General features: G+C 39.0%; 2 protein-coding genes and 1 pseudogene across 16 annotated transcripts in view; 2 read left to right on the forward strand and 1 right to left on the reverse strand.

The window, feature by feature from the left end:
• The first annotated feature begins 25,855 nt into the window (after positions 1 to 25,855).
• On the forward strand, positions 25,856 to 26,715 carry LOC127434527 (protein arginine N-methyltransferase 6-like; annotated as a pseudogene).
• Positions 26,716 to 33,840: 7,125 nt separating this feature from the next.
• Positions 33,841 to 182,046, forward strand: LOC127434465 (netrin-G1-like). Of its 14 annotated transcripts, none has more exons than XR_007896050.1 (9): positions 35,970 to 36,681; positions 43,742 to 44,496; positions 98,471 to 99,114; positions 150,991 to 151,163; positions 162,442 to 162,468; positions 168,838 to 169,005; positions 171,933 to 172,067; positions 181,150 to 181,251; positions 181,357 to 182,046. XR_007896050.1 is itself a non-coding variant. In XM_051687253.1 (8 exons), the coding sequence occupies exons 2-8, from the start codon at positions 44,251 to 44,253 to the stop codon at positions 176,874 to 176,876; spliced, it is 1,647 nt and encodes a 548-aa protein (XP_051543213.1). In that variant the 5' UTR covers positions 33,841 to 33,983; positions 43,742 to 44,250; the 3' UTR covers positions 176,877 to 179,947. The 14 variants fall into 14 exon arrangements, 12 of the variants coding, with proteins under 12 accessions (XP_051543213.1, XP_051543221.1, XP_051543224.1 ...); XR_007896049.1 differs by having other exon boundaries at positions 181,361 to 182,046; XM_051687253.1 differs by lacking the exons at positions 35,970 to 36,681; positions 181,150 to 181,251; positions 181,357 to 182,046 and adding exons at positions 33,841 to 33,983; positions 176,623 to 179,947.
• Positions 182,047 to 195,375: 13,329 nt separating this feature from the next.
• LOC127434459 (guanine nucleotide exchange factor VAV3-like) overlaps positions 195,376 to 288,358 on the reverse strand; it is a 103,016-nt gene continuing 10,033 nt past the window's right edge. Inside the window, exons 2-27 of one of the 2 annotated variants that reach the window (XM_051687239.1) lie at positions 277,549 to 277,665; positions 244,283 to 244,341; positions 244,045 to 244,110; positions 241,415 to 241,523; positions 241,178 to 241,270; positions 240,774 to 240,842; positions 240,593 to 240,696; positions 240,385 to 240,484; positions 239,971 to 240,066; positions 233,867 to 233,935; positions 232,191 to 232,277; positions 230,906 to 230,991; positions 230,635 to 230,767; positions 229,934 to 230,043; positions 227,383 to 227,484; positions 226,791 to 226,885; positions 225,759 to 225,781; positions 224,615 to 224,648; positions 220,456 to 220,586; positions 217,899 to 217,979; positions 217,322 to 217,356; positions 216,452 to 216,568; positions 215,817 to 215,904; positions 209,796 to 209,898; positions 202,645 to 202,796; positions 195,376 to 200,688 (exon numbers count right to left, since the gene is read on the reverse strand). In XM_051687239.1, coding sequence (XP_051543199.1) covers positions 200,644 to 200,688; positions 202,645 to 202,796; positions 209,796 to 209,898; positions 215,817 to 215,904; positions 216,452 to 216,568; positions 217,322 to 217,356; positions 217,899 to 217,979; positions 220,456 to 220,586; positions 224,615 to 224,648; positions 225,759 to 225,781; positions 226,791 to 226,885; positions 227,383 to 227,484; positions 229,934 to 230,043; positions 230,635 to 230,767; positions 230,906 to 230,991; positions 232,191 to 232,277; positions 233,867 to 233,935; positions 239,971 to 240,066; positions 240,385 to 240,484; positions 240,593 to 240,696; positions 240,774 to 240,842; positions 241,178 to 241,270; positions 241,415 to 241,523; positions 244,045 to 244,110; positions 244,283 to 244,341; positions 277,549 to 277,665 — 2,304 coding nt within the window. In that variant the 3' untranslated portion in view covers positions 195,376 to 200,643. Of the gene's footprint in view, positions 200,689 to 202,644; positions 202,797 to 209,795; positions 209,899 to 215,816; positions 215,905 to 216,451; positions 216,569 to 217,321; positions 217,357 to 217,898; positions 217,980 to 220,455; positions 220,587 to 224,614; positions 224,649 to 225,758; positions 225,842 to 226,790; positions 226,886 to 227,382; positions 227,485 to 229,933; positions 230,044 to 230,634; positions 230,768 to 230,905; positions 230,992 to 232,190; positions 232,278 to 233,866; positions 233,936 to 239,970; positions 240,067 to 240,384; positions 240,485 to 240,592; positions 240,697 to 240,773; positions 240,843 to 241,177; positions 241,271 to 241,414; positions 241,524 to 244,044; positions 244,111 to 244,282; positions 244,342 to 277,548; positions 277,666 to 288,358 lie in introns of both variants that reach the window. The other variant, XM_051687238.1, reaches the window with a different exon arrangement.

The following is a 288,358-nucleotide window of genomic DNA, read 5'->3' on the forward strand; positions in this document are numbered from 1 at the left end:
TGTTTTATTCTTTTTTTTTTTTTTTTTAAAGAAAAAACATATATATATATATATATATTTTTTTATTCTTAACGACTCATCCAAGCAACTCGAACTTGCTAATAGAGCGAGAATTATATTAGCAGACAGCTCATATATTCTTTCCAAAATGCAGCTTTAAGATCGGAAGACAGTACCGTGGGAAGGTACAAAAAGCAGCAGAGCTTTATGGTCCAGTCTCTCACTCTAGCCTCCAGGGCTATTGAGTCAGCAACTTGTCCTAAAGGGGTTCGCCTGAACTAAGTGTATGTGTCTGCTCAAAGTGGTATTTAAACTCCATAAGTTCATCTTCCAAACGAATAATCTTTAAAGCAGTTTAAATTACATTTCCAGCCATTTGGTTGTTACAGTTTTTCTCAATCGGTTTGGCTCATTTTTTGAAACAGTCTTAACATTCTCTAAACTGTAAGTGCAATTGTCACAACTGTTTTATGGGACATCACAACTCTATTGCATGTCTGCAAAATGTAGTAACTCACCAAAAACATTTCATTCATGCTTCAGAACCTAGTTTTTGTGTCACTAAATTGGCCAATGCCACCAAAATTAAAAGTTTTTTTTTTGTCATCGATAGAGCCGTACTGGTCAAAATGTTTAGATGTTTTTTCACCATGGCCGTCAACCCTAGAAATGTTTGTTATATACAAATTACATTTTTGTTCTACATTTTTGTTGACACTGACTGCTTACTGAATGCTTGAACTTTTTAGATACCGATTTCAACAGTAGGTAAATGTTTATTGGGAAAAGTCAATACTGTACATTACTGTAGTACACAGAAAAAGGATATGCACATTTGTATGTATACAGTAAATTTATTTTTGTAGCAATGTGTTACATGTAAACAGAAAATTCACATTTGCATGCCCATTTTTACACATTTCTTACATGTAAAGTCATATATAGTGAACCGAAAATTGCCACAAATTGACATCCATGAAAAAAAAAAAAAAAAAAAAAAACTGCGGTAGTTCTGTAAAAAACAATAAATTGATCTCCTCACAGTACGTAACACTACAAGTCCCCATCTTTTTGGTGGACATCCTGTCGCTCTTGTTAGTCTGGCAAGAGATTTAGCAGATATTACAAGCATTTCATGTCATATATATTTATGAAATATACATGTATGTCTGACAGATTTTGATAATTTAATGGATCATTTTGCATGTGATGGCTCACACGATGAAAGAAAGTTTAGAAGTTGTGAAGAGTATGACAATTTCACTGAGAATCAGCTCAGTTTTGATCAGTAAGCCATGTGCATTTAGTTATTATGCAAATTGTAGACAATTGTACATACTCTTTTGCAATTGGCTTAAATGAATAAGAAATTAAAATCTGGTGTGAACAAGAAACATAATTCTCATTCGAGAATTGAGCCAAAGCGATTAAGAATAACTGTAAAAAGTTTAAAGGATTAATTTTTTTTTGGAGTTTAAGGAATGGTTCACCTAAAAAAATAAAAAAAAAATAAAAACAATTCTGTCATGATTTACTCAACCTCATGTTGTTCCAAACATGTATAACTTTCTTCTCTGGAACACTTAAGGAGGTGTTAAAGGAATATTCCTGGTTCAAAACAAGTTAAGCTCAATTAAAATAATTTGTAGTATAATATTGCTCACCACAAAAAACAAAAGAAAAAAAAATCTGGGTTTTAAGTGAGGAGCATACAATGGAAGGGAATAGGGCCAATCGTAAATGTTTAAACACTCACTGTACTGCCACAAACAGTAAAAAGTAAATGTGTTATCATGGTTTCAGTGTGATAAAAGTACTTACTAACCTTTCCTGTGTAAAGTTATATCCAATTTTACTACTCCGTTGACATTACGATGTAACAACGTAAAGACTGAAACCTTAAAACGACTAAAAATTACGATTTAAATAACTTTACAGCTCAAATAATACAAAAGATTTAAAGAGGCCCTATTATGCTTTTTGGGATTTTACCTTTCCTTTAGTGTGTAATATAGCTGTCTGTGCATGTAAAAGGTCTGCAAAGTTACAAAGCACAAAGTCCATGCAAAAGGGAGTTATTCTCTCCCACAGACAACACTGCTCAAGAACTACAAGAAACGGCTGGTTTGTAGTCCAGCCATTTCTTCCGTAAAGTGTCTAAGTCACTATGTAACACATTTGCATAATGCCAGCCTAAGGGCTACTGCCCTCAAACAAAGGTAGTTATAGCAGAGGCCAGGATGAATTGGGTTAGTGGTGTCGCCATGTTGAGAAGACACTGTTTTCTTCATTGCGAAAGCAAAACCTCTTTGTTTGGACTTCCAAAGGCAGACGAATTGAAGTATCAGTGGTTAAAAATTTATTTTTACCAATATTCCTCAGCAGTACAACCACAACCAATGCCGGATTTTCAAGTTGGTTACTCCTGAAAGATGGTGCAGTTCCCACATTGTTGGGACAATCTAGCACTTCAGGGTCACATCTTGTAAGTATGCTTAATTATTTGTGGATTTATCTGCTACCGAGTGTTCAAATGCAGAGTTTTGTGTTGTAGCTACGGTGTACACCCAGTGCACAGCAGCAGGCCTCTGCAAAACTGCTAGCTAATGTTATTGAGTTGAAATAGTTTTGCTAATCAGCTGCTAATCACTTTTACTTACAATTGTGTAGAATTATGCAGATTGTTTGTCGTTCTTACTATCATGAATAATGATTAAGTGTGGAGATGGATTTATTTTTACAAATGGTCATTTTACGTCTGCAGTCCACGGTAGTGCTCGGCTAACTTGCTATATAACGTTATTGTTTTGGTAAGGGTTTACTATTCAGCTATGGGCCGGCTTTTACCTAAAACTGTGTATCAAAATGGTTGATCTCAAGAGTCTTATATAATTATATATTTATATAATTACAATCTGTAATGTTACGGCCGCTATCCACGTTAGTCCACGGCTAACTTGCTCATTAACTCTCTAATACACCCGGTAATGTCCAACCGGGAGTAAGCCTCTGTTCTCCATTCATATCTCTGGCGAAAAAAGTTTGGTTACACCCATTCCATCAAAAGATGACTAACTTAGATGCACTACGTGTCTTTTACTTGAAGCTTTGTTAGGTTCACAATAATCAACAATGTACTTATAAGAAAGCTACTAAAATAAAATGTACCACTGTGAAACATCCTTCTCAAGTCGTGCTTGCGAAGGTGGTTTGGGTCGATCAACTTGTTCTTCCAAACTTTCATTATTTAATCTATTATCGGACTCTGGCTCGAGCTGGTACGGCAAAAACCGATGCCACTTTTACCATAGTTACAGTAGTATTTAAAGCTGCTCAGGAAGACTCGGGATCTGAAACGCAGTTATGGTAAGGGGTGTTAAATTTCTGACATGCGCTCTACATGGTTAACCAACAGGGTTGGGAGGGTTACATTTGAAATGTATTCCACTAAGATTACAGAATACATGCTGTAAAATGTCATTTGTAATGTATTTCGTTAGATTACTCAAGGTCAGTAAAGTATTCTAAATACTTTGGATTACTTCTTCAGCACTGGTAGATTTTTTTCACTTGTTTTAACTATAAAAACTCTGCCGGTGCAGTAAGATAAAATACACATGTTAAAAATACATTCTATGAAAAACCTAAATATCTAATGCAGTGTTGTTTCCAAAACAAGAGAAATCAAACTGATCTTGTTTTGAGGATTTTTAGATATTTTTTACAGAAAATCAAGAATATGATTTTTGCCCTAATATCAAAGGTCTTACGAGAAAAATAGAAATCATGATCCAATGTGAATTTTCTTGATAAAAAAATACGATCGTGCCTGGTAACGTGCAAGTAAAATGGCTACAAATAGCATTTTAGCTTAGTGTAAAGCTGACAATTTACACAAGGTTTATTTCTATTTCTTCTGCTCCAAACTTACTTCAAACTTAGTTCTCTGTCTGCTCGTATGAATGTAACACATCATAAGAAAGTGTTTTACCACTACTCAAAGGCTCTTTGGATCGCTATCCCTTTCATAGATTTTTTTTTATTTTTTTATTTTTTTTTTTTTCACTGTAGCCTATTAAAACAAAACAGTACTGTGGCTTTTCTTTCCAGGTTAAAAAAAAAAAAAAAGAAAAAAAAAAAAGAAGTGTGACTTTGTTTTTTAATTCAGCTCCACACTCATTGAGCCGCCACTGGATATGAAACACATTTGAAATGTTGAGATGAGCTCTTTGGTTGCTGGGCGCCTGTCTAAGACAACCTCTTTGTTAAAGATGATATTCCCAGGGCTTCAGGCTGCTCACTGCCTCCGGATCCCCCTCCCCTTGCCCGAGAGTGGAACAAAGCACTTAAAGAGTGCATTTTCATACTTTAAACAGCCACTCATTCCCGGGGTCATGCTTCCAAGATGGCATGAGGCAGCATGGAGAACTCAATGTTAACCATATTAAAATGTGTGTTCATATTTCACACTGCCTGATTTAATACAGAGGTAAAGAGCCCCGCCAATCTGACATCAAATATTTCTCTCCTCTCAGGAGAGCAATGCCCCTAGAGAGCTTGGCCAACCCATTTGTCTATCAGGCACTGCAAAATGCTCATTTCGCATTGACGCGCTCATGTGTTATGAGAAGAGACTGGTTACAGGGGACAACATTGCAGTATACTTTAATGTTCAATAATGTCAAAAAAAAAAATATCAAAAGTCTCGTACAGAGTCATTTCGACAAGAATGAAAATTATGTGTGCTACTGGAGTGTGGAATATGAATACATTTTCATATGACTCAATTTATACATCCTTTCTGTCTTTTCTTCATACACACATTTTAAACCATGTTTTACCTACTTTCTCATGTTTAACTGTCTCATGAAATTGCTGGAAAGTTCTGTGGCCTACGGCTGTTTGCAAAGTTGACCCAATCATATCCCCAATGTTCTTCCTGTAAATGAATACAAGCTTTAACTGGCTGATAGTCTCTGCCTTAGATGACACACCCATGGACCTGATAAACAGACTGTTACTGTTTTCAGTACAACCATTTGCAAAGAGTGCTGTGCCAATTTATTTATTTATTTATTTGCAGCCAATTTATTATTGTTTTACAATCTATTTCAAATAATCCTGGTTCTAAATGGTATGTAAAAACAAAATGGACTGTGGCTGGTCGTCAAGTTAAGTTATATTAAGTTAAGTTTCTTGACCAGAATAAGCAGCAATCTGGACCAGACTTTAATCTCAAATGCTTCTGTTTCTTCATGTAATCCCAGACTGAGTCAATGATGTTGAGATCTGAGCTCTATTGGGGCAATACCATCTGTTGTAGGGCTCCTTGTTCTTTTTCTGTTCAATTCTATTTGCAAGGGGAATGTTGAAATCTAAAATTGATATTTCCTACTGATACTATATTACATCTTAAATACATTTTTTTTTTTTTTTTTTTTTTTTTTTTTATGATGCACCTAAGACTTTTGCACATTTCTGTTTCTGTCCTGTTTAGATCTAGTTTGCTTTCTTTTTTCAAACCAGTAGTGCATGGAATAGCCTTCATCTATCCTTGAAAAATAATAATAATCATTATATGAATTTTAATCACTGATGAATTTCGACAGAAATGTTTGTTTTTTTTTTAAACCAAAATTTAAATGCAAGTGTAAAGTGACTTGTAAGAAATGCAGTGTACTTAAAACTACTTCTAATTATGTAGCACAACTGTTTTTAACTGTTCTAATAATAAGAAAAGTTTCTCTGGGAAGTTTCTTGAGATCAGCACTTTAGAAGAATTTCTTAAGAATGACGTGTGTGTGTGTGGTATAGTATAGTATGGAAAAGGGTAAGTTGGACATTAAAAAAAAAAAAAAAAAAACTGTGGGTAGGTGGTTAGATGATGACAGAATTTTCAATTTAGAGCAAATTGACTGTGGAAGGTGCAAATTGATTGGACTGACAAATGCAGACGTTTCCACAATTTATGCCACAGCATTTTAGACAGGCATTTTTTCCCTACAATAATCGTATAAATGTGCTATTTTCAAAGAGAAAATATATATTTTGAAAATGTACAATCAAAATCCACATGGCTGAAAAATCTGAGGGGCCACGTTTGAATTGGAATGATGCTTCTTGTCAATGCATTTAGTCACAGTAACTAACAGTATTATAGTAAAACAACAACAACAAAAAACGTTCTATTTGCTGTGGCATTCAAATGTAAATTGAGATTGATGGGGTGATTGGTGGTTGGGACTGTAGCGTGAAGTGACAAAGTCAGCAGTCACTGCCTCGGTCATATGAACAAACATCTCTGCACAACTCATTGCACATTTTATATGAGACATAAAGCAAAAGTCCTGTCCACTCAAAACGCTCTGCTGGATGAGAGGAAGGGACAGGAAATCTTTACAGTCAAAACATCTCTGCCAAAGGTCACTTAAATCAGGGAAATGAAATTAGTCACCTTCAAGTGTAGTGGGACCCTGTACAACCAAGGGAAGCCAGGTTTAGATGCTCTGGTGGCCTTTTTCCAAACCCTGTCTGTTTGTAACTGGATTCTGCACCCTTTTTGTGTGACTGAAGTGCGATGTCTTATTTGCAGCCCTGCTGCCAATTGTACGATACAGATAAAGACACCTGGCACAATGCATGGATGGTCGGGAATCTAACACTTTCTTTCTTCCTTTCTTTATTCCTTCCTTCCTTCTTTCTTTCCTCCCTTCCTTCCTTATTTTCTTTCTTTCATTTATTTCTTTCCCTTCCCTTCTTCCTTCCTTTTATTCTTCCTTCCTTTTCCTTCCTTATCTCTTTCTTACTTTTTCTTTCTTTTTCTTTCTTTCTTTTTCTTTCTTTCTTTCTAATCCAGTTTTGCTTCCCTTCTTCCTTCCTTTTTCTTCCTTATGTCTCTTTCTTTCTGTCGCTTCCCTTCTTCCTTCCTTCCTTCCTTCCTTTTTATTCGTCCTCCCTTTTCCTCCCTTATCTCTTTCTTTCTTTCTTACTAATCCAGTTTTGCTTCCTTCCTTCCTTCCTTCCTTCCTTCCTTCCTTCCTTCCTTTTATCTTCCTTCCTTTTATCTTCCTTCCTTTTCCTTCCTTATCTCTTTCTTTCTTTCTTTCTTTCTTTCTAATCCAGTTTTGCTTCCCTTCTTCCTTCCTTCATTTTCCTTCCTTCCTTCCTTCCTTCCTTTTTTATTCCTTTTCCTTCCTTATCTCTCTCTTTCTTTCTTTTGCTTCCTTTCATCCTTCCTTCCTTTCTTTTCCTTCCTTCCTTCATTGCTTCCTTCCTTTTTATCATGTTAAGGCTTTTTGTTCATCACCTTATTTTGTGATCAGAAAGATGGAGGTGGTTTCCATCGTCTAATGCTAGTTCAGCCATTTTCATTTGGTCATTAGTGTGATCAGGTATGTCAGAGTTACTGTAGCTTTCCACTGTATTACAGACACCAAGAGAGGATATTCTGAATGGTTATATATAGATAATCATGTGGTTTAAATTATGCAAAGAATGGTGACCGATGTGTATTACATTATTCACGGTTTTCATGAAATCTATGGGTAAGTGTTATGCAAGTTTCCTCTTCTTCCTTCCTCTATTTCATAATACAAATCTTGGTCCCTTTTTGGTTTAAAACATGTATTCAATTACAGTTTTTCTCAGTCGATTTTATACATTTCTCCAAACTATAATCAGTGCTCTCAAAACAATTCACACAGCCATAGAAACAGACACTCAAATTTCACTGCATAATGAAGCAATGTATTCTTTTCTGATAATACGTTTATTAAAATTAAATACTAATATCAAAGCAATAGATGTGTTCTCTATTAAATTCATAACATGTTCAGCTATAGACACACAACTCTACTATTGAATTAACACATTTATCATAAAAATCCACAGTAAAGACCTTTTTCCATGTGTTCTCATAAAATTTCTCTAAATTTCTAGTTGTCCCTGCTCTTCCTCTTCCAATGCCATTCCTCCCTCTTCTTCTTTTTTGTTGAGATTGAAGTTTTGTAGGTCTGCTCACATTAGGCCGAACACTCTGTGTGTCTTAGAGAGACCATAATTCATAACATGATCAATTAGAGGGACTCGCAGATAATTTGAGCCTTCTTTACTCTAATCTTCCACCCTGATGTCCTCTTTCTGTTCACCATCATTACACCATCTCCATTTGGTCTTTCCTGAAGTCTTTCCATGCACACACCTGAAAGAGTTGAGAAAACTTTTCCCTTTTCTCATCACTTTTTCCTCAGATTTTCTCTTTCTTTACACACTCTACCTCTTCTTCTTCTTCCTCATTGTTTGTTTGCTCTGAATTTTCATATTTTACCCCTTTTATAGATAGTAGAGTCATGATAGTTGTGTGAAAAGTTTAGTAAATTGCATTTTCTTTGCTGTGTTCATTACTAACACAGCCGAAATATATGAAGGGATTTGGCAACCTCACATGTGCATTTGAGAATATGACTTTAATATAGTTGTCTGTGTTAACTGTTTTGAAAGCATGAGTTTTGGATCAGAGAAATTTGCATGTAGTGTGTCGAGAAAATGAGGAAAATCAAGAAACATGCACAATCTGTTTAGGACAATTACAAAGTTTTCAGATGGCTGCGTTAATTGTTTTGAGAGCAGTGACCTGAGTTTGGAGATATGCGTAAAATCGATCAAGAAAAACTGTAAGACATTCTTGCTTAATCTGTAAGTGCATAGTCATCTAAAATAAAACAAGAAAAATTGTATGAAGAATGTGGCAAGTTTTAGGTTTAGAGTAACTACATGTCTACGTCTTTTATCATATTCACTCTGAAAATTCTCAGTTATTCGTAAATCTGCTAACCCGAGATTTTCAACCAGCAGCACACTTAGTCAAAATGAATGAGCATCAAGTAAAATTAATGAACATTGAAGCAAAATGAATGGTCCCAATGTCTAAATAAATGGTTAACTTTTTGTGAACAGTAGAACAACAGAAAATATTTAATCAGGAAGGAATGTGCACATTCACTCTATAAATTGGAATTTGGCTTGACATAACATCAAGGGAATAAGACGTTTTATCAATAAATTTCACTTGCACATTGTGTATTCCCTTACAATGGCAATGCTGCACATTAATTGGGGAATACATTTTGAAAACAGGAAAAAGGAACCATTTGCATTAATTTGAGAGTGGCTGTATGATGTCAGTGGAAGTGCTTATATGTGCATAATTCCCCATGGTTTATGAGCAGAGAGCTAACAACCGGCCAAGTCCATTGTGTCCAGAGACTCATTGTGTGTGCACTGCTAAGGCAGTTTAAAATGGTTGATCCAGCTTAATTTGACTTTATTACACAGTGCAAATCCCTGTGATAAAGAGCCAAGCTGGTCACAGCCTGTTATTTAGGGCTTATTAGCCAAATGCAGCAGGGTGTTACTGAACTGCATGCTGCGCTTTCGGCCAACCAACCCGTGTCCCAATACTTCACTGCATAATTCTATCAACACAAATGCTTTCCAGCACTGTGTTTGCAATTTTCTCAAGAAAAAAAAAAAAAAAAAATGGACAAATTGTAGCCATGTCATAAAAACGGAGGGAGAACAAATATGTTTTCAGATTTCAGTGTGTGACACAAGGCACCAATTAGGGCCAAAATGATTTCAAAGTTCTTAGAGCTATACAGCAGTAACTGTGTGATTATTTGATTTAATGAAATAATATGGTAAATGAAAGAGTATACTTTGTCAGCAGATGATAAAACTGTTAATGATTAATTATACATTAATGGATTAGTGTTTAAAAGGACAGTAATCATGGATTTTCATTTTTTTTTTTTTTTTTTTTTTTGCAGACACAGAGGTACACCTTTAATTTAACTGAGATGAGTTGTCCATAAAAACTGGTTGACTTGCATATTGTATTTACTTTTGATTTATATGTGATCAAAAGTTATATTTTTTAAGTGGATGAGATTTTTTACTCTGTAATTAGTTCATCCATTACCACCAGTTTGATTAATGGTGAAAACACCTTCGAAAGTGTAGTTTTCAGTCAGATCTCAGCCTTTCTCTCACAGAACAAGCTGCTAGAAAACAATCAGTCAGGGTTCAAAAGTGGACATTCCACTGAGACTACCCTACTGTCTGTCACCGAATCGCTGAGACAGCCGAGAACTGGATCCACATCATTTGTCCTTATTCTGCTGGACCTGTCTGCAGCCTTCGACACAGTCAACCACCAGATTCTCCTGCAACTCAACCTAGCGAAAACTGAGCTCCTCGTCTTTCTAGCCAACCCTGCTGTTGAGCACAACATCACCATTCATCTACAATAACACCTTCCAAAACGGTCAGAAATCTAGGGGTAACCATCAACAACGCAACAACCAACTCAGTTTCACCGACCACATCTCAAAAACAGCCCAATCATTTAGATGTGCATTCTTCACCATCAGGAAAATAAGACCCTTCCTCCCTGAACATGCCACACAACTCCTTGTTCAGTCGCTTGTCATATCTAGACTGGACTTCTGTAATGCTTTATTTGCTGGCCTTCCTGCATGCATAATTAGGCCTCTGCAAATGATCCAGAATGCAGCAGCACGTCTGGTCTTCAACGGACCCAAGAGAACGCATGTTACACCCCTCCTTGTCTCTCTACACTGGCTGCCGGTTGCAGCACGTATTAAGTTCAAGGCTCTGATGCTGGCATACAAAACAGTCATTGGATCTGCTCCAGCTTACCTACAATCATTCCTGTAGAGCTACATTCCCACCAGAAGCCTGCATTATGCATGTATGTATTATTTTTGTTGCACTATAATCTCTGTCTTGGATAGTATTTGTCTCATGCAATTAAAACTTTGTAATGCAACAATTTTCGTACTACTGTCTCCTAAAATGAATGTCTTATGTTGTATTTTTCCTCTTTTTGTAAGTCGCTTTGCAAAAAAGCGTCTGCCAAATTAATAAATGTAAATTTAAATGTAAGTTAATTCACGCCAATTTGCAGTACTGTCACAAATATCTAATCATAATCAGCCAATAATAGTGTTATAAAAGCACTGTATATGTGAGTTTTTGTCTGTATTTCACTGTTACCCCACTCACATTCACATTACGCTTTAGAACATTAATGAGAATGCAATGAGTTCAATGGAGGCAAAAGAGATGCTGCCTCACTCTTAAACTTTATCCAGTGGTGTCACTGCTGGACAGTCTTACTTTAGAAAAATGTTCCTACTATTTGTTCTGTATTTGATTTATAGTGTCAATTATTTTGTCATAGAAAATTTCCCTCCTCAGAGAAAATGTCTGTGGTATGCATTCAAATTTGTATTAGTTATAAAATAAATATATAAATAGAAAAACTGCCCCTCTGTGCTCTAGACAGAAGGCCAGAGTATGTGTTAGCTCCTGTGGCTTTATTCGTCCTTACGGCGGCCATACACTCCAGTTGCCTGAGGACACATGCCCACAGCCACCAGTTCAGGGTTGTGTAGGGCCAGCATTCTCTCCCCCAGGCTAGATTTCACCAACAGTGGCATACGCCGCAGCAAAACATTACCAGCCAGCAACTTTGCTGCCAAGTCAAATATGCCTCTTTTTCATCACCAATGGAGTGCTTGAGGTTAAGAATTCCTGACCAGAGTGCCAACAGTATAGGAGAAGTTCTTAACTGAAAATTCATGCCCTTTGGTAGCTGTTTTTGCACTGTGAAATTTTTGCAATAATATGTCATATCCTGCAATACTAATATTTTTGACAAAACAAGATATTATTTAGTGTTTCTACTTCTTCTCCTCTCCTTCTCTTTCACTTTCTCGCTGATAGTTTTTGTTATCAGTGCTGGGAAGTAACTAACTATTACTAAGTAGCGGTGCTGCTAATGTAACCATTATCAGTAGCATGACAGTAGATCAGCTGTTTTCAAAAATGTTTGCTTTTATAATAACAAGCTACATTTGCCAATAAGTAACGGTATAGCATAAACAAAATGCTAAAATTATGTTTTTATGTCGTATTGCAGCATTACAGCCAAAGAAATTAATCAATAATCAAATTATCCTTAACTGTCCCTTCTCTCTCTCTCTCTCTTTCTCTCTCTCTCTCTCTCTCTCTCTCTCTCTCATACAGCATTGGTAAGTCTATTCAGTTCAAAAAGGTGATCTGAGTCCCTGAACTCTGTGTCAATATAATCAATATATATTACGATCCATACTTTAGATTCATGCGTAGATATTTATATTAAACTATTTGTGCTTTCATAACATGTCCAGCATTTCAATAAAAAGAAGCAGGACGTTTAAATACTGTAAGTGGAAACGCAGAGTAGCATTTCTCAGTGCAGTCAGATACTGAGTCTGAGCCTGCTGGATTCACTGTTTCTCTCGCGTACACACTGTTTCTCACTTACGCGTTTGGCACTAGGGCCAGGCAAAAAATAATGATTTTCCTATGAATCGCAATCTTCATTCAAATGATGTAAAAAAAACAAAATAATGGCTTGCTGCCGTCCGCCAGGAGGTGGAGGAGCTGCTGACGTCTGCCGGGAGGTGGAGGAGCCTGCTGTGCCATCACCCGGCGTCGCGGAGGATCGCTACCCAGCTGGCCGAGGACCAGGCGACAGCGTGGCCGGGGACCAGCAAGCCACTTTTTCTCTCTTTCTCTCCTCTCTCTCTTGTTCTGTCTCTCCCGCTTGCTCTTTCTTTCTTCCATCTCCTTCCCCTCATCTCTCTCAGTTTCTCAGGAGGTGGAGAAGGTCGGCCGGAGGTAGGATTGTGCTATTTTTAATTGTCAATCTTTTGTAAACATGCACTAGATGGACGTCTTTGAACATTTTGATGTAGGGGCTGCACGATGTTAGCCAAGCATAAGAGTGGGTGTTTACATTGAAGTCTTAAAGGGCCAGAGAGCTTAAGAGGTGGACATGATTATATATTACTAAATTATGACTGTTTTGGTGAAAAAAAAATAAAAAATAAAAAAAAAACTTTACTAACATTATAAGTGGACCTCAGGGATGATAATAATAATAATAATAATAATAATAATAATAATAATAATAATAATATATTTTTTGTTTTATTATTATTATTATTATTTTAATGGTGCGTTTATTGTTTTTATTATTATTATTATTATTATTATTATTATTTATTGAATTACTGGTCAAATTACCTATTCAGATTTGATTCTGTCCCCTTAAAACAAATTCCCACAGTTTCTGTGCCACATAAATACTGCTCTGATTGTGAAAATAAATTACATAAATGATACCATCAAATAGATATACATAGAGATGTTTCATATATTTCATTACGAATTTCCATCTAAATGAATTGAGTAATCCTTAAATATTCTATTCAATGAATTAAGAATGTTAAATTAATAAAGAACTACAGGCTGTTAAGATGATTCAAATGAATCCTGATAACTAAAAATGGACCCTTTCAGTTTATGTGATTTTTATTCATAAATAATTTAAAAAATGTGTATACTTTAACAAAATACCCCTATAAGTAGGTTCAATGTTGTTATCTACTTTTTGTTTGTAATTTGTTGTGTAGCTGTGGTTTAAATTACTGTCAGTTGTGAGAAGTTTGTAGCTTGGGAAGCTAGAGTTTTAAAGTAGCTTAGCCAAAACTGTTTTACAAAAAAGAAAAAACTGTTGTGTTTGATATCTATAAATATGATATTGGAAGAACAAATGAAATGTTCATGTATAAGCTGAAAATATAAATCTTTATAAATTAAAGATGCATTAATAAAACTGAGGCTATGCTTGATAAATGACAGCAGAAAACAGAAATAGTTAGCACTGGGTGCTGGGAGAGCTGACAGATGTAAGTTAGCTTGTAGAGTGAACGGCTTGAAGTTTGCGACCATCTTGTATTATTCACAGCGAGGATAAAAAGTGCAGGTGGGCAGTATTAATATTTCAGTGGTATGTAGGGACCTTGAACATGCCTTGCATACCTGAGGAAAATAGTAATTTCTGTCAGGAACAGACCTGTCGAACGTCCACTATGTCCAGTGCCCAATCACTCAAACTTGTGACTTATTTAAGAGCCTGTGGTATTGGGGAGATTAAACGCCTTGGGAGTCCTCCACAGTGCCTCACAAAGACACTGCTTATACAAACAACTCAACGGCCAAGAACAGAGATACCCAAGAGTGTTTGCTGATATCCCAACACCTGGAGCAGAATCTCTGAGTCAGAGATGCATGTGGGAAAAGTCCATAGACCACAGAGAATAAGAAAGCAAACGTGTTCTGTCTAGATTTGCAACAGAGATCGGGAGAGTGTAAATAAACCAAGTTCCGAGAGATATACTAACTGCAATATGCCAGCTTAGATATAGCCTGTAGGTAAAATGTACAATGATAAAAATAGCCTTTTTGAGTTTCGCAAACGTCAGTCTTACAACACTGAATGACAGTAAAAACAATGTTATGCCCACGCTGGATGATCTCATCAAAAAGATCACATTGAAACTCGACATGAATCAAGAATGTTCATGTACCCTGAAATCGAACCAATTACTGACAAGCGCCACCCCATCAGACATTTTTGTATCAGTTCAAATATGTGCACCATTTTATGTAGGTCTACTGACAGCATGATGTGTAAGCAGCCTCAGAGACTTGGGATCTGATCATCTGGTCACCAGGAAGTAATCATGTTCACACAAAAAAAAATCGTAATTGTGATTCAGAGATTGCATTTCCGCTCTGTATTTACATTTTTACTGCCCTGATGGTTTGGTTTAGGCTTGGGGTTTGGGTTAAAGGTAGAGTTAATAAAATATGCATTCCTGTTTACTATGTTATATCACACAACTAAATATACAACTTGCTTTTTGCGCCACTCTGTGGATATTCCACCCGGAATCTGGAGCACACGTTCAACAGCACTTCTAGCTTCAGCCACTAATGACAGTGGTTCAAATTTCAGTAAGAACTGTACAATTTACTGTAAGCATAAGAACATTTGACCTTTGACATTTGATCTGTCTGATCTCATTCATATTTGTATATATTTGTATGTACTGTAATTGTACATAGATTTTTTTTTCTTACGTTTGGATATACACTGACACTTACAATATTAATGTATTGACAGCATATAAAGCATATACCTTTTAATATACAAAACTGGGACTGATCTGAAATTCTGGAATTTACATTGCCAGAACCTTTGGGAGGGTATGACCGCAGGTTAACGAGTTCAGTATTCAGACACAATCTAATAGCATGACTCTCATTAATAATTAAATGGTTGAGAAATGTTCTCTTATTATTATTGGAAAATTTGTTTATAAATGAAATTCAGATGGGACTAACTAAAGTCATTTTTGTATGGCTGAATGCTATTATCATCAAAGCTAGACAATATGTTTAGGGTATTTTACATTATAGTATCTTTTCAAAAGTTTAAAAATTGTATGTGTATTACAGTAAAACTACATTTTACATTTGAATACCTCCAAATACTAATGGGATCCTAAATGTCCAGAAAGTCCATCCATCCATCTGTCCACCCATCTGTCCGTCCATCCATCCATCCATCCATCCATCCATCCATCACACTGCACTGGAATTTGGGTTTTAAAAGCCACATTTCATCAATTCTTTAATTTAATTTTACTTTAACTTCGAGCATCAATACCAAAATCAATATGTGCAATTACATAGAGAGAGCTTACCAATTACACCTCCTGTTAACGCACCAAGATGGATGTATTTCTTGGCGTTTCACTCAAAGGCTGAAGCTGGCTGCTTATGAAAGACAGCATTCTCTGTTTAGAGAGTGGGCCCAGTCCTGCATTCAGACTGCTATAAGGGGCAGCCTCATAAGAGCCCTCTCATCTTCGATCCACACAAGAGAGACGTGTTCTTTGCTGAGCGATCTGAGGGTCACCAATTTTATTTATCAGTCCTTCAAGGTCGAGTTTGAGGAGGCAACTTCAAGGAGTTCAATTTCAGTCTCCTCCGGAGAGCAGTTTGGCGTTCACTAGTCTGGTATACTGTATTAGTAGTGTATGATGCCAGACATAGCTAGAGAGACATGCAAGTCTTTTACTTTGTGTTTTCCCCAAAGTATTGTGTTGAATTCAGCTATTGCATCATATAATGCATTCATTGCCTATTTTATTATTTTTATTAAAAAAAAAAAAAAAGCTATAATAAAATTTGCTCCTCAGGCATGTTTTCCAGTGTTATACTTTGGTTCACAAATGTTAATGCATTTAGTACTTGAAACCTTGTAAACATAAGCCTAATCATGCCTTATGACAGCTATCCCTAATTAATTGTTTCCCCTTGAATGCCTTGATGTTTGCCCAAGGTATGTGAGGGGAATATGAATAGACCATATCCTAATAAAGAAATCTAAATTCCTCTCAATAGGAGATTCAATGTCAGATGTGTCTTGTAAAGCCCCTTCTGGTTACATTCAAATGTCAATTTAAAAGTAGATTTTGATTTCTGATCATGAAAAGAGCCAGCAACAAATCATATTTTCATGGTCTCATGTCTTTTTTTTTCTCTCAGCTCCATCTGGCTTTTGTCTACATATTAGCAACTGCCTGTTAATTGGTGATGTTCCGATAGTGTCCAGTATGAAAACAGTGGGATACAAGCCTTTGGAGTTAAAAATAGATGCCCAGATTTCACCTCATGCTGGCAAATCGTAGAAATTATCTGATGCTAATTGGCATCTCACAATGTTTCTCTTCTGGGTTTTTACTTTTTTCTTCACATCTGGGTATCTGGTTTTACACCTTTTTTTTTTTTTTTTCTTGTAGTAGAATAGAATAGAATAGAATAGAATAGAATAGAATCATGCCCTTTAAAACATGATTTTCAGTAGCTTCTGACTTATTTAGAATTTTGAACTTTAATGTGGAACTCTTGTGGTGTTTGAATGCAAAACGTATAGCTTTGATCCGGCACCTGTTTTGAGATGTGAATAGAACAGAATAGAATAGAATAGAATATTTTTTAAAACATTCTTTATAGGAAATGATTAGCTTTGTACCAATATTTAAGTACAGTATTTTTTGCCAGCTTGACTGTGTAAGGGTGTATTCGGATGTAAAACTTATTGGATGAAAAAAAAAAAAACTTTTAATCATAACTTCTAATTTATGAGGTGTGTGTGGGCAGGTTTGGGTGGTTTACGAGGAAAAACATTTAGGTTACAAACTGGTAATTACAAGGGTATTATGCTATAAATGTGGTTTATGAGGTTTAGGGGTATGGTTAGGGGATAGACTCTATATATAGTACAGTATAAAAATCATTATGTCTATGGAGAGTCCTCAGAAGGATAGACGCACCAAAATGTGTGTGTGTGTGTGTGTGTGTGTGTGTAAGTGGTAAACTTCTGTTGTTACCTTAAAGGGATAGTTCACCCAAAAATGAAAATTCTCTCATCATTTACTCACCCTCAGGCCATCCCAGATGTATGACTTTCTTTCTTCTGCAAAACACAAACAAAGATAAAAGAATATTTTAAAAGAATAGTTCAGCTCTGTTGGTCCTCACAATGCAAGTGAATGGTGACCAGATCTTTGAAGCTCCAAAATGTAGTATAAAAGTAATCCATAAGAATACAGTGGTTAAATCCATATACTCTGAAGCGATATGATAGGTGTGAGTGAGAAACAGATCAATATTTAAGTCATTTTTTACTGTAAATCTACACTTCCACTTTTACTTCCACATTCTGGTGTTGAAGTGACATTCACATTCAGCCATCTACTGATTGTGGTTGGGCAAAGGTGTAAATTGATAATAAATAAGGATCTTTTCTCACCCACACCTCATACCGCTTCTGAAGATATGGATTTAACCACTGGAGTCTTATGGATTACTTTTATAGCTCCTTTTATGTCATTTTTGGACCTTCTGCATTCTGATAACCATTTACTTTCATTGTATGGATGAACAGAGCTAAAATATGCTTCTAAAAATCTGTGTTTGTGTTCTGCTTAAGAAAGAAAGACATACGCTTCTGGGACGGAATGTGGGTGAGTAAATGATGAATTATAATTTTTGTGTGAACTATCCCTTTAAGGACCTATTTCTACCTGATCAAACCCTTAAAAATATATTTGGTGTAGCCTTGTGTTCAGGTTGTGTTCAGGTTGATTCAGTCATGTTAAATAATAGTTTTATTTGTCTTGATTTGACTTCTTTTATTTGAATAATTTTGTAAGACTTGAATAAAACCAGATAATGTAGATATTACCACATGAAGCAGTTTTTAGTTTTTTTTTCAGTGTAGAAAAGAATAGAATATCAAACTCATAGTAATTAGATCAATTCTGCTTAAAAACACAGAATACAAATAATTTATCCTGACAATCATGTACGATGCTGTGAAACTGACTTTTTGGCAGTGTCAGTGTGGCATCCTTCCATGCTGATTAGAGCCCAGTGGGTTAGATCTCTTCTGTTGATACCTTCTAACCATGATGCACCACAGCAAAACCGAGAAAAGTGGTTTCTTGAATTGGTCTCACAGCTAATAATGTCTGGTCCTTTGTCTCTGTTGAGTGTTGTTTTATTTAGGACTGAGGATGTATGTATCAGCTATATGACAGCAACAATTATTACCAGTTAATAATTTGCTGTTTAAATCACAAGGAGCTTCTTATTGTGTAATATATAGATGAGTATTGGCAGTCATAGAAAAGGGCATTCTATCTTATAGAATTATCTTATAGAAACTTGCATTTACCAAGTTTAGACAAGCCCATGGAGAGATTATAAGTTAATTATCCAATGATTACGTGAAACTATTCCAGGCATTTCAGAACTGCATTGACAACGTGTGAAACACTATGGTTTAGATGTCATCATTTCTCTTCATGTGGGTCTAATTCTGTATGTGCACTTTTAAACAGAAAAAAATGAATAGTATATTTGAAAAATATGTTGTTGATGCACACTCACATGAGATGAAGAAAAAGCTGTTTTATAGTACATGTGGTGCTGGGCACACATTCATGAGCACTGCCATTGAGATCAGATGACCTGCTGCATCATACACCCTTTATTTGAATAACCCCCTGTAATCGGAAACTTTCACTCTTGGAATAAGTTTATAATGACTGACTATGAAAAGCGCATGATGGTGCAAGTAAAATATTGTTGATATTGTTGGTTGTTGCATTTTATTAGTCTAGAATGCAGCGGTAAATATGAGCATGATTCCTTGTTTAGCGTCTAAAGCCAAATAATCTATTTTCACCGTCTTATTAATCAGTTCATCTGTCAGTTTGAAACAGATTGTGGCTGCAATCAATGTTCAGTAAAACACAGATTTGGACAAACTGCTGTTGTCTAATTTGCACCTCTCTTCGAGAGTAAAATATCAAGGCACTTCCACATTGATCTTACAGGAATCGATCCTCAACCAGAGCATCACATATTAATTTCTCAGAAGGGTTTATTTTTGAATGGGCCAGCGTGACAGTGGCCAGATTGGCAGGCGAAGCTGCCCGCGGGCCTGACGCTGATGGAAAGCCGCAGACGATGGTCAGGCAGGTGACAGGTTTAGTCCTGCTGTCAGCATTTAAGATTTCCCTTAGGCACACACACTCCGACAGCAGCTGCCAAGAAAAGAGAAACATACAAAAACACACACACATTTTGAAAAACTCTTGTATGAGTGTGATAGGAGATTTCACGAAACTTTAACACTTCTTTCATTTTAACACAATTCTAGGTTCACCTCTGGAGGCAACTTACTGTAATGTGTTGCATTGCTCAGTTTCAGCTGTTTATTAAGGTATTACCTCATGCATGTTTAATAATATTCTGCAACTCTCGTAAATTTCCATTAATAATACATTTAGTCTGAGCCATGGCTGAGAAGTTAGTTCATGTGTTCCAAGCTGGAGACACGGGTTCTAATCGGACCGGCATTGTGTCCCGATCCAATTGGCCCTCTCTCTCTCGTCATAATTCTCCATATCCTTCCCTACTGTCTATATTAAAGTCAACAAAAAATTAAAATGTATCCTACTGTTTTTAAACTGCATTCCTGGTCTTATTGTGAATGATTCTTCTGTCCATGGTATTCCAAATAAAACCAGTCTTTGTAATTGTGTTGAGGAGGAGGGAGTGGCTGGGCCACAAGGATGTACACCTGGCACTGAGTTGCCTAATCAGCGGGAGGGAGATAAGGGAAGAGCTGGGGACACCAGAGAGAGAGAGAGAGAGAGAGAGAGAGAGAAAGAAAGAGAGAGAGAGAGAGAGAGAGAGAGAGAAAGAAAGAGAGAGAGAGAGACATGTGGCCGCTCTGTATGTGTTTCTTTCTCTCTCTTTCTCTGGTGTCCCTGGCTCTTCCCTTATCTCCCTCCCGCTGATTAGGCAACTCAGCACTGGGAGTGCATCCTCACGGCCTGGCCACGCCCTCCTCCTCATCACAGTAATCTTTCATAAAATGTAAAAACTTGCTCCACCTCTGAAACGACTTTCCTTTCAGCTGATGTCATCAAGCCCTCTTATTTTCAACCCCTTTCCTCCAACCACCTGTCATATAAAGACCACTTTTCACAATCCATTCAATAATAATGTCCTGAATAATAAAATTAAGCCCTTGCCTAATTTTTTTTTTTTTTTTTTTCTCATTAATATCCTGTTTCACTCTGAGATATGTCACAGTATTGAAGTAAAATAAGTTTTGAACACTGTTTCATGAAAGCCAAAAAATCTACAATATATATTTTAATTTCAATGAATTGGCGAAGAGCAAAAATGTATGGAAAGGACAAAATAGACAGACTGAGGTTAAAGTAGTTGAACGAAACATTTTGACTGACTACTAGACAGGCTGCTACCTCAGATGTTAACATGTTCGCTGTTTGAGATAAAAATCGGATTCGCACCGCCAGGATGCCACTGCTACTGAATCAAACCACCAATATGCTGCAGTGATTGCAACTTCCCCGTCTAGTTTCATCCTTTCAGCAGACTTATGTCCTCACCCTTAACTGATCCAACCAAACAAGATTCAGCAGCCGGATTGGAAACAGCACGAGCCACCCTGGAAAAATCAGCTTGAGCTGTGTTATCAAATGTTTTCAGGACATCCTTCATTGTCCAAAGTGATTTGGTTTCCCGCTGTTGCACTCATGCTTGAACAACCAGTGTCTTCCCTTTGCAAGCCCACCATCTCTCTGCTCTGAAATTATCTCAGTCTTGCCAGACATGTTTCAGGACCACTGAGCAAAGTATCTGCCTTCTTTGCCAGTCCATCCCCTTCCAATCAGCTCAGAGTCTGTGCTTTAGATGGGCAAACAGTGATGTGCAATTTTAATTAAAACGAGATCAGGTGCCGATGTCTGTGTAAACACATGCTTTTTTATTTTCCAATTATTTCAAAATGTGATAAAACATTCAGAGGATGTGGATTGTGTATGTGTTATCGTAGCGAAGGCTCAGAACTACCCAAAGGAGATATGAGGAGAGGAACACACAGAGAGACGGGGGAACAAGACAGAAAGAATTTTGCAGAACAGGGAATTTTAGGGAATATTATGAAACAATGTATTTCAGACGATGTACAGGTACCGTATGTAATGCCGTATACAGTAAGAGTGCTGGGCACATCACAAGCCATACATATTTTGCCCTCAGCTTTGGAGGTGTAAATGCACTTCCACTTCATTTTACATTTGACACTAAAGTAAATCAAAAGTGTATAAAGCAAAGCATAAAAGTACCCTGCAGGTAGCCTTGTCTGATACTTTGTAAAAGCCTTTTCATATTTGAAACTACCTTCAAAGCATTTTACTGCATACAAAGCATGCCACATTTAATTTTATTCTTATTCTCATATGAATAGTCCCTTATTAGTCATCATAAAACCTGGTTCATGACCCATTTTACTTCCATAATGTGATATTCAATGAGAAAAAAGAAAGTAAGCAAGGACTTTTTTTTTTTTTTTTGGTCATGAAAAGGAACTACGCTTCACTTGAAAGTCAGTTGTGTCCATGATTGCATGTTTACTTTAAAAATAAGTTATGTTCTGTAACAGTAATTTACACAAACAGTTTATGTATAGGCCTACTCAGGATCACTGTCTGATTTTTAATTTCCTGTCGAAGGAAATGTTTATAACTCCCATTTAAAAGATAAACAATGTGCATCAATTTAATTGGATTATTTTTATCCCAGGAGTTCAACTTGGATGAAAAAAGGCCAGAATATCTATCTCCATAGATAAAGCAGAAGAAATCATAAAACACACTGGATTAAAGAGGAATAGCCTGTTGTCAGTGAGTAGCCTTTAGTGGGCAGGGAGAGTGACGGCCGAGGGTGAGGCAGTGCTATTTTATTAAGGTTAAAAGCAGATCATGCTATCCGTCATGGTGGAAAATGCGGTTTGGCTCAGACGGAGCCCTGGTGTTGTGTCAGTATGACTACAGCTGGGCACAGTCAGTCTAAACAGCTGTCCAGGAACAACTGCCAAACGGCAGACATCTGAAACTCGACTGTTAATTAAATGAGAATTCATGAAGCTTAATTCACTTATTTGTGTGGGCCAGCATGAAGCATTTAGCTTAAATACTGTATTGTGACAAACAAGTGGTGCTGGTACATTTTGTCTTAGTTACATATAGATCTAGATCAGGACCTTGTGATATATTACAGGCATTATTTGATCTATCATTTTAAGCAATAAACAGATACACTTTGCCCCTCTTTGCTCTTTGCTTTGCATTTCCAGTTACATACATAATCTTAAAAGCACTGACCAGCAGTCTTGCAGTTCTTCCACAATCTTTTCATACTGTCATTAAAATTAAATCCTCCTTTCCCAGCTAGCACATGATGGACCACAGTTGTGTAATTTATTCATAAATGTTGGTAATTTCATGGTTTGCTAATTTGCAACGTGACTCATAGGCCCGTTTAATTACTATTAAATTACCAATTCACAATATACTGTAGTTTTTATTTTCTTCTAATGTGTTCTGATGCTATTTAAAATGTTTAAAGGAATGTTTTTGGGTTCAACAGTTAAGTTAACAGTTAAAGGGATAGTTCACCCATAAATGAAAATTCCCTCATTATTTACTCACCCACATTATATCCCAGGTGTGTATGACTTTCTTCACCAGAACACATTTGAAGAAAAACTGAAAAATATTTTTAGCTCAGTAGGTCCTTAAAATGTAAGTTAATGGCGATTTCTCACAGACAGTCAGGATAAACTTCAACAATACGACACCAGCTGTTAAATTAATGTCTTCTTATGTGACACGATCACTTTTGGTGTGAAAAAAGATACATATTTAAGTACTTTATTAACTCTAAATCAGTGTTGTTATGCTACCAAAATTTCAGCAGTCGGTACTGACACCAGTGAAATTTCACAGTTCTTGATACCAATTTTGATACCACAGAAAAAAATATGCTAATATAATAATGTGCTATTTAACACACTAGTTTAGTTATTTTTAATTATTTTTATAATTATAGTTTAATAATAATTATTATTTTCCAGAACTTTCCAGAACATTTTTTAAAGTTTAATTTCATCATCAAAATGGTCTAATCAATAAATTCGTAAAACTTCTAGCAAGTGAAAATATAACTTTTTAATTTGTCATTGCATTTTTTTTTTTATTTTATTTTTTTTTTTTTTTGCCAAACTTTTATTCAACAATAAAATGTGCTTGTGATATTTGGATTAATTATTATTATTACAGTGAATATTACATTTTTACTATACATTTTTATTCAATTTCTTCATTTTCAGGCATCTAGATTCGTGCTTTTATTATGACATGTGTTTTTCGCCAGAAGCTTCACCTTTTCAGATAAACAGTTCACAGGCACAGTGTGATCATTGAAGACTTTTAAGTCACGTCTGAAATCTCATCACTTTACACTGGCCTTTGAGTCTGACAAATAAAATGTAGGACACAGTTTTGAAGTGTTTGTATTTTGTGTTTTAGATTACTGGTGTTTGTGTATGTGGTAATTTTGAAATGTTATGTTTTACATTTTATTACTGTGAAGCAGTTTGGTCAACTCTGTTGTTTTAAATGCAATATAAATAAAGCTGAGCTGAGATTAAAGGGCAGATGCTGTGATTTTAATTATAACTATATAGTCTACATGTAATACGCACTTTACAGTGGATTGGTGCTCTGCTCTGTCATCTCATACAACGTGAATGATTCTCAATGTCTGGAGTTTCTAGTGGATGAGAGGTCAGATTTATTTAATGTACACAGCTCATCCACAGTAAGATTGCAGCCTTCAGCGGTTTAATAAATCACAATAGGACATGTTACGATTTTAATTTGATTAATTGTCCATTTCAGTGTACAAGGAGTAACAGAGCACGTGTTCAAAATAAGCATGTGAGCATTTTAAAGCTGTCGTGTGTCAGTCATACTGGGCACTGGCACCGGATTGAGTCGGTGCTCGGTACTACCGGTATTGCAGAAATACTGGTATCGTTACATCTTTTTTATTTTAGTATCGACTTGGTACCGAAGTACCAGTACTTTTGACAACACTACTCTAAATCATGCTTCCGGTCAGCAGCAGTGCATGCGTGTGACGTAATCGCATTGGCATTTGAAACACGCGAGAACTGAGGCACATGAGTCACAGCCGGAAGAGCATTGCTGTTTACAAGTGAGGAGGAACGTTGTACAGTAGCTTGGTTGATTTTGGTTTAGATCTGTTATTATCTGTTTCTTTACTCGCAATAGTGCATTTGTGTGCTTATCCTGAATGTCTCAACTGATTGGAGAATCTGAGATTACGTTGGTAGCATGGCAATGTGAATACATCACACAAGAGACCGTTTGGATTCCAGCCTCTCCTGAAGCTTACCGGAAGCGATGATTAAAGGCGGTTTTACATGGGACGCGGTGGGCGGCAGACTTTGCTTGCGATCTTGCCACTTCTCGATTGTACAGGCATTTTCCATTCACATGAGAAGTGGTGCGAAATGCACCAGTAGAAATGCAATAATGCTCCCTAATGCTTCAGCTCAGATACTGCGTCTATGATGAGATTACTGTAAATATTGTATTCGTGTTCATGTACGTGATTGCACTTAAAATGTAACTTATTTTTTTCATAAAATGCTTTATAACTATAAATATCGTAATATAATATTTTTTATATTCATGTAAAATTATAATATCATAGCTAAACAATGTAATTGTAAATATTGGTGCCATCTTGCCACCTGTCTCCACATTTGATGAGTTCCGCATTTTCTTTAATGGCTAAAGAAAGAGACTGCATGTTCCTTCATATTTTTATTGGCAAATTGGTATAGTATAAATAACATCACATTAAATTAAAATGGGAGGGCTACAAATGAACATTCAAAATCCACGAAACACTCTGCCAGTAACCCACCTGGGAAATGGTATTTTCTGTTTATCTAAAATTGATGTTTCAGATACCTGTTGCAGAAGATAAAATTAAAGTAGACAGTCCAAACAAAAGCTTTACATGTTTCCGTATTATCTATTTTCACCTGGTACACTGACTCATCCACTCACAGCTTTCCATGAGGCCATTTTTTCTATTTATGTCTCTATAAACACTCAAAGAAATGTTATATAGCTCAAGAAATTCATAGGGGGAACAGACTTCGACAAAGGGGAAACATAGGAGGAACAGACTTCGACACAGCCCCCTATGTTTCCCTGGTTAGTGTTCCCCATAACAGACTTCGACAAAGGGGAAACATAGGGGGTAACAGACTTCGATTTCACCGTTATAAATTAAACACAGCAGGAACAGACTGTTTCCCCTAAGTTTAATGGTTAAGAGCACTAAGGGGAACACTAACCAGGGAAACAGGGGGAACAGACTTTGACACACCGGTACCGGCGTCCTCAGCCTATTCTGTGCCCAAGCTGGTGCCAGGAAGGTTTTCGCCGTAGAGGAGAGCTCGATCACCAATTAGGCTGTGTGAATCGTCAAACTGAATCAGATGGAGGACCGTATCAAAGTCATTAAAGGCACACTAGAGGCGATCGAACTGCCCGAGCAGGTGGACGTGATTGTCAGCAAGGGGATGGGCTATGTGCTGCACCATGAATCAATGCTGAATTCTGTGATCTTCACCTGGGATAAGTGGCTCAAAACCGGTGGCCTTGTATTTCCATGCAAAGTGGATCTCTACATCGCTCCCATAAACGACCTGGTAGTAGAGGGCAGATTACATTTTTGGAGCATTGTTAAAGGACAATACGCCGTGGACATATCCTGCATGACCAGCTTTGCCAGAAAGTGCATCATGAACAAAGACATCACAGTGAATCTGGTCATGCTGAAGGACGTGCTCTCCCATCCGTGCAAGTTTACGGAGCTGGATTTGCACACGGTCACACTCGAGCAGCTCAAAGATGTGCGGGGTGTGTTCAGCTGCAAGTGTTTCGGGTCGTCTTCCATCCACGTGTTGTGCCTGTGGTTTACAGTCATTTTCCTGACAGAGGAGAAGGCCCTTGTGCTCTCCACATTTCACTTTAAACTGGAGATGCACTGGAAACAAGCGGTACTGTATCTAGATGATGCTGTGGATGTGATTCAGGACATTAAAGTTAAAGGGGAGATCAGTTTGTACCCCTCTGAAGAGAACTCAAGACACATCTGTATCTGGTTGGACTATGTGATAGGGTACAGAAAAAGCACTCTAAATCCTTTTCTATTCCAGATCAGTATTTATTAGTTTAACAGACATTTGGCCATTATTTATTTTCAGTTATTTTCCCCCCACTCGATTTTTGCACAAAACGACACTTTTCACCATGAATGGTACTGTGGAACTGTAAATGTTTAGTGTCTGAAAAAAGTTCAGGTTTTAACTTTGGACAACACGTATACAAAGTTTAAAAAAAAATAAACTGTGCTTACCAAGATCTGTACCTTTGCCATTCTCGACTGCAGGTTCATTTTCAACAGTTTACATCCTTTGTTGGCGCTATGAAATCCATTTAGCATCTCTGTTGCTTAGAGCCCAAACCACAGTTGCCTACAAATACACCCTGCTTGGGAAGAACCAAAAGTCAATGTGGAAACCATTGCTCCATTCCATGGTTGTCCTGGTTAGTTTAAGATGTTAGGAACAAACATGGTGATCATCTACTCATTCATATTGTTACTTTAAGATATAAGACTTACAGTAAATATAGAAGATATGCAGTTGGAAGCATGTAAGATTGAAATCAAATCAGTTATTTCTTCTTTATGTGAGAGGAATAGAGTGAGTGGGCCACCTGCCTATCGTCCATCAGGGTGTGAATCTATATAAGAACATTGTTGGAAGGCCACTTGCAGGTGAGCAGCAGGCTGACAGCTCACAGTTCATCAGTGAAGTTTAGACCCAAGGTCTGTTCTGATTGTTCTAGTCATGTTAAAGGAATATACTGGGTTCAATACAAGTTGGGCTCAATCAGCAGAATTTGTGACACTACTTGTTACTCCTTTTCATAAAAAGGGTAACTCCGTCCCTCTTACTAGCCACTTTGGCATGTGGCCACATCCAAAGAACATTCGATTGTATTCATCTCGTGTTCAGCACTTTATAAGCAGTAAATATACTTCTCATATAAGACACGCACATCTGTGCAGGGCAAACAAAGCTTGCTTTCACATGAACCGCAGAAGCGCACATCACCGTGCACCAGAGAGAAGATCTTCAGAGCTCTGGAACAGCGCAAAGTGAAACTTTCATGATTCAGTCAGGCTTCACGCAATATTAAAGTGACCACAAAACTTATATGACCCATTTGAATTCTACAGAGAACGTTGAACCTCTCAAACTGCTAGACAGCCCTGACATTAAACAGGTAAATAGACAAAAGTGTGCCATGCATCAACATCGATTACAAGGTTTCTGTCTCTTCAACTGAGATTCGTCCTTGGTTCAGCTTTACTTGTATTTAATACAGAATATGACTTCTAATTTTTTTAAGTGATAAAAGCAGTTTTTTACGCAATAAATTTTTTTGACAGCAGGATCTGAAAGGGTAACAAAATATTACATGATGTATACATATTTATGTTTACTGTTGCTGTAGTACAAAGAAAACAAACACCTTAACGTAGAAGCAAGATATTTACTGTAATGTCTCTATGCAAAATGATGGCTGATTGTTGTGGACCTTTGAGGTTTCCGTCCATTCTGTTAGGCTGATACTATTGATATGTTTGGTGGTGACTAATGAATGGTTTGATGAGCCTCCTTTTACATCTCAAGATCTCTGAAATATAGCTGTTCTGAGCTAATTCCTCATGATGTTTTTATTATCTTAAGATCGGTTGCCTATTGACCATTCATCATTATTCTGTTTTATTAGTGATGATTTGGATTACCATTCCATGCAGTTGGGATGCAAGAAGGTACTCATCCTAAAAATCACTGTTGCAAAACAGTTGTTTTTTTTTTTTTTTACTTATTTATGCAACCTCATGTTGTTGTCATGATTAACTGGAACGATTTGTCATTAGCATGCTTTCAGATCAACAATTATTTGAATGTATTCCATTCATACCAATATATCAAACTATCTCACCAATATTTAAGAATTAGATGCACTACAACCCCTGGCAAATATTATAGTATCACCACACTTAGAGGGTGTTCACCCAGCTTTTTTAATTCGTAGCAAATAAACAAATCACAGATTTGACACAAAACACTTTTTGTTTAATAGCTGAATATTCTGGCTTCGTGAAACATCCCTCAAACAAATGTAATTACATTATTTTAATTAATGGTATATATGTTTTTTCCAGATCAAGTAGAGGAAAAAAATATGGAATCACTCAATGTTGAGGAAAAAATTATGGAATGACCTTGTAATTTGCATTTCTAAAACAAATACCGACACAAGTCTAAAAATGCAAATTAGTCTGCCATTAAAAGAGAGTGCTTACAGACCTTAACGAGCTGTTGGACTTGGCTAATTGAAAGGAAACATGGCCCCAACAAGAGAGATGTCAATTGAAACAATGGAAATTATTATAAAACACCTTCAAGAAGGAAATCCAACATGGAGTTTGGCAAAAGAAGTTGGTTGTTCCCAGTCAGCTGTGTCTAAAATGTGGTGCAAGTATAAACAAAATAGCAAGGTTATAAAAAGGAAAACATACAGGTAGACCAAGGAAGATGTCAAAACGTTAGGATAGAAAACTCAAAGCAATATGCATTGAAAATAGAAAATGCACAACAAAACAAATGAAAAACTAATGGGCGGAAACAGAAGTCAATGTTTGTGACAGAACTGTAAGAAATCGGCTGAATGAAATGGGATTTACATATAGAAAATACAAACGAAAACCAGCAATAACAGCTAAACAAAAGAAAACAAGGCTACAGTGGGCCAAAGAGAAACAATCGTGGAGTGTGGATGATTGGATGAAAGTGATATTCAGTGATGAATCACGAATCTGCGTTGGCCAAGGCGATGATGCTGGAACTTTTGTCTGGTGCCGTTCTAATGAAATGCATAAAGATGACTGCCTGAAGAAAACAATCACATTTCCCCAGTCATATATGATATGGGGTTGCATGTCAGGTGAAGGACCAAGGGAGATGGCAGTCATTACCTCAACAGTCAATGCACAGGTGTACATTAAAATTTTGGACACTTTTCTCATTCCATCGATAGAAAATAGGTTTGGTGAAGATTAAGTCATTTTTCAGGATGAGAATGCATCTTGCTACAGAGCAAAGAGTGTTAAAGCTTTTCTTCAGGAAAGGCATATCAACTCATTAACATTGCCAGCAAACAGTCCGGATCTCAATCCAATTGAAAATTTATGGTGGAAATTGAAAAAAATTGGTCCATGACAAGGCTCCATCCTGCAAAGCTGATCTGTCAACCGCTCTTCGAGAAAGTTGGAACCAGCTTGATGGAAAATAATGTTTTTCATTAGTGAAGTCCATGCCTCAAAGAATTCAGGCTGTCATAAAAGCCAGAGGAGGAGCAACAAACTACTAATTGTGATTTTAAAAAGAAATTGAGTGATTCCATAAATTTTTCCTCTACTTGATCTGAAAAAAATAAATAAATAAATAAAATATATGACATTAATTAAAATAAGGTAATTTAATTTGTTTGAGGAATGTTTCACGAAGCCAGAATGTTCAGCTATTATACAAAAATTGTTTTGTGTCATATCTGTGATTTGTTTATTTTCTACAAAGTAAAACATCCTCTAAGTGTTGTGATTCCATAATTTTTGCCAGAGGTTGTAATTGAATCTGCTATTAATAGCTGTGTAGACAGTAAGGAGCAAATTAAATCAAAGCTGTGTCTCTGTCTCCTAGACAGCCTCAATAAATTTTATACACAATGGCGTATCATTTTATCCAGGACATCCTACGGTATGCTAATGATGTTACTGTAAATAAACTGATAAATCATTTGCTGCCTTCCAGTTACAGTAACCAATATTTGTTGACATCTCCTGAGAAGACAAATTGGAAGCATGTTATTGACAAATCCTAATTTAGACCAGATCCCAAGGCACTGGGTGGATCTTCATGGCCAAGTGACAATTTGTCATTATTATCATTAGCAGGCCAGTTTGCTTTCATTAACAGTAAAATAAGCCACATCCACATGGGCAGTGAATGCATAAGAAGGTCTCTGTTGAAATTATATGTCCACTTATGGAATTTAAAAGGCAGTACAGATATTAATGAACAGCATCTAAAAAAATAAAAAATATAATACAAAAAATAATACAAAATAAAAAAAATGGTTTTAAAATTAGTTTTAATTTTATCATATTTACTGTGGGTTTGGAGGTTTTGTGGTGTGTGATGAGATCAGAGTTTGAGGAACATCATCTGCTGTGTGAATATTACCTTCCAGTACAGTACACCTGAGTAAAGCCTAGAGCTGGAAAATAATGATTCATGAATATAGAGCTCAATAGTAAACATGTTGAACATGCCAGGCGTTAGGCTTTGTCACAAAATTGTACTATTTCAGTAATTCAAATTCACTGTAATGTGACAATTTTTTACAGCGCTCATCAAATGTCATATGTTTTGCACAAAAGTTTAAGACATTGAGAGTTTATTAAATTAAAGAGTTAGTTCACCCAAACATGAAGCATTTTATCATATTCTCATTCTTATGTTTTAAACTGGTATGATTGTCTTTCTCCCATAAAACACAAACTGAGATGTTAGACAGAATGTCAGTAACATTTACTTTAATTGTATGAAAAAAAAGGCAGTGTTAACATTCTTCAAAATGTATCCTTGTGTGTTCCACAGAAGAAAGAAAGTCATACAGGTTTGGAATGACACAAGGGTGAGTAAATTACTATTTAATTTGTTTTAATATATATATATATTTTTCAAAATGTTCATTTTTGGGTGATTCCCTTTAAATCATGAGGGAAAGCAGCATGGAAATGTTTAATACGTGTATTTGTAAGAATGGAGGATATAACCCCAAATTCTGATATGATGGTAATATATATGACTATATCTACATAGAAGCCAAAGAGCACCAAATTAGTCCTTATTCTTGTTGGGAGAATATCTGCCTGTTCAAGAACAAATCTTTTTTTTTTTTAATCCTGCAAACATTGGGGATTATGGGCCCATGTTTTTAGTCTAGTGAGATTTAATTTTTGCTTTATATGTTTTTTCAATTTTGGGAAGGTCTACTTAAAGATGAAAAAAATCACACAGGATCAAAAAAACTTTTAATGCAAATCAGATCACCAGCATGCTGGGAATCTGTTTCTAACTTTTGATGTTTTTTTATGTGTGCAATAAAACCTCCGCAGTAAAATCTTTTAAAGATCACAATCAACTAAAGCATTAATTAGACCAAATACTGGATCTTGTTGTCTATATAAGGGTTAAACCATGTGTGGAAGCACCTCTCTTCACAGTGATCTCTCTTCATATTCCTAAACCCTGCGACAGATATGCGCTGGATGGAACTGATGAAATTCAATACTCACTTCAATTCTGAAAGACAGTGATGAGCCGCATGAGAGTTGGTCATCAATCCTCGGATAACTGATAGGTATGACAGGACAGAAGGAAACTCGGGCTGCATCTCCGACTGGCCAATAGAGTCACGTGATTGCCTGTCTATGTCAGTTGCAGCGCCAGCAAGCTATTGAAGTTTCTGATAGATTTTAAGATGCATGGCTGTGTAGGATACAAAATAGTAAACACAGATACAGCGGATGTAATCTATAAAAGAAGTAAATCAATGGATTTTTTTTTTTTTTTTTTAAGTGTGTACGTTTATGATACATACAACAGCTTGGGATGTGCAATACAACATGTATTTGCATGTATATTTGGTCTTATTTAGTCAAAGTGTTAATAGAATTATTTTTGCTCACAAAGGTCCAGTATTTGTTGTATTGTACAGCTGAATGAGATGTGTCAGTTGTTGACTTGCAGAGTGATGGTAAGCTGAACTGATTTTTTCGTTCCACCCCAGAGGCTGTTTATTCCATACCTTGAATTACACCATTCAGAAATGAAAGCAGTTGCCTTTAAAGGAATATTCAGTGTTCAGTACAAGTTAAGCTCAGTCTTGAGCATTTGTGGCATAAGGTGGATTACCATAAAAAATATTTTTTCTTAAAAAAATAAAATAATTATGTTACAGTGAGGCACTTGCAAATGAAAGTGAATGGGGCCAATTTTTTGAGGGTTTAAAGACAGAAGAAGGTTATCAACATTATGCCACAAATGCTGTCAATTGAGCTTAACTTGTATTGAACACAACATATTTATTTAATTTACCCTTATAGTTAAAGGTTTTAACGTATATGAATTCCTTTATAAAACCAGCACTTTTCTGTCTGAACTGATGACGGGACACATGTGGGTTAAATGGTCCATGACAGAAATGCTTCTTCATCCTCTATCACTAACTTAGTTCATGGTGTGTATCAGATCCAGAGAATAATGCTCATGTGCAGAAATTTCACTCATGCAGGGAAACACTGCTGTTTTGAGTCACCATCCACTTATTCTTTTTTAGTCTGCAATGTTGTAGGCTACTCTGTTTTTTGAGATTTCATTGAGGACAGTTACTTTAAAGCACAGAGAACAGAGAGGGACAGAGAGTTCTTGCATGTCTAAAAGTAGAGTTAGATACTGTATAAAATTATCCAATGTCTGAAGTAGGCTATTTGAGTAGAAAGTCTCCGAAGAGCAATGGCCTACCATCCACAAGTCACGATGTCTTTGAGTCTCGATGCACTCAAATGAATTCTGGTGTCCACTGTCTTTTGGATTCTTCTGAGTGATCATGCAGCTAATAATATAAGCATATCTGTGTTACACAGGTCATCACACCTGCACTTAATATTAAAGGCTTGTGTTTTACATAGCTTAAACTGTTAACTACAGAGAAAGAAGCATATTAGCGTAGATCATTAGTGAGTTGCAAAATGATCTTATGCTAAGGATATCATTAACAAAATGTAATTACTGTAAATACATATAAATGTACAGTAAATATGCTACTAACCAAAAACCAATAAACATAGGTATTTTTATTTTGTGTAGCAAGTTGTACATTTTATAAAGTTTTGATATCTATGGATCTATCGATTTTTATATCACTATAATCAGTACCATTTGCATAGAATATGTTATCCAACTTTTTAAGCCAATTCGCACCTACAACCATTCGCCACATGTTGAGTATAATCCCACCTTTCAAAGTTTATCACCTGTCACATTCACCCCAAAGTAATAAGGCTTCAACAAACCCTATCACAAAGCCGGAAAAGTGTTTGACACGCCGAAGTGCCATTTGTGCATTCGATTAGACCACCATTCTCCCGGAGCCGAGGACAGGAGTGGTCGCCTCTGAGTTCAGCTCCGCACCTGCGCGTCTCCAAGATGTCCCGATTCAAACCTATCAGATATCGGCGTGCAACATGAGATCGCATCGCGCCTTTGGGATTGAAGCTTTGGAGTGTGCTTTTAAGTGAAGGTGAGATCAAAGAGGACTTTTTATCTTAAAGCATGCACGTGTAATGGGTGCGTCTTGCCTAAACTTTTGATGCGCGTTTGGTGTTTTATGGTGATATCAGCGCAATTTGAATTAAGTATGACTTGTCGGCTTTCTTTAGTCGTCATTTGCATATAATTTACTTAATACGTTAATATAATTCGAGTCCTGGTCTACCGATCTGCTATTTTTCTTAGTGGATGGTTATATTCTCCGTTGCCTGCAGTGCGTAAAATCTTTAATGGGCTTTTTGCGCACTTGTGACTCTTTTATTGCTTATGGACCTTTACAGAAACCTGGCTGTTGTGAAACTCTTTTTGTTGGATGTCAAATTATTATTATTATGATTTATTTATTTATTTCTCTTTAGATATTACCCATAGATTGATAGAGAAAATACAATCACTTTGTGCATAAGATGTCACTGCTTTGGCAATAGTCTAGTTTATTGGTTGTTCCATAAAAGGCAATCTGACAGAAACTACATAAATGAGCAGAGCTTGAAATCTTTCTCTCTTTGTGAGATGAAGGATTATCACTAGCTGTTATTCCATAATGTAGCCCTCACTGCTCAGTAACGTAGCCTACTTATTGAGTTGCAACATTTATGGAATTTCTTCACAATTAATAAGACAACAATTTTATATAGCGGCTTACATTGTTAGTTTTGAAATGCAGTTAGCTAATTACATGCTTATAGGGTGCTATGAACTTGTATTGGCAGAAATTAAGCTGTTGCTTGCAAAACTACACCAGTCCATAGACTGGAACATCAACCTGAACAGGTTTAACAATGCATCAGTGTGACTTCATATATATATATATATATATATAATAAAAAATTAAATACTTTTTCAAATAATTTAGTCATTCTTTTTTAACCTTTATTTTTACTTGCCCTACTGTGTATATATTTATTAACACTATATCAGCCTCATTCATAAAAATAAATAAATAAATAAAATAAAAAAATCACATCCTTTTAAAGGCTATACCATCCCCTCACTTTTTAGTGCCATATGTCATGTTTGAGCAGATTTTTTTTTTTTTTTTTTTCTCCTAATCAGTGTGAGTTAAGGCAAATCATTGAATTTGATCCTTGGCAAGTTGTTTTTGATTTTTATTCCTAGGATTCTATTCAATAAGATTTAATGATCAAACGTATTACTCTTTACTCACTATTCCTGCTGACTCTTAAATTAGGTTAAATTTAGGTTACAAACTGGTAATTACTAGGGTATTATGCTATAAATGTGGTTTATGAGGACATACTAAATGATGTTTTATTGAAAATGTAAAAATGCAGAAAGTTTTTTTTTTTTGTGAGGGTTAGGTTTAGGGGTAGGGTTAGGGTTAGGGGATAGAATCTATAGTTTGTACAGTATAAAAATCATTATGTCTATGGAGAGTCCTCATAATGATAGCTGTACCAACATGTGTGTGTGTGTGTGTGTGTGTGTGTGTGTGTAAGGTCAACATCATTCATAAGTAAATTAAATTCACATTGTTGTTAAAACCAACCAACTATCTGATGTGAAATGTTACAACAGGAAAAGCAGTTACAAAGCAGTTACAAAGTAGCTCCTATAGACACCAATGAAAATAAATCTAGGCTATATTTGACGTAATCTCTGTGTATTAAAAACATTAAGTGCTACCTTTAGGACCCAGCGGATGGCACAGCCTATTTAGTATTTTAGAAATCCTTATCAAAACAAAAATATGTAACCCAGCTCCCTGACCCTCACCCCATTGTTAAACTAGAAGAAAAGGTGGACCGCATTTTTGTCCCGTTTGTGTCTTTGCTAAAGTCACATCTGAGTTTTAAACTGGTGTAAGAAAGAAAGAGGGGGAAAGGATGAGCAGAAAACATCGAAGGTTGAGTGGATGTGTAAAAGCACAGTGTGTGTGTGGAGTGTCCAAGCACGTAATCTTTCCCAGCCATCATTTCCCGCCGAACACTCGCGTTATAAGCGCGTGAGGGTACGCGCGTGAGTAATGATCGCGTGAGGATATTCTCGGCGCGCGAGGGGTAACTGGTGTGATTCGTGTCCCGCACGACTGACTGACTAAACGTCGTGGAAATAGTGAAAATATCGCAAAATAACTCTTTTCTTTATTCCCTTTTCAAGAAGGGAGTCTATTGTTTTTTGGATATAGGGCGTTTGAAAAGAAGCCGACAGGAGGAACACTTGACTAATTAAAGTTTTGTGAGGACGGTTTTTGGTTCTGAGGTGATTGTCATGTCACTCGCAAAAGAAAAGACGATGAAAAATGAGAAATTGTGGGATTTATGAATTTATAGGCTACAGTTTGGGACACATACAGAGGTTGAAGTAATGTTCTTTTTGTTGATGCTGAAAACGCTCTTTGGATAACAATCAGTTATTATTCCTTTGAGATTTACCTCAGAAATCCCTGCTTCGGCAACGTCTCGCGCTTGAGAGATGTGGCACGCGACTTAAGAAAAGATTGACGTGCCGCGAGACACCTTTTCAGTCGCTGTGTTTAGTCAGCCCGTTTAGATCGGGTGGAGGTGGGGGATTCTGTTTTTCCCCGAACTCATCACATTTAGATTAACACGGCCGTCTTTAAGAGGATCTCTCTTTGGTCATTCATGAACTTGTTGAACACCCAGCTCTTTGCGGGACCCCTCACATCGAGAGTGAATCTAAATAACGTGAGTATTCTGCTTCTTTTCTAAGTTTCGGTGGGTTTATGTGAATACTTAAGCTGCTCGACGACCACATATTAGTTAATTATTTACTTAGGGGGTCAAACTGTGTGGTTTCGGTACAGCGTTTGTTACTTTCCTCGGGAATTATACTAATGTATTCACAATAGTTTGTGGTCTATTAGCTTTACTGGTCCTTTTATTTAAAACAATTATTTACAGGCTCCTCTTACAGTTATGCATAACTAGAAAATGTCAGTGAACCGAAATAAGATTTCAGCACCTTGGACAGTGGGAAGCAGTGAAGCGGTGTAGCGTTATTCCAATGAGAGAATGCAAATGGCCGCGCCCCCTTGTGGCTGCAGTGCGTTTTATTGTCTTGTTATGTGCTGCTTCCATGCACCGTTAACTATTACCTTTTATGCCCTTATTTGTTTTAATCTGTCAAAGTAGGCCACTTTATGGAATAGGAACAACTCAGAATGGTTGAATACACTATCTATAAGCGAATCAACCCATTGATGTTTCAGCAGTGGTAAGCAAATGTTGCTGGAAACCAATGTCTATTTTGTTTTAATTTCATCTGTTAGTTTACTGTCGACACAACTGAATTAATAGGTGATTAATAATTGATTAATTAATAAGTATACTCTGTGTGCGCAGTTTAGATTATTTATTACGTTTTTATTCAGGTTTAATCTGAACACAGATAGATAGATAGATAGATAGATAGATAGATAGATAGATAGGTAGATAGATAGATAGATAGATAGATAGATAGATGCAATAATGAAATAGATTCTGTCATGAAACATAATTGTTTGGTAGAAACATCTGTGCAAGCTGTACAAGCTAATTTTGTTTTATTTACAGAATAGTATAATACATTGATTTAAATTTTTAATGAACAAATAAAGGCATTTGGGTCATGTTATGTCTCGAAATGTTATTGTGGACCGCGGGGAACTCTTCAACTGTTCATATGGTCAGCAGGGAATTTGTGAGGTATCGATCATAATCAGGATTTTATCATAGGCATTATGTCTCCAATATAGCAGTAGCAATTATTTCAATCAATTAAAAAACAAAATAAAAAATAACATGCACTTCAGCCGTGGGCTGTAGTTCAGTGGAAAATTATTCTCAAGATCCCAAGATAATGATTTCGAGCTTTGCTCTCCATTGGGATATTTTGAGCAGTCTGGCATATCACAACAAATACTGAATGCCACGGCAGCCTTTTAGGAAAGTATATTTAATAATGCATAACATATTCCGATGTCGCAGCAAAGTGTGTGCTTGGCAGTGAAGGGTGATGTCATGAGTGGAAGGGGATTAAAGAGGGAGAAGGTCTGTGACAACACTGTTTTTATTTGGGCTTTTGTGTGTGGATATTGAGAAACGAACCCCTGAAGCTAAGCTGCACGTCACAAATGGGATTGCTCGAGTCGAGGGTCACCCTGTCAAGCCGCCTGTGCCTTCACACATGAACAGAAAGTGACAGAACATGCCGAGGAGAGAGAAAGGAAGTGAAAGAGAAAAAGTGGAAGAGAGAGCATAAAAATCAAGGGATGGAGAAGTCAAGTTTGGCTTAGCAGCTGCGATCAGGGAGATTCTTTTCTTCTGAGGCCAGGGACCTGTCTGCCGACAACAATCAGATTGCATTATGGGATATGGGGTCTGCCAGGTTGAGTAGCACTCATGGAGTGTAGACAAACCTGTGCTTTGATTTCGCCGTCTGCTGACAGGCTGGATCATATTCAGGCATTATGATGCTTCCCGCCAGCAATTGCCACACATTACGACGAAAGAAAGATCTCACACCTGAACATTAGAAGAGGTGACGTACTGAAGTGGGTGGTTCTGCCGTAGATAAGTCTGGATTAGAGCAGAGATCATCAGACTCTGTGGGTGTATGTGTTGGGCTGTCATGTTTAGCGAAAACATGCTATCTCCCTGCTGCACTGAATGTTTATTTATGAGACCTGTCATATTGGCAGGCTGTTTATGTTAGAATCACTGATCCCGTGCAGGCAGACGGAGAAATTCTGAGATGCTGTGAGATCACAGATCTCTCATCAAGCACTGCACCTCCCTCTCTATCACAGGCTGAGACATGAACGACAGAGAGAAATTGTGGCAATGGAGACAAGGAATAGAGAGGATGGAGACACAACTTATAAAGAGAAGCAATGTGGTATGTTCCAAAAAGAAAAAGAAAAAGTAGACATATTCAGTATCTGGTCTGGCAAGTTTATTTGAGAAGGCTGGGCTTTAGATATGCAGGCATGCTTAAGTAGCCCAGGGGATGAGTTCGGAGTGGACACTAAGTAACTGATGGGTGTGCTTAACAGCATACGAGGGACAAGGAAATCCTAACCCTCCCTGGTTCCCTCAAGGTCATGTGAAACCTGTTAATGATTTATCGGTTTTTATATAAAATTATCATGTGCCTCATTGGTAAAATTGGAGTCCAAAAATGCATAGACACCTGCATGTGTGAATAAGGATGTGTGTTTGTGTGTGTGTGATAGGGATGCATATTTGCCATGTGGCTTTTGGTTTGCTGTTACATCAACAATTGCCCTGTAACAGTAGGAATAAACATCTGATTGCTTGTCCACAGCGTTTTTGGCATAATATTGATTACTAAAAAACTAAAAAACTAAAAAAAAAAAATAAGTCGTCCTGCCTTTTCTTTAAAAAAAGCAAAAATCGAGGTCACTGGTACTTACAGTGGAAGTGAATGGTGCCAATTTTTGGAGGGCACTTACATTAAGTCTTCTGTTAAAACTCATGTACATATTATTTGAGCTGTAAAGTTGCTTAAAACATTCTTTACCAGAATTACAGGATTTACAGTGTTATGTCATCATGGCATATAACTTTACACAGAAAAGGTTAGTAAGCAATTTTATTATACTAATAACATGTTTACACGCATATTGTTTATTTCTTGTGGTTATAGTTTTGAAACAGTGAGCATTGTAACATTTATGGATTGGCCCCATTCACTTCCATTGTAAGTGCCTCACTGTAATCAAGATTTTTGGTTTTTTAATGAAAAGGAGAGACAAGTTTAAATATATACACTGGCGGCCAAAAGTTTGGAATAATGTACAGATTTTGCTCTTATGGAAAGAAATTGGTACTTTTATTCACCAAAGTGGCATTCAACTGATCACAATGTATAGTAAGGACATTACTAATGTGAAAAATTACTATTACAATAATAAAAAAAAAAAAAAAACTTCTTAAACTACTTCAAAGAGTTCTCATCAAAGAATCCTCCACATGCAGCAATGACAGCTTTGCAGATCCTTGGCATTCTAGCTGTCAGTTTATTCAGATACTCAGGTGACATTTCACCCCACGCTTCCTGTAGCACTTGCCATAGATGTGGCTGTCATGTTGGGCACTTCTCACACACCTTACAGTCTAGCTGATCCCACAAAATTTCAGTGGGGTTATGATCCATAACACTCTTTTCCAATTATTTGTTGTCCAATGTCTGTTTATTTGCCCACTCTAACCTTTTCTTTTTGTTTTTCTGTTTCAAAAATGTCTTTTTCTTTGCAATTCTTCCCATAAGTCCTGCACCCCTGAGTCTTCTCTTTACTGTTGTACATGAAACTGGTGTTGAGCGGGTAGAATTCAATGAAGCTGTCAGCTGAGGACATGTGAGGTGTCTATTTCTCAAACTAGAGACTCTGATGTACTTATCCTCTTGTTTAGTTGTACATCTGGCCTTCCACATCTCTTTCTGTCCTTGTTAGAGCCAGTTGTTCTTTGTCTTTGAAGACTGTAGTGTACACCTTTGTATGAAATCTTCATTTTTTTGGCAATTTCAAGCATTGTATAGCCTTCATTCCTCAAAACAATGATTGACTGATGAGTTTCTAGAGAAAGCTGTTTCTTTTTTGACATTTTTACCTAATATTGACCTTAAGACATGCCAGTCTGTGGCAACTCAAAAACAAATACAAAGACAATGTTAAGCTTCATTTAATGAACCAAATAGCTTTCAACTGTGTTTGATATAATGGCAAGTGATTTTCTAGTACCAAATTAGCAATTTAGCATGATTACTCAAGGATAAGGTGTTGGAGTGATGGCTGCTGGAAATGGGGCCTGTCTAGATTTTATCAAAAATTACTTTTTTCAAATAGTGATGGTGCTGTGTTTTTACATCAGTAATGTCCTGACTATACTTTGTGATCAGTTGAATGCCACTTTGGTGAATTCAAGTACCAATTTCCTTCAGAAACAGCAAAATCTGTACATTATTCCAAACTTTTGGCAACCAGTGTATATTTTTTATTTACATTATGCCACAAATACTGTCATTTAACTTGTATTGAACCCAGAATATTCCTTTAAATATAATAGATTCTAGATTAAGTGACCTGGCTCAGTTTGCCCAGCTCTATTATAATGCATCCTGCACGCTGCGCTAGCAACCCCTGACTCACCAAAGGCAGCAGAATAATTAAGAGGACACGTACATGGATCATGGAAAGTGATAACAAGCAGGAATGTGTGATCTTTAATGTGCCCTAGACACTTATACTCCCTGTATCTCTAATGGCCCATTCCCCCGTCTATTTCCTATTCACTCTCCAGTTTTCATGCCATCCTCTGATGCTCTTTTACTGGATCTGCCTGGTGAAGTCCTGTAATTTACTATGTGCCCAGCAGGAGCTGAAGTCTGCATGCCAAAAGTTACCCAATTTGTTTCAAGTCTGATATCTCCCTTGACATAACAGCCATTAAGAAGTCTGCCCCACCCAACACAACCAACACCCCCCATCCTGTCTGATTCTGTCTCTCTCTTTCTCCCTCGCTGTCTCCTCACTCTGTCCTTATTAAATCTGGAGGATATAATCAGGCCCTCCATCCATAGCCCTGGATAATGGTCATAGTGATGGATGTGATGAGTTTTAATAGGACATGGCCATACTTTAAGATTAATAAAAAAAAATGACCTTTTCCAATTCTGCCTGTATTCGTTTTGGTTAATACATAGGTTAAATGTGTAAGCCAAGCAGTGGAGAAACAATAGGCTAAATAATAAATTAGGCTATGTTTTTCAGTTGGGTGTTTTCTGTTTTGTTTTTTGCCTTTCCCTAATGCTTTTTTTAAAGGCAGTGCGAGTCAAACTCAACACTGATTTCCTACTCCTTGTTTTTTTTTTATTTTAATTTTTATAAAATTATGTTCAATTACACGCAACCTCACTCAATTCCTCACTCAGTTTAGATTGTGATTGAGTTCTGTTCTGGTGAGAATAAAACTCCCGTCTGAGGCCGGTCCCCTGCGAGACTGATCTGACTCACTGTCCCACCTCTTTTGGGCCACACAAGGTTAATTGATCACTGTGGGGCTGTTGATGGGATGAGTGTGGGGTCAGCAGTTGTATTGACTGGACAGACTGATTAACAAGCACTAAAATGCTCCTCACCCCCGCTTTTACAACGTTTGGTAAGTCGTCGTCAATTACCCCCCTGCCAGCCTCCATCAGGGAGAACTGGCAACCTTTGCTCTCTTCATTTTGTCGCTTTGTAGTGCAGAAAACGTGATTTTGCCACATGCACATAGACAACTCTAACTGCTCCGTATTGATTGCTCTTAGTGGACAGTCAAAAGGTTATGAAGCGAGTGAATAGAACAAATATTTAATATTGAAGAAATGATCACACATTGTGTGAGAGGTATATTTATTGTCTGGAAAGCTAAATCATCTGATGACATGACAGTTAGTACATTTACATGTACAGCCAAAACACTGAAAAAAATCGGCTCATTCAAAAAACTAAACATACAAGCTCACACTGAATAAGCTGATAAAATGCCAATAAAATAGTTTACATGCAAAGTGAAATGGAGTAACAGGCAGAAATCTAGGTCTGCCGATCGGGATTGGCTTAAACCTTCATGACATTTAAATTACACATTGTCGACTTATTAAGCATAATCATTTTATGTATATAAACAGTCAATATACTGTAGAATTGGTCTCAGATGCAATAAAGTGGTGGGTACACTAGACTTTGAGCATACAAATTTATTTTCTGACAGTGCAACGGATCAGGATAGGACGTCACGTATGAGGGCACAAAATGTTAAAATATACCGTCTACTCACTTTCCTGCAACAATAAAAATGCACAGCTTTGAAATATGTGCTATGTTGTATATTGAGCCAAGAGGTCAGTGTGTGATTCTTTGATCATGTTTCAATTGGTCACACGTCTTCTCGTCATCCAGATTCCAGATTACTCTAGATACAGTTTTGCAAACTGATTTTTACGTGCCTCTTTCTATGTTTCGCTGCAGTTTCCTGGTGAATTGAACACTAGAGGCACTACGACAACTGTGAAAAATTCAGACAAGAATTTATGAATTTATGAGGTGTTTTTGGTTTCTCTGCACACTGCATGCTGTGAAATATTTAGATGGTGAGCCTTTTTTCATAATAACAGGGGAAAAGCATAATATTGTGCAATTGAGGTGTTTCACATTATGTTAAATCTCCCTACACAAGCAGTTTACTGGCCTCTTTTAGGGGCTCCAAAGTGACTTTAGCTTGCTGCTTGCAGCAGATAACATGTGTTTCTATAGTAACTTGTGAGAGTAACCTCGTGATTTTCCCTCCTGTTCGCAATTTCATCTATTCCGTTCAAAGGCATGCAAGCAATCATCTGCTTTGCACACATGCTCTGAATTCTAACCTGAACTCTATACATCCTGTAATTTCATTTAGTGGTATATATCAGTATATTCAGGACCAAAAGAGTTTTTTTTTTAGTGGAAGGTGTGGTGGAAGAGAATGGAGCCACAGGGGATTATGGGTAATGCCAGGAGATGAATGCATGAAAGCTCTTAAGATCACATTTTATTTTATGTCCTTTTAGTTGTCTGATATTTCTCTGTGATGCACACCAGGCACCTGACTGGCACCAACACAGAGGACTCAGACTTATCACATAGCATCTGCTTATTTCCCTGCGCTGTCAAAATCTGTCCCCCTAGATATTCACCATCACCTCTCTCATTTTTCTTTGCAGAGTGCAGATGCCAAGCTGCAACAGAGGATGACTGACAGAAGGCAAAGCTGAGACGGCTGTCAGTAAACATCCAGCCAGAGAGGCGATTTGTCAGTGTGTTAGAAGCCTTGCTCTCTTTCTCCAGCCTGACCCTTCACTTCGTCTTCTCTGCCTCTGCTTTTCTTATCTCTGCCGGCACCATCGACCCTGCCTGCTGCCCTGCCCCTTCCTAACGGAGACAATAAAGACCAGAGGGCTGAGACAGAAGCATCAAGCCTCACTGTCAGCCCTGCCACCCTTACAGTCACCAACAGGAAGCTGGCTTGCTGCTGCACCTCTTCTGGCCCACGCTCCATAAAAGTTGGATTATTTTGTAAAATAGGCACAGATCTTCCTCTCCTTCTCCCTCTTTCTCTATCTCTCCCTCTTTCGTGCTATCTCCAGCATCTTTGAGAGAAGAGGAGCAGACGGATCCTTCACATCACAGTGAATAGTCTATTAAAGGGGCGGCCCGCATAAAGGAGGCAGCCATGCATTTCCCGTTGCTGTTAACACTGCAGGCATCATGGCTGACTATGTGTCAGGCCAGTCAACACTATCCCACAACTTGGGGACACTACGACTTGTGCAAATCACATGGATACACGGATGAGGGCCCGACCTGGTATTACATGGCCTGTCAGCCTGAAGCCGCGGACATGACCAAGTACCTAAAAGTGACCCTTGACCCACCTAACATCACCTGTGGAGACCCACCAGAGACCTACTGCACCCTGGTGAGTGAATTAATAAGAACAATAATTTCATTTACACTGCCCTGTAAAAAGCAATTCAGTTGTCTTATACTGTGACCTGTCTTGTGACAGACGGATTTGGCTCAACTATACTCAGAAAAAACAGTGTGAGACTGCATATTGGCTTTGTAGGGCATCATATTAAGTAGTTGTTGTGGCCTCATCACATTTAATTTCTCCAGCTTCCTACTATGCAGTAGTATCACCTCCTTTTATACAGTACGTCATACACTTCTTTCATGTGTAACCGGTCCTGCTCGACCCGCTCTGAATGGGATTCGAACTGGTGTCTCCGGCATTGGAGGTGGGTGCACTAACGAGGAGGCTAAATGCTACAGCACCTAGCGTCAGTCGCTAGTGCGCCTCTTGAGGCCAGGGGAGTGAGGTTTACACATACCGCACAGCTATCACATACCAGCTGGCTCCCATTACACATGCACAAATACTAACTCAGAGTGGCTTTACATTTGATGTGCAAATACATAATCTCACATGCACACGGTTACTGATATTTAATATCTTTGAGTTTATTTAATGGACCTGTGTTTAATTTATATACAGCTAAGAGGGACAGAAATGCTCACAGGCACCTGTCAAAGACAATTTAATTCATTTAAATTTCAACACATAACATCTGACTTGTCTTCAACATGTATGCCTTTAGAATTATTAATAAGGAATATAAAATTTGAAATCTCAGTTAATGTCAAATTTGCATCAATGTTTAAATGGTGCATGCTTCCTGTGCTGGGTCTTCCTATGGTTATTAATGAACTCATTTAAGCTTTGGTGGAAGCCTTCATTAGGTCTTTGTGAACAATATTCTGTATGTCATTAGCATTGAAAATAGGAGTGAATAAAGTGTAAGAGTTAGAGGGAAAAGGGGAGATAGGAAAAGCCATAGAAAAAGCTATTGATAAAAGAGGCACTTAAAAATTAGGCTTTTTTTTTTTTTTTTTTTTTTTTTTGGAGGAGGAGGAGGAGAGATGTGCATCTTTTATGAGCAAGTCTAAGTGTTTAATTAGAAAAAAAAAAATAGAATAAATTAGTGCATTATGCACTGTTCCTTTGAAACTCACAGCTTTGTTTATGGTTATCCATTTCACTTGATTTAGAGACTTGTGTGATTAAAGACTCCATCCATTCATGTTTCCTCTTATACTACAGGTTCAGAGAGAGAGGGAGCAGGCCTGCTTACAGTATTTAAGGGGTAAAAATAACAAGTGGAGGGAGACAGGCCAATAAGAGTCTGCTGAGTGACAGAGGACCTAATATCTGGTGTGCGGGGAGTGAAAAGTGAATTATTCAGTATGTTTTGTCGCTAATGTGTTTTATTCATAGGATACATTATTCAGAGCCATATCTGGGAGGCACTTTTGAAAATGCTGACTCCCTCTGATAGATTTCCAAGGTTAGAGCAAGGGCTGTTATCAATTTTGGAGGGTCACTGTCACAATACAGCTCTGCGTTCTGGTTTCCCAAGGGCTTCGAGAAAAAAACTTCCACACATAATTTCACCCCAGCCCACCAGTCCCATTATTACTGCAGTAACTGCAGACTGACCAACAGCATTAGTCTTCACCGTATTCTTGCCTGCCTTCATTCCAGGCTTCGCAATCAGCCTGTGGTTGAAAAATCTGTTTGCGGTGGTTACGATAGAAATACAGTTTGCAGTCGCGAGAGACCCAATTAAACTCATAGGCATGTTTACATCAAATATTTATTGTAAAACACTTCTCTTATCATTATGTTATCTGCCTCACTTATCTTCTAGCAACATAAATTGCCTTTGTCCAGCCTTGAAACTGGCTCGGTTTTCTTCCAGTGCATCGAGGCCGATCAATTGAGCTGTTAGCCATGAATTGGCAGCAGACATTACAGAGTTATACTGATTATGCCAATAACAGTTTTTATTATGTCTGTAATCATTATTTTATTTCCGGCTATTGCCATTAGTCTGCTTTATGCAAAAGCTCAATCCTCTGTAATTGATTTCTACTCAGGCTGGCCATGGGCTTCTCTCTCTCCTTTTCTCCTTCTCTCCCTCTGTGAGACTGCTGGGCTGTTTCCTCTGATTAGACCTGTAACAGAGGCAGACAGAGAACCCGCTCCAGGCTGGAGAGAGCCAAGCACCGGAGAGACTGATCCCACACGAAATGCTTTACCCTGCATTCTGAAGTGCAGGGAGCTGGACAGATCCATTTGTGAAAAGCTTTTATTCTGCCATGGGTGATGACCTTCTCTATGGTGAAAACTTGACCCTCAATGGCCTACAACACATAATAACACCCTCACGGCCTTTCTGACTGAAGCTTTTGCTGCAGACAATGCTCCTTGTCTATGATTGTTTTGTGCCTTTGGTGTCAGTATTGATGTTGGTCAATAAATGTCACTGAACGTTCCAAATTACCCACCCATCATGTCCTTAGCACACCGTATCTGCAAGACCAACATGGCCACAGTAAAAGTAGTATGCTCTTGGGGAAACTTTCAGTCTTAGTATAAGGACCATCCACAGCTGTGTGCACAGCTATTAAAGAAAAATTGATGCGGTGTAATATCAGGGTTTACATATGATACATTCCTGATATTCAATAGGCTATTTTGAACAATAATCTAATCTAAAGCATTGCCATCACAACTGCATTATGTCCTGCATATTTGTCTAGCAACTTTCAACGACCAACTGAACTTGATTGTCATCTAAAATAAATGTTAGTGTCATAATGCAATTCACATTTTCTGAAGAAGCTCTGCAAATGTGATCCGAGGTCAAGAGGGTTAGATTTAAAATATTTTAAAGTTTTAAAATGTTCAAAAGCTAGTTTTCTGAAAGTGAACTCAGCATTGGACAAATAGTTCTGATAGTTTATAGTCTTGAAAAAGTTTAGAACATTCTGAGAATGTCATTCAGCAGACTTTTTTAATCTACAGAACAGGGTAACGCAAATTTAATTTTGTGTGAAGAAAAGGCACATATACTGTAGGTCTAAAAAAATAAAATATTTGTTCGTTTGGTAATTATTTTATTTAATGTTTTATTCATTTGGTAGGCTAAATTATTTCATTTAATACAGGGAATTTTGCCAGAATTTTTTAAAATAAGCTAAAAAAATTAATTGTATAGAATTGGGCTATGCTAGTGTTCCAAAAAAGCACATTGAAGCTTTTCTCCTAGTATTGTGTATCTATTTTTAATTTAAAACATCTTTGTGCACAGAAATGATGTTTTGTTTTGTTTTTTTTGTTTTGTTTTTTGTATTGTGGGCTAATTCCATGACTGCCGTCTATTATTTTGAATGGTGTGGAAAAGCAACATTAATAAATAAACGGATTAAAATTAAATTAATCACAAACAGTGGCTATTAATTTGTTCTCCATGATACGAGATATTTGTGTTGGCACTCCTGGAAGTGTCCTGTTTGCAGCTTCAGATCTGTGCAATGCTGTTAAGATCAATCCATAATCACGTGCAATAAATTGGCTTTCGATGATGTCGTCATGATTAACACAGGCTAACGATTGGGGTAAATTCTGTCATGTGACACTACATTTTTGTGTTAATGCCAGTTTTCTCGACAAAAAGTGTTTCCAAACCAGTTTTTCGCAACATTTGAAGTATCGACATAGAGTTTATGCGCTAGAGTTAAACGGAAAAATATTATGTCGACACTTGTGAAATTTTAGCGATAATTTGCATTTCTATCAGCTTTATTTTAATGCGCTAAAACTGTTTTCGCAAAAAATCCTTGGGTGGAAACGTAGTTTATGAGATGAAAAACCAAATTGCTGAAGCAACAAATAATGTTTTGGTGCTTATCTGGAACTTTTGCCCCATGTGTTTACTTGCATGCTCTTCCGGACTCTTCCGGTCCTTCGCGTAGCAAGTGCAACATCCTATCAGTTGAGTTACCTCACAACTTGATCACACTGAAATAAGCTTGTAAATATAGTTGTGCAATGTTAAATTGTTTTGATGTCATAAGGTAGCATTGTGTGAGGAACAACGCAAAAAGGAACTGTTTAGGAACTCATCATCTGCCGTTTTACTCGTGATTTGTGTGAAAGTAAATAAAATGTATTTTTGTTGTCACACCTCTAGTGTTTATTTCATCATGAAACTGTTGTGATGTGTACAACGAGCCATTTAAAAAATATTTTGCAAAAATGTAAGTATAGTAACATGATTCTATAATATCAGGATGTATAATTGACACTGTCAACCAAAAACTGTTGATCTCAGATCTGGAAAAGATGCACATTTCTGATTTATGTCAGATTTAACATGTCATGCGTTTGTCAACTGCAAAGGTCCCCTCTTTACTCCCTGCAAACTCAAGTCTTGGAGTCCCACAGGGATCAGAATTTGGCCCCTTATGTGTCTTCATCAATGCCGAATCATCCGGAGCGGTCATCCAATCAGATGGATTCTCTTTATCGTTAGCAATTCATCTGTACACCTAATTCTACCTTTCTGTATCCAAATCTGCAATTTCACAGAAAATCATCTCTGACAATTTGGCATGTTTCTGGAACATTTATAATAAATGACTTCTCAAACTCTAAGTCATCCCACCTGCATCTGCCATCCCCTTAAGCATGTCCAAAAAGTTGCCCTTGTGGTCTGGGCCACTACTACCTTCAGTCTTTCATCAATTTGTACATCCCATCCTGACCAATGCTATCAGCCATTTCTGTCACCTTTCTACCCCATCTCTCCATGTAGGTTCACACTCATCAAAGTCTGGAAATCTTTCAACACTTGTTCCTCGGTGGCGGAATGAACTCTTAATAGCCACTAGAACAGCCAGTTTTGGTAAAAATAATAATAATAATAATAATATATATATATATATATATATATATATATATATATATATATATATATATATATATATATATATATATATATTTTAAACTCAACAAAAGCAGAAATGGTTTGAATAGTTAATTCAATCTAAAATTAGAAATGAAATACTGTAATTGAAATGGGATATTGGCACATTCGTCAGTCATGTGGCCTCACAGACATGCCAGAGCGAAGGTCTTCACTAATATAACAGCCATTCAAGACCTCTCCTTGCACTATGTAATGCAATTTGGCCAGGAATAAAAGAAGAGAATGAGAGACCAGTTCTTCTGCTTAGAGCAAAAACAAGAGAGTTGTTCTAATAAGGAGAATTAAGTTGATAAAAACTAGACTGTGTTTTAAACATGATAATGGCTTTAAGCTAAAGATTGTCTTGCTGCAGCATTACTCAAGCTTTAATTATTCTATAAAGGGACACAGCTTTATTTGTGTTTTGATACATAATTATGACCTTTTCCTGCATATTTCTGCATGATATTGCAGAGCTCAGGGAGTGATGGAAGACATTTTGGTTCATCAGCCTTCTCTCAGAGCTGTGCCATTCCTCAAGTGGCTTAGCATTGACATTTCAGTGAGATTTGAGTCTGCTGTCAGCTACAATATGCCTCCTCTCATATTTAAATGTGTGTCTCGATGAAAGCCGAGGGGAAAAGGCTCCTGCCAATATAGTGTAGTTTCAGACAAATGGTGACATTCGACTTTAATCAAATAGTTTATTTGTGCCGAATTCATGCTGAGCGAGTGCACAAAACCAGCAACAAAGCAGCTTTTCAATAGTGCTGACTTTCATGAATGGACAGAGGCAAATATTTGCATTTTAACACTATTGAAAATCTAATAAATTTTTCAATGGAGCTGTTAAACATCTGAGGCGTTCTGGTGCATGATTGATCTATTTATTTGTTTTCATTTTAGTCAAGCTGCAAAGCTGATAGAAACCAAAGGATTTTGTAGCGACTAACTGATGTTGTTGCTCCATATCAGAGCCCAACACTTAAATCACATGGAATTATAAATATGTGCCCAGCACTAGTACCAGCGCCTTTGTTCAGTCACTTAGAATAAAAATGTTAAACTTTAGAGCATAACTGTTTGGCATTCAAGGTCTCCATGAGAATGCTTTGGCAGTTGAAAATCTTATAAAATAGCAGAAATGTATTTGATGTTAGAGCAAAATGTAGCATGGTCTTGATGTTAGGCTTTTGTTTAAGGGTTCATTTTAGATTTATTGGCATTTGCACAATCACAGCAACCTGTCTATGTCTGTACACTTCATATATCTGCTTTTTGGTGGTTTTGTGGGGACACATCTTTACATCATGAATGGAAACAGCTGGGTTCAAAGGGTCCTGAAGTGTTTTCCTTACCACAAGCAGGGTTGGGAGGGTTACCTTTGAAATGTATTCCACTACAGATGACAGAATACATGCTGTAAAATGTAACTTGTAACGTATTCTATTAGATTACTCAAGGTCAGTAACGTATTCTAAATACTTTGGATTACTTCTTCAGCACTGGTAGATTTTTTCACTTGTTTTGACTATAAAAACTCTGCCAGTACAGTAAGACAAAATACACATGTTAAAAATACATTCTCTGAAAAACCTAAATATCTTATGCAGTGCTGTTTCTAAAACAATATAAATCAAATGTATCTTGTTTTAAGGATTTTTACAGGAAACATATGTCTAAAGAAAGCTTAAAATGTCTACTTTTAAATTAAACAATACAAATTTAAAACAAATATTCTCCTGCAATGTAATCTATATGAAACAAAGCGATGTACAGTTTCTCCTGGCTCAGCTAATTATCGCAAATGTGATCACACCCACCAGCAGAGCGCGCTATTCATACGGTAATGTGCTGAGACGATCAATGCAAATGGTAAACGCCCCCAACAATGCCTTAAAAAACATCAAGTTCATCGTCACATTTTGAAGAGCGACTTGATCCAGCCGAGGATACCATTTCGGATGAGTAAGTCTTTACTTACATAAGCTGACATGCTATTTTATATAAACATGTACAAATTTTACTAGTTGGACTATTTCCAGCCAGAGTATTCAGAGTATTGAAATTTGAAATATGTCCTAATAGGCAAGTTTTAGTTACATTTAAATGTTGTTTCAGCTAAAGTAGGTATTTAAATTGTATGCTGTATGATATAAATATGATATGTAATATGATATAAAAATAATATGAATGTTTAGATTATATTTTAACTAGTGTTTATGCTGCCTCATTATCATCAATGAAACTTGTGCTTGCAAATATTTGTTCGGGTGTAAATGTGTAAAATGTGCTGTAAATATGCCCATATTAGAAAATCAGCATATTAGAATGATTTCTGAAGGATCATGTGACACTGAAGACTGCAGTAATGATGCTGAAAATTCAGCTTTGATCACAGGAATAAATTGCCTTTTACAATATATTCAAATAGAAAAAGTTATTTTAAATTGTAAAAATATTTCACAATATCACCGTTTTTGCTGTATTTTGGATCTAATAAATGCAGCCTTGGTGAGCAGAAGAGACTTCTTGTAAAAACATTAAAAAATCTTACCGACCTAAAACTTTTAAACAGTAGTGTAGGTCTAAATTTTTTAAGTAAAGTCTTTATGTAAAGAAAATGTATAGTCAGATTAATTATTTTAATTTAAACTTGATTTTGTGAATAAGCTACAAACAATACATTCAATCATTAAGTCTCCTCACATTCATTCTCTCATAGGGGAGGGGTCTTTGTCTCCTCATGTGTGAATCACATCAATATTCATGATCATCCATGCCTCCTCGCATATCTATCTATCTATCTATCTATCTATCTATCTATCTATTGTCATGTCATATCGCATTCTGTTTAATATGTGGGTTTGCATGCACATTGGCCATCTTATTAATATTTATTATGTAAAAGAATATGTCAGTGTAAAGTCTTTCATGTGGTAATGCCCAGGCAGGATGGGCAACTGTTATTGTAACAGACCACACTCAATCTGTCACCTGTTTACCCATGATTTTAAAATATGGTGAGTTTTTTTTTCTTCCCTTACCTTCAACAGTCATTTGGTGATACTGTATCAGTCCAGGTCTGCATCTGCTGTTACAGGAAGTAGTATTTCCTGCAGCAGATGCTTCCTGTTCTATCTAAACTTCATCAGGACATGGATTAAGTTTCCACAGGCTGCTACAACATGATAAGAAAGTATTTTCCCAATGTTGCCATCCCATAATGCAGGCCGACAAATTTTCATCATTTTTTTTTTTTTTTTTTGTACCTACCAAAAATGAGTAGAATGAAGAGTAAAACAGAACCAGCCAGTGGAAATTTTCCATTATATTATACAATAAAGAACCTTCAGTATATGGCACACACACAAATTATATTGTATTGGACCATTCTATCGTACTCCTGTAAAGGTTGGAGAAAGTTTAGGCTGTGTATGCTGCCACCTCAAATGATTATAACATAAACATTTATCCTGACGTTTACCATCACAGAACGGCACAGAGCAAAGATGACTAGCAAACGGCAAAGTCTGCATTAGAATACTGGAAAATCATATTGTCTGGTCTGTAATTTGCTCTGTGAATACGTCCCGCTGGAGCTCTTGGCTTGCAGATAATGAGAGCACTGTCATTTGGCTTCCAGTTTTTATTTCTGTGACACAGGGAATTTTCTTTAATGTATTCCATTTGACTAAGGGCTTCCTTTCTCTCTTCCTCTCTAATGCAAGACGAGCCTAAATCCCTCTCCTGGTAATGGGGCTTTTGTTGGTTTCCACAGTTCATCACGCATGGAAAATTCTCAGCTCAAACATTCTCTGAGGACGGTACTAAGAATAGGCAGAATTCTGTAGTAGCCTATCTGAAACAGGGCCCTGGGTTCCATTTACTTTTAATTGCTGCCTGTGCCTTTAGGCTACAGATCCTTCCCCCTCTCTCTCTTTATTCCTCCCTCTTTCACACTCTTTCTATCTTTCTGTATTCTTTGTCTGTCTCACTATCTGTGTTACTAGCACCATTATGCTCTCATTGGCTGTACAGACATGGTGACTTTCACAATCTGTTTAGCATCAGAAAACAGATAAACTGCAAAATGGAAATTATTCAGTAACAGCCAGCAGATTAACTACCATCTACTGACCTTAAATACAGACACATGGATCAAACAGACACAAATACACACATACACACTGCAGCAAAGACACTAATAATGATTTACCAGTAGTGTAAATCATCCTGTGTAGAGTGCGATGGCACTGATTGCTAATGGGATTGAACAATTAGATCCACGAAGGCCGGTATCATTTGAGATGTTGCAATGGAACACTAGGGTTTACGGAACATGATCCGCTACTCCACCTCTCTAGAGCATGGGCCACCAATTACAGCCACATTAACTGCCCTTTGTTTGTTTATGATGGGATGTAGCGATTAACAAGTATGCAGTTTCTAGATGTCAGGACCAAGCCATTTACTAAATGGAGACAGACAGAAAAAGCTGAGTAAAATATGGATCTTATCAATAAAAAAATAAATGCTGATTGCCTTAAATGGCAATGGACTACAAACAGTTACGTTTTCTGACCAAGGCAAAAAGGATTAATTAAAAAAGAAAAAAAGAAACACATTTTTCAAGCCTTCTCTCTCGGTTTTGCTTTTTTTCAGAAGGGTCGATAGAGGATGGATTAATAGGGCTATTCATTTTCAAGAAGAGAAAAAAACTGTCTTTTCAAGGGACAGCGGGCAATGAGAAAAGGGCTGAGGAGGCTTTTTGCAGGCCTCGAGGGCTGGATCTCTCTTCCTGAGAGCTGTGTTAAGCCAGAAAGAAAGAGAGAGGCTCTGACCCTCATATAGGCCTCCTCATTTCGTGTGACTGACAGTTAAAAAATGCAATGATCTGTTACGTCTGTCCCAGGCAGTGCTGAGAAAATTTGAAATCAATAACAACGCAATTAGAACTGGGAATCAAATGCTAAATATTTCCCTGGACATTCCGTGCAGAATGATATTTGCTTTTTTTGATGAATTACTAAAGTGCTTCTGAACTTATTGCTAGTAGCCCTCGGTCTACAGTCAGGTGTGACTCTACCACTGTGGAAGTGCACAATATCGCATATTGTGTCCTTTGCACTTTATTTTAATCACATTGGATATGTTCTGGCAGTTAAATACTAATCGTAAAACTGATAGTTAAGACTCTAAATTCTATCCGTTGTACATTAGCTGATATATACACACCTGTGATCGCATACTATTTGAATACAATATCAATGCAGCAAGTTGCTATGTTGCTTGGAAACCATAAATAGCTTACAGTTCTGCCAGTGATCTGTATTACATGGCAAAAGAACAGTTTGTTGTGACTATTATTTGTAGTCAATTGAAATCTTTTTTGAACATCAGTGTCTTTTATTACATTGCCAGTAAAAGCTACAAGCACTTAAAGGGATACAATTCTTTCATCATTTACTCACCTTCATGCCATCCCAGATGTGTATGGCTTTCTTTCTTCTGTAGAACACAAGAAGATTTTTTAGAAGAATATCTCAGCTCTGTAGGTCCATACAGTGCAAGGGAATGGGTGCCAAAATGTTGATGCTCTAAAAAGCACATAATGGCATCATAAAAGTAATCCATAGGACTCCAGAGTTTTTATCTATATCTTCAGAAGTGATATGATAGGTGTGGGTGAGAAACAGATCAATATTTAAGTACTTTTTTGCTAGAAATTCTTCTCTCTGCCCAGTAGGGAGCTATATGCATGAAGAATGTGATTCACCAATACACAAGAAGATGAACGTGAAAGAGAAAGTTAAAATAGAGATTGACTGAACAGGGATGAGAATTTATAGTAAAAAAAAGTACTTAAACAATTATCTGTTTCTCACCCACACCTATCATATCGCTTCTGAAAATATGGATTTAACCACTGGAGTCTTATGGATTACTTTTATGCTTACTTATGTGATTTTTGGAGCTCAAAAATTTTGGCACCCATTCACTTGCATTGTAGACCAAAATAGTGAAATATAAAATAAATAAAAATCTTCATTTGAGTTCAACAGATGAAAGAAAGTCATACACATTTGGGATGGCATAAGGGTGAGTAAATGATGAGGGAACTTTCATTTTTGGGTGAACTATTCCTTTAAGGCTGGGCATTGCAGGGCTTTGACATGGTTAAAGGGTGTAATTGTGGCTTATTGTTTCATTATATGTTACACCATCTGATATTTTTAACACTCTTTGACATCGTATAAGCTAAGAATTTAACCCAAACATGAAGAACAATCCATGTTAGACATCAGCATGTGATGTGTTTCTTTAATTAAAGAGGCAAAACATTCAACTCATACACACTAATTTTTATATGAATCAGTATTTACTTCACAATGAGACTGTCCCAGGTCCAAATTTGGAGCTTTCACTTAAAGCCAAGAGCTTTCACTTAATTAGTGAGACCCTGATTAAAAAAAAAGAAGAAGGAAAAAAAAAAAACCTAAACAGGGCAAATTTCAGTTTTATGGAAGGGAGAATAGAGGAAGAGAAATGGACATGCCAGTAGCAGTTACAGAAGTGCTGTCTGGGTAGCTGGATTGTTAGCTCTTTATTGCTGCTCTCCAATCTGTATTGAGTCTGTTGGTGGATGGACTGCAGTGTCTGCAAGTCTATTTCCTGCAGGCAGCCAGCACAGGTCTGGCATTTAAACCTCTCCCTCTCCACACTTTTTTATTTTTTTAATTTTTTAAATTTTTTTCAGATTGACATCTCTTCTTACCTAAACCCCTCCCCTCTGTCCACTCTTCCCTTTTTCTTAAAAGGGTGATATTCTAGTCATTTGATGAATGGTCCTAACCCAGACCCCCCGTTGAATACCCTTGCCTTAGAGTTAAACAGTCTTTTCCTGCCACTGTATCTTGAAGACTCCTGTATGTAATTGACCTCTGTTAAGGTTGACTGATCTCAGCACAGTTTACACTGACATTTACGAGGGTGGGCCAGTGTGCTGAGTACTGAACAGGCGTTGATATGTAAATGCACATCATAACCACAGTAGTATCTGAACAAGCTGTTTTTGCAGCTTAATTCTCATTAAAACTCTGGGTGGATTGGGAAGGGAGCTGATTATAACCCCTTCCTTCTTCTCCTCTTTCTCACCTCTGTCTGTCCTAACTTGTCTTAACCTCAAACCATACAGCTTTCCCAATGCGGCATCTCCTTCTATTATATGCTTTTCTTTCTTGTTAATTATTTTACAGAGGAAACTGAGGGGATTATTTAGCATTTTTAGTTGCTATTCACATATATTCTACAGGGAGATGTGTCTTTGTCTATAGTGAGAGAAGACAACATAAGGTGTGACTCTCATAACTTCTGGGGGTTGTTGTTTCAAAAGCCTTGGCTTAAAATGTTTTACGTATCCTCTCACTGCACATTAGAGAATAGAAATGAAGTGATTTAGTGACACCCATTGAGCTTCAGACATTGTTCTGGGAGTAACGGCTCATCAAGGGGCATGTTAAGGGGCTCTTTAATTGTGTTTAATGTGTTTGTTCTCTCCCTCCCCACCAAACTTCATAGCTCAAAATGACAGCCAGCATACTACTGGGCTATTTTCTCTGATGTATGCCGGAATTTGGTGAAATCTTATTAGGGCCTGTTCTCATAGCTCCTATTGTTTCAAACTGCAGTTTCATGATGTAAGCAGTCTTAAGGCCCCAGCATACTTCCTACGAAATCGGAGAACGAACAGCTGTGACATCACTTAGAACAAATTCTGTCCAAAAATAATGTGTTTTTGAGTTTGTTTTGGTAGTTTGTAACAGCTCGCCAGGGCAAAAAACTTCTTACTGGCTGCTAAACTCATAACTGCCATTGGTTCACATCATCGCTAAGTGTGACCTGCAGCCAGGGGCGGACTGGGAAGAGAAATCGGCCTGGGATTTTACATAGAAACTGGCCCAAAAAGTTGTGTGTGTGTGGGTGGGGGGGTGGGGGGGTGGGGGTGGGGTTGTCGCTGTCCTTTTCTGCATATCACTGTCCCCTTCGGCATATCGCGGCGCCGTTTTGTGGCCCGTTGTGCATAACGCGGCGGCCCATTTCAGCTTATCGCGGCCCATTCGGCCCCGTTTCGTGGCCAGCCCATTGGGAAAAGTTACGGTTCTCCCGATGGCCAGTCCGCCCCTGCCTGCAGCTAGGTTACCAATGTCCCATATAATACAGAATCATCCCGTATTTAAGTGAATAAAATTGCATTCCATATTAAATCCATGCGTGATGCCATGTGTCCCATATTATGGCGTCTCACACCCAAACCGGTGGGAACATTTCACACATAGAGAGAAATAGATCTGCAACACAGACATCTTTTCCATGAGTTGTGTGAGAGATCTGCTGTTGCTTTACAACATCCTACACTTGACAGAAGTGGCTGGGGGAAAGATCAAGTAAGATCAATGACAGTCAGAGCTTGTCTTCTGTTGTTTTTTCCATTAAAAGCAGGAGAATTTGGTTAAAAAAAAATATAGCATTCGAGTGCATGATAATTGTTTCCCACCATTGTGATTCCAAAATTCCACGCACCTATTCAGAACATGACATTACATTGCATTGCATGTGTCAGTGCTCGTTCTGGAAGAGAAAGAGAGAGAGACTCTGCAGCACTTTTAATAAATTCTTTTGTCTGTATTCTGCCCATTAATAACACTCTTTTATAAACCCATTTTTGCAGTAGTATCAGTGTCATCATAAATTACAATAACAAAGTGTACTCAGCACATATTATGGCCATGGGTAACATGTTAGTGAATTAGCGCTATTAATTCAGAATGTAAATAAGACAAATTACACATTATCCACTGCATACATTGCTTTGGTAACACTTTACGATAAGGTTCCATTCTTTAACATTAGTTAGTGTATCATAAACAAACAATAAACAATATATATATATATATATATATATATATATATATATATATATATATATATATATATATATATATATATATATTATATTTAGTAATCTTTATTAATGTTAGTTAATTAAAATAAAATTGTTTATTGTTAGTTCATGTTAGTTCATAGTAGTTCATAACTACTGTTAACAAATACAATGTTTGATTTTGAAAATGTATTACTATATGGTTAAATTAACATTAACAAAGATTAATAAATACTGTAATAGTATTGTTCATTGTTAGCGCATGTTAACTAATGTTGTTAACTAATGTTAACAAATGGAACCTTATTGTAAAGTGTTACCATTACTTTGAATCATAATTGAGTGGTTATAAAAAACTAAAATTACCTATTGTTTATCCTGGTTCTCTTTCACAAACTGAGTCCTCAAAGTTGTGTGCCTATCTCTTGTTTTTCTGCCCTAGTTTTGACATTTTAAATCAGATCTCCATGCAAGTGATGATTATGGCTATTTTATTTTTATTTGATAATTCATGTGGGGTCAAGTAAAACTCACAGGTCAGCATTTGCAGTGTATGAAACAAAAAGTCTGGATTCTGTGGTGTTCTACACTCATTAAGAGGTTTGGTGGTGACACAAGTCAACAGTTATAAAATCTCTCGATTCATCATGCCATTAATTTTGTATTCATTTTCAGTTTAGCTCATATACGCCTAAGCAATTTGTTTTATTCCCTCTTGAGCAAATTACACCCTGCTAATAATACTAATTAGTCCTCCAAATGTATTTTCCCTCAAACATTTCCTCTCAAGTGAGTTTTGAGATCAGGAACCATTATGGTTGCCTAAATCTGTCAGTGTAGTTTACACTTAACTATGTTCAGCTCGATTATAACTTTACGCTTCGGATTCTTGCAGTAGGCAATCATGGTTATTCATATGGTTCACTGTGAATTTTTAGCCTAGACACTTTATAAGACACTTTTACCAATTAATAGCACCAAATCTTTTGTATAAATATTATCAAAGCACCTTTTTCTTTGCTGTTGACAGCAAATCTATTTAGAATGCCATAGTATGTGAGCACTAAACATCTCTAGGGGTGCTTGATACTGGCAGTGAATTCCGCTTATGCTTTTGAACTCTGTTCTGCTTTCAGAGAATGGATGAAAGCAAAGGTGTGTGCCAGTATGCCATGTGTCACAGGGTTTATTCTGCTCATAGATAAGAACACAGCATAAGCCGCTCTTTTCCCCAGTCAACAGGCCTTTCCACGGATTTATCTCTGTCCAAATTTGTTTCTGCTGTCTATTTTTAAACTGGCAATTTGGAAATCTGGGCATGTTTTCTGCCATAATTGTTTAGTGTAAACTCTTTTCAATACAGAAATAACTCATAGATGTTGTAGCATAGGCATTTGGCACAGGCAATTGTTTTTCTACATTAATGAAACCTTAATTTCACAATTTAGGTTCATTTTAACCTACTTTTAGAATTTTTAGAATTGATAGTGCATATACATTTGCATATATTGAATGCTTTTTTTGTTTGCAATTAACCAGATCTGTTGCTGTTATAGTTTTAGTGTTTGTTTTTGGGATCAGGGTTTAGTAGGACTGAAATTGAGATTTTTTTTTTCTTTGTTCATGTTGGTTTAGATTAGGGTGACCAGATTCCTGCTTGTAGAAAACGGGACAGCCCTCTCCCAGCAAAAATAAAATTTACGTATCTTTACCTAGGCACAGATCAATGCGAAGCAGAGAGTGCATCTGCATCTGTAACTGTTGTCACCTTGTACGTTTTGCTGGCAGCAATTTTTCTCAGTGTGCGCTTGTCTTTCAGGAGTTTATCGTAAAATGCAGAGCAGTCCAGTCCAGTACAAAAAGCATTGCCTTCATGACTGTTACACTGAATCGAGATTTATCCGATGTCCATGCTGTGTTCATTAATGAGAACACACACTCTACAGATGCAGATGTCCCAGGCAGGCATAAAACAAACTCCACGACCTTGGCTAAGACTCCGAAGTTGATGATCCAGCTCACGAAAAATGTCTGTCCATCTCTCAGACATGGCCATCTTGTTCATGTTCAACTCAGTGATGCGACGATTGACAATGTTTTTAGCGCAAGCCCACTCATCAAAGAGCATGGTTTCGTCAATCAAACTGAGAGTGGGGATTCTGGAGTAGAAGTGTTCGTGCTCTGAATGTCTTTCCACTCTGGGATGTCTTTCAGTAGGGCCCACTCAAGTTTTTCTGTGTTCTCAATGAGCGGCTCTAATAAAAGTTTCTTTCTGCACAAAAGAAATCATCTGCTCACATGTCACCAGCTTCAACTAGGGCATCCAACTGCTTTTTTTTTATTTTTATCCCCTTTTCTCCCAATTTGGAATGCCCAATTCCCACTACTTAGTAGGTCCTCTTGGTGGCACAGTTACTCACCTCAATTCAGGTGGCAGAGGACAAGTCTCAGTTGCCTCCACTTCTGAGACTGTCAATCCGTGCATTGGACAGTCGAATATCACGTGGCTCGCTGTGCATGACACCGCGGAGACTCCGCATGTGGAGGCTCATGCTACTCTCTGTGATCCATGCACAACTTACTACGTGCCCCATTGAGAGCGAGAACCATTAATCGTGACCACAAGGAGGTTACCCCATGTGACTCTACCCTCCCTAGCAACTGGGCCAATTTGGTTGCTTAGGAGACCTGGCTGGAGTCACTCAGCACACCCTGGATTCGAACTCGCGACTCCAGGGGTGGTAGTCAGCGTCAATACTCGCTGAACTACCCAGGCCACCCAACTGCTTTTTAATGTCAGAAGGTATGAATGATTGCTCCAGCCTGGCCTGCAAGACTTTTCTCAGGTCATGAATGTGCAAAGCCACTTCTGTGGTCTTGCTCTACTATCTCCAGCGCATGGTTAAAAGTGGCTGTTTGCTTGAGTGCGAAGCCAATCCAATGAAATGTCTCTTAGAAACTTTGGGCATTTTTCTTGAGAAATAAAATATGCACGCAGACCATTGAAAATGTGTCTTATTCTTTCAAGAGCTGGACCAAGAGAGAGGAAACGTGTGTTGCCATGCTGCAAGATTTCTGATAGTCAGATAGATATGACAGCTTCAGATTTGGTGCGGGCAGAAGAAAATTTCGGATCATACAATTTCTTTATCAATTTCACAGTGCAGTCAGCCGACCGAAAAATATGTCCGTGCAGAATAGAATGATAAACAAAAAGTCCTTCACTTGCGTGCGCCTTCTCAGATTCTGAACTTTGCTTCACAAAAAAAAAAAATCGCTAACACTTGGTGTAGCACACTTACTTTTAGCAGCATCCACATGCTTTTTTGTATGAACATGCTGCGTGATGTCTTGAGGCCTCCATGGGCGATGGAAAAGCGAGCTCCACAAATCTCACACCTCACTTTACTAGGCTCTGTCTATGACTCCTTTTTTAGATATTTCAACTCTTTTTGAAGATCCTTATTAAATGTACATTAACACTTCCTTGACATTTTTCCAGCCACAGTTTCATCTGTGTGCTCTTTCAAACTAACTCTTCAATGAGTTCACTAACTGGACGTCTATTGATAGGGGATTGTGATTGGATAGTTTAATCCAATCATGTACTTCAAATAACATGATTCAATAATGTGATTTTATTGGTTTTACAAGCTGTATCCTTGGCTACCTTTGATTAGAATACTCATGTGATTGAGAAAGCCTTATATAATTTTAGGAGAGGGGAAATATGGGACAAAACATGATTTTTTCAGAATAAGTCGGGACACTACAAAAAGTGCTTAAATACGGGACTGTCCCGGGAAAAATGGGACATCTGGCCACCCTAGTTTAGATGCAAAGACAGCACAAACAAAGCCTTTCTGTCTCCACAAACTCATTGCAGTCTACTTTTGAACACTGCTCTCGCTTGTAATTTGCATGGTGGATATTACTAGTGTTCTTCCACCTCCATTCAGCCTGTGTTTCAGAGAAGAAGGTCCTTGTAAAAAAAGAAAAGTGGATAAATCCTTGTAATATGTTTTGTGCAATCATTTTGTATCATGAACACTAAACCATTATTTTTTGTACAAGTATGCATTCAATACAGGAAGAAACAATATTTTAATATAAATATAATCCTCAGAGTACATGATGTAACACAACACTTGTGTTGTAATACCTGTAATTTGTTCAGTTTACATCACTCAGCAGCAACAGTTACAGTTATTATATTTTCTCTTTTTTTCAAGTATTTTTTTTAGTTATTAGTCATTCAAATCTTCTTTCAGAATATCATTTTACATCTGAAGCTTGTTTTAATAATAATAATAATAATAAAACATAGTTAAGGTGATAGTTCACCCAAAAATTATAATTCTCATATCATTTAGTCACCCTCATGCCATCTCAAATTAAAATGTAGAAACAAAAATTAATCCATACGACTTGACTGGTTTAATCCATGTCTTTTGAAGTAATATGATTGCTTTGGGTGAGAAACACACCAACATTTAAGTTCTTATTTACTATAAAACTTGACAACTGTAGCTGTAAATGTGCTCTGCACATGCGTCAAGCACGAAGAAGTGCAAACAAGCTTCTTTCATGAACGCGCCAATGAGATTGTGACTGTCAAAATTCATGTTGAATAAGGGCTTAAATTTTGGTATATGTCTCACCCAAAGGGAGCATATCACTTCAGAAGACATTAATTAAACCACTCAAGATGGATGGATTACTTTTATGCTGCATTTATTTCCTTTTTGGGGGTTGAAAGTTTTGGTCCTCATTGATTTACATTGCTTGGACAAAAGCATATCAAAATATTCCTTCAAAATGAATAAATATATTTTTTCAAAATATTTTTGTGTTCCACAGAAGAAGGAAAGCTGGAGAAAAGTTTACAGCTTGTATATGCACAGCCATCACATCTAAACGTGATCATCCAATGCACACATCCCATGCACAAACAGCAACTCAAACAGTCTTTTCAGGCATAGGTTTTCTGAAAGACATTTGTTTTTTGAAAGAGACAGCCAAACTAACACAAAAGCACCACGATAACAGTTAAAAACTCATATACTCACAGATGCTGATTGAGCGCGATTATCCATGCACGCAGCCAAGTCTGTTTACATTAGCGCTTGTCACACACACACACACAATGTCTGAAATGTCAAACAGTGCATAGGCAAACCGGACTACTGATATTATTTTTCATTTGTTTTTTACAGCTATAATAACCAAATAAATAAAACAAAAACTACAGCAGACATAACCAATTTGTTCACATTTACTATATTATATACAGTTTTTTTTTTAATGACAATTAAAAATTAAAATAAAATAATAAAAAATGACTCGTCTACACTCTGCCCCCTCTACCGGCTGTGCAGTAACACATGCAAAAATAACTCACTCCAGAGGGAACTGCAGAGGAATTTAGATGCTACTCATGAAAAGGTTAAAACTTTTAAAGTTTATTACATGTGTTCTCCTACTGAATTCCAATCATTTCTGTGATAGTGCAGAACATCAGAGTTTGTCAGTGTCATTATGCATAATTTAGAAAGCCTTCTGTATCTCTCCTGTTACATGACATTCAAATAACTGAGCTCTAATGAAAATGCATAGACATGCTTCCACAATCAAAGGAGGAGAGAATAGAACAGCAATGCTCATTAACGTACACACAGCTAATGTTTCTGCAGCTTTTATTATGAACAAACCCTAGGCAGACTTTTGTTTCCTGTGAGTTAAAGCTAATGAATATTCAGTGGATCATTTTGGAAGGCAGATTTGTCTCTGACTGGCAGTGCCAAAACATCTTCAATCGCTCCCTTTCGGCCTTTAACTGCCCGCTGCATGACAATTACAAACTCACTCAATAACACCGCTGACAGCTGTCACAAACTCAGACACCTTAAATTTATTTATTTTGCATTTTCTTTTTTTTAATTAGTGCATCTGAATTTTATTTTATTAGTTTCTTTTTCTCAGTGTGTCCTTTGGGGATTGCGAGAATCATCAAAATATCTTGTTTACAGTTTCATGAGCAGATTGTTTTGAGTCCACTGGATTCAAAACTACCCGTATCTGCCATCACTATGAAAATACTTTGCCCATTACCAATAATTGGTTGACAGTAATCATTATTTAGTGCATCTACAAATTGACATTGCACATGGTTTATTGGCTAATGTGTTTCATGTCCACGTAGTTGACATCAATATGCCCTAATCTGACGTAATCTGAAAAATTAGTCTTAATATCCTCAGCCAGGCCAGTGGATCCCACGAGGTGTGCAGGGGCAGACAGGAGGCTGACTCATGGTGTCAACACGTGCCGTCCCGGGGTGGGCGAAAAGTTAAGCATGGACACAACCTCAGAACATTGGTCTCTCAGAGCTGGCAGAGAGCTGAGAGAAGTCTGGCCCATACCAGACAGCTAAGGGGATAAATGACATCCAAGCTGGGAAGTAATCAGCCCAGGAGACAAGAGAGAAATGGAGAAGGCAGAGGTGTGGGGGTTAATTAAGATCTGATAGTGGTGGTAACAGGAAGTTAAGATGTGTCTAAATAGAATCCAGTCCAAATAATGAGATTAAGTTTTTAAGAAATTTGAGGGCATCAGGTACTCTCTCTCTCTCTCTCTCTCTCTCTCTCTCTCTCTCTCTCTCTCTCTCTCTCTCTCTCTATATATATATATATATGTATACATACACTACCAGTCAAAAGTTTTGAAACACTTACTCATTCTTTATTATATTTTTATTTTTATTTTTATTTTTTTTTCACAAATTAGAATAATAGTAAAGTCATTAAAACTATGGAATAACATAAATGGAACTATGGGAATTATGTTGTGACTAAAAAAATAAAAAAAATAAATCAAAACTGTGTTATATTTTAGCATCTTCAAAGTGGCCACAATTTGTCTAGAATTTGCAGACATGTACTCTTGACATTTTCTCAACCAACTTCTTGAGGTATCACCCTGGGATGCTTTTTAAACAGTATTGAAGGAGTTCCCATCTATGTTGGGCACTTATTGGCTGCTTTTCTTTATTATTTGGTCCAAGTCATTTATTTATTTATTTATTTTTTATAAAATTTTAGTTTTATAATGAAATAAATTTATATGGTGGCACAATTATATTTTTGTCTACAAAACTAATTTCAAACATTTAAGCAAACGCCTTCAGATCAAAAGATTTTTAAAATCATGAGAAACATTTCAGTCAAGTGTTTCAAAACTTTTGACCGGTAGTGTGTGTGTGTGTGTGTGTGTGTGTGTGTGTGTGTGTGTGTGTGTGTATATATATATATATATATATATATATATATATAAAACTCTGCCCTTTATCTGTCTCTCTTCATCTCTATCTCTCTCACATATGCAGTGTGAAGTCTTCTGGATGATTAGCATTACTTTAAAAGGATAGTTCACCCAAAAATTAAAGATCTGTCAACATTTACCTCATGTTGTTCCAAACCCTTTCTTTCTTTTTCTTTCTTTCTTTCTTTCTTTCTTTCTTTCTTTCTTTCTTTTCCATGAAACACAAATAGAGATGTTAGGCAAAATTTTATTCATAGTCACCATTCACTTTTATTGAATTTTTTACCATACTAATGTGAAAATGAACAGTGACTGAGGCTGTCATTCTGCTTAAAGCAATAGTTTACCCAAAAATGAAAATTCTCTCATCATTAACTCACCGTTATGCAATCCCAGAAGAATTTATCAGCTCTGTAGGTCCATGCAATGCAAGTGAATGGGTGCCAAAATTTTGAAACTCCAAAAATCCCATAGGTCAGCATTAAAGTAATCCATAAGACTTCAGTGGTTAAATCAATATAATCAGAAGTGATATGATAGGTGTGTGTGAGAAACAGATCACTTTCACATTCTTCTTCTTATGTTTTTCACACCTCACAAATCACTTCTGAAAATATGGATTAAAACACTGGATTCAAATGGATTGCTATTATTTTTGGTGCATCAAAATTTTGGCATTCATTCAATTGCATAGTATGGACATAAAGAGCAGCAATATTCTTCTAAAAATCATAATTTGTGTTTGCAGAAGAAAGAACAGGATACACATCTGGGATGGCATGAGGGCCTGGAAATGATGAGAGAATTTTATTTTATTTTTTTAACTATCCCTTTAACATCTCCTTTTGTCTTTCACGAAAGAAAGACATACAGGTTTGGAACAACATAAGGGTGAGAGCATGATGACAGAATTTTCATTTCTGATGGAACTTTCACTTTAAGGCAATGAGACTGCTGTTACTGATCAGAATGTAGGCACTCCCTTCCTTGTCCTCCCCTCCCCTCTTGTGTCTGTCTTTCTATCTCTTTTCTCCAAGCTTTATATGTAAAATGGATTTAAAAAGCAGCAAAAACAGTGAGCTCTGATTCACATCATCTCATTCTATTCTGTTTGATGTTCTTCACATTTGCACATTAGGACTATTGATTTCTGTAGATAAATTTAGATGATCGCAAAGCCACAGCAAGCGCATTGTGCCATAGATTTGCAGAATAGTTTTGTGTGCTCAGTCACTCGGGAGTCCCCACAGAGCCGTTACGAAACACAGTAAAACAAGCAGTAACATGGAAACCAATAAATGACACAGTTTGAGCTCTTCTTCTCTGTCTATGAGCATAGTTTTATTATTGATTTTTGTTTATCACTTAAAATCTTGTGTTTACTGAAGCATGTACAATCAACATTCACAGAATAACCTTTTCCACAAAGTGAAGAAAGATTTTGCCTTACAGATAGTAAAACACCCAGAGAGCAAATTTTTTTGGAATGATTTATCTTACTAGCAGACACTCTGGAGACGAATTAAACATAGTACAGTTCTGCATTATCTTGTGAAATCATTCAGCTCAGCACAAGAATAAAAAAAAAAAAAAAAAGAAAAGCAAACAAACGTCCTTTCATTTGCCTATCGCAGTGGCCATATTGCCATTTAATTTAGTGTGTTGTTGTTTGTTAGCTTGATAAAAGGCTGTAGAGCCTTTTAACTTTCCCAAGGGGAAGTTTCATTTATGTAGTATTATTTAGGCTAGTTCAGTATACTACATTTTCTTGCTGTCATTATAGAGACTCAACAGTGGAAAGTGTACTTGGTGAGATTATATTTTTTCACTGTTGATTTAATGCATTAATTTTGTGTGATTAATTATATAAAAAATAAAGCGTTAACAAATTATTATTGCAATTAATTTTGCCCACTGATGCGTATGTAAATTCCATAATAAAACTTCAGATTTTCCTTCCAAAAGAGCAATTCAAGCTTGAAATAAATCTGTTTTTACAAGCTGCATCAATAGGTGGCAGAATGCCTCAACAAACCTCAAAAGCAGTGCAGCCACAGAATGAGAACTGCTCACCTTGAAGGAAGCACTATCAGAATCTTTCCACTACCCTTTAACTTGACACAGCATCCTAAAAATGCTGTGTTTATGATGATGAATACCAGTAAGACACTAAAAACACGTCCGTCTGAGGCTTGCACATGTAGATAGAGTGACAATTAAAAATAGCGGAACGTAAGAAGTCCTTACGTGTACTGTGGGAACTGGACATGCTGGGTCTGTTCCAAAACTTAGTGAGCTGCCTTTTACATAGGCAGCTGTCTTTTATGTCAGCATCCCTACTGAAATGATGCCTCATAAGAGTGTGATTTGGAACACTTTACATAAGCGGAAACTCCACGTGTCATTCAAATAGCGCTCCTCACACACAGCGCACGAGAGACCTGGCTCGCAAAGGATTTTTACACAGGTGACGCGAGAGGAAAGATTCAATACTCTAATGAGCATAGATACGCATAGCACACACACACACATTTTGGGTACGATTTTCTATGATATTAAAAATTTTTTAATTGATACTTTTCCATATTGAATGGATTATGCAATCGAAATTTCTCTTGCTTTGTCCGCCATTTTGGATTTATTTTTCCTCCAAGCTCATCACGGTGCATTCTGGAATCGCCTACCCGGAGGATGCATACGATGCTACCTTAGAATTCGGCCAAAACGAGATAACTTATGAGGCAGCAAATTAAGATGCCTAGCTTTAGCCTTCCCGTCGGGAGCGTGCCAGTGATCCCTAAAAATTCTGCCTCCGAAGAAAGCTCACTAGGTTTTGGAAAAGACACATTGACTAACTCAATGCAAAACAGATTGCTGTAATCTGTAGGTTTGTTCAGTAATATGAGTATAAAACAAACAAGTGACTGAAGGCCATAATGTAGGTTACATCCATTGAAAATAATTCCATCTAAAGAAAACAAAGTAAATATTGAAAAACATAAAAAAATTAATAAATATGCAGTATTATGAAAATGTTTTAGTATTGAAAATTTTAACCCAGAGTAAAATTATAATAGGGGGGGTTATAATCAAATTGATTGCAGAGGTATATTATTAGTCTTAATTTAAAAAATATACAACAGAAAAGAAATCCTTTTTCTCTCCCAACAAGTAACGTCTTTACTTGGACAAGTAAACAACCAATTTATGACAATTATGTTGTAATACCAGTTGTAATTGGCAGGCATTAGGAACCCCAGAGTAGCGGCCCAACTTCCCTTCAGCCACTCAGTAGCATGTTAACATTCGCTCCATGAGGATTGCCTCAGGATCTACATTGGAGCTTGTTTTAATCGGGAGTATTTGCTTTAAGTCAGTTTCGGCATCATTCGCATCTCAAGTCAGTGGAAACGTGGACCGGTTCAGAAAAAGGACTGGAGGTCTCGGCTCCGGCGGAGCTTTGACTTTTGCACCAGCACTAGCAACAGCAACATTTTGCTTGAAAAGGGCTGTGTGTGTGTGCTGTCTGCATCCATTCTTTCCCTGGACCTGTTTTTGCTTCTAGATAAATGTGTTCTGTGGTGTTGTCTGACAGGGGACAATTAAAACCACCTTCCAGTCTACATTCACCCCAAGTGTTCTCACTTCCTCTCTCTGTCTGCCAGCATTTAATGAAGGATTGCTTTCACTATGTGTCTCAGCTAAACAGAGTTTGAGTAAAGAGAATCCAGAAATGCATGATAAGGCCAGTGGTTTCATGAGCCCTAAACGGTCCATCAGATCTCTTATGTGTAATTTTGCAATTTTTTAAGCATAATTTGTCTGTCGTTTTACGGTACCAGACATCTTTAAATAATATTTAGTGTTGCAGAATTAATGATTATACTATAGATAATGCCTGAAGATTTTTACTGCAAAAACGTCAGTAGTACTTTACGTAGACGCCAAATTAAATCCAAACCAATTACAGATACTCAATTTGGTTCTTTTTATGTTGCCTTTTCACTTGTCATTCTTGTAATTTAGGCAGTTATGCAGCTGAATGCCATCTGATTTAATAACTTGTAGTGAGCTCCATATTCCCATGGAGGGAGAGAAGTGGATTGGCAAGAACATCACACCTCTCTGCCAACAGCCAACCTCCCTCTGCCCACCACACGCTCTGCTGGAGAGAAGTAAAGAAGTCTTGATTGATTTCTTCTTACATACATTTGATATGATCTTATAAAGCTATATAAATTACACACAAACACGCATATACAATAGTATATATGTATGTATGAATGAATGTATGTATGTATGTATGTATGTATGTCTATCTCACTGAATTTATTGTATTATTTTACTTTTTTTATTATTATTATTTCAAGCGCATGGTCTTTATAGAAAATCAATGGATTGTTTTCAGGATTTTTTAAATATTTTTTGTACATATACCAGTCTTAATCTGTCATTTCAGAATGAGCTGTTGTTTTGAAAACCCCTAAAAAAATAGCTGATGACGTTTCCACTCAAAGGTTGTTGCATGGGGTGTAAAAACCCATTTGGATCTCACCTTGAGTCATGCAAGATGCTGCTGAGTCTAACCTTTTACCTCAGAGAGATGTAATGTCAAGGCTTACTGGGAGCAATTTTCTAGATTCTTCTATTCCTTGACTTGTTTACTGACAGCACAGATATCGAGTTTCCTGATGGAAATGCTATGCATTTTTGATCTTTAGATGATACATTTTCAAGTGATTGCGATTGTGATTGTAATGTGATTACCATAGAGAACAGCAGACATATGTGTCATGTCTCAGGGTACGTTTACACAACAACGATGTACTAAAAACGGAAACATTTTTCCTTTGCGTTTTTGAAAAGTTTACAGATGACAACATTGTCAAAACGATCCCTGTTCACACGGATCCGCGAAAACAACTACAAATGCTGTATTATGCATGCCAGGTCAGTAGTTGGCGATGTCACTTTGTAAAGAAACACTAAACACCTGCGCACATAAGCATTAATCCACAGAGCGGTGAATACAAACAATGAAGATGGCGATCGCTGGTCATAGTACTGATGCAGTAAATCTACACTTTGCTGGAGAAGCGTCAATAAACTCAAAATCTTGAGCAGCACAAACACAGTCCTGTAGTCCACCATTGTAGTTTTGAATGTCTCGCGCGTTGTTTTGAAGTACTCGCGTGCATGCCTATAGACTGAACTCTCAAGATTATTCAATAAACTCTGCTCATTTTTACCATCACTTCGTCTGCTGCCTTCTTCTGTATTCCCCCTGCTGAGTCTTGGGCTGGTAGGAGAGTAAGTTAACATAACAAGCTGTTGATGTTGACTGGTTTTGGATATCAGTCAGAACTCTGATATATGGATATCTTCTGACGGAGAGAGAGAGATGTACACTGAATCTAACATGCATTTTCACTTCCTCATGTTTTCATATTCTAAGCATATCACTGAATACTGTACATGGCATCACATCTCTGTCTATAGGCTATATACATAAGCGGTGGGTGAATGAATTGCAGGGTAAAGGTACATCAAATAAAATTAAGTAAATAAATAAATGACATTTAAAATATAAATAAATTTTTCTCATCTGAATCCATACATTAATTTCAAGATTTTCAAATTGCAGGTTCCGCCTACTGTAGAATGTTCACACTCCATACAAAACACTCCAAATGAATAAATTGTTGATTATTGTTATTTGCACAGACACCAGTATTCATACTGATAATTATACATCTCAAATTGATGCCTATCAATATAATGCGTAATATGCGTGCGCATGATGTCATCGTTTTCACAAATTCACGTTTTTGTATGTTTACACGGAGACGATAATGGCATCGTTTTCAAAAACTTGCACTTTGAAACCCGTTTTCAAAAGTTTGCGTTTTCAGGCCCCAAAATGCCATTGTCGTGTAAACGAACAGCCAAAACGCATGAAAAGTTTTCCATTTTTATTTGAAAACGTTGTCGTGTAAACAGCCCCTCAATCTAGTTAATTTACTTCAGTTTAAAATCTGGATGGTCACTGATAAGAATTTTTAACACCACCTACAGTACAGTAAATTTCAATGTTAAAAAGAGCAGCTTAGACCAGCATGAAGGATTTCCATGTTATTCTAACTGATTGACCAGTACAGACATGCTTCACAAGCAAAACCTTGCTGGTGTTACTGGTTGACCAAGGGAACCTTGTTGGTTAAGCTAGTTAAAAAGCATGGTGGAGACACCAACAAACTAGCATCCCATGCTTGCTGGTGCATCCAAAATGCAACATATGGTGGAGATCAGCAATGCAGGACTTCTTTAGCATGGTGGATATCCATATGCATTCCAAATATTGTTGCAAAAAAAAAAAAGAAAAAAGAAAAAAAAGAAAAAAAGATTGATGTTTATTTTATTTCTCCGAGTTTGTTTTGGTTTTCAGTTGTATGGACCAAAAGTCTGCTGTAGAATCTAGGGCAGAGACATGAAATATACAGTGGCTGATAGCACAGACAGGTGCTACTGTGGTGTGCTGAGTGAGAAAGGAAAGATCACTCTGCTGTGTGTCTGCATGTCTCTGCTGTGTGCATGTTTTTGAATAGATGCATAAGAAGCTGGTCTAGCTCACTTTTTGCCAGGCTAGCATAATTCAAGACATATGTGCATCTGTTCCATCTTTGACCTTTAGCTCTTAGTCATATCTAATAAAATAATTCACATACAAACCAAAGTAAACATCCTGGTTACTTTCGTAACCTCCGTTCCCTGATGGAGGGAACGAGACATTGTGTCGATGTAGTGACACTAGGGGTCACTCTTGGGAGCCCCAAACACCTCTGATTTTGAAAAAAGGCCAATGGGAATTGGCGAGTGGAATTTGCATGCCACTCCCCCGGACATACGGGTATAAAAGGAGCTGGCTTGCAACCACTCATTCAGGTTTTGTGCTGAGGAGCTGAGACAAGGTCCCGGCCATTTCAGCGGGTAGTTCAGTATTGTGGCAAGAGGGACACAACATCTTGTTCCCTTCATCAGGGAATGGAGGTTACGAAAGTAACCAGGACGTTCCCCATCTGTCACTCACTCGATCCCTATACGAAACGCCACAATAAGCTGAACTGTGTTAAGTGGACTGGCGGTGAGAGAAGGGCAGACCTCTGTGTGCTTCGTAGCCAGCACACCAGGCTGTCATGTAACCTCCCCCAACGCTCTTATGAGCGTCAAACGGTCCTTTGGGAACATGTGGACTTGCCCAACAAATAGGAACAGACTAGCCAAGCCGTGGCCTCTTTTCCTCTTTTTTCTCCCCAAAAAGAGTGGAATTTTGTTTACTGGCTGGGGGCCATAAGTGTCTACTCCCAAGGGGAAGACACCGTGGAGACCACACCCTGCCCGGGGGGGGGGGGGTATTTTGAGTGGAAATACGTCACGTGGTCTTACCGAGTTTTGTCGGAAGTATGTCATGTGAAGTCCCATGGTAGGTCCTACCCAATGGGGGAGGAGTTCTAAAAACACGATGACCGGGGCAGAGGAACCTCTGCCCAAGGAAGATGCAGTTTGCAACAGGGATCACATGAGAGTAGCCCGGACCAAACTCTCCGAGCATGTTTCGCTGACAGAGAAGGCCTGCAGATCCCCTACCCTCTTGATGGAAGTGAGCGCAGTCAGGAGGGCAGTCTTCAAAGAGAGTGCCTTAAGCTCAACTGACTCTAGGGGCTCGAAGGGAGCTCCCTGAGGTTCCACGAAGGGATGAGGCGCGAGCTGGAGGGATTCAACCTCCTTGCGCCTCTCAGAAACCTGATGATCAAGTCGTGCTTCCCCAAATACTTACCATCTACTGCATCATGATGTGCCGAAATGGCGGCTACATACACCTTCAAGGTTTAGGGGGACAGCCGCCCCTCCAGCCTCTCCTGCAGGAAGGAAAGCACCGATCCGACTGTGCTCTGGGGGTTTTCACGTCGGGAAGAACACCACTTAGCGAACAGACACCACTTCAAGGTATACAGGCACCTCGTAGAGGGAGCCCTAGCCTGAGTGATCATGTCTACCACCGCACGTTGAGATAGTTGAGGATGCGGACACCCACTTCCCTTAACAGGGCGAGGGCTGCCTCTGTGACCTTTGTGAAGACATGAGGGGACAAGGACAGGCCGAAGGAGAGGACCTTGTACTAGTACGCTTGGCCCTCGAAAGCAAACCGCAGGAAGGGTCTGTGTCGAGGTAAAACCGAGACGTAGAAGTATGCGTCCTTCAGAAAGACCACTGCGATCCAATCTTGATGCCGGATGCTCACTAGAATGTGTTTTTGCATCAGCATCTTGAACGGGAGTCTGTGCAAAGCCCGGTTCAGTACTCGCAGGTCCAAGATTTGCCGCAGCCATGCTGCTGGGGTGGTCTTTCCCTCTAACAAAGGAAAAACTGCGACCGCAACGTTGCCATGGTCATGCTCTCGCAGTGAGAACATGACCCATCCACAAATGCTGTCTCCGCGTGGGCAGCGCCCAAGCACGTAAGACTGTGATCGTGGCTATCGGAAGTGCAGAGGTAACGACCGCAACTAGGAAATACACACAAATGGAGAGGCATCTTTAAAAAGACACTCTCCATTAATGCCACTCATTTAGAAGGGAAAATATACTCTTTCAGTAGGAAGAATATACTCTTTTTGCTGCTGAAGTGCCCAGGGGCGTTCTCTGCACTTCACCAGTGCAAGAGGGGGAGAAGCCTCTGTAATGTGCCGTAAATCCAACAGCTTTTCGAGGTGAATGAATCGGCAGATTAAGAGAAAATCTGAATGAGTGGTTGCAAGCCAGCTCCTTTTATACCCGTATGTCTGGGGGAGTGGCATGCAAATTCCACTCGCCAATTCCCATTGGCCTTTTTTCAAAATCAGAGGTGTTTGGGGCTCCCAAGAGTGACCCCTAGTGTCACTACATCAACACAACGTCGAGTGAGTGACGAATGGGGAACACAATATTTTATGTATTTTACTCCCTCTTTCTTAGAAAAAGTCAAATAAAAGGAGAGTGAGAGGTAAAGAAATAAGAGAGAGATCTTTTAGTGGAGGATAGGGAAGGTTTTTTGTGCCGTTTCAGATCTAAAAATCACAAACCCCCACGTAGAACTTCAGTAGGTGCTGTCAGCTGCATCGATCTCAGGGAGAGATGTGTCAGACAGAGCTGAGAGAAGTGGCTCAGAGTCGAAGCTAAGGGGCCTGCTGCAGAAACAGATGGAATAGCAGAAAAGCAGATAGGACTAGTTTGACAATAAACATCAATAATGAAAAAAGTTTGACAATAAACATCAGAGAAAGAGAGAAGGGCTTAGATACATGGAGGAGGATAAGGTGGAATTTTCAGTCTGTAACAGAGATTTAAAAAGTGAAAGAAAAATACATGTTTGCTGGAAAGGCGTAAAGAGTTTATCACGGGTTTATACAGTTTTATTTTCCAAATTTTTTTCACAGATAACAATACTTAAATTATGGGTCCAATTTTATTTTTTTAATTTATTTTTTTTTTTTTTATTGAAGTTTGTCTAGGATGCTTTCTATGTAGAGATGCCTATGTAGGCAATAGACAGCAATAATCAAGTTTTCAGAAAGTATGACAAATATGTTTGTTTTAAATCACTGTTCCAGAGGAGAGAAGAATTTGTTTAGCTTTTTGCTGTAAAAAAAAGGAAATGTTTTTTTTTTTTTTTTTTTTTTTTTAGATTGAGGAATTCAAGACGTTTTGTCCCCTTTCCAGAAGGTAACTTTGACGCTGGGTCAGAAGCTGATGCTATGGGAGCACCCTTTGGTGGATGTGACTTTGAAACCTTATACCATCACATCAGTTTGTTTCGCTGCTGAAGCTTGGTGCTCTGCTTATGCTGATGTCATTGTGAGCATATAAGCCAAAGCCCAGCATCACATCATCAAAATATTCCTTTTTCAGGGCAGCTTAAACATCTCTTGTGCTTGTGGAACCCTAAAAACAATGCTTTGCTGAGCATTTTGGAACTGTCAGCAGGAATATCCCTTTGTGCGCCTGCAAAGAAGCACCTCTTCAAAAACTCTCCCAGGTTTGTAGTGTGATTACATTGCATTCCTAAAAGAATATATCGAAGAAAACGAAAAAAGTAATTTGCTTAAGTCTTTTTAAGATGAAAATATTTCACAAATATTTTCCACCTGCAAGTATTACATTCCTCTGGCTGATGGGCATGGGTGCTGTTCTCTAAAAGTGCTTACTGAGACTGATTGCATTCAGTGTGATCACATGAAACTCATGATGTTTGGCCCTAGAAGCTGCTTCTCTCCCCTTTCATATGTTTCTCTTTATATATAGTTACAACAACTCCCAGTGGCGCAGCACTGCTGTGACTCGGGCACAAGAGACACGCGTTTGTTTGTTTGCTGTAAAGTTTTGTTATATGTTAAAGTTTGTTTGTTAAGTTTGTTAAGTGCGCTGAAGTCAAAAGTAACAAAATAACATGATGGGAAAGAAAACTGTCGGAGTGTTGTTGTTGTTGGTACTGACTGCATCCAGTGTTTGCACGAAATACAACGCTGCCACCGTGTTTACCAGAGGAAGCGACCAGTTGCTATGGGGTTGTGGGAGAGAATGTCTGTTGTCCTTACGGAAAAGAGTAGTACCAGATCCGGGCCTGTTAGACAATGTTCCAGAGGAGTTGTTGCAACGGCGTGGAGACAGTCGGCCGCGGAAATGAGGGAGGAGGGGCAGCATTCAACATCGACTCTGCCGAAGATGCAACAAGCCACTGCTGCCATCAGTAATCTTCAGTAATGCTTTCAAGAACAAGATGGAGGAGTTGCGCCTGAACACAAGAGTCTGCAATGAATACCGTGAGTTATGCCTCATTATCTATGTCAGAGACCTGGCTTCAAGGTGATTTCCCGGACTCATTGATTCAGGTACAAGGCTTCACAAATGTTCATATGGACAGAAATAATAACTCAGGGAAAACAAAGGGATTTGGCATTTGTGTTTTTATTAAGGATTCTTGGTGCAGGAATTACTCAATAAAAGACACGGTATGTACTCCTGACCTTGAACTCATATGTTTAAATCTAAGACTTTTTACCTACCCAGAGACTATGGGAATATTTTCATTTTCACTGTATACATCCCGCTTTGTGGGAATGCATACAAAGCTGCTTCACGGATAGCCGACTGTGTCCATCAGCAATTACAAAATAAGCCTGATGCACCGATATTTGTATTGGGGGACTTCAGTCACTTTAAAATGGACTACGCTCTTCCAGGGTTCCAGCAATATGTTAATAAAAGCACTCGAAAAAATAAGATACTGGACAAATATTGTGGCAATATTAAAGATGCATATGCTGCTAAAATTAGACCCCCCCCCCCCCCCTTCAAATGTGGCCTGAGATTAAACATTGAATTAAACGGAAAAAAAAAACAAGCCTTCAGGAACAACAATACAATGGAACTGGGAGCAGTTCAAAGAGAACTAAGGGGGTAATTAAAGGAAGCACAGGAACAACATAGTCTACATGTCAGAGAAGCTGTTTCAACTAAGAACTCGGAATAACTGTGGGATGCATTGAGAGAAATGACCAACATGAACTCTGACAAGAGGGGAATTTATTTACTGAATGAATTGGAAAAAGCAAATGAACTTAACAACTTTTACAAACGTTTTGATTCTGATGAATATAGAAACCTGTCTATTTCAGTGACATGTGATCCAACACAGGATAGAATAGTAATTGGTCCAAGTGCTGTGGCCAAGGTTTTTAAAAAGTTGTACATTAATAAGGCCAGTGGGCCGGATGGTATTTCAGCTTTTCTTCTTAAAACATTTGCTGATGAGTTGACCCCAGCCTGGAGCCCTTTATTCCAGCTCTTGGTTGATACATGTACCATTCCTATAATATGGAAAAAAACTGTCATAATTCCTGTTCCAAAAAAACATTGCCCACAGGAAAATAATGATTTTAGACCAGTAGCACTAACATCAATAGTGATGAAATCACTTGAACGCATTATGGTTGGGAACCTACAAGGTGAAGTACAACATCTCTTAGATCCCTATCAGTTTACTTATAAAGATGGTAGAGGCACTGCTGATGCTTTAAACACTACAACACATTTAATTTAAAGCACCTTCAGCTTATGCTAGAATAATGTTTGTGGACTTTAGCTCAGCATGTAATACCATTCTCCCGCAGATCTTACTAAACAAGCTGAAACAGTTGGAGGTGAATCCCTATATAATCAAATGGTACCATGCATTTCTCATAGGAAGACAACAGCAGGTGAAAGTCAATTCAATCCTTTCTAACATACAGGTTATAAGTATTGGAGTTCCACAAGGCTGTGTAAGCTCACCCCTTCTTTTTACACTATACACAAATGACTTTAGAAACCAGTACATACAGTTGTGCTCAAAAGTTTGCATACCTTTGGAGAACTGGAAATATATGTACCATTTTTAAAGAAAACATGAGTAAGCAGGCACATTTCTTTTATTTATTATGGGATTCATATTCAACTGTAGGTTATAACAGAATGACACAATCATAAAACAAAACATGGCAACAAAGAAAAAAATTGAAATGACCCCTGTTCAAAAGTCTGCATACCCTTAGTTCTTAATACTGTGTATTGCCCCCTTTAGCATCAATGACAGTGTGCAGTCTTTTGTAATAGTTGTCTATGAGGCCCCAAATTCTTGCAGGTGGCATAGCTGCCCATTCATCTTGGCAAAATGCCTCCAGGTCATGCAAAGTCTTTGGTCATCTTGCATGAACCGCACGTTTGAGATCTCCCCAGAGTGCTCGATGATAGTAAGGTCAGGAGACTGTGATGGCCACTCCAGAACCTTCACCTTTTTCTGCTCTAACCACAAGAGGGTCAACTTGGCCTTGTGCTTAGTGTCATTGTCTTGCTGGAAAGTCCAAGAGCATCCCATGCGCAGCTTTCATGCAGAGGAATGTTAATTGTCTGCCAGTATTTTCTGATAACATGCTGCATTCATCTTGCCATCAATTTTCACAAGATTCCCCATGCCTTTAGAGCTCACACACCCCCAAAACATCAGTGAGCCACCACCATACTTCACAGTGTGGATGGTATTCTTTTCTCTATAGGCCTTGTTGACCCCTCTCCAAACATAGCGCTTATGTTTGGGACCATAAAGCTCTATTTTGGTCTCATCACTCCAAATTACAGTGTGCCAGAAGCTGTGAGGTGTGTCAAGGTGTTGTAGGGCATATTGTAACTGGGCTTTTTTTCTGGCAACTCAACAATGCAGCTCATTTTTGTTCAAGTATCGTCATATTGTGCTCCTTGAAACAACCACACCGTCTTTTTTCAGAGCAGCCTGTATTTCTCCTGATGTTACCTGTGGGTTTTTCTTTGTATCCTGAACAATTCTTCTGGCAGTTGTGGCTGAAATCTTTCTTGGTCTACCTGACCTTAGCTTCACGAGATCCCCGAATTTTCCACTTCTTAATAAGTGATTGAACAGTACTGACTGGCATTTTCAAGGCTTTGGATATATTTTTATATCCCTTTTCCATCTTTATAAAGTTCCATTACCTTGTTACGCAGGTCTTTTGACAGTTCTTTTCTGCTCACCATGGCTCAGTATCTAGCCTGCTCAGTGCATCCACGTGAGAGCTAACAAACTCATTGACTATTTATACACAGACACTAATTGCAATTTTAAAAGCCATAGGTGTGGGAAATTAACCTTTAATTGCCATTTAAACCTGTGTGTGTCACCTTGTGTGTCTGTAACAAGGCCAAACATTCAAGGGTATGTAAACTTTTTATCAGGGCCATTTGGGTAATTTCTGTTGTCATTATGATTTAAAAAGGAGCCAAACAACTATGTGATAATAAATGGCTTCATATGATCACTATCCTTAAATAAAATAAAATACATTTCACAATTTTTGCCAGGGTATGCAAACTTTTGAGCACAACTGTACATATACATTATAAAATTCTTGGATGATACAGCCATACTTAGTTTATTGACAACAGACTCAGACATTGCTATGTATAAGTCAGAGATAGAAGAGGTTGTGCAGTGGTTTGAGGGGCATAACCTGATGTTAAACATAAAAAAATAAAACTAAAGAAATGGTCTTCGATCCCAGGTCTGTTGGTGACCACAGCCCAGTTTTAATTAATGGGGAGAGTATTGAGCAGGTAACAACATACAAGTACTCTGGTATTCATTTTTATTCTCAGTTAAAATGGGCCCATCAAGTAGAGTTTGTTTGTTCACGAGTTAGTCAGCAGTTATGTCTCTTATGGGGGGGGGGGCCTAATCTAATCAAATATAATCTATAAGTAAGACACTAGAGGACGGGATATGGGGCGTGGAAATTTTAGGAGGGTTTGTTGCAGGCTCAAGTCTTGCGTGCCTCCTTTTTTCTGTATATTAAGCAGTTTACCTGTTCAGTACGAGCGCTGTATATAGCTGGGGCTGAGCCCTTGCTGACACAACACTCGCTGAGATTGATTGTGTTCATGGCGAACATATAAAACTCATTTCGCTCTCGGCTAAACCCTTTCATTCTGAGAGACCGTTTGAGTAAGATGCGAGAGGATGAAATACAGAGCGTTTTTTTTTTTACCGGCTCAAGCCTTGCGTGGCTCCATTTTCTCCATATCAAGCAGCTTTTCCTGATCGTGATGATCTGAGCCCCACAATAGGTGCATGATACGATCATGTTCGGCGAAGATGAAGAGGATGCTATATCTCTTGGTGAAACATGTCTGCACTCAGATGAGGCGTTTGAAATTTTTTCCTCGAGGATGGGAAATGGGACAAAGCGGCTTCTGAGACTGAGTTGCTTGAGGTTTTCACTTGAGCCTTAAAAACAGGGTCAACTGGACATAAAAGCATGTTGGTGCCTAGTCAGTAAGTTTCATTCTTAGGAATGGAACTCAACTCTGTTGCCACATGGGCACGCATGACTGAGCGTTCAGTCCACTTTCCTATGCTTGACAATGTTCAAGCTGGAGAGAACCCTGCTATTGAAAAAAGGCTAAATGTGTTCACCATGTTGACGCACCTTCAAGCGTCGCTGGCTGTGCTGCCTTTTTGCATGTTGAACGTTTTGACTTGACATTTTCCCTATTCAGTGAGAGTTCTCAAGTGCAGCTGCCTTTGCGTTGCTTGTTAAAAGCACCGTGCCATGAATTGACACTCCGGTCACCAAGATTTATGTCCAGGAAATTAGCAGGTCTATGGGCAGCCTGGTGTCAGTGGAACGACACCCCTGGCTAAAATTGTCCGGAATTTACTTTTAGCTTTCCCCAGGAACGAGACTGTGGCATCTTCACAGTAAAACAGGACATTCAGCCCTGTTTTTACTGTTGTTGATGGGATGGCAGAAGACTGCCATGTCACAACACAGACATTTTAGGTGTTGCCTAAACACCCCTCTCGATTTCCCTGCTGTTGCGAGCCAGGAATGAGTTTGGTGCATGACAGATCTTTTTGATGCCTGTTTTTACTGTGTTGCCGCCATGCTAGAGAACTGCCTTGTCACAACACAAACTTAAATCCTCAGTGTGAGGCATGTAAGTACCCACCTTTTTGGTGTGTGGCATTCAGCCACAGCCAGCCACACACTGAGCACAGTCGAACATGGCTGTGTGCTTCAGTTTGTCTTCGGGATGTCCTTCGGGATTCACATTCGCTCCGATAAGGCTGAGTGGAGTCGGTGTTACCTCAGCGATTGGTTGCTGATAGCTCAATCAAAGGTACAAGCGTGCAAGTACAGAGACCTGTTGGTAGTGCATTGGGGCCTCAAGGGCAACTGTGCAAAGAGCGTGTGAGTGCCAGTCAGCAAGTTTCCTTCCTAGAAGACTTATTCCTGGCTGCAGGTTGGGCTTCACATAATACCTTCACCAGGTTTTACAACCTGCTTGTATTATCCCTCTCCTCCCACGTATTACAGAGGAAGAGGGTTGATCAAGACTAACCAATTGGTTAATATAGATGTTAAATAAAAAACTTGGTCTCTCTATTCCCACTAGTTTGAATGAGAACATGTGTGTAATGTTTCACTACCCTGTTGGCTAGTGTCATTTTGCCAAAGTTTTGGCCAGGCGATCGCTATGCTCCCCTCCTTCCCGCTAACCGGGAATATGTGTTGAGACATTGCTCCATTACCCTGCATGTCTAGGGTCTCTGTCTTGGCATCGAGCCGTTGGTTTATTGTTCCCATTTCTCAATACGAAGGGGTGGCTACAGCAATGCTTTTGACAACCCTTTAATGGCAAATAGGCATTGCACATCAGTGCTAGGGTGTTATGGTATACGGCTCCCATAGTGTCAGCTTCTGACGCAGCATCAAAGTTACCTTCTTGAAAAGGAAAGTTTCGGTTACTCACATAATCTTGGTTCCCTTAAACGAGGTAATGAGACTATACATAGCAGTGCCATAGCTACTGATTTTTTGCTGTTTTGGGATGAGAGATATGCTCTCCTTCCCTTCAGTTGGAAAATCCTTAAGATGTGACGCTGGGCTTTGGCTTATATGCACTTCGGCTTAGGTGGAGCATAAGCTTCACCAGCCAATCAAATTCCTGTGATCATGTAGGGTTTCAAAGTAACACCCCCTAAAGAAGCATCAGCTTCTGACGCAGCATCTCGTTCCATTCTTTCAGAGAAACAAGGTTACGTGAATAACCGAGATGTTTTCCACAAATAACTTTCAGAGAAACTCTAAAAGACTTTTTTTTCCTTTTTTTTTACCATCACAAAACCACTTCATGTAGAGAAAATCAACAGGCTTAAGAAGTATTTAGCTCCATCCTTTAGAAGAAAAGAACTATGAACTATGAACTATGAACTATGAAAAGAACTACTTATTACATAGCTCTACATAAAGAACTGTGGAAGAAAAAAAAACTCAAAAATGAATATGTTTGAAATACACATGTGTTTCTTAGTGGTCTGAATTGTATGCCGTCATCTCTGTGAAATGTCTGTCCTGTCTGTCTGACACTTTGAACCCTCCACGTACTTGATTTTACCCCTACATTTTCCATGCTGAGCCCTGACTAGTGTGGAATGAGTTTTAGGGCATTTCATGCTATTTTCTGGATTGTCTCATTAGATTAGGCTCAAGTCTTAATTAGTCACTTTAAGAGAGCTTAATTCATCTTTTATTTTTGTGAAATGGAGTTAATTAGCCAGAGCATTCCTTTTAAAGTTTTTAATAGCAGTTTGTCAGGAGGCAACGGAATCAGTCTGGACTGAATGACCTGCTGGTCTAATTACACAGGGTGGGGGAGTCAGTCACCTAATGTGGAATGCATATTAGCCTATAAACATTTTCTCAGCACTTGCAATTTTAACACAGTAACAAGACTGTGCTCTTTCTCAGTTTCTCTCTACTCTCCCTTTCTCATCTTCTGTCTTCCTCTCTCTGTAAACACAATCGATGCTTGTGTGTGTGTGCACACATGAATAAGTTTCACGAAGTACAGAGGATTGTGATCTGATCCCTAGCATCATCTGTCAATCACATTTCACACTCAGCAATAAAAAGAGTGAAAGAATTCCCAGCGGATGGGCCAAAGAGGCTTCAGTGATATGCAGGGGTGGTAGGAGCAGAATTTAAAGACCACTGAAGCAGGCAGCCTCAAACAGAAGACATTCACAGCCATATTGAGTTGAATCAGTTCAATCTACAGTGAAATTACAGCAAAATACAGGCACAAAAACAAAGATAGGGAGTGTGCCAAATAGGGACATTAGACTGAATTCTTTTGACACCTTCAACAGTCAAACCTCTATTGCATTCCTGAGATTGTCAGACTTGCTAAATGTAATGCAAATTGAACACAAAGGGAGAACTCACACAGCCAACAGTAATTATTATATGATTCCCTGTCAGCACAGTGAATCCTAATTAAATGGAATGGATATGACACAAAACATTTAAACTAGGCTACATCATGCAGCCTAGTTGGATGGTTGTTCAAGTGGCTTGAGATTTTACAGGAAGTTTTCTCGTACCAGGGGACAACTTCCCTGTCAAATAGATACAAATCTTATGCCAGTAAGAGAGAGTTGTTATGAAATTATTCCGAATTTAACCCTCAGGCTGCTATTTACAGATATTGCTATTAATGCTATTTTCAAAGCAATTTCAAAAGTTATAGGTGGCAGGGACAAGATGGGACCACATCTCAGGACTTTACAAGGCATTATGAATTGCTAAATCTTGTCTTTTCTTTGCAACACTACTATTATCATACAAAGATTATTATTTTTTTTATTATTATTTATTTTATTTATTTTTTTATTATTTTTTTATTTATTTTTTTTAAATGCAGCGAAATTGACAACTGGCTTGGGGAAATGGGCTTTCTGAGGAAGATTTACCAGAGGGTGCGGTCAGCACTGAGATGCTTGTTCATTCAGCTGTACAGCTATAGCTGTAAAGCATTCGCACAGAATACTTCTGACTGAAGGTGGAAGACAAAGAGGGAAAAAGACATGGGAAAGAAATAGTATATATAATCTGTCAATCAGATTGAGACTGAAGCTGGATTATCAGTGCTAAAACACTGTGGACAGCCTCTATTACTTCTGCTGCCATAGTAACCAGCACAGTGGCCCTGGTCATAGATTATGTAAATGATGCTTTGTTAAGAGCCAAGATACTCATGATGTGGATGATCCCAGTGGGTGTTTAGATGAGAACATGTGTAAATAATTCTATAAATGCCAGTGAATTCACTTTATTCAGCTTCTCAACTGTTCCAGTCATGTTTACTATTTTATTAAATTGTATTAAAATATTATATATTTGTAACATTGATTTTTTCTCATGTAATACACTAATAATGTTAGTCAAATTTTTAGACTATTTACTTGGATTAATTTATTACATTTCACGCAACAATATTTTACATTTTTTAACCTTTGCTACTGTATCTGTTCTATTTGTACTGTAAACAATGCTTTGCTATCCTCTTTGTGGTACAAACAAGGTCAACAAGTGTGTTAAGTTGAAGACACAGGCTAAAGTTTGTTTATTTTCAAACAACACATCGAGAACATTTACAATAACTTCAACTGAACTCGGGAATATACGTTCATCTGGCTTGCGGTATAACTCTCACTCTAAACTTCATAACTTCTCTCAAGCTTCAGCATAAATATACCACAGGGTCCAAAAGTCTGAGACTACTAGTGACAATATATGTTACATTATGTATTTATTTTATTTTATTATTTTCAAATTATATTATTAGCATAGCAAGTTGAGTAAAAGTTTAATTGAAAATTTTTAATGAATTGCATTTTATATATATATATATATATATATATATATATATATATATATATATATATATATATATATATATACACTATATTGCCAAAAGTATTCGCTCATCTGCCTTTAGACGCATATGAACTTAAGTGACATCCCATTCTTAATCCATAGGGTTTAATATGACGTCGGCCCACCCTTTGCAGCTATTAGAGCTTCAACTCTTCTGGGAAGGCTTTCCACAAGGTTTAGGAGTGTGTTTATGGGAATTTTTGACATCCTTCCAGAAGCGCATTTGTGAGGTCAGACACTGATGTTGGACGAGAAGGCCTGGCTCGCAGTCTTCGCTCTAATTCATACCAAAGGTGCTCTGTCGGGTTGAGGTCAGGACTCTGTGCAGGCCAGTCAAGTTCTTCCACACCAAACTCGCTCATCCATGTCTTTATGGACCTTGCTTTGTGCACTGGTGCGCAGTCATGTTGGAACAGGAAGGGGCCATCCCCAAACTGTTGCCACAAAGTTGGGAGCATGGAATTGTCCAAAATCTCTTGGTATGCTGAAGCATTCAGAGTTCCTTTCACTGGAACTAAGGGGCCAAGCCCAGCTCCTGAAAAACAACCCCACACCATAATCCACCCTCCACCAAACTTCACAGTTGGCACAATGCAGTCAGATAAGTACCGTTCTCCTGGCAACCGCCAAACCCAGACTCATCCATCAGACTGCCAGATGGAGAAGCGTGATTCCTCACTCCAGGGAACGCGTCTCCACTGCTCTAGAGTCCAGTGGTGGCGTGCTTTACACCACTGCATCCGACGCTTTGCATTGCACTTGGAGATGTATGGCTTGGATGCAGCTGCTCGGCCATGGAAACCCATTCCATGAAGCTCTCTACGCACTGTTCTTGAGCTAATCTGAAGGCCACATGAACTTTGGAGGTCTGTAGCGATTGACTCTGCAGAAAGTTGGCGACCTCTGCGCACTATGCACCTCAGCATCCGCTGACCCCGCTCTGTCATTTTACGTGGCCTTCCCCTTCGTGGCTGAGTTGCTGTCATTCCCAATCGCTTCCACTTTGTTATAATACCACTGACAGTTGACTGTGGAATATTTAGTAGTGAGGAAATTTCACGACTGGACTTGTTGCACAGGTGGCATCCTATCACAGTACCACGCTGGAATTCACTGAGCTCCTGAGAGCGGCCCATTCTTTCACAAATGTTTGTAGAAGCAGTCTGCATGACTAGGTGCTTCATTTTATACACCTGGGGCCATGGAAGTGATTGGAACACCTGAATTCAATTATTTGGATGGGTGAGCGAATACTTTTGGCAATATAGTGTATATATATATATATATATACTATTTGGTATGTGCCCCATTTTAATGACAGATTGCTTTGAAGCTGGCATAAACCAGCTGATAACTTGATGATCCATGTTTTTCCAGTTGTGATTTGAGAATATTCCAAGTAGCATCTTGTGTGCTTCAATTGAAGGAAAAAATATGACCATTTGTACAAAGACACAGTCATGAACATGGACGATGTCACAAATTTGCTTATTTGATTTGTGACAGATTGTGCAGATAAATTTTACGTTATAACAAAGTGGATGGTCAAATGTTAATGTGATCATGATTGTGATGTCAATACCGTGATGTTTTCTAAACAAACCGTTTTTTTGCAGCTTAGTTACATAAATGGTCTTGGAGGACTAAGGGAGAGTGCTTTGCATTGTGACCATTAGAGAATGTTTAAAAAAAAAATAAAAAATAAAAAATCCATGATATGTCCCATTTGAAAAGGTTTTTGTTTGCCAAATTTTGTTTAGTGTTTGGTGTTTTTCATTTTTTTTTTTTTTATAAGTGTGCATGTGTGGTGAGTCTCTGTGTTCTGTGGTAATATCGCTGATTAGTTCAGGCAGATCAAGAAAAGCAATAATTGTGCGAGGCAGGTCATCATACAACTTTGTGTTGTTATTTTTTGATCTTTTATTATTTCTAATGAGATCTGCTAAGAGTGCTTCCCTGAATGTAATAGCTGCTTCATTTATGAAGACAAGAAAGGGACACTCTCTATGTCATTGAAAAAGGAAATAATTACTACCACTTGAAGTTTTCTGTATTGCTACTCAGAAAATCAGGGGCGGAGTGTCTAACTAACATCCAAACTTCATTTCTATTCTAATTTTCAAGCCATCAAATTGGGTCTGAACCTGTGGTCCTGACTATGCTGACCCGGCACAACAAACAGAAACATCTTCAGACTGGAGAGAGTTCTCTTGCCACAACTTACTAGCTTTAGATCCTATATGTAATATCTCTATATGCCAAATGGCAGCAGAAATCTATCAATAGGCCTAATTACAGCAGTGTTGAGCCTTTGATAAAAACATGATTCATCTTCAAAGCTCCACTCTCATTATTGTTTTTCAAGTTGCTTTTCAAGTCTGTAAAGATACATGCAGATCATTCACTTTTCATTCCTTAAGGAATCACCTTGACACATTGGAAGTCACTGGGTGTGATCAGCATCAGCAGTAAACAGCTTCTAAAGTGGTGTCTTTGAATTGTGAGCTTTTTTTCCCCTTCTCACTGTATGTCAGTTGGGAAGTTGTCCAGGGCACCTAAAATGATGTGATGTTGTTGTGGATTTTTTTTAAAAATCTACAAAAAATATTTTAGTCTCATGATGAAACTCTTCTAGATCTCATTTACCTCTTGAGTTAGAGCTATAATCACTATTGTACATACTGTTTGGCATACAGTTACTACGGTAACTTACAAAGTAACACATCTGTTCTTAAGCCCGACTGTATGGCAGTATGTGTGCTGTGTATGTGCATAAGTGTGTTAATAGTGACTATGGAATCCAGTGCATTTGGCAGGTGGGGATCAGGCTGGTTCCCCTTTTTTGTCTGCTATCTCATCCCATTGACCTCTAGTTGGAAAATGCGACTGTAATTCTTGGTGGGATTTATTCCTGGGTTTATTACACAAAGTAATCTGCTCTTCCTGTATTCAAGTGGTGTGTAGGTAAAGCCCAAATACGTTTGTGGGTGTTCAGCAGGCAAGCTCAAAGGTGCTTGCGAGAGCATAGAGGCAGATTGAAAAAAAGTCGGAGCTTCAATCAAGCCAAGGGCCTTGGAAAAATCTATCCTTCCACCAAGGTCTCATTTATGCACAAGTGATGGATTTAACCGCAGCCCGGAGAAAGAAGGAGAGAGAGACAGAAAGAGAATGAGAGAGATGGAAATTACATGCTTAAACCCTCATGTTTGTTTGTAACACCTACAAGCTTTGCTTGCAAAATCAAATTTGCTCCTTTGTAATTTAGTGGCTAATGTCGTGACATACATGTTTGATGCAAATAATTTCATGTTCGCACCAGGAAAAGATAATAGCTTGACCTGCAGTTGCATGCGATCTGGCAAAATGGCCTCTGACAGATTAGACATTAACATTTGAAACGAGAAAGGAGAAATCGCTCTTCACACTGCTCTCCTTTAGCTGAGATAATTACACAGTGGATTTCACAACATGAGCACTGATCTCAGTGTGGCCTCTGCATAGTAATTGATTTTCCAATGGATAGATATTTATCTATTTGTCATTTCTAAAGTTCTCAAAACAGCTACAATAAAATACGTGAAGCGCATTGCAAGAGAGTGATGGAACAGACAATAAGCTAGCTGAGTTGGGATGTATGTGTCGGAATGAGTGAGATTGTGAGTGTGCTGGTGTGTGTGCATATGTGCGCATATGTGTTTATTGAAGCATTCGCCAAGGACCAAAGGGTGGGAAAAGAAAAAGAGAGAGAGAGAGAGCAATCTGTGATCTGGGTTACATGTCACAGACATCTGTCACACAAAAGGATTTGTTTGATTTGTTGGTCCTATTTATCTCAGTCTACTGTCAGCAGATAGTAAATTTATACTCGGTCACGTTGGCGATCTGGTAATCTGAAGCCTCGCCTGCCAGTGGGACAGTCGTATCTCATTGACGTCTGCCCTCGATCAGAAATTCCCACCTGAGTAATAATTTTTAATGCAGCTTGGTCAGGATTGGCGTCTTATATATTTATCTTTAGAGTGAACACATTCTGCTTTTAAGGCCCTTTCACATGTGCAAGGGCTTCAGCGCACCTCTTTACCCAATCATCATGCAAGCTTTGACTTTCACAGGAAAAGTATTTCAGATTCACAGAGTCACGGAAGAGAAATCTATGCTAGATTTCTTGCTAGGTAGCAAGAAAGTGGGAAGTGCAAGGCTCTACAGTGTGATAATTTAATTCGCATTTGCAAGTTAATATTGCTGTGTGCAAATGTGGATAATTATTTGGGCGAGTGAAATCTGATAACCGAACATGTATTTTAGCCTACCATCACAATAAAAAACTCCCTAAACTTACAACACATGCAAAGTAATTTTTTTTAAAAGAGGCGTGTTAGTTATTTTTGCATTAAAAGCGCCATTTTCTCACTCTCACACACTGCGAGCGCTCTCTCTCTTTCTCATGCACACGTAGAGACCGATAGAGTAAAGCTGCATAAGCAGATATACCACATAAAGATGGTTGAAGGGGAGTTCCCTATCTGTCACTCACTCGACGTTGTGTCGATGTAGTGACATTAGGGGTCACTCTTGGGAGCCCGAGACACCTCTGGTCTTTGATAAAAGGCCAATGAAAATTGGCGAGTGGTATTTGCATGCCACTCCCCCGGACATACGGGTATAAAAGGAGCTGGTATGCAACCACTCATTCAGATTTTCTCTTCGGAGCCGAACGGTCATGCTCATTGAGCTGAATTCCCACGACTGTTCATTCACCTCTGCTGGATCTGACGGCGCATTTCAGCGGCTTCTCCCCCCTCTGCACTGGTGCACTGCAGAGAATGCCCCTGGGCGCTTCGGCAGAAATTAAAGAGTATATTTCTCTAAAAGAGTATATGTCTCTAAAAGAGTATATTTCTCTAAAAGAGCGGCACACACGGAACGTCTTTTTAAAGACGCGTCTTTTTAAAGATGCCTTTCCGATTGTGTGTTATTCCTGGTTGCGCTCGTTATCTCTCGCCTTCTGATGGTCATGGTCACTGTCTTTTGTGTCTGGGCACTGCTCACACGGAGACAGTGTTCGTGGATGGTCATTTTCTCATTGCGAGGACATGTCCATGGCAACGATGCGGTCGCGGCTCGCCTTTGTAAGAAAGCAAGCCACCCCAGAGGCTCCCCGCCTCGGTCCTTCTACCGACGGGTATGGGGCCAGCGCGGCTAGCACTGGGGGCGATTTGGGGACCCCAATGGGACCACCTCTGCCGGTATCCCCCGCGGACCTCCCATTCCCCAGCATGCTCGTCTGCCCTGATCTGGCTTCCGGATGAGTCCGCCGGCTCGTCTCAAAGTGAGTTCAACCTCTTATTCGGAGCCCGCGAAAGTGATGAGCTCTCAAGCGCAGCATCGGAGAGCAGGCTCATCCAGTCGGACGTGGAAGCCTCAGCTGGGCTCCTCCCTTCGGGGACGATTGCCAAGTCACAGGCTGACGTGGAGATGACGACATACTTTCCCGGGCAGCCGCAAGTGTCAGCTAGAGTGGAACCCTCCGCTCTTCCCTGAACACTCGTGGCTCGATGATTGGTTCCTGGGCTCGCGGTGCCTCTCAAAGCCATGCCTGCCCCCATTCCTTTCTTCCCGGAAATGCATGAAGAGCTGACAAGGTCGTGGGAGGCACTTCTTTACTGCCCGGTCCCGGTCTTTTCAGCTTCCCCGCCCTCTCTACCCTCGATGGTGGGGCGGCCAAGGGCTATTTGGCAATCCCCCGGTGGATAAAGGCGCTCGCAGTGCACCTATGCCCGCAGAGTGCCGCCACCTGGCGCGGGTAACCAAAGCACCCATCCAAGGCCTGTAGGTTTACGTCGTCTCTGACGGCCAAGGCCTACGGTGCCGCTGGACAAGCCACCTCCACCCTGCATGCCATGGCTCTCCTGCAAGTCCGCCAAGGTGCTAAAGTAACTGCACGAGGGTGGTTCTGCCCCAGGATTGATGCAGGAGCTGCGCTCGGCGACCGACCTCGCTCTCCGAGCAACGGAGGTCACGGCGCGGTCTCTCGGGCGGACGATGTCCACATTAGTGGTCCAGGAGCGCCACCTTTGGCTCAACCTGGTCAAGATGGGTGAGGCCGACAGGACACGATTTCTTGCTGCCCCCATCTCCTAGGCTGGCCTATTCGGCGACACCGTCTAGGACTTTGCCCAGCAGTTCTCGACGGTGGAACAGTAGACGGAGGCTTTCTGGCATATCCTGCCCCGGCACGGCTCATAATCCCACACCCCGTCTGCTCGTTGCCAAGGGCGTCCCCCTGCGGTGACTGCACCGGTTCCGCCCCTTCGGTCCGGCCCCGGCGTGGAGCCCACCACAGGAAGCAGACGCCACCGCTCTCGCGGCCGCCCAGAACCCATGAAAGGCTTCAAAGCGCCCTTGAGACGGGCAACCCAGGGACGATGAAACCCATTGCTCTGGAGCTGGCAAGCAGACCTCTCCATCTTTTTGTTACCTTTGCATTTAATTGCGCTACATGCCCAAGTGGCTGCAGTACTCAAGAGTTCAGCAAGAGTGGTTTCCTTGTTCCCTGGGTCACGTATCCGGTGTGCATGGCCGTCATCACGACCACCGTCCACCACTCTATTTGGCAGGTTTGGCGCTCCAGCGGCGGTCTCCCGCCCCTGAGTGCCCAGTTGTGGCACAAATCCGCCCCCGATGTGACAGTCTCCATGGGTCACAAGGACAAGCCTCTTCCTCCCCTCCCCGTCCCAGGCTGTTCTGGGGATGGTCACAAGGAGCCAGGTAAGTGCTTCGATGTCCCTAGACTCAGCACGGCCACGACATGGTGTGCCTTGGCGTTCAAACAGAAAACAGCAGTTCCACTGAAATTTTTCAGAGGCTCCTGGGGCATATGGCATCCTCAGCGGTGGCCACCCCGCTCGGGTTGATGCATATGAGACCGCTTCAGCACTGGCTTCAAACTCAAGTCCCGAGATGGGCATGGCGCCACGGGACACATCGCGTGGTCATCACGCCGGTCTGTCACCGTCTTTTCAGCCCTTGGACCGACCTCTCATTTCTACGGGCAGCTGTTCCCCTAGAACTGGTCTCCAGGCGCGTCGTGGTCACGACAGACGCCTCCAAAATGGGCTGGGGCACTGTTTGCAACGGGCACGCAGCCGCCTGCTTGTGGACGGGCCTGCGACTGTATTGGCACATCAACTGCCTCGAGTTGTTGATAATTCTGCTCGCCCTGCGGAGGTTCTAGCCGTTGATCCAGGGCAAGCACGTGTTAGTTCAGACAGACAACATGGCAACGGTAGCATATGTCAACCGCCAAGGCAGTCTGCGCTCTCATTGTATGTCACAACTCACCCGCCGTCTCCTCCTCTGGAGTCAGCAGCACTTCAAGTCGTTGTGAGCCACTCACATCCCGGGCAACCTCAACACTACAGCGGACACGCTGTCATGACAGGTTACCCTCAGGGGAGAGTGGAGACTCCACCCTCAGGTGATCCAGCTGATTTGGAGTCGATTCAGACAGGCACAGGTGCTCCTGTTTGCCTCCCAAGAATCCTCCCCACTGCATGCTCTGGTACGCCCTGACCAAGACCCCCCTCGGCATAAATGCGCTGGCACACAGCTGGCCCCCTGGCATGCGCAAATGTGCATTTCCCCCAGTGAGCCTACTTGCACAGACCCTGTGCAAGGTCAGGGAGGACGAGGAGCAGGTCGTCCTGGTAGCACCCTACTGGCCCACCCAGACGTGGTTCTCAGACCTCACACTCCTTGCGACAGCCCCCCCCCCCCCCCGGCCAATTCCCCTGAGGAAGGACCTTCTTTCTCAGGGACGGGGCACCATCTGGCACCCGTGACCAGACCTCTGGAATCTCCATGTCTGGCCCCTGGACGGTTCCTGCGGTTTGCTTTCGAGGGCCGAGCGTACCAGTAAAAGGTCCTCCCCTTCGGCCTGTCCTTGTCCCCTCGTGTCTTCACGAAGGTCACAGAGGCAGCCCTTGCCCTATTAAGGGAAGTGGGTGTCCACATCCTCAACTATCTCAACCTGCGGTAGTAGACACGATCACTCAGGCTAGGGCCCCCTCTACGAGGCGCCTCTATGCCTTTAAGTGGCGTCTGTTCGCTAAGTGGTGTTCTTCCCGATGTGAAGACCCCCAGAGATGCGCAGTCGGATCAGTGCTTTCCTTCCTGCAGGAGAGGTTGGAAGGGAGGCTGTCCCCTTCCACCTTGAACGTGTACGTTGCTGCCATAGCAGCACACCACGACGTAATCGACGGTAAGTCCTAGGGAAGCATGACCTGATCATCAGGTTCCTAAGAGGCACCAAGAGGCTGAATCCCTCCAGACTGCGCCTCGTTCCCTCATGAGACCTCTCTGTAGTTCTTCAGGGTCTACAGAGAGCCCCCTTTGAGCCTTTGCAGTCAGCCGAGCTTAAGGCACTCTCCTTGAAGACTGCCCTCCTGACTACGCTAACTTCCATCAAGAGGGTAGGTGACCTGCAAGCGTTCTCTGTCAGAAAAATATGCCTGGAGTTCGGTCCGGGCTACTCTCACGTGATCCTGAGACCCCGACTGGGCTATGTGCCCAAGGTTCCCACGACCCCTTTTAGGGACCAGGTGGTGAACCTGCAAGCGCTGCCCCAGGAGGAGGCAGACCCAGCCCTGTCGTTGCTGTGTCCAGTGCACGCTTTATGCATCTATTGGGATCGCACGCAGAGCTTTAGGATCTCTGAGCAGCTCTTTGTCTGCTCTGGTGCACAGCGGAAAAGAAGCACTGTCTCCAAGCAGAGGATCACCCACTGGCTCACTGACGCCATAACTATGGCATATCACGCCCAGGACATGCCGCCCCCGGTAGGGCTATGAGCCCATTCTACCAGGGGTGTAGCGGCCTCCTGGGCCCTGACCAGGGGTGCCTCTCCAACAGACATTTGCAGAGCAGCAGGCTGGGCAACACCCAACACCTTTGCAAGGTTCTAAAACCTCCGGGTGGAACCGGTTTCATCCCAGGTAGTGGCACGCAATACAAGCGGATAAGCCCGGGATAGCCGACTGGGTGTATCACTTGCACATAGTGTCATCCACCTCCTTTTGAGCTGAAGACGTGCGCCATTAATTCCCAGTAGTGTTCACAAACTTTGTTCCCTGGTTGACTTCCTCAGAGCCCTGTGGCAGTTGAGTTTTTGGAGAGACTTGCTGCCGGCCCAGTACACGTGCTAACTAAGAGTCCTGTTCTGGGGTAGGTGCTCCGCATGTGGCGGTTCCTTGTAAGGCTAACCCCATGCGATATATATCTTCCGCTAGTTCGTTTCCTTGTTGGCAAACTGCGTCTTCCTTGGGCAGAGCCCCTCTGCCCTAGTCTCCATGTTTGTAGTAACTCCTCCCCCGTTGGGTAGGATCTACCTTGAAGACTCTCCACATGGTTGGAAAGACCATGTGACGTATTTTTCCACTTAAATAGCCCCCCCCCCCCCCTCTTTGGGTGAGTTGTGGTCTCTGCGGTGTCTTCCCCTTGGGAGGGACACCCCCCGACTAGACCTGGTGGCCCAGTCGGATAATCCCCCTTCTTTTTTTAGGGAGTGGAAAAAAAGAAGGGGAAAAGAGGCCACGACTGGGTTAGCCTCTTTCTATCTTTTGGGTAGTCGACTTGTCCCCAAAGGGCCGTTCGACACTCATAACTATGTTGGGGGAGGTTACGTGTCGACCTGGTGTGCTGGCTATGAGGCACACAGTAGTCTGCCCACCACACACCGCCAGTTCACGTAACACAGTTCAGCCAATTGTGCCGTTTCGTATAGGGACCCCTAGTGTCACTACATCGACACAACGTTGAGTGAGTGACAGATGGTTACTTGTGTAACCTCCGTTACCTGATGGAGGGAATGAGACGTTGTGTCCCTCCTGCCACATCGCTGAACTACCCGCTGAAATGGCTGGACCTTATATCGGCTCCTCAGCATAAAACCTGAATGAGTGGTTGCATACCAGCTCCTTTTATACCAGTATGTCCAGGGGAGTGGCATGCAAATACCACTCGCCAATTTTCATTGGCCTTTTATCAAAGACCAGAGGTGTCTCGGACTCCCAAGAGTGACCCCTAGTGTCACTACATCGACACATCGTCTCGTTCCCTCCATCAGGGAATGGAGGTTACACAAGTAACCATGACGTTTCTTGCTTGAATTTATCTGTCAAAATGATGGACAGCGTTTTCAATAATGGCTGATTGAAATTTACGTGAACGTGACAAAATTTCTGCAATTCAAAATTTACGTGCTGTATATCAAGTTTGGATGCAGGTTTTCAGTGAAATGTCCAGCTGGGGGCGCCAAAAGCAAGTCAAATGGTGTCGTATTCAGACGCAGTTTTAAGGTGAATTTTATATATATATATATATATATATATATATATATATATATATATATTTTTTTTTTTTTTTTTAAAACATACCCCCCTAACATAAAACTTTTGCCTGAACCTAATCAATAGTATTTTAAAATATATATAAGAAGTTAAAAAATACATCCTTACCATATCAATGCCTAAAACTAACCATTAGTGTTTTAAAATGCAGAAGTGAAATGAAAAAGCACATTTTCTAAAGCAACCACCTCAATTCATGATGCTTCTGTAATGTCACATGTCAGCTTGAGTTGAACCACGGCCCTCCAATTCTAAGTCGGACATCCTATCAGGTGAACTACAACACAAGCTATCCATGTCAGAATAAGTGTATGTAGTTGAGTCTGTAATATTAAAATGTATTGTTTTTCAAAAGATGTGTTAGAGTAAAAGTGTGTCAATATCATAAAACGGCAGGTTCTGAGTAATAGAGAGAAAAATACGTATTTATAAAGTCATAATCAGCCATTAAAGTCATGATTTGAGTGAAAGTGAATAAAACACACAGTTGTTGTTGCGCCTTTAGTGTACATTTCTCATGGAAACTGCAGGGAATTGTACCTGGAGACACATATAACATGTTTTGCAAAAATGTATATAGAGTCAATATTTTAACTACGAGACCAGGTTGGCAGATCTCTGTCCCATACACGTACGAATAATAAAAAAATAAAAAAATAACATGGTCTTGTGAAGAAGACTCTGCTGGGCTGTGTGACCCTTATTAAATATGCATGTAATATATATATATATATATATATATATATATATATATGTAGAGATTCTGTAATGCTTTTTGTTAGAAATCTAAGGCAAATTTCTTCAAATTACAGTATAATGAAATCTGTCCCTGTCTGACTCTCTCTTAGTAATTATTTTTTTCTTGGAGCAGTCGTTGAACTGACAATGCAACAATCACATCTCTTCCATGTTAATTTTAGTTTTGGCCTAACAAGCCTTGACATCTTATTGTCATTTTATAGGACATTATATTGGCCTCTTTGGATCTATTTTCATCATGTTGTGCTGGGTAGCCCCACCCACAGTAAAATCTAATTTCCACAGAATCCTGCTTCACATAGCTGTATATACATTTTTTTTTTCTTTTTTTTTTTTTTTTTTTTTAATTCTGATTAACTGTGATTTTGTCACTAGTTCATGCAGCATTTCGTTTTCAGTGGGGATAGAAAAATTACATTCGAAATTGACGCCTCGTTCCCACTCAATAATCGTTTGAAGTCGAAATGGATTCTCAAAACAATCTAACTTCAAAACGAAATTAACAATTTTATGTTTATGGTTTATGCTTTAAACAAGACAAAACTAATTATTAATGGGGTAAGAAAAATAAACTCAATTCATAGAGATTTCAAGGTTTTAAGTATGTTTAGATACTGTATGTTTGCTGGAAACAGGCCCGGCTCCACAGGGCCGGGCCCACCCAATCATGAACTTGGCCCACCTTGAGAACTACACCTACACCCACCCCTCCAACTCTTCGGCCCACCCAGCAGGTCCTATGGCCCACTTTACATCTTAGAACTGGAGCCAGGCCTGGCTGGAAAACAAGTTTGCAGTGTTCTTAGTGTTAGCGGTTTATTTGAATCCCTAACCATAAATATGAATAACAGTTTTAGTGATGCTTGCTTTAGCAAACACCACTAAATATAGAGTGTTGTAGACACCAATCAATTCTTCTTTTCATAAGGGGTGCTATTGTAAGCACACACTCTCTTGTCATGCTGAGATAGAACAGCAAGAATGAACAGAACTGGGTGGTCCAGGCGTTTGAACTCCTCTACTGGCAGGCCTGATCATTTTCCAGGCTTACTTGCACGGCTGAGGAGGACTGGCTAGAGAGCATATTAATATCACTTTGTCAGAATTAAGAGGTTAAATGGCTGTCAGGGCTTTGTTGTCACATCACCTAGGAGTACAAGGAAAGAGGAAAAGCCTATTAGCAGAAACACTCCTTTTTTTTCACCCTGTATTCATCTCTGCCACTGTCGTTCATTTTCTCATCTGCAGTCCTGTATTCTAAACATCCTTTATCACTGCACACTTTCCCAGCGTCCAAGCCTGCGGATTCCCGCAGAGAGACAGACATCTCCCACTTAATCAGCTGCTGTGTTTCTTGTTCAGATAAATTGGAGCTTGTTCCTCCTGAGAGGTCTTTCCTGGAGCACACCACTGTCACCCGACAGTATCGCATCCTCACGAGCCCCTGCTCAGCCCTCACCTCTGTGTGGCACAGCAGAACATACTGATGCACTGATCAGTGTGAATTTTTGAGGGAATGCTATGGGGTATGGTAGGGCACTTGACATTAGGTGACACGAGGGTCTTCGTGTACAGCCAACGGAGGAAGACTTTGGCACTTTCATTTCAGTGCTTGTTTTTGTGCAGATTTCTTTGACTTTGAATTGCAGATCCACGGTACATTTTTCACCTGCCAGCGATGGCTGTGACAAAAGTGCACCTCTGGGTGTCCTTGCCTCAAGGTGTGTATCAAGGTAGCCTTTTTTTTTTTAAAGAATGACTGAGAAAGTGTATTATTCAGAAATTGTCAGTCTGACCTTTATATCTTTATTTATTTTTTTATTAAGCATTTTAACATGTATCTCTGTCCATTCTTAGCTCTTCAGAGACTACATTCTCTTGTTTTTTAATATCATGGAGTAGTGGAATTTAAAAGGGGGAATGATCTTCTTGTAAATTATGCGCTGAATAAGTCTTGTATTACTGGTCGTCTGTGTGTGGGAACTTGAGTTAAATGGCTCTGTAAAAGATATATGAGTCTTTGGGCGTTTAATGGCCAGTCCTTATCGGGATTCACCGAACAGCTGGAGAAAAGATACAGCCACTGTTACAATTATATCCATAATAACACTGATGTATCCAGAAAAAGTGCTGCTTGTCCATTTGAATACTCTTCATGACATTAACTTACATCACACTTACCCCATAACTGCACACATATTATAACACTTACAGTATACAAGATTAAATGCCACATTTGTTGTTCTAATTTAACTATTGCTTTTTTGCTTTACCTCTCTGTTTAGGAAAATCCCTACATGTGCAACAACGAGTGTGACTCAGCCACAGAAGAGCTGGCTCACCCCCCTGAGCTCATGTTTGACTTTGAGGGTCGCAACCCAACCACCTTTTGGCAGTCCAGCTCCTGGAAGAAATACCCCAAACCTCTGGCAGTTAACTTAACCCTATCTTGGAACAAGACCATTGAGCTTACCGATGACATCGTCATCACTTTTGAGTCGGGTCGGCCGGAGCAGATGGTTTTGGAGAAGTCTCTGGACTATGGACGTACCTGGCAACCCTACCAGTTCTACGCTACTGACTGCCTTGATGCTTTCACTATGGAGCCCAAGACAATGAAGGACATTTCCCAGCACACACTGTTGGACATTATCTGCACAGAGGAATATTCTAGAGGTTATGTGTGGAAGAACGACAAGACTGTACGCTTTGAAATCAAAGACCGTTTCGCACTGTTTGCTGGGCCCAAGCTGCACAATATGGCCTCGCTCTATGGACAATTGGACACCACCAAGAACCTGAGAGACTTTTTCACCATTACCGACCTGCGCATACGTCTTCTCAGACCTGCCACTGGTGCCACCATGGTAGATGAGAACAACCTTTCTAGATACTTCTACGCCATCTCTGACATTAAAGTACATGGCAGGTAAGACATTTGGCTCCTTCCTGTGTCTTAGTTACTGCTGTAATCTCATTCTGGCTGGGGACTGTTGCCCTTGGCTCTTTTGTTTTCCCTTTCCCTAACAAACCATATCTCATTCTGTAGTTCTGCATTTTGGCAGGCAGGTAGACATACTTTTTTCTTTTATATTTTTAGAGGTGTATTTTATGCATAGGCTTGGTTTATTTAAACCACTTGCCAGAACTGCTGTGGATCACACATTTCTGTCATACAATTACTTTTTAACACTAAATAATAAAAAGAATATGACACATCTGGGAGAAAACAGTTAGTGTAAGTGCAAATGTGTAGCCAGAGCTCTTGAACTTGCAAACTCAACATTGTGAAATACCATCTTCATTATCTTATCACAATGTGTGTTTTTATGTCAGACTGAGAACCTTATTGAACACAAAATGTTCATGAAATGGAATTTTCTACATTGCTAATTTGACACCCTGTGATCAATCTCAAGACTGTGAAATTTACTGTTCTGACACCCGGTCTATAAGCAGGAGTTCATTCTCTAATTATACAAATCGGAAACATCTCACCCCTTACCTTTACATGCTCATCTGTTTCATTTTCAGCAGAGATATGAGATGAAGTTCAGCATCTGTCCATCTCTGTGCCCGAGGTAAAAAATAAAAATGCTAATTCATTCAAAGAAAGTATAAGTTATAAATATTAAAGGCATCTAATCAAGGTGAAAATATTGTTAAAAGTGCAGGTTTTTTCGACAAGCAAGCACAATGCTATGTGATTTTATAGAGTAACTATTGGTGTAGACCTGAGTCTGCTTGAAGTGTCAGTCTGGGATGTGCTCATGTGGACAATACACAATTGGTATGAACATAATCTAGGATTCTGTACATTGCGAAAGTGAACTGTATAATTTGTTTAATTTGTCCATTATATAATACTTCTAATGCATTTCTTCTCCCTGCTTTATAAATAGAAATTGCTTTTAACTGCTCACATTCTTTGCATTTCATGCAATACATCCATGGCAGATGGACAAAAGTGTTGTTTTGTGTGTGTTAAGGTTTGATAGTAAAACAAAAGGCAAAAGACAAAATCATGAATAAAACAAAGAGCAACTGTCAAAAAAATAAATAAATAACTCTAAAAGTGAAATTAGAATGCAATTACAAGAAATAGTTAGAGACTATTCATGTGTGGGTGTGTGTGTGTGTTTGTATGTTTGTGTTGCTACACCAGTTACTAGGTGTTGCTTTTGAGTTGAGAGACTGACATATCTGATGAAGACGGCTTATCAGAGTAGGCTGTAAATTTTAAAACTCCCTCAAGGCTGTGTTCTTATTAATACGACACAGCGATGATCGGTGAGTGTCATCTCTGGTGGATATTTATGAGAGCAGTGACTTGCTTCTGAAAAGGTAATCCAGAGTTCAGCGGGAGTGGCGTGCTCATTGTTTTGAGTTTTCTCCGAGCCTCACTGTCATGAAGAATTGCGATTCATCTTCCTTCACATGCTCAAAGGAAGCGTACGCTTCTTCACCCTCTGATATGCGTTTCTGCCTGATGGTACATGACTCTGACAGGAGGCAGACGACCCAAAGCACTGGACTTTCTGATCTCAGAAGAGATTTGCTCTATATCGTTTCGAAACATAGGAGCCGAGATGCAGTGCTAGAGCTAAGCAGGTCATCGAAATGAAAGAAAAGAGTGGAAAACATACACTTCGACCTGTGATGCACACTTAATGTTTGTTGTGTGGAGATGCCATAGACTATTACAGTTTTTCCCAATTGTTTACACTTGTTTGCTGAATCTGTGGCCCATTGTCCCAAAACTCTAAATACAAAACCACAAACACAAAATGCAAAACTCTACAAATGTCTAGCAAAAGCAAACACTGTATTCAAAATTGTTTTATCTCTTTCCAAATATATATATATATATATATATATATATATATATATATATATATATTTTTTTTTTTTTTTTTTTTTTGCATCAAAATGACACACACACACACACACACACACACACACACACCATATGAATAGGTCTGTCTACCACCCAACAACACACTGATGTGCTCAACACAAAACACTATTATGAATATCCCATCTGTAGGTTTATGCCTTTTGTATCCTCAGTGTTACACTGTAGCCAGTTGTAAAAGATTATTACAGTAATGTATACCTACTCAAACATACATAAACACACACACACACACACACACACACACACACAAATGCAATACAGTAACAAAAACATTGTCATTTATTTCCAAAATGCAGTATTTTTGAACGCTTGTTTTTTTTTTTTATGTAACACTTTCCATACCCAACAGGAGAAAACCGGCAAAAACATTCATTTTTTTTTTATTTTTGTACAGAAAACCCTTTATCTTACTGAAAGTGGCTCATTCTTTCAAAACTCTAAACACAAAAAGACAAAAATGCATGCAAAATGTAAGAAAAAAGAAATTAGGCTGCATCCTGCCTCCTGTTTTGGTTTGGCCACAGCACCTCATCTACATCACAAGCAATGTTCTCCCTGGCTAAACAGCAGAGAAAGAATCTTCTGGAGTGACAGATCCAGAGTCCGAAAGCCCCCACATCAACTTCACCACATGCAACTCCATTGCCTGGAGAAGAGGCATGCGTGCGAGGGGATGGCGGTCATCCACCATCCATCGCCATGCCGAAAAAAACTCTTCAACTGGCTTTAGTAATGGAGAATATGGTGGGAGGTATAGAACAATAAATTGTGGGTGGTTGATGAACCAGTTGCAGACCAGAGCAGCCCGGTGGAAACTCACGTTGTCCCAGATGACAACATACCTTGGCTGCTCTGGCCCACCCCTCTGCTCGGCTGGAATGAGAATGCCATGTAGTGTGTCCAGGAATGTGATGAGATGGGCGGTGTTGTAGGGACCAAGTTTGGCTTGGTGATGGAGGACGCCTTGCTGGCTAACGGCTGTGCACATGGTAATATTCCCTCCATGCTGTCCAGGGACATTCACAATGGCACAGTGGACAATAATGTTCCGTTCCCGTCCCCTTCTTTTGGCTAGGTTGAAGCCAGCCTCATCAAAGTAAATATAAACATGCTGAATTGCAGCGTCATCCAGCTCCAAGACTCTCTGAAACAGATAATAAGACAATATGTGAAATAGACCTAGAGCAGTCAATATGGTGAGGCACAATACACTGGATTACAGTGCTGTAATGTGTCTATACAGTGCTGAGATGATAGTAAATTCACAGTATAGTACTTACTTGCACATATTCATAGCGCTGTTCTTTAACCCTCTCTGAGTTTTGCTCAAATGGCACCCTGTAGACCTGTTTCATCTGGATTCAGTTGTGCTGTAATATATGATCCAATGTAGTCAAGCCCATCTGGTAAATGTTATTGAATATTGTGTTGTCTGCAATTACGTGGTTCTGGATTTCTCATAGTCTAATGGTATTGTTTGCCACCACCATGTTCACAATAGCAGTCTCCAGTTCTGGTGTGAACAGCCGCTGTCTTCCACCATGGCCTGGCCGTCTCTCAGTTCTGCAGAAGATCCACTAATATGATATGATTGGTTACAGTAAGCTAAAATAATCTATTTTCTTTCAATATGAAATTACATTACTGTAACATTGGCCAACAATCACTGAGTAACATAGGCCTACTGATATGTCGGACTGCAGTATACTACAGTATACATACATAAAGAGCATATTGTAGATGGTAGGTAACTTACTGGTTCTCATTTCTGAATGTACGGATGATAGATGCAACTGTGTAGCGGCTCAGGTTGAGCTGAACTCTCTGCCCAGCCTCCCTCATACTCAGTCCATGGTTGAGCACATGTTCAACCAATGTGTCCCTGATCTCATCTGAGACAACTGTCCTTCCTAATCCTCCTCTTCCTCCTCTTACTCTCACTCCTTCACCTCTAGCTCTTGCTTCACCATTGACTTCCATTTTCCTCCAAAACAGGAGAGCTCATCTGTGGCCTTTTATAGTGCTAAAGCCCTGATTTCTAAGTGAACAATTCAGCAACTAGTGTTTACATCCGTGAGGAGTGGGTGTTGCCAATAGGTGTATAGAGCATGGCATTATGATTGGGGTTGCTTTCCAAAGGGACTAAAGAGATTTAAATTTTGAATGTTGTGCCTAATGTAGAGAACTGTGTGTAGTATTTTGCAAAAAGTGTGATATAGAATTTAAAACTGAGTGTAAAGCAGGAATTGTGCTTGCAATTCCTGCAAGCACAATTCAATGTCTTATAGACAATCTTAATTAATGAATCATATCTGTCATGCTATCTTTTTAGATGATTGATGGTTCTTTGTATACTAAATAAACAATTTAGTGCAGAAACTGAATTAGCAAATCTTCCAGATCAGCATTAACTTTTTTTAAATTAATTATAAAATGTGGCACAGATAGGGGTCAAAGCTGTGAGTGTTTGGAGTGTTTTTTTTTTTGTTTTTTTTTTGTTTGTTTGTTTGTTTTTTTGGTCTTTCGCTTACTAAGGTCATTGACCAGGCATTCATTGAAGGGAGGATGCTATGAATTCCTTAAACTGTGCCATTGTGTCTGAGTCTTATTTTCAAGATCCACAACCAACTTTCCCAGCACACCTCAGGGACCAGGAATGGGCTTATAAACTGGCTCAATGCTACTATTATCCCCAAATAGGCCTGTTTAGTCTTTCCTTTTAGTGACTGCAGATAGACCAATCACAATTGATAACCCATTTATTAGTTATGTTAGGGTGTGTTCACTCTTGGCAGGTTTGGGTAGATTAAAATTAACTCTGGTGCGATTGCTCTGTTAGTGCGGTTCATTTGAACAAGTGTGAACGCTGCCATCCGAACCTTGGTGCGCACCAAACAAGCAGACTGAGACCCCCTGAACAGTGGGTCTCGGTCCGCCTCCAAACGAACTCCGGTTGCGGTTCGATTGATATATGAACGCAACATGGACCAAAGACGTCTAAACAGACCAATAACAGGAAGTAATCTGCCTTTATACTGACCTCAAGCATACCTGGTTCTTCTCATCATAGGAGCTATGTTGTCCATTACAGTTTGGTACAGGTGTCGGAACCGCCGTCAGCCGTCCTTGCAGCATACCTTCGATTGTGTGTGCAACTGAGGAATTCCTGGTGCTGTTTTGACTCCTTTAAACATTTTAATAGCTCTTTGTTTGTTCTCAGCTGGTAAAAATACCATCATATATATATTCACATAAATCTAATGAGCGCATTTAGCCCAGAAGCCAGCATTGTTTTGTATGTTCGGCAAGCTCTGTCGCAAAATATACGTAATATAAGCTGTCCAATCAGGTTGTGACCTTATCATTATGCCTTTTGTTTTGTATCTTTAGGTTCGGTGTTAAAAATGCCAGTGCGAATGCTAAGCGAACCAGGACTAAATGTATCATTTTCTTTTTTGGTCCGGACCAAGAGAACCGAACTACAAGTGTGAACACTTGAATATATTGGCCTATGCCATTTTTTTGATAGTGAAAGTGGAGATATGGCAGATAATTATGGGGGGAAAGGTTTAGGTCACTAGCATGAGTACCACGACTCGTGTTTGGAGCACATGTGCTAATTGCTAGGCCACTGCTACAACTAGACAATTATTATTTGTTTATAATGAATTAACTGAAAAATTAATTTGAATGTGATCTTTGAATAAAAGTTGTACCGCATTTCCATCATCATTTCCTTCCAATATCTTCAGAAAATGCATGATCATCTTAATAAAACAGACCAGATTTTAAAAGATGAATGCAGTAGTCATATTAAAACACATTTAACTCTATATCAAATGCTTTTCTTTTATCAGTGCAGCACTGTTGCATTTTTAGTTAGGCCCGGATACAGTTGTCTCCCTTCAGAATCGATGATATGGTGATTGATCATTTAACTGCGGTCCTCCTTGGCTGCTTGAACAAGCAGTCTTTCGCAGAGAAGTCAATGTGTTTTTTCTTTTTCTTTTTTTTTTTTTTTCCCCGGCCTGCTTGGCCTGTGCAGAGGCCAGAAACCAAAGGACAGATAATCTATTTGTGCTAATTTCAAGTTTCACCCCACAGCCCTCCCTCCACTTCCTGAAAAAGTAATTCCACTCTGCATCTTCATCTTGCCATCTCATGCACTGCGCTCGGCACATCAGCTCTTCCCCATCAGCACATTTCATTGGTCTGGTCATCTGGTGTTTCAGCAGTCCTCTGTTCCACATACTCTTTCACCACAAAACTTAATCTAATTGTGTTCTAACACCCTGACCTCAGATGATTGCAATCCGATTTGCATTTCTGTGATTTGATTTCAAGACTTTGAGTTTATGGTATTGTAACAAAGAAGGAATCATTCCAGTGCAAGTTTTCAGGAGTTGATATGCTCACTGATTTCGATGCATTTCGTTTGACCTCTTCATACCATTGACAATCTGCAGTAAGCTGCCGCCCAGGCAATTAATCTGAGATGGTCTGTGTGAGCGCATGTGGGCGGGTTTGGGTGGTTTATGAGGACATTTTTGTAGGTTACAAACTGGTAATTACAAGGGTATTATAATATAAATTTGGTTTATGAGGACATTTCTAGTGTCACCATAATTCAAATTGCTTAAAAACATGCTAAATATTTTTTTTTTTGAAAAAATAAAAATGCAGAACGTTTTTTGTGAGGGTTAGATTTAGGGGTAGGGCTAGGGTGTGTGTGTGTGTGTGTTTCTACTGTGAAAAATAAAATCGGAGCACAGAGATCCAAATGATTAAGTGTAATTACACACCCAGTTGATTCTGGCACCTCATTCATCACCCAGTCATCATGTTAGTAACAAATGCCATTTCCAGGCATCAGCTCAGCTAAGAAAACAATTTAACGTGTGAAAATACACACTTGACCCAACAGATACATAGCTGTTATCACTGCACAATGTCTTAAGCCATATCAATAGAATTTCTTAGCATCCCAGAATCCACCACCGAAATTGGAATTGTCTCTCTCTTTTTGCCCCAATAACATTCTTGCTTCACATTAGCTGTCTTGCCTCCCAAAAGATTTGTGTATTAATCCGAATGCAGGTGAAGTGTTCATTCCTGCAATTCCTTTGAGGAACTGCTAGTTGTTATGTTCTCTGGGCCTGCTAATCTGTGTCCACATCTGCTCAAATGCTGACCTTGATTCTAGTCTGTGTTCTGCAAGACCACTGCCCCTCATCAGCACTTTTCACACATATTTTCTCGACTAAGGGTTTTCTTTTAAGTGTTAAAGCTTGTAGTTGTTAAGAATAGTTTTCTGAATATAAGCTTTTAGATTTCTTTTATGTTAAGATAAATATAATAATATTTACTTAAGTTGAATTTTAGGTTAATTTTCAGTTAAAATTGTTTTATTAGAATAATTAAAATGTTTTCTTTTTTCTCTTAAGCATTACATTTTTTATTTATTTTTATTTATTTATTTATTTATTTTTTTTGATCGTTAGGGAGATTTTAAGACAAGATGACAGATAAAATATTTGGCTGTTATTGTTTTATTTGTTTAGACCTTTTCATTCATGAAATGTACTGTAATGTGCTGCACAGTGCTATACAGGTCTGAATATAAAATCATTTAGATATATGTAATAATATAATAATAATAATAATAAGAAATAATAATAAAAACAAAATAAAACAAGAAAGACAGAAAAGTGTACAAATAAATGTAAAACTATTCTTAAAAAAAAAAAAAAAAGGAATAAGGTAAAAGAAACTAAAAATCTTAAGACATCTCTTCTTGTAATGGATTCTGTGGTCTTATGTATTTGTATATAATGTGATTTTTGGCTTTGCGGTTTCCATGCTTTTATTTTGTTTATGTCTTGTATGTTAGTACTTGTAAGTCACTGTAAATCGAATATATAGTAGATATGAGTATGAGCCATGAATTAACATGCAATACTCATCAAAAGGGTTGAGAAGGAACATAGATCACATTCAGTATATGACAAGGAACAGGGCAAACATGAGGACTTCAAATATGCAGGAAATAATGACTGAAAACGTCCTGGTTACTTTCGTAACCTCCGTTCCCTGATGGAAGGAACGAGACGTTGTGTCGATGTAGTGACACTAGGGGTCACTCTTGGGAGCCCCAAACACCTCTGCTTTTTTGAAAAAAGGCCAATGAGAATTGGCGAGTGGAATTTGCATGCCACTCCCCCAGACTTACGGGTATAAAAGGAGCTGGTATGCAACCACTCATTCAGGTTTTGTGCTGAGGAGCCGAGACCAGGTCCTGGCCATTTCAGCGGGTAGTTCAGTGTTGTGGCAAGAGGGACACAATGTCTCGTTCCCTCCATCAGGGAACGGAGGTTACGAAAGTAACCTGGACGTTCCCTATCTGTCACTCACTTGACGTTGTGTCAATGTAGTGACACTAGGGGTCCCTATACAAAATGCCACAACTATCTGAACTGTGTTACGTGAACTGGTGGTGTGTGACGGGCAGACTGCTGTGTGCCTCATAGCCAGCACACCAGGCCATCACATAACCTCCCCCAATGCTCTTATGAGCGTCGAACGGTCCATCAGGAACAAGTTGACTGCCGAACTATAGGGACAGGCTAGCCCAGCCGAGGCCTCTTTCCCACTCTTTTCTCCCCAAAAAGAGTGGAATTTGTTAACTGACTGGGAGCCATAAGTGTCTGCGTCGGGGGGTGTCCCTCCCAAGGGGAAGACTCCGGAGACCACACCCCGCCCAAAAAGGGGGGGGGGGTATTTTGAGTGGAATGTCACATGGTCTTACCGAGTCTTGTCGGAAGTATGTCATGTGGAGAGGTCCCATGGTAGGTCCTACCCAAAGAGGGAGGAGTTTCTACAGAGCATGGCGACCGGGGGCAGAGGGGCCTCTGCCTAAGGAAGACACAGTTTGCTGACATGGAAATGATTTTGCGGAAGATATCACAAGGAGCACCTACCTCAGTACAGGGGCTCATTAGCGCACATACTGGGCCGGTCAGCAAGTTTCTCCGTAAACTCAACTGCCAGAGGGCTAAGGAGGAAAGTCATCCAGGGATCACAGTCTGTGAACACGATTGGGAGTCAAGAGCGCACGTCTTCACCTCAAGGGAGGGGAAAGGCACAATGCGCAAGCGGTACATCTGGCCAGCTGTCCCGGAACTTACCTGCTCGTGCCTGCCAATACACGGGACGAGACCGGCTCAACCCGGAGATTGTAGAACCTCGCAAAAGTGTTGGGGGTTGCCCAGCCCGCTGCTCTGCAGATGTCTGCCAAAGAGGCACCACTGGCCAGGGCCCAGGAGGCCGCCACACTCCTGGTAGAGTGGGCTCGTAACCCCGCAGGGGGTGGCACGTCCTGAGCCTGATATGCCATCGCGACGTGGCCTCAACACGGAAGACAGCGATCGTGGCCATCAGAAGCAGAGAGATAACAAATGCAACCAAGAATAACACACAAACGGAAAGGCATCTTTAAAAAGACTCTTTTTGTGAATGAAAATATACTCTTTTGGAATATACTCTTATTTTCACTCTGCCGAAGTGCCCAGGGGCATTCTCTGCACTCCACAGGTGCAGAGGGGCAGAAGCCGCTGAAATGCACTGTATATCCAGCAGTTTTGAGGAGCGTCTTTGGAGGGAATTGAATTCAGTGCACTGAATACAACCGCTCGGCTCCGAAGAGAAAATCTGAATGAGTGGTTGCATACCAGCTCCTTTTATACCCGTATGTCCGGGGGAGTGGCATGCAAATTCCACTCGCCAATACTCATTGGCCCTTTTTCTAAAAAGCAGAGGTGTTTGGGGCTCCCAAGAGTGACCCCTAGTGTCACTACATCGACACAACGTCGAGTGAGTGACAGCTAGGGAGCTAACAAGACAAGGCACACAAGGGATAACCAAATACAGACAAGACAAGGACATCAATATGACCAATATAAAGTCAAAATAAAAACAAAAATAAAATGCAAGCACACCTTTACACATTTGTAAATACCTAGACTAGGATTTGACCACCATTATGTAATTTATTTCAAAACTATACAGTACATTTTATATATATATATATATATATATATATATATATATATATATATATATATATATATATATATATATTTATTACACACACACAGACACACACACACACACACACACACAGGTGGCCAAAAGTTTGGAATAATGTTCAGATTTTGCGGTTTCGTAAGGAAATTGGTACTTTTATTCACCAAAGTGGCATTCAACTGATCACAAAGTATATTCAGGACATTACTGATACTGTAAAAAACAGCAAATTTTTAAAAAAAAAAGTATTTTTTGATCAAATCTATACCGGCCCCATTTCCAGCAGCCATCACTCCAACACTTTATCCTTGAGTAATCATGCTAAGTTGCTAATTTGGTACAATAAAGTCCCTTACCATTATATCAAACACAGCTGAAAGCTATTTGATTCGTTAAATGAAGCTTAACACTGTCTTTGTGTTTGTTTTTGAGAGTATGCAATAGACTGTCATGTCAAGGACAATATTAGGTCAAAAATGTCAAAAAAGAAACAGCTTTCTCTAGAAACTCGTCAGTCAGTCATTGTTTTGAGGAATGAAGGCTATATAGTGCTTGAAATTGCCAAAAAACTAAAGATTTCATACAAAAGTATACACTACAGTCATCAAAAACAAAGGACAGCTGGCTCTAACAAGGACAGAAAGAGATGTGGAAGGCCAGATGTACAACTAAACAAGAGGATAAGTACATCAGAGTCTCTAGTTTGAGAAATAGACACCTCACATGTCCTCAGCTGACATTCTACCCACTCAACACCAGTTTCATGTACAACAGTAAAGAGAAGACTCAGGGGTGTAGGCCTTATGGGAAGAACTGCAAAGAAAAAGCCACTTTTGAAACAGAAAAACAAAAAGTAAAGGTAAAGGATCTTTACCCCATTGAGCTTTTGTAGGATCAGCTAGACTGTAAAGAGTGTGAGAAGTGCCTGACAAGACAGCCACATCTATGGCAAATGCTATAGGATGCGTGGGGTGAAATGTCACCTGAGTATCTGGACAAACTGACAGCTAGAATGCCAAGGATCTGCAAAGCTGTCATTGCTGCACGTGGAGGATTTTTTGATGAGAACTCTTTGAAGTAGTTGAAGAAGTTCTAAACATTTCTTTCAAATTGTAATAGTAATTTTTCATGTTATTAATGTCCTGACTATACATTGAGATCAGTTGAATGCCACTTTGGTGAATAAAAGTACCAATTTCTTTCCATAAGAGCAAAATCTGTACATTATTCCAAACATTTGGCCGCCAGTGTACACACACACATACACACACACACACACACACGATAAAGGGTGGCTGATATTAACTTTTTGGCCACCAGCCACTGTGGTATTCCAAAGTCACTGGCCACTCAGCATTTTCACTGACCAAAACCACCCATTCCACAAAACTGATAAAAGTAACTGGAGACTGTAACTGCATGCATTTGTTTGGACATTTTATTTGAACAAGATTTATGAACAAGCAGGACACAGGCCTAATGATTTAAGTAATCTCTTAGAATATCTGAAGGCAAACATGACCAGTTACAACAGGAGTAGGATAGAACATGAGAAAAACTTTGTCAATAATTGTCCATTTGACCATGGAAGTCCAGATTATAAACTTTTTAAACCTCTTTAACCATTCCAAATTGTACTTGCCTTCATGAAAGATTACCATTGTTCTTCCATTTTTTAACAGTGGCATTTGTAATAAAAAGGCCATAACCACAGGTCAGACTATGGATGGCTCCACATTACTGTGGTTAGGCTAATGTAGATAGTTATTCTAAAAAAATAAACTATAGTAATTGTCAGGGCCGTTTCTACCTATAAGCAGCATAAGAGGCCGTTTAGAGGCCCCGGGCCACCAGGGGGCCCTGTAAAGAAAGGCTGTTTTTTTTTTTTTGGTTTTTTTTTTTTAATATACTAAAGGCTGTAAGTAAGTCTCAGGCAGCTGTTATAGCTCAATTAGACAGTTATATGGATGGGTTGGGGGCCACCAAGTAGGACTTCACTTTGGGCCCCCATATGCTCAGAAACGGCCCTGGTATTTGTATTAAAACACTAATAGCCTTTAACTATAACTTTCATAGTTAATAATTCCATGGAGTACAAAAGGAGATTTTAGCTAGATTAAACTCATTCGCCATTCACTTTCATTGCACCTTTCCCATAAACATTAATCTTTTTTTCATTTGTGGAAGAAAAAAAAAGGTTTAGATCAGGATAAACGTGAGTGAATGATGACAGAATAATTATTAATACTAAAAATTGGGTCTTATAGATTTGCCTTATAGATTCTAATTGATTTAATATGCATCTATACATGTTACCAGTTAGTGTTACTGCAGCAAAAACATTTTGGTTTGGATGATGATGTGTATTTTTGTAATCGATATTGATTCATGGCACACTGTTGTCATCTACGTCACACGAGAGGCAGAGTGAACTGGGTCCACTCATGAACGGGCTTTGGAGAGTGAGCAGAAGTAAACAATTATAGTGAAAAGGACTTTAATATTGATTTGTTTCTCACCCAATGTGATCGTATCGCTTTAGAAGACATTCATTTAACCACTGGAGTGGTATGGATTACTTTTACTACTACTGTCTGTGCTTCTTGGAGCTTTAAAGTGCTGTATGGACCTACAGAGCAGAGATATTCTTCTAAAATCTTCGTTTGTGTTCTGCTGAAGAAAGAAAGTCATAAACATCTGGGAAGGCATGAGGGTGAGTACATGATGAGAGAATTTCCATTTTTGGGTGAACTATTCCTTTAATGAGGTTTCTTACCAGATGCAGTTTTTTTTTTTTGGCATTTCTCCCAAAGACAAACTCTGCTGAGATCGGCGCCATGGTGTTTTGTCACAGGACTCGGTGTGTCAAAAGTTTAACCCTTTACAGACAGCCCAGAGTGTCCTGAACTGAGATCAGTTGGCTTAAATGAAATGAAATTAAACATAGCTTATAGCATAGACAAATCACAATGTCCGTGCTGGAGGACACGGGGGTCGCACAAGGATATATGTAAAGTTAATTCATTCTTTCACATTTATATAGTGCTTTTCTAACACTACACTCAAAGCGCTTTACATAGTGAACAGGTAGTTCTTGTCAACAACCTACTGTGTGCAGCATAAACCTGGATGATGCGACAGCAGCCATAGTGTGCCATAACGCTTACTACACATAACCTATAATAAAATTGCAACTTACAGAGTTTTAGAAAAAAACAAGTCCCATCTGGGCTTGTTTTATATATATATATATATATATATATATATATATACACACAGATTTAAAGAGTATCTTCAACTGACTCATCTACTTTGTTGTTGTTGAGTATGTAGTAGTTCTCAAATAGCATCACTCAAAGAAATGGAAGGTGACACCTGCCTTGTCAGCCTTGTTGCCATTAGACCTGCAGAAGTTCATTTAAAGCATCTTAAGTCACCAACAGAATCACTGACACTCCCACAGTCCAGAAAACCTCTCGATTTATCTATGTGTCTTTCTTTGTTATCTCTTTTTTCCCTCTCTCTCTCTCTGCCTGACCTGTGCAATCTCTTTAATTTATGTTCAGATAACAGATTTGCTTGTTAATGTTTCACTGCCTATAGTATTCACCGACTTTAATACAGAAAGCCTCTGTATTACATATTGCTTAATTTCTGTCTCTCTCTACCATCAGCTCTCCATAATATGATACACACTGCTTTAAGAGTTCCTCATGCAGTGCACCTGCAAGACTGTGGAGGTATAAAAAAATAAGGAGAGAGAGAAATAGAGAGTAGAAAGGTTGTCCTGCAAAACAGAGGCAGAATGCACTCTATCTGGGTAGCCCAGCTGTCAGGTCCCAGATGTGTGTGTGTGAGCATGTGTGTATATCATGCTGCGCTGATGCGTGACTGCCATGCTTGGTCAGGATTGAAAGAGAGAGGGCTAATCTTTCTCTGTTCCATGTGAATCATTCTGCAGTTCATGTTTAATTAGCTCTCATTAGACAAAAATAGCTGGTGTGCAGTTTGTTTGTCAGGGCAATTGATTTTATAAATTATAAAGCAGCAATTTATGATGGCAATCTAAAGGCAGACTCCATCCTTGAGGAAAAGTCCATCAAATACATCACACTAAATAGTGGCAAAATTTGAGGTCTTTGAAAAAGAGCAGTCATCTGTAATCTGGAAGTTTTACATAAATGTATTTAGTTAATTTGTGCCAGTGTTGGAAGATGAAACCTAAAACATCTAAGTCCACATCCACACTTATCTGTCTTCGCTTGAAAACTTTTCACTTTCCTAATGTCATTGTTTTCCAAAGTATGCAGTAATAGAGAGTGCTTTCGAAATGCTTCATATTCAGCAGAGGAAAACGACATTCTAGTGTGGATGAGAGGCATAAACATTGTGAAATTAATGTGTTTTCAAACGAAAACGTATTAGTGTGGATGTAGGCTAAGTTCTGTTCCAAACCCATAGTAAGCTTACTCTCTATCTACTGCCAAACATAATTATTCATGTATTATCTAATTTTGAATGGATTTGAAACACTCTACAGACAAATTCATGTGCCACAAAACATTCATGAGAGACTCACAATTGATTCCAACAGAGTTTGACATTAGCATGTTAAGCCCTGTACACACATGCAGCATCTTTCAGTGACAAAGCGACTAGTTCTCATTCATTTTCAGTGAGAGCAGGCGACCTCTGGCAACTAGATGTGGGCGTGGCGAGCAACAAGACAAAGTTGAGAAAAGTTTAACTTTATGCAAATGAAGAGTGACTTTTGGGAGCAACAACCAATAAGAGTGTCAGTGGTGCTCACGTCACCTGTCTCCATTAAGATAATGGATTCGAGTGCAGATTAGATAAAAAGCTAGATAATTTTTGACTGATGTGTCGTATAGCTAATGAAAAGATGAAAACAACGATATGAGAGTTGTATATATCCCTGATACCAATTCGAAAAGATTCAGAGTGGAAAACCGTGGACTGTGTTTGTTTGTGTTTGCGCTTTTATGCACGTTGTGCAGTTATAGCATGTTACTGCCGTACTGTCGACAAAGACTTCGGCTTTTGGACCCGCGATCTGATCCACCCTCCTCAGCTTCAGTCAACATCACTGAGGGCATGGAGAACACACGCTCCCGACTGCATTTTTTCATCAAACCCCCTGTTCAACTGCACATCCAGGGGGCTCGGACATGTCATTCAAGCCAAGATGAGCCACCCTCCCCGGCTTCGCTCACTGCGAGTTAGACCCTGGAGCACATGCACTCCCAATGCATTGACAGTCATTTTTTCCACTGATTTTTCTTTGCCATTCACCCAGGGCCTTTAGCCTCTGCCTGAAGCTGAGAGGCACCACCCTCCTCGGCTTCAGTCACCATCACCGAGGGCCTGGAGGATCCACTCCTTCCGACTGCATTTTTTCATCAAACCTCCTGTTCAACTGCACATCCAGGGGGCTCGGACATGTCATTCAAGCTGAGAGGCGCCACCCTCCTCGGCTTCAGTCCTCATCACCGAGGGCGTGGAGGAACCACTCCTCACGACTGCATTTTTTCATCAAATCCCCTGTTCAACTGCACATCCAGGGGGCTCAGACATGTCATTCAAGCTGAGAGGCGCCACCCTCCTCGGCTTCAGTCACCATCACTGAGGGCCTGGAGGAACCACTCCTCCCGACTGCATTTTTTCATCAAACCTCCCGTTCAACTGCACATCCAGGGGGCTCAGACATGTCATTCAAGCAGAGATGAGCCACCCTCCCCGGCTTCGCTCACTGTGAGTTAGACCCCAGAGCACACGCACTCCCAATGCATTGACTGCTTTTCATTCAATTTGCATTGAGAGCAGGTGTGCTCAAGGCTTCACTGACAGTGATCGAGGCAGTGGCTAAAGATCATGGGTGAACGGCAGAGCAAAAGCTCTGAAAAGTCAATTTACATCTGTATGGCGAAAAATTAACAGAAGCATCTTTATTGTAAGTAAAAGTTTATTTTCATTGCAACATTTAAAAATGTAATGTTCTTTTCACATTGTTTATAAAATGCATAAATATATGGAATGCATTATTATATATTCCCAAATAATAAAAAAAAAAAATCTTCATGTATGTTTTGGTTTGTGTGGTATTTTTTACATTGGAATATAAACAAATTGTGTGTTTTGAACCACTTTCATCATTTGGTTTACGTAGTTACTACAAGTGGTCTATTGACGCCTCCAAGTGGCATTTTGTTTTGGATGTACACTTACATAAATCATTATGGAACAGAGTTTTGGTCATATCGACTTCAAAATTGTGTCAGACCTTCATCAGACATGTGGCTTTGCAGCCTGCGCATAGTCTTGCATATAAAAAAGAAAAAAAAAGAAAAAATAGTATTTTATAAATAATATTTGCGGTCACTATTCAAAATATTTGAATAGCTCAAATTTTTTTATACTACAATTATACATTTTTACTCTTGAATAACAAATGTCTAAGTGTCTACTTTCAAACGAGCCCAAGTGTGTGTTTGTAGACTAAAGGGTTCAAGAACTGGAGGAGTTTTACTTTGGGTATGTTGTTTTCAAGCTCATGCACAAAAAGACGCCGGATGTTTAAGCTAATGGTGCAATACAAAAAATAAAAAAATACAAAATAATAATTAAAATATAAATAATTACCCACTATTTTATAAAATATAATAGTGGGTAAAATAGTGAATTACTGTAGATCATGTAGATTTGAAGAATTTGTATTAATACTTGTCGGTATTGAATGAAACATAGAATTTAACCAAAAAGTAGTATTTAAGTAGGCAGTGTAAAGTTTCTGCCTGGCTTGGGGAACATACTTCTTGTCGGGAGTGTGCCTGTAAAGCCATAAAATGCTATTTTGGTAAGCAGTTCATTAGGTTTTGGAGCAGAGCTGTAATCTAATTAATAATCTAAAAATTTTAAAATCTTCAAGCTGATAGAGTATTTGTGTTGTGTACTTTAAGTGTGTGTGTGTTATGTCCTTCAGTGTTCTGGTTTCTCCATCACTTGTTTAAAGATGCTGTAAGCGATGTTAGCGTTCTGAAGCTTTCACGTGACTGAGCCGTTGAATTAACCACGCCCCTCATTCCAAAACCCCGCCCTCCAAAGAATTTTGAGACCAAAACCAAGCAAAAGAGCAGCATTGTTTTTTCCTGTGGCTGTCAAATTCAACAGTGGCACAATAGCACCCTCAACTGACAAACATGAATCACAGCCTCAATGACCCGCTTCAAATACAACACTATGAGAACGAGCAAAATGACTGACAGGTGAAAAGCGTCAATGTCAGTGGTCCATGGACACATTTTTGTTTGCTATTTACAAAGTCTACAGCTGTAACAGAGACTGGTGAGATATGTCAGGACACATTCATTAATATCTTCAAGGTAATAGAAACATTTTTTGCATACTTTTCCATGAAAAAAAATAGCTTACAGCACCTTTAACAGGAGGTGAAGTTGATGGGGAGTAAATACACCACTGCTTTTAAATATTTATTTTTAAGCCCGCCAAACAGAAACCAAGCTCATGAGACTAAACGTTCTCCTCACTAAAACGTGAAAATGCTATTTTTTTTCCACTTGCTATGAACAATGAGACTCACGGTATACTAAAACAGGTAAATAATTATATTCCACCAGCCTACCTATCATTGTTTTTAGGAGTCCATACACTACCACTAGTCCCATTTGTAAATAAGTGTGTGCGTTTAATGTGGTTGTCAGTATATTCTTCTTTGTGTGTGTGTGACACTGAGGGACAGTGAGCTAACCTCGCTCCGGGACACCTGGTCAGCTCTGTCTTGTAGTAGTCGGCCAAGTATTCCTCGAGGCACCGGGCCAGCTCAGTCTCTCGTGGGGATTGTTCAGAAATGTGGTGTTAAAAAGTGCACACAGTCCAGAAAAACAAAGAGTTGGTGCACAGTTATACACTCCCTTATCATGTTCCACTGCCAAACATGTCTGAACTTTCCCTCGTCACTTTCGAAGGCTGTCTTCCTTCCACACTGGCACGATCGCTCCACACGCACACGCTCTTCCACCAGCACACTCTCTTGGTCGGGCCATGGTTTATGGGGAGAGCGTCTCTTCGATGCTGAGAGCAAATTGCCTCTGACACCACCCCTTTTACCTGTATCTGACTGGTAAGCTCCAGCCTGCCCCCAGTGTATGGGATATGTAAAAATGGAAGTGTGGTTTCTAAACCAAAGTGTACCCTAACTTAATGCCACTCAACATCTCATGGTTGTATTCCTGGTAGCTTGCCAGGTAAATTTTAGTTTACAGTAGTTTTTGTCAACCCTGGGCTTTAGACACCATGAAAGTGGGTCTGCCTTTACCAGTGTTCTTTGCCCTAGTAATTTACATTACACAGCTAACCTGCTCCGTCTGGGTAACCGATCACTAACAGATACTAAACCAATCAGCAGTGAGTAAAGTGACATCTCCGATGCAATGAAGCCACTCCCCCTTGTTTCTTAAAGTGCACTTTTCAGAAAAAAATCTTAGAAATCCACAAAAACAAATCTTCACAATAAATTATTTATTTGAGAGTCTAAATATAAATTTTCGGCAGATGGAGTCTTGTGTTTTGTTTAAACACACTGTAATTGTTTTTCATTTTATAATTGTTTTTCATTTATCTACTCTAGCCATAAAACAAAATATCAATGAAAATATAAACAGATTAATATTATAATATATCTATTTATAAAACAGCTAGTAAGATGGACTATTATATACCTGCCAATAATGATCGATTTTAAAATATTAAAGGGATCACCTTCATGCCATGCCATATGTGTATGACTTTCTTCAGCAAAACACAAAAAGATTATAAAGTCGTTCCTGCTGCAAAGCCAACAACTTGTTTTAATGAGCGTTTCTTGTTCACTATCTTTCAGTGTGGTCTTATCGTCTATAAAACCACAATGCCACATCAGTTATTTACCTAGTTCCAATTTTTGAAAATTGGGTGGCAAGTTAACTTCATAAAAGACAGCAAACTCTGAGTAACAGTGAGTTGAACAAAATCAGCACAGACAAAAATCTTTTCTGAAAAATGTTCTAGGATCAAATCTCTCCATTCTGAATGCCAGACAATTCACTCAAACAAAAAAGAAAGCCTCCTCTCAAACCTCCCTACTACTCCAACCGGTATTAGAAAACAAACATACGCAATATTTATGCGACACACGCTAAACACACTCAATGCTACCAAATTAAGTTCAAAGTTAGTAAACACACTTACACACGTTCCTAACCTGCAACAAGCTGCTAGCTATCCCCAAACAATGTTTGCAAGCCATCACATCCAAGAAACCGGCCAAACTCAACCAGCAATAGCTAATATAGCTAACGCGAACACCACTGCTTGTTTTACTACAGGAACGTGACTATTTCATCACACACCCTCACTCTACTAATGCACAAATGGCAATATGAAACATAACACACGCTACACTCCAACATTAAACACAACACATACAAATCCCGGATGAGGCTCACGCTAGACTAAAACAGGTAGACAATTGTATTCCACCTACCTGCTTATCGTTTGTCTAGGGGTCCATACCCTACCACTACACTTCCAAGAACACACAGCCTCCCGCATGACGGAGCATGGACCTACAGAACTGAGATATTCTTCAAAACATCTTTGTGTTTGCTGAAGAAAGAAAGTCATACACTGGGATGGCATGTGGGTGAGTAAATGATGAGAGAATTTTCATTTTTGGGTGAACTATTGTTTTAAAAGCTTAATCATACAATTTAAAACCTTAATCACGTGATTTGTTTCACCCGATTGTGTGTTCGCTGTAGACGCCACTCATTTATGTGCTTACACTTTTGAACTAATCTTAAACTCTGGCTCAAAGCCTGAGTTCACAGAAAAAGTTGATGAGCAGCCTCATGGTAGCTATTAAGCCTGATTAGATTGGTTTGGTTTTGTCAACTCGAAACCAATCCTGTAACCCTAAGTTTGTTCAGTGAGTTTAATATAGCCTACAGGAGTGTCTGATCTGAGCAATCAGCAAGCCAAGTAAACTTTGCTGATAAGTATTTTACCTGTTTGGGATTAAGTAATGAGAAAGGGTGAACCACTCAGATTAACAATAATGTAGCAGTCAACCAGAGACTGAGAAGTTCAGCGCTTCTCTGTGAACAGAATGTGCTATCTTTTGGGACTTTGCTGACTGAGTGAGCACTGTGTTAATGATAACATGCTGAACATGTGGATGCCTCTAGACACCCTTACTGATTACCAGCAGACTGCCTCATCCAACACATTCAGTCAGAGGAGACAGACCGTAGTCTAAAGTGTGTGAGCAAACCAGTCTGCCTGTATTGCTATAAACTCTTTGAACATTCTGATACAATACACCCTGAAGAGTGAAGACAACAAATTATTTTAAAGAGGCCATATCATGGAATTTGTGTTGCTATTTAGAAATAAAATAGCACTATCTAGACATAATGTTCAATGCTAAGCTCCCTCCCCAGTCAACCCAGACCCTTTATGGAATGTAGCAAAAATTCATTCAAAAGTCATTAATTAATCTACACAATATTGACAGCTATGAGCATATTATAAACATGACTGCCAAGTTTTACATATCAAAGCCTATTCAGTATTAAGCAACTTGGCCCAATCTGATGAATGACAATGTGAACTACTCTGTTAAATCTTACTATCTGCACTATGTAAGATTTATTGGTTAAAAATGAACAAATTGCCATTATTGATTAAGTACATAAACAATCAGTGTTCAAAACAATGTCCTTATTCATTTTGGTAAGCCTATAAAAATAATTTGTATTTTGCGCTGTTGGGTGGGATTTGGTGCAAAATTGCTGGCTTGTGTCGTTCCTCTTTACGTCATGACGTCATGTCTGTAAACACTGGAAAGAAGTGCCGGCTGTCACGTGTTCCGGCTGAGGACGCTGTTCAGTTCAGTCAGTCACAATCACACAGTTCAGGATGGCATTGCTGCAGTCTAAATTTATGTTTATCTGTTATCCGTTTGGCGAAGTTGTTTACCTGCTATAATGCTTTGAATTGGATACAGTATGTTGTCTGGTAGGGGTAATGCTTTTTATGAATCGAACATTACTCGTGTGTTTACCGATCGTGATCCGTTGTCAGGAGAAGTTACTGTGCATGTTTACTAATACGTATGACTTCTGAAATTGACTTCTTGTACATATTATTTTCATGTTTAATAAAGTATATTTTATCTCCATTATTGCTCGTTTTATGTTTTTAGTTTACAGTGTTATTAGGCCTACAGTTTCACTTGCTTTATTAAGTGTTAATTTTTTCAGTTTTTCGTTTTAGTCACAGTTTTAGTCTTTTGACAAAAATTTCCTTTAAAAATAGTATTTCGTCATGTTACATTAATTCATTTTAGTCAATTTTACAAAAATGTTAGTCAATGAAAAGAATATCTTTTACTTGATGATGACGTGCAAAATGGACAAAAAATTATGTATCAAACTTACAGTAAAATTGTACATATGCCTACTGTCCTTGTTGTGAAAAACCTGAGCTCCTGAAATAATAATGAATACACTGAAGTTTTAGCTACTTTTTAGAAGTTCGCCTACTGTACTCTGAATTCTTCATGCTTTAGAGACTTATTAATTTTCCGTGAAAGGATATTGCATTGCGTGTAGCGTGTTTTTTTATGGAAACAGTGTGTTCACATGTTCATTTGTTTCGTTGTGCATATGTAATTTCCATAAATGTTGTGGATATATTGATGAATCTCATGTATAAATAGGATGCGTTTGAATGAGGTATTTACCCCGTTTTAAAACGGTTTAAGCGGTGTTAGCAAGATTAACTCATGCAGATCAAGTGGAGAAATGCCTAACACACTGGATTAATGGATTAAATAAATCCATATCTAATATCTTCTTCTGTTTACAGATTATCAAGATGTGTCTTCTGTTTATATCTTGCACTGTCAATATTGCAGTATAATTTTTATTGCCATATTTTCATAAACAGTATGCTTTAATAAAATAATTTAATAATCTTCATGATGCACCTTTTTCGTCTTCATTATCGTTGACGAAATCAAAAAAAAACTTTCGTCAACAAACGTTTTCATCATTGATTTCATTGACAAGATTAATAATGTAAAAATAATGAAGTCTTACATTGAATTCGAATCAGCAGTATCATGAGTTTCACCTCTTAAATTGATAATACAATACAATGCAAACATTAATAGTCGATAAAACACTTGAATAATCATATTAAAATATACTTGTTACAGGTGGTGGTTCAGGAGAGTCCCCTGTTCTCTATGTAAAAGTGCTAGTTGAGTGTAGTGTCAGAAAAGTGTACAATTCATTCTTTCAAAATATGTCAATAAGAGTGTTGTTTTTCTTCATCAAAACAAGTAATATTTCATTTTTAAATGTTTAATTGTATAACATAATTATATCAATATGAAAATAGCATGTTATCACTCCGGCTCTGAATATCTTCCAGTCATGATCACACAGGCAATGTCCATGTAACCTCAAATCATGAGATTCATCTGCCAGAGCAGTAGTGTCGAAACACAACGGACGTATTATATTCTACCGCAAATTGCTTGCAATTTAAAATGTCAACCACAGATGTTGCTAGAGAGCACAAAGTTACCTAGTGCAGCTTTAATAGAGGCTGTTTTCCAAACAATTCCACACATTTCATGGTGAGGACATTGCTATTCATTTCACAGTTTCACAAAGAGGTTAGCTAATCATAACAGGCCATTCTGTACAAAAGTAACAAAAGCATGTTTAAGGTCAAAGAGAGGATGAAAAAATTCCATTATATCTGTCTTGGTGCAAGAAACCTTGACTAACATTATAAGTGGACTTAAGAGGAAAAAAAAATGTGACAAATGTAGAGTATGTCTCCTTTTAAATAAAGAGGGTTATCATTTTAGCAGTTTTTCAATAATAAAAACGTGCAAATGTATGATTAAAAAAGGAGAAGTGTTAAAAACATACAATTTTAATTCAATCAGGACCACTTCCATCAAATAAATACTTCACTTGAATTCTTGAATGAACACTTTATTACTTATAGACAATTAAGCAGTCTGTTGGTGGTATGGTTCTGTTCTGGGCAAGCTTTCCGCCCATCCATGCAGCCATGCATGGACAGAGCAGGAAGTGCAGCAAATATAAATGTGCTGTATGTTTCAACATTTACCAACAATTTCCAAATTTTGCAGATTAGAGGGTATTTACAAGCAAAAGCATATTTCAACTTTGAAATCAGTAATTTCATATAAACATTAAATGCAGCCAATGTGACCAGTGATTCAAGCATATTTTGTGGTATGGTGCATTGGGAATTATGTGCAGAATTCATGTCTGGATCTCTGTTTAGAGGCACATTTCTCTCACACTGTCATGAAGCCTCATTCCTCCTGCGTTTAGTTGATTTGCATTCCACTCACTCAAACCATTTCTGTCTCTGTCTCTCTCTTTATCTCTCTCTGATCTGATCACTCACAAAAGGCACAGCCCTTTTTCTGTTACTCCTCTTTTACAGGATGCTCTGCAAAGGAACATGCTGCAATCATAGCACAAATTGATTAATCATGAGTTTAAGGGAAGAGAACAGATATTGTTGATTTGTCATTGAATTATGAATTTCAGTCATGTCATATTGATGGATATTGGTCTTGGCGGACTAGATCTGCTAATGCTGATGCTGCTGCAGAGCAAGTACGGAGACTTGCTACTAGTGATGGGAAGTCAGATTTATTTCCATTAACCGGTTCTTTCAGATGATAAACTGGTTAAAAAAAAAAGATTCAGCAGTCATTTTATGTCATCATGTAATGACGTAACTAGTATGTAACATCCCGGTGTCATGGTATTCTCGCTAAACATTCAAATAAAGCTATATGTGAACGCATATATCTGATTATTACCTTTTATTCAGTTAGGTTATAATATTAATGGTGTTTATTTTCATCAGTGTTTCATTCTGTGATCCTGCATGTCGAATAGCCTACAACTGACAAATATTGATTACATCCTGGATCAGTTTCCTACATTAAAGTTTTGCACCTAAAGCACCAAATAGACACACTGATGCACAAACATGGATACTAGTCTTTTGCATTTCACATCATTTTAGTATGTTTTTGCTGATACATAAGTTAATGAAATTCAGATTTCTTGGAAATGTCCATCACAGTAAGCTACACAATTAATTTAGTCCAATTAAAAAATACAAACACAACTAGAAAAGTAACATATTATTGATAATTTGTATTAGAAACATCATCATCATGATTGGCTACCCGATTACATGTCAAAGGACCAATCAACATACACCATGCAAGCCGATTGGCTTAACATGTCACATGTGAGTGAGTCAATTTACTTATAGATAACAAGCTCAAGAACATATCAGCTTGTGCCACATAAAGTTTCACGGCTGAACTTGGGTCGTATATGCAACTTCAGTGTGAAAAAACAACACATTCAGATGCTGTTATTTAGTTTTGATTCTTAGGGTGAAGAATCTGTGTGCCCTGAATGAAGATGTCCCCTGCCACAGATATGGACAAGCAAATACCTATGCACGAATAACAGCACGTGCATGTGTACACAGCTTAGTACTATAAGCTGCACTGAACTGAGGTGATGGAGGGATTTCTACAGCATAAAGCCACACTGTTACCCCAGAAAAAGGCTGATCCCATTCAGAGTTTCCAACAAAATCCCCATCTCATTCAAAGCCATTGACTGGAATAAAGCTATTAGCTCCCTCCAGATTAGCACTGTAACGCAAGAATTATTATGTAAATGTGTCACAAGCAGAGCTAACTTTAAGTCATTTCTAGCTGAAGAGGAACATTTGGGATGTCATTAGCTAGCTTGCTCTGTGCAAGGTCCTCCATTTTAAATATTAAGGCTTTTGACTGCATCTATTGTGTTCATTGGGACTTCAAGAGAGGGACGAGCTGTGTTTTGAAATTATTTTCACCTATTCACCAATCTTTAATTTTAGTCAGTGGCAAATATTCTGCATTCATGGGAATGACCCATTTAATTAGTAAGAGGGGGAGGGTTGACTGGTCTCTCATAATATGCCTGTTGACAGATATCTATGAGTAATCCCCTCATTGACCTCACCTTCACTCACTGCCTCTGATAACCCCAGTCCTTTTTGCCACCCCAAACCATCTGATGTCAGAGCCGCTCCTGAGTCCTGACGTGTATATTAGACGTCACCCAGCTTTATAATCACAAATACATTTCTTTCAATCAGCTATGTGTAGGAAGCTTTTCCATAAGATATGAATGTATATTGTGCATTCTGTCAATTCAAGACAAGAAAAATGTATGAGGTGCATAGATCCAGTTTTTCTCTCCTCACTCTGAGCTGATGCCTGTCATACTGGACGGATGAAGGCACAAAGCGCTCTAGGATTCTGATCGCGGACTGACCTCTGACCTGGGGCACATCTGTGCATTTCAGGCTGCCTCTGATGATGGATTAAGAGTCTTTAATCAGAGCGTCTGGGGAGAACTTGGCAATCTGAGCCAGGCCAATTCGCCAGCCCCATGCAGCCTTGCATCATTACAACACAGATATCCCCTGACCTCCCCTCCCCGAGTCTCCCACAGACCCAACACATTAAGATTTAAATACATCCCTCATCTGCCACACTACACATTCAGCAATCGAAGAAGGTCACGAACCCTTGTTTTGCCGGAATGATAATACTGAAACACAAGCTGTTCACTGCAGTGGTAAGAAAGGGCTGGAAAACAAGACTACAGATTGATGTGTAAAAGCCAGATTCGTGAGTTTTGTTAAAGATGTATTCCCACAGAGATTCTCCATCAGAGGGAGAGCTGTGTTTTTTTGTATGGTCATGGCAGGCATGTGGTGAGCTCAGCTGTCAGGCTTATAGTGGCTTTTCTGGTGCTTGCTCTGTGAGATGCTTTGTAAACCAGAGTGGAGCTTTGCAGATGAACTGAATTTCAAAATCATCTTCTTTGAGTTGTGTAACAGTTGCAATGTGAATGTCTTTTTTTTTTTTTTTTTTTTTTTAGAAAGGGTAAAGTTGTCAAATTGTGTAAATATTTGAAGAGCACCCATTTCTGTCAGACTAATAGAGTAATTTTACCTTTCATTGGTATGCTATATGATGCAATGCATGCATCATCATCATTAAGTTAAATTGGAAGTATTTTTGCAAGTGCATATACTGTACAGATAATGCATTTTGTTTGTTTAAGCTTCTGTGCTTTTCAGTCTGATTTATGTCTGATATTGTTTATCTCTATATGCAAAAAAAAAAAAAAAAAAAGAAGAAATAAAAACATTATGGTGTTGGTAAATATACAGCCTACACAAACAGAAATCCCCACAATGAAAATGGAATATTCTTCATTTTAGCAGAATCTCTTTGACGTTTATCTCACAGCCTTCTCCCGGCTGCGCCTTTATTATTCCCAATACAATACACAAGTAAATCAGATTTATACAGTAAATACTGATTTATCAATTTACTGAATCTCTACCTGTAAATCTAAATGTTATGACCTCCAAATAAAGAAATACATCTGGAAATAAATTGATAGCTATAGCATTAGTTTTGAAGGTGTTGATCAGTCACCATGTTTTACACTCCTGTCTCTACAAATGTTTGCTAAACAGGAGTGTGTTTCCACAAAAACAATGTTATTCAATGCTTAACTACCATAGTATGATGCATGGTTGAAGAAATGAACTAGCCAGTAATGACTGTTTCCTGAAACTGTAGTAACTTTGTCGCACATCCGCCATTCGAACCATGTTGGTTCAACAATATAGAGCTGTGATTACTATCGTTAAGCAGATGGTAGAGTAATAATTTCTGTGGAGATTGAATGGATGTCAAATTACAGCACTTTACATAGACATCAGAAAGCCATTTATTCCAAGAAAGCTACTTAAGACATGAAAGCGGCATCCGGGTTTGTTCTGTTTAATCTGCATTCTCTTTACACACATGCACTTGTGGCTTGGTAAGTTTCCCCTCTTACCTCATACTTCGAGGTTCCCCTGGCACATTTGAGCACATAGGAACATACACACTCTTCAAAAACCTATAAGAATGCCACTTACACATTTACATGGGCGCATAATTTGCATTCCCTTAAAGAAACCTAGGTGTTCCCTTTCTCTTAATCCCATATGGATACCGGCCTCGCTAGCATGACGTTTCAGAATGCTTTTTTCAAAACCCTCGGAATAAGCAGTTTTCTTAAGTGCTTGTAAATGGGGTCTTAAGTCTTACAGAATGAAACATAAATATGGAATGAAAGATATAAAAGCCTCAGCAAAGTCAAATGACAGCGACACGATTATGCGATGATGTTTGCGAATGTTCGTTGGAACTACGTTTTCAGGAAACTCCAAATCGTTGAACTATGTTGGTAAGGATGGATCTTGCAACAGTAGTTGGCTAACAATGCTTTTGGAAAACGCACCCAAGATTGTTTTTTTATGTTGGAACATTGACTTATTGTTGCATTTATTTTATTTTATTTATTTTTTTGATTAAAACTTGATAGTTCGTTATTATATTCATTATTATATAAATTATATACACAAAATCTGAGTTATATATTTCCAAGGCAGTCTGACAAGTGGCATTTTATTGCACTTTTTTAAGTAGGAAGATGGAAATTGCAACTTTTAAGTTAAATGAAAAGTTCTTAGCCACACCAGTTTTTCAGTATCTTGTGATTAACTCCTTGACCCTTGAATAATATGAATGTCTTGTGGCTTAAATTCACAATCAGGACTCTTTAGTTAAAGCTCTTTAGATTGTTAAATGAATAGTTTATTTGTTGTAATTTCAATGACAATGTTTGGCTTCAGGTTCATTCAGATTTATTCTTATTTATTCTTATTTATCTCCTGACTGCATCCAGCTAACATTCTTATTTAGCAAGCTTGAAGCCGTCTGGTAATTGTGGGCTTACAGTCCTAGTCATCGTCCACAGTCTTCTGTTTAGAGTACAGAATGTCCATTAAATATCCACATGAATTGTCATGTTTGTTGCTCGTTGGCAGTTGAGTAAGAGGGTTAACCTGGTGCAGATTGTTATCAGCAGTTTTCTGTGAGTATTGTGACTCTAGTTGCAGTGTCGTAGTCAAGACCACCTAAACCGACACAAAGTCAAGACCATGACAAGAGTGTATCGAGACTGAGACAAGACCAAGACTTTGAAGGGTTGAGACCAAGTCGAGACCAAGACCAAGACAGGGCGAGACCGAGTCAAGACCAAGACCAGGCCAGTGCGAGTTCCACACTGCATGACACACTTACGATAAAATGTGGAACATGCTAACCATAGACACTCCTCAGATTGATCTGAAAGATCCACATTCCCATAAAAACACCCACAGAAAACAATTCACCTCTTTTATTGCCATATATATGTGTGTGTGTGTGTGTGTGTGTGTGTATGTATCAGTGTACCATGAGAAATGTCTTGATAAAATAATCAAAAGGCATTTCAGAGGTGAATTGTATGTGTGTGAATTTTCCTTTGTTTTCTATGAGCAAACAAATACAAACAAACACTAAGGAGCTGAAATCAACTTAACCATCTTTATTCAACACTCCTTCCCTATCTGTCACTCACTCGACATTGTGTCGATGTAGTGACACTAGGGGTCACACTTGGGAGCTCGAGACACCTCTGGTCTTTGATAAAAGGCCAATGAAAATTGGCGAGTGGTATTTGCATGCCACTCCCCCAGACATATGGGTATAAAACGAGCTGGTATACAACGAACGGTCATGCTCACTGAGCTGAATTCCCACGACTGTTCATTCACCTCTGCTGGATCTGACGGTGCATTTCAGCGGCTTCTTCCTCCTCTGCACTGGTGCACTGCACAGAGAATGCCCCTGGGCGCTTCGGCAGAAATAAGAGTATATTTCTCTAAAAGAGTATATTTCTCTAAAAGAGCAGCACACACGGAATGTCTTTTTATAGACGCGTTTTTTTTAAGGATGCCTTTCCTTTGTATGTTATTCCTGGTTGCGCTCGTTATCTCTCGCCTTCTGACGGTCACAATCACTGCCTTTCGTGTCTGGGCACTGCTCACGCGGAGACAGCATTCGTGGATGGTTCATGTACTCATTGCGAGAACATGTCCATGGCAACGATGCGGTTGCAGCTTACCTTCGTAAGAAAGCAAGCCACCCCAGATGCTCCCCGCCTTGGTCCTTCTACCCACGGGTATGAGGCCAGCGCGGCTAGCACTGGGGCGATTTGGGGACCCCAATGGGACCACTTCCGCCAGGTATCCACCCGCGGACCTCCCATTACCCAGCACGCTCGTCTGCCCCGATCGGGCTTCCGGATGAGTCCGCCGGCTCGTCTCACGGCGAGTTCGCGAAAGTGTTGAGCTCTCGAGCGTAGCATTGGAGAGGGAGCTCGTCAAGTCGGATGCGGAAGCTTCAGCTGGGCTCCTCCATTCGGGTGCAGTTGCCCGGCCACAGGCTGACGCGGAGATGACGACATGCTTTCCCAGGCAGCCGCAAGCGTCAGGCTAGAGTGGAACTCCCCTGAACCTTCGCGGCTCAATGATTGGTTCCTGGGCTCGCGGCGCCGCTCAAAGCCACACCCCGCCCCCGTTCCTTTCTTCCCGGAAGTGCATGAAGAGCTGACAAGGTTGTGGGAGGCACTTTTTACTGCCCGGTCCCGGTCTTTCAGCTTCCCCGCCCTCATTACCCTCGATGGTGGGGCGGCCAAGGGCTATTCGGCAATCCCCCCGGTGGATAAAGGCGCTCGCGGTGCACCTATGCCTGCAGAGTGCCGCCACCTGGCGTGGGTGCTCAAAGCTCCCATCCAAGGCCTGTAGGTTTACGTCGTCTCTGACGGCCAAGGCCTATGGTGCTGCTGGACAAGCTGCCTCCGCCCTGCATGCCATGGCTCTCCTGCAAGTCCGCCAAGGCGCTAAAGGAACTGCACGGGGGTAGTTCCGCCCCGGGATTGATGCAGGAACTGCGCTCGGCGACCGACCTCGCTCTCCGAGCGACGAAGGTCACAGCACGGTCTCTCAGGCAGACGATGTCCACATTAGTGGTCCAGGAGCGCCCCTTTTGGCTCAACCTGGTCGAGATGGGTGAGGCCGACTTGACACAGTTCCTTGCTGCCCACATCTCCCAGGCTGGCCTATTCGGCGACACTGTCGAGGACTTTGCCCAGCAGTTCTCGACAGTGAAGCAGCAGACAGAGGCTATCCGGCATGTCCTGCACCCTGTCTGCTTGTCGCCAAGGGCGCCCCCCTGTGGTGACTGCACCGGCTCTGCCGCAGCCCACCCCTTCGGTCCGGCCCCAGCATGGAGCCCACCGCAGGAAGCAGACTCCACCCGTCTCGCGGCCGCCAAGAACCCATGAAAGGCTTCAAACGCCCCTGAGACGGGCGACCCAGGGATGACGAAACCCGCTGCTCTGGAGCTGGTAAGCAGACCACTCCATCCCCTGATCGAGGGCCGGGAGGAGAATCTTTTTGTTTCCTTTACATTTAATTGTGCTGCATGCCCAAGTGGCTGCAGTACTCAAGAGTTCAGCAAGAGCAGTTTCCTTGTTCCCTGGGTCACGTATCCGGTGTGCACAGCCGTCATCACGACCACCGTCCACCACTCTATTTGGCAGGTTTGGCGCTACAGCGGTGGTCTTCCCACCCCTGAGCACCTAGCTGTGGCACAAATCCACCCCCGATGTGACAGTCTCCATGGGTCATGAGGTCACAAGCAGCCAGGTAAGTACTTCAATGTCCCTGAACTCAGCACGGCAATGACATCGTGTGGCACCTCGAGCTCTGCCCCGCCGCGAGGCCCCATCTGCCGGTACGTCCAACGAGATTGTCCCTTTGGTCCCCCTCGCGCGGAGCTTGGATGCATGGCTTGCGCTTTCCAATCCGTCGCGATGGATGGTCCAGACCGTCTGACTCGGCTACGCGATTCAGTTCGCAAGGTGTCCGCCCAGGTTCAACGGTATCCACTTGGTGAAGGACGAAAATGCTGCTACCTTGCATGCGGAGATCGTCACCCTCCTACGGAAGGGTGCGATAGAACCTGTCCCTCCGGCCGAGATGAAGATGGGGTTTTACAGCCCCTACTTCATCGTACCAAAAAAAGGCGGTGGGTTGCGGCCAATCTTGGACCTGTGAGTACTGAACCGGGCTTTACACAGATTCCCATTCAAGATGCAGACGTAAAAACACATTCTGGCGAGTGTCCGGCATCAAGATTGGTTTGCGGCAGTAGACCTGAAGGACGCGTACTTCCACGTCTCGATTCTACCTCGACACAGACCCTTCCTGCGGTTTGCATTCGAGGGTCAGGCGTATCAGTACAAGGTCCTCCCTTTCGGCCTGACCTTGTCCCCTCGCATCTTCATGAAGGTCACAGAGGCAGCTCTTGCCCCATTAAGGGAAGTGGGCATTCGCATTCTCAACTATCTCGATGATTGGCTAATCCAATCTCACTCTCAGGACATGTTGTGTGCATACAGGGACTTGGTGCTCTCACACCTCAGACGATTAGGGCTTCAGGTCAACTGGGAAAAGAGCAAGCTCCTCCCAGTTCAGAGCATCTCTTTCCTCGGTTTGGAGTTGGACTCAGTCTCTTTGACAGTACGCCTCATGAACGAGCACGCACAGTCGGTGCTGGTCTGTTTGAAGGCATTCAAACAGAAGACAGCGGTTCCACTGAAACTCTTTCAGAGGCTCCTGGGGCATATGGCATCCTCAGCGGTGGCCACCCCACTCGGGTTGATGCATATGAGACCACTTCAGCACTGGCTTCAGTCTCGAGTCCCGAGATGGGCATGGTGCTGCGGGACACATCGCGTGGTCTTCACCATCTTTTCAGCCCTTGGACCAACCTCTCGTTTCTATGGGCAGGTGTTCCCCTAGAGCAGGTCTCCAGGCGTGTCATGGTCATGACAGACGCCTCCAAAATGGGCTGGGGCGCTGTTTGCAATGGGCACGCAGCCGCCGGCTTATGGACGGGCCCGTGACTGCATTGGCACATCAACTGCCTCAAGTCAGAGGTTCCGGCCGTTGATCCAGGGCAAAAACGTGTTAGTTCAGACAGACAACACGGCAACAGTAGCATATGTCAACCGCCAAGGTGGTCTGTGCTCTCGTTGTATGTCACAACTCGCCCGCCATCTCCTCCTCTGGAGTCAGCAGCACTTCAAGTCGCTGCGAGACACTCACATCCGGGGCGACCTCAACATTACAGCGGACGTCCTGTCATGGCAGGTTACCCTCAGGGTAGAGTGGAGACTCCACCCTCAGGTGGTCCAGCTGATCTGGAGTCGATTCGGACAGGCACAGGTAGATCTGTACACCTCCCAAGAATCCTCCCACTGCCCGCTCTGGTATGCCCTGACCGAGGCACCCCTCTGCATAGACATGCTGGCACACAGCTGGCCTCCTGGCCTACGCAAATATGCGTTTCCCCCAGTGAGCCTATTTGCACAGACTCTGTGCAAGGTCAGGGAGAACAAGGAGCAGGTCATCCTGGTAGCACCCCACTGGCCCACCCAGACACCTGTGGTGGTAGACACGATCACTCAGGCTAGGGCCCCCTCTACGAGGCGCCTATATGCCTTTAAGTGGTGTCTGTTCGCTAAGTGGTGTTCTTCCCAACAGGAAGACCCCCAGAGATGCGCAGTCAGATCAGTGCTTTCCTTCCTGCAGGGGAGGTTGGAAGGGAGGCTGTCCCCTTCCACTTTGAAGGTGTACGTTGCTGCTATAGCAGCACACCACAACACAGTGGACGGTAAGTTCTTAGGGAAGCATGACCTGATCATCAGATTCCTGAGAGGTGCCAGGAGGCTGAATCCATCCAGACCGTGCCTCTTTCCCTCATGGGACCTCTCTGTAGTTCTTCAGGGTCTACAGAGAGCCCCTTTGAGCCTTTGCAGTCAGCTGAGCTTAAGGCACTCTCTTTGAAGACTGCCCTCCTGACTGCGCTCACTTCCATCAAGAGGGTAGGAGACCTGCAAGCGTTCTCTTTCAGCAAAACGTGCCTGGAGTTCGGTCCGGGCTACTCTCACGTGATCCTGAAACCCCGACCGGCTATGTGCCCAAGGTTCCCATGAACCCTTTTAGGGACCAGGTAGTGAACCTGCGAGCGCTGCCCCAGGAGGAGGCAAACCCAGCTCTGTCGTTGCTGTGTCCGGTGCGTGCTTTACGCATCTATTTGGATCACCTGCAGAGCTTAGGATCTCTGAGCAGCTCTTTGTCTGTTTTGGTGCACAGCAGAAAGGAAGCGCTGTCTCCAAGCACCCAGGATGTGCTGCCCCCGGTAGGGCTACGAGCCCATTCTACCAGGGGTATAGCGGCCTCCTGGGCCCTGGCCAGGGGTGCCTCTCTAACAGACATCTGCAGAGCAGCAGGCTGGGCAACACCCAACACCTTTGCAAGGTTCTACAACCTCCAAGTGGAACCGGTTTCATCCCAGGTAGTGGCACGCAATACAAGCCGATAAGCCCGGGATAGCTGGCCAGGTGTATCGACTGCACATGGTGCCTTTCACCTCCTCTGAGCTGAAGACGTGCGCCATTAATTCCCAGTAGTGTTCACAAACTATGTTCCCTGGTTGACTTCCTCCGAGCCCTGTGGCAGTCGAGTTTTCAGAGAGACTCGCTGCAGGCCCAGTACACGTGCTAACTAAGAGCCTTGTTCTGGGGTAGGTGCTCCGCATGTGGCGGTTCCCTGTAAGGTAACCCCATGCGATGTCTATCTTCCGCTAATTCGTTTCCCTGTTGGCAAACTGCGTCTTCCTTGGGCAAAGCCCCCTCTGCCACAGTCTCCATGTTTGTAGCAACTCCTCCCCCGTTGGGTAGGATCTACCATGAGACTCTCCACATGGTCAGCAAGACAGTCAGATAATCCCCCTTCTTTTTTAGGGAGTGGAAAAAAAGAAGGGGAAAAGAGGCCACGACTGGGTTAGCCTGTCTTTATCTTTTGGGTAGTCGACTTGTCCCCAAAGGGCCGTTTGACACTCATAACTATGTTGGGGGAGGTTACGTGTCGGCCTGGTGCGCTGGCTATGAGGCACACAGTGGTCTGCCCGTCACACACTGCCAGTTCTTGTAACACAGTTCAGCCAGTTGCAGCGTTTTGTATAGGGACCCCTAGTGTCACTACATCGACACAACATCGAGTGAGTGACAGATAGGGAACGTCCTGGTTACTTGCGTAACCTCCGTTCCCTGATGGAGGGAACGAGATGTTGTGTCCCTCCTGCCACAATGCTGAACTACCCACTGAAATGGCCGGACCTTGTCTCGGCTCCTCAGCATAAAACTTGAATGAGTGGTTGCATACCAGCTCCTTTTATACCCGTATGTCCGGCGGAGTGTCATGCAAATACCACTCGCCAATTTTCACTGGCCTTTCATCAAAGACCAGAGGTGTCTCGGGCTCCCAAGTGTGACCCCTAGTGTCACTACATTGACACAACGTCTCGCTCCCTCCATCAGGGAACGGAGGTTACGCAAGTAACCAGGACGTTTTCCAAGTTTTACCATCCACCTAAAACAATAACATTTTTGTGCAAGCATCGCATCAGGTTTTCTGGATGACTCTTCCTCTAGAAACCACCAAGTACAGAATATATCAAACAATTATTCAGTACTTAAGTCTTCACTTTTCTCTGTCTCTTCTTAAACAATACAGTAACTTTCCGAGTTGAATGGAATGCAACAAGAGGCAGATTCCTAACGTTAGCTATCTAGCTTTGCTAGCATTTCTTACACTTAGCTTATCTTTCTTTATGCTTCCTTTCTAAGTGCTGATAAAAGTTTGACGTGGTCCCAGCCGTCCGGTAAGCATTGCATTGCAGGATTTACATGCTGCTGTGTGTTTTCTTTTGGATGCTTTTTTGCAGATGAACTCTTTGTGGTTTAGGTCAGTGTTTTCCAACCTTTTTTCAGCCATGGCACACTTTTTACGATTAAGTTTTCCTTTTCAAGAACTTGTCCATGTTTTCTGTCTGTCTTAGTAGCGTAAACTCATAATGTTTGAAATTTGGCTATGCAAAAAATGCAAGTAAAATAGGTACGCTGTATAATGAGGTCACAGATGCCAAGAGCGCTAATTGGATAATGAAAAACCAACAAATTTGTGTCTTTTCCAATTTGTGGATTTGTTCTTGCAAATTAATTCTTGCAATGGCACAGCAAATACATTTTTATTTTGTATTTATTTATTTATTGACTGTATTTTCTGGAAATAAAGTCACACCTGACTATAAGTCACACCGGGTCAAAATCGTATTGTTGATAGAGAGAAAAAAAACACATAAGTCACACTGACAGAGGTAGGATCCGGCAGGCACTAGGACCCGGGAGCAGCTGCCCGGACTCCATTTACTGGTTCAAACGTGCTCTGTGAAGATTACAGTACCTCAGAATCTACACATCGAATCACAGTGTTTTTGGACTTGTTTAAAACAGGAGAATTTGCTTTTAGTAATCGTATGTAACAGTTTCTCATATTCTTGTTATGTTTCATGAGATAAACGCGACAAGTAAGCCACATCTGTTCATAACATATGCACAAATAAACAGCTTTTAGTCTTTGAGTAAAATAATACACCTGTTAGGGTTAGGGTATTCTATTCAGGCATTCAGTTCACTGACTGAATGTTTTTGCTACAAGTGTGATGATGAAGCATCATTTTGTGGGTATGTGAGGAGTTGCATTTGACAGCAGACTAGAGTTTTTTAGAACAATAATGTTATGATGGATAAAATATTTAAACTGGTTGCATAAAATACTTTGTAATGGAAAATATACTGAATTGGCAACTTTAAAACTCTTCTACCATCTCTATGCCTTCACTAAAATACTGGGGGAAAAAAACAGTTTTTAATTATTTTGAGGAATTTGATAATTTTCCATGGCACACCTGACAATATTTCACAGCACACTAGTGGGCACAGTGGTTGGGAAACACTGGTTTAGGTAGCCAAATGTATTACAGATGATTTAGCTGACATCTCTCAGACAGCCACAGTTCCCCTTCTGTCACTCTCTCGACGTTGTGTCGATGTAGTGACACTAGGGGTCGCTCTTGGGAGCCCCAAACACCTCTGCTTTTTTTTAAAAAACGGCAATGAGAATTGCTGAGTGGAATTTGCATGTCACTCCCCCGGACATACGGGTATAAAAGGAGCTGGCTCGCAATCACTCATTCAGATTTTTTCTTCAGAGCCGAGCGGTTGTGTGTCAGAGATGCTGTTGGATATACGCGCATTTCAGCGGCTTTCTCTCCATGTGCACGCTTAGTGCAGACTACTCCCCTGGGCACTTCGACAGCACTACTGAGAGAGTATATATTTCTGCAAAGAGTATATTTTGGTCTATCAGAGCAACACATTGACATGAACGTCTTTTTAAAGATGCATCTTTTTAAAGATGCCTTTCCATCTTTGTGTGATTCCTGGATGCAGTCCTTATCTCTCCGCCTCCAACGGCCATGGGTGCTGCCTCACATTTCTGGGCCACACTCACACTGAGGCAGCATTCGTGGATGGCAATGTTGCGGTCGCAGCTTTCCTTCCTCCGAGGGAAAGCCAATCCAGCCGCCCCCCGTGCTGCGCCTTCTACCTGCGGGTACAAGCTGGAGCTGGAGGCGATTTGGGGGGCGCGGCCTCATCGGGTATTTCCCCGCAGACCTCCCGTTCCCAGCACGCTTGTCTGCCCCCGTCGAGTAGCTCGCCTCATAGCCAGCCTAACATCTCTTTCAGGGCTTGCGAGCAGGATGAGCTCTCGATCGCTGCGTCGGAGAGCGCACTGGCAATGTCGTTGCCAAGGACTTGACTGGGCTGCCACCTTCGGGTCTGCCCGCCCAGTCTGAGGCCAATGCAGAGCTCAGGTTGGACTGGAACCCTCCACCCTCTACTGAGCCCTCGTGGCTAGATGGCTGGTTTCTGGGCTCGGGGCACCGCTCACAGCCGTGCCACCCCCCCCCCCACCCCCCCACCACCACCCTTGGTGGTCCAGGAGCACCACCTGTGGCTGAATCTGGTCGAGATGAGGGATTCCGACAAGGCTCGCTTTCTCAACACTCCCATCTCCCAGATCAGCCTTTTCTATAGGGACCCCTAGTGTCACTACATCGACACAACGTCAAGTGAGTGACAGAAGGGGAATGTCTCGGTTACTGTTGTAACCTCCGTTCCCTGATGGAGGGAACGAGACGTTGTGTCCCTCTTGCCACAGCACTATACTATCTGCTGAAATGGCCGGGACCTTGTCTCGGCTCCTCAGCACAAAACCTGAATGAGTGGTTGCGTGCCAGCTCCTTTTATACCCGTATGTCTGGAGGAGTGGCATGCAATTTCCACTCGCCACTTCTCATTGGCCTTTTCTCAAAGATTAGAGGTGTTTGGGGCTACCAAGAGCGACCCCTAGTGTCACTACATTGACACAATGTCTCGAGAGTGACAGAAGGGAATAGAGGATACAACAGTAACCGAGACGTTTCTTCTCCTGTCTCCCGCATTCACTTTCTTGGAGTGCGTGTGAAGGGGGGTGGGGAGGGGTGACAGCCGTTAATAGTAACAAAAATTTCAAATTAGAAATGAGTCAAGTTATTGCTTGCATTTGAAGTAGGAAGTTTTACACCCAATCACAGTAATTATGTTAACAAATAAATGTACACATCAGACAATGCACAGGCAATTTAGTGATATCCCTGCAGTTGTGGTCTTGACCGGTCTTGAAATAAAATCCTGAGTCGTCTTTGTCTGAGACCGAGACAAGACAGAGTAAAAATGCGGTTGATTCCGAGACGAGACCGAGACTTTCAAAAAGTGACTGATCTCGAGTACTACAACACTGTCTAGTTGGCCCCAGAGGAGTCTGTTGATACGAAAACTTGTTGGTTTCACAGATGACTCTCTTGCTGCTCATCTTTACTTCCCTAAGGCATTAAGCTGTCCCTGAATGTAACTTCTCTGCCTGTTAGGTTCATGCAGTTAAGGAAAAGGCAATAGTTGCAGAGATCTGTCTTGGAGAGATTGCACCCACTTCTCACTTTCCTTGCTGCACTGCGGAGCAGTTGTCTGTGTTTGTCAGGAGGCAATTAGAGTCAGCACACAAGATGCCCTGTTTCATTTATCTCAGATTCGGACTGAGGTATGGAACTGAGGCCTCGCCTTGTCAGTCTATGACAAGCTGTTGCTTCCAGGCAATCATAAAGACTAAGAACTGACTAGTAATCACTACTAGCCAGTTTGTGAGAGAGAGAGACAGATGCAGTGGGATTTGTGATACTGTAGATGCCTTTGATAGTTTTTTATTTGTATTATTATTATTTATTATAATTGAATTAAGAATATTAAAATGAGACAATAATGCAAAATGGGCAGATGTGTTTTTGTTTTACAAGGATAATGAAAGTAGGGCTGCATAGGAAAGGCTGGTCTACAGACGTGGTGGCTGCATATTTTGCCACGCCAAACCTGGAAGAAAGTACATTGTACATTCACAACAGATCAACAACAGAACGCAAAGAGGATATGTGGATAGAATATTTGGAAAAATAATGTTGGGCAACTGTGAATCTACGAAAGCTACAAAAAAGGAAACATGCCAACCTGGAAACCCTTTACCCAAAACCATGTACAACCCCCATCAACCAGCCCCATCAGTCAAAATTAAATTATCTTCAACAGATGAAAAAAAAAGTCCTTAATAAATGCTCCCGAATAAAATGACTAACTGTCAGGCTCACCTCAGGAGAAGTTTTTACTAAAGTGCAGGATGTTTAAAGATAAAGCACAAAAATGTCTGAAAATTTGAAAAAGCACATAAATATACCTGTTCAAGACTTCAGTGTTTCTGATAAAAGTAATTTTCATGCTTAATATAACAGGTAGAAACAGTGAGCTGATTTTCTTCTGCACTTTCTTTTTCTTTTAATTTTTTGCACTTTATTGTCATGCAGTTATCACACTGACATAGTGATTGATGAATGTCGTCATGAAAACAGACACCCTCCCCTCAAAATCTGAAGACAAGTGGTCAAAAGAGATGCATATTTCGACCAGTTGTAAATATTGATGTATCTTGCCTGTCAACGTACAAGGTGTAAACATAACTTTAATTTTAAAATGCTGAAAAAGGAAACTTCAGACACTGATTACTGGAGCATCCTTACTCCACCACTTCCTTTACACAAATGACTGCATTTCCAAGGACCTCTGTAACACCCCTCATATTTGCAGATGACACAGTGCTTATAGGATTCATAAGAAATGGATCCACCAACAGATAGAAGCCAGCATCCCCTGTCTGACGCAAGTCAATTCCCCATCCTCATTAACGCATGCCACCTTATCTCTTTTGTTGATTTGCACAATGGTTTTTATATGTGACATGAGCAAACAGTTATTTCAATAAGAGTTTTGACCTTGTTCTCTGTATTACAAAAACACCTGCACATTTAATTAACTATAATTACTTCACTTACTTAGTTCACTCACAGGCCATGCTGTCTTCACTCAGCCTGTTTTGGTTGAATCAGCATGCTTAGCTGTGCATGTGTAAGCTTCATTTGGAGATAATTGATAATAATTATCCACTGATAAGTCGGTACAGCACTAGGCAGCTCAAGAACTGAGGCTGTTTTTCTGTCAGTTTCCAAAACTGGCATTAGTGCAGATAAAATATAAAATGATGAAGATGGGCTCTTTTTTTATTTATTTATTTTTTTTTCATGAGATCAGTTGAAAGGTGGATCATTTAAGTAGGAAGACTACAGTTTTGTCTCTACTTTCATTGTCAGTAAGACTTCCATTATTTTTGGAGGTCACAGACTAAATGCCTGAGGCTAGTATTTCGATAAAAGATAAATAAATCACTTTTAACAGTATGTCTCCTGCCTTTCAAGGAGTGCATTCAGCCTTTAAACTTTTTTGTTAGACACAAAGCCAACTGAGCAAACATCTTCGCTATTAAGAAGTGTAGGATTTTTTCTCCCTAACACACAACACATCTGTGGTCTTTTCTATTCAACCACTGAACCTCAATAGAATTATATATTTATATCTTCACCATGGCGCTAATATTATTTTAAAACAATAGTTTGCAAAAAAATAAATTATAAAATTATTTAATTTACTGACCATGTTTTTGAAATAATTTTCTTTCTGGCACACTGTGATCAGTCACAAGAGACGTAGGAGAACCAGTGGCATTTTGCATCACTGATTTCAAACTTGGCTTGACGTGTGTGCCATATTTGATTGAGCTGTGGTGGTGGGCATGGGCGGCACTAAGGCTGGGCTACTGGGACTTAAGCCAATAATGTTTTCAGTAAAGCCCCGAATGTTCTTATCATTATGTTGTTACGATGTCAAAATTACCAGTGTGTCATAACAAGCTGAAGTATGTAACTTCTTCTGTGTTAAAATACTTTCTCCAATCCAAACTTAATATGCAAAGACAACTATAAGTAAGCCATTAGGTCATTAGGTCATTAAGTCTCAAAAACTGTAAGCACTTTGTCTCTGTGGGGCTATGAAAATCCTCTGTTTGTTTTGAGTGACCCATCTATACAAACACAATGACATTTACTCTACCAATATTGTGAGTTGGGGGCGGGACTATCTCTTTGGCAGATGGGGGGTGTATTCGGAAAGCTGTTTTGAAAACAAAGTTATCTTTTGCAATTCACTTTGGTGGCATTAGTGGCGGAGAAATTTCATACTTCATCTTTAAGTAATATATGTACAGGATAACATAATGAGCAGGGCTGATGAAAAGGGGGGACAACTGGACCTTTTGTCCCAGGCCCGGGCTTGAGGGAGGACCTGGCCGGACTGGGGGGCCCACAGAAAGGCTGTTCCATATTGTAGAGTGCATCCAAACGCGGTCAGCTGGAGACGTGGTTATAAACATGGATACAGTGCACAACAGCGAAAGCTGCAGGGGTAGCGCCCGTTGCTGGAACACTGTAACTGTCTACAAAGAGAGCCAATGCACAGATCAGAAAGATAAAGTGGGCTCAATGTAAACAATGTTGGAGCATTTCTCTATAAATGAACATTAATCTTTTCCGCACACAACATGAAAACAAGCACTGTTGATCTCTTTGTTTCATCCCAACCTACAATTACGTCAGCGGTCACCGGAAAAGCAGAAAGGTACATTCAGCCGACATCACACTATCACTAGAGAAGTGGTAGCCTCTCTTACTACACCTCTTCCGGTTGATAGGGAACGCTGGCATTTGGCTGCCGCTCCTCTCACTGTTTAAATGTTTATTTATTTATTTATTTTACTGGTAGCGCGGATTTTCGGAGCCTCAAAGTTTTAAGTCTTTATATCTGAGCACTCTTTTATTTATTCTTCGTTGCGATGTGGGATTACCTTTTAAACTTTGGACTGCTGTTATTATCTGTGAGCTTCCCATGGTGGAGTCAACCCTGCTGTCGCCTTGCCCAGGATTTACATCACTTTGAGGCTACTGTGGATGTGGGTCCCTTCATGGCTTTAAGGTACACTGCACGGCAGCTACTGAATTTAAAATGGAACTATTATTTGCTGAAAGTCACTCATGAACTTTGTCAAAATAATGGAATATTGCATCCAAAACGCTACATGCATCTCAGTTCAAGACTCTTGAAGTCTTCGACTGCTATCTCTATTCCACTGTTTCGGCGGAAAGCCAAAAGACTGATTTATACTGGCGTTGATTTGAACAATTTGTCATCGCTTCCATGTCTGGAGGTTTCCCCGTCTTCATCTCTGTCTCCGAGTATGGTTAAAACAGCGTTATTTAATGCACGGTCTGTGAATAACAAGGCTCTGCTGTTATCGGACATTATAACAGAAAAAAAAAATATGCTTTTTATGCTTAACAGAAACATGGCATAAACACAGTGATGGTTTCCTCTTTAATCAAATTACCCCCACGGGCTATGGGCTGTTTGATCTCCTGCGACTCTCTGGCAGAGGTGGGAGTATTATGGTGCTTCACAACCTAAAGTACAACATAAGTCCTGTGTCTGTACCACAGTTCACTTCATTTGAGTGCCTCGTTCTGAGTGTCTCTGCCCCTCACACTACCATCATCGCTACAGTCTACAGACCTCCAAAGACTAATAAGAGTTTGCTGATTTGTTGTCTCTGCTGTGCCTCAAGTTCAAGAGAATTCTTATTTTGGGGGACTTTAACATTCACATTGACTCAAAAGACTCAGTATTGACAAAGGATTTCCGTCTTTATTTGGAGTGGTTTGATTTGATCCAGTTTGTTGACTGTTCTACACATAACAAAGGTCACATCTTAGACCTTGTTATTGCAAATGGTTCTTTTGCGTCTGAGTTTTCTTCTGTCGATTTAGGTCTTTCTGACCATTTAGCCATCATTTTTAATATGGAATTACCAAACGTTAATTCTTCTTCTCACACTGTACAGTATCGTAAATGGAAATCTATTGATTTGTCAACTTTTACAAACTCTATTGTTTCTTCTTTAAGTTGTTTTTCTTCTTCTGATCTTCTTGAAGACAAGATTTCTCTGTGAAACACTGTTCTCACATCTGGCTTAGATGAATTTGCTCCACTGAAATCTGAATCTTTCTTTGCGTTCTGCTCCCTGGTATAATGACAATCTGCTCTCAATGAAGGCTGCTTGTCGTAAAATGGAGCGAAAGTGGCGTCTTTCTGGCCTGAATGTATATTACCAGGCTTGGAAAGACAACTTACATGATTATAAAGAAGAAATCAGATCAGCCAGAACCTGTTATTTTTCTGAAACAATTTTAAATAATCAAAATAATCCGAGACATCTATTCAATACTATTAATAGATTGTTCAAATGTAATTGTTCTACCACCATGCCTGCATCACTAACACTGTGTAACATGTTTTTAGACTTTTTTAGCACTAAGATAGACACAGTTCAGAAAATTATTCTTGCTACCACATCTGTTTTTTCGGTTTCATTTCTCAGCCTGTCCAGTTTCTCTGGCACACCTCTCTCAAATTTCTCTCAACTCGACCATGTTACTCTTAGTAATAAGGTATCACGTATGAAAGCTACCACTAGCATAGTTGATCCTCTACCGACTAGTATATTCAAATCTTGTTTTGCCTCTCTGTGTCCCATTGTCTTGGACATAATAAATGACTCCTTGCATACTGGTGTTGTGCCTGCAGCATTTAAAATTGCTGCTGTAACTATTGCTGCCTAATATGGATTTGGACAATTTGAGCAACTTCCGTCCCATTTCAAATCTTCCCTTCATTGCAAAAATCTTAGAGCGAGCTGTTGCCTTTCAATTACACAATCACCTCATTGTCAATGATCTCTTTGAGCCATTTCACTCTGGTTTTCGGAAATGTCATAGTACAGAAACGGCTCTAGTCAAGGTCACTAATGACTTGTTAATGGCTTCAGACTCAGGCTCTTTTTCTTTTCTCATCCTTCTTGATCTCAGTGCTGCTTACGACACTGTTGATCACACTGTTTTACTCACCCACCTTGAATCTGTCTTTGGTGTCTCCGGTACTGCATTAAACTGGTTCAGGTCCTATCTCTCTGATCGTATGCAGTTTATCTCTCTAGGTGGTTACAGGTCTGAGATTGGTTCAGTCCACTCTGGTGTCCCACAGGGTTCAATTTTGAGCCCTTTACTTTTTAGTATCTATATTTTTCCTCTTGGTCAGCTTTTCAGATCACTGGGTCTTAATTATCATTTCTACGCAGATGACACACAGATATATATTCATTCTAAACCTGGTGAAAATCTGGCAGATGCCTTTTTTTCAAACTGCATTTCTGAGATAAAAATTTGGATGGCTCAACATTTTATTTGTCTTAACAGTAATAATACAGAGGTTATGTTTATTGGATCTCCTCACCAGCTTCGGAAGGCTGGCTCCTTTGCTCTGTCCATTGAGGGCTCCGTTTTGGAGCTTCAAACAAAAATGAAAAATCTGGGTGTTATATTTGATGCAAATTTGTCATTTGATCCACATGTAAAAAATACTGTTAAAACATCATCTCAGAAACAGTGCAAGGCTGCGCCTTATATTATCATTCTCTGTGGCTGAAAAGCTGAACAATACTTTCGTTTTCTCTCGCATTGATTATTGCAATGCTCTCCTTGCTGGAGTCTCAAAATCTACATTAAATAAATTGCAATATGTGCAAAACTCGGCTGCCAGAATCCTGACTAGGTCCAGGGCAAGTGATCACATCACTCCTATCTTGGAATCCCTGCACTTGCTCCCTGTCAGGTTTCGTGTTGTTTTTAAAATTCTTATTCTTACCTACAAGGCTTTGCATGGTTTGGTTCCCCAATATTTGTCTGAGCTTTTAACCACGTACACACCAAAGCGTGATCTCCGCTCCTCTAAATCTGTCTTTTTAACTGTTCCTCAGACTCATTTACGCTCTATGTGACAGGGCATTCTCTTCTTATGCTCCGAAGCTATGGAACTCTCTACCCTCAGAACTTAGAGAAGTTCAGTCTTTTAGTGAGTTTAAATCATGTCTTAAAACGTATTTTTTTCTGGGAGGCTTTTAATTGATTCTATTGTATTCAATTAATTTAATACTATCATTTTATTTACTGTTTTATCATTAGTTGTTTTGAGATGCATGTTTTATCCATTTGTATTAAGCTCTGTATTTTTATATTTAATTTAATTTTTTCCTTTTTATGTAAAGTGCTTTGAGATGTTTCATTAAAGGCGTTATATAAAATACTGTTTATTATTATTATTATTATTATTATTATGTTATGTAATTGTTTTACTAAATACTAAATGTATTTAAATACACCGAACTACGAATATTTTAAAATGAAAATACTTGCATTTCTTAAGTGTATTAATTTAAATTATATTTAAACAAAAGGCTGCATGCACATATTATTTGAGGTCCTCCACGTGCGTTTTGTGATATTAATGTTAACGATTAATCGATTAAATGATCATTCATTTCCACGACAATCGATTATGAAAATGTCTGAAAACTGACATCCCTACATGCAAGAATAGCGCACGTCTCACGATTGAAGCTGTGTGTGTGAATGGTCAAAATTCCTTGCCTTGTTGAGATACAGTACAGGAAACTGTGTTGATTAAGATATCGAGGTTTCTTTATTAAGACATGATACCATGAACCTAGCAAACTTTGGCAAAACAAGCAAATATTTGTTTTCCCTCATAAGCACCTATTTCAGTCTATTTACTGCCTGCTATCTTCAAAACTAGCACCTGACGAATCAACAAGGCTACAAAACTGTCAAATGCACACAATGTGTGTTGAACTATGAAAAGGCGAAAGGGACAAAATAGTGTTTTTTTTATTGCGTTTTAAATTACATAATGTTAAAAGCACACAATTTCTGGTCTTGAGCATATATGGATCCTTGAGACAAAGGTTAGTAGGACTTTTTCGTTTTAGTTTCAGTAATATTTAAATATTTACTATATAAATGACACCTCACAGATGTGACATTTGAAATGTTATTATATAGTATTACATTCTGATATTTCATCAAAAGATGGCCCCATGCATATCGACAAAGATCTGGGCTAAGCTGTGAATATTCACTGACCCTAGAACCGCCCTTGGGTGTAATGACATGAGGATGATTACATGATGGCAGAATTTTAGTTTTTGAGTGAACAACACCTTTAAGAGCATGTTAGACTGTTAACGTCTTAGAAACACACACAGACAAAATGTGCATTTATTACAGAGTCCCCTACCTTAATCCTCTATCAGAACAAGTCAGTGCTTGTGAATATGGCATAGTCTGCTTTAAATTAAGACAGACAGTTTCTATGGTGGACCCCAGAAGAGCAGCTTTGGCATTAAAGTCTAATTAAATATATTTATTAATGCGCTTCTCCTTGAGGCAGCTATTGTGCCCCGTCTCCCCCGGTGACCAGATTGGAATGAGAATGTTTAGTTTCTGTTAGCGAAGCTGCCATGCCGACGGCAAAGAGACCCGACGGGCTCTCGCTGTGTCCCCTTCATTCCATCAGCAGCACTGCGTTGCCTCTTATCAACACCATAATTAAAATGTTACTAGTAATAAGAAGATATGAAGGTCAAGCTACAGAAAGTGCGGTGTGGAATCTGAGTCCTCCAGCTGAACTGAACAGGCACAAACACAGAGGCCTCATCGGGATGCCATACATTCTGATAACGTTTTGCAGGTTGATGGCTTTGTTTTGTTTGGTTGCTGTGCTTGGCCTGTTAGTTAGGGCTAGCAAGCTACTTTTTCCAGCTAATATAATGACATTGTCCACTGGAAATGTAGCGTGTCACTATAAAACAACCCATTTTTATGGACCTTACACCTGTGTAGTTTTAATACTGTATGTCCCAGAAGTTTATTACTTAATGTTTATGTGCAGTTTAATGACCTAGCATAATATCAGTGACTAATTTGCATCATATGTCATTATTTTGCAGGAGATTTTATGTGCAAACTTGCTGTCATTTCACAGAAGCAACAGATTCATGCTTGGCTGACAGGTGCCAGTTTTAAAGAGGATGTTCTAGGTGTTGAATAGGATCTTGAGATTTGACATGCCCTTCTGCTAAATTATATACATATATATATATATATATATATATATATATATATATATATATATATATATATATATATACGCATATACAACAGTTAGTTCCAGTCCTCGAATCTGATTGGACTAGAGATGTTCCATGAGCAGTGATGGTCTGACACCATCAGCACTCGGACGCTTCACTGTGTGTGTTTCACTCCGCTTGTGTTCATGCCATTCTAAACTAAAGTGTAAGAGCATTGCATATGTGTTAAGAGCTACTGTAGGCTATGTGTCTCTTTTTACATCTAGTTTTTTACATTACATATGTTAGCCAGCAGGTGGTTGCAAAAGATAAATTTGTGTGTAATATGAGCCAGTTGGTGATGTGAAGTGAATCCGCGTGAAGCCACTGTTTACATACAACAACACCGTGATCGCTGCTACACTACTAAAGCTAGGAAATAACTTTAAACGGCTTCAGCATTACGGCTCATCACAGCTGAGAGATACAACAGACCGATTGATTACAGAACTCAAGGCACTTACCTCTTACTGAAGTTTCCACATTGGAGAGAAAATCCTGTTCAAAATGGCGGAGGACATTGCGGTTTCTATAGTGAATGACTCTTGCGCACTGGCTATGCGAAACAGAGAGGAATACCCCACTTGAACAGCTATTTTACCACTGAGAAAACTGATCTTCAGAAAGCTGACAGCATCTCTGCTTGGGTATGGCATCAGATGATCGCACACGCTCTGTCTCTCTCTCTCTCTCTCTCTCTCTCTCTCTCTCTCTCTCACATCACACACACACACACACACACACACACACACATCCATCCTTGTTTATCCAATAACTTGTTAGAAACAGCATAAGCCCTGATACTATTTCTGAAGTGACATTTTTGAATTACTAAGGAAGGCTTGGATGCATCATTTGGTTTGAACCAGCAACAGCAGATTCTGATCCGCCGCATAAGAAAGTAGTTCCACGCACAAATGCGTTTTTATGACCGTACTCAGTTTTTCCAAATTTTGTAAAATTTACTTGTTCATTGAACTGTTGTATATTAGCAATATCACACTCGCAACTGTGCTATATGACCCTAAATCAGCACTGCTGTGATTACCTATGGTACTCGGCCTGCGGCCTCGTGCCTGCAGCCGAATCACAGCAGTGCTGATGTAGGGACATATCGCACTCTTGCTCATGTGATATTGCTTAAATATATATATATATATATATACTGTATATATAAACGTATAGATAATGTGATGCAAATCAGGGTGTCTGGAGAATAATGCCCTCTCATTTATTCTGCCCATGTATACCTCCAGGGTCCGAGCAGTCATTTGTCTCTTTGAAATATGATTTGGTGCATCACATTTATCAGCCCCTGCACACACATCTCTTTGGACACAACACTTTAATGGTTTTAATAATGCTCCTCCATACACACGCAGGGCAGACCATGCACATGCATGAGAAAGAGAGATGGCAGAAATCAAGAGCCTGGTAACGGCTGTCATCTACGAGGAGACTCGTGGAAAGTGTTAGATCAAAGAAGAGCAACTGATTTACAACTCTTGATTTCCTACGATCACTTATCTTGTAGGATGATGCAAAGCATCTTTAAGCTGAATGAGCGCCATAAGTCAATGAACAGTACCAATTACTAATGAATTTTCCTCATCTTCATGGGATCTTCTCTTAAAGGAACATTTCAGGCTATTACCAACTTTAAGGAATATCCCCAGGTTCAATAGCTCAATCAGCAGCATTTGTGGCATAATGTTGATTATCACAAAATTAACTTTAACTTTGACTTGTGGCAAACATCATGGTTACAGTAAGGCACTTACAATAGAAGTCAATGGTAACAGTCTGTAAACGTTACAATGCTCAATGTTTCAAAAGTATAGCCACAAGACGTAAACACAATTTTAGTGTGATGAAATTGCTTATAACCTTTTCTGTGTAAAATTATATCCAATTTTACAATTTTGTTGCCATGACAACATAACAGTGTAAACCCTGTAATCCCGCTAATTTAGTAGTCTCCTGCAAATTTGACAATTTAAACAACTTTACAGCTCAAAAAATACACAATTTGTAACAGAAGAATTAAATGAATGTGCTTTTATAAGATTATAAGCATCACATTTCTGCCTTTAAATCCTCCAAAAATTGGCCCCATGCACTCCATTGGAAGTGCCTTAATGTAACTTCAATTTTTTGCTTTTTTAAAAGGAGGAACGAGTCAAATTTATTTCCTGTGTTCATCAACATTTTGCCACACATGTTGTTGATGGAGCTTAACTTCTAATGAACACGAGCATCTGTGGCATGCAGTAAGTTACCACAGACAACAATTTTGTTTCATTCCTCATTTTGTTAAAAATGTATGGGGAACATGTTTTCAGTACTTTGAAGATATATATATATATATATATATATATATATATATATATATATATATATATATATATATATATATATATTGCATTACTGGCATAACCTCTGTGCGGAGTTGCTCCATGTTTATTTATTTATTTATTTATTTTATTTGGTATGCCCAATTCCCAATGCGCTCTAAGTCCTCATGGTGGCGTAGTGACCCGCCTCAATCCGGGTGGAGGAGGACGAATCTCAGTTGCCTTCGCGTCTGACACGGTCAACCCGCACATCTTATCATGTGGCTTGTTGAGCGCATTACCCCAACTCACCACGCGCCCCACCGAGAGTGAACCACATTATAGTGACCACGAGGAGGTTATGTGACTCTACCCTCCCTAGCAACCGGGCCAATTTGGTTGCTTAGGAGACCTGGCTGGAGTCACTCAGCAGGGGTTGCTCCTTGTAAACAATGCTTCATGTGTAGTTACATTACATCCAAGAAAATGTTCTCACTTCTTCACGGCAGCTTTTCCTTTACTATTTCTGCACTTTATATCAACATGATTCTCATATGGTCTTATTCCACAAAGAATGTATTTCTGTTACCACACACACTCACACACACACATACACACACACAATTGTGAAACTAGAAACAATGTTTGATGGTTGTAATTGCATAAAACTTGCAACCTGATTTAAAATTTAGAATGTGAGCAAGTTCTGATAATTTTAATGTACTTTCTAAATTAAAGCTCAAGAATTGCAGCTGCACAAAAACAAACATCCATAAATACAAGTGTAACTTAAGCTACTCTGTTCTAGCCGAGCAGAGTTGTTTCACATAATATCATCACAATTTCTTTATGTCAGAACTGCATCTGTGCTACAGAAATATCTATCTTTTGCCTTTCTGCATACAAAATAAATTAGCGTGTTTAGAATGTGAGCTGGGAAAAGAAAATCTCCCTGTCTAGTGTGGATGTGCTTGCATGGTGTTTCATGTCCTCAGGGCCTTAGGCAATGTGTAAACCAAATTAAGTGCAAAGAACATTTAAACATAGCCTTCCCTTAGGGATAAATGCATAAAGGCAAGTGCTTTGGCATTTATTGGTGTTCTATAGACTGAGTTTGTTGTATTTAGTAGCAAAACTTCACAATATTTAACTCTTTCATAATTGGGCCCCACAGAGAAGTGTCACACACATGTGTTTCTGCAACAGCCAGTTACATTACAAACTGCCAGATTCAAATCGGCTTTTGCGCCGACACAGGCTGTGCTGGTCAAGTGTCTGTTATTTATATTCGCTCAAACAGTTACTCATACAGTCTTTTAAACCACATAATACGTTTATTTTATATACATACATCCAACTCGTCACCAAAGTACCACGATAAAAAGTTTACAGCTCTTAAACACACAGTCAATACATCAAACGCGATCTCCCTCCTATGCATGCTGCCATTTGTTTACATTAGTAGTGGTTGTCATTCATCAAACAAACAACTACTCATGCACATAACATGTTTATTTTATGTAACAAACAGCCAAATTGTCACCAAAGTACCATGATCACAGTTCACAGCTTGTATATGCAGAGCCATCATATCTAAACTCGATCTTCCCATGCACGCAGCCACGTCTACTGCTTAGGTGCATATGCGGTTCATTCACAAAAACAGCAACTCAAACAGTCTTTTCAGGCATATAATACGTTTGTTTTATGAAAGAGACAGCCAAACTATCACAAAAGCACCACGATAACAGTTTAAAACTCGTATACTCACAGATGCTGAACGAGCACGATTATCCATGCACACAGCCAAGTCTGTTTACATTAGCGCTTGTCACACACACACAATGTCTGAGATGTCAAACAGTGCATAGGCAAACCTAAAAAAATAAAAAAAAAAATTTGTTTTTTACAGCTATAAACTAAATAAAACAAAAACAGTACAGCAGACATAATCCATTTGTTCACATGTTTACTATATTATATACAGTATTTTTTATGACAAGAAATCAAAAATGTAAATAAAATAATAAAATAAATACTCCTCTATACTCTGCCCCCCTAAAATAACTCACTCCAGGGGGCACTGAAGAGGAATTTAGACCCTTCTCATGAAAAGGTTAAGAAAAGTCCTTAGCTTGTGTTGGCATGGTAAGTATTACAATAAATAAATGTGTAGCAGCGTCAATAATTTTGCATAATTCATATTTTCATGTATTTAATATTCAATCTTCTGCTGTACCCATATGGCTTACAGTACATATATCCAAAGTTAGAGTTGTCTTAGAGTTGTTATGTGTCTTTAAATTACTGAAGACACCACTTACAACACACTTCATGTTCATTGTCCCTTCGCCTTTTTTTTTTTTTTTTATTTTTTTCTCCCATTGAAAGTGTGACCTGTATTTAATTATTTGTTCTCCAGTGGGACAATTATAAATAACATATCTTTCGAGAGAGAGAGAGAGAGAAAAAATAAAAAGGCAGGGAAAAATAATGATGTGGATTTTTCTGAATCCTTGACACCGTGTGCAAGGTTTTGAAGTCACTCTCAGGCTTTTACCAAGCTTTTAGAATACCTCCACATGCAGATGCACATTTACTTGAAATGTAAATGATTTACAAGGTCACTCTGGTCTCTAAGTACTAGTTCCAATTTCTTTCCCTTCTTGGGTGTAATTGAACTCTGTGAATGAAAATCCACAAGGGCAGATGTTTTATTTCCTTTCTACCCCCCCACCCCCCTTTTTTTTTTTTACCATGACAGGTGCAAGTGCAACCTTCACGCCAACAGCTGCATCTTTGACAAAGAGAAACTAGCTTGCGAGTGTGAGCACAACACCACGGGGCCCGACTGCGGACGCTGTAAGAGGAATTATCAGGCTAGAGCTTGGAGTGCTGGATCCTATCTCCCTATCCCCAAGGGCACAGCAAATATCTGTGAGTATACACAAACACACACACAAACTCCCATTCCACATACTGGAAAGAACAATATGGGCTCCATGTGTTCAGATAACAAAGCACACATGTCATTTAATTCTGACCACAAAACATCTCTCTTGCTGCTGTCCTACCTTTTACAATGCGCTCAAATGTGTCCCCCAGAAGCCATTACCCTACTTACCCTTTAAAACCAGGTTCTCACTGGGACATTTTAACTTTAACAATGGTCATCCAACATTCTCAGTTATTTACTGTATTTTAATTAGAAACTAAATAGTTCTCACTGCACGAGTGTGGTGGTACAGTGATGTTCTCAGAAGTTAATATCGTGTTGCTTTGACATATACAGTGGTATTGTGTTATTACCATATTAATTCACAATAGTATTTACATTGTACTGCAAGGAACCTTGAAGAATACCATCATGACAGTGTCCAAATAACATGGTAATTCCATGAGTATTTGTACTCTGTTTTACCCTTCAGAACGATGCAGAAAATATATAGAACTGTTTTTACAGAAAGCAGTGGTCACATATGTCACATGTTAAAACTAGAACAGAAGGACAGTTAGCCTTTAGAAAGCCAGTGCTGTCTGTAATTCCAGCCTGGGGACTACACCACCACTGCGATTTAATTCAAATGGCAGGAGACAGACCTTTCAATCCAACACACAAAATGTTTGCCCAGAAGTAACACTATTAAACATTCACCTTGTTTCCAGCACATAAAGGTTGGATGTTAGCCTACATAACACATGACATGTTTGCATGCCAAAACTAGAAACTGTTTGCATGCCAAAATTAGGTATGTGTAACCTTATTTTTTCAGTCTTGAGCAGGTTAGAATGTTTAAGTGTGTGGGTGTGTGTGTGTGTGTGCACATAAGTGAAGCGACATTTCCCTCCTGGCAGCTGTTGTACCTCATGACTCTCTAGGAGCTGGTGGAATGTTTTGAAGGACTGAGATTGACAGGGAATTATTAAAAAAAAAAAAAAAGCACATACACAGACTCTGAGCCCACTATAAAACTCAACCTCACTTTAAAGCCCATTACTATAGTCCCGTGTGACGAGAGTGAGAAATCCATAATGTAATAATGCTGCAAAATACAGGATCTTAGTTTGTTCCCTTTGGATTAAAAATAATTGGATTAAAAATAATAATATTTCTGGCAGAAGAAAGGCAGTTTGTCACTTTAAAACCAATTGGAGATGATTTTCACAACAGTCCACGCTTTTGCTTGACATAGCCACCATGTGGTAGGGAAATGGAGGCAAGTTAGACCATGTTGAGGTGGAACTACGTAGCGAAATCTGGCAATGTTACTAACTACAAACTCAGTTAAAATAGTTTATGTAAATTAATTTGTTCAAAACAATGACTGATGAAAATGAGTCCTTGTTCAGGATTTTATGTCTTGTTTGTATTGAAATATTTAGTTAAAGAAATAGTTCACCCAAAAATGGAAATTCTCTCATCATTTGCTCACCCTTATGCCATTTTAGATGTGTATTACTTTTTCTCTTCTGCAGAACACAAATGAAGATTTTTAGAAGAATATTTCAGCTCTGTTGGTCCATACAATGCAAGTGAATGGTGGCCAGAACTCTGAAGATCCAAATATCACATAAAGGCATCATAAACATAATCCATATGACTCCAGTGGTTTAATCAATGTCTTCTGAAGCGATCAAACCGGTTTTGGGTGAGAAGCCCGAGTGGGCAAGAAAAAAAATGGGAGAAAGTGCTTGAGATTGAGGAAAGGGAAGTGAATATCATTCTTCGTCACAGCGTACACAGCCTGCTGGGAAGTGGCGGGGTTCTCGCTTCACATCGGAACGGCGAGTCAGAGAGTGATCAGTTCGTGAATTAGCCATAACAGACAATTTCTGCTACCCAGGAGAGGGGAAGTGATGAGGGTGCCCCCACTTTCTCCCTCCTGGAAAAGGTGACAACAGAACTCAGATACAAAGTTCTGGCCCATGTTGATCTGAATCTAAAATGCCTTCTTAAACTTGACTAATGCTTCTGTGCTTGATGGGTTGTCAGAATGATGTAGGGTTTCTTAACACTAATTCAAAACTCTACATATTGCTGCTGTTTTCCAAAGGCAGCAACTGTAGGATATTTGATTTGAATGAGTTTGTTTAAAACTCTGACAGAAGGATTAGCAAGCAATGCTAATTGTTTTCTAACCACTCTCTCGGCTGAACACACTGGTTAATGCTTTGTGGTTTAAGACAACATTTCTTTACAGATAACTGACTAATTCCTCTTGTCCTAGCAGGATTAAACTCTGCAAATGAAACTTCAAATCAAACTGGTCTGCCCTTGTAAATGACTTGCGATCAAAGCACTTAAAGAGAGACGTGTCCCGACACAGTTTCAGTAAAGTTTTTTATTGCTCATCATTGACCTCGGATTCAATCCACTAGGATAAAAACTGAACATGATATAGGCTTTTATGCGACTTATTGATTTTACAGCTTTTTAACATTTAATTATTCGGATACAAAATTCCACTCTGCAAACAACACAGGAGCCATGAAAATCACGCTCGAGTGAGATCCACTGAGGGGGGATTCACAATACATAATTTACTTCCGTTCAGCCTAGATGGCTAAGACAGCCCAACACATCTGGAGATGACAGTCGCAATGAGAGTAAATTATTATCAGTGGTGCTATAGTGTACGACTGATGGCTGGTTTTGTTTTTTAATTAGAGTACATAAGTATAGGGCTGCCAGATGCCAATGTGTTTCCCTGGCATTGTTCGGCGTCCTTGAATCAAACGGCTCATTCCTGAACTGCAACTATAACAGCTGTACCCTTTCCAACCCCACCCTCCCTCCACCTGCTTTTCTCACAAAGGCAAACTTCCCCACACCTTTTATATAAAGAATATTCATAATGCCAGTCTCTGAAACTGCTCCGCCCTTAACTTGTAGATGATGTTTACATTTCTGAATTGATCTTGAAGTGTAATTAAGCGTGCCCTCAATCCCTGTTTCAGAGTGGTATGGATGCTCTAATTAGTGCTATCTGAAGGGCCCGGTGGCCATCTTGTCTTCTCCCTGAAGAGGAGAGTTATTTGTACCATTTGTGTGACCTAATTATTCATTGTAACATTTCCAGCCTGACTGCATATCTTCCACAACCTCCACCTTTTCCATTTTCATCTTGACTCTCATAGTGTCAGTTCTGAAAATGATATCCTCTCTCTTTCTCTCTTTCTTTGTTTTGTGTTATGTTCTACTTATTCCCCCAAGAGACCTGGTTTGTTTACTCTACCTTTTCCACATCTCCACTGTCGCTGCTGCAACCGTAATCTCTCTTTCAAATATTTGTTTCTTCCATTGCAGGATTTTCCACCGTGCATTGCATTCCCAGAATCTTAACTGTGAACTGTGACTCACCACAGACACTTTTCATACTTGCCATCTTCCATACAAATCTATTCACTCGTCTCTGTGAGACATTCAAGCACCATTACTAGAGATTGGGCGAGAAGTTCTTCAAAATCACTTTGGCTTGGTCTGTGGTGTGGATGTTCACATTTCCTTCCATTTTGAGCCACACACGTTTGCCTGTGCTTGTCACGGCTCACTTCTGGGTAGAAAACGGATGATGGATGGCCAGGAGATGTAAGTGGCCAGGGAAAGTAATTACCAACTTTTGCCTAGGGTAGAAATTTTGTAGATAAGCTTTCATAGAATGTCCAGGTGGATGGAAAAAGCAAACAGATTAGACTCGGTGAAGGTCAGGATGTTGTTTTACCAGAACAACAATAATGAGGCCACCGACAATTCAACTAGCTCATTTTCCAAAGACAGTTGCACAACAATGTGAATTAAAGCATCACAGAGTTTTTCGGCAAAGGTGTCTTTTCATTTGCTACAGAAATGGGTGGTTTAGGAACAGAACAGCTTTCATATGGGAAAAAGGGAAGCCGTCACAATTTTTATGATGTCCAGTGGGAATCCCTCAAGCTGGATGACTTGGCAGGGGAGTAAGTGTGTTATGTAGGGCAGGACAGATCTGGTATCTTGCCCAGGTTGGGTTAATTACGTCCTGTCAACCTCTGGGAGAAAGCCTGAAAAATTAACTGTCAGTATAGCATGTATTTAGGTGTGTGGGGGTGGATTTTTCCCCAGGAGACTTTCTATTCTTTACCAATGTGTGCAGGTTCATACAAAATTGTAGGTGAATTTTGACAACATAATTGCTTGATTGTGAGAAAGGAGTATTATTCATTTATGGAAAGGTGTTTTTACACAATGTCAAGGGAAATATTTTTTTAGAATATGAATAGAGAAAGTAGAATAAGTCCTGCATACTGCTGTAACTTAAATATTTATTCTAACAGCAACGTTTCAGTCTAATTACCTTATTTAGGCATTTTTAGGGTTAGTCCATTAAAAAATATAATTCTGACATCATACACACCCTCATGTTATTCCAAACACATTTGACTTTACTTTTTGCATGAAATACTAAAGAAGAATTTCGTTTTTACTGTTCTTTTCTACATATTGAAAGCTTAGTTAACAGGTACTATCAAACTCCAAAAAGTACAAAAGTAAAATGTAGTATTATCAACCAGAACAGTATGACCAATTAGATAATATTTCAAGTGTTTTATACAGAAATGGTCAATAGCATAGAAGGTGACAACCACACATGTAAAACTAGATGTGAAATACAGGTATGAGTGTAAAACACCTCTAGAATATAGTTAGATGGACAGACGGATGAATGGAAGGATGCGTGTGACTGTGTGTGTTTGTTTGCATGCACACCCCTGCCCATCATCAGTTGATCTCGGAGACTCAAGTGACCCCAGAGTGCAGAAGTTCAGATGGTAAAAATCAACGGAGTGTGCAATAAACAAAAGCAGTCTAATGCGTTTCTGCATCAGGCTTCACAATTCGATTCCTGCTCTCCGACGTAATGGAGAGTTTCAACATGGGAAGAGGGCTGGAAACTGCTGTGATTGAAAGTTAATCTAATGACATGACACATGATATTTTGCATCCGTCTCAAGGTGGATGAATGTCCAGCTAGTAGAAAGGAGAGATGAATAAATAAATAAATAAAAAATGAGGTTGTGCTGTACTTGCATGAATTGTGAGAATGAATACAAACACAGACTAAAAGACTGCCTGTATTTAAAGCAAAGAGAATGGAGAGTGTGTTACGTAGAACAATGCTGTATTATACTCTAGATGTAACATATACATATACTGTATACTATACTGTAACAATAGAAGAACATCAGATTTTCCCATTTCACCAGGCTTTACGGTTATGACCAGAGAAGTCAGAATGCTTTTAAATGTTGGATATTTCTTTAGTGCTCTTGCTAAAATAAACCTTAATTTTAATGTTGCTTATACCTCTAACCCTGTCAAATGAATTGTTTTAATCTAATTTAGAACTGTTGCTTTTGATATAGTTTGGCATAAGTTTTTACATACTCTGAAGTGTTCTTAAGGCAGCTATGAACATTTTGGCTTAATAGAGATAATGTATTCCAGTCTGCCCAAATAATGCTTTAAAGAAAGTCTCACGTGCTATAATTTCCATGTGTGTATCCAGGGGAGTTAAGCTTGCACACAGTCTTCAGTGCTTTCTGAAAGATTTCAAATGTTTTGGAACTTTAGGAACTTGTTTTCTTCCATGAAGGACACTCTTTGGTATTGGCACAATAGGTCATGAATACCAGGCCATGGTGGTAGAGTTTATACTTCCTTATGCAGTTTGTCTGCTCTGCACTCTTCTCTCTTCCTCTGTCAGTGTTCATTGGAGGTGCCTTCAGCCTTTTTTCCCCAGCTATTTCTCAGCCCTCCTTCCAAAAGGTCATAAATTTGGCTCTTAGCTGTCCCTGAGAAACAGAGATTGGGGGGAGAGATTAGATGGCACACACTGGATCGATGGCACATGGCAGGGGCGTGAGTTCAGCTCCCTTCCCACCACCAGAGCATCATCTGCAAGAGCTCCCCAGCGTTCAGAAGAAATCCTGCATTCAAGCACATCATCTGACTGGTCTGTTTAATGTAGAAACATGGCACAGATCCTCAATATGCAATGTATACAGTACTTGAAAAATAACGTAAAAAGGCTAATGTTAAATAATAAAAATGAAGTTTTACATAAAGGAAAAATAAAATATTACTAAAAAACTACAGACTCGTGTCAGTTCACTCACTCTCTCATTCTGTGACAGACACATACTGTGCTGCTATCACACAGCAGTCCTTGTGTTCACCTAATAAGAAAGGCTGTTTTTCAGTGTTTGTTAAACGGTCAAATGTGCTGTGAATATGTTTAATTTTGTGGTAAAAATGTTCCCGGATGTCTGTGTATTTTGCACATTCCGTTGGAAAATGCAGCTATGTCTCGATTTTGTTTTGATCACAGTGTGGACACAACCTTTCTTCCTGTGGCAGCCATGTTTTCCTGTGTCTGCCTGTTCCTATACTGAGGTGTGTCCACTGAGTCTGAGGTGTGTCCACCTTGTCAAGGTGAACAGATAGTCTGCCATGGTGTATTCTCTTTTAAGGGCCAGATAGCATTGCATTTTACTTTGTTGTTGTGTTTGAGTTGCCCATTAAGTTTTATAATTATGTTTTATTTGTGCTGTAATTTGGCTCCATCTAATTATTTTAGCTTTTTGTTCTGGTTCAGGTCTTTTGTGTGTTGAGGGTTAGTGTTGATGTTGGTGAAGCATCTGGACTAAAGCTCTGGACCAGCTGAGAGAGGGGATTTGTTTCTTTGCTCAACTCTTAGTATTGCAGGGCTTTATAATTGTATGAGTTGGGGTTACTGAGTTTTAGATGTTTCCAGAAATTATTTCTATCAGAAAGACTCAAGATTATTGGAATTATACAAATGAAAAGATAGTTATATCATTTGGTGCTAACCCCATCCTACGTTTCATTGATCTGATGCTGCTTGAACCATCAGATTCTGCTGGAGGTGATGATGGCAGGGGAGCAGAGCTTGCCCCCACCCAGGACGGGTCCTAAACTGGTGCAGATGGGGCGGGATGGGGGGAAAACACGGAAGTATGCGAACAATGAGAGGGAGCTGGCAGGCTTATGAAGCGGAGGCTGTGTTGTGATTGGATGTGATGCCTGATGAATGAATTCTGAGATCTTCCTGCTAGAACTATGCTTACGCTTACATTGCCCATATTTGTATTTTTATAATTAGTGGATATTTGCCTAATTCTCTCTCTGTGTGTGTTTTATTTGTGTTCCCTTTCGGAGAACTCGAGCTGTGTATGATCGCTATGGGGCACCGTCCGAGTGTCACGTGGTCTGAAGCCTTTTAAAATCATGCCAATTTATTGGCTGATGGCGCTTAAGTGACCCCCCATGGAGCTACGTCACAGGCTCCATAAAGGAGGATTATTTTTCTCCCTTTTGAGTGTCAAACATGGAACGACGTTGTTGACACAGCAATTTCAATGTTTTTTTCCCAAAATTACAAGGGACCAATGAGGACAATGGCGCTTCGTCAAGGATCGCAGTTTCTCACCACGAGCCGTTATCCCCACTTGTTCCAGTTCTACAGCCTTCAGATATGGAGATCCGTGTGCTGGAGCCATTTGGGATTTCGGCTTTGTGTCTAAGAAGATATGAGTGCGAACGGACACTGGAATCCTCTGCGTGTTTGTCGCCATCCCCTTGAGCAAAAGCGTGAGTCTCAGCGGCCATTTTCTGATTAATTTTATGATTCCGATTCCTCTTAACGATTCCGGTTCCAGTAACAATTGCAGTAATTCTTTTAGTACTTTTTTTTTTTTTTTTTTATAATTATTTAGAAATGAGAAATGCAATTCTTATTGCATTTACTACCCTCTACTGTCTGTTACCAAATAATGAGATCATTTCAGATTTTTACAGAGCAGATATAACAAATCAGAAATAAATGTAATACAGTTCTTGTAAAAAGTGTGTTTGCAGACTTTTTAGAGACATAAATACAATCCAATAATAGATCCTTACTCTATTTTAAATAAAGAAATCTAAACCAACACAAAATGTGATGGCATATTTCATTAATTCATTTATTATTTTATAAAATTCCACTTATTACAACAAAACTTGTGTCTTTAATCATACATTGTCATATGAACAACCAGTCAGTAACTGCACTGCTTGATTTAATAGAGACACAGGTCATCATTAAATAAACACTAACCATTCCAGAGACAGTTTAGACTGTGTTTTGCAGCTTAATGTTGTACTTCAGGCTTGTGAGACTTCAACAGTTCTTATTTAATTTCATCAGTATAAGATTACTTGTATACTGGAAGGCTGTATGTTTTGCGCTGTAGATTCAAAAGAACCAGCTCATTAGAATGGTTCTTTCGGGATCGGACTATACCGGAAGCACCATATGTTTTGCATTGTTGATTCAAAAGAACCGGCTCCTTTGAATAATTATTTTGGGAATCTTACTGTACCGGAAGTGCATATTTTTCGCGCTTTAAAAAGAGCCGGCTCAAAACTCATTTGATTGGGAGTTAAAAGCACTGGTAAAACTGTGTGTTTTTTACGCTGTAGAGTCAGTAGAGGGCAGCGCTGCTGCAGAGATGCGCTGCTACAAACACTGTCAGAGTATTGTTCCAGCCACATCGGCAGAAAACTGCATGCTGGAGAACCGTTAATGGAACCAAAAGTCATGAAGATCATATGATTCTGGTATTTTTTAAAGAATGGAACCAGTTCTGAACAAGAACCGGTTCTCGGTTCCCAACCCTACACGTAATTTAACTCAATGTACAATAAAAATAGGTCTACACACAAGCCTGATGGGCTTCCTGTGTAATGAAGGGTGAGTCCCCATTCAGTGAATGAAATTGGACAATATAAATGTGTCCGTTTCTCCCCTGTTTGCCCTTTGCTCAGTATAGGGATGAGTGCACACCTTGAACGCCCGACAACCAGAATATGGTGTTGTTTTCCCCCGCAACTTACTCTGGGGAGTGAACATTAAAAACACACTTCCCGAATTCAGCCCCTGTCTCCATCACCAAGGGTCTCAAGACATTCATAACATAATTCAATGTTCATCAAGAACAAGTGTACACAAAACACACAGTGAACGTAATCATCACACGTTGTCCCCCCATGAAGAATACTGGGGCCGTTGTGACGAACCAGTTTTCTCAAATAAACATTCCCACAACTGTTCACACACTCTTCCCCATTCAAAATACCAGGGAAAAGGTTTATTCTGTCAGCGTCCCTGCTGTAAATGAATTTCAGGGCACCTGAATATGCCTGAATACAATAAAGGCAGAAACATTATTAAATCCCATTCAACCAGCCACAATAGTAGAGGCAATAAGGCACACCTCTGCTGTGCCGCTGGTTGTGGGGCAGTCGTCAAAAGTAAGCCAAGCATGCCATTGAGTGGTTACATGTCATGCTACAGGCGAGAGCCATTCATTAATTCCTCTGTCTGCCCGTCTACTCTCTTGGCAGCAGTTGCAGGGTGTTTCGAACTGGGTACTTCGAACAATAGAGCATGGATATATCATTCAGTTCAGGCGGGCACCGCCAGTATTCAATGGGGTTGTTCCGATAGACGTCTCTGTTCGGGAAGCCCCATTTTATTCGAGAAATTCACATTCTCTTAGAAAAAGGGGCAATAGAGGAGATTCCCACTTCTTATTTTCTGGTCCCAAAAACACTGCAGCTTGCGTCCCATTCTGGATTTGAGACGTTTGAATTTCATTCTAATGAAATGTCAATTCAGAATGCTGATGCAGAAACAAATAATGTCACAAGTGCAGCCGTGGGACTGGTTTGTGACAATAGATTTGAAGGACACTTATTTCCATATTCAGATAAAAAAAATAACAGCCGTTCACGGCATCCGCTGTCATTCCCCTGGGCATGTTGCATGCGAGACCTTTTCAGTGCTGGATAAACTCCACAAAGGGACTTCAACCACTGAAGCATGCGCTTCGCCCCTTCAGAGTGACACATGGGTGCTACCAAACTCTGCTGCCATGGAAACGGACCTGGCTTCTGATGTCGGGCATTCCGTTGGGACAGGTGTGTCGCCACAAGGTGATAATGACAGACGCCTCCTCCACAGGTTGGGGCGCTGTACACAAAGGTCGTCCAGCCTATGGAGTCTGGACGGGCCAGCGACAATATTGGATTTTGCGCCAGTTTATTCAAAAGTTGTGTTAAGCCTCGTTTGGGCTATTTGCCCAAAGTTATTTTTACGTTGTTTTGCTAGCACACCATTAATTTTCGGGCTTTCCCTCCTCCCCCATTCGGAGGAGCATGAAAGGTTACATATGCTTTGCCCAGTTCGGACGCTGCAAGTTTATGTTGACCGTACTAGCCAATGGCTAGTCAGAACAGTTGTTTGTGTGCTTTGGTGGCTGCAACAGAGGTGTTTCAGTGTCCAAGAAAAGATTGTCTCATTGGCTTATTGATGCAATTTCGAGTGCTTACGAAGCACGCAATTTACCTGAACTATCTTCAGGTATTTGAGCCCATTCTATGAGGAGCATGGCATCCTCATAGGCTTTGGTTAGAGGTGAGTCCTTGGAGGACATTTTTATGGCAGCAGGGTGGTACTCTCCACATACATTTGTAAGATTTTATAATCTGGACGAGGGATTGACTCCTGTTCCCAGGTTCTCTCTGTTGTAACAGGAGTAAATTCATAATTCCTTTTTTATTTAGGCGCTTTAGCTCATTTGTGCGCCGCTATGCTGGATGCTTGCCACACGGGCTTAGACAGTTGATTACAGCTGCCTATATGGAGCCCGTGATGTAGCTCCCTAGGGGACGTCCCTTAAGCGTCATCAGCCAATAAATTGGCATGATTGTATAAGGGCTTCAGACCATGTAACACTCGGATGGTGTCCCATAGTGATCATACGCAGTGTCTTTTTTTCCCCTCATGGAACCAAGGTTTCATATGTAACCAAGACGTTCTATGCTGGCATCAAATGTCTGAAATGATTTATTTCTATACTTTGTTTATCAAGCATTCCACAGCATGAACCCGCCTGGACCAGCATGGATATTCCTACTGGTCTAAGTTGTTTTTTTGTTTTTGTTTTTGTTTGTTTGTTTGTTTTTTAAGCAGGGATGTGCACTGTTTTTAATTGCTTAATGACTTTTTTATTTAAGAAGACATTATTCTAATTGTAAAACATACTGTACAAAACATTTTTTTTTTTTAAATATCTGATTGTTTTTGATAAAATCTGTTTTCTTTCTCTCTTCCAGGTCTGCCAAATAGTGTTGGTCCAGTTAGTAAGTAAACAAATTCATAGCTCTAAATCAACAGGAAGTGTGTGGTGCACAGTTTTGCTTCTCACTTCCCCACAAGTCTACTTCTGGTTTAACTTCCATTTCTGATTTTGTATCAACACCAACTGATATAAACTATGTGACAACACATGACTGGTTTTTAAGTAAATTATAACACGGTCAGTTAAGCTATTTCCGGAAAATGACAATATTGCTTTGGGCCGTACTGAGGGTGGTGGGCAGACTAATTCAAATGCTGAACCAGGCTTGAAAGGCTGATGCTTCACATGCATAAAGAATACTACTGTTTTGTTTTGTTTTTTTGTTTTTCATAATATGTATTTTATATAAATGACTTTTCAGCTTTTTAAGTTCAGTACCTCTCTAGAAGCAGAAAGAGGAAAATATCATTTTTATATCAGAAATGCAGGTCTGTTATTATCTGGTCCTGCCAGAGGCCTTGTGAGCCATTAGACAGATAGAGTTACAGGAGCTGGGAGGGAGAATAGGAAAACTGGAGCCACAGAGACATTGAACAACCCAGAATGCATGTAGAACCCTGAATGTTTTTCCACATGCATCACTTTTCCTGGGTCCAGGACAAATATACACCTTTACTGTTTGGATAAATTGTATGCACTTTGTAACATATCATAGATTAATGCAATAATACAGCACAAATCAAATGTTCAATAATTAAATTTAAATTATTAGCAAGTAAAGTCTAATTTACAACTGTTAATTTCTATTGAAAATAAATCAGTTGGGTCACAAAAGGTATTAAATTATAGTACTAAAAGTAATGCATTTAATCAGAAATGAATGTCAGACCAAGTGGACACCCCCCACCCCTTTCCTGAAGTGTGTTTTTTGTTTGGCTGTATAGCATGGCCTGTGCTGCATCATCTCTGCATGTGCTTGCTCCATTGTTTCTTATTCAGATGTCAAACCACCCTCCAACATGCTGTACCATGAACATACATTCACTATCCCTCATGGTGAATTTATTACTCCTCCAGCCAGAACGACACAAAGAGGAGACATTCACAATGCCGCCAGGGTCCCGAACAGCTTTTCTGAGATGTTTCTTTAACATCAAAACAGAAATGAATCCATAAAAACTGTCCTCTGACCATGACTATAGCAATTACTAATATTGTGCTCTCCCCTTTTACAAAAACTACAGAGAGATAGAGCGAGAGCGAGAGAGAGCTTGTAAAAAGTGACCTTGAGGTTGGAGATGTCATACCCGAGCCTGAAAAAGAAAACACAAAAGTTTTCTCAGAGTTGCTTGAGGGTAATTGAATTCTTTATTGACTTTTCGCAAATCTATTCCAAGTTTATTAAGCCTGCCAGAATTGCCCTAATGCAGGCATTAGAGCAAAATTTATATTTTAAGATGAGAGTTTAGCTGTACAGGTTTCCATTTCATTACTGGGATGGCACTGATTAAAGACTGTCACTTCTCATTTATCTCACCTTTATCCAAATTTTCACTAACAAACACATTAATGAAGAGCAGATGCGATGAGCATCAGACCTGATCACTTGTTAATACTGAACACATTTTATATCACTAATAAAGCTCTCATTGTGGTCCTGTGGGTAGCATGATGCTGGCTCTTGATTGTGTCAGTGTCATGTAATATAACAAGAGAGGACAGCTGAATTTGTCCATAATTTTAAAGGCAGATCTCTTCCAAGCCAATAATGGCTCCACTGGTTGCCTATTGTTGAATGCCCATTCTCTGTGTCTCACTGGAAAAAAAAAATATATATATATATATAATAATAAAAAATTGACAAAACTTCCATAAAAAGGGCTGTGAAAAAGAAACAGTGCTTCTCTGATTATTAGATTAGTTTGATGAACAGATGGGTCCAGATTGTGCACTTAATGCTTTGGCACTTTTACAATATTTGTGTTTGTTTTGAAGGATTTATTAGTTTACAAACTAAATCTAAAGTCTCATCACTTCTGGAAATAATTGTAAAAAAATATATGTTTGGGGGGGCTTTTAACAAGATTTATTGACAAAACAACAACAACAACAACATATTCTTCAATTGATGAGGTAATAGGCAGTAACTAATCTAAAGAAAGAGAAACACTTCACCCTTAATAATGTTGACACATCCTCAACTCACATTATATTATTAATCTTACAAGAATAATTATTTTAAAAATGTATTTGTCATCTTTAATTTCTATCATAAAATATTATCGGAGCTTGAACTGAAAACTCATAGTAATGTGAATGGAATTCCGGAAATCACATGGAAAAAAATAGTTATTTCTCTCAATGTGATTGGATAAAGAGGCCATTTCATAATAGGTCTATAAGATGGGTATCCCTCTGTCAGTATCTTGCGTGTGCATGCATTCTGAGTCCCCAACCACCTGGTGAAAAAAAAAAAAAAAACCTATGGTGTTATCAAATTCATGGACGTGTCCTCACTGGAATTCCTGCACCCTGTTCTTGTTTCACATTCCCACACACTTGAGGTCAACCACGAAGCAGCACATAAGGGACACAACCATATATGTGTTGGACAGAAGGAGCATTTGGTTTGGTCTTCTCGCTTTAGTGCTGCCTCTGAGATTGACAAGAGACTGCTCCATTCCCAGCCGTAATATTTCCGCCTCCTAGGAAATAATGAATTGTATGTAATTATGAGGATATTCCCATCAATTTATCACTTTGATTCTCAGTTTCAGACATGCATTTATGCTATTCTCACATCCAGAAACATACTTTAATTAATCACTGACTTAAAAATCAATATTGTAAAGATTACACGTGTGTGCACGTGTAACTGCACTGCACATCCTGCACTGCACAGTCCAGTGTCACTTTACTTCCAATAGACTGACATGTTTTCCTTTTATTTCTGTCAGCCTTCATTCCCATGTAATATAGAGTAAGCCACAAAACAGCTCAATTACATACAATCTCTGGACTATTGGTTGCTTGTTCTCATCGAGCATATCAGCTCAACTTTTTTATGACCTGATCTGGAGATGTGTGTAGCTGTTTATGTGTCCATGAGCCCATCCTGGACCTGTCTTAGTGCATCTGACATCCGACAGCCAGTGCATTCAATTAACTCCTGATTTCTCCTGCTTGCATGCAGTTCGGCAGAACATTTCATCTCTAGGTGTCGCTAACCGAAATCAAGGTAGGGTAAATTTTCAACTTGGATACAATTTCCTTTAAAATGACTCACAAATACTATTTTTAGGCTGCTATGAGTGAAGCAGATCCAACATAATGTAAGCTGGATGGCATCTACCTTATAGTCTTTTTTAAACGTTTGCTGTGTTATCCGAGTCTGACACATTCCAGATAGACAGTCTTTTTTTCTCCTTTTTTTCTCATTAACTTACAAGGTTCTGTCTGAAAGCAGCGAGATCCTTGAGTAATCTGCATTTCTAAAAAACAATGCTGAAGAAACAATCCTCCTTGCAAGCTGAACAGCTATAAAGATACACACATACAAATGACTTAAAGAATTATACCCTACATTTTTATTAGGCTTGGTGCTCATTTGGGCCCACTCAATCTTATACCATCCCGGCTGGGGTGAACTGAAGTTTTCATGGCTGATCAAGTTAACCCACTGCATAGATGAGAAAAGGCCTGAATAAACAGGGCTGCAGTTATACGGAATTGGTTGACAGAGGTCTTGGGTGTTAAGGTGGGCATTGGGGGTTGGAGGTTGATGAAGGACATGGTGCACATTGCACTATGAATTGATTTGTGACTGCATGATGAGCTGAAAACTGATTGTTCTGAGCCCTGTCATTCTGCTGTTGTGTGTGACTGGCAGTGGGAAGTAAGGATGTAAGCTTTATGAGCTCTCACGCAAGTAGCCTGGGAAGCTCAACAACTCTAATGCCAGCTGTGTATAGGGTGACCAGATGACCATGACAAAAAATCTAAACTTTTTTGGCAAAAACAGTATGCAATGTTCATACTGTCATTAAGAATTTCTGTTTGATTAAATAGTCATGTTTTTATTTAATTTATTTTGTTTGTTGTTTTTTGTCTTTTATTTTGTCCAGTAGCTCCTCAAGTTTCTTTGTCAACTGTTCCTTCTGTACAAGTTTCAAACAGTAAGAGAGGTAGGAGGACAATAATTCATATACTCTCACTACTGTGTTAGTGTATGCCATCCAAATTACAACCCCTCACCGCCACTCTTCCCTGAATGTATCCAGACTGAGCCCTGTATTAGAGGTCTGCATTCCCACGGAAATCCCACAGGACCTGTGGGACCGATTTGATTTCTTGCCACGCAGGATTAAATTTCTGAGTTGAAGGCAGTGGCGGGCAGTACGTCCATGAGTTGCGGGCGGGAGCGGGTGGCTAGAAAATAGCCTGAAAAATCAGATGTGGACATCTTTTTTTATTATTATTATTAATTAATGAATGCAAAAAGCAATAATTATTATTTTATTTTACAGCTAATTTAATTTCATAACAATAAGCAGAAAATGCAATGCAAAAATATGCACAGCACGTGCATCAAATTATCGAATATTTAAAACAATCTATGCAGATACTGTAGTCAACGGGGCTTTAGAAGAATGGCAGAGCAAAGCGAGGACACACTGTGTCATCAAAGGATGTGACATTCGGACTAGAAAATGGTCAGTTTAGTGTTAAGAAATCAACCTCATGCAAGTCAGGTCATCAAGTCAGGCATCACGTCACCATAGCAATAACAGAAAAAATTAAGTTTTGAGTTTTGTGTAAACTTGTCTATTTGTATGGCTTTTGCCCAATGTGGAAAACTAATCCGGGGTTGCAGTATCGAGAGCGGTCTGGAAGAAAATCACTGGGGCAGAGAGCGGGTGAACATGGAGAAAAATTCAGCTGGAGCGTTTGGGTGCATGATAGAAACTTGCGCTAATGGGCGGGTACGGGATGGAAAAAACAGTCCCTTGCAGACCTCTACCTTGTATTTCCAGTACTTGCATTGACCCGTCCCCTTCCTAGAGGCTGATTTTCCCTCTCCATTTGCATTGTGTCTTTTCCTCTTCATTGTTTTTATGATTACCTCGTTCCTGAATTGATATGTAAACTCTGTCCCATTCACTGACATGCCGAATGCTTTGGGGACACACTTCTTTAAAATTGTGAAGACAAAGATTCAACTTGATGACTCAGAGGGGAAGCATCAAATTCACTCTGTTGGGTTAAAGCATTGTATACAGTCAATCTTTTTGATCCAGGTTTGGATGAGAATATTGAATCTGATATAATTCCAAAGTGGCTGACATGCGAGAAGCCCTGTCTCTTTTATTGTTGGAGCAAGCCCTCTAAAACATTTTCCAGACAGAATGATTGACATATCCAGGCAGCTTTTGAGATCACTTTACAGGAGATATGTCTGTCTCACTCCTAAACTTGGGGGACAGGGGAAAAGGCTGCTGAGAAAGCCTGACCTCAATCCAGATCTTGATAATGAGAATCCCTCCATTTCTCCCAAAAGCCCAAGCATCCACTCTGGAGGGAATGGTGTGGAGGCATTATGAGCACTGCTGCCTGTCCATGACATGTGCAGGGCATGGATGAAGAAGATTTCCCAGACCTGTTGGGTTGGGGGCACTGGGCAGTTAGTTGACCAAGTCTCTGTGAGTTAGGGTGAACGCATCAGTTTGTTATGCAAAGAGCAGTGTCCAAACATTGAGATTCAGCTTCATGTCCTGGATAAACGTTGTTTGTTTCTTTGAAGACTTTTGGGATTTTTGGGGACTTTGTGCTATTTTTCATTTTGGAGCTGACAGAATCAATACTGAAAAAAATCTTTGTCTTTCATTTTATGGCAGTAGTTCTGTGGAGAGGATGCAGTTTGTGTACCCATTTTAGACATAAGAGGTTGTTATTTTGGGGGGAATAGAAAATTTAAGCCATTGTTTTATTCTCATGTTTCAAAGTTCCAGCTCCTTCAGTGCACCTTTCCATAATTTATTTCAGACAACTCCCCATGAGCAATAGATCAAAATACACGTGGATGTAAATTTCAAACTGCATGTGCACTCGCATTCTGCCAAGGTTGAAAATTACATCTGCTCGTGTTTTATTTGTACCCCGTCGTATCCATGTAACATTCCTGTTCTTATTTCCTCTCTATCACTGTGGTGTGCTCGAGGCAAACTCTCTAATAACAACACCGCTTCTCCATTCATCTTATGGTGATCTTACATCTAACACTGCTGGCTGCATCCATGACAGTGCCTGCCACCTTTCTGCTGTTTCAGACCATCCAAACCTCGCATGCCATGGTGCCCCTCTTCTGCAGCACTGCCGCAACTCGAACACACTTACCCTAAACACAGCCCCATCTCTCTCCCCTTTATGCAAGACTGTGAATGCTTCAGTCACTCCAATCGCTGCAGTTACATCGAGGTGCTAAACACCGTCATTTGCGTGAGCTGTAAGCACAACACTAGAGGGCAGCACTGCCAGCTGTGCAAGCTTGGATACTACCGCAATGCCTCAGCAGAGCTGGACGATGAGAATGTTTGCATAGGTCAGTCCTCCAGCACTCCCATCCACAAACATGGCTTATCACATATCGCACACTCCCCAAATCTGCCATCTGGCCTTCCCTTCTATTGCTCTATCATACTCCAACCCTTCCCTCCCTTCTGTGTGTTTGTCCATCCCTCTGTTGTCACCCGAGTCTCATCATGCATGCTTTTGTGCGTCAGCAAAATCACATCAATCCACATCTCTCCAGTTTTGACTGTGGGCAGACAAACAACCAACAAACTGGCACGTCAGGAATGTGACATGATGATCCATGGAAAATTATGACAGAACACATTGTAGAAAAAAAATTGTCCCCATCTTAATTAGTGTTATTTTTAATGTTTGATTGTACAAAGCCACAGCTTTACACTTCCATCTAAAGAGAGCAAAGAAATTGAGCGAGAGCAAAGATAGAGAGTGAGAGCAAAGATAGAATAAAGAAAATTACTAACTAAAAGACGGAAAAAAAGGAAAGAAAGAAAGAGAGAGAAAAATTCAGACAAGAAAGTCAGACAGGTGTCACAGTGAGGTAAAGGTGATGTCTGCCATCACACTTCTATAGTGAGATGTCTAGGAGGACTATCACCCACAATAAAAGGTGCCGCATGCTGCATATGTCACTCTAGAAAAGAGAAAGCGAGAGAGAAGGAACAGAGTGAGAGAGGCGTCTAGAGGCAGATCACGGCTTTGTGACTTACACATACATCTTTAGGTGTTACAGGTCACAGACTCTGACCTTCACCTCAACCTAGCAATATCTGTAGTCACAGGAGGGCCACAGAACTGTCAAAATATGTGAAAAGTGCATTGTGGGAGAGGTTTATGTTAGTGGTTTAGCAAAGCATTAATAATTGATAAGCATAAACGTATTTTGCTTTTAAATGAAATGTTTTTAAAAGCACCAGCTATAAAGCAAAGCCTAAAGGTTATATTCACATGTATAAAGAGTTCTTCTCAGCAGCTGTGGGTGTCTGAAAATAGTCCTTGCATTTATTTTGAATAGCTGAAGGAGCATTCCAAAGGAATGATTAGTGTTTCTCATCATAACAGTTTGGTATAAGAATCATACATGCCATTCCACAAGAGTTTAATGCTATGCAACCAAGTTCTTAAGAGAAACCACAAGTGAATTTATGAGATTCTTTTTTTTAATTTATTTTTTTATTGTAAGTTAATATTTAAAATGTTGCAATACATTATACCTCTCAGTAGCTCAAAATCTGCAGAAGTTATTCGTCTTTTCTCTGTAGACATCCCGGAGATCCAGTTTTTGAATGGCTCTTGGTAGCACCATGAGAGGAACCAGACCCTGGTTAAGGATTTGGGTTTGTTGCCCAAATGTCATTAGGTCTAATGCTCTCCATGACCTGGAGAGAATCTGACGTCATAACAATTAAAGTCAACATGAAATTAGAATGAACCTCATTTATTTTCATAATAAACATTGTGCAGGATTCATTAGTGCATGTTATTCCAAAGGAAAAACATTTTTTTTCCCTAACTGTTCATTAAAGGTGCACTCAGTTTCTGTTCATGTCATCTTGGACTTACACTGACACCTAGGGGCATGGATGTAGCATTATTCAAACCCAATAGTTTTCAGTCAAAATGCCATTGGAGAAAGTCACTATTCACTGTCAGCTATAATTAATGTAATCCACAAGTGAAAGTGTCTGATAACAGGGCGGTTACTGAGATTGAGTGCTAGTCATGTGAGCTAGTCAGCTGGTCATGTGATCCTAACATGGCAGCCACCATGAGGGGACCCTCTCCACGTAGATTTAAACAGCTTTTTTTAGGTTACTCATATAACTGGAGTCTTTGTCTCATGTGAGTCTTTGATTTTGTATTCGTACATGTATATTTCAAAATTCATTTTTTTTTTTTTTAGGAGTAAAACTTTTTTTTTAATGAGAAAAAAAAAATACTGAGTGCACCTTTAAAATTGAATAATTGCTCTTACTCTGAAACCATTTTTTATTTGGCTGATATCACCTACAGAAGGCCAGTTAATGTTAACCAATAGCCAAATTGCTAAATTGCCTTAACCTTTAATATATTGAAATAATATATTGAACAAATAATGCTAGATTTGAAAAAGAAGCGTTATCATTGGGATACGTCACAATGCTCTTGATGGTGAACTAGACCTTCAGTCTCCACATCCTGGATTAAAAAGCCTTTTAAAAAGTGAATGGCGGTTGTGTTTCAGGATCCAATCAATTCAAGATGGATAAAATCTTCTGTCCTGTGTTATATCTTGTTGAAAATACTGTTTAATTTGGAAATATGTCACATTATGATACATAAATTATATGTTACATTATGATACGTAAATTATAAGTATTCAATTTTAATGCACTTGTGGATTGCAAATGGACTGGATAATCAGGACCCCTCCACCATGTTTCTGTCTTTTTGCTGTTTTGTATGTTTCTTCATGCCACAAATTTTGCAGTATATAAAAAGTTGTATTTTGTATTTTTATTTTTTTATTATTTTTTTTTTTTACAAGAAAATGATTATTCCGTACAATCATTCAGTAAAGGCAGTAAAGGTTTGCATCGCCCTGCATTTCTTGCATTATGGGACTTCCAAGAAGTTAAACATTCACAAGCTTACGTTTCCCATGCTAAAGTAAGTGCCATTGTCTCCATTTCCACTCTCCCTCACCTTTCCCAGCTAATGCTTCCCATTTTGTTACTTTGAAATGGTAGACGTGAGGTAAATATTCAGTTAAACTGCGGTTATAAATATGTCCTTTGTAGACTAGGAATGTGCATGGAGGCAGCAGAGGCCCATTTTGAGCCGAAAATGCTGTTTGTGTAGAAAACAGAGGGATATTATTCATGAGCTGATCTAAGAGGCTAAAGACCGCAGACCCCGTCTCTCCACTGTGTGTATGTGTGTGTCTTGTTTCTACAGACTGTAATTGTAATCCCTTTGGCTCAGACTCTGATCGCTGTAATGGCACAGGATATTGTAAATGTAAGGAGGGAGCGACAGGGGCTAAGTGCCACGAATGTCTGCCAGGATATTTGTGGGACAATGGCTGCAAATGTAAGTAGAACATCCACCCAATCTGCAGCTTCGGTCCCTTGCTATCTTTCTTTCACTCTCTCCCCATTCTCCCTCTCTTCCTCCTCTCTCTGTTTGAATGCAGCTTGGTTTGCCAAATCACTTGGAAAAGAACTTGGGACTGAGATGCATCAGAGGCTTAGTCACACCTGTTATACTTCCTTGTTAGTGGTTTAGCAGCAGATCAAATTTTTGAGGGTATTACCATCATTATTATTTTTTTATTATCATTGCTATAAGTTATATAATTATTATATAATTATTGTAGAATTTTCCTGAAGCACAGTGCTACGCAGTGTAAACAAATCTCGGTGGGATTTTATGCATGTGTATTTGCATTGATTCTAACCCAAGACCTGCGAGAATGTGCGCAGATGAAAGCAGACAGCTGAGCTAATATTTGGAGTTAGCAGAATGTTTGACAGCTATGCTAATACTGCGCTTTGTTTTCTGGCTGTTTGCTGTTATGGCCACACTGTAATGGCTGGTGCTTCTTTCTTGGCTTCAAGCATTGCAGTTAAAATAATCTGCAGGTCAAGCATTGATTTGTATTCTCTGGTATGTGCTTCGATGTGCTTCCAGCATCAAAGGTCAACATTTACCGAAGCCTCAGATAACACAAAGGGACGTTGAGTCAGAATGAACAGGAAGCTGTGTGTAATAATGTGAGATTCTGTAAATATGTGTATTTGAGTCCAGAGCTGCTTTGAATACAACAGCATGAGGCTGATTTATGCCACCTACGATAGTGTGAGAAGCAGAAATTCACACCCTCACCTAAGTCTAGATAAAAGTAAACCACAATGTTTGGTGCAACTGGTGACAAGTGTCAAATACTCCCTTTACAGTCTGTTCTGGGAGATGCACTAAAAAAAAGATAAAGAAACAAGATGTTAATGACTCACACCAGTAGTTTATACAGTATACATATCCATCTCCCACCAGCATGCAGAGGGTGCAAGCATTACCATGTAACTGTGGCCAATGGTATGCAAGATGATAAAGCACAATAACCATTTTAATTTGATGTTGTTATCAACTCAACAGCATTTTGTTGGATGTTCTAGACAAGGAATTTAAGCTAACATTCCTCTCATGATTGCAGAAAGTCCCAAAGGCCAAGACATCTGTGCAAAAGCATGAAATCTTAGGCTCTTTTCCCAGAATTCGTCCATCATACAGATTTTAGTGTGCAATTAAAGCTTAAATCTTTCTTCAAATAAGCATTTTCTTCCCAACTCACCATGCAATCACCGCTGTCCTCGATAAATATTATCCCTCTTATCAAAAGCAAACCCAATAAATTGCTCAATTTATTCTCTTATTAGGCTTTATTTAAATGCCAGCAAATTGTAAACATGCAGGATTGAAAGTGATCTATGCATGTTTTTCTTGCTCATGACACAAAACGAGAGCATCAACCTCCAAGAGCTATGAAAGGATCTTCTATTGCTCTCTTAAAATAGGTGCTCATATTTATTAGCTCAAAATGCCTTCCCAAGTATAGACTCTAGAGAGTGTGGTGTAGGCTATAGAGGTTAAACTGTTTGTAGGAATTGAGCGATGTGTTCTCATCCAACAGCAGAGTAAGGAGAGTAAATAGTTTCCATGCCCCCCCATCCCACCCCAGCATTGGAAGGTAAAGGTGTTTGTTAGCAGCCATAAAAGTCATAAATCAGTGATGGGGCTTTTCTTGCCTCAGCACATTTTCCTGGTCATCAGGGGGACATCAAACTGAGGAGACAGAAAGAGTTGAATACACAGGGTGAACCAAAAAGACCCAAACTCTTGAGAGATGCATTACCTCCAAAAACTGTGCCACTTTATAGTCTTTCTTCAGATGAGGCACAATAACACTCTTGCCAAAGCACACAGCTGTGGAAAAGGTAATCAATTCATTCGCTCTCTTTCCCTCAAAAGAGGAGTTAAAAACTCTTTCCAGAAACACAGTCCAATCAGTCGATATGTCCTACACTCGAGTTTAAAAAGAATTACATCTAGCCTATAAAGTAACATCTGGGCAACAGGCAGATTTAAGAGCACAAAAACTTAGATCCAGAAGCATTTAATCCGTGAAGCCCTTTTCTAAACAATATGCTTATTTTTATCTTATGATTCATTAATTATTTATTATTTCTAAAAGGGCAAGCTAGATAGGGTAAAAATGAGCTCATAGAAAGACATTTGATGGTATTATTATTAACGTCTTCTATGTTATGATTACATCTGAGGCCCAGGAGTAAAACATGCCAGTCTAATTTAATTTTTTATTACTTTAACCAGCTCACCACCAGATAACATGTAAAAGATTTTTAATATGGGAAGAGAGAGCATTAGAAAAAAGTAAATCACATTATTCCCCTACACTTACCAAACCGTGTTTGATAGGTAATTGTTCCAGGACCTGGACATTTCTTTACATTTGGATACTGATACTTACAAAGACCCTCATTCATAAACATGAGCGGAACTTATTTCTGTATGTCAAGCGTAAAACCATTATTAATTAAATTATTACTTGCGACAACTTATTTAAGAATTATGTTATGAACGATTTATACTCTAATGTGGTTTGCTTGTGTTTCATGAATGTGTTTATGAATTTTTATATCATAATGTACATCAGCCTTCTTGTGTCCCACTGGTACACCAGGAAAAGTCCTGACTCTCCTAATGGACAATCTGATCCTGGCAGTGTCTATCCAAGTGTAAAGAAATGTATGGGTTCTGAAACTACAGTCTAGGTGTTATTACCAACAAATATTATCATGTTCTATCTTCATGCCTGTTATTCAATGATAATCCAAATAGCTTGTTCGTCTTGAACGTACAATGTCTGAATGTTGTTTTGTGGTAGAGTGTGGGTTTTCACCATGCAGGGAACGATTGATCTGCACTGTAAAAAGACTCGGCAGTGATGAACATGGGGAATTATGGACACAAACAGGGGCTCATTTTTCCCTGACTCAACCATAAAGCCCGTATCCACACAGGAGATGGAGAGAGAGGCTGGTAACCATGTAGTTCGGCCAGCTCCCCAATCAGCCTGTTATGACTGCGAGAGTAACACCACCTCTCTCTATCATCCAGCTCTTCCTGTCAGCTCAGTCCATCCAAAAATAGCTCTGCGACAGTCATTAATATTGCCTTGTTGAACCGTTACACAGCAGTTGATCAGAGTGGTCAGAGTTTGTTACTTAAATAATTATTTTCTAATGAGCAGGTTTACAGTGTTTTTCCAGCTTTCACAAAAATGGGCATGGCGTGTTCATCAGTTTTTAATTTGTCTCTCTTGGTTTGTTAGTTTGCACTGGAATTTGTTTGCCTGCAGCTTGCTCAACAGCTTGCGTCCAAAGGGAGCACGTCTGGCCTTGGTGTCCCTCTTGTTAAATGTACCAATGCCTGAAACGCTGATCCACCTGAGCGGGCAGTAGCACCATCACAGGAGGCAAAACTCACGTCATTGTCAGGGATTTGTAGAAAATCACGTGAATGAGTGTTAAGGAGTTCAGGTTAATGGCAGTGCTGAGGTCCCTTGAGACAGACATATTCTTGATTTTTTTAAAAACCCAACAAAACAAAACATATTCTTATGACAACAGGTGAAATCGTAAAATGTCGTGCGACTTGGCTCATATTAATAGGTATAAATTTATGTCCATAGAAACCAACAAAATTAATTTCAAATTTATTAAAAACAAGTTTATTTTAAGAAAGGAAATGTCTCTTAACAAGTTTGATTACTCATTCCATATTTATTTATGCAATGCAAATGACTGATGTATGTCATTAACCTGTTATATGCTTCCTTTGTTGCATTTCAAACCTTGATGTTTTCCGCCGTCCGTGGTACACAAATGTTTATTTTCCAATAAAAATCATCGTTAAATAATAGTTAGGTTTAGGCTTTGGCTAAGAGTTTAGACCTTATGCTTAGATTTAGGTTTGGGCTAGGGGTTAAACATTGTTTGTTGGTTCTTTTATTTTTCCCTATGTGATTAATAGTCATACAGTTTTGTATGAGTCAACTTTTGATTTGGCCTTCTCATACAATTGTTAAGACTTGTCAAGAGACTGGGTTGAAAGAAACACTTTAAAGCCCAGAGATATTTATTATTATTATTATTATTACATTATATGCAAACATTTTGTATGATTATACAGTTATATATAAAGGGCACTTTATTAATGGAAATGGAAGAGAAAATTGATGACCAAGGAGCAAGGATGCCAAGTAAATATTTTAAATGTGTGTATTCAAAGCTTTCAAAGCAAAGAGTTCAATTATCTATGCAACTAATTTTCAATCAATATTTTTCACTTATGACTTTCTATTAATAATGATATTAAGTTTACTACTTGTGCTGCATTTCAATCAATACTTTGCCTGAACTTTGTATTGACTATTTATGTCTATTTTCAGCATTATATGAATATATGATATCTCATCCTAGAGCGCTATGTAATCATAGAAGTGTTCATACTTGTTTGGCTGTGTGTGTGTCTTCTACTTACCCTCTTCCTCTCATTGCCACAGCCCGGGTGTGTGACAACGAGCTTCTGCGTTGCCAAAATGGTGGCGTATGCGTGAACAACGTCCGTTGTCAGTGTCCTCTAGCATACACCGGCCTGCTGTGTGAGAAACCCCGGTGTGAGAACGAGCCAGGGGGTTGTGGCGACTCAGACTCGGGCCAGGCCTCTCACCGCCCCCCTGCGCTGATTCTGCTTTTGCTGCTGTCCGCCCTGGGTCCCGTACTGCTCGTAGAGATCTGCTGGATGACAGTCCTTTGAGAGGCAGATCTCCAAATATCCAGCTTTTTCTGTATGAGCAGCGCACCAGACCCACCGACACTCGGCTGGCCATGTGGAATGTGCCCAAATATCAAAGTGAAATTTGAGAGGATTACAGACGAAATACAATAAATAAATATGTCAATAAAAATAGTATTTATACAAATTGATTACATATAAAAGTCTAAAAGTAAAAAAAAAAAAAAAAAAAATTGTTTATAGAATTTACCTGAGCATATGCTTCATGAAGCAAATAAGAGGAAGTAGAGACATGAACTAAGCCATAGATACTCACTCCCCTACCAGAAAGAGCGTGAAAGGGAGCGGAGCGGACAGACTCATCCCTTTCCTCCCTTTATCACCACGGCACCAGGAGCTGTGTTCTGCCAGCGGCATGTACAAGTAAAGCAGGCTGCCGCCCTCACCTGAGCCATTTTGGGTATCATGTTGGCTAGACTGCTTTCAGCTATTTTGAAACTGAGCAATGGGGAAACTGTCTGGATTATGTGAACTAAAAAATAAAAACAACATAAAAATAAAGATAGCAGTATTAATGAAGAGAGAGACTCATGGAAAGAAACAAAAGCATTCTTTGCTGTCAGTGCATTGTGGATGTAAGGGAATCTATTCATACTGTCACATCTGATCTGCTTTCGAAATTGAGCTTGTCCCACCAACACCACCACCACACCCAAACCCAACTCCACCTTGACCCAATCCCCCCCCAAAAAACAAAAAACTTTAGAGTGTCCTTTGTGTCAAGAGCCCGTCCCTCTTCAACCCTGTGCTTTTGGGAATGTTATTCTGTAACCCTTGCTGGTTGAATTATATAATTTTTTTAACTTTTTTTTCTTTTTGTTCTGCGTGATGTTAGTCACACTCATGTGGTACACCCCCCCCCCCATTCCCACACCCCAAGAAATATTATTAAAAAAACCCATAACATTTCAAATGTGACAGACTGCTGAGGCCACAGTGAAATATGTATGTTTTCACCCAAACAGATGAAGTGCTTAGACAGTCATCAGTGTATTTAATTTTTGTATTAATACAGAAGTTATTTTCTTGACAGAGTAAAAATAATGTAGAACATATACTTTTTTGTATTATTGCTGAAATGTGTTTAAGGGCAACATTTTAGTGCATTCAATCAAGGTGCAAAACATCTGAGGTTTCATTTTTTTTTTTTTTTTTAGTTGGATTGTATGTTTTCCTAAAGTATATTGACAACGTGCTGGCATCAAAGAATATCAGTTTACATACAGTATATATACTGAAGTGTAAAAAAAGAAAATCACACCAAAGGACATTCTAAATGTTTTCTTGTTGCTTTAACACTAAAATTTAAGTGAATAAAACTTTAAAAAATACTTTATGTTGCTGTGTTATACTGTTTTGTATCTCTTTTTATTTCAAAATTGTGGTGAATATAAATGAGAAGTTTGTTTCTGCATTGAAAACACAAAATGTCTAACATGCATATAAATTGCATACTTTGCAGAACAGTGGAAAATGCTTTAAGCCTCAGAATTTTTTGCACACCATTTATCTTGAATTCAATACAGTAATGATTTGTTTCAGGGAAACGCATTATCGGAAGGGCAAAATTAAATATTAACAGCCATTGATTTCTCTTTGAGAGCCTGTTTTATGGAGTTGGTCTTGCATGTGAGTAAACTGCCCATCTATCGCTCAGTCTTGTTTTAAACAGAAACTTTAACAGCCGTTTTCACGATTATAGACTGTAGTGACAACACAGGCCTGCTAAATGATTCATTTTCTAAGGAGAAGCCTCTCCTCTGCTACAGTTCATTAGTAACTGGATACTGATTTATGAATCCATGTATTTCGTTTCTGTGTGTTTGCTTAGGAAAAAGGAAATGTTGTTTTAGATATGTTTTTATGTTATGTTTATAAACCACAATTCTATTTAATATTTCATCTTGAAATGGTGACCAAATAACCAGTAACCAGGCTGTTTTCAATTATGTTGGGATGCCACTTTAGGAAACTGATAGCACAATATATATTTTTAGAGATCTTTTACTTATTAACAATGATCTGCAATTGGTTATAGAAAACTAAATTTGTCATCTTTAGTCTGACTCTTGGTAAAGAATAACCAATGTTGAGCTCTGTGTCTCCCCTGACTGTTGTTCAGTCTGTTCTTAGCCAGAGGAGATCAGCAGCTCCCTTATTAGTGCTTGATGTCAGCCTGGGACATGAGGTGCTGTGATGAGGAGGTGCCAACAGGGCATATGGATCAGGGCCTGTGGCATAGGAGAAAATAACTCAGTATGGCTAGAGTAAAGTTCTGATGAGCAGTCTGCAGACCAAATACAGTAACTTGCATCTTTATAACAGAGGAATAGTTGGCCCCAGTACGATTTTTTATCCAGCCTCCGCCCACCTCATTCATGCAGCTGAGAAGAGGAGCCCTCTGGTTTTATACAGTTTTAGGCTAATAATCTCTTTGGATGTGCTATAGAGTGCAACAGTACCTGCCCACTTTTTTAGCCGCCTTGGTTCCGGTAGTATTTTTCCCATTTATTTATTTTTTTTACATTTTCAGTAGGGATTTCTGTAAGATTTCTAAGCCATGAACCAAGCCAACCAGCTCCAAAGTGAATCACATTACAAACATTGATTTGAAGTGAAAAAGTATTTGAAAATCGGACAAAACAATTACGGTAAATGACTGTGACTTTCCTCAAGGAATGAATTACAATACCATGAAGCATTGTGAATTAAATCATTGAATTAAAAACAATAACCAAAATGAAACCTATTATTTAGTTTTATTAAGTTGTTGATAATAAGAATAGGAACAATATACTTTAATTGTATTGGAAAATGTTAAGTTATACAACTATAAACAGTATAAGTTGTTTGAGAATATTACTGTAGCTGACCGACTCGTTTGCGTCATTCACCGTGCATCATTGGAGTGGGGGAGGTTTGTTTGCTGCTATTTTCTGATTGGTGGATCTTTTCTCTTGAGCAGCAAGGCAGCTCTTAACCAGAAATTGCACTGTTAAACATTGCAAACATTTATTTTATTTTTTTTAATAAAATGACTGATGTTTCAACAGGGGCATATACCATCGATTGACAACCTCAGACCTTACCAGAGGTCTGCATTTAAATGTTTATAAGTTATCATTCAAAATGTATTAATTTATGGAGAAAATGAATGGAATTTTTACTTCTAGACCTAGAATGTTGTGCTTTATTAAGTATATGGCCCTACAGTCACACTAACAAAAATTGAATGACTGTGCCCAATTTCAGATGCAATAAAGTAAGCTGAATAATAGTTTTAGAAAGGCTGTTGTTTGTGTTTGGTTTCATATTTGCAATTAATTTGAAATTGTTTGAAATTTCTTTAAAAGAATACATGGGTAGCTGACACGAATATTCACGCAATGACAGCAGTGCCCTGTGGTGTGACATCCTATACCCTATATAAAACTGTTTTAAAAAGACATTTGTTTGTAATCCTTGTATAATTATCATAAAAGTGTGTTGTTGTTGTTTTTGTTTTTTTTACCTCATACTAATTAAATGACTATATGGCATTTTTATACTTTTAACAAATAATTTCTCACACTGCAGGTCTATTAAATTAAAGTACCCAAAATATATGCTTTAAGCAAATATATACATTTTAACCTAAAGTCCTGATGATGTAAAATACATTTTAAGGACACGATATTGGTGAACTACACAAACAGAATAACTTGACAAGAGAGTGTCCAGAGACCCAAATGCATGCTTTTGTTTTCATCTTATATTTGTTCCCTGGCCAATTAACTAAGTGGTAGAGAGTGTGTACATGTGTGCTGTATTGGTTCAGAGCTTCAACCTTGTCTTTATCAAGGCAGACATATGCTACACTGACAAAGAGAATAAACAATCCAGTGTATGTACTCGGCAAATCCACTGTGTATTCAACAAAATTTGTGAACCAGTCCAACAGCAGTCTCAGCCAAAATCAGCAGCATCATTTCCATCATGCACTCCTGTTTATTGGAGGAAAGGATATTCCTTATTGTTTTCTATAGAGATCTTTGCCAGTAAGTGTTTTTCATTCTGCATTTCTCCCTGCTTTTCTTTTTTCTTCTACTTCTTAAAACAATGTGTCAAAATATACTTTGCATCTGGAGTTAATACTGCCCTTGAAAAAGGCAGTCTATTTATTTTTAAATCAGCTTTTCCATTTGTTAGGTAGTTCAGCTTCAGTAAACGTGGATGTTTTGTTTTTTTACTACAGGCACATCAGCTTTTCTATTGATAATGTGAATGAAAAACGGAGTTGACTGATCTCAGCAGCTTACTGTTTGATTACTGGATGTGACTTTTAAACATTTTGCAGGTAATTTTTCACTTTTTCAGGTAATATCACAATGGTACTAGAAATGTATCTATTATTATTTGTACTGATGTCATACATACTTTATAATAACTGTATTGCACCAAGAAAGAATTCAGAAGGACACAACAATCCTGTTGCTAACCACTGAAGACTATACGATTCTGGAACGACCCCTTTGATGTGATAATGTCACGAAACAGCAACACAGAGGAAAAGTGAACCAAGGTTACCTACAGTAGATTTAAGAACTGCCTGAACACAGACAACGGATGGGCTTCGGTAAGATCATTATCCACCATTCAGAGTCTCTCTTTTCTTCCCACAACAAAAGCTCGAATTTGGCTGTGCATCTGAGCCCTTCTCCTGAAGGAGTAATGGTGATATAGTTCCCTGTGCCATTAATGGGAAAACCTCTGCAAAAAACATTGGCAACCATGTACTATTAAATGGGAGAAAACACTGCGTTTTGGTATTTGGCTGCATGAGGACATTCATTAGTCAGATTCAATAGAATGGAGAGTCTCCATTGTGCAAAGAGCTTCTGTAGCACAAAGCAATACGTGACTTCATGTTAGCACGCTAAAGGTAAAATATTTCAATGTAGTATAGCACAGTGAACGTATGGCACATGCGTCAATGGAACAGCATCGGAGAATCCTGAAGGTCACACCATTGTGGAAATGTAAATCAGTTTTTGAGATTGTATGGCATGAAATTCACAAGTGTTATGAATAATATCTGAGTTGTAGCATCATGAAGAATATTATTAAAATAAAGAAAAAATTTAATAAAACAATGGGGAAGATCACAAATGTTTTGAATGTTGAGTCACTTTTCACCAGAAACATATTTTCAGTTTTATGCACTTGGGAAAAAAGGAAAGCATTGAAATCTGGGTCATCAAACTCATTTAAGGTTGTGAACTGAACTGGACTGGATTAAGCGCCATCATAAGCGGACTGAAATTTTAGAAAAACAAAACACGATTTTTATTTTTATAATTTTTTTAATATCATGCACTGCAATCAAAATAATGTATTTACAAAAAACCTGTGTTGCAAATGTGTTTCTTTAACTTTGCCTTCACTTTATCATATAACAAAACAAATAAAATGTTGTTTAACAAAACTTAATTTTGTGTCATGACAGACATGACCAAAAGTAAAGATTTGCAGTTGCAGTCAGATGTTTATTCAGTAACCACTTTCTGATTCAGTGAGTTTATTCAGTGAAGAATTCATCAGACTTGTACACACATGCAGCGACTTCCAGCGACAAAGCGACTAGTTCTCATTTATTTTCAAGTAGATCTGGCAACACGAGCGACGGTGACCACAGGCGACTAGATGTGGGCGTGGCAAGCGACACACAAAGTTGAGAAAAGTTTAACTTTATAGCTTTAAAACTTTTCAAATGAGGAGTGACTTTCAAGAGAAGGGTATAGCTGCAGGCATTTCTCCAAAAAGGGGTGGTCGCTCCAAATTGCCATTGAAGATATAGGGAGCCCCTTACCTAACCCTTTCCCTAACCTTAACCGTGAGTGGATGTGACGCTCCCTTTTAGAGATGGTGCAACCCCCTTTTGGAGTAACCCCATCCTCTTTTGGAGATTCTGCCCCCATTTGGAGGCCTCTGGCCTGCAGCTATACCTACTTGACTTTCAGGAGCGACAACCAATAGGAGTGAAGAGGGTATCAGTGGCGCCCACGTCACCAGTCTCCTTTGAGATAATGGAGTTGAGTGCAGGCAAGACAGAGGAGAAGTTTCTGTGAGCGATTCCACTGTTTGATTTGTCTGTAACCACATACATGAATATATATATATATATACACATTTTGTATTTATTTTTGTATTTATTTTAATAACTGTGGAAAAGAAATTGTCGGCAGTCTGAGTGACTTTGATTCGTACATTTGATAGATCGTTCATCTCATTAATGAAATTATGCATTGAGCACTGCTGCTGTTCAAATTAAAACACCATCCCCTGTAGAATGTTCCTTTTTAGGAACAAATGTTTTTTTATAATTTTCCTTGTCAATTTAGAATGGTATCTTAGTTTTACTGGCAAAATGCCTCAATTGTGTTCAGATTTTCAAAAGATATATCCAGACGTGCAGTCCACCAATAATGTTAGAGTGACAGCAGTAGGAACGCCCACTAGCAACTTCACAGTACAGAGAATAGCGACACAAAGCGATAAAGACGCTGCATGTGTGTATGTGGCGTAACTCGTAAATTAATGGGTCATTTGGAGCGATTCATGAAAAGAACATGCTCGTAAGATTCAGTTGTTTGTGAATATGATTACACACTGTTTTTGAGCAAACACAACACAACAGAAAGACATGTTTTTGGTGTTATTTCACAGTACATGCTTTTTATGTCATCACATTTAATTCAGACTATATATTTTTTTTCTGCCATGACATCATTACATGATAGGCGTAAAACTTTAAGTGGGGAAAATCACTTAGTACACCCTTAAAGAGTATTTAAATGGTAATCTAGCATGATTTTTATTAAAATCTAGTTCAATTATCTATAGTGCTATCATTACTGATGATTTTTTGGTGAAACAGCCTGGAATGCTGCACATGTTCTACCCTTAATGGTTTACATTAATTATAGCCTAGATTATTCACCACAAATTCATTAAGCCACTGACCTCCATGTGGCAAATGCATACAAATAAAAATATTCCCTGGCACGGACCTATCCCTGGGGCAGAGGCAGGTGTATTACTGAAGATTATTCTTGCCATTTTCCAAGTTTTTCACACCTCTCCAGAATACAAAACTCAGTCAGAGATCCAAATATACAATAAAATATATTGCTGTGTATCATTCTCTCTCTGTCTCAGAGGCATACAAACAAACACACACACACACACACACACACACACACACACACACACACACACACACACACACACACACTGACACCATCAGCAGCATTGCTGAAGCATATTTTCTCTGGCAGTGGGGAAATAGACTTCTTTTGCAGCATGGCCAAGATAAACTAAAGATGTAATGCATTATTTAGACCTACGGCATGCCCTTTCCAGCAGTAGATAAGCAAGAAGTGTAAACACCAGACACTGTGGATGTAATTTCAATGGATGGACACGCACATACAGACACACACACTCATAATTTTTAATAACAATGCAGTTTCCTCACATTTGGATCAGGGATAGGACTGTACAATTGAATACTCTTCTTACGCATAAACTACACATCTCAGCAGAGTAACTACTTTAATACTCAATCTGGTGGCCATATTTAAAGAACAAGGCATACCATTTCTCCCACTTAAACATACTGCCCCAATGCCAGACAACAAAACATGCTTGGCAAGCTGACATAGCCTACTGACGTGGCTCAGCTGATGATGGTAATTAAAGACATTTATATTTGCAATCTGCTTTCTATCAATGCCTTTATGCCTTTCACCTTTGCTGCAACACATGATATAGAAACATCATTGTAAACATCTTTAAAAAAGTGCAATATTCTAGTTGCTCCTCTTTATTTCAGTGCTTTTATCAGCTGTGCAATTAGTCAGACAGATTACTACGCTCATGGCTAAAGTGAACCAACAGAACTAAAGAAAGTGCTGCAACATGACTTCGATTGATTGTTCCAAGCTGCATGAAAAGAAAAAAAACAAAACAATGTGGGTTAATTTACATTATAAAAATTATTTGTGGACAAGCTACTCAACTAAGAAAAGCATTTGAACAAACTCCTAGCCCTAAACTAACCCTGACTGGAGATTTGCACAGGCCTTGAAATAAAGCCCAAACCTGACCGAAGTTGCTCACTCTTATTTATTCCAATTTAAATTGAGCAATAGGTTGTTTTTAAAGGTGCACTTAGTAATTTGTTCCCCATTAAAAAAAAGTTTTACTCCTAAATAAATGAATTGTAATTTTGAAACATATGTATAAAATCATGACTACTCACATGAGATGAGGACTCACATGAGATCAGTAACCTTACAAAAGCTGTTTTAATCTACATGGGGCATTTTAGAATCACATGATCAGCTGAATAATACGCCTCGGTCTTTCTACCTACGGGTATGAGGCCAGCGCGGCTAGCACTGGGGGCGATTTGGGGACCCCAATGGGATTGTCTCCGCCTGGTATCCCCCCGCGGACCTCCCATTCCCCAGCACGCTCGTCTGCTCGTCTGTCCAATCGGGCTTCCGAATGCATTCACCGGATCGTCTCATGGTGAGTCTATGTGCACCTATGCCCGCAAAGCGCTGCCACCTGGCGCGGACGCCCTAAGCTCCCGTCCAAGCCCTGTAGGCTCACGTCGCCCCTGACGGAAAATCTGTTGTTGCCTTTTTGTTTGATTGCGCCGCATGCCCAAGTGGCTGCGGTACCCAACAGTTCAGCAAAAGAGCGGCTTCCTTCCTCCCTGGGTCACATACCCGGTGTGCACGGTCGTCACCACGACTACCGTCCACGGGTTTTTTTCATGCAGGATTGGCGCTCCAATGGTGGCCTTTCCGCTCCTGAGTGCCCGGCTGTGGCACACAGCTTCCCCCGATGTGGCAGTCTCCACGGGTTACGGGACAGGCCTCTTCCTCCCCCGTCCCAAGCTGTTCTGGGGGTGGTCACAAGGAGCCAGGTAAGTGCTTCGATGTCCCTAGACTCAGCACGGCCATGACGTGGTGTGGCACCTCGAGCTCCGCCCCGCCACGAGGCCCCACTAGCCGGTACGTCCAACGACATTGTCCCCTTGGTCCCCTTTGCAGAACTTGGACGCATGGCTCAAGCTTTCCAATCTGTCGCGATGGCTGATCCGGACCTTCCGACTCGGCTACGCAATTCAGTTCGCCAGGCACCCGCCCAGGTTCAGCGGTATTCACTTCACCTCGGTCAAGAGCGAAAACGCTGCTACCTTGCACGCGGAGATCGTTACCCTCCTATGGAAGGGCGCGATAGAACCTGTCCCTCCAGCCGAGATGAAGTAGGGGTTTTACAGCCCCTACTTCATCGTACCAAAAAAAGGCGGTGGGTTGCGGCCAATCTTGGACCTGTGAGTACTGAACTGGGCCTTACACAGACTCCCATTCAAGATGCTGACACAAAAACGCATTCTGGCGAGCGTCCGGCATCAAGATTGGTTCATGGCAGTAGACCTGAAGGATGCGTACTTCCACGTCTCGATCCTTCCTCGACACAGACCCTTCCTGCGGTTTGCATTCAAGGGTCAGGCATATCAGTACAAAGTCCTCCCTTTCAGCCTGTCCCTGTCTCCTCGCGTCTTCACGAAGGTCGCAGAGGCTGCCCTTGCCCCATTAAGGGAGGTGGGCATTCGTATTCTCAGCTATCTCGACGACTGGCTAATCCTAGCTCACTCTCAAGACATGTTGTGCGCACACAGGGACCTGGTGCTCTCACACATGGCGTTCAAACAGAAAACAGCGGTTCCACTGAAACTTTTTCAGAGGCTCCTGGGGCATATGGCATCCTCGGCGGTGGCCACCCCGCTCGGGTTGATGCATATGAGGCCGCTTCAGCACTGCTCCAGACTCAAGTCCCGAGATGGGCATGGCACCACGGGACACATCGCGTGGTCATCACGCCGGTCTGTCACCGTCTTTTCAGCCCTTGGACCGACCTCTCGTTTCTATGGGCAGGTGTTCCTCTAGAACTGGTCTCCAGGCGCGTCGTTGCCATGACAGACGCCTCCAAAATGGGCTGGGGCGCTTCTGGCCGTTGATCCAGGGCAAGCACGTGTTAGTTCAGACAGACAAAACGGCAACGGTAGCATATGTCAACCACCAAGGCGGTCTGCGCTCTCATTGTATGTGACAACTCTCCCGCCGTCTCCTCCTCTGGAGTCAGCAGCACTTCAAGTCGCTGCGAGCCACTCACATCCTTGGCAACCTCAACACTACAGCAGATGCACTGTCATGGCAGGTTACCCTCAGGGGAGAGTGGAGACTCCACCCTCAGGTGGTCCAGCTGATTTGGAGTCAATTCGGACAGGCACGGCTGGACCTGTTCACCTCCCAAGAATCCTCCCACTGCCCACTCTGGTACGCCCTCACCAAAGCTCCCCTCGGCATAGACGCGCTGGCACACAGCTGGCCCCCTGGCCTACGCAAATATGCATTTCCCCCAGTGATCCTACTTGCACAGACCCTGTGCAAGGTCAGGGATGACAAGGAGCAGATCGTCCTGGTAGCACCCTACTGGCCCACCCAGACATGGTTCTCGGACCTCACGTTCCTCGCGACAGCTCCCCCCTGGCGAATTCCCCTGAGGAAGGACCTTCTTTCTCGCCATAGCAGCACACCACGACGCAGTTGATGGTAAGTCCTTAGGGAAGCACGACCTGCTCATCAGGTACCTAAGAGGCGCCAGGAGGCTGAATCCCTCCAGACCGCACCTCGTTCCCTCATGGGACCTCTCTGTAGTTCTTCAGGGTCTACAGAGAGCCCCCTTTGAGCCTTTGAAGTCAGCCGAGCTTAAGGCACTCTCCTTGAAGACTGCCCTCCTGACTGCGCTCACTTCCATCAAGAGGGTAGGAGACCTGCAAGCGTTCTCTGTCAGCGAAACATGCCTGGAGTTTGGTCCGGGTTACTCTCACGTGATCCTGAGACCCCGACCAGGCTATGTGCCCAAGCGCTGCCCCAGGAGGAAGCAGACTCAGCCCTGTCGTTGCTGTGTCTGGTGCACGCTTTACGCATCTATTTGGATTGCATGCAGAGCTTTAGAATCTCTGAGCAGCTCTTTGTCTGCTTTGGTGCACAGCAGAAAGGAAGCACTGTCTCCAAGCAGAGGATCGCCCACTGGCTCATTGACACCATAACTATAGCATATCTTGCCCAGGACATGCTGCCCCCGGTAGGGCTACGAGCCCATTCTACCAGGGGTATAGTGGCTTCCTAGGACCTGGCCAGAGGTGCCTCTCTAACAGACATTTGCAGAGCAGCGGGCTGGGCAACACTCAACACCTTTGCAAGGTTCTACAACCTCCGGGTGGAACCGGTTTCATCCCAGGTAGTGGCATGCAACACAAGCGAATAAGCCCGGGAGAGCCGGCCGGGTGTATCGCTTGCACGTAGCGCCTTTGAGCTGAAGACGTGCGCCATTAATTCCCAGTAGTGTTCACAAGTTTGTTCCCTGGTTGACTTCCTCTGAGCCCTGTGGCAGTCGAGTTTTCGGAGAGGTTCGCTGCCAGCCCAGTACACGTGCTAACTAAGAGTCCTGTTCTGGGGTAGGTGCTCCGCATGTGGCAGTTCCCTGTAAGGCTAACCCCATGCGATATATCTTCCGCTAATTCGTTTCCCTGTTGGCAAACTGCGTCTTCCTTGGGCAGAGCCCCTCTGCCCCAGTCTCCATGTTTGTAGTAACTCCTCCCGCATTGGGCAGGATCTACCTACGTATCCTTCCACTTAAATATCCCTCCCTCTCTTTGGGCGAGGTGTGGTCTCCGCTGTGTCTTCCCCTTGGGAGGGACACCCCCCAACTAGACCTGGTGGCCCAGTCGGATAATCCCCCTTCTTTTTTAGAGAGTGGAAAAAAGAGAAGGGGAAAAGAGGCCACGACTGGGTTAAGCCTGTCTCTATCTCTTGGGTAGTCGACTTGTCCCCATAAAGGGCCGTTCGACACTCATAAATATGTTGGGGGAGGTTACGTGTCGACCTGGTGTGCTGGCTTTGAGGCACACAGTTGTCTGCCCACCACACACCGCCAGTTCACGTAACACAGTTCAGCCAATTGTGGCGTTTCGTATAGGAACCCCTAGTGTCACTACATCGACACAACGTCAAGTGAGTGACAGATAGGGAACGTCATGGTTACTTGTTTAACCTCCGTTCCCTGATGGAGGGAACGAGACGTTGTGTCCCTCCTGCCACAACACTGAACTACCCGCTGAAATGGCCGGACCTTATATCTGCTCCTCAGCATAAAACCTTAATGAGTGGTTGCATACCAGCTCCTTTTATACCCGTATGTCCGGGGGAGTGGCATGCAAATACCACTTGCCAATTTTCATTGGCCTTTTATCAAAGACCAGAGGTGTCTCGGGCTCCCAAGAGTGACCCCTAGTGTCAATACATCGACACAACGTCTCGTTCCCTCCATCAGGGAATGGAGGTTACACAAGTAACCATGACATTTTCTTTCTAGTAGATTCTTTAAATCAGGCTGAAATTCTGTAGTGAGATGCATTTGTGATAAGAACAGTAACTCAAAATGTAAACATCCTATGTTTTGCACAAGTAAACAAATCCCTTTTTTTAAATCAGAGGTCACCTGAGATCAGCATCCTCTCTGCCTTCTATCAATCCTTCCCTCTGATCATCAGTTCTAAGACGTCCCACTACGAGTATTCAATCAGCTAATGAATGTCTTACCGCTGTCCCTAAAGCTCTCCTCTGCTTTATCTTGTTAATTTGACCAAAGTTGGATGTCTACAAAGTGAAAAATGACATTCCGGGTCAAGGACTTCAAGGATGGTCAAGTTAATGAATGGCCACCAGATGTCCATTATTAGGCTAATGTAGTCCTCCTTGCCTCTCCGGAGTCTCTCAGGGGGCATGGCAGTCCTCACTAGTGGAGCACTGTCAAAGATAAGACTAAAACTATTCGAGCAGCACAAAGCTTCAAAAACCTCTTTCCCAAATGTATTCTTACTAACCTATACCGCACTACAGTGCACACCACAACTTTCCCACTGTTTTTGAAATAACCGATCTTAATTGTGTACCCTACACATTGAGGTCTGAAATCTCACCTCCATTAGAATGACAGTAAGTGGCATAAACAGAGGTTCCAAGCTTATTCAGTTAGGAGAGTCACTTTTTGCTGCACTGTTATCAAATGCATCAGTTTGTGCAGGATTCAACTTTCTTTTAATTAATATTAAGTAATGAGCCATTATTAGAACAGTTCATGCACTTTATGAATCTTTACAAGCACCAAGGTTAGAGTTGCTAGAGAAACTCAAAACGTGACATTACAAAAAAATAAAAATAAAATAATAATAATAATAATAAATAAACTGGAAAAAGTAGAAAAGATACAGATCTTACCTATCTTCAGTCACTTCTGGCAATGTGGGTTTGTTGGCTAATAAAATAGCTCTTTGCATTGTGCATGAGCCAACGGGAATACAAATACTGCACTCTTTCATGTGTTTTACACACAGAAATAATACTCTGTCTCAGTGGATTTTGCATTGTGCAAAGATGATCAAAAGTGGCATGTTTTTGTAAACAACATATGGGTCAATCTGGGAAAGATGAAATGCGGTATTTTTTACTGTATCAAACGTATTGATATAATACGTATTTTTGTACACATTGTTTAGTACACTAGGTCAAGGTTGGAGACAATAAGCTGGTTTTAATCTTAACCCCATAAAGGGAAACTGTGTTTGCATGACCTTACACATTGCCGGCTTATTAAGCATAACTGGTGTAAGATTGTGCATGTAAACTGATTAAACATACACATATATAAATACAGAAAAGTTTGAGAGATGTAACAAATTGCTCAGTGTGGCAAGAATAAGAGGAACCCAAGTGCAGTTTATACAAAAATGGCAAAAGGGACAATGGGGAAAACAGGAAGAAGAGAAACAGGAAACTAAAGAAAAAGAACTTCAAAATAAAAGCCATGGAAGACACACAATTAAAGACAACACAATGAAAGACAAACAAATCGATTACATGAGAAAATTAAATTAGTGTTTTGAAATCTAAATAGGGGTTATATATCTTTGTTCATTTCTGCCACTATGCTTAAAAACTACTAATCAATTTAGATGAAAAATGTGAGAATTCAGACACAATGCAGCCCAAATGATTCTGTTTCCAGAGGAGCTTTACTGAGAGTAAAATCAAGTGCTTCTTTTCAATTCAAATCCTTCATACGCAAAAGGCAAGGAAACAATATTGTGGTTTAAACCCATTAAAAATGATATTTTTCAGGGACTAAAAATGGTTCAAGGAACGAAATCCAAAAATGAACAAAATTGTTTGCAGAACATAACTGAAAATGGGAACAAAGTTATTTTCAATTGTTCCGCAGTGAAAACTTTATTTTTAAATGATGGTAACTGTTAAAACCGGTTAATTTCACTTTAATAGTTGTTTCATGAAGCCGAAGGCCAAAGGGTTTATCACAGTACATTTTTGGAACTTCACCACTTCATGTTGCCTGAAAAAAAATGAAACATGTGCTTTGATCCTGAGGGAAACTGCTCCATCCAGATACAAGGAAAACATTATTAGAGGTAAAAAGTATATTTCTCTTTTTTTTCTTCAAGTCTTCACTGAATTATTGTTAGATATGATGCACTAATACAGATTTGATGCTGCCAGGTTTTGACTGAGAAGCAGATCTGTAATTAAAATTATACTTAACTGTTAATTAACTGCTTGTTATGATTTTTATGCCGATAAATCCACCACACAGGAAAAAAAAAAAAAATGTATGCTTATTTTCGTTTTTCTTTTTTTTTTTTTTTTTTTTTTTGGTGAGGCAAATGGCTTATTTTGGGCTTGTTTTTCCAGACCAGGTTGCTTGTTTCTCTTGTGAGATCTGGCAGCACTGTAACTGGTATTTCACCCACACCTAAGCACAGAGTACTGTTAACGTTATTAATCGTTATTTTTATTTTGTTCTATACGGTTACCATTTGGAAAGGAGGCAGCAGAACTTCTGAACCAGAACATAAAAATACGTTTTTGCTCAGAACCAACCGAAATGAAAAACATTTCGTCTTTAGACCCTGATATTTTTAATATAGTATTGTGTTAATAAAAATGCCTACCCAGATCATAATGAGTTTACCCTTGTCCATATGTGATTGGTGGAATTTTGTATTGTCTTGAAGCAGTGTTATGAAAACCTCCCTCTGTGGAGAGGGAGAGAATAGCTGATGCCATCATATTTCTGGATGACAAATTAAAGTGGAATATACCTGGAGGCATTACGGAAGAATGCAAGGGATTCGGCACAGCTAGTTTGGTCGGTTTCAAGGAACACTCATTCTCTAGGAACCAAAAAGAAACAAGCATCTCTCCCATCCCCAGTGTAATTCACCTGCTATGCATAGAACAACCTGCTTGGTAGGGATGCCTCAGAGATGGGGCCACAGCCTCAGGGTTGAGATCATTTATAGCACTGGAGTTATACTGTAGTTCTAAAATGTTTAAAGGCCAATGAATAGAGATGTGAGATCTATATGGAACAATTTAGTGCATGTATGTCAATGTCTTCACACTCCTGTGTTTGGAGTGCATTTGTAACCCATTTGTTTTCCATAATATGACATATTTCTGAATGACCTAAAATATTTAGCAAGTATATGAAGAAGGTAAATGGGGTCATTTTTTTTTATTTCATGTTGACTATATGCCTGTAAAGACTATCAAAGACAAGCCCAAATATCTAGTGCTTGGACAGAATGGTATTTTGAATCAGATTCTGTGGACTCTGTGATCAAGCAAAGGGCCAAGATCCAGCTGCAGAAGGGAGTGAAAGAATCTATTTTCTTGCTTGTATATATGTGAACATTAGACAAGCTAAAAAGAAGAGTGAAAGATGGCACTCCCCTCCTGAGAGCTTCTGTAGATCAGTGGCAAGATTCTGCTATCTGCAGACAGCAGTTTCCTTAAAAAAAAAAAAAATGGTCTTATCTTATCAAGTGTCAGATAGATGCGAGACTCTGTCGATGTGCGAAACACTCCAAGTGATGGTAAAGATCTGCTGTTGATGGATTCTATCGGATGCTGCTTGTGACTCCATGTGTCTGTGTGCCTCAGCTAAGATGATGTGTTGTTTAAATGCTTCCTGGCGACTTCTGGATTTATTACAGGCACATTGACATTTTAAACCATGAAACCAGGCTGTGAAGTATTAAGGGTGACTACACACTACAGAAAGTTCTGATGGAGTGTTTGAAGGATAGGAAAGAGAAAGATGCATTTTGAAGGTGTGGAAACACAACATGATCACACTGGGAATCAACATGTTGCTTCAGAAAGTTCACGTACCCTGAAATCGACCCCATTTTGCCGGATTACTGACAAGTGGCAGACCACATTGATTACACAAAACTACAGCCGTGGATGGACCATTCTGACCATAATTTTGATTGGATTGAGCAACAGCGTATTTATGTCTCTGAATTTCTGAAATAATTCAGAGAACAGCATAAAATGAAATATCAGTGACATAGCTATAAATGGCTCAAGGGAATTTATGTGGCCATGTTGATGTTGGGCACAAGACTTGATATTTACACATCGGCTACTGCCTTTTCCAATAATGGCACCCTGATTGCAATGGGACAGCAATGAACACAGGGCCTTATGGAGATGTCTACCAGCCACTGCGGACAAAAAGCAAATACTTTCAGCTTTCCGTTGCCTCACAAAACCTGTTTACCATAGTGCTCCATTGTTGAAAACAATCTCCTCGGCAGATCATAGCATAATATTAAAAATACCAAGGAGAGCAAAGGTACAAACTGAATCTACATGAGACAAACACAAAATCTGGTGCATTTCATTAAATGTCAAAGATGGTTTAGTCTTGAAGGAGGCTGGTAACAGCAGCTTCTTTTACATATGCATGTCACCTTTGATGTGGTTAAATCCATCTTGCTTTAGTTCCCACTGTTCCCTCTATCAGAGAAGAGTTCTCGTGTCTTATTTCTCTGAATTTGTATCTGCAGATGAGTGTTTACCTCAAGTCAAGGGCCGTGAATGGGGACAAGGGGCTCCAGTCTACTGCCGCATTCACGTCTTTGCTGTACATCAATCCTCATCCGCACAAGTTTTCTTCTGGTGGAGGAACAGGCAGGCATTGCTTTTAGGCAATAGATTTAGTCTCGGCAGACACTTCCAGCACCTCATCACCAACAGAATGAACCCATTGCCTTATTCAGAATGCATTAAGCTCCAAAAGATGGAGATTGGCAACAGTTCATTCTTACACACACATATACACTCTTGCAAATAACTACATAAGTTGATAGTTCTCTCTCCAAAGGCATGCATGAATGCACAAGTTTGCCAACCATAAAGACTGAAGCATTTTTTTTATTTATTTATTTGGAGCGAACTGAAGTACAAAGGTCACAAAGAAACTGAACTTTTGCATTGTGCTTAAAGTATTATTCACTGCAATTCTACCATTGCACTACTTAAAAAAAATGTGAAACTCCTGTATGGTGGTTAATATAAGAATAAAGGTGAAAAGTACAAATAAGTTCAAAAGTCTTGAGTCCATAGTAAAAAGCTGTACATTTTAAACCTGGAAGTGAAAAGTTTTAAAAGTGAAAGTTTTAGGATTTTGAAAAAAATTAAAGCAAAGAAATTTTATGACGTAAAATTAATAAGAAAAATGTACAATTCTGCACTATTTCTAGATCACTTATCAAATACACAAATTTGCATAAATTATAAACATTAAAAATATAAATTCATTTGTGCAAAAAGTTTAAGATTCCTTGCTTCCATTGAAGCAAACAAGATGATCTTTGGAACATTCTCAAATCATGCTGGATAACATTTATCATCAGGTTTTGCACTAATTTGTGGAGTCCATGCAAGCTGAGTGTATGCTGTTATTAAAACAAAAGGGAGACTAATATAATTCCAAGAAATAGTGAGAAATTCTCAAATTGGATGCTCATTTTCAATTCAAATTATCACTCAAATTATGCCTACAGTATAATTTGTAATGGAAATCATATGTATGCAGAAAAATGAAGCATTTTAACAGGTGGAAGTAATCTATTGGAATATCTTTTTGTGCTTTGGAAGCAAAATATAGGGTGATTTTAATATAACCCCTTGATATCTGGACACTTTTGATTATATGATTAAAGCATACCCCGTCTTCATTATTCTTCTGATTCCTGCTGTTTTTGAGTTACTAGGCATATTAATTGAACTGCCATCATCTAATTAGTCCGATTAATCAGCCCTGAAAGCATCTATTTAAGTTGACATTTTACTCCACAACCATTTTAACACAAAAACAGAGGCTATCCTATAAGCTGACACACACACACACACACACACACACTCACACACATACACACACACAATGCAATTTGAAAAAAGAAGCAATATAAATTTTTATGGTAACTTTATTTACATATGTACAGTACAGGTGTGATACAGCAGCTATATGGCACTGTAGGACACTTGGATTGCACAGCTACAGGTTAGGCCACTGTGGCGTTTCCATGGCAGCCAGGCTCGGTGTCAAGCATGCTAAGTCTTTGGCTTCAATTGATGACAGAATTTTAGCAAAGAGTCACTTAGAGTACCGTTAGTTTACAGCCATTTAGTTACTCAAGGTTACTTACATATAGTATGGCTTTTCCACTAGTTTAATAGCCCAAAGTAATTGTAACAAAATGTCACAATCTGTGCATTACAACCAAACAATAAAAAAGACAGTACGGTTTAGCATGATGCATTCAAGCGACAGTTCACCCAAAAATGAAAATGTCATCATCAATAACTCACCCATATGTTGTTCTGAATGTTAGCCTCACTTTCTTTGCATCTTTTTTTCCATTCAATGAAAGTGAATGGTGACTGTGGCTTACATTCTGCCTAGCATCTCTATTTGTGTTCCACAGCAAAAAAATAAATAAAAAAATAAAATAAAGTCAAACATTAGGGTGAGTAAATGATGACAGAATTGTCATTTTTGAGTGAACTATCCCTTAAAGTGACTTACAGCAAATAAGCCTGTTCTTTATTTCATATTATTTGTATATTTATTTATTTTGTGCCAATAGGCAGGATGGATAGTGCATGAAAAGTGAAAGACATCTAGAGAAGGAGAATCAGATTATGAAGGTGTGAGAAGGAGAAAAGTCTGGGAGATACTATGAAAAAGGAAACAAAAAGAGGCAGAAATCTCCTTCCTTCGAGGTTAGAAATCGCTAGGTGATCAGTGGCCCACAACTCTGTGTAGAAACAGACTCTGTCATATCTAAATATATAATGATGTGTAGAAGCCTGTTAAATCTGTCCTGTCAGAGTTCATCTCTGGGGAAACGGCAGTGGGAACAGATTACCAGCGAGAAGATTTTGAAAACCAATTGCAGTTAGAGTGTAGGGAACAGTGCACCCAGGAGAAGACTATAATCTGCCTCGGGCACGGATTTCGCCACAGATTTTGGTGCCAGACCAAAAATCCTCTTTCAGTCGTTGCCCAATTGAAAAAACACCAATATAAACACTGACCTTTCGCCTTTAAAAATAAGGGTGGGAGAGGCTGCAGTGATTTTGGACAGTGTCGTAAATCGTTGGTGGATGTGATTTCTCTAATGAGAATTTAATCTACTTGAATCCTCTGATATAACGGCACTTCCGTTTAGACAGGAGAAAACTGATACTGCAAAAACAGGAAAACACCGGAATCATCCAATATTATTGGCCCGTATGCTGCCTTCAAGTCAAGTCGGTAATGATCATATTTACAAAATAAGTGCAAATAAACACCACAATGTCTGAATTATTAGTGGGAAACTTCACTTTACGAGTTGGCAACGTGTCAATTAAAAAATCATGGCGGAAGCTAACTGATCAATCTATTGATCATTAAACATTGACAGTATAATTTTGTTTGAATGCATTTTTAGTACTGTTGATGAAGAACAGTGATAAAACCTGCCAGAAAAGACAACATTTCTGATCAAATACACAGATTAAGCATCTATTAAATACACGTCCTTTGCTCTTCATTTTGTTGTACTAGCAATAAAAGTTTTAAAGTTTAAAACCTGTCTTTGCCAAGAAGTTTTTTGGAATTTTGGAATTGAATGGACATCATTATACTTTAATTGCAACTTCTGAAACTGTAAGTCAGAACTTCCTACAAAGACTTGAGGCCAGCATTAAAGCGACTAGGAAAATGAAAGAGAAAGTGGAATTAAAGGCTTGAAGGGTAAAGAATGATGAGGAAATAAAAGCTGCTGGTGGTGGTGCTACATTGTGAAGGGAGGCGCAACAGGGAACAACTGATCAATACCATATTCACATTATAAATTGAAGACAATATCTTTAACATATACTGTATGACTTATAACACATATGTCTATAAATCAATAAATATTCACCCATTTTTACACTACATGTCTTCTCAATTTACAGGAATAAAAAAATACATAACTCGTGCCCAATAACAGGCAACAAATTCTGACAATTTTATAATACATTTTGTAACACTTGGAAAGAAAAAACAAAGGTAAAAGAAAAGATAAAATGACAAGTATTAATAAAATGTCTATCCTTGTGTTAAATCAAACCACTGAATAACGTGATGTTAGAAAAGCCATTTATAAATGAAGATACATTACATTGGACTGGTTTATAGTCTGTTTTTGTTTTTAGTTTTATACATTTGTCTGTATTCCTCGGTAAAGGATGCTGAAACTGTGAATGTCTTTTCCTGTCAGAGTCTCTTTTTAGATCACAAATAATATATACACATATTTTTTTTTTTTTTTTTAAAGAGATCACTTTTATCTAACCATCTGAGGCAAACAAGCAGTTGGAGTGTTTCATGATATGACCTTCTTTCCTGTTAAAGTGTCTGTCACCTCAACACAGTCTAAACACACTGAAAACTATAACTTTGTCACATTTTATCAGTTTAGAGGCCATTCAGATTTCACACACATCTATGTTTAGCTGCAGGCAGGTAAAGCATCCACCTAGTTCATCATAGCTCTGGAAAATCTAAAGAGAGTCCCACAGCTATGTTTGAGAACAAGGTGATTCCAGTAATGCAGGAAGTGAAAAAATAATCTCAATCCATCTCATGTCTCTTATTTACCAGTGCCATCTTTAGATGTACCGCATGACTTACTGACCCTCGGACAAGAGGGTTCTTCTCTGGTGATGTCAGTTTACACTACTGATAGACTGATATATGGGCCAGGCCAATTTTTTTCAACACATTTTGGATAAATGTTGTGTAAAATATGCGTTTTCTGTCATTCAACTGCATTACATATTAAGTGGCCCCAAAAAGTATTTACACTTAAGTCACACTTCAAAATGCACGAATGTATTGGAATTTTATAACAAAATATCAACCAAGTAGCATTTACTTTGCTTGAACACTTTTCAAGCAAAACATTCTACACAAAGATGCTTGTTAGGTTTAAAAAAAATAAAAATAAATGAAGACTAAAGTATTTGGACACTTTTTGGTTGTCGCCAGTTGCTTAACAGTCATTGCAAAAATCACTCAGAAAAGTTGTTGTTTTTTTTTTGCAAATAATAAGTGCAAAAATTTGTACAAAAATTGCCAAATGAAGAGTCACGATGGAGTGAGTAGATGACTTGAAGCTATAGCCCGAGGTTATATGTTGTTATTGATATTACATTGATATTAACTGCTTCAAGTTATTACAACTGAACTCACTTTTACTCCAGCTAACACTAAAAGGAATATTCCGGGTTCAATACAAGTTAAGCTCAATCAACAGCATTTGTGGCATAATATTGATTAAAAGAAAATTTATTTTGACTTGCCCCTTCTTTTCTTAATAAAAAGCCAAAATCTGGGCAACAGTGAGGCATTTACAATGGAAGTGAAAAGGGCCAATTTTTGAACGTTAAAATACTTTTTTAAAAGTATAGCCACAAGACATTATGCTTGTAAACAAGATTTTAGTGTGATAAAATCACTTTTACTAAGTTTTTCTGTGTAAAGTTATTGCCAATTTTACATCTTTGTTGCCATGGCAATGTAATGTCAACAAACCCTAAAATTACTGTAGATTTACACAACTTTACAGCTCAAATAATACATGAGTTTTAACAGAAGAAATAATGTGTGCTTTTATAAAATAATAAGCCTTCTGCCTTTAAACTCTCCAAAAATTGGATCTGTTCACAACCATTGTAAGTGCCTCACTGTAACCTCGATTTTGGCTTTTTTTAAAGAAAAGGAGGGGCGAGTCGAAATAAATGTTTGTGGTAATCAGCATTATGACACACATGGTGTCAACTGAGCTTAACTTGTGTTGAACCCGGAATATTCCTTGAAAATAGTTGTGGATCACATGTTTCTGTAGTTGTTACATTGCATTTTATGGAGACTGGAACCAAAAAACAGTCCAGCGGCAATCTAAATCAACATGGCGCCGCCCAGTGGTTGATCAGAAAAACTGTGAATATCAGCATTATATTGGCCACCTTGCTCTCTAGATATTGGTATCAGCATCTTTCATTGAAAAACCCATATCGGTCAACCACTAGTTTGTACATCACATGAGATTTACAAGTCCTCTGATCCACTGGGTGTGTGCAAAACAGAATTATGTGGTTAATTGTTTTTCAAAGCGTACATTTTTCCCGTAAATGTGTATAATCCCCCCCCAATTAGTTGAACATTGTCTGCACTATCTAATAGGATCACTTCTGCAAGGAGGGACGCAATGCTTGCCTGCTGAAAAAGCTGTTTACTGGCCTGTCACTGCAATCCCTTTTGTTTCCTGTCATCCACCTGGCTAGTGCCAACATCTTGTCACATCTCATCTCCCCAACAATGCGGAAATGCACAAATCAGATAAACAGGGTGTGACAACCCCACAATACATCTCCCTAGATAAGCACACTCAAAAACACAACCAGGCCTTATTTTAAGCAGAAATCTGAAAATAAGAGATTTTGTAGGAAGGAAACAGGGAAAAGACAGCAATCAATTACCACAGTGCTTGTGCACCTACATGGCACTTCCTGTCAGGAGGCTATGATTTTAATCTGAGATGAATAGCTGGGTGGTAGGGCGAGATCTGTGTGGGAACACCTCGAGGGGCAGCGTAGAGACGAGGAGGGGAGGGGGTGTCATCAATAATAGTTCAGGTAAGGAGGATTCGGGCAAGGTCAGGACAAACATGTTTCTCTGTGAGCAGACACCCTCCACAAACAGTCACACACAAACACACACATACAGAAATAGCTCAGAGTGCAATCTCAGTCCGATTCTGTGTGCTCCAGCTCACCGGAGCAGGATCCTCTGCGTGCAAAGGTTCGAATTCACCCGTGGCGCTCTGTCCAGGGTCGCCCGGAAGGAAGTTGTAAGATACAGTCTGTTCGAAGAGACGGGTCCTGGGTTGTGTTTGATAATCTGCTCCCTAAGAGACAGTCCTTCATCTATCAAGCCCCATGTGCACTCTCCGCCTTCCAGTTTAGCTCCAGGATAGAGAAACAAGACAGAGAGAGAGCAAGCAAGTGAGAGCACCAGCCAATCGGTTGCCCTTTTTGACTCTGTGGCTTGGCTCAAGCTCTGTCCAGTCAAACACAGTCCTTTTCCACCCTCACTGCTATTCGTTCTATTTCCTTTCTCTTGTACGCAATCGTTCGGCCATTCACTCCTCGCTCTCCTCTACATAGGTGGAGGGAAACCAGCCCACCTGTGGATTAGACAGAACAGAGGGAATGAGTGATTAGAGGAGAAGGTTGCAGGGGGTATTACAGAGGATTTGCGTCACTCCATTGCCTGGATAACCTTGAGGATGCGGCAGCAGCGAGAGGAAGGGAGGGGAATCAGTTTTGGGTTGGTTAAGCAATTCCAAAAGCTGCACAGGGGCTCCCGCAATAATTTCCAACAGGACAGAATGGCAGGGATTTTTTTCTCTTATCTTCCAAACCATTGAGAGGGAAAAATAGATAGAGATGGAGACAGAGGAATGGCGTCACCACTTCAGTCAACAACAGCCAAGTGCTTAATTCATGACACGACTAAGCAGAGAATATGCATCGACAAACGTCTGCTGTGACATCTAACCCTAGTTTCAAGTGTAATGTAAGTTTAATATGCAGTTACTGTACGTAGAACCATATTTTGGACGACTGAGATTACGCTGTGAGTAGGACTTTAGGCGTAACACAACAATAAATGTCGTGCAACGCTATTGATGTTTTGGGCTAGTATGCAACAATTTTTGAATTTTTAGTAATTTTCCTGATTTCATTTAAAGCTAAATGAGCAAAGTAATAACATCACTGACAATAAGTACATACTTCCTATTCAAAAAGCAGGATTTTGGTCCATTGAGGTTTTACTGTGGGTGGGGCTACCCAGCGCAATGACATAAAAATCAAACATTGAACAAAATGTTTTTTCGCACTCCGCTGTTCACGATCACGGCTGGTTAGGACAAAATTCTAATTAACATGGAAGAAATGTGATTTATCGCTCGACATTTCATCATGTCACACCTGGCTTGGACACGGTGTGACATACACACATAAATATAATACATGAAGAAAGGGTAGAAAAGTAGATCTGTATTTCAGACAGAGGCAGGGGCAACTGTTCAAAACCCCAAATCTATTACTGGCATCCATAAAACAGCCCTGAACATTTTATTCACTAAATTACAGCTACAGCTTCCGTGGTGAACTCATTATAAGACAGCTCAAGTGGCTCAAAAAACATTTGACAGTTCGATGGGCTTAAAGTACAAATAAGCTTTTGGGAGTGAAAGAATGCACCTTAATTCAATGGTGATGCCATGTTTTCTATATGGTTTAAGCCCTCTGATGTTCTTTTACACAATTTTCACTGTTACAAATTAAGGTGCTCTTTGAATATATAAACATATAAAATACATTATCCATCAAATATTTCAAATAGCTATCTTTGCATTGACTTTTATTGTTCTTGAAGCTAATTATGAATGTATTAACTTTATATATAACAAGTATAACTAATTCCAGATTACTTTTATTAATTTTACAAAATAATTTAACTAGTTAAAATGTATAACTACAGTATGTAGGTGCATGCTACTATGTAAGAATAAAATACATTTAAAATACATTAAATATTTCACTAAGCTATATAAATGTAATCTTCCTATTGACTTAAATTTCACTATTTATAAAATATATAAAGAATAATATATTAATTATACAGTAATATATTAATTTTATGAATCTTATTTTAAGAAATGTATTATTTTTAATAATTATTATTAATACTATTTAGTTGCAGTAACTGTACACTTTTTTTGCATTTTTTATTTTATTTACTAATATAAATGAAAAAAAATGAACAACTTTCCTTGTGAAAGTCCTCGATAGAAGGTTTTGTCAAATGTCCCCAACTTCTTTTCTTTTTGTATCCTTTTGTAATTTGTAAAATTATGTTCTATGTAATTTTGTGATTAATTTTAAATGTGATGCCATATAGTAGACCTGTTGTAAGGTCTTTGATCCTGTTTTCTTTATTGTTTTTATAAAAGCGCTTTGAAAATAAAAATTTTAACAAATAAAAAAATATTACTTAGCTTCTGGCAATATTTTTCAGCTAATTTCTCCTCCAAGTATGCCTATGCTATAAACACCCTCAAACACACACTCACCCGGCCATTGACTTCACCCCTCCACCACCCATTGGCTCCAGTTTTACTGTAGATCTTCACCACGTCCCCCTCCTGCAAGGACAGTTCCCGTGTGTCTCTGGAGCTGAAGTCGTAGCGGGCGATCGCCATGCCCATCACCTTAGGAGTGAACACTTTGGAGACAAGAAGAAAGGGCATTTAGCACCAAAACATCTAAGGACAATAAGGAAGATGATAACCAGAAAAAAAGTAAACATGGGCAGACAAACAAAGAGAGAGGATGGATGTAGCGTATCCTCTAAGTCAGGCTGTAGAGTCTCCCTGAGGACTCTTGTAATCATTGCGCCTTTGTGCATCCACTTTAAATAAATTATTTTAGCGAATCTGGGACAGGTCCAATCACAGCTCAAGTGGCTGTTTTGATTATGTTTTGAGATGTGTCAACAGCGTAATCTGCTGGGTTAATTACATTTCGGAAGATTTTTCCTAAAAAAACTGAAAATATACTTCTACTTGTTCACTGACTTATTGGAGTGCTTGGGACACTTGGTTGCACTAATTCTTGCAGTTTCCTCAAAGGAAGAATTCATTAACAATGAATTGTGACCACTAATAACATTGTTCATTTGCATGCGCAGTCTGCAGGCTTTTAGTGCCTGGTTCACTTAAGGAATTAGATGAATCAGGTAATGGCTCAAACACACCCAGAAAATTAATGATGAATGAAATTTGCATGTACTGTACAGTTCCTGGTCTTACAGGTATGTACTGAGTGCTAGGTAGTGGAGGATACAACAGACCACTGGGATTTTGCAAATTTTACAGCATCGCATCACCAGTCAGTTCCAGACACCTTAACCGACTCTTTAAAATGTTGAAAGTGCAGTCAGAAACACTGTGTCTGAATATATGTCTGGATATCTATTGATCATCAATTGATCAATTATTGCTGCTATGATCAACAAGAAAATGTACAAAACATCTATTTTTAATACAATTCCATTTCCTGCCTCATTTCCATGGGCAGTAATGGCCAGTGTTGGGTGTGTGAGTTATTTAAAAAAGTAATCCACTACAATTAATCCATCACCATCTATTACTAATTACTTCTCTAAAATTGTAATCAGATTACTTTACTGATTACATCATCAAAAATGTTATTATACTGCTAATTACTTCACTTTTCACAAATGTCTTTTTTTCCCACTCAACAAATTCAAAATGTCTATATTTCCAGGCATACAGACATACATATGAACATATGAATTTATGTTCTAAATGTATTATAGATTAATAATATTTTGAATTATGTGTTACCCAAGTAATGTACTTAAAATTAATTACCTAAATTGGAAGTCAGTAACTGTATTTAGAATACAGAAATGTAAAATATGCACAACTTTTTTAACTTTTAAAAGTATTTAGATTGCAGTAAATAATTTCTTTAAAAACAGATTACACCCAAGACTGGTAATAACATGACGTTAATTGCACCAGGCAATTATTGATGAGTTTTGTTTATGAAAAGTAATCTATAATAAGCCTAATGTGACTTAAATGATTTAGTTTAAATATGGTGCAGTGCTATTTTAGAGCATTTAGCACCTTGTTAAACTGGATTGCAGGTAGTTAGTGAAAAAGATGCAGGTTTTTTGTTGAAATACCAAACGCAAACGTAGCACAACTGTTTAGTGAATACGTCCCTAAATGTTGTGGGTCGGGGGAAATAGATGGTGGCGGAATCAAATGAGCCTTTGTTTAATCAGACTATATAGGCTCTGCGGAGTGTGAAAGCTGGCCAGAGAAGCTCAGCCATTCGCCAGACGTGTGCTGATGAGATCCACCATGGTGCTATGATGCTTTCTCTTACGCTGTTTAACAGTGAGCAGACTTGTACAGACAGAGAACAGGCTGCAAGTTAGCTGTCATCATGCTCAAAGTGAAAAGTTAGTACAGGAAGGAGAGAAATGTCAAAAAGTTAGATCGATTCCTTCCTTTTCATCACAGCTCCCTTGACAAAAACAGCCCTTAATAACAGATCTAATAAGCTAACTGCCTGAAATTAGATATGATGAGTCATAGTGCCTGTCAGTCAGTGTTGTGCGGATGACAAGGACATATGGTGCATGCAGCTATACAGTGTGCAACACACATAAAAAAAAATAAAAAAAAACTGTAGCTATGAAATGATCTATAAACAGAAACACAATGAAATGGGAAGTTGGGTAAAATGAAGAGGGTGGCATGAAAGCATGGCAGCCTCTGATCTCCCTGTTACGACTTTCACATAATTGGATGGAGTGAGAAAGGTGTATCTGTACCTGACCAGAATGGGGCAGTAGAGGGAGGGACAAAGCTGTAGCCGGCGGGAGTTAGAAAAGACAGCCCGCAGAGCAATGGGGCTGAGGTAGGCAGAGCATGGGCGTGGCGGGGCGACGCAGGGTGAAGTGGAGCGAGGCAGGGATAGGGTAGAGGTAGAGAGAAAAGAAGCAAAGAATAGCATGTATAATTGAAATGTAACATTTGCAGGCCAAGCAAGCAAACAACAGCCTGATTGTAAATGAACCGTGCATTTCCCCGCTATCCAGTTCCCTCCAATCAGCATGCATCAACGCCTTATTTTAAGGGCCTCCCACCAGTTTTATGCTGTAGGACAGGAATACCAGTGGCCGGTTGCCAGTTCTGGAATATTTCTATTCATGGCAAGTTCCAATGAGAACAATCAGTGTGGTTTGTGTTTACTAGTATAACTCTAGGAGCCTCAGTGCTCAGCTGCAACAGTGAAGTGAGTTCCCCCACCATCTGATGCTCCATCTGACTGGCTCGGCCCATAGCGTCACAGACCCACAGCGTGTCAGTAACACAATATGTTTTCTCACCCACTCTTCTGTGGAAGCAGTACAGCATTCAGTGTCTAACAACAAACAACGCCTCAATGAACACTGAACAACATGCCGATTAGATATGTGATTGAGCATGTTTCTCACAACACTTTTTAAAATATAATTTAATTTAAAATTTATTGTGCAGTATTACATTACTGCGTGAACTGTTTTCAATATTTTAGAGAGGCTGCATTACCTTTAACAGTAACAGAGACTATTTAGCATTCTATTAAAATTAATGGGAGAAATTGGAATGCACAACCAAGAAGCTCTAGTGCCCAATGGTCAACGGATGTAGAAAGGGAGTCACACCTTACAGGTAAAAGAGCCAATCACCTTTTAGATAGAGACATCACATGTCAATCATCTCGAGAACGTGCATGCGCTTTAGCCATACAAGCCAGGGACATTGCATTTTTAGCGTAATCTGTGGTAATTAAGCACAATTTATTAAACCAGCATTGTCTGATTTTACTGGTGACTCGAAATATGTTCTTTGATTGTAATCTTGACCAACCATTTTTTAGATTTCGGTGTTCCCCCATTCAAGTAAATAGGTGCTGCACTGTCTTGACTGGAAATAGCCTACTGGGAGCATTACAAAGATGGACGCCAGTGGACTAACTTGCTAGAAAAACTTTGGCAGTAGCTACTGTAAAATGTCTTAATTTAATATTAAGTCTGCACTTTCTGGGTAACCACCCAAAAAGTAACGTTGTTTCAAAGGTGGAGCAAGTTGGAGACAAAAGACACATTTTTTCTTTAAAATTACATGCACTGATGAACTGCGTACAATACTACCAGCAATGTGTATTAAGAAAATAAAATAAGGTCAATTTTGACTTAAAAAATAAAAATAAAAATAAAGGTGCTTTTTCACCATCTGCCCAAACAGTTCTAGTTGTGGAACCTTGCGATTCCGTGCCAATCCAGGTTTGTTGGCATGGTTATGCTTTTTTTATTTTTTTATTTTTTTATTTTGGTGCTGCCAAATCAAGAATAGAATGGACTTTCTGAGCAAGTGACCAACTGTGAGTCATCACGTCATTAAAGCCATTCCACCACGTCTATCCCGAGTATGGTGAGCTACTCTTGGTGAGAAATTCGGCCATAAATTGTTTGAAATAGTACCGTACCAAACCATACCCAAGTGGAAATGCTACTGGAACCATAACTTACCATGCTCAGAACCCTTTGGCCCCGTTCAAACACCACAGTGTTAAATGGGAACTGATTTACCTGACATAGCTCTCAAACCCTTCTTGTTTTAATTTCTCTCTCTCCTTCTTACTCATCCATTCGCAATCTCTGACAAGCAGTTATACTCTGACTAGGTTCAGAAGCATCTCAGCCTCTCTCAGGGTGTCTTTCTTAAACAGCTGTTCAAAGTTTTAAAGGGACAGCCCAAACTGAGACTAGACGAGCCCATGAATTTATTCATGAGCACATGCTGTGTCTCCAAAAGGCCTTGTCTCTGACCACTAGCCCAACCTGTGATGTCCAAGCTGCTGATGGGCAACAGGCAGAAACTTTAGATTCCACCCACGTCATTCCAGAATTGCTCAAGAAAGTCAAACACTCATCCACCCACTATTCTGCAAACTCTTAGACAGCCTCCATCCCCCTATCTTCATTTTATCTATAATGCAAATATTCAGGGATATTCGATGGAGGTAGGAATGTTAAAAGTACTGGTAGTTTGGTACTAAGTCCACACTAAGAATAAAAGATTTAAAAAACACAGTCAGCTATGTCTTCTCTTGGTTAGGTCAATGTTAAAAGCAGGGGAAAATCAGATATGTGTTATATTGGACATATACAGTTCATTGGATATTGAAAATTTTGAAAACCTAATAGACCAGCCGCTGCCTGTTATTGCTTCAATAATGTGTTAAGGTATATATCTAATAATCATACATTGCTTTTTTCTGTTTATAAATGTGTACTTAAATACTCTGAACTGTTGTTAGGCCAAGATAAATGTGAACACAAACAAGTTCTGGCTCCCAATTCAAACTAATGGAGGTCAACCACAGGAGGTACCAAGGGAGAACTGAAGGCATTTTCAGAAAATTTCACTTCTGCAATGCAGATTTTTCTGTTGAAACTCCCTAGCTATATGGTGCCTACGCAGGGTCATGTTACTACTTAGAGTAGACGTCCTTGCTGCATAACCCCAACATCGCCCCAGCGCTCTGTATGAGGTATTTCCTGACCGCTTGCGTGGTTTAAAGGTCTTGTGCAGAGGTTTACATGAAAGACTTCTGTGCCACTAACGGCCAAAACAATTGCATATGATTTGCATTTATTGGCACACAAGCAGATAGAAAGACAAAAAAACAATTCAAATAGAGGGAAGCTGTGCTGCATGGGAATGGACCTTGGAGACAAGGGAAGAGAAGAGAAGAGAAAAATAGCAGTGATGCATGCTGGGAAATCCATTCTTTGGAGCTGTTGAATCACTTTCGTCCCCTTTGTTTGTTTAGTGAAATATTTGAGTGACGTCTCCCCAAGAGGAAAAGACAGCTTTGCAATCTGTCAGCATTTCCCAATTGCAACGAGACCCTCGCAGAGCGTTAGACCGCCCTCTTTCTCGGATCCCTTTCAGTGACATATGGAGCTACAATAAAATCTCATCTAAGCGCTGATTGCAATGAGCCATAAACTCTCAGATCACACTCTAAGCGCAGCTTCAGGGTTTACTAACAGCCCCTGCTCAATATTTTCAACTCCTTACTGTATTGCAGCTGGTAAACAATACTCCTGGAAACTTTCAGATATCCAAGGAGCTTCACAAGTATATTTATGAACCACCAAACTATGAATAGATATCCGAGCTTCCTTCAGTAGTCCAGTAGGCCATGCTCTATGCAAGTACACAAATGCATGAATGTAGAATGTCAGTGCTAACACACTGCAAGCATGCTGTCCTTTTCTTTATAGTTAACGTGTATATGCATGTCACTGTAGTGGTAACAAACCTCAGTACTCAAGAGGATGATAGAGTTACCTTCAAATGTCTGTGCCAAACTGGATGTAATATACTTTGGCTTTAACTGAATAATACTTTGGGTATTATCGGGGCTTGTGGTCAAACTAGTAATCTCTGAATGGCTGAGTGTTTGACCATGCGAGAGACGAAGAGGCACACCCTAACCTTTAGCAGTCTAGCTCTTATAAAAATCAAGAGTTCTGGCAAACTTGCCACTCGTTATTTTCACATGCAAATGAGCTTTGCAGCAAACTTGCCAAGGGTTTGTTGCAGGTTCACCACCACCAGTGAAGCGCTGCAAACTTCTGAGTGTCAAATTAGCGGCACATTTACAAAAAATTTGCGGCAATTTAGCCAGAACTCTACATTTTCTTAAAGTGATGTCAACGGTTTAGCTAACTTAAACTTGCACAGCAAGATTCTCCACCATTGTTACTATGAAATGTTGCTCTGCCATGACCGTAGTAGAATTGAAGCTGAAAAAAGAACATCTCTTGAGCATTCTTGCGTTGAGTTATCAATTATGTGGATTTCAAACACAATTTAGAATTGCGGGAAATTGCTTGGCCAGAATTTTTTGCATTATGTAGACAGAAGTGCATTCACATACTTAAATAGAGTATGTTTTTGGGCCTTATATTCAGTGAGAAAAAGTTTATCTTTTTTTTTTTTTTTTTTTGACTTAGTCTCAAAGAAAGTGAAACACTTTGAGCTCCCAGATGATGCATGTGAAATTAAAATAATGTAATAAACATTAACTAAACTACATCAAATATAACACAGAACACCCCAAAGTACATAACTGATATTAAAAATAAGAAGAAACATAACTATTCCCATAAAATATAATTAAATGTAATGGGTCACGCAGTTTTTTACCGTAAAACGTACATGCACTCTCTTGTTAAACATAATTCAAATTTTAACCATTAATTATATGGGGAAAAACATCATTTTTGCATCTAAAAACTTTTTACCATAAAACGACATGTATTGTCTTATTAAACATATCAAAAAATGTTAACGCATATTTTACGGTAACCACACGTTAACCAATTTAATTTTTTTTACTGTACCATTTTTACAGTCTTTTACCGTTAAAATTACAGAAAGTTTTTAGTGTATGTAAGACATTTTGGGAGAAACATCAAGTTGCTACTTAAATGCAACTTGACATGAAAGTTTGTTATTTGTCAGTCGCATTTGTAAACCTTAATATACCTGAAATGTGCAATATGATTTCTGTTCTGTTTAGAATTTTGGTTAGGGGGGAGGTGTCTGTGCGCAGTACATACTGTTGGCTCCATTCTCCGGCTCTCTGTAGGCAAACTGTAGTGTGGTATCAAGTGTCCTGAATCCTTCCCGCAGAGAGTGATGTTTGTAATACTCAATCAGCTCCTGTATTAAACACACACGAGTTACACACATAGAGTATATGTACACAAAGAATGATGTCATTTCATAAAAGGGTAAATATCTACATCCATTAAAAGAGAAAGTAAAAAATAAGTATGTGAACAGATTCAATACGACTCCACCTTCAAAATCCAATAATATTATTTAACTGGCATTTGTGAAATCGAATCTAAAAGACATTTGATTTTTCTAGAGAATAGAGACATTAAGCAGGGTAATTCAGGGTGATTTTACAATGCCATTTAGGCGGTAAACACATGACAAAACTAAAGAAATCTTACAAATGATGAAAAAATAAAATAAAAATAAAATAATAATAATAATAATTATTTTATATATATATGTATTTTTTACACGTAATATGCAGGAGTAATGCAGACATTTATGTTTATTGCACCAATGCAGCCAGTCTTAACACACACACATGTTGGTGCGGCTATCCTTATGAGGATTCTCCATAGACAATGAATTTTATACTGTATGAACTATAGATTCTATCCCCTAACCCTACCCCTAAACCTAACCCTCACAAAAAACTTTCTGTGTTTTTACATTTACAAAAAAACATAATTTAGTATGTTTTTTAAGCGATTTGAATTATGGGGACACTAGAAATGTCCTCATAAACCACATTTATAGCATAATACCCTTGTAATTACCAGTTTGTAACCTAAACAAATTTCCTCGTGAACCACTCAAACACACACACACACACACACACACACACACACACAAATACATACTAATTGATGCTTTTTTGAAGATGTAAAAAAATGCAGAAAGTTTTTTTGTGCCAGTAAAGGCAGCTGGTGGAGTTTCTGGTGCCCCACCAAGGGAGCTGGTGCCCTACACAGACTACGTAATATGCGTATAGGGAGCAGCGGTACAGATTACGGAAACCCTGCTGCTGTCTCCAAGGTTCTGTCACAGTGTCTCTGTTTGATAGTGCACTAGCCAATGCAGAAGTTGGAGACATTGCTGGAACCCTGCAGATAATCTACACTGTTACATATAATCCCACCGGTTACAATTGTGACCAGGGTTTAAAAGGTGTTTTTGATGTATTTTGCACAGTGTGTCAATTGTAAATGACAGTGCAGTATTTTTTGCATGAGTGGTGCAAATAGTCACATGACCAGAGCTATTTAATTCCACTGTGCTCCTGGAAAGATTATGTCTGTCAAAACTCCATAAAAAGAAGCGAATAAATCCTGTCATAATACACTTACAACTACCATATTTTGTACATACTTTGAATTGAGTTGTGTTCATTTTCTGTTGTTCAACTCTGTTGGTGGGGTAGGTTTTGTGTGGATGACCATCTCGGTTAACGATACACGGCCAGCTGTCTGTATTCCTGAACTTACCTGTTCGTACCTGACAGAACACAGGACGAAACTGGCTCAACCCAGAGATTGTAAAATCTCACAAAGGTATTGGGTGTTGCCCAGCCCGCTGCCCTGCAGATGTCTGCTAGAGAGGTGCCATGGGCCAGTGCCCACGAGGATGCCAGACTCCTTGTGGAGTGTGCTCGTATTCCTGAAGGGGCGGGCACGGCCTGGGTCTGGTATGCCATAGCGATGGCATCCACGATCCAGTGGGCAAGCCTCTGTTTGGAGAAAGCGTTCCCTTTCCGCTGTCCGCCAAAGCATACAAAGAGCTGCTCAGAGTGTCTAAAGATCTGCGTGCGATCCAAGTAGATGCACAAAGTACGCACCAGACACAACAACGACAGGGCTGGGTCAGCCTCCTCCAGGGGCAGTGCTTGCAGGTTCACCACCTGATCCCTGAAGGGGGTTGTGGGAACCTTGGGCACATAGCCTGGCCGGGGTCTCAGGATTACGTGAGAGTCACTCCAGGCAGGTATCGCTGACAGAGAACGCTTGCAGGTCCCCGACCCTCTTGATTGAGGTGAGCGCAATCAGGAGGGCCACCTTCAAGGAGAGGGCTTTCAACTCGACTGACTCTAGCGGCTCAAAGGGGGCTCCGCGAAGGCCCAGGAGGACCACGGAGAGATCCCATGAGGGGAACAGGGGTGGCCTAGGAGGATTCAGTCTCCAGGCGCCTCTCAGGAACCTGATGATCAGGTTGTGCTTCCCTAAGGACTTACCGTCCACTGTATTGTGGTGTGCCGCTATGGCGGCCACATACACCTTCAAGGTGGAGGGGGACAGCCATTCCTCCAGCCTCTCCTGCAGAAAGGAAAACACTGACCTGACTGTGCATCTCTGAGGGTCTTCAGCTCGGGAAGAACACCAACCGACGCCACTTCAGGGTATAAAGCTGCCTCGTGGAGGGAGCTCTGGCCTGAGTGATCATGTCTACCACTGCTAGTGGTAGGCCACTTAGGTCTACCGCGTCCCATCCAAGGGCCAGATGTGGAGGTTCCAGAGGTCTGGGCGCGGGTGCCAGATGGTGCCCCGTCCCTGAGAAAGAAGGACCTTCCTCAGGGGAATTCGCCAGGGAGGGGCTGTCGCGAGGAGCGTGAAGTCTGAGAACCAAGTCTGGGTGGGCCAATACAGGGCCACGAGGGTGACCTGCTCCTCGTCCTCCCTGACCTTGCACAGGGTCTGTGCAAGTAGGTTCACTGAGGGAACGCATACTTGCGTAGCCCCCGGGGCCAGCTGTGTGCCAGCGCGTCTGGTCCAAGGGGGACCCCCGTCGGAAAATACCAGAGTGGGCAGTGGGAGGTTTCTCGGGAGGCAAATAGGTCTACTTGTGCTTTGCTGAACCGACTCCAAATCAGCTGGACCATCTGGGGGTGGAGTCTACCACTCTCCCCTGAGCATCACCTGCCGCGACAGCGCGTCCACTGTGGCGTTGAGGTTGCCCGGGATGTGAGTGGCCCACAGCGACCTCAGTCACCGCATACTCCATAGGAGAAGACGGCGGGCGAGTTGTGACATGCGACGTGAGCGTAAGCTGCCTTGGCGATTTATATACGCTACTGTCGCTGTGTTGTCCATCCAGACCGACAAATGCTTGCCCCGGATCAACGGCAAAAGCCTCCGCAGGGCAAGCAATACTGCCAGCAACTCGAGGCATTTTATGTGCCAACACAGTCACGGTCCTCTCCAGGAGCCAGTGGTGTGACCGGCGGCGAGGATGCCATATGCCCCAGGAGCCTCTGAAAGTTTTTCAATGGAACCACTGTTCTCTGCTTGAACGACTTCAGGCAGTTCAGCACCAACCGTGCGCGCTCGCTCGTGAGGCGCACTATCAGAGACTGAGTCTAACTCCATGCCGAGAAAAGAGATGCTCTGAACCGGGGAGAGCTTGCTCTTTTCCCAATTGACCCGAAGCCCTAGCCGGCTGAGGTGCCTGAGCACAAGGTCCCTGTGTGCACATAGCAACTCTTGAGGGTGAGCTAGAATCAGCCAGTCGTCGAAGTAGTTGAGTATGCGGACACCCACTTCCCTTAACGGGGCAAGAGCTGCCTCTGCAACTTTCGTGAAGACACGAGGGGACAGGGACAGGCCGAAGGGGAGGACCTTGTACTGATATGCCCGGCTGTCGAAAGCAACCGTAGGAAGAGTCTGTGTTGAGGTAGAACCGAGATGTGAATGTACGCATCCTTCAGGTCTACCACCATGAACCAATCTTGATGCCAAAAATTGATACACACCAAAATATGCTTTGGCGTCAGCATCTTAAACGGGAGTCTGTGCAAGGCCCGGTTCAGAACTCGCAGGTCCAAGATTGGCCGCAACCCACCTCCCTTCTTCGATACGATAAAATAAGGGCTGTAAAACCCTTTCTTCATCTCGGCTGGAGGGACAGGCTCTATCGCGCCCTTACCAAAGTGAAGCGGACGCCGGACAAACTGAATCGCGTAGCCGAGTCGGATGGTCCTGGTCAACCACTGCGACAGGTTGGAAAGCGCTAGCCACGCGTCCAAGCTCCAGGCGAGGGGAGCAGGGGATACCATGTCGAGGATCCTCGTTTCGTCTCGAACTCGTGGCTGCGCTGAGGGGACCCTCAAAGCACTTACCTTGCTCCATGTGCCTGGCGTCGAGGGTGGCGGCGACGGGGGAGGAGGGACTTTTTGACCCTCCTCATAGTCCATCACAACCACCTGGCCATTGGTGTGGTACTCGCGAAGGCGGGGGGCCCGCATTCACGGCGTCTAAGTCGCAGGTGCTCAGTGCCCGGTTGCCATGATAACGGCAGTCGTAAACACTGGCTATGTGACCCAGGGAGTGAGGAAACTGCTCTTTTGAGAATGTGGGTACAAGAAAAGGAAACCAAGGATTTACCTCCTGGCCCTCCATCGGGGGATGGAGTGGTCTGGATACCAGCTCCGGGTTTGTAGCAGACATCTCGCTCCCTGGGTCGTCCATCTCAGGGGCGCTTAGGGACCTATTGGCCACCCCGCCATCGAGGGTAGTGAGAGCAGACGAGCTGGGAGGTCAGTTTCTGGCAGAGAAAGGTGCCCTCCACAACCTCGTCAGCTCGTCATACACTTCCAGGAAGAAAGGGACTGGGGGGGGGGGGGGTTGGGGCGTGGCTGTGAGTGACGCCCCGAACCCAGGAACCAATCATCTAGCCACAAGGGCTCAGGGGAGGGTGGAAGGTTTCACTCCAACCCGACACATACGGCGGCCCGGGCAAGCATGGCGGTCATCTTGCCGTCAGCCTCAGCCTCAGTCAAGTCCTCGGCATCTGACATTGCCAGTACACTCTCCGATGCAGCGATCGAGCACTCATCCTGCTCCGGAGCTCCGAAAGGGACACTAAGCTGGCCCTGAGGCGAGCTGGTCTCCTCTCGGAACTCACGGGGGCAAATGAGCATGACGGGGAATGGGAGGTCCGCGGGGATTTACCCGGCCCATTGAAGCCCCCAAATCGCCTCCAGCGCCAGCCGGGCTCGGCCTCGTACCCGGAGGTAAAAGGCGAGGCGCAGGGGTTGGCTAGAGTGGCTTTCCCCCGGAAGAAGGAAAGCCATGACCGCAATGTTGCCATGGTCATATTCTCGCAATGAGAACATGAACCATTCACGAATGCTGCCTCAGTGTGATCGCTGCCTAGACACGTGAGGCAGCGCCCGTGGCCGTCGGAAGCGGAGAGATAGCAACCGAACCCAGGAATCACACAAAGACGGAAAGGCATCTTTATAAAGATGTTCAACATCAATGTGTGTGCTCTAATAGAGAAAATATACACTTTTAGCGCTGTCGAAGCACCCAGGGGCGAAATCTGCACTCGTCATGCAGAAGGAGAGAAAGCCGCTGGAAATGCGCCGTATATCCAACAGCATACGCTTCTCAAGAGCGACCCCTAGTGTCACTACATCGACACAACGTCGAGTGAGTGACAGAAGGAGAATGAAAAATACATCTAGATGAAGCATATTTTGTCCACTCATGTTTTTAAAGATATTGCGATTACTGGTTAACAACAAAAAATAATGCGATTAGTCACGATTAAATCTTTTAATCGTTTGACAGCCCATATTATATATATGTATGTGTATATATATATATATATATATATATACACACACACACACACACACACACACACACACACACACACACACACACTGTAATTAACTTACAAATAAAACAATTAAAAAATTCTGTCATTTGTTGTTCCAAACCCGTATTACTTTCTTTCTTCTTTGGAACACTTCAGTAGATGTTAGGTAGGACGTAATCTTCAGTCACTGTTGACTTTCATTGCATCTTTTTCCATACAATGCAAGTAAATGGTGACTAACATTCTGCCTAACATCTCCTTTTGTGTTCCACAGAGGAAAGAAAGTCATAAGGGTTTGGAAAAACATGAGTGTGAGTAAATTATTTTTGTTTTTCCTGTGAACTATCCCTTTAATATTCTTGTAGAAAACCTGAAAAGATTTTGTATTTTTAACCGTCATTATTACGAAACATAGCACTCACCAAAATGCTTCCAAACTTCTTGTTTTCCGCAATGTAGAAAGATCCCTCCTTTGTTAAGATCTTGATGTGTTTCACGTCGTTGTTGTACCTGTGGGCCATGAATAAATGATGAGAGTAATTTTCTGGTGATCATTGCGATCGATGCTGCCTATCCCCTATGGGAAGCTGCCATAGTAATGCATGGGGCAAAGAGCTTCTCATGCAGGGAGAAGGGGTCGATTGCAAGGGGTGGGGTGTCTCCATTAGTCCTTGGATTAAAAGTTACTAGCTCACATTTTTCAGAGAGAAAGTGTGCAGGACTGTCTTAAAACAAGGGACCTTCTAAAATCTTTGCAAAAGAATGGCTGAAAAATGATACATTTCATGGACCTGCTTTTGCCATGGTGTCTCTGTGCCTTTTGTTGACACACACTAACACAAACACTGCACCCTTTAGAACAGCATTTCTGAATTGTGAAGAAACTGTGGCAAGCAAAAACTTGTTGAGGAAGTGGGACTACAAAGTTACAACAACATGAGGGTAAGTAAATGATGACAGAATTGTAATTATTGGGTGAGTGATCCCTTTAACTGTGAAATAACTGATTACGAAGTGTTTTCAGAGTCTTTGCTGTTCTGTTATCACTCAGACTCACTTGATGCTGATGGCGTACTCGTTAAACTCTCGGCTCCTGTGACGCACCAGGTATGTGCTGCTCTGCCTGTTTAGCAGTGTGGCCTCTGCCTGCAGCCTCTCCATTGGGCCTGCAAACCTGAATGCAAGGTTAGAGGTCAGAGGCAAAGAGCTTAGTGGGCCACACATGAGGTTAATAGGCTAACAAGGCAATGGTGTTGACCTGTGGTTGCACAGGTAACATTCGTAGCCCCAAGTCAAATGCAGGTCATTTAGAAATCAATATCACTCTCTGATTGCTTTCAGATGATTGCTAAAGGTTTGTATGAATAAACATAGAGCACAGATATGATTACCTAAACATTCTTCTATTGTTGCAGGCCTTAATATTAATGATACTGTATCTTCAGATTGTTATAGATAGCATTTTATCAGACAAAAAGTGTGATTGTATTGTAATTTGTTGATTCTTTTAAAAACAGTAAAGAAATGTCTGTCAATATCAAATTTCACCCCAGCATCAAAATAAATAAATAAGAAATTATATTTTGCATTAAGATAAAAAGCTCATTTGTATTTACTGTGCCTAATTGTATAAATATAATGTCAAAGTGTAAGTTTTTATGTTTGTAAAAATGGGCTTTATTTACTTTATATAAAATATAATTTTGCATTCATTCCTTTTGATTTTGGAGTTAAATATGACCTGGATGTTTCTTTGTGAGATTCACACAGTTATTATAATGTTTAAATAATAATTTATATAATGTCTACAACATTTATATAATAATAAGGATATCAATATTTGTTAACCCAACATCTATAAGAAAAATGAAAAATGCTAATAAATTAAAAAATAAAATAATTCTCATAAAGACAATAAAGATCTTACCAAGGCTGGGAAGAATAGTCAATCGGTTTGGGTACCTAAAATGGGATAGAGGTATGTACAAAAGAGGTGAGATAAAGATAAAAAGAGAATGAAAGAAAGTAGAGCACGCACATACTCAAGAGCCTTTGTTCTTGAAATTCCACTCAACCTGATTCTCTTATTTTTAACTTGCTGCTCAAGTCTGGGACAATACAGCTCCATTTAGCACCAAAATCTGCCCCAGTTACTGTATCTTTTAGTTTTTACAACCACAAGTGGATTTCTAAATGCACTCATAAAGATAACCCAACGTATTTTTGTTCAGAATGACAAATATATAGTGGCGATTATAAATCATTGGCCGTAAACCATCCTGCAGTTAATGGCAAGGGTCAATGAGATTTGTGATAACACGCTATTCACATGCCATATCAGCACTGCAATAAACAAACAGTAACCCACAATGCAGCTGACTTTCAAATAATAAATTGGTGCTTGCAAACCTGAAGCTAGCATGCAAACAAGTCTCCCTTGCCTTGATCATCTTGCATATTTGTTGTTGTTTGAGTATAAAGAATAATTTGGAATATGTACTCACACATGGGCAAGGCTTCACTGCATCGCTTGGAAAGAAGCCAACCTCTTTACACTCTTTAAAGTCTTTTGCCAGGACTTTACCCTGAAACCATGGAAGATAATTACATTACGTTCAGCAGTGCAACTCCTCCATAATTATTCAGTAACAATTAGTACTTAACACGACACGGTACAAATTTACAGCCAGAGTTAATCAGAGCTGCTAAAGTCTTGAGAGAATACAATAATTCCGGCACGATGGGGAAACCTGCTGTTTGAAAGATAACAATACAGCCATCAGACTGTTTATTGAATATGCTGGATAGTTTGTGGAGCATTTTTGTGCAAAAAAAATAAAAATAAAATAGAAATAAGGCAGATAAACAGCCAATGAAAGGGGAGAAGAGAGGCATATTCACATAATATCCATCATAAATAGTGTGCAAGATTAAAGTTAGTGTGTTCCAAATTGCATCACATTGACAATGCCGGGAATATATACTTGTATATCATATGCAATAGAGGGACGTCTTTGACTGTTTTGCCGTGTCTCTCTGTTTTTTTATTTTATTTTATTTTTTTAGCATCTCATGCAGGAGAGCCACATTTTTAGAGATGCCATGTCAACATAAAAAGAACTTCAACTTTTAAAAACGTTTTCTCAAGACACTTGCATTCTGTTCTATTTGTTGCGCTGCATCTAGCTTTTTTTTTTTACCACAAGAACACCTTTGGTCTGAACAGCCCCTAAAGTAGCCCCAGTTTTTAAATACAAAAACCTACAAGTTAAATGCTATAAGTAATATGAAATTTAAAGCAATTCAATTAGATGCTACATGGCAATGAGTAAAAGTGCAAAATAGTACGTTTGTAGTATCAATAATTTTATTATATGGTAGTATGTCTCAATACTTGCGAGCTGTATTACTGCACACTTGAAAGTATGTACTTTTCCATTACCAGCAACATATTTAGTGCACTGTATATACAGTAACTGTGGGATTCCAACTGGGATTGAGCCTATTTGAAAAAAATAAAGCACATGCTCAGCATGATGTTAAAGACCTTTTAACTTTAAATAAAATGTAAAATTCCCGCTGGTCTGAGCAGTATTTTTCAGCAGGGACATAAGGCCCAAAGTGCTGGTAGTGCTCCGATCCTTCTCCTTCTCCTCAAACAGTCTTTCAGGAAGACTCAGAGAGTGAATTTCTTCTCTTCCTCTTCCTTGAACAAATTTGATTTGTAAGTGGATCCTTAAGCCCCCCCAATGCATTTAGTGTATTGACATTTTATTAGCACTCTTGGATGGCGCGCCACTATTGGTTGTTGCGCAGATAAAGGCCTAATAATGATTAAACTCATAACCCTGTTAGATCAAACAGATGGCAGCCAAAAGGCCCAAAAGAAATTACAATGAGTGATTGCATTTGTCTAGGAACCAGAGTGGCAATAATTGTCTCCGGGTTACCACGGCTACAAGGACTCTGGTTGTCCGCCGCATCATCCTGAGCCTCCGCAGGACCTTGGATATTAGGAGGTCTCGGGTGACCTGGGTGGTGTAATTTTGCATGAGTTAAAATAAATCAATAGATAAACAAAGTTCGTTTGCATGAAACAGCTGGGTGTTTGGAGCCTGCAGCAGACGGCGGTCTTAAAATGAGGCAGAACAAGATTAACATGTTAAAACATGGCTGGGAAGAAGTATCCTGGACAGCTGGACCTGTCTGATGCAGAGGGATGTAGGGGCTAGTGACTGTGCACCAGGCTCTGCCAATTCTCTGGCTCTCTGGACACTCATTGGCTGGCTTTCACATTGCCTTAGCACAGAAAATTGAGGTATTAATGAAATATGTGCTTTTTCTTTGTTACATAGCAGAGCAAAAGTTTACTTGAAAGTGTTTAGTATTGTACTTCAAGGAGCCAGTCATTCATCTAAATATGTGTGTTTTTCTTTTGTATTGTGTAGGTCAGTGCACTGCATGTATTCCTAACACCTCCTATCAAATGGCAATGTGGCAAATAAAACCTGTTGTCATGCACGTGTCGGCTCTCTGGGCATTGTGCTGCTCTGAGTTGTTTTTGTATGGCTATGAAACCTTATTTGAACAACCCACATTAATGCCTTTCTTGCATTGACAAAGGGTAGGATTAGTGAGCATTTCACCTCCAGTCACGCTTTGCATAGCATAACAAAACTGCCACTACAAAAAACAGGAGGGACATTCAATTAGCAGACTTGAAGAGTGTGTGTGTGTGTGTGTGTGTGTGTGTGTGTGTGTGTGAGAGAGAGGAACCGGTTCAGACCGAAAGCTTTTTTGCGCTAAAAATGTTTGATGCAGCGCAACAACAACAAAACAAAAAAACAGAACGTAAGTGTCCCGAGATGTATTTTTAAAAGTTTAAGTTCTCTTAACTTGACAAGGAACCTAAAAAATTTGGTGTTTCTGTGCAAGACACTGCAAAAACAGCGAGACAAGGCACATCGGTCAAAAACGTCCACCTTACGCATGTTAACATAGAAAAACATCAAAGACGGACGCAATAATGCATTCGGTCCCTAAAATTAAAAACTGTCTCACCTTCCACCAGCAGCTGCGGACGTTCGCTTCGATCAGCTCGATGACATCACCGACTTTGATGTTGAGTGGCGGGCCGCACAAAGGGCTCGGAACCCCATAATAATTGCGAATGACCAGCATTTTAGGCAAACCTGAAAAGAAAAAAAAAACCGACAAAGATAATAAAATTTATGTTTTGTGTTTGAGTGTTGGTCAGGCTTTTGTTACTGCATACTGTGAGGACAAAATGTTCCCACAAGGATAGCTCAAACTGAAAACACCTACATTTTGGTGATCAGCTAACAGTTCCTGCAAGACACTCATCTCACTTAAAAGGATAGTTCACCCAAAAATGAAAATTCTATATTCGATACAATCACTTTTGGTGCAAAAAAAAAAAAAATAAATAAATAAATATTTAAGTACTATTTATCTATAAACCACCGCTTCCGGTAAGCTTCACAAGAGGGTGGCGTTCATGCAGTCTCTCGTGTGAAGTATTCATGTTAGCATGTTATGGACATAATCTCACGTTCTCCACTCGGTTGAGACATTCAGGAAAAGCACACAAACACACCATTGTGAGTAAAGAAACAGATACAACTACAGATCTAAACCAAAACTGACGAAGCTTCTGTACAGTGTTCCTACTACTCAGTTGTAAACAGCGTTGCTCTTCCTGGTGTGTTGCACGTGCATCAGTTCTCGTGTGTCTCACGTGCCAATGCGATTACGTCACACGCACCTACCACTGCTGACCGAAAGTGATGATTTAGAGTTAAAAAGTACTTAAATATTGATCTTTTTTGCACCAAAAGAGAACATGTTGCTTTAGGAGACAGTTATTTAAAAGCTGGAGTCATATGGATGACTTTTATGCTGACTGTCTGTGATTTTTGGAGCTTCAAAAGAGAAATCTCCATTCACTTGTATTTTAAGGACCTACTGAGCTAAGATATATTTTTTATTTTTCAAATGTTTTATGGTGAATAAATATTATTATAATATATTATTTTTGGGTGAACTAACACTTTAACTTCACAAGAAAGCACTACTGTTGCATGCCAAGTTAGTCCCCCCCCCCCCCCCCATTATAACATAATATAAACCTATTTGCATTCATTATGTCAACATCACACAAGAGTGTATATGTAAAGACCAGCTGACCATGAATGTCAGATGTGCAGTCTGGCTATTTACTCCAATTAGAAATAACAGACATTTGTTTCATTCCAGTAATTAGATGCAAAGGTCTGGCGGCACAGGGAGAACTATGCTGAGCGGACAGTTGTACAGACGCTTCAGTGAGCTCTGAATGAGTATGTTGGTGTATATGAGGGTGGTGTTAAGGCTGCTTTGCTGAAGGGTCACAGTGATGGTCTCAGCTGGTTGCTGGAGCTGTATATATTCTGCTGTTCAGAAGATGAGAAGAAAGTTCAGACCCTCTTAACACAACAAGCTGCAGCTGAAGCCTTCCAGCCCAGCGGATCATTCAGACCCTGAGCTTACTAACACAGCTGGCTGCCTTTGAAGACGCTTTAAAAAACAGCACGAGCATGCATCTCTTGGTAGGAAAGCGTCTTGCTTGCATACTAGTCCAAGAACCTTTGTGCGCAAGGGCAAGGATTCAGCACCATTAAGCACTTTCAGTGTTTTAACCAACACAGAATGCATCTGGAAAGTGTAAATTGATTATAGATAGCTTGAACAAAAAAAAGAGACAAAATATATACCTGAAACAGCAGGCTCTAGCTTCCACATTAAATGTCAAAGAGCTCAGCAAATTTGCACATGATACTAGATTTGTATGTTTTCTAAAGCAAATGTGAATGGTGCATGCCTGTGCAAAAGTTGCCTTCACCATGCTAGGGTGTTGTGGATGGTTTCTAGGGCATTGCTAGAAGTTTGGTAGGGTGTTCTGGGTGGTTGATAGGGCACTGCTAGGTGGTTGCTTGCTGGCTTAAGTAAAAAGAGCCCACCCCCAAGTCTATATGATATTTGGTCCCTATTTATGGTCTATTTAAGTCTATGGAATTTTTTCGCCAATTTTATCATCCGACAGGCAAAATCCGCACGTTTGATCACTTCTCGAGACCTTCTCTAGCAATAACTTTAATGAATTTACCGACCCCAATATTGTGTGGGATCAGGGTGCTTCTCTCGCTGCTCCACGCAGACAGGGCAATTTAATGGAGACATAATGAACTCAGGTGAGTAGGAGTGGGCGTATCAGGATAGGTGGGGGGAGAGAAGAGAATGACGTGCAATTTAGCTAGATTCACTCATTTATTTTAAATATTTATGAAGCTATTAAAAGCAGGGACGTGGCACATTGCTCCATCAGCACGCAGACATGCCATTAGTCCATTGATATCTGAACCTGTTCCCCAGGTGGACTTTTATTACCTCTTCGGTATCGATCAACCTATCAACAATGCTGAGAAAACATAATTACAGATAATATGTCCCTCTTTACAACAGAATAACAGGTAGAAAGACTGTTGTTAAAGAGTGGTGATTTGAGATTGTATTTGTTTGAGACTGTTTGTGTAGCCGTGGTGATGGAAGTCTAGTATTTCTCTTAGCCCACGTCCTTCCTAATACGTTTTCGAAAACTCTATTTTCAGTTTCCTAACATCATCATTTCCAAAGTATGCGATTCTAGAATGTGTTTTATAAAGTCTCCATTTTCTGTGGAGGAAACGTCGTTCCAGTGTGGACTAGAGGTGTAAACTTAGCAAAATCAATGCACTTTCAACCGAAAACATATTAATGTGGATGTGGCAACTAGTGTATTTGCATTTGAAAAGTTCACTTTCAGTTTCCTAATGTCATTATTTTTAGTATGCTGAAATAGAGAGGATTTTTTAAAAGCTTCATTTTCGGTTCAACCGAAAATGTATTAGTGTGAACATAGCCTTAGAGTTAAAAAAAAAAAAAAAAAAAAAAATTTAAACAAAAAACTGGAACCTAAAGATTTAAAGCTTTCAGTTCAGTTTACAGTTCTGGAATGACTGCACTCTTCTGCCAATGTGGATGGAACATCGTCCTAAAACCACTGTTCAGCAAATTAGACTTATGAGTCAATTCTTTTTAATGAATTGGTCGAAAAGACTTACAAGTCAGTCTTAAATTCATTAGTTATTTGTACAGAAAGCTCTTGACCTAAACAAACAAAGTCGAAACTGAATTTTGTTTTAATAAATTGTATTTAAATTTTAGAAATAGTATTGTTTTTGTTTAATATTCTTGTTTACTATAAAGGCAGTGCTTCCTCAAAAGTAATAGAAATAGATTTGATTCTTTCTAATAATAGAATCATTAATGGAATTATTAGGCACAAGACTCATTACGTGAAATCTGAATTGGAACATATCATTACATTTCTTATGACTCCCATACCTAATTTTTGTTGTGGTTGCATTTCTGTTTCTGTGAAAACGTACATTAATGTACAAGGGCATTATCAGGTGTTGCTTTATTCAGAACATGATGTAATTGGGAGCAGTTCTTAGTTGAAGAAATGGTGAGGTCACCTTTAAAAGCACACAAATAAAAGAAGTTCTTCAGTATAGAACATGAGATGTGAACCTTCTAAAACTGTCTGCGCCAATGGTTTAGATTGAGGGTCAGGGAATGTACAAGTTCTGAATTGAAAAAAATACTAACAGCAAAAATCACACACATTGTATGATTAAGTGCTTCAGGTATACACACAAAACTCTTTTTTTTTTTTAGGAAAAGTGGGTAAAGTGTTTTGCACCGTATGGATATTTGAGATATAGGCTTGATTGTCTTTAAAGGGAGGGCCTATCTCTGCAGGGAAAGATAAACAAAGGAGCTACAGGGGTTAAATGTATTTGTACATCGCATTGTCCTGCTCATATCTGATTTAGGTCTGACGCTAAGCCCTAGTTACGTGCAGAAGCTTACCTTAACCGCAAACGTCAACACTACGGCTCAATGAGTCCTGTCTAAGAATATACAGTCTGGCTCAGATTGGAAAAGTATTTCATGTACAAGACTATGCATGCAAGTTTCATAAGCACAGCTGCTTACGAAACACCAGGAATGCAAATGGAAGAGGCGAGCCTATACAGATTTCAGGGCAGCACACACAGAAGACTGTAAATTAAGAATGCAAAATGACAAATTGTGTTTGTGTGTGTTAGCAATTTACCTGCATAACCTCCGTGACTAGGTGTTTTTCCAATCTGTAATGAAAGTAAATAAATCACATGATTCATACTGACACATGCACAGACTTTGTAATGCATTAATGGTCCAACTCTCTATTTAGTAAAACGTTTTGCAATAGCACAGTCGTTCACGTCATTCATCTGCAACTTGCGTAAACACTATTTGTCACACCACTGCACACAATTGCATGTAAATTCAAGTTTCAAGTTTCACGTTTTATTGTCATTCCAGCCAATATACAAGTATACAGAGGACCGAAATGGCAATTTACCATGTCTGCAGTGCACAATTACAGACAAAACAAGGCACACTTCACAAGCATAATAAGCAATAAACAAGAGCTTAAGAAATAAACACTATGAGCAATATAAATCTATATGTACATATGTATGTATACATATATACACACAATGTAGACAAACCATATTGTAAACAATATCCATACTCTCTAGATAATATACACTGAAGAATAATAAATACAATGAAATTAGAGGGGGAACACACAATGACCACTCAAATACTGGTGGTGGCGGTGGCAGAAGCAGCATATGGTAAATATACCAGTATATGATATACAATAAAGTGTAAAGTGTTAAATCCTATAACACATATGCACAAAGATGCAGAAATTTCCCCATTCACTTCAAGGGCCAGACCTTAGCAGAGATTTACAAATGCACTCTTGGTAAATTACATATCAATATCCTTGTTACATGCAAAAAGTATCATGTTAAGCATGTTACTGCAAAATGAGGGCCATGAATAAAAATGGGTGTGCTGTGAAATAAATGCTTAATCCATAATGCATAATGCAAAATTTAATGCATTCTAAATAAATGCAATAAAGGTTGAAAGCGTCTTGTAATGTTTGACCATTCGAAATCATCACAATTTAATAAAGAGTTATTTCTTCAAAAACTACTCATGAATAATGCAGCATCAGCTTTAAAAATTGCGAAATTACTCTTGTAAAGAGAATTTCTGAAGTAATCATTTTAAAGCATTTGACAAGGTAATCAATGGGAGTAAACGAGGGTCTACAAGTGAAATACATCATAGATTAACTGGAAATCTAAAAAAATAAAAGAAATAATAATAATAATAATAATAAACAAAAACCTCACCTGTGATCCAAAAGAGCTGGAATCTGTGAGCATGTTGAAAATAGGCATGGTTAGACTGAATCTGACAATTTTGGACAAACACACTGTAAAAAAGCTGTCATTAGAGTGTGTGGAACATGTTGTGCTGTGCACTTTTATGATTTGTTTTGCTACACTGCAGGTACCTGACAGCTGCCTGAGCAAAATGACTCGAGGGGCCGGACTAGACGCAGATATGCACCAGGAGCCCATCTCATTGGCTCTCGAGGGAGAGGCCGGGCCTGTACTTGCCGTGAACTTTGTCCTGTCGCACTAGTGTACACCTTACAGGCTATTAACACACAAACATACAGCCGCAGATGCAGGCGTGCTCTCTCTCTCATACACACACACACACACACACACACACACACACACACACATGCACACACATGCACATGTTGGTGCAGCTATCATTATGAGGACTCTCCACAGACATAATGATTTTTATTCTGTGCAAACTATAGATTCTATCCCCTAACACTAACCCCACCCCTAAACCTAACCCTCACAAAAAACTTTCTGCATTTTTACATTTTCAATAAAACAATGTTTAGAATGGTTAAGCGATTTAAATTTTGGGGACACTAGAAATGTCCTCAGAACCACATTTATAGCATAATAACCTTGTAATTACCAGTTTGTAACCTAAAAAAAAAGTCCTCGTAAACCATTTAAACCTGCCAACACACACACACACACACACACACACACATGCATATATCATGGGTTCAGGAAGTCAACGAAGCCTGTTTGTCTGTCATCACCCATCACACTTATCTATGTGGCCTAGGCTGTTATTAGGAACCTCTTCGTGTTGACAGCTTTTATTGCCCTGTCTGATACACTACAGTGTAGTTCAATCATTAGCGTGCAGCGAGGAACAACATCACATAATGCTGAAACATAAGCCAGTGGCTCTCAGCACTCCAATGTAGCTCTGTCAACATGTTTCATAATGAGTAAGTAACGAAATTGATGGAAAGAAAGTGTTGTGTTGAATATGGGGCTCACCAGCGCTTTTGGCACAGATATCCACTCTGCCAAGACACTCTTTATGGGCACCCACACCACATTTGGAACAGAGGTACCCTTGACAGAAGACGCCTCTGTCAAAAAAGATTTCCACACATGAAATCCAGGGTTTTTAAACCTGAATTAATGTATTCCTGGGTTATTTTGTTCCATATTTCAGAAAGACAGACAGACAGAGACAGACAAACAGACAGATAGATCTTTTAATCACTATGTTGACAGATGGATGGGTTGTTAGAGGTGGAAATACTGTATGTAATTTATACAAGACTTGCTGTAATTTCAATCAAATAAATCACAGCTTGCCTGAAAAAATTTATTTTCTTTCTGTTCTAGAATTATTCAAATGACGTACATTGTAATGTCAATGTAGTTTAAGTGGCGTGACCGCTGCCTGCTGTGATGCAATTATTTACGCCACGCCTAAATCTGTTGCAGCTGCTTTGATTGGCCCATTGATTTGCCTCCATCTCTGTCTGTCACTCTCTTTTTCTCTCTCTCTCACTTCTTCCAGGTGCAATATCGATCTCATTGAGGTGCATTGTGGGTATATGGTGTCATCTGAGCTCACCTCAGCAGCATTTTACACGAGCTGCAGGATGTGGTCGTCTCGAAGGTGTGCATGCGGAACTCATGGAAATTACATTTCCCACTCTCTGGACAGATGTTCGATCTGGAGAAAGAGAGAAAGAGGTTGTTAAAAACAACACTGAAGACCTCTTGGCATAACTATAACTTAAATAACTAAAAAGGATAGCTCATTTCCATCAGCACTCTATTGTTACCAACCAATCAGCGGTGATTTACACTTAGATGCATAAGAGAATTTAACCATTTCTAAAGAAAACGTGAATGGTGCTTTCCCATGCAAAACTCGATGCCACGATGCTAGGGTGTTCTAATTGGTTGCCAGGGTATTGTTAAAGGGTTCTGAGTGGTTTTAGGCACATTGCTATACGGTTACTAGGGTGACCTGAGTGGTTGCTTACTGGCCCAAGACAAAAGAGTCCAGATAATCTGGTCCCTAGATATGGCTCATTTTTTCACTCTTTTTATCATCCACCAGGCAAAAATTGCAGGTGGAATGGCTTAGAAAAGTAATAGAACACATTTACCCAACAAGTCATGTGATTTCAGGTATCTTTTATGTATCTTTTATGTCCAAACAGTATGGGACAAGCTGTTAAAATCCCTAACCCTAACCCTAAGTATGAGTAATAGTAATGCTTGCCTAGAGGTAGGCTGGAGTCATGTCTTCTATGGCCCTATTGCTGTTTTATCATCTCTAGGACCATCCTTCCTCTCTCTCTCAAATAACCCTTGATACGATATGCACTGAGTGCCCTCATAATAAAGGCATTAATGGATGACTGACAGATGAGAGAGCTGTCTGTGAATGCTAACGTCATGTCATTAGCGCTGTGAGTGTGTAAGAGTGCTGATATCCAATCAGTTTTCAGCTCCAGACTGATATGATGACACATGACAGAGAGAGAGAGCACTGACTCACCACAGTTCTACAGAATTAATGAGCCCTTCAGATAAATCTGTTAAAAATATGTTATCTAATTAATCAGGCCCCTGTCTCTCATCTTTGGTGCATTAAATCTTTTTCTGCTCTCATGATCCATTCATTTTTGTGGTTAAGCCCTTTTTGAATATGTGTGACATCTGAATGTTGGTAGGTAAGTTGTCAAATGGTTTATTGTGTATTGTGTTTATAGGGTAAATTGTTGGTGTCATCATCCAAATCAGCAAGTTTTTTCTTAACTCATTAAGTCCAGTTGGTCATAATCTCCAATTAAGTGCCTAAAAATGGGTGTATAGTTAAGTGCGAGTACTGAAGAAAGTGATGTGCCAAAACATCTGCTCTTGCTGGTCTGGCTTTTCATTCACTTGCACTTTTTTACCATGTTAATTAAAAAACAAATGAATAATGTATTTTTGCAGACAGCAATTTTTATTTATTTATTTGCTGTCATCATCTAGGAATCATAGATATATTTTCTCTCTCTTCTTCACACTTTTTCTCATAGGTACGCTGTGGGACCACTTATTGCCTTTATTTCGTAAAGACAAAAAAAGTGAAATTCTTCATTCTGACTGAATATGATTCTCCGAGCTAAGAATCAAGAGAATCAAATTCAAGTGAACAAAGATGAAAAAAGCCACTGAATGGGTAAAACTTTAGGAATATTTCGGGTTCAACACAAGTTAAGCTCAATCGACTGCATTTGTGGCATAATGTTAATTTCCACAAAAAGTAATTTTGACTCGTCCCTCCTTTTCTTTAAAAAAAGCAAAAACTCTGGGTTACAATGAGGCATTTATAATGGAAGTGAATGAGGCCAATCCATAAACTTTAAAATACTCACTATTTCAAAAGTATAGCCACAAGACGTAAAAAAAACGATGTCTATTTGCATTACTTTAGTGTGATAAAATCACTTACTAACCTTTCTGTGTAAAGTTATAGCCAATTTTACAACTTCGTTGCCATGACGACTTAATGCTGTTAACCATAAAACCCTAAAATAACCATAAAGACGGCAATTTACAAGACTTTACAGCTCAAATAATCCAAAAGTTTTGTTTTAACATAAAAAATAATGTAAGTGCTTTTAAAAAAATTATAAGCTTCACATTTCTGCCTTTAAACCCTCCAAAATTGGGCAGAATATGCAGAATATGACCTACTAAAAGCAAAACAAACCAAATAAACTAACAAAAAAAAAAACTAAAACAATGCAGACCTGGAATATTCTGTTACTCCAGTCTATCTGCACAACAATACCAACCACTTTAAGAAAATAAAGAAAACCCTTAATTTCACATTGTATTATAAGGTGCACCACTGCAAAAATGCTTGGCTATGCAGGTCTGTCCTCATTACTGTGGTTATTCTGGAGTTAAAAATAAACACTGACACTGTTTTAGTCTTGAATCAGTGCCAAGATCTACTGTCGTATCTAAATCATGTATCTGTGTCTTCTGTCAAAGGAGATAACAACTCTGATTACTTTATATGATGCATGAACAAACCTGAAAAACCAGACAGAGAAGTGCAGACTTTGGAGGTCATACTTAAACACACTTACACACACACACATAAACTCACTCACAAGGCCATGCCGAACTGCTCCAGCCATTTCTTCTTTAGCTCCTTGGTCTTGAAGAAGAACTCAAAGCCGGTTTGACCCTGGTTGTGTGTGAGGTAGAATCCATGATACCACTGGAATAGAAATAGAAGGCAAGAATATCCATGTTACAAATGCACAAACAAGTAAAGCTGAAATTTTTAATTTTTGAGTGATCTACTCCTTTAAGGCCATCTGGTTAAAAACATCAAAGACGCTCCATGCATGCAGCCTAATAAGGATAAGAGTACAAAGAGATGTCTGTGTGGTTGCTCTCTGTAGACTACATACTGTGAAGGGGTCATTGTTGTTTATGTAACACTGATGAAACACCATTATCAAACCAAGCTGTGGCTTTTACTGCTCTCTCTCTCTCTCTCTCTCTCTCTCTCTCTCTCTCTTCTAAATGCAATATTTACAGCATATTATCTTGCAAATAATTGTCCTGGCATGACACCATGTAATGTATTATAACAAATGACATCATGTTTTCTCATTTAGCTGTGTCTGGTGTCGTTGCGTTCGTTAGCAGTCGCTAGACAGTTTTTAATAGGAAACACCATCTGTGCGAATGAAACCTGCTCCACTGCAGTAACTGATTATGGCACGCAAGCATAACAGCATCTTCGGTACTCTCAGCATAGGAGCATCGATTCTGGGCAGCAATTAGGAGACTGGCTGCAGACCTTTCTGTTTTCTCTTTCAGAGGTCGGGTTGTTGGTGATTTTGAATGAGTAGAGGTCGATCACTTCCTTCATTTCGTAGTTGTCTCCCCGTCGTTTGCATACAATCACAGCTGCGTCAAACAAGAAAATGTGCCTGCAGCAGAAGAAAGGTGAAGATCGAGTGAGAAATAAAAGTTGAACGCTTGAGAGTGAAACCTTCATAATCCTTAGGCCTCTTTAAAGCCTGGCTGTGTTTCAGGATGAGCAGTATTCCACACTTTAATCATCTCACCTGTCTTGTTTGGCTCGTTTGTCGACTGAAGCTACTCGCACTTCACTGTCACCTTTCGGTCTCCCATAGTTACGGAGAGACTGATTCTGCAGAATACAAACAAGGTGCAAAGTCAATGCTTGTACACTACTCTGCATGACCATTTGCAAACCCAGATCATATTTAAAGGTTTTTAGCTTGATGTGTTTTAAGATATTTGAGATGCCAGTGATTTACACGTGCGACTGTTTGTTCACGATGTAAGAACAAAAAACCTAATTCAATTATTACTCACAAAATTTTGTTTGATTGACTTAATATCAGAGTTAATGTAGACCTTATGTATTTTGATAATAAGATTTTTCTATGTTTTTACTGAAACAAAAAGACAAAAATACAGAGTAAGAAAATGAGTTTTTGCAGTGTAGATGTAGTGTAGAGATGTTTTTCTTTCCACATAACTGTTCACAGCTCCATACTGCCTCTGTTTGACACTTTTTAGCAGTGTTGGGGAGAAACCAAACTAACTAAAATGGGCAATGCTACTAACTTGACTACATTTTTCAAGAGCATGACAGTTGCTCAGCTGTTTTCACAGTAGTGCAGCTTTTCCAGTAACAAGCTTTTTTTATTTCCAACAAATATCGTTGTAGTGAGACAAAAAAAAAAAAAAAAAAGGCCCACACAGTCTTGAATACTTTCTCTCTGTCATGTAGCGTTGGGAAATCTGGTTCATGTTTGCAAATCGGTTTGTTCGAATGAAACAAAATGTTCCTATAAGTTTCTTTAGTAGCGTTACACACAATTCTGTGTGTAGTGAAACAGTTATTTTATTAAATACTTCAACATCTCACTATGCTGATTCTCAGTACAATTAAATTTCAATAATTTAGGGTGTTTTTATTTTATTTTATTAGTTGTTTTTAGTGCAAAATTATGTTTTAAAGTTTGACGTTCCAGTCAAGTGAGATCCTCATTATTTCCGTGCCTGCTAAAAACTGCTATGATTTCTTAAACTATATAACACGGTAGTTCAAAGTAAACAGCTTCAATGTAGTTATTTCCTTTTTATTAGCTGCTTTGAAACGATGTGTGTTGTGAAAGGTGCTATACAAATAAAAATGACTTTACTTATAGTGTGACTAGCTTTTTTCTTTTTATATCAAAAGAGTAGCTTGACTATAGTTTAACTATTTTAAATTCTAAGCTTGTAGCCTGGCAGGCTACACTTTCAAAGTAGCTTCCCCAACACTACATTTAAGAAATGTAAGTTTGTGATTTATGTTTAGAATTCGATTAAGCTCACAAGGTTTTCTATAGATTTCTGGTACTGGTCGATGTCCCGCAGAGTCTCAATGTCTCTCTTCACCTCGTTGACATACAGGGCCAGATCCTGTAGAGATGAAATTGCAACAAAATGTCTCAAAAGGGATAGTTTACATAGAACAACATAAGGGCGAGAAGCTTATGATTTTGGGTAAATCCCTTTAACATGTAGCATTTGAAGACTTTGACCTGGGTATTCACAGGGAAATCTTTCAACACGTGCTAAAAATAACCGTATTTCCTCCCCAGCTTCCTTATTGACAATGCCGCCTCATGTGATGTTTTCGAGTGACTCATTTCCTTCTAAAATTGTAAAATAAGATTTAGCATCTAAAAAGGCAAGGTTTATTCGCCGAATTTCATTCCAAACACAGTGCTCGCTGCTCCCGCGATTGGAGTATAGCGACTCATTCATCATTGTGCATCTAGAAAAATCAGAGATTGGGGGGCTGGCTCGCCCACAGCGCGAAACATTCAGGGGAGCACTTGAGGAGGTTAACCGTGTTAGCCCGATACCCCAATCACTGCTAAGTGGCAAATTTATCCAAATGAAATCATCACAGCCCTCGGTGCAATCTGCACAATCTTCTCAGCTTGATTTGCCTCAGTTAGCAGACAGTTACCTGTCAAGATGCATCCGCTGCCATCTTGATCATCTCGAGTCAAGAGGGCCAATTTATTTCAAAACAATGTTTTTCTTAAGAAACAAAGATTATAAAAAGCTGATGTTTACCCGTAGAGCAGCAAAATCAACAGCATAAAGAGAATGGAATTTTCCACTGATGTAATTTCTAATTGAACAGGTCCTGCAATATCTCAGAAATATGAATGTTTAAAAGACTGTTGGTATAAAAGATGGGGAGCTAACCAGCCGAGTAGCAAGCACTCTCTTATCCCTGTCCCAAATGCCGCACTTGATGTGGCCTTGTGTACATTCCATTTACTGTACATGTATGCATTTAGCAGATGCTTATATCCAAAGTGAATTCAAGGTAAATGTTACCTGGGATTTAGACCAATGACCTATGGTTGCTACAGTTGTGCCATGCCCTACTAGTACTAGCTATCGGGAAAAAAAAATAAAATATATATTTTATATCTATACTTTGTTAGGTATTGGTGATGTTACAAGGGGAAACATCAGGTTGTGATAGCAATAAGAAGGTTATGGGTTTATTCCCAAGTAGCACACAGATAATACTGATAAATATACAGTACCTTAAATGCACTGTAAGTCGCTTTGGATGAAAATTCCACGTGAACAAATGTAAATTTAGAAACAGAAAGCTGAAAGCAAACATTTCATCTCTTACATTTAGATGTATATATTTAGCAGATGCTTTTGTCCAAAGCGACTTACAGCGCATTCAAGGTATACATTCCATGGGATTTAAACCCATGACATTGGTGTTGCTACAGTAGTGCTATGGCAAAATAGTTATGTTAGAATACCTGTTGAGATAAATGAAATACAGTATATACAGTATATGGTGTTAGGTCATGGTGACGTTATAAGGGTAAACATCAGGTTACAATTGCAATGAGAAGGTCATGGGTTTGAATCCCAGGGAGCGCACTAACAGATAAAATATACCCCTTGAACAAATTTAGAAACACAAAGTTTTGAAAAGAAGGACAAGCAAAAGATCCACTGACCTTCATGGCGTCTAGAGCTTGGCGTAAATTACTCTTGTCTGTGGCATCATGGGTGTGTTTTACCAGTTCCTGTTAGGACGAAAACTAGATATGAGATGGCTGAGCTTTGCTCACTGTTCAAGCATCCGTGGCCCATGTCTCAATGTCTTATTATCACCAGATGATGATGAACACAGCAGACAGTCAGCTGTACAGGAGAGAGACGGCGTGCCGGAGGACATCTGTCACTCTCACATGCTATCATAACTCCTGCTCATCATCGTGTAAATTGTTTACCAACAATAACAAGAGCATATTTAGGTTTTAGTCATCTGAAAATGTAATGCATCCTTTAATAAAACAGGAAAAACAATAAACAAGGTGATTATGTGGTGAGTGTTATGACAACACACAATAGGACAAATTCATTAAGTTGGGCCACTTTTGCATGCAGTATTTTAGTAGCAAAAACCTGTGTCTGATTCACTTACCACCCACTATAAAATTTAACCAGGTGCTAAATGCACTGAAATAGCACTTTGACGGACTTAGATTAAGTCACTGTCATTCTTTTCAGCTAAAACAAGCCTCCTTTCAATGTAAATTTGGCTTATTATAGATTGCGCCTTATTCACAAAATTCAGCGCTATTTGTATAGCATCATTTTCTTTGCGCTATTACTGCCCACAGATAGCAAGGGGTAAACTGAGTTTGATTACAAAGAAATGTTTGTGTACATTTTCTGATGATCATGGAGACAGCATTTAATCAAATCATGAGCAAATGATGAAGAAGAGCATTATAACGGGGCATATATTTATACACGGGGTGTAGTCAAGCGCAATTTCTGCCTTTTAAAGAGCCGATTCAGGTGCCTGGATCACAGTGGTGGTGCGATAATGTACAATCCCAGTAAAGTATGTAAATCGCCAATCTGGAGAACTGCACTGTGCAAATTGAATAATTTTGTGGGCATGTTTGAGCCATGACCTGATTTGCATTATACTTTTAGTGAATTGAGTGCTAAACAATGCAGAATGCACACCTAAATAAACGGCACGATCAGTGTGTGAAATTAATTCTTAGTGAATTCCCCCCAATGACAACACTACAAACACACACCCAGTGTGGCATATCTTTCTCTCTTTACTTTCTCACACACAACCAAGCTGAAATAATATCCCAACCTGCATCACAGGTTCAAGAATTCAAATGAGAAGCAAAAGGTTTGCGTGGGGTTGAAATTGCCTTCCTGCTTGGGGATGAAGTAAACAAGACATCTGGGCCAGTCCGCAGGTTAAGGGAAGGTGCTATGCATAACCTTTACTCAGGTCTGATAAATGGCCTCCTTTTGGCCTAAGAGATATATTGCCATCCAGCACAAGCCAAATCCCCTGCGTTAGTCAAGCTGAACCTGCGCATTATTATCAGAAGCAAGACTGACATCACCTTATTTTTCATTCTCACTTCTTTCTGCCCTCACACAGAGAGAATGAGAGAGAGAAAGAGAGAGTGAGAGAGAGCAAGGAGGTATGACACTAATACAGAGATTACTTTGAAATGTTATAGAAATTCCTTGAGAAACATATAATTCTAACATGATGTCATAGGGCAGCATCACAGCATTCATTATTCCGGCATTATGTCTGGAACACTTTGCAGCTTATTCTGGCCAAGAACCGCCCAATTAGACAGGAAGAGAACTCATATGTAAAGCAACCAATCACGACCATTTTATTTCTGGGGCTTGTAAACCTGAAATAGTAGATACCACAAAAATAGATTGGCACAGAAAAAAGACGAAAAAAATGCTGTGGCAGTCTCGTCGAGTGATTGTACAAAAAACACCAAAGAAATTAACCCCAAAAAAATTATGAAGACTTTTTAATCAAATTTTAATCAATAATAATTATTATTTAAAGACAGAAAACACAAATGAGCATACAATTCTGCTTGGGAATTTCTTGTTTACTTGATATTTCATTTCTCAAACAAAACTCTAGGTATCTTTTGAAGATTTGATTCTACAAACCTTGCTTACTCTTTGTTTGTCCTTCACTCATTTACATTCATTAGCATTTGTGATTGATTCTTCAACTTTGGGCACTTTTAGCACTGTGTGAGCTTAGAAAGTGAAGTCTAGTTAAAACATGTTCCGTACTCCCACTAGACATTTATTTATTTATTTATCCATTTATTTTTTCAAATGTGTCTGCTAAAAATGTCCAACAGTGTATGTGCATGCATCACTGAAGATTTTTGTAATATTTTTCTGAAAGTCATTAAAATTGCCACCACAGTGTCATTTCTACTATTTCACAAAATCTGTATTGTGTTCTGTAGTGAAAATGACAGTAATTTAAATGACATTTTAATGTTTTTGAAATAAAATGACTACTTTGAGCCAAGTTTAATTTCATTTTATGTATCCTTACTAATACTATAAATACAAACAAATAAATAAAATTTTTCACACTTTTTGCTTAATTTTTCAAAAGTAAATCTTGATTGGAAATGACACCCTACAAAAAAATATTCTTCTCACAAGTGATTTTTTTTTTTTTTTTGCAAACATCACATTTCATATTTCATCTCAAGTATGCTCTTCACTGACGTTGTTGTCGACGTGATTAACAACTACACTTACTTCTGACAAAACTTTATCAGAGGCAATATTTTTTGCTGTTTTGGCAATGACGCCACAACTTTGGGACAGTCGTCATTTTTGAAAAACTGATAGAAAATGTTTCCCCATACTAAATATATTGAAATGCTTTATCTTTATTTTACCTATTTGTTTAGAATATCATGGTTTTAAAAGTGTAATAATATGTTTATAAAGAACCATTTTCATTTTTTAACTGTTTTAACTGAGTTTTAATGTGACCTTCATAATAACAAAAAGTTTAAATCTGTCTGTTTGTTTTAATAAAAATCAACCCCTGGGGCATGACATTTCCTGAGGTTGCAGAAACATCTTTAAATGCAGCCCTGGAAGTAGGCGACCTAAATGTTGCCATCTTTGCTTTATGGGCACTCAGTTTCGGAAACTTTTTTTCCCCATTCAAAAAAGTTAAACACTGCTAAACTTGATGCATCACTAACAGTCGTGCATTTTGCAAATCGCTGTCGATTTGCAAATGTACCATAAAACATAATAACTTAAATTTGATATTTATCAGCTTAGTTGGAATGACTTCACAATAATCGTTTATGTCAAATTTGACTTCCTAGTATTTTATGGTCCCTACATATATACACAAAAGTCTCTATAGTCATATAACCTCTGCTGTTACCTAACCACCTTTACTTTCTCACTACCAACTTCTATATAGCTTTTTATTTAAAGCTCTCTCTCTCTCTCTCCCTGTATCTCTCACTCTCTCCCTCTCTGGCCAAGGCTTCATCCAGCAGAGCAAGGAGCAGAGAGAGACAGTCTGTCACATGCTAGCCTGCTCTCCAGAGGGGCAAGAGACAGACAGACATGTTCTCTGCACTGCCGGCCTTACACACACACACACACACACACACACGCTCCCTAAACCCACAGCAGACCAGATGGGCAAGGAGGTGAGGTGAGCTGTGGACAGCCATGCAAGCATGCTAAGCAGACACACATGTACACACCCACCCACCCACACCCACACACACGGAAACACCTTCACTGTCCGCAGAGAGCCAAAAGGTTCCTGGAACAGCAGGAGTACTGAGGTGACTTCAGTCTTCACATGCTATTCATATCTCTCTCTTTCAGTCTTCACACACTATTCGCACTCTCTCTCTCTCTCTCTCTCTCTCTCTCTCTCTCTCTCTCTCTCTCTTTAACCCTTCTCCACATTTATTTCTAAATCCCCTCATAGCTGGGTCATGAAGTAGACCTAACGTGTGATGGACAGAGACACACTATGAAATATTCATGACAGGCTGCGTGAGATGATTGTGGATCAGGGCCAGACCAACATTCACCACTGAATGAAGCATGCTGATTGTCCATAGCTCTGGGACGTATTGTACTGTCCTCTACTGGTGGATTTAAGAAACAGAACATACTGCTGTCTGTCGAGAATCGGTGCTTCTCAATCGGAAGGCTGCAGCCTAATTAGGCTGGATATCTTGGCTGCCACATCATTAAGCACCGTCGAAGGCCGTCTCAATTGTGAGCACACTTGGAAGGCAGCCTCGTTTCGCAGCCTTCGTTAGCCACATTTTGGAGGATGCTTCAGGTGCATTCTTCGTGGCCTTCAATCATCCACAATACTTTGCACAATTCAGTTTTTTTTTTTTTTTTTTTTAAGAAAATATCAGAAAACAAATCAAAAGGATGTGCACCCTCCTGGTGGCTTCCTCCATTTCTACAGAGTATTTGTAGTGGTTCACAAATACTTTATTTTTTGAAATTTTCACAGCATGACCGCGGAGGTGGAAATATTTATGACATAGCCAAGTGGACTGTTTCATTTATAGCGATGAATGCTGAGGAGGAGTCTAGCCTACAGCCTCAGAAGGACTGGTCTAGGAAGGACACAGCCTTACTAGGATGCAGCCTTTCATTTGAGAAGCACCCAATATAAGACATGGACAACACTTCCCCTAGTGGTCATTAAATGTAAAGCAGTCGATGAAAGACAACATGAAATCAGAATTGACCCAATTTACTTCCTTAATAAACATTCTTGGTCTTATTATGCATCACTCATCAGTGCATGTAATTCTAAAGAAAAAAAGTTTTTTTTAAATCTTTTATAAAAAAAAATATAATAGCTTTCCCTGCCTCTGAAATTACTTTTCTGCTGAAACATCCAAGGCCACCAGACTGGAAAAACAGTATTAAAGGGATAATTCACCCAAAAATAAAAATTAAAATTATCTCATTATTTACTCAACCTCACGCCATCCCAGGTTTTGATACGTTTCTTTCTTCTGCTGAACACAAACGAAGATCTTTAGAAGAATATTGCAGCTCTGTGGGTCCTCACAATACAAGTGAATGTGTACCATCATTTTGAAGCTCAAAAAAGCACATAAAAGTAATCTTTATGACTCCAGTGGATGGATCCATATCTTCAGAAGCGATATAATAGGTGTGGGTGAGAAACAGATCAAATTTTTTTTTAACTTTAAATCCTCCTCCCTGCCCAAGAGGTGGCGATAAGCACAAAGACTGTGAATCGCCAAGAACAAAAGAAGAAGAATGTAAAAGTGAAAGTGGAGATTTATACAAAAGGATTTACATTTTGATCTGTTTCTCACTCACACTTATTATATCGCTTCTGAAGATATGGATTAAACCACTGGAGTTTGGAGATTATTTTTAAGATGCCTTTATATGCTTTTTGGACCTTCAAAGTTCTGGTCACCATTCACTTGCATTGTGAGGACCTACAGAGCTGAAATATTCTTCTAAAGATCTTCATTTGTGTTCTGCAGAAGAAAGAAAGTCATACACATACGGGATGGCATGAGGGTGAGTAAATAATGAGAGAATTTTCATTTTTGGGTGAACTATCCTTTATCCAATAATATTATAGCCTACTGTGTTTTAATGTTTAATGATCAATTCAAGTCCCACCGCATTATTGTCTGTTTTGCTAACAAATGTGTTACATTACCAAAGTTAAATGAGTTGTGAATACCGTTTCATCCAGGTTCAATACAGGTTACGCTGAATCGACAGTAATGTTGATTACAACAAATATTAATTTCAATCGTCCCTCCTTTTCTTATTGTAACAATGGAATTAAATAGGGCCAATTTTTGGAGGGTTTAAAGGCAGAAATGTAAAGTGTATAATTTTATAAAAGCCCTAACATATTTTTTTTTCTGTTAAAACTTGTTTATTATTTTAGCTGTAAAGCTGTTTAAATCATTGTTTGTAGAGTAATTTAGGGTTTATAAGCATTTTTATAACACTAAAATCATGCATATTTTTTATGCCTTTTGGCTATACTTTTGAAACAACGAGGATTTTGACATTTATGTATTGGCCCCATTTACGTCTATTGTAAGTGCCTCACTGTAAATGCTTTCTATATATATATATAGCTGTTTAAGACATTTATTGAAGACTAAGGATAAACATGGCAGCGTACAGGCATGATACACAATACAACAAAATAATTTCATACCTGAAGGAGCAGATGATACTTCAGAACTCTCTGCATTGGAACAACAAGCAGATCTCTCAGGGTAAACTTCCCATTATTGGCTCGTTTGGAACATAACTGAAATTAGTAAGAAATAAACAATTTCCACACAGCTGTAGATAAATCATTGTTAAACTAGTTAAATAAATAAAATATTACAATGAAGTGCTGTATCATTAATAGCCACAGGGGGGCGGTGTCTAACAATAAATCAATTCTACCCACTCCATATAAATTCTGATAGAAGACAAGAGCTACAGGCACACATTATTTCATAATAGAACCATTTCTTATCTCTTATAGTTTATATATAGCAAATCAGAGCCAAAATCTATCTGGGAAATTATCTCAAATTAGCATTTAGACATTTCAAAACACAGTCCTATGGCATCTTACCTCCAACATCTGCCTGACGTCCTCTCTTTTCTTACAAATGTCATCTAAACACGCAATGGCTAACTCTACTTGACTGCAGTATTTTCCATACAGGACTAATCTATAAAAAAGATAATCAGATCCATGTAAGAAGGGAAGAGAGGAAAAGGAAATAGGTGATAGACAAAGTCTGATTTGTTTAAAGAGTTCACGGGAATAAAGTGATCACCTCTCTTTGTACTTTATGAAGATCTGGTACATGTTACTAGCATTATGTTGAAGCACAGACTCCTGGACCTCCTTCAAAAGGCTTGTGTGCACTTTTACAAGGTCCTGTTACAAACAGAGAATGTGAAACATTTAGAAACCAGAACGAACATTAGAAGTCATGAGACAGCTTTTTCACTTACTGGAATATTGATGAAGACTTTTTCAATCTCCACACCAGACAGTGACTGTCCCAGAGGCTTCATAAAGAACTGTGGGTAAAAAACAAAACAAAGACTGGCCAGATGAGATTTAAGCTTAATCATGTCATTATATAAACTTTCACTGAACTATTATGGAATTTCTTATAAAACTGTACCATGATTTCACTAGTAACTATAGTATTTTTTATTTTATTTTTTATTTTTATTGACAGTGGTGGCTAACACCAAGATACCACATGGTTACCGTACTAACAGCAATGGTAGTAACTATGTGATATTGGTGGAAACCATGATGTTACCATAATAAAATTATGTATTTCAGACTTTATGTAACAGTAGGTTTGACCGTATGGACTATGTGGGTGCAGTTAAAGAGGTCTCACTTTCTCTATGGAGTCCAGAGTCTCAGTATATTTCTCTTCCGTCTGTTTAATTTCCATCAGACAGCAGCTCCTGATGTCTGTCTCAGCCTGTTTCTGCAATTACAACAGTAAAAGAGAGAAAGAGAGTCCATCAGTAAAGTTTAGGAGGCATTTTATGAGTTATAATGTACAGTATCTAAACATATGTTTTATTGTAAAGCAAGACACGTAAAGGGGAGCACGTAGGGGTTAGCTCACCTGTGGTGCTACCAGCTCAACCTTCATCAAGTCTTCATACACCTCTCCACCTTCATCGTCATCGTACACACAGTCGTAGAGATCTTCCTCATCTTCAACGCCATTCTCACTTTGACACACAGAACAAACATCAATATTAACAACAATGTTTATTCAGTGACCAGACCAGACAAGAGTGATTTTTCCTGAAGTTCTTGCTTTGGTAGACAGGCTTATTTGTCTGTTATGATTCAGAAAGAACAGCCAGATGCTTTTAGACCAAACTGAACAACAGATTGAATAGTAAGATGGAACAGAAAGACCCCTGAGACAACAGCATGTGTTAAAACAATTGAGCATATCTGATGTACTGAAGAAAAAGACTTCTTCTCAAAATTGCTCGTTGGGGCTTTTAAAACGATATTGTTTCCCTTGTCTGAATAACACATATGGTTGAATTACCATGGCAGCGAAACCAAGAGCCAAACTTTTAGCTGAGTCAGGACTTAAAATCCCTAAGATAGGGATCCATATAGATGGATCTCCTCCATATAGTCATAAAAGAGAAAAAGAGGATGATATAGAAAGAGACTGAGTTAATCTATTTTCCTAACCACGTCAGTAGTTCGAATTTTACAAGGGTCACTGACAAATAAAGTTGTCTGAGGTGATAAAAATAAGAAATAATTAAAAAATGTAGTTTAAAACATATGTCAAGTTTGAAGATTTTTTTCTGTGTCCAATTTGATCTGGACAAACAAAAAGAAAAAAAAAAGAACAAAAAATCCCATCATTAACCCACAAAACTCCTTCAAAATACTATATCATGTGTGTATATCTATACAGAAGAGGGAATAACCGTGTAAATGTGAAATTAACAGATGCAGAAGAGGTCAGGCCAAAACATGGTGACAGCAATATATATATATAAAACATGATATCAAATACTTAAGTATGCCACATTAGGAGAGCAGACATCGCTACTGAATCTTCAGCACCATGACAAAATAAATTACATTTTCCTTTGTGAGCTTGCAGTCAGAAATAAATGCAACGAGATAACAAAATGAGTGTGTACCACGCAATAATGGCAAAAACAACAAGTCTTTTTATTGCGTTGTGTTCCCTGGCTGCACTCAAAAATAAACAAACTACAGCATGACTTGTGTAGTCAGATTTACAAACAAATGACTCTTGTGAGCCGGTTCGCTCCAAACAACTCACCAATTTTCTGGCTACAGGTTTGAATCAGTTTGACGAATCCTTCGCTGAATGAGCTCGCTGAATCAGTCAGAGTGTTTGCTGAATTAAATGATACTTACTCACTGAACCGCAAGTCTTCTCATTCAGTCATGTCCATCAAAATTAACACAAGGCAGACCCCCACCCCACCGAACCCCCCTCCATTTTTCCTCCATTTGGTGAAACATTTACTGAATATTACTCCTATTAAGCCACCATAATAAAAAAAAAACAATGAAGAACAAATTGATGATGTGTCCTCACATGTTTGTAACAGGTGCAGTTTCATCGATAGACAGAAATTGGTTTATCTCAATTGTCACAATAGCCTGTGCTGTTTAACATACATATAAATGGGAAACACAGCTACGTATATTAAATTCAGTTGTCATATACAACAATAACAATATATAGCCCATATATTTTTCTAAAGATAGTACTAAATACAGTTTAATGAATGATAAGAAATATTTATAGCCATAAATATCAATTCACTTGCCACTAGCAGGTGTGTAAAAAAGTTCATTTTGGACCTTTGGCACAAATGAGACAATTGTTGACATAGAGTTATAAAAATGAATGTGGATGGCATAGCTCAGATAATTTGGTCTTGAACAAATTTAACGAGAAATGTTAGACTTCATTTTCAAATCTATGACTTTTGATTGTAGAGTTTAGTAAGAAGCAGGAGACTTAAGCAGAAGTTTCTCCACTTAATTCTATTGCTGTCTATGAGAAACAATTGGAAAAATTAAAGAGATCTCATTTGTGAAATGTATTTCTTATGGGTGTGATTTCCTACATTCAGGCCAATTTTCCTTTATGGGTGCTGATGTAGCAATTGTGATAATCATTTGACAGTGTGATTCAGCTACAACGTCACATTTAAACATAAACTGACACAGCAGAAGTGAGTGGTTTACAGTTTGTGAGTCGGAATGTAGTGCACACTTTATAGATCAAATGATTGTATCATTTTTGGACCATTCAGTGGGGTGTGACAAAATCAAACAGTACTGCTAGGCTCTCCATGGTCCTGTTATACACACCTTTAGGGGTGTATTTGTTTTTGCCCCTGTCCACTAGAGCGAGAAAACCTATTTATGGCAGAACATGGAAGGAGTGTGCCCAGGCTAAAGGCAAAATCTGACAGCTTGCTTCTAAACAGGTTACCTCAGCAGCTATACAGCAGACCGAGCAGAGAGAATGGCCCTAGGTGTGTGTTAAAGCATACTCTCCACTCACAGGAGGACAGTAGGTGTGTGGCACACATTATTCCTTGACTGAAAAGGTTAACATCAACCTGATTTTTGGCTCTTATAACATAAGTAAAGTGATTTGAACAAATTAATATATATCTCATTTCTACAGTGAAGAACATCATATTGGAAGAAAAAAAAATGTCATACTCTATCAGATCCTCAAGATGGTTATAAATGTCTTCATCTTCAACACTTTCTTCTGTTGGAAACGGCCTAGAAAAGAGACAAAGAAAGAGAAAGAGAAAGAGAAAGAGAGAGAGAGAGAAAGAGAGACAGAACAATAAGTTTGTCATACATAATCTTAAAATAATTCAATACTTTTAATACTTAAAAAAATTGTTATAAAATTTTTGTCTTATTTTTTTTATTTATTTTTTTTACATACCTTATTCCAGTTTGCTGTGCAATATGTGTATGTGAGAGTTTGGACAATGTGTCCATAACCTGAGAGGAAAGGAGAAAAAAATATATATTTTAATAAAATTAATTAATGAAACATTTACTTGTAAAAATCAAAATGAACCATACTTAGTTTCTTAATATCCATAAGCACAATAAAACTTATTCCTGGTAAGTAAAAAAAAGTCCCAACCAACAATCCTTTTATTTTTATTCTTATTCTTTTTATTTTTTTCATTAAAGAAAAATTCCTCTGCAATGACAGAAAACAAAGAGGTAACACTTTATAATAACTTTCATTAAAAGACTTTAACTAACAATATATAAACATTATATAATTCTTCACAGATCAGTTATTCTTGCACATTCAAATTTAAATGAAAATAGTTCAAAAGTTTAATACAATTTTTAACTATTTGAATGTGCATTAACTATTGTTCCGTTAAGGAATATAATATGAAATAATGTTTGTTAATGTTATTAAAGAAAGTCATTTTAAAGTATTACCTTTAATGACTTAAAATCTTACAACTGTATTCAAGCTAGAAATAAGAAACAGCATTGCAGTGCTATGCAAGTATATACCAGCAGTGGTCAGTGTGCATCAACAAAAGCAGTACGTTACATTGCTTTATGAGGATTATATTGAATATCAGCCTCTGACACTAAAAAATGTTATAACATTCATCATTTGTTTTGTACACTATGGCCAAGTCTGTTCACCCCTCTGATCTTTCACAGAGCTGCATATGAGTGCTGTTCATTCAGTTTGTGACTAGCTCTTCATTTTGTTTGGTTCAATACATTAAGAGCAGATTTCACGGTAAGGTAAAGATACCACAATGCACATGTATAAAACAAACAAATATATGGTTAAACAAATACTGTATAGTCATGGATAAATGCAAAAAGCAGTTCAATAGCTGATGAAGCTGTGCAAAACTCCCTGTAATATGTATACTTTTATAATATGTTTACAATATTTATACTGAATAATTTATACTGTTTATAAATTATAATGTTTAAACATGCTATGCAGATCACTGTGTGACAATTGACAACTTGGATGTATTTAAAAATGTTGCATTGTATCCTGAAGAAATCTAATTTGGACCCACTTTATATTAGGTGTCTTTAGCTACTATGTAATTAGGCATTTGATACAATGTACTTAATATGTACATATGTGCTGTTGCATTGTACTTTACATTTAAAGTACCTGCATTTAATTACATCTGTAGTTAACCTTACTGTTAACCTTACCCCTTACCCTAAACCCTACCCCTACTTCTAAACATACCCGTCCCTCAACCTCAGTAGCAGCAAATGTGAATCTTGTGAGAATTTTGAAGAACAACATGTAGTTACACAATAAACATTGTATTGTATGCATTTAATGTTATTATATAGTAGTTAAACTGCAAAAATGACAATAAACATGACACTGACTTGACAGATAATAGCACTGTTGCCACATAATATTAAGACGTAAAAAAAATTGCGTCATTTTATGGATTGCAAAATTTTCAGTTGTATTTGTGGAAATGACCATATCTATGATGAGCACATGAGTGTTTTGAGCTTTTTAACACATTGTGCCAGGGGAAGATGCATTCTGTAATCATTTACGATCACACCAGCTCGACTAATCTCTGCTGCCTGCATTCCAGCTAAATTGCATAATGAATACAGAGCGCAGACTGAGTCAAGTGTGCAAACATCAATCCCTGCACACATCTCTGACCATTTTGCAGAGAGAGAGAGAGAGCTGCTCATCTTGTCTTTCCAAATCCTGTCTTTCAAAGAGATTGTGGCAGAATCTGATTCAATGCAACTGACCTTTAAATGCAACCAGCCTGACATGATGGAAGAAAATAATTTATCATAATTTATCTTTGTGGCTGGAGATGGAGAGTTTCAGCCAATATGCTCTTTTGTGAATCTGTGTGTGTCATGTTTAACCATCTTTATGGGGACCAAAAAACTGGAAACCTACATTGTGGGGGCCTAATTAGACCTAATGATCTTCATAAAGGCATTAAATAATGTCTTATTTCAAAAGTCTCCCAGGTGTCTATTTAATGCATGTGTTTTCATGTGGAAGATGTTGTTTTTAGAGCGTTTGCTCATCTGCAATACATGGCTGAAACATTTGGATCTGCAATTTATTTGATGGTTTAGAACAAATGGGAATGCACTCTTTTTACAATGTTTATTAGATGTTTGTGCACAATGAAACACTATAACGTAAGCGATTTTACACAATTTTACACAGTTTTTTTTTAAAGTAACTTTGCTGTTCTGTTGTAAAAGAGCTTTACCCTCCCTGATTACGTATCTGTTTTGTAATGTCATATGTTGCATTTGAAAACTCTTAACTGGGATTTCCATTCTCATGTCTGCACAACAGTACACGTCACATTACTGTAACACTTTTAAAATGGAAAGTACATGATTTGTATCCGGGCTTGTCACTGTAACGAAGCAAGCACACTGTACATTTATAGCTGAAACTGTACAGAGATACAGTAAGAGTGTTACAGTAGTCGCAGATACTGGATGTAGACATCAGTGCTGCTTAAACACACACTCACGCAAACACAGGCAATTATGTTACAGTTAAGAGATGAATAAGTTGTCTGGTTTCCTGCTGAGGCGAGGGGCTGTACATTACAACTCAGAAAAAGTGCCATTTCAAAGACAGACATCAGTGTTCATATGGATAATAACCCTTCACTGTATTGTCATAAAACAATAAAACTTGTGAAACACAGAACAGGAAGACCAGATATGGAGCTGGTGCAAACTAGGCAATTGTTACTTTCACTTTCAACAGACCATCACAATGGAACAAATGAAATACAGACTTCCAGAACACAAAGAGAAAAGCCTGTTTATCTACAGAATCTAATTTGATTTGTTGGTGCTTGCATAACAGGGTGAAGAAGTGGGAAAGGAGGAAACAGACTAACAGGTGGTGCTGAAGCGATCTCTCCGTACATCAGGAGTGGATCCATAATCACAGTCTGTTACCTGAGAATTACTATTACAGTGAGAATTTTCTTTCTCTCTATAAAGAGTTGTGCTCTCCTTTTCTTGTTAAAGAGAACAGAGCTGAAAGTGAACAGGTTGGAATGTGGATGCAGATTTACTGAAATGACAGCAATAAGATTTCAGTATGACTGTAAAGTGTGTTCAGTAAATCTGTGTCAGTCTATTTTCGTATTCTGAAAGGATATTGCATCCTTTCTCCTATTCATAGCTCAATTCACATAAAAAAATGAAAATTCAGACAAAGTTTCAGACAAAAACATTTTCAGATAAATTGTACAATTGCTTTATTAAATTCAAATCAAATTAACTGCCAAAACATCAGATTTTTCATTTTATTATTATTTCATGATAAAAATATAAAAATTGTATTTATGCAGTTAACTCTTTATAAGTATAATACTTATACTACTACTACTACTACTACTATTACTACTACTACTAATAATAATAATAATAATAATATTAGCAGTAGTAATAGTAGTAGTAGTAGTAGTAGTAGTAGTAAAATTAATAATAAATTATTATTATAAGAATTTAAGAAGTAGTATTTGTGGTAGCATTAGTATATTCATATTATTATCAATAATAATAATAATAATAATAATAATAATAATAATAATATAGATATTGTTATTGTTAATAATGATTATTACATTATAATTTTAAGAATTGAACAAGTATTTAATTTATTATCAGTAGTATCAGTAGTATTAATATAATAATAATTATAATTATATCATGGTGATTGTTATAAAATCAAATAACAATTAATAAATTATGAGAAATAAACAAGCAATTAATTTCTTAGTAGTATTTTTTGTATTAATAATATTAACAATAATTATATAATTATACTACTATTACTACTACTACTACTACTACTGATAATAATAATAATAATAATAATAAAATTCATTAGTATTGTTATTATTTATTTTATTTTTATTTTTTATTTTTTTCAAAAAGTAATGGTGGTTGAATAATTCTTAATTTACACAACATCAGGCAGCGTGAACACAAGCTATAGAAAGACATATTTCTCACAATGACAAATGTGCCAGATTTGCTGACATCAGCTACTGTAAACTAAGTGGGCTCCAAAGTGAAGAACAAACAAATTAACCCAGATCACAGGATCGCTGTAGAACGAGAACCACAGGCTGAAGGTTACATGTGCATTTATGCATCATCTGATAAAAACAAGTCCACATTAGCCACAGCAAATTTCGACAGCTATACCCATACTATCTCCCATCATCAAGCTGTGACAGGATGCTTTCTATCTCTCTATACGTCTCGATCTGTCCCCTGTCTTCGGTACTGGGCTGAACATAGATAAGCTAATCAGACAGTCCTTTTGTGGCATCAGCATTCCACATCACCAGCTAGATGAAATACATACACAATCATACACACAAATACAAACCAGCTCATTCACTCAGCAGTCATTTAATATGCAAATCAGGAGTAAAACTCTAACTTACGGCTATTTAAAGCCTATCCACACAAATATAAACCATGTGAAGTGTCCACACATGGACAACACAGGCAGTGGAACGAAAAATGTTGATGCCTTACTAATTCTAGTCCTTTCCAATTCATAGTTTCAAAGTCTAACTTGGATGATCATCAGAAAAAACACACCATGGGGGAGAGATACTCAAACACGAAGAACGAAATGTGACATTGACACATTTGTTTTTAATAAACATTTACAAACGAAACACTCTTTGCAATAAATAAAATGCTTAAAAGTTTCTTTTCATGTAAACTTTTCATGTGATCTTTTATCAGAATGAGTGTCTATGTGTGTTCTATGCAGGCAAGCATGTGCAATTCTCACTGAAGAACATAGAGCAACATTTCTGTCATCATGCACCTTAACAGTAGAAAAATAGCACTCCGGATGCACTGTTTATTTAGAGACTGCTGTGTATAGCTGGTACTCTCTGCAAAGTCTGATATGGTTACTCATTTATAGAATGCATTGCATGCTATATTCATGGAATCAACAACCAGCATTGAGTTCAATAAAGAACTTTACTTTGTCAGTGATGTTCTTTATTTCAATTTGATTTTACAAATGGTTAGTTGAATGTGGCAAAATGCACAAAGAATGTGAATCGCCAAAAACAAAAGAAGAAGAATGTGGAAGTGAAAGTGAAAAAGGGCATTTATAGTAAAAATATACTTATATATTGATCTGTTTCTCACCCACACCTACAATATTGCTTCTGAAGATATCGATTTAACCACTGGAGTTTTATGGATTAATTGTATGCTGTCTTTATATGCACATTGAATGGACCAACAGAGCTGAGATATTTTTCTACAAATCTTCATTTGTGTTCCGCAGAAGAAAGAAAGTCATACACATCTGGGATAGCATGGCGGGTGAATAAATGATAAGAGAATTTTCATTTTGAGGTGGACTTTCCCTTTAATCCTCTAGAAATGATCTCTAAGTTTTGCTTTTAATGTGATCTTGCAGACAGTAAATGTAAACTGTATTCTAATACATTATTCTAATATATTATAATTCAAGTCTACTGAGTCCCTGTGCTTTTTTCTCTACATTCATCCTATACAACACACAGTATCTGTAGACTATCCAAATGGTGTCCTAAACTACCCCAGCATCAAAACAGATACTATTCACAGCACTGAACTAATGTTACGCTTAATAAATCCATTTTCATCCTAACTAAAAGCAGATTAAATAAGCATACGATTTTCATAGTTTTTATAGCACACTCCATCCTTTTGCTTGAAACATGCCTATATTTATTTAACACAATAACTCAATTTGACAGCCAATTCATAACTGTTTTGCCTATTATATAAACCATGGGCCACAGAGAAATTCAGGATTCATAAATATTTAAAACTAGCTTTATAATAGATCAAATCAACTTGATTGTGAACAGAGGTGGTGTTTCCCTTTGTATCAAAAGTTTCGTATTGCCTGAACCAGTGAGATTTGATGTAAAACATTGTTATTCTACAGTACTGTAATTTTACACTCACTAAGAGTCAATGGAATGTTTAATTATGAGCCTCAACAAGATCGCACAGCAGCCATTGTGGTCTGTTTCTATGTATTGGTGTAAGAGCAAAATAGCTTTGTCTTATATATGTAGACTCGACTGAGAGAACATTATGGCAAGCAAACTGGCTTGCTTTTATATCTACTCTCTTCCTCTTTGCTGGTTTGATTCAGGCATATTCCTGAGGTTTTCCTGAGCTTTTTGTCTGACCCCAGATCAGTGATTATGAGTCACTGGAGCTTAATATAATTTGACCTGCAGACCTCAGAGGACACCTGACTAACATTGGTATGGAAGCTGTTTAATGGGTCCCATGACTCTCAAGGTGATATCGAACATGACAATGAAATGAATATTTAATCCAGTTACATTTTTCCATTTTTATGCTGATTAATAATTAATCTTGCTCATCTGTGCTTCCACGGATGTACCATAATTAAATCAGAGCCCAGATACAGCACTGCTTTCATAAATAAATCCACAGCAATGGAAGCACTGCTTATTACCATTTCCGTGTGTCCCCTTCCATCTGCTAATGTAAAATGAAAGCTGATAACTTTTACAGATGTTTCAGCCTGTAGATGATTTTTAAATCATACCGTTGCACTAACAGCTAGTGTATAAGGATCCGTGATGATTGACAGTCAACAGCTGAGTCTTTTGCATCTTTAATGCACTCTGTGTTCACTTACGTATACTCTTGCTCTGTATTCACAGTCCTCAAAGACAATCTGACAAATGCTGCCTTTCAATTCCTAAAAGCACTTATTATTTTAGTAAAAACAGTGGGATCTAATGGTATGATAAAGTATCTATAACATTAATGGAGTGTAAACACTACAATTTAGATTGCCAATGCTGCCAAGTATTGCTTCAATTCATAACATCTACTAAAAAAGTCACTGTTTAATTTCAGAGACTATTTATTTATGAGAGACGGGCCACTTCTTTTAAAATGAATGGGAGAAATTTGAACGCCTAACCAAGAAGCTGTCAATGAATGTAGAAAGGAAGTCCTGCCTTACAGGTAAAAGAACCAATCACCTTTTAGATACAGACATCGCCTGTCAATCAACTCGAGAACGCGCAAGCGCATTACTTACTTAACCTTTATTGTCCCCCATGAGGGCAATTTGTTCTGCAGCAGTGAAATACAGCACATATATAAAAAACAATACAAATACAAATTACACTAAAAACATATAATAAATATTAAAAAGAGTAAAATCACCAGGACACCCGTTGGAAATCATATAGCTGGGAAAATTTTATTTTTAGTGTAATATGAGGTAAAAAAGCACAATTTATGATACCAGATTTTACTTCTGATTTGAAATATGTCATTTAAACGTAAGCTTGGCAAGCAGTTTTTGAGACTTCGGTGTTTCCCCATTCAAGTAGATAGGAGCTGCACTGTCATGACTGGAAATAGCTTCCCGGGAGCATTCCAAAGATGGACGGCAGTGGACTGACTTGCTAGAAAGATTTTGTTTATTCCTTATAAGACATTTAGAATGCTTTAACTTCATGTAGCCTAATGTATTTTCGAATGATACAGAATATTCAAAGAATGTAAGGGTCGGGACTAGAGTTATTCCATTAGAATTTGATTGGATCGTGAAACTAATATTATTTTGCCCCGCCCACATGGGCTTGATTGCATCAGTAGAAAAGCTAAGTCGTTATAGAGGTGGAGAATGTTATTACCTTTTTATGAAAGAAAACAAAACATTATATTTACAGAAGCATGCACTAATGAATCATGCACAATAAAACCAGGAACATTTATTAAAGGGATAGTTCATCCAAAAATGAAAATTCTCTCATCATTTAATCGCCCTTATGCCATCCCAGATTTGTATGACTTTCTTTCTTCTGCTAAACACAAACAAAGATTTTTAGAAGAATATCTCAGTGTATGCAAGTGAATGGTGGCCAGAACTTTGAAGCTCCAAACAGGGCATAAATACAGCATAAAATGAATCTATACAACTCCAATATGATAGGTGTGGCTGAGAAACAGATCAATATTTAAGTCCTTGTTTATTATAAATTCATCTCCCTGTCCAGTAGGTGGCGATATCCAAGAAGAATGCGAATTTGAAGATTGATAGTAAAATAAGAACTTGAATATTTATCTGTTACTCACCCACAAAAAGCATATCACTTCTGAAGACATGGATGTAACCACTGGACTTGCATGCATTATTTTTATGCTGCCTTTATGTGCTTTTTTGAGCTTCAAAGTTGTGGTCACCATTCACTTGCATTGCATGGACTAACAGAGTTGAGATGTGAAATGGTGTTCTGCAGAATAAAGGAAGTCATACACATCTTGGATGGCATGAGAGTTAGTAAATAATAAAAAATAAAAATCATTTTAGGGTGAACTATCCCTTTAAGAAAGTTAATATGGTCAGTGTTGATGTTGTCTCGTATACTTCTCTCTTTCATACTGATGCCATTCTCACAAGTTCATTAAAACATATGCAGGTTAATTCCAATGCAAGACAAAAAAAAATAAACTTGAAAAACACAGGAGGATGAAATTCATTTTCCGGCCTTAACAACTGTGTTTGCAATCTCACAATTTTTGGCCTGTACATCGTAAACGCTACGCCAATTTCATAGGAGAAGAAAAAAACAACACCACACAAACTAAGAGAGTGAGTTTGCATGCGCATGTAGCATTACATCCATAACAAGGCCTGAGCAAGGTTTTGCTGGAAACCCTAATTCTCACCCCAACTCTGATCAGAGCCAGGTGGATCGGACTCAAGAGGAAACAGCTGTTATCATGACCTACATAATGACAACCCTACAGCTTGGAGAGGTGTATCCATTTGTACTTATGGTAATGCAAATCTGATTTAAACTGTAAATTGTAAGAGACAGAACATTTTACAGTTATAAAAAGTGACACATTGTCTACACTAGAAGCGACTGAAAATGCGTTGCAATGCTGGATTCAGGTTGTCTACACTAAAAGTTTTGAAGCTGATGCATGTTCTTAAACAGAGACCAATGAGACATAAGCTTGAGGCTACACTTCAGCAACAGTTACAGTAAATGCAACGGAAATTCATTTGCTAAAAAATTTAAATAATGTAATATTTTGTATATTATAATTTAGATTTTCATAATATTGTACTGTATATTATGATTTAAAAATAAAATGTGAAAAATATAATTATTTTTAAAAATATTTTTAGAATGTTACTAAATGATACTAATGCATCTGGATAAAAGTAAAGGTAATCGTGTAGAAGTCCAGGAATATCTGTTTTTTTTATGTAACAGTAAGAGGTTTTATAAATATAAAACAAACAAAATTCAAATAAATAAATTGATAGTACTCAGTTCACACTAGTGCCCGACCGATATATCGGCCGGCCGATATTATTTTACCAATATGCGCCGATATGAAAACTTTTTTTCAGAACATATAATGCAGAAAACAATGCTTTAGAATTGGTGTCATAGCGTAGTTTGTCCAGCAGAGTGCGCGGTATGCCTTTTCTTTACACAATCTTAAATTAGCCGTACCCTGTTCTGTAGACGAATAAAGTCGGCTGAATTACATTTTCTACACTTCAAGACTATAAACTATCACAACTATTTATCCAATGCGGAGTTCACTTTCAGAAAACGAGCTTTTGAACCTTTTAAAACTTTTAAATATTTTAAATCTAACCCTCTTTACCTCGGATCACATTTGCTGAGCTTCTTCAGAAAATGTACATTGCATTATGACGCTAAAATTAATTTTAGATGATAATCAAGTTCAGTTGGTCGTTAAAAGTTGTGGGACAAATATGTGGGACAAATATGCGGGACATAATGCAGTTGAGATGGCAATGCTTTAGATTAGATGATTGTTCAAAATAGCCTATTGAATATCAGGAATGTATCATATGTAAACCCTGATATTACACCGCATCAATTTTTCTTTAATAGCTGTGCACACAGCATATACACATAGATGGATGGTCCTTATACTAAGACTGAAAGTTTTAGGGCGATGACGATTCGCTTTTGGGTCAGAACCGGTGGCAACCTGCGATAGCACAACATCAGGCCCAATATTACAGTCCTATCAGAAGGGCAACTGTTCCCTTTTGATTGCAATTCCGTCTTCTGATTGCATTTATTTGTGAAATTAAAATGACAGTAAGCTGGCTAATTTCAATGAATTGTCTCAATTCTCTCCACATTTTACCAAAACTTCGTAGGAAAGGGCAGATTTCTTTTGCGATAAACCAAAACGTATGCAACAAAGTGTTTTTTTAGGCATGACGTCATCACGCACACCATTTTTAATCGATAAAAGGCCATTTGAATGGAAACAGGCAGAAGACCGCAAATTTCACAAAAAGAAAATTATGCATTTTCACTTTGTCGATAACAAAATAGCACGAAAAGTGGATGGAAACTAGGCTATTGTTGTCAGCTGAGTGGTAGCTAATGAGTAAACATGTATTCACCAAACTGTTTTGTTCAGGATTCACAGTTTGGTACCCCCTTCAACCGAACAATTCCAGTCACTGCATTTACAAAATGTAATATTTAAAAGTCTGGTTTTCCACCGTTGAAAGTTTCCCCTGAGCTTGTATAGCAGAATACGGTGTAACACCGCTGCTTATCTGTTTATCTTGACTCAGCAGTATTAATATATTCAGCATTTGACTGATACTAAACAGTAATACTGATGTTTATTTAGCTATTTGTTTTATTTTTATTTATTCTTTATTTTAATGGTCAGCATTTGACTGATACTGAACAGTACTGATGTTTATTTAGCTATTTATTGTATTTTTATTTTAATGGTCAGCATTTGACTGATACTGAACAGTACTGATGTTTATTTAGCTATTTATTGTATTTTTATTTATTCTTTATTTTCTCAGTATTCATTTCTAGAATTTGTTGACAATGTATAATAATAATGTCAAATATTCTTTGATAGAAAATACCTTTGCATAGTCATATCGGTGAAAAATCCACATAGAAAAGGCCTGTTTTCATTCCAGCTCAAAAATTAAATATATCAGCCACCATATCGGTAATCGGTGAATTTTCCCTCTCTAAAATATAAATCAATATATATCAGTAAAAATATATCAGTCTCAAAAATCCCATATCGGTCGGGCTCTAGTTCACACATATGATGTTTGTAAGTATTATCATTTTATTTCAGACGAATGGCGAAATTAAAGTGCCTAGAGTATATCTGTAGCCCTTCAAAAATAGAAATGTGTTGTCCATCAATTGAAGGCGCATCGCACCCATCATTTATTATAATGGGAGTGACTTAATTTTGACGCACTGCGGCCAGTGTCCAGTGCACACACATTGTAAAGAACAATGTATTGTGACACTGGCCTAAACCCTTTTGGAAGTGTGTCGCTGTAACAAGAACTCCAACTTGTCTTTAAAGCGTGTTGACATTCTCATCACAGCAATACGAACATGATGAAAACTTGGATGCAAAGCATTTCTCAACCCTAACTGAAACTCCTCTCTAATTCCTCAACCAGAGGAAGCAGCAAGCCTCTCCCACGCACACACGCTGCCCACACAACCCATAGGATTAGTCCTTCTGTGCCTTGCCATGACAGCATCCTTTAACAAAAATAGGAATGTTATTTAAAATATGCAGAGCAAGTGGAATTTTAAGTGGATGTCAAATGATGAAAAGATGGAATCAGTACAATGCCGTACGTATAATCTGTTCTGTTGGTCATCATGTGCTTGTTCCTGATTACATCACTCACTTACTTCACTAACGGCAGTCAACAAAAATTACACATGTAAGTCCTGATCTGTAATGATGAGTCTTCAGGCTGTGTAAACACAGGTTTATCAATCTCTACTCTATCAGTGCAGGCCAGTAGTTTGTCCTGCTTGACAAACTACTGGCCTGATGAAACATTATTACTGCTGGTACGTGGTAGCTGTGCAGTGTGTGTAAACCTCACTCCCCTGGCCTCAAGGGGACTGACGCTAGGGGCTGTAGCCTTTATCCTCCTCGTTAGCGGGACCGCCTCCCATGCCAGAGACACTGGTTCAAATCCCGTTCGCATCAGGTCAAGCAGGACCGGTTACAGTGGTGCCGTGACCCGGATGGGAGTGAGTTTTAGGTGGGTGAGTGTAACTGGAGCCAGCTGGTACGTGACAGCTGTGCAGTGTGTTCAAACCTCACTCCCTGCCCTCAAGAGGCACACTAGCAACTGACGCTAGGGGCTGTAGCCTTTAGCCTCCTCGTTAGCGCGCCCACCTCCCATGCCAAAGACACCGGTTTGAATCCCGTTCAGAGCGGGTCAAGCAGGACCGGTTACAATTGCATAATGTTTTACAGATCATTAGTTGATGTACATTCAAATAGGAATGTAATGAACTTTGATTCATATAATCATGAACTACTGATCTTCATTACATAATGTTAACAAAAGTTATTATAAAATATTACAGACAAGTTGCAAACTTGAAATACAAATGAAAACATGAATGACTGTGTTGAAGATCAGGCCAGACTTTATAACTCTTTTAATAAAATACAAAAATGTATCACATTCATAGTGTGTCATATTCAACTTTCACGTCATAAGACACCCAAACTTCCAGATAAGCTGACCAATATGTTCCTCAAAGCAGTTTGCTTATAACACTAACATATCTGAACGTCAAAAATAATAATGTATAAAGTAACAGCAAAATAAAATGTATGTAAAAGGTGTGTAAAATTAACTCCATGGTTGCCATATAGGTCATGTACAGTTAAATACATTTTAACACACACACACACACAAACACACATCAAAGCAAGACATTCACTAAAAACCCATTACACACAAAACTGAGTGTCTGAAAGTTAGGGTTGTGTTATGTTTTTATTAAGAAATTATGCTAAAATTTTGCTCTGACCAGTGCTGTTATTCCTTGTATTTGCATACATGTCTTTTCAGTCTTCAAATGCCGAGTTTGACTCAAAAGAGCCACTAAAAAAAATCTCGCTGCATTTTTCAGTCGAGTGCTTAAGACCCTTATGAAAGTTTTACTGCAGTACTCTTTAAAAGGCCTTGATAGAACATCTTTTATAAACCACATGGCTTTGAGCTTCACTGGAGCTGATAGGATCCAAATGGATGTCCTCGGGGGTGAGCTGAAAAAAAAAAAAAAGCTCAAATCGTGAAGCAAAAATATCTCTAATTGGCTTTAGAAATGACACCTCCAGTATAAAGCCGCACAATGCCTTGATTAAATGGATCAAACGGCTCGGAGCGGCTTCAAGCAAGATTCAGCTTTTGTTTCCCTGCTAAGCACCCACTACCTACTGAAAATATCAGTTCTTTGCAACCCACTTTGAAACAAATCTGCAGCATGAATGTGATGTGTAAATAGGACACTAAGATAACATGTCAGTTTGCATGAATTGTTTGATGTTTGCAGGACCCTCTACGGTTATGAGAGCGTTAGATGCGCTCTGAAGGGCCCTGAAAAAGCCCCTTCTGTGACTGGGCTGACCACAGAAATAACCCAACACACCAACACATGCACCTGGCTTTCATCTCTGTGAAAAGGCAGTTTTTGATGCAAATGTTCTGATTTTCCAGGATGTTTTAGGAAACTGTGGCAACATATTTGCTAAATTATTACACAGTTCCTTACACGTATCACAGGATTTCCAAGGTTAATGTCCACTGAGTGCCAATAAAAAGCAAGTAAAATTTTCTCTCAAAGAGGTTAGTTTTTAAGGTTAATGCTCTTTTGAGTTTTAAATCAACAAAACTGACCTTCCTCCCCTAAACCTTAAAACTAAACCAAACCAATAGTCATCAAAAGCAAAGTGAAAAAATAAGATGCAATTGCTGAAGCAACTACGTCATTTCATGGCACTTCTATGACACTTTCAGTTCATGTGTCGACTTGCGTGCTGTTTGGGACTCGTACTCTATTGCATTGCAAGAAGGGGTGGAAAGAGGACTGAAAAATAATACTCAAGTAAAAGTACTGTTACTTCTTAAAAAATGCAGTTTGAGTAGAGTAAAAGTACCTGTCCTAAAAACTACTCAAGTAAGAGTAATAGTGTAGCTCATTTAAAAGTACTCATGAGTAGTGAGTCCTGAGTACTGAGTTGCAAAAGCTATGCCCCTTTATAATAAAAACTCTATGCTGCAATTTAAAAATGTAGCACACATACCGTAATTTACATTCCCTTTTATGGCTGTTTGCCAGAAAGAATAAAAAATAAAGGTATTTTATAGGTGTTAGTGATTGACAACTTTTAAAATACATCACTTATCTATGATACTGTAAACACTACGTGAATCTGATTTAAAAAAATACAAATAAAAGGGCGACATGATTATAGAAATGAAAAGATGAAAAAGTTATTTTCAATATCATAATATATGAAACAATTACATTAAGATCAGTTTATGTGTGGGGTCTAATTTTCCTTGTTGCCGACTGAGAGAGTTATTGTTGCACATAAAACATTAAAAATAATACAAGGAATGCAAAAAAAAAAAAAAAAAAAAAAAAACACTAAAAAAGCAGGGTAACAGGGCTTTAAAGGAATAATTCACACAAAAATGAAAATTCTCTCATCATTTAGTCACCCTTATGCCATCCTGGATGTGTATGACTTTCTTTCTTCAGCAGAACACAAATTAAGATTTTTAGAAGAATATCTCAGCTCTTTTGGTCCATACAATGCAAGTGAATGGGTGCCAAAATTTTGAAGCTCCAAAAATTCAGCATAAAAGTAGCCTAATCCATGTGACTCCAGTGGTTAAATCCATGTCTTCAGAAGAGATATGATAGGTTGGGTGAGAAACAGATCAATATTTAAGTCAATTTTTACTATAAAATTCTCCTCCCTGCTCAGTCAACCTCCACTTTAACTTTCTTCTTCTTTTGTTTTTGGTGATTGGCATTCTTCATGCATATCGCCATCTACTGGGCAGGGAGAAGAATTTCTAGCAAAAATGGACATAATATTGATTTGTTTCTCACCCACACCTATCATATAACCTCTGAAGTCATGGATTTAACCACTGGGGTCATATGGATTACGTTTGTGCTGCATTTATGTGATTTTTGGAGCTTCAAAATTTTGGCATCCATTCACCTACAGAGCTGAAATATTCTTCTAAAAATCTTCATTCGTGTTCTGCTGAAGAAAGAAAGTCATACGCATCGGGGATGGCATGAGGGTGAGTAAATGATAAGAGAATTTTCATTTTTGAGTGAACTATTTCTTTAATTAGCACATGGGGGGGCCACATTGTACTCCTTTTGAGATAAAATGGTCCACATTGATTTAGTTCTTGCATCTTTTAAGCCCAGCAATAATTGTGTTCTCATTCTAATGCATGATGCACAATTTTCTGAAGTTTGTGACTGGTGGAATGTTCTGCCTGAAGTATTGCTCTACAAATGTTGATACTTTTCTATCAGGCATTAGAAAAAACTTGATAAAGGCTAAGCATAATTATAAAATATTTGATCATCTCTACTTTCCTGGTAATTTATTATACAAATTAACACACTCTCTACATCAGGGGTCGGTATTATAAAAAACAAAAACTAACAATATTATTAAAAAATATTATTAATAAAAATGTCACTGTTTTATTCTATTACATTAATACTTTTAAAGCTACTCAAGTTATTCAGCCAAAAGTAGTGAGTGGTTTTCTCGTTTCCTTGTTATTGTTGTTTGATTAATAGCCTTTTTATGACATAGCCTACTAGACAGTGCTCAATTTGTTTACATGTAAACTTCAAGTCCGACATTTTGATGCAAATACCCTTTTTTTCCCACTGTTTACGTTCACTTTAGACCAAACCGACTGCGTTTACATTAATGCCTCACCAAGACGGGCATTGGAGGAATAATGAAGTGTATTTGACCATTTAGGCACGTAACCGCATTAGCGCTCTCGGAGCACAAGCGCATGTAAAGTGCACAAACATTAGCCGCCTGTCAATCAAACAGCACGCAGCTACAGACATCAGGAAATAAAAAGTCAATCTTTTATATTTCATCTAGATCAACCAACCAGTGGTTGTCTTGCTATCGCGATCGATGTAATGAACACCCCTGTTCTAGATGTAGAACATAGGCTAAGTATAGAAAATTACTCAAAATGTATCATCGATATCGAAGACATCTCTCTTTTTTTTTTTTCAGATAAACATCAAGATTGTTTTATTCCCCAGCTCTATTGATAACATTGCCTTAATCTCTCACATCAACCCAATAATCTCAGCGATAGATAGCTAAATTACAGGCTACATTATAGACACAGAATCTTGTAAGCAGAAATATGAAATTTACCTCGATATGTTTCTTAAAATTAGAGGCAAGTTTAATGCTTATATCTGGCTTGAGCAAGCTAAACTCACAAGACAGTCAAGCAATTGGCCTTTTTCAATGCGAAAAGCCCTTTCAGGTGCGGCCGTGATGTTCAGGTGTTGAAATGCGTTTGAGGCATCCTGCACATCCATAACAGTGGGTGGCGATCTAAGGCTGCCATTCACGTTTTTTATGTGTGATTTGATTTGACGGGAGTCACGAGACTCTCCCTAGCCAATCATGTTGTTAGATAAAAATAAAATCAGGACAGGGAAGTAGCAAACACAGATGGTGGGAAAATAGCACATTAAAAGTACAGTTACAGCACTTAAAATGTACTCAAGTAAAAGTATACAATTTTTAAACTATTTAAAAAGTACAATTCCTGGGAAAATCTACTTAATTACAGTAACGTGAGTATTTGTAATTCGTTACTTTACACCCCTGATCACAAGTGCAACGCTCTATGAGTTATCCATTACCTACTGCGCATTTTAATAATGTTCGAACAACCTTGTAAATGTAGTTGGATACTGCTGGGTCAGCACTTGTTTTTTTCATTTTAAATCTGGTTTCTGAAGTAGCATTACAAAATGTACTACATTTTCTTAATAAACAATCGTTAATATTATTGAATGAAAATCAAAAAGTGGTGAGACAGCTTGAAACTCCAAAAATACAAGATGCATGTTTTTCTGTAAACTTTCCTTGGTCTTGCGGGTCAATTTGACACATTTTTTAAATCGTTCTAAATGGGTCCGAAAGTTCCAAAAGGCCAGGAAATGTTAATCAAAGCTTTATTTATTTTTGAAGGACCAACCATTCCAATGCAAACTTGCAAACTTCAAAAATCCTTAATATAGAATGATACGTGAAAACATAAAACAGACCCGGAAAACAAGCAAAGTGAAGGATGCACATCTGTGTTTTTTATTTGGTATTACTGACAGGACGTGACAGTGCAGTGCGCCCTCTAAATGTGGAGGACTGTATAAACAGTCTTTTTTTCTATCTGCTGTCATTATTATTGAACACATTTGTGCTGAAATTGATTAATTGACAATCAATAAGCTTAATCGATCATCGATTATTCACAGAGGTGGGTAGTAACGCACTACATTAACTCTGTTACATTTACTTGATTAACTTTTTGGAAAAAAAATTACTTTTAGAGTAGGTTTAAAAGTGGGTACTTTTTACTCTCACTCATGTAAATTTCTAATACATTTTTTTTACATTTACTTCGTTACAATGGGCGGCATTCCTGTCGTTACATTACTGGGTTTAATTTTAGTTAATGTGTAATTTATTGAGAGCTTATTGAATAGGACTTTTATGACAGCATAAGTTCACACAGCTGTGCGCGCTGTCACAGACTGTCACTCAAGCTGAGTCTATCACTGCTGCAGCAACAAGCTCTTCAAAGTGAAACACTTTCTTCGCTCTGCAAAATGAAAAATGAATAGTTTTGTCATGCAATGCCTTCATTTAACAACAAGACAAGCTGATATTTCAAGATTAAAATCTCAGCTTCAACTTAAGGCAGCACATCGAGGTAAGTTGTGGCTCTAATGCTAACGCATGTAATGTGATGGTCATTTTCAGGGTGATTCTGTAACTGGGCTCTTATGACATCAGTTTTTAAGTGTACATTTATAAATCAGTGCAGCAATATATCAGTGCACTATGTCCCACGTCCCGCACGTCATGAGCAGTATTTATGCATTTACTGGAAACTATAGCAGCTACTTCGGGCTGATTAACTGTATAAATCCATGTAAACATCCAAGTTAAGTGGTAACGCCTTTTGCTCTGCAGTTCGCGTGATTGACAACTGGAGCGTAAACAGACAGCATTTCTGTGTGTGCACAGCGAGGTGCGAGGGGCGCACACGTGAGAGATGTGCAGGCACGATGCGATTGTATGGCGAAAAGAGTGGCCGTGTCCGAAATCATTCACTCGTTCACTCATTCACTATTTCCTATATAATGAATGGCAGTGAGTGCACTATATCTCAGCAGTGAGTGAACGAAATGAGTGAGTGAAATCGGATGCTGATATATACACCGAGCATCAGAGCTCTGGGTCTGTCGCAGAAACAACATCACATATGAACTTTTAAAATACTTGGGCCTTACTTATTATTCTTGTTAAATAACATATTAATACAATAAATCTTCATTCTGTTTGTCATTTTTAATATATATGTTAATATAAAGAGTAAACACATTTTATCAAATGTACATTATTGTATTTATTTGTTATACTTTAGTATCTTTAAAGAGCACCTATTATGGTTTTTCAAATATTACCTTTCATGTAGTGTGTTGTATAGCTGTTTGTGAATGTAAAAAAGTCTGCAAAGAACCAATTCTGAACACCTGAAATGAGTCTTTAGTAATTCCAGACTTACTTCCTGTACTAACCTATGTAATTTGGTAACAAAAAACCCGCCTCTGGTCTGATTATGTGTACAGCCAGTGCACGCTGTTAGCCTGTTAGCTGTTAGCCTCTGCTAACCGGCTGACTCACGTTATTGTCAAACTACATATAAACTTACCACTGAGATACATCCTGTTTTCGTCGTGCTTGCGATGGTGGTTCGGGTTGATTTTCCGATGTATCACAATCGGACTCGGGCTCAAACTGGTAAGGTAAAACAGACATTTTTTCAGACGGAGCTGAAACTTGGATATGGTAGTGGCCGTTTCCTTTCCAACACACGCTGTAAGCGGTAGACCAATCACAACAGACTGGGACATCTTACCAATCAGAGCAGAGTAGGCTTTCTGAAAGGAGGAATTTAGAATGAATCCTTTAGAAAGGATCATTGAACGAGTCGTTTTTGACACTGGGAAAAAAAGGTAATGCTGCAATTTAAATTATGAGCAAATTAAAGTGTTTTTGACCTTGGATGCATGTAAATCTGTTGTATGAGACCTCTGAAACAAAATTAGGCATGTTTAAAAACCATAATAGGTGCTCTTTAAACTCCAATACAAGATGGGTAGCATTTCTGGGCGCCTCATCTGACCAAATTATAATAACCAAATTCATAAACGAATATTTAAATCATCCACAGAATTATCTTTTCCACTGTGTGCAGTCTCCTCAGTGAATTATTTAGTAAATAAAGAATACTTCAGCTTAATGGCAAAATTGTGTATAAATATAAATGAGTACATTTAAAAATATATCTGTATGTTTTGCCTCTCTATATGTTATGTTATTTTAATCAAGTAATGATTTTTTTAAAAGTAATTTAATACATTCAGCATGAAATAAAACATTGCAGGAGTGAAGGAAGCAGTAAACTCCCAGCTCGCAAGTCTTCCCCGCTGTGGATTATGGGCAATTAACTGTCATCGAGTGTATGTCGAATTATAGTGCATTGTGGGTAAGAATAAGTGAACAAAAGTAGGGAACGAGTGGCTCACTCAGAATTCAGACACTCCTACAAAATGGCGGACACCTGAAATAGTGCACTATATAGTGGATAGAGGGCGGTTTCAGACAGCGAGTGTTTCACGACTGGGGTTGGTGCCCTACGCAGACTGTGTACTCTGCGTTTTGAGAGCAGTAGTACTGCTGTACAGAACTAATGATCTAAATTCTTTCGACACTGAAAACTGTAACTACACTGAAATAAGAATCCATGCAGGACTTTAAAATCTATGAAATAGTGAAAGTAGGCATTAATAAAACGTGATCTTGCTTTGGTTTATATTTCAGCATTATATATAATGTCCCTGTGGGACATTTTCACATTTTCACCATAATAATTACTAGAAAGGTTTCCAAATCTCTCTTCTTATTGACAAATTCAACCAGATCTGACAAGAGCCCTTAAAGCGATAGTTCACCCAAAAATGAAAATTATCTCATCATTTACTCACCCTCATGCCATCACAGATGTGTATGACTTTTTGTCATCTGCTGCACACAAATTAAGATTTTAGTAGAATTTCTCAGCTCTTTTGGTCCATAAAATGCAAGTGAATGGGTGCCAACATTTTAAAGCTAAAAAAAAAAAAATCAGCATAAAAGTAATCCATAAGACTCCAGTGGTTAAATCAATATCTTCAGAAGCGATGTGATATGAGAATGTGTGGGTGAGAAATAAAGAAACAGATCACTTTCACATTCTTCTTGTGTTTTTGGTGATTCACATTCTTCTCTGCATATCACCCCCTGCTGGGCAGGGAGAAGAATGTCTAGCACAAAAATGACAAATATTGATCTGTTTCTCACCCACACCTATCATATCACTTCTGAAGATATGGATTCAAACACTGCAGTCTTATGGATTACTTTTATGCTGCCTTTATGTGCTTTTTGGAGCATCAACTTGTTGGCACCCATTCACTTGCATTGTATGGACCTACAGAGCCAAGATATTCTTCTAAAAATCTTAATTTTTAGAAGAAAAAAGAAAGTCATACACATCTGGGATGGCATGAGGTTGAGTACATGATGACAGAATTTTCAGTTTTGGGTGAACTATCCCTTTAAAGTGATAGCTCAGCCATAATTTAATATTCTGACATCATTTACCAACCCTCATGTTGTTCCAAACCCATGTGACCTTCTGTATTCTGTGGAACACAAAAGATGTTCTGTCAAGTATCTCCTTATTGTGTTGCATGGAAGAAAGAAAGTCATACTGGTTTGGAGCAACATAATGGTGAATGATGACAGAATTTCCATGAATAATAATAATAATAATAATAATTATGTAATACGTTTTAAATATGTATTATGTAATGGAATATAGGGAAGTTAACGTCCATTATGTCATTTGTGAAAGTAACTACTCACTCACTACTTGAGTACTCTTTTAATTGGATACTTTATTACTCTTACTCAGGTAATTATTTATGTTAGTACTTCTACTTGAGTAATTATTTTTTTAAAGTAATTGTACTTTTACTTGATTACAGTTCTTGGCTACTCTACCCACCTCTAATTATTCATTAACATCCCTATCCTGAAGTAAAACCAGTTGAGAACCTGTGCTCTAGAGAAAATTATATAGATCATGTTTATGACAATGACTCTAACCTAGTCTTACCCAAGGATGTAACCATAGATTCAGGATTGGGAGGAACAAAATTTATTCACGTCAACAAACAAACAATATAAATTTTTTTATTTTTTTATAAAAAAAATATAATTAACCAATAAAAAAATCCATATCAGTCCACTTCTAATAAGAACACTTATATGTATGCAGTGGTTACAGCCCCAGCCAAATTTCGAAACCCTAGTTCACAGCAACCTTTGGCCTTAACCTCATACTGATTTCAGACATCTTAAAAGTCTCTTCGTCTCAAGAGGATGTCTGCTTATTAAGGTTGGTGGTGTACGTCTATACAAATACACTTTGTCTATATAAACGCACACCCCATCCCCCTCTATCATGGGGCCTTAGGAGTCTACCACAGGAAGCGTGAGTAAGCTCGCATCTCAACCTTCAAGGAACGCCACGTAGTAAAGAGGTTGCGCAGTCAGGAAAGAGGAAGTGTGACTGCTTTCCAGCAGTTTACAGATTTCTGCTTGAGGGTAAGTAACTGTGACTAGGGTTAGAGCCCTGAGCAGACAGCAGCACAGATGGATGGATAGACAAACAGACAGAGATAGAAGACAGCACAGCCAGAGGGTCACAGCTTTTGCCAGAGGCCTTATCAACAGCACTAATTTGTGGACTTTTAACATTTAACTCTTCCACACACACAATACATACTCACAGAAGTACATACAGTACTGTATAAACACATTTTTGGAAATGTGCATAATTAATGTGCATGACTAATAACATGTAAACACACTCTTGGCAATATAGGAAGCTGAAATGACATGATAAAAAGGGCATGCAGTGACATGCTATTTGCCAAAAAAAAACATTTGTAGCATTGTTAGTTTTAAAATGTATGGATGTTTCTAATCTCAAATTGAGACTACATAAAATATTTGTACTTTTATTAATTAATTTTGTACACTTCATGACTATATAAGCGAACTACTTAATTGTATGTATTTATTTTTCAAATTAATTTTTATGTATTTCTTAAAATGTATTTGAACTTTAACAATTTGAAAACCCTCAATTGCTAGCATTCGTCACTCTCAGGCACGTAGCAGTGAAAGCGTGGAGATTATGAATCTATTTCTTTTCTAAAGGCCCTTGAGGAAAGACAGAGCACTTGACACACACTCTCTTTTTTTTTTTTTTTCGCCGTACGGTATGTGTGTGGTGTATTCTCTTTAAAAATTCACATCACCACACTCTTACTAATAACAGATGTCAGACGCCACAGTTCCCTATCAAAGAGCTCTGACACACATCTTAGTGCTGTACCCTTAAGGCCTATTCTGCTTCTAACACTCAGCTAAATAATGATTCCTGGGAACAAGCACTCATAATGTGATTTATGGTCTTTTGTGAGATTAAATGGCTTTGTGTTTGCAGTATACATTTATGGCCACAGAAGACCGTAGAGAATGCAGGTCACACACCAAAGCTCTGTTCCAAAACTTTGGCCCTGTTTAAATCTGGTATTAATATATGTCTCAAGTGATCCAATTACAAGTGGTCAACTGAGACACATTCTTGGATTAGCGTTTGGGTTTATGCCCGTGAGGCTCTATTTTAATGTATTTATTTTTTTGTCTGGACCTATTAAATTAATCAATAATACATTAAAAATGCAATTCACACAACACAATTATTTGAATACACCTCTTCTATAATGAAAATGCTTCCACTTACAATTACTGAATTCAAAGTAATTTTGAACAGTCTCATTGAAAGCTGAAATTCTTGAAAAAAAGAAATGCTGACATTAGTACAGAATAACTATTATTATTATTTCTTTAAAAAAAATTTTTTTTACCTAGTTTGATGTTCCCGGTCAAAAATGACCAGCCAATTAAAAATAGCTTTAATGCTTTAATGTATAAAGAGGAAGTTTGTTTTAAAATGCTTTTATTTCGTACAAAATGGGACACTTGTGGTGTTTCTGGTCAAAAATGACCAGCCAATAAAAATTGCTTATAAAACTCTCATTATGCTATATTATCACCAAATACTGGATTAGATCTTTTTACCAGGAAGTTTGTTTTGAAATGCTTTTATTTTGTACAAAATGGCACAAAGTCACACTTGTGGTGTTCCCGGTCAAAAATGACCAGCCAATAAAAATTGCTTATAAAACTCTCATTATGCTATATTATCACCAAATACTGGATTAGATCTTTTTATCAGGAAGTTTGTTTTGAAATGCTTTTATTTTGTACAAAATAGCACAAAGTCACACTTGTGGTGTTCCCCGTCAAAAACAAATGGCCACTGAAAATGAATGGGGAGATTATAAATAAGAGAAAAATTGAGTGTTCAGGAGCATGTTCACATATGTGCATGTGTGCTTGCAAACTGTCAGGGTTTGTGAAGGGAAGAGGCAACAGAGTGAGGATCCAAATGCAGAACTTCAATAATAAACAAAAGAGAATACGACTATGAAAGTAGATATTCAAGGAAGGCGGAAACGCAAACACTACAGCAATATGCTAGCTAATAACAAACTAACATACAAACAAGAACTGACATGGGAGCAAAGAAAAAGAGGGTATATATACACATGGGATAACATGGAGACAAGGAACACCTGGGATACAATTAGGGCAAAGAACACGAGGACAGGCATAAGAGGAAGATTCAAAACTTCAAACTAAGAGTCTTTTTAAAATAAGAGTCCTTGGGGAAAACATAAGAATGATGTTACGTGACACAAACATAAAGGCCTTGGACCTGTGCACGCACACGTACACACATGCGCACTAATACACACATGCACACACAAACGCACAAATGCTCACGTACACACACAACCTCTATTACATGCTTTCTTTTTCACAGAGATGAACTTTATCTTACCCTGAACTGCATAAAACATCCATTCATCCATCCAACATTACTACACACATACACATGCATGCACACACACACACACACACACACACACACACACACACACACACACATCAGAACTGTCTTTTATGAATGTAAAATAGTGCCTAAATGATTTGCATGCGCAGAGTAGATTTGTGTAAGTGTAAATCAAGTTGCAAGCACAAGAAAAAAATATTGGCAATACTCCAATGATTTGCATAAGCGTAATTCATGTGTTGTGAATCTGTAACTTCATATTAACACAAAGTAAATTTTATGTATATTCTTCTGACTTCCCTTCTTTCACGCTTCCACTTTTTGCACTGTTTCTGTGCCTAAACATGGCCAAAAACATTGCAAACCTTCAATCAGCGATATGCAAGCAAAGAAAGGGTGTAATGAACAGCAAAATTGATTGACTGCATAGGATCAGTCTGTATGTGTAAAATAAACTGCTGCAAACGTGTAAATTACTTGTGTTTGAGGCATACATATTTTACAGAAATAATCCGATATACACTGTTCCGTCTTCCCTTTTGTTGCTCTCACAATTTTGGCACAAATTTCTCACTAAAAATAGTTTTGCAAGCACAAGGGGGAAGGCGGGTCTACCTGCTTCTAGTAACCAATCAAATGAGGTTTCCGTTGACCAGTTTACTCTAGATTAGATTTCTATTTATAAGAGAAAGTTTGTTTTTTTGTGAGTTAAAGATGGATCGAAGTGAACATAAAGGTGAGAGAGTGTAGGCTTAGCCTATTATACACTGGAACAAAATATGTTTTTGATTAGTCTTTTTTGACTTGTTTTCCAAAATAATATATAAAACTCCTTTAAAACAATGTACATTTATTTTAGGAGCTATACTGCAGAAGAAATATTTGTTATTGGAAAATTCTGAATACAATATTTAATCAGGGCTCGTCATTAACGCTTGTCCAGGACAAGTGGGTTTTTGAAGGGGCAAGTGAAAGAGAATTTTACTTGTGCGACCAGAGAAGCAGACTGATTAAAACGTCAATAATGAAAAAATAACCGGCTATATTTGTGATAGTCTAGGACTGTGTCACTTAATATAAAGTTCATATTCTTATTCTGCTGTTGAAAGTAACCCAGAGCACATAATTTTATAATTTGCTAGTGATCTAGTAACAGCTGTGCCCTGTTTGATTGACAGGCGGTGTATGTGTGTGTGCTGAACATGCATGTGAGTTCCGAAAATGCTCATGCTAATGCGCACCTGAACGGTCAAATACATTTCAAAATTCCGCCAAAATGCTCGTCTTGGTGAGATATTCATGTAAACACAGAGAGTGAGAAGTGGAGAAAAAAGTAGATTTGTATTAAAATGTCAGACTTGTAAGTATAAATGTAAGTTAATAGACCTGCTGCCGTCTAGTGTGCCATTATAATAATAATTTTCTTTATTTATCACACATATACAGTGAAATTCTTCTTTTCACATATCCCAGCTAGGCTGGGGTCAGAGTGCAGGGTCAGCCATGATACAGTGCCCCTGGAGCAGATAGGGTCAAGGGCCTTGCTCAAAGGCCCAACAGTGGCATCTTGGCAGTGCTGGGGCTTGAACCCCCAACCTTCTGATCAGTAACCCAGAGCCTTAACTGCTGAGCTACTCACTGCTTTTGACTGGGTAGCTTTAGTAGCTTTAAAAATTATTAATGTATTATAATCATACAGTAAAGGCCAATAGTAGTTTTATGTTGCATTTCATTCTGAATGTTTACTTGAATACTTGAAACTGCTGTTAAAAAACACTGAATTTTCTTAATTTGTATTTTTTTGTTCTATTGTATTTAATCTATTTCTATTCATTGCTGTTTTTTAATGTTATATTATTACTGACTGTTTACTAGTCTTGAATAATTATTTAAGAACTTGAAACCATTGTTCCATAATTAACAAATTAGTTAGTGTTATTATATTTTGTGGTTTTGAAGCTGGTATTGAGAATTGTCAAATTTCACTACCAACTACTAAAATGTTGGTATTATGATAATGTATAGCCTTTATTGTACATGGTAGATTTTGCTGCAATAACATAATGAAAAAGTAGATCATTCCATAAAAGTGTGAGCATCCCTGCTGTTAATGGTGGTGATGGAGGCTTTCCTTTATTTGACTACCATACGTAACATAAAATAATTATCATATGACAATAGCCTCCTCCCCTACCCAGTGCAGTTTACATTTCAAGTTCAAGGAAATCCACTGTTTGTCCAAAAAGACAAGTGTTTATTTTATTTTTTATCTCAATTTTGACCAAAATAATTGTGATTATGGTTTTTGCCATAATCGAGCAGCCCTAGTATGTGGTAATGTTGGATGGATGAATGGATCTTGGATGCAGTTCAGGGTAGGATAAAGTTAATCTCTGTGGAAAAAGAAAGCATATAATACTCAAAAGAGTTTGTGCGTGTACTTGAGCAAATGTGTGTTTGTGTGTGCATGTGCATGTGTGCGTGTGTGCACGTGCACAGGTCCGAGGCCTTTTTGTATGCAAGCACACATGCACATATGTGAACATGAACATGATGAACATGCTCCTGCACACTTTTGACTGGGAACACCACAAGTGTGACTTTGTGCCATTTTGTACAAAATAAAAGCATTTCAAATCAAACTTCCTGGTTATACATTAAAGCACACTAGTGTGATAAATAGTACATAATGTTTTCATATTTTCTTTTATATTTCCAAAATTGTCCACAAATAATGCTTTTTTTCACTCAAAAATGGAGGTGCATAAGCTCAGGTCAATGAGGCCAATGATCAATAAGTTCCAAAAAGAAATACAAAACCTGTGCTAATTGAAAGAAAACAAGTTGGCAAAAAGATCTAATCCAATATTTGGTGATAATATAGCATAATGAGAGATTTATAAGCAATTTTTATAGGCCGGTCATTTTTGACCGGGAACACCAAAAGCACAAATACAAATTAAATAATAGTAATAATTATGACATAAAAATTACTTGATTTGATTTACCTTTTATGTTACAATGGGTTTTTTTCTTTTTTTCTACTTTGGCAACAAAATCTCAATGTCCTCTCTTTGCACAGTCAAAAAAACAAGTACTGGCCAGTGCTGAAGCATTTTACCAATCAGAATTTAGCATAATTAATTCTGATACAAGTAATGGCCAGCATCATCCAATCAGTGCCAACCATGTTAAAATAAAAATTGTACATTATAAATTCTGAATGTAAGTACTGATTACCATTGTTGCCAACCATGTTGAGTGGTACAAACATCATCTGCAGCCTGAAACTAAACTTTTGGTCGGATGTTAGGAGTGAATGCACTTGGATAGGAAAGGAAAGGGTGCTCCTTTGCTCCCTTGCTCCTTATTTAGTGAATGACTTAAACTCCAGTGTGCTATCTAGCTGCACTCATCTCAGAACAGTTTAAAATGCACCTTATTTTCATACTAACTCCATATTAAGCCTCTGAAAGCAACATTCATTTTTTCAGTGTGAAAATGCACAGTAAATATAGGATTTCTAAGGGGAAAAAACCCTATAGTCTACGTCAGTGGTTATTGTGTTTTAAAATGGATTTAACCACTAGAGTTTTTGGGTGAACTATTCATTTAAGCCACGTCCACACTACTACATTTTTGGTTTAAAATGCATTGATGCAGTCTAGGCAGCTCACTAGGCTTTAGTAAGGAGCTCCAATGTGTAGTCAAGTCCCCAATATCACCCCCAAACACACCCCACCTCCCCCTTCCAACAACTACTCAGCATCCATTACTGAAAAATCTTGTCACTTGATACTCGATAAACCTCACATCTGCACAGGAACAAGAGTCTTGAAGGGCACTTCACCCTTAAGATAATTTGTGTGCGAGAGTGTGTGCTGTCCAGGGCCCATAGGCATTTGACACATGTACAAACTTGCAGCACTGATAATTTAAAGGGCTACATGAGACCCATATCCACCTCAATAACACTGACAACTGATGTTTACAGGACAGAAGGACAAGAAAGCAGACCTCCTCTTTTGGTAAAGTTCTTATTTTCCAAAAACCATGTGATGGCATTTCAACAGCATTCCTTAAGAAACAAGTGACTTGACCACAACTCAAGGTGCCCTGAACTTTAACAGAACTCTGACTGTACCCATTTGTTCCAACTTGCAAAGTCAGCATGTCACACTGTGCACTGAAATGGCAGAAGCAGATATCTAATACGCTTTCATATTTCTACATATTTCCAGTGGTTTGTCACCAGTATGCATCTCAAAATAGAACAGAAGTGCTGATAATGAGATCATATGACTGACGTAACTGAAATCAATAAAATCATGGGATATGACACATCAGGAGTAGTAAGCATATCCTCAGTTATGACCTCTTGGTTTCATCTCAGTGACTTGAGGGCATAGGCTAAAACAAGATTGCAAGATTTACCCTGCTAAATTAAGTTGTAAATGAGTCACAGTCTATGAAAAGGGTAAATTCCCCCGTCTTTTATACATAAAAGTAAAAAATAAAAAGTAAAATGTGCTTGCTTTGGGCTCGGGTTGAAAATTATTTTCTTTGTAAACAAACGGCAATTTTATAACTTTCAATTTTTAAACAAAATTAGTGGTAGCAGAGTTAAAGTCGACTTGGCACAGCATTCACAATCGTCTTCTGATATGTCATGCATTTTCGAGTAGCTCTGGATGTTAAACAAGAAAAAAATGATTGGATTGTGAAATGTGATCTCTATATGGCATCTATGTCTATATGTGTTTGGAGGGGAGGGTTTGAAAAATAAAGGCTTGGTGGCTTCAACTGAAAAGGAAACTGATTTCAGAGGCAGAGCAAATTATTACATTTTCATGAAAGGTTACAAAGACAAACATTCTTTTTCTTTGGAATACTGTGCACTGAAAAATCATTTACAATAAGACCAGAAATGTGTTTTAGAAAGTAAATAGGACCAATTTTGATTGTTGACATTCAGAATCTAGGCTACTAACACAACATTGTGGATTTAATCCCAAGTAGCCTATAACTGACCCAGGAGATGGAGAATTATAGCTATCAATATAATCAGCCTGGTCTAATGAACATTACGAGACAGTGGCAAAATTTTTGCAAAACAAAATTAGGTGTCTTATTACACGATTGGCTGCAGTTTCCCAGTGAAATGTCCAGCAGGGGGCACCAAAGGCGAGTGAATTGGTGTCGTAATCAGACAAGATTTTTAAAGTGAATATAAGACGGAGGTTTTAATGATTAAAACGTACTTCATTAACATAAAACTTTAACATAAACCTAACCAATAGTGATCTAAAATCAAATGAGAGGTAGTCACAAAACAGACATCCTTACCCTTAACCAACACCTAAACCTAAATGACAGTGTCCAAAAACCAAATGAGAAATTAAAAGCACATTTTCTGAAGCAACCACATCATCTCATGTCGTTTCTGTGACACTCTCATCTCACATGTCAGCTTCCGTGTTTGATTGGTCTCGAACCACGTACTTCAGAGTCTAAAGTCCAACACTATGAGGTGAGCTACCGCGGGATCTAATCACATTGGAATGAGTGTGTAAATGTAGGTGAGTCTGTAATACAAGAGTTAAAATGTATAGTTTTTCAAATGGTGTGGTATATTAAGTGTTTCGATTAGAGGTCTTCACGGGTCCACCCTAATCCGAGGACCCAAGACCCGACCTGGGACCTGTTCGGGTTCGGATCCACGTTTTATATGGTCAGCCGGGTCCGGGTCAGGTCTCATTCTATTGCTGCGGGTCCCAGGTCTGTTTAACGTTATGTATAATACCCGAGTCGATCCGAGAAGACCCGGCCATGATCAGACTGCGCTGATGATGATGGTGCTGTGTACGTGTGTTGCAACTTGCAACACTGTAAAATTGGGATGAGAAAGTGCGGGCCAGGAAATAAGGTGAAAAACAGAGCGGAGCCACAATGAGCTGAGTGACGTCAGAGGCAGAGCAGAGTTAAGGCACACGATAGTAAATTAGCAATGCTAACGTTAGCAGCCGTGACAATGAACAAGCAATTGTTATTATAGTTCAAAAGGGCAAACAGTTGAAGTTATCTTATGCAAGATACAAAAACACTGCAAAACTGATTCTAAACAAGTTGCATTTGTCATCCATCACCATGACAGCAAGTGGACTTTGGAAGCCGAAATTATGAGTGGATTAGCTATGCTGTTTCAATCAGCAAGAGAGGAATCGTAGAAAACCTGGATGTATTTTACCAAATTTCTTGGCAAGGAGGATGGATTATATGCATCACGGCCAGGCACAGGGGAGAAGGCTACTAACGTTACATTAGGTAAGTTTTGTTGTAAATTAACTTGTTAATAGCAATCAGCTGTTTGAATCAGTGTCGATCGGGTCTGTGTCTCCCTGCCGGGTCCGAGTCCCAGCTTTCAAATAATAGACGGGTCCGGGTCCGGCATTCCTCGGTTCTGCATGGTATGGGTCCAAGCTTTCAAATAATAGACGGGTCCGGTTTGGGTCCAGGTAGTACATATCCGGGTCTCATTGGCTTCGGGCACAAATTTTTGGACCCGTGAAGACCTCTAGTTTTGATACCATAACATAGCAGTGTGAGTAGAAGCGCAAAAAATATGTATTTATGAAGTCGTAATCAGCTGTTGTAGTCGTGATTTGTGTGAAAGTCAATAAAACACACAGTTGTTGTTGTAGAGCCTCTAGTGTTAATTTCACAAGGAAACTTGGATGAAATGTAGAATTCGGCACATAAAAGTCAGTTTGAAAAAATTTAGTTATAGTAATGTTCATTCTATGAGACTAGGTTTACTATTACCATTGTGCCAAAGGAACTGCACTTAAGCCCATGATGCACCTGTGATTAGTGCACTCTAAGTTGCACTGGATGAAAGCACCTGCTAAATGCCCCTAAACTAACTACACATCTATTTTAAATAATTCAAATAATACTTAATTAGACATTTAGCTGTGTGATTGAGTCCTCTTGTCTCTGACTGGAAGATAAGCGATGGATAAATGGATTAGCAGCGGAAGAGAGGATGGGTGGATGAGAAAGGAAGAAAGAGGGTTTATGAATAGACTGATTTATTTGAGCTGTCATTGTAGCAGTAAACACAGAGGCACATTGATCAAGTCCATGGGCCTGCAGCTCAAAACCTTATTACCAGCAAGAAATAATTTCGATCAGTCGGCCAATGAGAAAACATATCATCAACCCAGATAACCCCCGCACCAGCACAAAACGATCTATCAATCTATCTACATTTTTAAGCCTTTTTCAAATGTTCAAATTTTTACATTTTTAAGTGTTAAGATTTCCAATTTTAAGTCACCTTGTTACATTATCCCAAACTTCCCATTAAAACTCCTTTCGGAACATGAAGCAGAGCTGCCCTCAGCGAGTGTCAGATGAATGAGACAGATGTTTTCTCAGCCGAGTGGAAAAAATTGGTGCATGTCTTCTTTGCTCGTTCCACAGAGTACCATGTGTATGCTCGTGTGTAAATGCATGTGTGAATGCTTCCCCTCCTCAGTGCTTTTTGAATACATACACAGAGATGTTTATGATAAAAGAGAATCAGCAGATATGCGTGTACGGGGCACAGCTGTGGATAATATCACATGACATGAGCGCTGTAGATGAACTGTACAAAGCACTTAATGTAAGACAAGGGTTAAGTGCGCGTATAGCCATGTGATAAAAAAGAACACTTTTTTTTATTGCTTTGTTTTTTCCAAGATAGGTTTTCGCTTAACGGTAATGCCACATCTATTTTTAGAGCATTTCAGAATATATGAGGAGGAGTAACACCTCAGATGATTGACAACTCACTCGATTGGTCAATTTTAGCACTCCATTAGCTCTCTACATTGAGTCTGTACACAGCAGGGGAGATACTGTATGGTGCACTTTACAAATGAATTCAATTCTGCTATTGCCAACATGCATAGATTTTGATCAGAATTTCCTTTATTTAACATATAAAATATTTGAAGAAATTATATATACAATATATATGTCGTCAAGGGCTCTTGACAATATTGATCAGTGTGGTACCAGGCAGGCCTGGGGCAAAACATCTGCTTGGGCTTACAGGTCAATACGCTCACTAAATGCAAACTTGCACTGTCAATTAACAACAGATGCAATTTTACTTTCTAAACACACATATGCACATATACAATCAGTTCAGATTTGCTTTCATATCATTCAATATCTGAAATTAAACATCAGAGACAAAGGTAATAAATAAATGAAACATCACAGATCTCCATTAAGTCTTAAGTGAGCTTGGAAGAGCAACATCTGAGCAATAAAATGTTCCTTTGCAGCCATAAACAAGCATGCACGCAAAACTCAAGACATAACATATCTGGACAATCGTGCCATATCCTCACAGAGAGAGGCCACATCCCCTGCTGCCCTTCACTGATCTTTAATTAAACATGCTGAAGAGTGGATTAAATTGCCAACAGGATAGGATGCAGACACACAGATTTCTATTACAGCAGACTGCCCAAAAAGAGCACATCATCTCAGAACATAACCAACTGAGACACAGCATGAATGTCAGAAGAATATACCCAGCTCAAAGGGTTTGGCTCTTTTAATTTGAGGATACATAAACACATGCCTGCTTTCTTTTACCACATCTAACAGTGACAGAGGCTTATGCTAACATGATAAAACAAGCAAAGAGAATCAAAATGATTTCAGTTTGAAGAATGCTTGGAATTAGGACAGGAAAAAATATCAGTGGATTATGGGATATTTGCAAGATGATTGTCTTACAATATATTTCAAACAACAGGGAAGAATGGTACAGTGTATCTTACCTTTCCAAAGTCCCGTACATCGAATAAATCGAAAGCCTCAAATAGTTCACTCTTCTTCATGCCGAATATTTCTGAGCAGGCATGCAAAAATGTCCTGATGTTCTTCAAGCAAAGAAACTAGACAGAAAAAAGGAGGAATACAATGTGAAACTTTTAATAATCTTTAACTCAAATTTATCAAGATAACTCTTATTAAAGGAAATGTTCCATTAAGCATTTGTGATTATGTTATGTCCAGTCATGTTGATTAAAACAAAATTTCAACTCATCCCTCATTTATTATAAATATACATATATATATATATATATATATATATATATATATATATATATATATATATATATATATATATATATATATATACAGAGACAGAGAGAGAGAGAGAGAGTATAAAAATCACACACAAAAAACATGGTTACAGCAAGGCACCTACAATGGAAGTGAATAGGCCAGCCCATAAAATTAAAAATCTTACCACAAGATGTTAACTCAATACATGTTACTCACACCTCACACCCACTCTGGCCTTCACTTCACACAAACACCAACACCTCCTGCAACCCCCCTCCTCCCCCCTCCTGCTACTCAACCTGCACTTAAGATCTGTGAAGATGATGTGAGCCGCGTCTTTCGGAAACAAAAGACGAGAAAGCTTCAGGCCCAGATTGCATCTCACCAGCGTGTCTTCGATCCTGTGCTAACCAGCTGGCCCCCATCTTCACACAGATCTTCAATAGATCACTGGAGCAGTGTGAAGTCCCATGCTGCTTCAAATGTTCCACTATCATCCCCATCCCAAAGAAACCAAAAATCACAGGACTTAATGACTACAGACCTGTTGCCCTGACGTCTGTGGTCATGAAATCATTTGAGAGACTGGTGTTGGCCCACCTGAAGAACATCACTGGACCCTTTCTAGATCCCATTCAATTTGCTTATCGAGCAAACAGGTCTGTGGATGATGCAGTCGACATGGGATTGCATCATATCCTGCAACATCTGGACAGACCAGGGACATATGCAAGGATCTTTTTTGTGGACTTCAGTTCGGCTTTCAACACCATCATCCCAGCTATACTCCAGAATAAATTACACCAACTCTCTGTTCCCATGTCTATCTGTCAGTGGATTACCAGGTTTCTGATGGACAGGCAGCAGCTTGTGAGACAGGGGAAACTCACTTCCAGCACCTGTACAATCAGCACTGGTGCCCCCCAGGGATGTGTGCTCTCCCCACTATTCTTCTCCCTCTACACCAATGACTGCATCGCCAAGGACCCCTCTGTCAAGCTCCTGAAGTTTGCAGATGACACCACTGTCATCGGCCTCATCTGAGATGACGATGAGTCTGCATACAGAAGGGAGGTTAAACAGCTGGCTGTCTGGTGCAGTCAAAACAACCTTGAGCTGAACACACTCAAAACGGTGGAGATGATTGTGGACTCCCAACACTGACCCCCCTCACCATTCTAAACAGCACTGTGGCAGCAGTGGAGTCATTCAGGTTCCTGGGCACTACCATCTCACAGGACCTGAAGTGGGAGACCCACATTGACTCCATTGTGAAAAAGGCCCAGCAGAGGTTGTACTTCCTTCGCCAGCTGAGGAAATTCAACCTGCCACAGGCGCTGCTGATACAGTTCTACTCAGCAGTCATTGAGTCTGTCCTCTGCACTTCAATAACTGTCTGGTTTGGTTCAGCTACGAAATCAGACATCAGAAGACTACAAAGGACAGTTTGGACTGCTGAGAGGATTATTGGTTGCCCCCTGACCCCCCCCCCCCCTTCAAGAACTATACACTTCCAGAGTGAGGAAAAAGGCTGGAAAAATCACTCTGGACCCCACTCACCCCGCCCACTAACTTTTTGAACTGTTGCCTTCTGGCCGACGCTTCAGAGCTCTGAGCACCAGAACTGTCAGGCACAGGAACAGTTTTTTCCCTCAGGCTATCCATCTCAGTTAAATTGCCCCATTGAGCAATAACTATGTGCAATACACAGTTTAGTCTTTCTTATATTTATCCAACACATCCAACCTCTTCTGCCATTTCATTTCATTCCTCTGAAAAAAAAAAAAAAACATTTGCACTGTACATAACAGATTTGTATTTACACTGTACATAACAGATTGTATTAGATTTGCACTACCCATGTGTATGTGTGTATGTATGTATGTATGTGTGTGTCTGTACGTATGTGTATAATTTGTTTTTATTTTTTATTATTATCTATGTCTTGCTGCTGTTTTTGTATTGTTTTTGTATTGTTGTACACTGGAAGCTCCTGTCACCAAGACAAATTCCTTGTATGTGTAAGCATACTTGGCAATAAAGCTCATTCTGATTCTGATTCTGATTCTGAATAGTGGCTAATGATTATAACCAGGAGCAAAGAGTGGCAAACTTCCAAACACATTCATTTAAAGAGTGAAATGACAACATGAAACATCAATGTAGCAATGTGCTCTCAAAGTAACCCAGAAAACAACGATTGTTATCTTAATGGATGTCCTGTTATGGTCTACAGTCCTGCACCTTTCCCCTCTCGCTGGGCATGTTCACAAGAATGTGTCCTTTTCACTAGTTATATTAGCATCATCCATCTGTCAGTGTCATATAAAGTTTCACATCTTGCTGTACTGTTTTGTTTCTGTCTTAAAGGTGGAGTAAGTCATTTTAATCCAATATACTTTTTGTCAAATTCCGCGAATATCTCTACACAGTCCAGTGAAAAAAAAAAAAAAATCCAGTGTTTGTAAACAGCCTGGCTCTGTAAATGGGAAAATAAACAAAGTGGATCGGACCGATCCACACAACACTATTGTGCGTGCATGAATTTGGGAGGCGGAGCTTCTGAAGGAGCACTGAAATCTTTCAGTCTTTCTCAGTAATCGCTGACTCCACCTTTAAGCAACAAGAGGAAGTGAATAAGTCTGCTTGCTTTGTGTTGCAGCTGTATCTGTGATTTCTTAAAACAGCTGTACCCTCAGTAAGAGCAAGGACACCCAACTCTGTTTGAAATCTGACTGATAATCTGGCATATAATGAGTATAAAAAACATCACACTGGCATCACAAAAATGTAAGGCCAGTATTTTTACACATATGAATTAATCATTCTTATCTGCAAGAAACAACACATATGCTGCCTCTCAGTTCCCACTCCCCTTTACAGATGACTTCACCAGAGGCCTAGGGCGGCTTTTATGCACAGATAAGACAAGCAAATGCTAAGTGCGCAAATGTATTTGACTGTTTACACTGTTTGACTGTTTGGATTCAACATGTTATCTTGCAGATGCTCTGGAGTCTTTAGGAGTCCCTCAGGGGCTCAGCAACTGAAGGAAGCAAGATAGAATGAGAGAGGAAGCGGAAGAGAGGGAAATTAAGGCGAACAGAAGCAGGGTTGAACACATGATGGTTTTGGTACAGTTTTCTGCATTACAGCCGCATTGCATCCGTTGGGCTTTTCTGGAAAGAGGCCGTGCTTGGCCGAACACGGCTTTCAAAGCTACGCTGGTGGACAACAGCAATTCTAATCACCACCACTTTTGGATCTCTGGAGGACTGTTGTGCTTGAGAGCATTAGAGAGAGTATTTTCCTACATCTATTGAAGCCTAAGTCAGTGCATTTTGAATGTATAACCCAGGCCATTTATGGAAACTAAGCCAAAAAAAGTTGGTCATTCAGAAATATTTTTACATTTCAGTATAAAACTAACATTTGTTTCTCTGAATATTTTGTATTTTGGTATCCACAGTTTTACATATTACCACTGGGCGCTGCCAAGATGATTCTGATTGTCACCGGTTCTTTTCTAGTTTCAGCCTCCACAAAAAGCAATGGAAAACTACCAATACGAGCATTCAAGACAGAGAACCACAACCATTTAAAGCATTAGTTAGAGTAAAAATTAGTTCAGGCTCAACCTGTGCAGTTGTTGGCTATCATAACAACTCGAAGTAGTTAATGATAACTCACCTCAGTTCATAGCTTCACGTCATCCACCCACTCCCTAAACTTTGACAAGTGAGGACTGTCATTGCGACTCTCTACAGTAAAGTATCAGCACTATGGAGCAACACGTTTTTTGTTTTATTTAATTTTTTGGACAGATTTTACAAATTAAATACACTAAAGATCACATTGTCTGCTAAGAACATGCCAATGCGAGTAAAAACACTGGAGTCCGGAAAACGAAAACTGGCTTCCCTTATGAATCGTGAAACACTCAAAGACTTAAAGGAATGTTCCGGGTTCAATAGAAGTTAAGCTCAGTCTACAGCATTTTTGGCATAATATTGATTGCCACAAATATGTATTTTGACTTGACCCTCTTTTTCTATAACAAAATAAAACAATTAAATCTGGGTTACACTGCAAACAATTATTTTCAAGACAAGTATTTCTGTCTTGTTTTCCAGTGAAAATATCTAAACATTCTTAAAATGTGATTTATTTACTTGACAAGCAAACAATTTAAAGTCTTGTTTTGAGAGAAATCTAATCAAATTTAGTGAACTTTAGACTTAAAGGTGCAGTATGTAAGATTCAAAAACTCTTGTTATTAATGACACCTGTGGCCGTTAAGTGAACTGCAGCCAGCTCCATAGGGACACGAGCATCGGCCAAAACAATGACGTAACGTACAAAGAGACAAAGTGATTCACCGGCATCATGCTGACAGATGAGGTAGCATAATTAAAATTACATAGTTATGATTGTTTTTCTATAAACTTTGAGACTGTATATTATATTTGACTCTCCAGTGCTGGAACAGGGCTAAAACAAAGTGTGGATGTAGGTCTGACTATGCGAGACTGTAGATTGAAGAAATCACTTTTCTTTGCATGATACATTGACTGCATTTATACGATAGCCTATGTCGGCATTAACTAGCTAGCCAGCTTTATCAATAGCTGTTAGCTAAATCTGGTGGATGATGACAGTAGCTGTTTATAAAATAGACTGTACATTATAAATATGTTGACACAATTCAGTATTGATATAATTCCATCACAACTGTCATTTTGATATAAACTGTTTTATAATAATAGATTGTATATATTTTCTGTATAAACAAGTTACGTTACACTAATGAATGGAGCTTTTTGCATTATATTTAACATTGTCTAGCATTCATTTCATGTGTTATTGTAGTTTAGCTTGCTGAAAAATTACAGATTAACATTATGTCAGTTACTGTGAATCAGCATACCTGACTTTTAGTATAAAGAGAAATTATTCGAAGAAATATCGTTGAAATTATTTGAAAGTTATGAAACAAGGTAGCTTGCAATTTGTCAGCATTAGATCAAGTTAGCTAAAATTACACAGATCAATCCTTATGGCTCTATATTTCACATGCTTTGCAGTTATGTAAGCTTACCTGTCCAATAAGAACGCCAATTCAGGGTCGGTTTTGATCCCCAAAACTGAACGAAGGTCCCTCCAGGAATCAAATGCCCTGCCGATGTTCACTCTAGTTTTCGCTCGACCACGATCACGTTTCCGCTTAGCCAGACGGGATTCAGTAGATAAAGTTTTTTTTTTTTTTTTTTTGGCTTACTCAGAGTTTGTGTAGGAGTCGGTGTTGTGCTGGGAGCCGGACGTTTGCTGGATTCCATCTCTAAGATAACATTACCTAGTGTTGCAGTGTCGCTGTTGAATAGCAGAAGAGACGCTACTGTCTGAGGCAAGGCTCTCGGAAGCACGCATAAACGTCACATCCTTTGGATATTTCCGACAAAACCGACCCACTCCCTTTGCATGAAAATCAGCCTACAGGCTTTAAAAGGCAACCTAGGAAGTCCAGGAAGGGCTCATTTTTTAAGTTGCGTTACAAGACGTTCACACATTAACAAAAAAATGTAACATATTGCACCTTTAAAACAAGAAAACAAAAAAAATCTGCCAATGGGGTAAGCAAAATAAACTTGTTTTCTCTATTTATTTTTTTTGTTTTAAGTCTAAAGGTCATTTTGTCAGATTTATCTTCAAAAAAGACTTAATATCTTGTAAATAAATCACGTTTTAAGAATGATTCGATAATTTTACTTTACTTCTATATTGATAATTATACTTTTTCAAATCATTTTTTGCATTGTACAATGAGGCACTTACAATGGAAGTGAATGGGGGCCAATTTTCGTATATTAAAATACTCACTATTTCAAAAGTAAAGCCACAAGACGTAAACAATATGCGTTAACATGACTTCAGTGTGATAAAATCACTTACTAACATTTTCTATGTAAAGTTATAGCCAATTTTACAACTTCGTTGCCATGACAATGTAATGTCAACAAACCCTAAAACCCTACAATGACTGTAAAAATGACCATTTAAACAACTTTACAGCTCAAATAATACATGGGTTTTAACAGAAGAATTAATGTAGGTGCTTTTCTAAAATTATAAGCTTCAGATTTCTGCCTTTAAACCCTCCAAAGATTGGCCACATTCACTTTCATTGGCCACATTCACATCCATTGTAAGCAGTGTTGGGTAACGTTACTTTTAAAAGTAACTCGTTAGAATATTGCGTTACTCCTTGAAAAAGTAACGTAATTAATTAAAAAGTAAATTTTTATGTAAGTAAAGCGTTACATTAGTTTTGCATTCTTTTTGCATTACTTTTATCTCACAGCCACTTTCTCTTCTGCTATGCTATGGTTTCCATACAAATAAGCCATGCATTACATACAAGAGACATTACAGGTCATGCTAGCTACTGTACAACACTCATGTCAAAACAACATAGTAAACAAACAGATATTTAGAAAGTAGGTCTTCACATCATATTTATAATAAAGACTCAATAATATGAATATACATGATTTGTTTTTCCATCAACATGGCAGCCAATATGAATAATGAAGAATAACTACTAAAGTCCAACACTTGAACCTGCATCATATCTGTCATCATGTGCAGTGCCCATCGACAATAGCCTAGTTTCCATCCACTTTTCACTCTATTTTGTTATCGACAAAGTGAAAATGCGTAAAACAAATTTTGCTAAATTTGCCGTCTTCTGCCTGTTTCCATTCAAATGGCCTTTAATTGATAAAAATGGTGTGCGTGATGACGTCATGTTTAAAAAAAAAAAAGAACAGTCCTTAAGCCGTTACCATACAGAAATGTGTGTTTATCGCTAATTCACCTCCCAGATGTCCCTAATTTTTTCCTCCGAAGTTTTGGTAAAATGGGGAGAGTACTGAGACAATTCATTGAAATTAGCCGGCTTACTGTCATTTTAATTTCACAAATCAATGCAATCAGAAGACGAGGAATTGCAATCAAAAGGGAACAGTTGCCCTTCTGATATGACTGTAATATTGGTGCTGATGTTGCGCCTATCTCAGGTTGCCTCCAGTTCCGACCCAGAAGCAAATCGTCATGGCCCTGTTCAAGCTGGCAACCTGCACCAAGTAGTGGGGGAAACTTTCAGTCTTAGTATAAGGACCATCCATCGATGTGTATATGCTGTGTGCACAGCTATTAAAGAAAAATGTATGCGGTGTAATATCAGGGTTTACATTTGATACACTCCTGATATTCGATAGACTATTTTGAACAATTATCTAATCTAAAGCATTGCCATCATAACTGCATTATGTCCTGCATATTTGTCCAGCAACTTTTAACGACCAACTGAACTTGATTGTCATCTAAAATTTATTTTAGTGTCATAATGCAATTTACATTTTCTGAAGAAGCTCAACAAATGTTATCCGTGGTAAAGAGGGTTAGATTTAAACATTTTAAAATGTTCAAAAGCTTGTTTTCTGAATCTGAACTCAGCATTGGACAAATAGTTCTGATAGTTTATAGTCTTGAAAAAAGTGCAGAACATTCTGATAATGTAATTCAGCCAAGTTTTTTCGTCTACAGAACAGGGTAAAGCTAATTTAAGTTTGTGTAAAGAAAAGGCATATATATAGGTCTAAAAATAATATTGTTTAATAATTAATTTTTTTAATTTAATGCTTTTTTTGTTTGGTAATTTATATAATTTAATACAGGGAATTTTGCCAGCATTTTTTCAAAAGTAAGCTAAACAATAATTTTATAGAATTGGGCTATTAGTGTTCCAAAAAAGCACACTGAAGCTTTTCTCCTAGTATTGTGTATTTATTTTTAATTTAAAACTTCTTTGTGCACAGAAATTATATGTTTTTTGTATTGTGGGCTAATTCTATGACTGATGTCTGTTATTTTGAATGGTATGGAAAAGCAACTTTAATAAATAAACAGATGGCTACCGCAATTAAATTAATCACAAACAGTGGCCATTAATTTGTACTCCGTGAACTTGTCGATGTGCATGATACGAGATATCTGTGTTGGCACTCCTGTAAGTGTCATGTTTGCAGCTTCGGATCTATATGCCAATAAGATCAATCCATAATCACGTACAATAAATTGGCTTTCAAGGCTGTATACCTTGTTGTCATGATTAACACAGGCTAACGATTGGGGTAAATTCTGTCATGTGACACTACATTTTTGCGTTAATGCCAAGTTTCCAAACCAGTTTTTCATGACATCTGAAGTATCGACACAGAGTTTATGTGCTAGAGTTAAACGGAAAAATATTATGTTGACACTTGTGAAATTTTAGCGATAATTTGCGTTTCCATCAGCTTTATTTTGATGCGCCAAAACTTTTTTCACAAAACAATTCTTGGATGGAAACGTAGTTACTGTCAGAGTCATCTTACAAAAGTCAGGATAAAATTCAGTGGGGAATGCCAGCCTAACATGTTCAAGGAATATGGCAGATAATAAAATAATATTTTTCACTTAAGTCATCTCAGTGCACGCGTGTTTTGAGTTAATCCACGGTGCATACAGACACCACTTCAAAGGCGCATGTTGATACAACTTGAATGGAATAATATTTAATGCTACCAAAATGTCATAAAAACGGTTTGTTTCATGAATCAAACTACTTGTTTATTATAAAACAAAAATTTAGAATCTTTTTAGAAAATAAGACATTTTCTCTGTATGAACAATCAATGTAGAACATTGCTCGGAGCCACTGATCCAGAGTCAGCTTTTCTCATCCCATTCTCCCAGTTACAGGGAGCTGTAACACGGAGCAGTTCGGCTGCATAAGTCAGTGAATTGAGCGAGTATTTCACCCTGTGTATCATGTCATGGCCAGTGGAAGACTAGTCTTATAATCCTTCTGCCTAAACACGTTTGATTGTTTAATGCAGTGTATATTAAAACATGAATCAATTGTGTTTCACTCAACCGAAAGTTTACCTCATATTACACTAAAACATGCAATTTTCCAAGCTTATATAGCTAATGCACATGCATGTTAGCTAGTTGATTGACAGGTGATGTCTGTATCTAAAAGGTGACTGGCTCTTTTACTTGCAAGGTGGGATTTTATTTCTACATCCATTGAATGTTGGGTGCTAGAGCTTCTTGGTTGGGTGTTCCAATTTCTCCCATTCATTTAAATAGAAGTGACTCATCTCTGCTAAATAGTCTCTGGCCTCAAACTATATAGAACAAAAATGCCCATCATGTACTATGTCTCCTCCCTGAAGTTTGCACACTTTTACTCCTGATTTCTCGCAATACAGGCAAAGTAGGGGTGTACAAAAGCAACACATTACTTTATTTAAAAAGTAACTCCGATTTTATGGTCTAAAATAAAAAAGTGCTTTACTCGTTACTCGAAAAGTAATCTGATTACGTAACGCATGTTACTTGTAACACTGTACCCAAAACACTAATTGTAAGTGCTTTGCTGTAATCTCGATTATTTCCTTTTTTTAAAGAAAAGAAGGGACGAGTTGAAATTATTTTTGAAATAATCAACATAATGCCACAAATGCTGTCGATTGCACTTGACATGTATTGAACATGAACATTCCTTTAAGCAAAAGAGGTAATTTGCTTATAGAAGTTTTAAAGGTACAGTAACAAATCTGCCTTTTTACCAGTAAGGGTCATAGAGAGGGTGGAAATTGGCCATGTAAATCAAGAAATATTTATTAAAATTGTGGACTTAAGGGGAAAAAATGTAATGTTGCAAATATATATACAGCTCCTTTATAGTCACAAGTTTTGTTTTTAACCATGTGCTGCTCAAAGAGATTTCATGACAAGCATTCAGATCAGTTACACCTTCAAGACGAAGACTGAACCATTAATATGATGCACTGGAATTGATTCCCGAGATCCTCTTAACAACAATGGATTTAAAAGTAAAAAAAAAAAAAAAAACTAATTTAGAGGTATAAGGAAATAAGAAGTGTTTTAAATCAATGGCCTGGAACACATTCAAAGAGATATGTCCAGTCTGGAGAGCACTAGCTGTGAGCTGTGTGGTTTTCACCCTGGTTTAACTGAGCAGAGAGTTAAACAAGTCGTCTTGTCAAAACAATGAGCTGGATAAAGCATCAGTCTGCAAAGATGCTTAATCAGAACTGAGTGCAAGAGAGGCAGTCCAAGGGGGCGTACTAGCATTGAATTGTTCTCTGTAAAATATGCTTTGTTCAATACATTTATGAGCTTCATTTATCTGAGATCTGTTAAATGGATTAAAATGGTTTTCTGAATTGTAAAAGTGTCCATAATTGATCTCCAAAGTCGCTTAAAAATGGTCTGATGAAATCTCCATTTAGCACTATCAATGCTAACAGTGCTAACAACAATGATGTGTTGCAGTGGCGCAAAGACCCCATGAAATGGCTTGATGAATGCAGTTTTCTTTCTGGAAAAAACTGGAAGTTAGGGTGGGACAGATTAAATGGCATGTCCCTTTAAAAAAATAAATAA

The sequence above is a fragment of the Myxocyprinus asiaticus genome, chromosome 44 (genome assembly GCF_019703515.2).
Source record: "Myxocyprinus asiaticus isolate MX2 ecotype Aquarium Trade chromosome 44, UBuf_Myxa_2, whole genome shotgun sequence".
NCBI classification, from domain to species: Eukaryota; Metazoa; Chordata; class Actinopteri; order Cypriniformes; family Catostomidae; genus Myxocyprinus; species Myxocyprinus asiaticus.

Bases quoted from the DNA above. Each gene is read 5' to 3' on its own strand.
- LOC127434465 (XM_051687253.1), top strand. From the start codon at position 44,251: ATGCATTTCCCGTTGCTGTTAACACTGCAGGCATCATGGCTGACTATG. The intron at 44,497-98,470 runs GTGAGTGAATTA...CTCTCTGTTTAG, and splicing joins CAGAGACCTACTGCACCCTG to GAAAATCCCTACATGTGCAA. The intron at 99,115-150,990 runs GTAAGACATTTG...TTACCATGACAG, and splicing joins GACATTAAAGTACATGGCAG to GTGCAAGTGCAACCTTCACG.